The 288,358-nt window shown below is 44.0% G+C and overlaps 5 protein-coding genes, 1 long non-coding RNA gene and 1 pseudogene across 11 annotated transcripts; 6 read left to right on the top strand and 1 right to left on the bottom strand.

Moving 5' to 3' along the window:
* The first annotated feature begins 58,183 nt into the window (after positions 1-58,183).
* Positions 58,184-58,361, top strand: LOC130297145 (U2 spliceosomal RNA; annotated as a pseudogene).
* Positions 58,362-59,183: 822 nt separating this feature from the next.
* ATF5 (activating transcription factor 5) lies at positions 59,184-86,133 on the top strand. Its single transcript, XM_056548518.1, has 3 exons — positions 59,184-59,618; positions 78,158-78,430; positions 82,681-86,133. Exons 2-3 carry the CDS (start codon positions 78,253-78,255, stop codon positions 83,442-83,444), a joined length of 942 nt encoding a protein of 313 aa, XP_056404493.1. The 5' UTR covers positions 59,184-59,618; positions 78,158-78,252; the 3' UTR covers positions 83,445-86,133.
* Positions 86,134-116,132: 29,999 nt separating this feature from the next.
* On the top strand, positions 116,133-146,163 carry STMN3 (stathmin 3). Its single transcript, XM_056548336.1, has 5 exons — positions 116,133-116,418; positions 132,849-132,944; positions 133,032-133,207; positions 145,427-145,618; positions 145,819-146,163. The coding sequence occupies exons 1-5, from the start codon at positions 116,400-116,402 to the stop codon at positions 145,876-145,878; spliced, it is 543 nt and encodes a 180-aa protein (XP_056404311.1). The 5' UTR covers positions 116,133-116,399; the 3' UTR covers positions 145,879-146,163.
* Positions 146,164-172,678: 26,515 nt separating this feature from the next.
* GMEB2 (glucocorticoid modulatory element binding protein 2) lies at positions 172,679-201,389 on the top strand. 6 transcript variants are annotated; one of them, XM_056547873.1, is made up of 12 exons: positions 172,679-172,869; positions 182,753-182,840; positions 188,461-188,600; positions 189,585-189,659; positions 189,941-190,029; positions 190,190-190,320; positions 190,868-190,971; positions 192,592-192,746; positions 194,940-195,020; positions 195,261-195,398; positions 196,735-196,857; positions 200,513-201,389. In XM_056547873.1, the coding sequence occupies exons 3-12, from the start codon at positions 188,482-188,484 to the stop codon at positions 201,142-201,144; spliced, it is 1,647 nt and encodes a 548-aa protein (XP_056403848.1). In that variant the 5' UTR covers positions 172,679-172,869; positions 182,753-182,840; positions 188,461-188,481; the 3' UTR covers positions 201,145-201,389. The 6 variants fall into 6 exon arrangements, with proteins under 6 accessions (XP_056403848.1, XP_056403847.1, XP_056403849.1 ...); XM_056547872.1 differs by lacking the exon at positions 172,679-172,869 and adding an exon at positions 172,937-173,093; XM_056547874.1 differs by lacking the exon at positions 172,679-172,869 and adding an exon at positions 172,957-173,113.
* Positions 201,390-202,363: 974 nt separating this feature from the next.
* On the bottom strand, positions 202,364-203,461 carry LOC130296391 (uncharacterized). The gene is made up of 2 exons (XR_008849198.1): positions 202,729-203,461; positions 202,364-202,640 (listed from the first exon to the last, which is right to left on the bottom strand). It is a non-coding gene; the product is annotated as an uncharacterized LOC130296391 (long non-coding RNA).
* Positions 203,462-207,152: 3,691 nt separating this feature from the next.
* Positions 207,153-229,718, top strand: LOC130296297 (uncharacterized). Its single transcript, XM_056547689.1, has 8 exons — positions 207,153-207,237; positions 207,356-207,621; positions 207,836-207,922; positions 208,068-208,105; positions 210,643-210,740; positions 211,196-211,641; positions 228,485-229,566; positions 229,599-229,718. Exons 1-8 carry the CDS (start codon positions 207,153-207,155, stop codon positions 229,621-229,623), a joined length of 2,127 nt encoding a protein of 708 aa, XP_056403664.1. The 3' UTR covers positions 229,624-229,718.
* HELZ2 (helicase with zinc finger 2) lies at positions 229,575-287,871 on the top strand. The gene is made up of 20 exons (XM_056547852.1): positions 229,575-229,788; positions 234,558-235,509; positions 236,223-236,406; positions 238,005-238,112; positions 245,459-245,988; positions 247,923-248,552; positions 250,187-250,964; positions 254,033-254,108; positions 255,880-259,267; positions 261,783-261,868; positions 261,960-262,091; positions 263,328-263,495; positions 263,715-263,856; positions 263,938-264,054; positions 265,457-265,649; positions 265,745-265,879; positions 266,564-266,779; positions 284,062-284,215; positions 284,296-284,463; positions 287,329-287,871. The coding sequence occupies exons 2-20, from the start codon at positions 234,566-234,568 to the stop codon at positions 287,445-287,447; spliced, it is 8,268 nt and encodes a 2,755-aa protein (XP_056403827.1). The 5' UTR covers positions 229,575-229,788; positions 234,558-234,565; the 3' UTR covers positions 287,448-287,871.
* Positions 287,872-288,358: the final 487 nt, after the last annotated feature.

Genomic DNA, 288,358 nt, shown 5'->3' with positions numbered 1-288,358 from the left:
ACATATTGGGGCACAGAAAATCGCAGTCCAAATATGTGCGACTTTTCTGCGACTTTTGCTTTAGAGGATTTTTAGAACATGATGCATTCTAATCTATTTTAGATGGAAAAATGCATTGGTGCTGAATTTATCAAAAGCGACTCTTCAGCGACAAGTCGTATCGGCTGAAACTACGCCGAAATGTCAGACCATGCTGGAGCAGGTTTACATACAGTCTAAAGCATAGATCTCCAAGTCTGTGCACAGAATTTATCAAGAGCCTTGCGCCTTTTGAGAAATTAGGGGCACAATAGACCGGCCTAACGCTCTGTAGTTTGGTCTATATTGATGCGGGACATAGACAGCTTTGATAAATATCCCCCATTGTATATGTGAATCAATATATAATTTATTTGGAATGTCTATTTTCCTTATAACCAGAGAGTTTTAAAGTAAAAAAAAAAATCAAAATGTTAACATTTTTCATCAAATTTTTGAATTTTTCACCAAGAAATGATGCAAGTATCAAGAAAAATTTACCATTAACAAAAAGTAGAATATGTCACAAAAAAACAAACTCAGAATCAAATTCATAAGTACAAGCATCACAGAGTTATTAATGCTTAAAGTGACAGTGGTCAGATGTGCAAAAAATGCTCTAGTAATTAAGGTCAGAATGGGTTCGGTCCCCAAGGGGTTAAGTACCAGGGAGCTTGGACGTACGCATAAGTCCGTGGTCCTTAAGGGGTTAAGGAAGTGATGGTACCAATATTATGAACGAATGGCTGGGGGCTTCCATTTTATTCAATTACAATAAATGCTAAATATTTTGGCACGAAGCTAGGGTTTTTGGGGAGTCTTTTCCTGGGGTAACCCCAACTTTGCCTTTGGCACTGCTATTAGCACCATTTTGTTACACAGTAGTTGTTACTTCCTTTTTTGATAGATTCCTAAGCCCACCCATAATAGGAAATCATCATAAACCATCATGATCCTGATTTTTTGTTTGTTTTTTGTTGCTTTAATCACACCTAATGCTTTAATATAGACGGAAGCTTATTGTATTGATGTGGAAAGGTCAAGAGGTCGGAATTTCACTTTAATTGAATGGCACAGATGATTCTGAACTTTGAGCCAGAACACAAATCATTTGTCTGGCGGTCACCGACTATACTGTTGACATCTCCCAACCGTCAGTGATGTCATAGTACAAAGAACAAAGTAATAATATTCAACGGAACAGCAGGTGTAAACATCTCGCTGTTTAAAAGCCGTGAGCGCTGATCCCAGGGAGATGGCTTATCTGGCTGTAATTCAGTCAGACACACACCTTCGATAAACTCAGGTAATCTCTTCACATTCCTCCAGACACCTCAACTCCCGCTGAGGCTCGCGCCTCTCTGCCACTCACCCTGCAGCTTATGATAGATGCCCGGGTCAGGCCGCCCGGCTGTGTACAATAGAGGGTTTATCTTGGAATGAATAGTGTTGAGCACAAATATTTGAAATTCTAATTTTTCACGCGAATATCAGCACTTCGCGATTTTTCAAAGATTTAGAATATATTGATATCAATTCGTAATGACGAATATTTTTTTTGCGAATATCGGCACTTCCAGTCACTTACCCCTCCCTTCTTTTAGATAAAAGATGTAATCGTGCATGCGCGTGTGAATTTCATTACGAATTGCTGCATGAAAAAAAAAAAAAGAGAACAAATAGGGAATATGGGAATTTCACAAATATAGGACAAAAATGAATCCATATGTTTGCGAAATATCGCAAATTCGATTATGGCCTATGCCGCTCATCACTAGGAATGAACAGAATTCTAATAAAAGACAACAATGTGAAATCTCCCTTGGATCCTGAATGTGAGAAAAACTATACAGACCTAAATATCAGATGATGCCAGGATTATACTAGTATGACCTATATCACTATATATATACACAAGAATATATAGGGGGAGATTTATCAAAACTTGTGCAGAGGAAAAGTTGCACAGTTGCCCATAGCAACCAATCAGATCGCTTCTTTCATTTTGCAGAGGCCTTGTTAAAAATGAAAGAAGAGAGCTGATTGGTTGCTATGGGCAACTGGACAAATTTTCCTCTGTATATATATATATAAGATGTATAACTTATACCAGCTGTACACAGGCCCATCGCTACAGGACAGGCAAACCAAGCAATTGCCTGGGGCCCCAAGCTGGCTGGGGCCCCGAGCAGAGCCAGTGCTTGCCCATCCTGTAGCGACGGGGCAATTCCATCCATCACCAGGGCTGGATTAACAATGCTCTTGGAGCTTGTGCTCCGGGCCCCAGGCACCCAGTCAAACAAGAGGGCCCCCAAATGTCTGACATTTAAAAAAAAAAATAAACTCACTTGCAACTTTGGAGTTCTTCTCACCTCACCACAATCAAGCTCCCCCCACCCCCGCTGCACTAGGTATCTTCCCTCAGCCCTGGACTCTTTTCTCAGCCTTCAGCCGTCTGGGCAGGAGGAGGGGGAGGGGTGAGGAGACAGCACAGAGCTGTGAGGAGACCGCAGAGGCTGTACAACATGGGGCCTGACTATAGTAGGTGTCCCTGCTGTATATATATGTGCATAAGCGTGTGTGTATATATAGATATATATGTGTATAAGCAGGTGTGTGGATATATATATATATATATATATATATATATATATATGTACATATGTATATGTCTATGTACTGTGCCTGTGTGTGTGTGTGTTACTTCTGTGGATGACTATATGTAAAGTGCATGTGTGTATCTATATCAGTGTTTCCCAACCAGTGTGCCTCCAGTTGTTGCAAAACTACAACTCCCAGCATGCCCGGACAGCCAAAGGCTGTAGTTTTGCAACCTCTGTAGGCATCCTGGTTGGGAAACACTGATCTATTCTATCTGTGTGTGTATGGTGCATGTATAGTATGTAATGTGTACAGTATGGGGGAGATTTATCAAAACCTGTCCAGAGGAAAAGTTGTCCAGTTGCCCATAGCAACCAATCAGCTCACTTCTTTCATTTTTAACAAGGCCTCTGCAAAATGAAAGAAGCAATCTGATTGGTTGCTATGGGAAACTGGACAACTTTTCCTCTGGACAGGTTTTGATAAATCTCCCCCTATGTGTGTGTATGAAGCATGCATGTACAGTATGTAATGTGTACAGTATGTGTGTGTGTGTGTATATGATGCATGTACAGTATGTAATGTGTACAGTATGTGTGTGTGATGCATGTACAGTATGTAATGTGTACAGTATGTGTGTGTATGATGCATGTACAGTATGTAATGTGTACAGTATGTGTGTATGATGCATGTACAGTATGTAATGTGTACAGTATGTGTGTGTATGGTGCATGTATAGTATGTAATGTGTACAGTATGTGTGTGTATAATGCATGTACAGTATGTAATGTGTACAGTATGTGTTGTGTGTGTATATAATGCATGCATGTACAGTATGTAATGTGTACAGTGTGTGTGTGTATGATGCATGTACAGTATGTAATGTGTACAGTATGTTGTGTGTGTGTATGATGCATGTACAGTATGTAATGTGTACAGTATGTTGTGTGTGTATGATGCATGTACAGTATGTAATGTGTACAGTGTGTGTGTATGATGCATGTACAGTATGTAATGTGTACAGTGTGTGTGTGTGTGTGTATGATGCATGTACAGTATGTAATGTGTACAGTGTGTGTGTGTGTATGATGCATGTACAGTATGTAATGTGTACAGTGTGTGTGTGTGTGTATGATGCATGTACAGTATGTAATGTGTACAGTGTGTGTGTGTATGATGCATGTACAGTATGTAATGTGTACAGTATATGTGTGTGTATGAAGCGTGCATATAGTATGTAATGTGCACAGTATCTGTGTGTGTATGATGCATGTACAGTAAGTAGGGCAGTAAACAGGCATACAGCCTCCAGCCATACACTGTATGGATGGAGGCTGGATGTCTGTGGGGAACATACTTCACCTAATGTTGGGGAACTATACTGCACCTAATGTTGGGGAACTATACTGCACCTAATGTAAGGTAAACTATACTGCCAACCTAATGTGGAGAACTATACTGCACCTAATGTGGGGTAAACTATACTTCCAACCTAATGTGGAGAACTATACTGCACCTAATGTGGAGAACTATACTGCACCTAATGTGGGGAACTATACTGCACCTAATGTTGGGGGACTATACTGCACCCAATGTTGGGGGACTATACTGCACCTAATGTGGGGGAACTATAGCCTAATGTGGGGAGAACTATACTGCACCTAATGTGGGGGAACTATAGCCTAATGTGGGGAGAACTATACTGCACCTAATGTGGAGAACTATACTGCATCTAATGTGGGGAACTATACTGCACCTAAAGTGGAGAACTATACAGCACCTAATGTGGAGAACTATACTGCACCTAATGTGGGGAACTATACTGCACCTAATGTTGGGGGACTATACTGGACCTAATGTGGGGGAACTACAGCCTAATGTGGGGGAAATGTACAGCACCTAATGTGGGGAACTATACTGCCTAATGTGTGGGAACTATACTGCACCTAATGTGGGGGACTATAGTGCACCTAATTTGGGGAGCTATACTGCACATAATGTGGGGGACTATACTGCACCTAATGTGGGGGAACTATACTGCACTTAATGTGGGGGAACTATACTGCACCTAATGTGGGGGAACACTGCTAGCCTAATGTGGGGAGAACTCTGCTGCACCTAATGTGGGGGGAACACTGCTGCACCTAATGTGGGGGGAACTCTGCTGTACCTAATGAGGGGGGAACTGTGCCGCACCAAACGTGGGGGGAACTGTGCCACACCTAACGTGGGGGGAACTGTTCCGCACCTAATGTGGGGGCCTCGTATCGACATTCACTCACATCGCGTTTCCAGAATTCAAGGGCCGGCATTACTACGTCCTGACTCCGGCCCTGGAGCGTGACGTGCGTGAACATGAATGAGGGGGGCCTCCATGTCCATTTTGCTTGGGGCCCCCAAATTCCTTCAAACGGCCCTGGCTGTACATATATAATTATATACAGTATATACCCAGGTTATACCAGCATGGTCCATATCACTATATACAGGAGATATATAACTTATACCAGCTGTACATATATAATTATATACAGTATATACCCAGGTTATACCAGCATGGTCCATATCACTATATACAGAAGATATATAACGTATACCAGCTATGCATATATAATTATATACAGTATATACCCAGGTTATACCAGCATGGTCCATATCACTATATACAGGAGATATATAACTTATACCAGCTGTACATATATAATTATATACAGTATATACCCAGGTTATACCAGTATGGTCCATATCACTATATACAGAAGATATATAACTTATACCAGCTGTACATATATAATTATATACAGTATATACCTAGGTTATACTAGCATGGTCCATATCACTATATACAGAAGATATATAACTTATACCATGTGAATTCAGGTAGAAGAAACAGACATGGTCGCACATCTACAATCTTGTATAGTGATCTAATTGCTTCTCAGCATAATATCAAAAACTAACAGGTTGTTAGTAGGGTTGCTCGCGAATATTCGCAATACGAATTTTATTTGCGAATATCGCATATTCGTGAATTCGCAAATATTCGCGAATATAGCACTATATATTTGTAATTCGTTTTTTTTTTTTCCACAGTACACATCACAGTGATCACCCCTCTCTGCTTCCAGCTTGTGTGGTGTAAAGTAGGCTCTAATACTACTGTGTGAGACTGGTATGCGAATTTTCGCATATGCAAAAATTTACATATGCTACTTTTCGCATATGCGAATTTCCGCTTATGCTAATTGTTTATATGCTAATTTTCGCATAAGCAAATTTTCGCATACACGATTTTTCGTATATGCGCAAATAAAACGCGATTATTACGAATATGCGAATTTAGCGAATATATGACGATTATTCATCCATGTATTCACGAATATTCGCGAATTCGAATATGGCCTATGCCGCTCAACACTTGTTGTTAAAGCTCACTCGTCACGTCAAGGCCACCTATTTAGAGTGAGTCCCTAACGTCCCTAGCATAAAATGGCGTAGCACTGGGCGGCAACCACCACCGCCGCGACACCAGTGCCCACGGGGGGGAACGACCCACTGGCAAAGCGGCCCCAATGCCACTCAAACCAGTCTATGGGTCGCACCTCCCCACAGACACGGCGCCACGGCAGCAACGGACTCCGCATAGCACCACACCAGTGTGAACAGGGTGCAAAAGCTTACTTACCATGCACTCCCAGTCAGACTGGGAGGCTGCTAGGAAAGAAATGGCCCTTGTGTAGCTAACTACTACTTATATAGGGTTAGGCTCTGTATCCACATTTTTGTATTCTCCTTTCTGTTTTTTTGTTTTTGCTTGGTCTGCACTTCACCCCTCCCCCATAGCCCTTGCACATATAAGTGAGCAGGAAGTTCTCTAGGGCCCCTCCCTTCCTGGCTAGGCTTCCAGTCTTCCGCTGGAGGCACATGGTAAGTGAACTATTACACCCTGTTCACACTGGTGTGGTACTGCGTGGCGGCTGCTCCCGCCGTGGCACCGTGTCTGCGTGGGGGGGGGCGTCCCGTGGGCTGGTTCGAGTGGCATTTGGGGCTGCTCGGCCAGCACTGGCACTGGTGTCGTGGCGGTGGTGGTCGCCGTGTGGTGCCGCACCATTTTATGCCAGGGATGTTAGGGACCCGCCACATCCAGGAGGCCGTGACGAGGCTGGAGGGCTTCATGCACTTTATGATCATAAAGTTCACAAACGACCTGTTTGTTTTATATACATTGCTGAGAAGCGTTAGATCATTTGTGCATATTGTGGATGTGCGACCATGTCTTTTTTTTTGTCTCTGTATCCACATATAACTTATACCAGCTGTACATATATAATTATATACAGTATATACCCAGGTTATACCAGCACGGTCCATATCACTATATACAGAAGATATATAACTTATACCAGCTGTACATATATAATTATATACAGTATATACCCAGATTATACCAGCATGATCCATATCACTATATACAGAAGATATATAACTTATACCAGCTGTACATATATAATTATATACAGTATATACCCAGGTTATAGCAGCATGGTCCATATCACTATATACAGGAGATATATAACTTATACCAGCTGTACATATATAATTATATACAGTATATACCCAGGTTATACCAGTATGGTCCATATCACTATATACAGAAGATATATAACTTATACCAGCTGTACATATATAATTATATACAGTATATATCCAGGTTATACCAGCATGGTCCATATCACTATATAGAGAAGATATATAACTTATACCAGCTGTACATATATAATTATATACAGTATATACTAGGGATCGACCGATATCGTTTTTTTAGGGCCGATACCGATAATCGGTGCAGGTTAGGGCCGATAGCCGATAACTTATACCGATATTCCGGTATAAGTTATCGGCTATTTAAGCCCCTGCGACACCGCTGCAGATCATTGATTTAAAGCGGGCGCTTTAAATCAATGATCTGCAGTGGCTTTTGCGGGGCCATAGGCCGCCGCCGCCACCACCCGCTTCTCTCCCCTACCTGTCAGGGTGGTCCGGGCCATCCATCCATCGTTCATGTAGTGTCCGGGGGCGTTCCGGGTAGAGGGTGGTCCGGTCCGGGCTGTCCTTCTTCTCCGGCGGTCATCTTCTCCACTCCGGGCAGGCTCCGGCCTAGTACGCTGCATAGACGCCGCTGCGCAGTGACGCCCGTGCGCAGCAACGCACCCTGACGTCACGGCGTAGCGGCGTCTATGCAGCGTACTAGGCCGGAGCCTGCCCGGAGTGGAGAAGAAGACCGTGGGAGAAGAAGGACAGCCCGGACCGGTTCACTCTTCACCCGGACACTACAGGAAGGAAGGATGGATGGCCCGGACCACCCCCATTACGGGTAAGTTTAATTTTTTTATTGACTCGGAGGGTGGGGGAGGGGCCCGACCGGTATAGTGGTATGGGCAAAAATCCATACCGGTATACCGCCTAGCATCACGGTGGGGGGTGCGACGCGGTGCGGTGGGTCGGGGGTGCGGTGCGGCGGGTCGGGGGTGCGGTGCGGCGGATCGAGGGGGTGGCGGTCGCGGTGCGGTGGGGGCGGTGCGGGGGGCGGGGCATTATCGGCTTATCGGCAAGATAATTGCCGATACCGATAATGCCCAAAATCGTGATTATCGGCCGATAATATCGGCCATACCGATAATCGGTCGATCCCTAGTATATACCCAGGTTATACGAGCATGGTCCATATCACTATATACAGAAGATATATAACTTATACCAGCTGTACATATAATTATATACAGTATATACCCAGGTTAGACCAGCATGGTCCATATCACTATATACAGAAGATATATAACTTATATCAGCTGTACATATATAATTATATACAGTATATGCCCAGGTTATACCAGCATGGTCCATATCACTATATACAGAAGATGTGTGTGTATGTATATATATATATATATATATATATATATATATATATATATATATATATATATATGAATTTCTATGTTCTAGCAGCTGTACATAAATAATTATAACACTCCCATGTGCTTGTCTCTCATAGGATTGTATTCTCTCGGGGTCATTTTTCTGTACACTCTTTGTATGTAATGGTTACTTGACACATTTCTAATCCCTTATATGCATCTAATCTTCCATCTATTCCGCTGCTTGGATCTGTCGTTGTCATGTCCTTTGCGCACAGTTGCGGTGATGTAAATACAATTATATATATTTACATGAGGGGAACGCTCCAATGATACGGTTAGTTTTATGCCTTCTGTTCAATGAAACCTAAAACCGCCCATTATCTTGGCTCCCCTGTCAGGCCGCTGCCTGCAATTATGAGCGAGCGTGGCTAATTACCCGATCCTGGCACCGAGCACCCAGCTATTTACATGTCCGGGAGCCTCAGTACCAGCAGCGTCTTCCCTTCAGCTTTGTACAGCCGTCTGCACTGATCTTTATAATTAACAGCAGTGTATCCCAGAGATGGGTGCAACCCCCCCCAGGAAGAGGATGACACGGTCTGCTCAGTGCCCCTGTATACACAAACACTTTTAATACAACAAATCCTAAATACATGGTAGAAGAGATACATTGATACATTTATATGTCTTTGTATTGTTTAAGGGTAGGGTCACAGGTGCCGTGTTATTCGGCACATTTTGCTGCGTATTTTCCTACCTTTTGAAGTCAATGGGTAGCAAAACCAGCTTTAGAAAACACGCAGCAAAATACCACATATGTGACCCTACCCTTAAAGGGGTACTCCACCCCTAGATCTCTTATCCCCTATCCAAAGGATAGGGGAATAGATGTCTGATCGCGGGGGTCCCGCCGCTGCACCCGGCGTTCGTTTACAGCGTCGGGTGCAGCGCTGGAGGCTCGTGATGTTACAGCCGCGCCCCACTCGTGATGTCATGGCCATACCCCCTCAATGCAAGTCTATGGGAGGGGGCGTGTCAGCCGTGATGCCCCCTCCCACAGACTTGCATTGAGGGGGTATGGCCATGACATCAAGAGCGGGGCACAGCCGTAATGTCACGAGCATCCGCCCCACATCGCCAGTCATCCAGCACCGAGTGAAGTTCGCTCCATGCACCGGATGCCTGGGGTGCCGCAGCCGAGATCACGGGGGTCCCTAGCGGCGGAGTACCCCTTTTAGGCTTTTTTTTCATGAAGGTAACCCCTGTCCATTTGCCCTATAAGGTCATGTGGACATCATAGAGGGAGGTGAGGGGCCTGTTTGGGATTCCCTTTAGGAGCCGATATCTATTAACATCTTCTGTACTGGTGGTCTGCAGGGATCTATGTTTCATGGATGACCATTACCTAAGGAAATTCCCTGTCTAGCCACAGCTTCTTCTGGCAAGGTCAGCTGTTTTCCTTACAGTCTGGAAGCATGTCAATCTAAGGTGCACCTCCATAAAAGGAAGCTTGCCTGTTCTTTGATTCCATATGTGTAGTCACAGGGTAAAGCATTTCTTCTGACAATTCTGCTTTTCATGGTCATATTTCTGTGAAAGGAGGTAGCTTTTTGATTTATTGTCAGCCATATTGGCACCTATGTTGAGGCTTTTTCCGTCACCTGGTCACTCAGAAGATCAACTTTCCTCTTTAAGACAAACAAGGTGAGACTATGGGGGGCATTTACTAAGATGTGTGAGTTAGTACATTTTTTAGTTAATTTTTTTTTTGGTGTGTTTTTTTTTTTTTGCGTGACTTAATAAACAAATTTATTAAATGGTCGCAGGGCATTTGATAAATTTTGTGGAGGATAAACATTTTCTGAAATTTCACTCTTCACATACACCAAAAAGCTACGCTAGGTCTGGGCTAGTGTAGAATTGCGACTTATTGGGGGGTTTTGCGACTTTTTTGCAAAAGTCGCAGTTGATAAATTTATTACCACTGCACAATACTAACCCTTAACATCTGGCCTGTAGGCTCTTTTTAAAAAATTTTTATAAAGTGTAAATCGAAAAGGCGCAAATAATAGCCTTAGGTGCAGCGCCTAAATAGAGACAAATCTACACACAAAAACAGCTCTAAGGACAATGATAAATGCTTATATATATATATATATATATATATATATATATATATATATATGATCCAACAATAATGCAGCACTCCAAAGAACGGTGAAAAAAGTGTTGATTTATTCCTGTCACATCAGTACAAGCAACGTTTCTGCTCCTATGGAGCCATTTTCAAGCTTAGTGTCACACATCAGTAGGGGGTTTAAATACCCATGTGCATTAAACATCATACAAATTTCAATTAAGTGCTCATTACATAAAAACATAAAAATTTTATAAACAGTGTGTACATACATCTTCCATTGTGTATATATCATAGATCTTCAGTGCATATTTCATATATTAAAGTGCAAATTAGTGCATATTAGTGCATATAAGTGTTTTAAAACATAGCAGTGCTCGAAATTGAATGCTCCACTAACATTATGTTGATACATAGCAGCTGTATGATATAATTATACATATATAATATAATGAAATGGGGAGTTTGACTCTTACCCGCTCTGTACTTGTTTAATGGCGTCCAGGGGCGTGGGTGAAAACACCACTGCGCCTGTGCAGGAAGCGGTCCCTGCACAGACGCAGTGGTGTTTTCACCCACGCCACTGGACGCCATTAACCCCTTAACGACGCAGGACGTATATTTACGTCCTGCGCCGGCTCCCGCGATATGAAGCGGGATCGCGCCGCGATCCCGCATCATATCGCGTCGGTCCCGGCGCTAATCAACGGCCGGGACCCGCGGCTAATACCACACATCGCCGATCGCGGCGATGTGCGGTATTAACCCTTTAGAAGCGGCGGTCAAAGCTGACCGCCGCTTCTAAAGTGAAAGTGAAAGTGACCCGGCTGCTCAGTCGGGCTGTTCGGGACCGCCGCGGTGAAATCGCGGCGTCCCGAACAGCTGATCGGACACCGGGAGGGCTCTTACCTGCCTCCCCGGTGTCCGATCGACGAATGACTGCTCCGTGCCTGAGATCCAGGCAGGAGCAGTCAAGCGCCGATAATGCTGATCACAGGCGTGTTAATGCACGCCAGTGATCAGCATTAGAGATCAGTGTGTGCAGTGTTATATGTCCCTATGGGACCTATGACACTGCAAAAAAAAAGTAAAAAAAAAGTGTTAATAAAGGTCATTTAACCCCTTCCCTAATAAAAGTTTGAATCACCCCCCTTTTCCCATAAAAAAAATAAAACAGTGTAAAAAAAATAAAAAATAAACATATGTGGTATCGCCGCGTGCGTAAATGTCCGAACTATAAAAATATATCATTAATTAAGCCGTACGGTCAATGGCGTACGCGCAAAAAAATTCCAAAGTCCAAAAAAGCGTATTTTGGTCACTTTTTATATCATTAAAAAATGAATAAAAAGTGATCAAAAAGTCCGATCAAAACAAAAATCATACCGATAAAAACTTCAGATCACGGCGCAAAAAATGAGTCCTCATACCAACCCATACGTGGAAAAATTAAAAAGTTATAGGGGTCAGAAGATGACATTTTTAAACGTATCAATTTTCCTGCATGTAGTTATGATTTTTTCCAGAAGTGCGACAAAATCAAACCTATATAAGTAGGGTATCATTTTAACCGTATGGACCTACAGAATAATGATAAGGTGTAATTTTTACCAAAATATGCACTGCGTAGAAACGAAAGCCCCCAAAAGTTACAAAATGGCGTTTTTTTTTCAATTTTGTCGCACAATGATTTTTTTTTCCGTTTCGCTGTGCATTTTTGGGTAAAATGACTAATGTCACTGCAAAGTAGAATTAGCGACGCAAAAAATAAGCCATAATATGGATTTTTAGGTGGAAAATTGAAAGGGTTATGATTTTTAAAAGGTAAGGAGGAAAAAACGAAAGTGCAAAAACGGAAAAACCCTGAGTCCTTAAGGGGTTAAACAAGTACAGAGCGGGTAAGAGTCAAACTCCCCATTTCATTATATTATATATGTATAATTATATCATACAGCTGCTATGTATCAACATAATGTTAGTGGAGCATTCAATTTCGAGCACTGCTATGTTTTAAAACACTTATATGCACTAATATGCACTAATTTGCACTTTAATATATGAAATATGCACTGAAGATCTATGATATATACACAATGGAAGATGTATGTACACACTGTTTATAAAATTTTAATGTTTTTATGTAATGAGCACTTAATTGAAATTTGTATGATGTTTAATGCACATGGGTATTTAAACCCCCTACTGATGTGTGACACTAAGCTTGAAAATGGCTCCATAGGAGCAGAAACGTTGCTTGTACTGATGTGACAGGAATAAATCAACACTTTTTTCACCGTTCTTTGGAGTGCTGCGTTATTGTTGGATCCTATTTAAACTGAGGACTTTTGGTCAAGAAGTTTTTTGGACGCTGGCACCCACACATTGAGGCTGAGTAGTGCTGCAATACTTTTTTGGCTTTTATATATATATATGTATATATCTGTACAGGCATGTTGGAAGTTGTAGTTCTGCAACATCTGAAGGGCCACAGTTTGAAGACCACTGCTTTAAGACATGCTTGGCCGAATACTACACAGGGGGAGGTAAAGTTGCTGAGTTGCCCATAGCAACCAATCAGATTGCTTCTTTCATTTTTGAAAAGGCCTCTGAAAAATGAAAGAAGCGATCTGATTGGCTGCTATGGGCAACTCAGCAACTTTTCTTCTGGACAGGTTTTAATAAATCTCTCCCCAAATATCTATGTCTATTAGGGATGTGTCACACCTCACCACAACCTTCAACCTTATTTATATAACCTGTAAAATTGTAAGTTATACTACCATCATTTTTAGGTTGTGATCCATTTTTCCAAAAAAAAAAAAAAAAGGAATGCTGGAAACTATAGTGCAGTGACTAACTTCTCCTACATGGGATACAGTGGAAGTCAATGTAGCTGCATGAAAAGAAAGTTAAGGGCTCGTTCATCATCATCACATTTTATACATTTCAATGTGAAAATCGTATGCAAACGTAAGAAAAAACGTATTCATTGAAATCCCGGTTGTGTATGGTTTTGATCTTGTTCTTTTTTTTTTCCCAGGCGCAAAACCGTGGTCTTGAGCACCAGACTGTCCGGTTTTGGGATCCTAAATGTTATAAAAACTGTAAATGTTTTGTTATAACACTGCACTCCACATACTGTGGTGTTAACATGATGTGAATGAAGCCTTAGCCATAGGATTTGCAGTTTACACTTTTATCGACCCCCCCCCCCCCCCCCAAAAATAAAAAAACATGTTTTTTTTATGTTTGACTGGTTATTTCTCTTTTTTTTTGTTACTATTTCAGGGTTAGTATTCCATTGTATTCCATTGTGAGGTGGGGTGTATCATGCATGGGCACTGCAGATCCTTTGGACACTCTCAGGTGAAGGTATACAGCCCAGGCTCTCCTACTATCTTCTGCACAGAGCACAACGCTAAGCCTCAATTCTGTGTTCTGTCTTGCTGAGGCTGTTACCAGAGACAGATTTCTCCTATAAACAGGCAGTGGACAACAGATTGCATGGAAGAAAGACAACTAGTGACAAAGATTTTAGAACAGATTTTCTGGGGAAAAGAGTCTCTTTTTTTAATATAAATAAAGTGATTTATACAAATAGAGGAATCACATAGGCCAGTGGTCACGTTTACATGTTGCAATACTACAACAGCATGCCTGTCTGACTTTTTTGTGGGGTAATTTTTTGGTAAATGAAGTGATTTACACAATTGTTAAGAATCACAATAGCCAATTGATTCCAAACTGTGGACAGATGTTGCAAAATGATAAAAGTTTTGTAACATCTGAAGGTCAACAGTTTGGAGATCACTGACATAGACTATCAAATGGAGGAAAGTTGTTTGAAACAACAATAACTGTTTTAATAGTAACTTGTTTTTTAATAAACTTTTCAAGATAACCTGCTGCGAGTGTACATAAGGAGTAGCACTATTCTTATTCATTACACTAAGTTGATGGCATTTTGTACATGTTGTCCCCTTTGCAGGCTTTATTATAATTCTCAGTTATCCCTAAGCTAGTGAGTGGAGCCTTAGAAGAGATATACTGCTCCCCTATATCTCTACATTACACCCTTAAAAGCAGGAGACTAGCTGCTATGATGTCTCAATTGACTACACACACATGGAGGAGAGGAGTTCCTGCTTCTCTATATATCTGTACAGCACATTTAGAGGACATTATAGAGCAGTACATTATAGAGCAGCAGTGTAAGTTGTGAATCCAGCACAACACTTAAGAGCTTTTCAGCAGTTGTATCTCTGTGTCACTCCACAGCTCTATCCTCTCTAGCTCCATAGACTTCTATAGGAAGCTATAAACTGATCCCTCAGCTTATCTAATATGAGATAGATTTTAACAGTTTTTCAGAGTGATTGATGACTTTATAATGGATGTGTGTGTGGGGGGGAGGGGACATATGAGCATTTAGAGAAAGAGGCATTTTCTCTGATAAGATTTATTTCAAAGTATCTCACATTTGCTTGTACAACTAATTAATGCAATGTTTGTTGTCAGTGTGGTGACTATTTAAGTTTTCCTTACTATTGGGAACAAAAGTTAAGCCCCTATATACATGGGGCCTATAGCGACTGCCTGATATGCCTCTTCCCTATTAAAGTAAAGAGCTAGCCTTAGTCTTCTAATCTCTGTTGTTTGCTAACTCTATTCATTTTGTTACCCTCGCTGCCAAAAACACTGAGCTTATATCTCATTCTGCAAAACGCTTTCATTAGGTATAAAAAAAAAATCCCATTTCCATAATCCATCGCACGGCTGCGAGAACAATTCACACATTTGTAGCCGGTTGATTAATACTGTAATTACTCCATAATGTACATTATGCACTTTTATAATGACTTGCAAATAAACTTGTCACTACAAAGCTTCTTCCATGGCCCCCAGCTTTCAGCTTTATTTTTAACCTAATAAGGTCAGAGAATCACCCAGTAACCTGGAGGGCGACTGTCAGTGCCCATGACTTTGGCACGAGTCAGACAAAAGTTACAAAACTTTTTAAACCATATTATTAGAAGTTTGTGAATTGGCCGGGAGCATGAGGAGGTATTAAAAAATAATAATTTAATTAAATCCAGAAGAAAACGAGAAGGAAAACAGAGGAAGAACTGGATAGCAGCCCAGGATTCTTGTCTAAGCCACCCAAGAGGGGGAAGACCCGTGACAAGTAAACAGAGGCAGATTTTTATAGAGATGATGTCGTCACTGGACTTTCCTGGGCCCTGTCTGCTTAGTGAGGCAAATAAAGAGAGTGTGCTGTGAACAAGGGCTTATATAATAGAAGGACCCCCAGGGCAGCAGATGGGATCACTGTGTGTAGTAGAGGATTGCTGTGTAGAAGAGTTGAGCGATCCCCTGCTTCACCACTGCTGCACCCCAATACCCTGCGACACACAGTTACCCCCTGCAACTGGGATCTAGTGTTGTAGAAAAATAGCACTGAAATATTACAGAAAACTTGCTAAAGTGACGCTGTAGGAGTCCTGACATGGACAGAGGGGGACAGCAGAAAACCAGTGTAGATGCTTTGTTCATTACAGAGCTTCCGGGAGATAATATAGGGGCACTAAACTATGTTGCAAAATTTGAGTAAATGTTAGATGTTATGTTAGATGCAAGTGTCTACAGCTTTTTTCCAGAGTACCCCTTTAAAGCTGCACAGTTCTCCCTGCTCTCACCTCTATGACAATAGAACTGTCTTGTTGCACAGTTACAGCTGCACAGTCTTCTCTATCCCATCCCTGCACTCATCTCTAAGACCATAGAAAGAACTGTGTGGTCATACAGTTACAGCTGCACAGTCCTGTCTTTTTCTTCCCTCCACTCATCTCTGTGATCTTACAGAGTACTGCAGTGAAATCCTGCTGCACAGCCCACTCTATCCCCTCCAGGGCTGCCATCAGAAATGTTGGGGTCCCTTACACAGCTCAAAGCCTGGACCCCCGACCTCTTGTAGCCGCCCCCACAGGACAAGAAAAACAAGAGACTGTGAGTTCAATGAGGAAGGAAGGAAAGAGGAAATATCACCATACATATTACCAGCATACTGTTACTGACCAAATCCTGTATACTACAGAGCTTAAAGTGTACTCCCCTACCTTACTTCTTATCCACTATACACAGGATATATATCATAGTGTCCCGCAATCGCAATGCCTGGTTTATACTGGCCATGATTTTGGCAGCATAAAACTGATGACAGGTTCCCTTTAACTGTAAGAGAAAAAAGTGCCCCCCTCCCTAATACAGTAGTAACAGCAGATCTTCACTCCCAAGACACCCCCCCCCCCTTATAACAGGTCTCCCTCCTCTCCAGCCCCCCCCCCCCTTATAACAGGTCTCCCCTCTCCTGTCCCCCCTTTTTTAACAGGTCTCCTCTCTCCAGCCCCCCCCCCTTTATAATAGATCTCCCCTCTCCATCCCCCTTTATAACAGGTCTCTCCTCTCCAGCCCGCCCCCCTTATAACAGGTCTCCCCTCTCTTGTCCCCCCTTTTTTAACAGGTCCTCCCTCTCCAGCCCCCCCCTCCAGCCCCCCCCCCCCCCTTATAATAGATCTCCCCTCTCCAGCACCCCCCTCCCCTCTTATAAGGGTATGTTCACACTATGAATATGTAGCTGAATCCCCGCGGAATTCAGCGAGCAGAGATTCAGCCTGCCAGCAGGCGGAGGTAGGACCGTGGAACAAATTCTGCAGCGGAATCGTCCGCTGCTGAATTTCTGCAGTGTGTACGGGTCTCGCAGAAGAACTATTAACACTGATGCTAATGTTCACTGGCCCTCATTTACTATTGCAAACCCGACATGTTTTGTCGGGTTGTGCGCCAGATTCTGTCGCATTGGCCAGAAATTCTGTCTGCACCAGATTTTGTGCCAGAATTTGCGCCAAAATTGAAAAAGGTCCGACTAACTCTCCATTTTGCTAAGAAAACCCTAAAAAGGGGCGTAGCCGCCAGGGAAAGGGGCGTGTTCCTGAAATTTTCACAAAAACCCAACATATTTACTAAGGTTTCCACATAAAATGTGTTGGATTTGAGCTGAGGAAAACCCTACAGATCAGAGCATGTGTAAAAAAAGCAAAATGTAGGGAAAGTGGAAAATGTAGGGAAACCTTAGTAAATACCATGGCAAATAAATTGTAGGGAATTAAAACTCACCAAGAAACCTACACAATACTCTTAGTAAATAAGGGCAATTGTGCGGAATTTCACAGTGTGAACATACCCTAACAGGTCTTCCCTCTCCAGCCCCCTCCCACCTGACACATAGCTGGACTCTCAGCAACTCTTCCCCTCCACATAAGAGCCCACCTGTCCAGTCCCCCCTCATAGCAGGACTCTCAGCCCCTCTTCCTCACATAGTAATAAGATTAAGTTCTCCTCTTACCCAGTGTAGCAGATCTTCCCCTGAGCAGCTTCTGTTCCTGTGTGCTGTCAGCAGGAGGAGCCAGAACCAGTGAGGAGGAGGCAGACAGTAGAGGCAGCAGTGAGCGTCCGGTCTGTACAGTATGTAGTATAGTCTCTGTATCCTCCGGTCTCTGTGTCGGCTGTCAGTCTCAGGTAAGGTTGCCACCCTGCCGGTATTTTACCGGCACAGCCGGTATTTTCATCTACATTCCGGGCTGTGCCGGTAAGTTTGGATGAAAAATACCGGCCATGCAATGGCCGGTATTTTTCATTCACTGACAGGGGCGGACGGAGCAGCATCCCCAGAAGAGCACTGCTTTCAGGACCGGCCGTACAATGCCCATGTCTGACACCAGCAGCCGGTGACAGGGAGAGCTCCGTGCGATGACAGGAAGAGACTGTACAGTGCTGGGGAGGGGGCGTGACCTCCTGTCTCCTCTCTCCCCCTCCTTCTCTCTGCCCCGTGCAGTCTTACAACCCTCTATAGGCAGAGCAGGGAGGAGAGAAGGAGAGGCCGTGTATCCTGTCTCCCTCTGCAGCGCAGGGCGGGTGAGTGTCTGTGTATGTATATATATGTGTGTGTGTGTGTGTGTGTGTGTATATATGTGTCTGTGTTTATATGTGTCTGTATATATGTGTCTGTGTCTCTATGTGTCTGTGTATATATGTGTGTGTGTGTGTGTGTGTGTGTGTGTAGGGGGGGTAAACTGCCTAATCTGGGGGACAACTATGCTGCCTAATCTGGGGGACAACTATGCTGCCTAATCTGGGGGACAACTATGCTGCCTAATCTGGGGGACAACTATGCTGCCTAATATGGGGGACAACTATGCTGCCTAATCTGGGGGACAACTATGCTGCCTAATCTGGGGGACAACTATGCTGCCTAATCTGGGGGACAACTATGCTGCCTAATCTGGGGGACAACTATGCTGCCTAATCTGGGGGACAACTATGCTGCCTGATCTGGGGGACAACTATGCTCCTAATCTGGGGGACAACTATGCTCCTAATCTGGGGGACAACTATGCTCCTAATCTGGGGGACAACTATGCTGCCTAATCTGGGGGACAACTATGCTGCCTAATCTGGGGGACAACTATGCTGCCTAATCTGGGGGACAACTATGCTGCCTAATCTGGGGGACAACTATGCTGCCTAATCTGGGGGACAACTATGCTGCCTAATCTGGGGGACAACTATGCTGCCTAATCTGGGGGACAACTATGCTGCCTCATCTGGGGGACAACTATGCTGCCTCATCTGGGGGACAACTATGCTGCCTAATCTGGGGGACAACTATGCTGCCTAATCTGGGGGACAACTATGCTGCCTAATCTGGGGGACAACTATGCTGCCTAATCTGGGGGACAACTATGCTGCCTAATCTGGGGGACAACTATGCTCCTAATCTGGGGGACAACTATGCTCCTAATCTAGGGGACAACTATGCTCCTAATCTAGGGGACAACTATGCTGCCTAATCTGGGGTACAACTATGCTCCTAATCTGGGGGACAACTGGGGTACAACTATGCTCCTAATCTGTGGGACAACTGGGGTACAACTATGCTCCTAATCTGGGGGACAACTGGGGTACAACTATGCTCCTAATCTGGGGGACAACTGGGGTACAACTATGCTCCTAATCTGGGGGACAACTGGGGGACAACTATGCTCCTAATCTGGGGGACAACTATGCTGCCTGATCTGGGGGACAACTACCCGGCCCTCCACAATATTTTTAGTTTCTCATGTGGCCCCATGGGATAAATAATTGCCCACCCCATTCCTCCTCAACTCCGGACATTCCTTAACCTGGAGCCGCCCGGGGAAAGGAGAAAGTGAAGACAAGAGACTGGTGAGACCTCTCTGCAAAATTGTGTATTTAATGCAGTGTTTCCCAACCAGGGTGCCTCCAGCTGTTGCAAAACTATTACTCCCAGCATGCCCAGACAGCCTTTGGCTGTCCGGGCATGCCGGGAGTTGTAGTTTTGCAATAGCTGGAGGCACACTGGTTGGGAAACACTGATTTAATGTGTGAAACTATCTGCTGCGCTCTGTATCTAATCCTGTCATGTGCGATACTGTCTGCTGAGCCTGTGTATCTAATCCTGTCATGTGTGATACTGTGAGCTGAGCCTGTATATCCAAATCTGTCATGTGGGATACTATCTGCTGAGCCTGTGTATCTATATCTGTCATGTGCGATACTGTCTGCTGAGCCTGTGCATCTAAATCTGTCATGTGTGATACTGTCTGCTGAGCCTGTGTATCTAATCCTGTCATGTGGGATACTGTCTGCTGAGCCTGTGCATCTAAATCTGTCATGTGTGATACTGTCTGCTGAGCCTGTGTATCTAATCCTGTTATGTGTGATACTGTCTGCTGAGCCTGTGCATCTAAATCTGTCATGTGTGATACTGTCTGCTGAGCCTGTGTATCTAATCCTGTTATGTGGGATACTGTCTGCTGAGCCTGTGCATCTAAATCTGTCATGTGTGATACTGTCTGATTAGCCTGTTTATCTGACGTTGCGCAGGGGGACGTCACTCGTCATCAGAGAGAGCCAGCGTTGCTGTCGCGCACCACCACTACCGCCGCCGCCGGCATAAATAGGGTTTTGGTAGGTATTCTCTAAATGTAAATTTTTTTGTGCGATATAGGAAAATTCCCCCCGCGTATATATTGTATCCCTCCAATCCCCTATGCCATTTCTTAAACCCCCCTCCCATCCCCCATGCCATTTCTTAAACCCCTGATCCCTCAGCCCCTGTGCAATCTGGCTCCTCCCCTTTTGTAGCTCCACCCCCACATAGCCACACCCATGACCGGTATTTTTCTGAGGGAAAGGTGGCAACCCTAGTCTCAGGACCTGTGTGTGATGCTGCAGCTGCGGTGCACACAGGTCCTGAGTTCTCAGGCTGACACACTGACTGATCTATATGTGTGTCAGGACTCCTAGCCTCCAGCCACTGCCAATGCTCCGACCCTGGCTGCTGCAGGGGGTGCAGAGGGCCAGACCCTTACTGGAGTACTGGCTGTACCCCCCTGACGGCGGTCCTGATCCCCTCCCTCTGCACTTCAATGATCAGAGAAATATACTGCACATTGTGCTATGAGCAAACACACAGGGCTTCCCTCACCGCAGCCCTGAATGTGCAGTAAGGTTTGAAGGTAGGTCGAACATGCCGAAGTGACTGTGACGCTTTAAACCTCACTGCGCACACAGGGAATTCGTGCAGCATGAAATACGCTGCTTATAGGCTATGTGTGACCATACCCTTACATTGGTGAGCTTCCAACAACTATCCCCCCCCCCTTAACCCCTTAAGGATGCAGACAATTTTGCCCCCCCCCCCCCTTTCAATAATGATTTCATTATGGGGAATACTGATGCCCTCTCATGATCAGTTGGGGTGAGCAAGCAACATTATTATCTGTATAATACTAATGAAAAAAATTGTACCGAATACTTAAAGGGAGGCTCCATCAACAATGAGCTTAATACTCATTAGTCTGTTATATTCAACTTCTGTACTGAGCTGCCCTCTGCTGGTGATTGCTAAAACATCTGTTCTTAAAAGGTAATAAGATCCGAGGTTAATGTGCATACTGTGAATTCAAGTAGAAAAAACAGACATGGTCGCACATCCACATATTCTATTTCGATCTAATTGCTTCTCAGCATAAATTTAAAAAAACTAACAGGTTACATTTTGATTTTGATCAAAAGGTACAAGCCCACTCGCTACGTCAAGGCCACCTATTTAGAGTGGGTCCCTAACGTTCCTAGCATAAAATGGCATAGCACTGGGCGGCGACCACCACTGCGTCGACACCAGTGCCCACAGGGGGAGCGACCCACTGGCAGAGCAACCCCAATGCCACTCAAACCAGTCTCAGGGCCGTGCCTCCCACAGACACGGCAGCAATGGACGCCGCACAGCACCACACCAGTGTGAACAAGGTGTAAAAGCTCACTTACCATGTGCTCCCAGTCAGACTGGGAAGCTGCCAGAAAAGAAAAGGCCCTGTGTAGCTACCTGCTACTTATATAGGGTTGGGCTGAGGGGGTGGGGTGGAGTACAGACACAAGTGAAAACAACAACAAAAAAGAGGGGGATAGAAAACACGATGTGAATTCAAGTAGAAAAAACAGACATGGTCGCACATCCACATATTGTATTTTGATCTAATTGCTTCTCGGCAGATATTCAAAAACTAACAGGTTGTTAGTATACATTTTGATCAAAAGGTACAAGCCCACTCGCCACGTCAAGGCCACCTATTTAGAGTGGGTACCTAACATTCCTAGCATAAAATGGCGCAGCACTGGGTGGCGACCACCACCGCCGCAACACCAGTGCCCACTGGCAGAGCAGCCCCAATGCCATTCAAACCAGTCTCAGGGCCGCGCCTCCCCACAGACACAGTGCCACAGCAGCAATTGATGCCCGCACAGCACAGTACATCCTAACCAAAAGATAAATGTTTATGTTAAAACAGGAACCCCCCCCCCACTTTACAACAGTGCATCATTCACGAAACCCCAGTAACAGTGTGTCAACCACAGATCCCTCACAACAATGTCATCCACAACCCCCCCCCCTCTCATAATAGTGTCATCCACAGATCTCCCTATATCAATGTGTCATCCACATATTCCCCATAACATGTCATCCACATATTCCCCATAACAGTGTATCATCCACAAATCCTCATAGCATCATGCCATCAATAGATCCCCTATAGCTATGGATAACCACAGATCACTCACAAATGTGTCAGCCAGAGATCCCTATAAAGCCATGTTCACATGGCCGAAAATGTGTAGAATGTCTGGCTGGAAAACACAGGTGGACATTCCGCACATTTAAATGTTTCAGCGGGTGCTAGGACTGCTCAGAAATGCCCCAACTCATAGACGGCAAGGCATTTCAGAGCCGAATCAGCAGAAAGATTAGACCTGTCTATTCTTTCTGCGGACGCCAGAATCAGGGAAAATCTGCCGCAGAAATTCCAGTGTATGCACAGTGCAACAAAATCATGGGGACTGAACATCCGAACTGAACATCCCTGCGGAATTCCACTTGGAAATTCCGCCTTTGAACATAACCCAATAGTGTATGTATGTTTAATCCACAGATCCCCCATAACATAACAGTGTGTCATCCGCAGATCCCCCATAACATAACAGTGTGTAGGTTACCTGGCCAATTAGGCTTAGGTAACCACTGCAGGGACGGAGGAGATTAACAACAGCAAACCAAGGGGGGTCTCTCCCATTCTGGGATCTGGCTGGAAGGGGATACAGGGGTACGCCCAGAGGCTATATTAAGCCCTCCCTTCCCTGCTTCAGCCTCTTATACTCACCAGCATCTAAAAGGTATTCCTTGAGGATGGCTGACAAGTGTTTGTGGTCGGTGCTCCGGGAGCGGGTGCTGACTGACGCTGCCTTTCTCCCCCGTCTGTTATCGGAGCTTGGGGACACAGCTGCAGTGCGTCCCCTGCTCCTTGTATGTCTGCCTCTGCCCCTGTGATTCCACCGGCGGTTGCAATAGGAGAACGCTGTGAGCGCTCCGGGGAGGAGCGGGGACCCGGAGCGCTCGGCGTAACACAACTGATGTGTGGTTGCACTTGATGATGGCCAAAAAAGGGGCACCCTTTCAGCCCGGGGCCACTGGTCAGTCCGGGTTTGTGGGACCAGTGGCCGCCCGTCGACCCGACACCTGTTGGCTATACAATGAGGGGCACTGTCTGTTCCTCAGCTTGTGCAAGTACAAGCATGAGTGCTCATCCTGCAGAGGTGGACACGCGGCAGTGCTTTGTCCACGGGCCCCAAAGCAGCAAGGTCGCCCTTCCGTTCCGGTTGAAGGGAAGGATGCCAGTGAATGTTGCCGCAATGGGCCAGTGGCTAGACCTGTACCCCAATAGCGATGGGGCTAGGGTGTTACGGGATGGTTTTGTGTTTGGTTTTTTTCATTCCTTTTGTTTTGGGGTCGGTGTTCCTTTTTCCAACCTGAGGGTCTCCCCTCTTGGAGTGGTCCCGAAAAAAGGGGTCTGGTAAGTTTTGCTGGTGAGTAGTGTGCGGAGGCGTGGCCTCTGGAGTGGCAGGAGCGGGGCTGGTGTCGGAACCTGACCTTGTTGGAATTGTTCCCTATTGTTGTGGTGCTTGAGCTTTGGGGGCACCGCTTTGTGGACCAAAGGGTCTGTTTTTGGACTGATAATGCGAGTGTGGTGCACTGTGTTAATGATTTATCTTCCTCCTCCCTCCCTGTGCTGTCCCTCCTGCGGCACCTGGTTCTGAGGTGCCTAGAATTTAATATTTGGTTCAGGGCTTGGCACGTTCCGGGGGTTGACAATGTTATTGCTGACTCCCTCTCCCGTTTTCAGTTTCAGGAGTTTCGGTGAATGTGCCCAGATGCTGAGTTGGAGGGCCTACCCTGCCTTCCGTTGGTATGGGGCTTGGTGACGGAAGATTGATGCCCCTGATTGAATCCTCGGTGGCGGCATCCACTTGGTCCGGGCATGGTAAGGCGTGGAATGAGTGGTGTAAGTTGGTGGAGGGGCATAATGTGGCGGTGAGTGTGGAGGAGCGGTTGGCAGTTACAGTGGATTATCTGTTATCACTGTGCTCTGCTAATGTATCTGCACTGACGGCACGGCGTCGGCTGTCGGGTGTCAGTTTCCATTTTAAGTTAATGGGTTGGGAGGATGTCAAAAAGAGTTTCCTGATCCAGCAGTCATTAAAGGGTTGGCAGGCCAGTGTTGTACCTGCTGTTAGTTTCCCTGTTGCAGGCCACGGCCAGTTGTTGCGCCTCGGCCTTTGAGGCTGCCATCTATTCGGCCACATTTTGCATTGCGTTTTTTGGGGCTATGCGAGTTAGGGAGCTGGTTCCGGCCTCCAAGTCGGGCACCGGTGGGTTACTATTTGAGGATGTTTTGTGTTCCAACGGAGTGTTACAACTGCGGATCCGTCGTTAAAAAAACTGATCAAGCTGGCCAAGGTGCGTGGGTCCGCCTTCCGTCGGCGGACGGGGCGGTGTGTCCCGTGCGGCGGTAATGGAGTTTTTGAAGGTCCGGGGGGAGGGTTCCCATTTTTTGTGCATGCTGATGGTGCCCCCCTTACTGAGGCCTCGCGGGCAGGTCTTTCTGTGTCAGAGATCCAGTGGATAGGGCGATGGCGCTCTGCTTGTTATCCGGGATATGTTCGTCCCGAACTGCTGCTTTAACCGGTTTTCTTTTTTAGATTCCCCGGTTGCTACGGTTGTGTTCCTGGGACATTTTTACATTCACAGGGCGGCACAGAGGGCTGATTGTCGTCCCAGAGGCAGATTGTCGGGCTTTGGCCAAGTAGCTGCGCATTGGCATGGTATTTCGGGCATGCGGTGGTGGCAGGTATTGTCGGAGGTGGTCGACATCGCTGGGAGATTCCGCTCGGAAGTGGTGTTGGTTGTCCACGCTGGAGGAAATGAATTGTGTTATTCAAGGGTGCCGGAGTTGATTACTATCATGAAGGCGGATGTGGAGCAGATTGGTGGTTTCTTCTCCGAGATGGTCCTGGTGTTGTCAGAGATCGTGCCACGGGTGAAGTGGCAGGGGGCTCGGGATGCCAAGGCCATTGAGAGGTCTTGCCAGGATGGGTTGGAGCAGGCTCTTTTCATTTTAGGTGGTGCTCGGAGCACCGTGTAGGTGTACACGGGCTCCTCGGTGGCGTGGAGGTATTGTTTGTGAAAAGTAAAGAGGCTGTTGGCATTCATGGCCGTCGTGAACACGGCGGGGCATACTGATTCGGCTGAAGCGGTGAGAGAATCGGAGCTACAAGTTAATGTTACTGCTATGCAGTGGTTCTGTGTTTATGTATACAGATAGATATAATTATGTTGATGTTTTAATAAAAGAGTTGTGACCATCACCCAGCCCATTTAAATTGGAACAGTTGTAGGTTGTTTTTATTCAAAGGGAGAAGTTTTGGTTAGGAAGAGGGTGTTCCATGCAGTCTGCCTGAGATATAGGATTCATGTATTTATGTGTTAATTATTTACAAAATATAATAATTTTGTAAATTAGTGTTTTTCTGCATTTAAATCTTTATAGCTATACTATGTGCAATACTGCCATCTGATGGCCATAATAAAATTGCATGCACTTTTTTTCTTTATTCATTTTGCCAGATCCCCTCAGGCCCCCATATGTTCACTTATCTATGTGACATCTAAAGTATCAGCCATGGCAGCTCCTCACGTGTTGGCACGCAGCTTGAGTTGCTGCATCGCTGTGAAAATTTGGCTGTGCTGATTTTCACCCAGATACAGTCAATAACAGGCTGTTTCATTTTCTTATAGCTATGTGGCTCTCCAGCTGTGGAAAAACTACCCCCAGCATTCACTGACAGCCTGCTAATTTACAGAGGTATTTCCTAATTTGTGGCCCTCTAGCTGTTGCAAAATTACAACTCCCAGCACGGCATGTTGGGAGTTGTAGTTGCACACTTACTGGCCTATAGTACCCTCCATCATATGAGATGAAGAGATGGATGATTTAGTACAATGCTTCCTGGTAACTCATTCTGCCATCTCGGTCACATGAACCTTGTAAAAATAGGTTCAACAAAACTACTAGAGCTTTTTAGCTTTTGCATAGCCTAAACTTCACTAATCCTGTTTACAGCAGAGGTTCAGGCTTAAGCTTTTAATTGAGGACTAAGTAACCAGGAGAGTCCATTACTGGTGTCAGGACTTCCTCACATCGCACCGAGCAGGGGGTTTAAAATAACACAGCATCACCTTTATCCAACAACTCTTTGGGATGCAAGAAACGAGTAGTGGAGATCCATTTTATAGAACATTGTGCAGGAAAAGATGTGAATATCCATATATATGGATATTCTTTTTTTGTGGGGGGGTTATTTTTCACTGGACAACCCTTTTAACCCCTTAAGGATGCAGCCCTTTTTCACCTTAAAGGAGTAGTCCAGTGGTGACTCAGTGGTTTACAACTTATCCCCTATCTTAAGGATAGGGGATAAGTTGCAGATCGCGGGGGGTCCGACCCCTGGGGCCCCCCGCGATCTCCTGTACGGAGCCCCGACAGCCCGCGGGAAGGGGGCGTGTCGACCTCCGCACGAAGCGGCGGCCGACACGCCCCCTCAATACAACTCTATGGCAGAGCCGAAGCGCTGCCTTCGGCAATCTCCGGCTCTGCCATTGAGATGTATTGAGGGGGCGTGTCGGCCGCCGCCTCGTGCGGGGGTCGACACCCGCTATCTCGGAAGAGAGAGGGGGCCCCGTACAGAGAGATCGCGGGGGGCCCCAGCGGTCGGACCCCCCGCGATCTCAAACTTATCCCCTATCCTTAGGATAGGGGATAAGTTTTTCACCACTGGACTACCCCTTTAAGGACTGAGCCCTTTTTCGCAATTATGACCACCGTCGCTTTAAGAATTAATAACGCGAAAACACTTTTACCGAATATTCTGATTCTGAGAATGTTTTTTCGTGACATATTCTACTTTATTTTGGTGGTAAATTTTTTGCCTTAATTGCATCCTTTTTTGGTGAAAAATACCAAAATTTCATGAAAATTTAGAAGATTTAGCATTTTTCTAGCTTTGAAGCTCTCTAATTGTAAGGAAAATGGATATTCCAAATAAATTAAATTTTTCTTCACAAATACAATATGTCCACTTTATGTTGGCATCATAAAATGGACATACTTTTGCTTTTTGAAAAAAATAGAGGGCTTCAAAGTAGAGTAGCAATTTTCAAAAATGTCATGCAAAATTGCTAAATCTGAAGGGACAGATGTTACAGAACTAGAACTCCCAGCATGCCTGGGCAGTTGAGGCATGCTGAGGCATGCGGTGACTCTCCAGATGTAGCATGCTGGGAGTTGCAGTTTGGTCCCCCAAGTGGTTGCCCTGTCGATTCCTTACCTGAGCAAAGATCCAGCAGGCTCCAGCGAAGATCCCAGGTTCCCAGGCATCTTCTCCTGCAGGTACGGCCTCCATCTTCTTCCCAGAGCCCCTCGACATCCAGGGGCGGGCAGAACGGGGGTTGCTATGGCAACCCCCTGTCCTGTGCTGCCATTGGTCAGAACTCCGTTCTGAGTAATGGCAGGGGATAGGAGGAGATCGCAGCTTTGCAACCTCACTCCTATCCTTTAGGCTGATCGGGGCTGTTGCTGACAGCTCCGATCAGCCCTATTTTCCGGGTGATCGGGTCACCAGAGACCCGATCAGCTCGGAATTGGAGAAAATCGCATGTCTGAATTGACATGCGAATTTCTCCGATCGCCGACATGGGCGGGGTCTCAGAACCCCCCTGGGCGATGTGCCAGGGTGCCTGCTGAATGATTTCAGCAGGCATCCGGCTCCGGTCCCCAACCGGCTAGCGTTGGGGACCGGATTTCCCACGGGCGTATGGATACGCCCTCGGTCCTTAAGGACTCAGAATGCAGGGTGTATCCATACGCCCTGTGTCCTGAAGAGGTTAAAATGAGTACTACGGAATATCCCCACAGTGTAGCCAGGCCCACAGAGGTGACCAGTGACTTCAGAGACCTTAAGGACTTGCTGGGACTTGCAGTGGTTTTGTACAATTTAGTGCAGGCCACATTGACTTGACAATAGATGACAGTGACTGACTTGACTGGAGACAGACTAAGCTGTGACTTTAGCTTACTTGTAGACTTGTAGCTTGTGGCTGCGGACTTGACTTGAGGCCTCCTATGACTCCAGACAGACTCCTAGGTTCGACTGCACCTCAGCAAATACTCAGGAACTAAGAGAGAGAAGAGACTCCTCCCAGGGCTTATATGGGGGAGACTCTGGTGGGGTCCCATAGGTCACCCTTAACCCCTTAAGGACGCAGGGTTTTTCGTTTTTTGCACTTTCGTTTTTTCCTCCTCACCTTTTAAAAATCATAACCTTTTCAATTTTGCACCTTAAAATCCATATGATGGCTTATTTTTTGCGGCACCAATTCTACTTTGCAGTGACATCAGTCATTTTACCCCAAAATCTACAGCGAAACGGAAAAAAAATCATTGTGCGACAAAATTGAAGAAAAAACGCCATTTTGTAACTTTTGGGGGCTTACGTTTCTATGCAGTATATTTTTCTGTACAAATGACACCTTCTCTTTATTCTGTAGGTCCATACAATTAAAATGATCCCCTTCTTATATAGGTTTGATTTTGTTGTACTTCTGGAAAAAATCATAACTACATGCACGGAAATTTATACGTTTAAAATTGTCATTTTCTGACCCCTATAACTTTTTATTTTTCCACATATGGGGCGGCATGAGGGCTCATTTTTTGCTCCGTGGTCTGACGTTTTTAGCTGTACCATTTTTGTATTGATCAGACTTTTTGATTGCTTTTTATTCATTTTTTCATGATATAAAAAGCGACCAAAAATACGTTATTTTGGACTTTGGAATTTTTTTGCGCATACGCCATTGACCGTGCGGTTTAATTAATAATATATTTTTATAGTTTGGACATTTACGCACGCGGTGATACCACATATGTTTATATTTATTTTTATTTACATGTTGTTGTTTTTTAATGGGAAAAGGGGGGTGATTTGAACTTTTATTAAGGAAAGGGTTAAATCACATTTATTAACTTTTTTTTAACACTTTTTTTTTTGCAGTGTTATAGCTCCCATAACATTGCACACACTGATTGCCAGCACTGTTCACTGCAAAGCCATAGCTTTGCAGTGATCAGTGTTATCGGCGGTCGATTGCTCAAGCCTGCATCTCAGGCTTGGAGCAATCAATCGCAAAAGGGACACGCCGGAGGAAGGTAAGAGGACCTCCACTCGTGTCCTAGCTGATCGGGACACCGCATTTTCACTGCGGTGGTCCTGATCAGCCTCACTTTCGTTTTAGACGCGGTGTTCAACTTTGAACACCGCTTCTAAAGGGTTAATAGTGCACGGCACCGCGATCGCTGCCGCACGCTATTAGCCCCGGGTCCCGGCTTCAGATACATGCCGGGACCGACCCGTTATATCGCGGGAGCCGGCCAAGGACGTAAATATACGTCCTTGGTCGTTATGGGGTTAAAGGGGTACTGCTGTGGAAAAAACTGGTGCCAGAAAGTTAAAACAGATTTGTAAATTACTTCTATTAAAAAATCTTAATCCTTCCAGTATATTTTATGGGCTGTATACTACAGAGGAAATGCTTTTCTGTTTGGATTTCTCTGATGTCATGACCACAGTGCTCTCTGCTGACCTCTGCTGTCCATTTTAGGAACTGTCCAGAGCAGCATATGTTTACTATGGGGATTTTCACCTGTGCGAGCACTGTGGTCATGACATCAGAGAAATCCAAAAAGAAAAGAATTTCTTCTGTAGTATATAGCCCCTAAAAAGTACTGGAAGGATTAAGATTTTTTAATAGAAGTAATTGTCAAATCTCTTTGGGGGAGATTTAACAAAACCTGTGCAGAGGAAAAGTGGTGCAGTTGCCCATAGCAACCAATCAGATTGCTTCTTTAATTTTCCACAGGCCTCTAAAGAGGCCTGTGGAAAATGAAAGATGCAATCTGATTGGTTGCTATGGGCAACTGCACCACTCTTCCTCTGCACAGGTTTTGATAAATCTTCCCATTTAACTTTCTGGCACCAGTTGATTTAAAAAAAAAAACAAAGTTTTCCACAGGAGTACCCTTTTAAGTCACCTGGTCACTGATACCTCCTGGGTAACAATCACATGACAACTCACATGACAACTGATGATCACATGTTAACCTTTCTTAAAGATACAACATTCTTATATACATAACCTAGGGGATAATATACAATTACAGTACAACAGATGCAGGGTGGCCCATGGGACACTGCAGGGGGGCTACCTGACAGGGCAGCAAGGGTACGGGGTAACAACTCCCATACTGGATCACCACATTGAGGGTATGGATCCTGCGCAGATTTGATGCACAGGATTTGTCACTGCAGATTAGAAGCTGTGTCATTTAGTTTACATTGAAATCTGCAACAGAAAATCATGTGCATCAAATCTGCGTACGTGTTAACGCACCCTAAATCATGATTACTCTTCTTCCTCCTCATCCCAATAGAGGGAAGAGAGGCCTAACATATGTTCTGTACAGGAGCCAGTACTGACCTTCATCTGGCCCAGTTTGTGTGGGTTTCTAATATCCCCAGGTGCAGCTCCTCTCAGGTGTATAGAGAATGTGCTGAGAATAGACCCAGCCCCTCCTTCTGACACCCAGGGGTATATTCTTATCTGCAAATAGTAGCTACACAAGGACCCTACATTTCTAAAGTACTACATCTATTTAATAAGAAGTAGACATTGTAAAGTCCCCTTTAACCCCTTGACGTCACAGCCAATTCTCATGTTTGCGTTTTCGTTTTTTTCCTCCTCCCCTTTTAGTTTTCGATCTACAGCCCTATATGAGGGCTTGTTGTTTCTTGCACGACCAATTGTACTTTGTTATGACACCTTTCATTTTACCATAAAATGTATGGCGCAACAAAAAAAGTATTATTATGTGTGTGTTGGGGATTGAAAAGTAGACCTGTATTTTGCCACTCTTTTTTTTATGTTTTTACATAGTGCACTTTTTGGTAAAAATTACATGTTCGATTATTGTACTACTTAAAGGGGTACTCCGGTGAAAAACTTTTTTTTTAAATCAACTGGTGCCAGAAAGTTAAACAGATTTGCAAATTACTTCTATTAAAAAATCTTAATCCTTTCTGTACTTATTAGCTGCTGAATACTACAATGGAAATGATTTTCTTTTTGAAACACAGAGCTGTCTGCTGACATCATGAGCACAGTGCTCTCTGCTGACATCTCTGTCCATTTTAAGAACTGTCAGCATAAAAGGAAATCCCCATAGCAAACATATGCTGTTCTGGACAGTTCATAAAATGGACAGAGATGTCAGCAGAGAGCACTGTGCTCGTGATGTCAAATGTGTTTCAAAGAGAAAAGAATTTCCACTGTAGTATTCAGCAGCTAATAAGTACAGGAAGGATAAAGATTTTTTTAATAGAAGTAATTTACAAATCTGTTTAACTTTCTGGCACCAGTTGATTAAAAAAAAAAAAAAAAAAAAAAAAAGTTTTTCACCGGAGTACCCCTTTAAAAAAAAAAAAAAAAAGTTTTTTTTAAACTAAATAAATATGCTCAAAATTGTCATCTTATGCCCCCTCAAACTTTTTTTTCTGTATACTGGACTGTAGGAGGGCTAATTTTGTTGAGCTGTAGTTTTTATCGGTACTATTCTTGTTTTGATTACTTTTTATTCATTTATTTTCTGAGATATGGAGGTGACCAAAAATCTGCATTTTAGGAATTTTTTTAAGTTTATGCCATTCACTGTGCTGGATCATAAACATTATGGGGAGATTTATGGGGTCAACTTGTCCATAGGAAAAGTTGACCAGTTGCCCATAGCAACCAATCAGATCACTTCTTTCATTATTTCAAGAATGAAAGAAGTAATATGATTGGTTGCTATGGGCAATTAAGCAACTTTTCCTATGGACAGGTTTTGATAAATCTCCCCCTTCGATACCAAAAAAGTTTATTGTTTTAATTTATTTATTTATTAAGAAATAGGGATGCCCAGACACTTAGTCTATCCAAGTCATCTTGTAACTTATGCACATCCTCTATAGACTGTACTGTGCTACAAAGCTTGGTGTCATCTGCAAAGATAGAAACAGAGCTGTTAATACCATCCTCTATATCATTGATAAATAAATTAAACAACAGCGGTCCCAGTACTGAACCTTGGGGTACACCACTAATAACCGGGGACCAATCAGAGTACGAATCATTGACCACCACTCTCTGGGTACGATCCATGAGCCAGTGTTCAATCCAGTTACAAACTAAAATTTCCAAACCCAAAGACCTTAACTTACCTGTCAGACGTCTATGAGGGACAGTATCAAATGCTTTAGCAAAATCCAGAAACACTATATCCACAGCCATTCCTCTGTCAAGGCTTCTACTCACCTCTTCATAAAAGCAAATTAGATTGGTTTGACAACTTCTATCCTTAGTAAACCCATGCTGGCTATCACTTATAATACAATTATCCCCTATGTATTCCTGTATGTAATCCATTATAAGTCCTTCAAACAATTTACCCACAATGCACGTTAAACTTACCGGTCTATAATTGCCTGGCGAAGACCTAGAGCCCTTTTTGAAGATTGGCACCACATTCGCCTTGTGCCAGTCCCTTGTCACAATACCAGACACCAGTGAATCTCTAAATATCATGAACAGGGGTACAGATATTACTGAACTTACCTCTCTAAGAACTCTTGGGTGTAGTCCATCCGGTCCTGGGGATTTGCTTACATTTATATCACTTAACTTACCTTGTACCATCTCTACATTAAGCCAGTTCAGTACATTACATGATGTGTTACCAGCACTGACCTGGCCAATGTCAGCTCCTTCTTCTTCCATAGTATATACAGAACTAAAGAACCCATTCAGTAGCTCCGCCTTCTCTTGATCGCCTGTGACAACCTCCCCATTATCATTATTAAGGGGTCCTACATGCTCTGTCCTTGTTTTTTTTTTTGCATTTATATATCTAAAAAAAATATTTAGGATTAGTTTTGCTTTCTTTGGCCACCTGTCTCTCATTTTGAATTTTTGCTGTTTTTATTACATTTTTACAGATTTTGGGTACATTCCCACACGGCGTATTTGCTGCGTATTTGCTGCTGCGTATAGGAATGGGTAGGAAAATACGCAGCACCAAATACGCAGCAAATACGCAACAAAATACGCTGTGTGGGAACGTACCCTTAATTAAACTCCTTGTACTGTTTAAATGTTATCGCTGACCCATCAGATTTGTATTTTTTGAAGGCTATTTTTTGTTGTTTATTTCTCTTTTAACCTCATTTGTCAGCCATGTAGGATTTAGTTTTAATCGTTTATATTTGTTCCCCTTTGGTATATATTTAGCTGTATAGTTATTTAGAGTTGATTTAAAGATGTCCCATTTACCTTCTGTTCCTCCTGTAGTGCAGCTCTCAGCCCAGGGAAATTTGCCTTTTTAAAGTTATATGTTTTTGCTTTCCCCGTCTGTCTTTGTTTTCTACATTTTAAGTCAAAAGTAACTATATTGTGGTCGCTATTACCAAGGTTTTCCCGCACAGTTACATTACCAACCAGCTCTGCGTTGTTGGAAATGATCAGATCCAACAAGGCATCACTTCTTGTTGGGTCCTCCACAAACTGGCCCATAAAATTATCCTGCAATAAATTTAGGAATTGTCGCCCCTTTGTAGTTTTAGCCAACCCCCGGCCCCAATCTATATCTGGATAGTTAAAATCTCCCATTATTACCACTGTACCTGCCCGGGCGGCCCTCTCTATTTGTTTATACAGCCGACCTTCTATCTCTTCAGTGATATTAGGGGGTCTGTAAATTACACCAAATATTATTTTTTCAGTATTTCCCTCCTTTTGTAATTCTACCCACAGTGATTCCACCTCCTCAGAATCATCACACACTATGGCATCGTTCACACTGACTTTCATACCACTTCTTACATACAGACAGACTCCACCACCTTTTCTGTTCATTCTATCCTTGTGAAACAATGTAAACCCCTGCAGATTAACAGCCCAGTCATGCGAGGAGTCCAGCCATGTCTCAGTGACCCCAACTATATCAATATGTTCCTCCAGTATCAAGGCCTCAAGCTCCCCCATTTTATTTGCTAGGCTTCTGGCATTTGTGAACATACACTTTACATTTCCATCCTTTATGTTATTGGGGTTAATGGGATTCAAGGGTGTAAGTTTTATTTTCCTTTGAAGCCTATTCCTATTAACTATTCTAACCCCTCCCTCCGCTCCACCCCCAGGTACATTTATAATTCCTACCTCTCTATCTACACTATCTTCCCCCTCTTTGCTGTAGGTTCCCTCCCCCCAATTCCCTAGTTTAAACACTCCTCCACCCTTCTAGCCATCTTCTCCCCAAGCAAAGCTGCACCCTCCCCATTGAGGTGCAGCCCGTCCCTACGGTAGAGCCGGTAACCGACATGATTTAAAAATTTTCTTTTTTTTTCTTTTATAGATCGGTGGATCAGTGATCCACTGATATAGCCTAGCTAAGCCTAGATAGCTGCTGACCCTCATTAGAAGTGAATGGTTTACGCTCACAGCATACAAAGAAAGTGCAGCCCCTGCGCTCACTTCATAGTCATGTAACTCTCCAGAGCATACATTTACGCCCTGGTACGTAAGTCCCAGATGGCAAGGGTGTACATTTATGCCTGATGTCATCTAGGGGTTAAAAGGAATGCGTCATCAAAAATGACCTTTTGTTTATATCAAGTTTTATGTTAAACATTTTTTAAGACTTTTTCATGATATATTTTCTAATTTTTCATTTTATTTTCTATATTTTAAGATAATTCTGAAATTTTGCAGCATTCATTTTGACCACTGAGACCTCCTTTTCTGTCTGTGATGATAAGGAAGTGACTATTGGAAAGTGAGCTATACTGTACATGCTTAAAGATCTGCCTCATACAAAAAATAGGGTCTGTAGATGTTCATTGTGTTTTATATCTATGGGGCTTGCAGGGCCGGCCTTTGGGGTGTGCGAGCTGTGCGGCCAACACAGCTCGCAGTGTAACAGGCCGGTGTGAGGTGGAATTTTGCGCCCCCGTGAAAACTTGCGTCCCCTCCTCCCCCAGCCCTCCGAAGATTTCTGAAGCTAGAGCTGGGGGAGGGCAGAGCAAGGGGAGAGAGGAGGTACATTCCCCCTCCCTCATCTCCCCTCCCTGAGCTCGGGAGGACGCAGGTCTGCACGGGGAGAGAGTACAGGCCCCCTCCCTCATCTCCCCGAGCTCGGGAGGGTGCAGGTCTTTACGGGGTGTTTATGCTAGTGGTTCTTGCCATAAGCATATACCTACATACTGCTAAAAAACAGCTCAGGCAAGATGGACCCTCATAATAATGTACTAAAAAAAAACTACAATCAGAAAGAAAGAGCATGTTTCTGTATTTGGCACTGAGCAGTAAAAAATAAAAATCTAGGCAACATATTCACTTCAAGACCCACTGAAAATGTAGTGTGTGTGTGTTTTTAACTTTTTTTTTTACATTTCTAAGGTAGTACTACTGCTCCCAGCATGGAACACATTGTTCAATGATGGGAATAGTGGTACCTGTACTAATTGGCAGATTGCCCCGAGTCCTTTGCGATCCTCCTGTATAATGTATAGATGCGGCCGGCCGCTCTTCTATGGTCCCCTGCACTCACGTATATATACACATATTAATATTTCCTGCAGAGAGCTGTGATTGGCCAGATGGTTCCAGCCAATCACAACTCTCTGTGGGAAATATGAATAGGTGTATATATAGGGCAGTGCAGGGGACCTGAAAAGAGCGGCCGCCCGCATCTATACATTATACAGGAGGATCGCAACGGGTGTCGGGAGTGATCTGGTCATATATCTACTGCCTAGCAAGAACTTACAGTGAGCCTGCAATGTGTATACAGTATACACATTGTTGGCTCACTTAACCCCTTGCCGAGCTGTGCGCTATGCACCAGCCCAGCAATGAAAGAGTTAAATGGGCACTCTCATTAAAACAAATTTTTGCTATTGCATATGGCAGTTAAGTGTGAGAGGAGCTATGATTGGATGAGGCTGGACACACACCCCTCAGCACTCCAGGCTGCACTTTCTGTGTTTGGACTTTGGTCCTAAGTCTGTGTATAAGATGGGGGGAAATGTGCTCTTGAGCTTTTTTTAAGCACAAATAAAACAGAAAACTTCATATTTTTTTAAACAAAGTATATTAGAAATATTTTTTATTTACCATAAGGAGAGCAATAACAACATTTTTTTTAATGAGAGGTACCCTTTAACTTACACTGCTGGACAGCGTAGGTTAACCCTTTGGATGGATATACACTATATACAGCTATCTATAGAAAGCTGTATATAGTGTATACAGAATACGAAGTTAGCTTACCTCCCTCCAGTCCTGGCTAGATCTGTGAAGCTCCACTCCCTAGTGATGATGTCATAAGGGGGCGGAGCTTCAGACGGGAGCCAGGCTGGTAAGGGTGTGAGGCTCTGTTCACATTGTACATTTTGTAAAATGTGAACAGACCCATCTGGCAGTGTCTTCCCAGACAGGGAGACTCCAGCTGTTGCTAAACTACAACTCCCAGCATGTCCAGACAGCCGGAATCGGAGGACTACTGGGGTTTAACTGTGGGGGAGTATTTTTTTAAATAAAATAATTCTTCCAATGTGTCGTGTTTTTTTTATTTTTATTGAATTTTCAGGCTTAGTAGTGGAAGCCGTCTTTTTGATGGAATCCATCACTAAGCCGGGCTTGGTGTTAGCCCCAAAAACAGCTAGCGCTAACCTCCAATTATTACCCTGGTACCCACCACCACAGGGGTGCCGGGAAGAGCAGGTAACAACAGGCCTGGAGTGTCAAACATGGCACTCCTGGGCCTAGGCGGTAACAGACTGGCGTTATTTAGGCTGGGGAGGCCAGTAACAATCGTCCTCGACCCCCTTGGTAACGTCAGGCTGTTGCTGCTTGGTTGGTATCTGGCTGAGAATAAAAATATGGAGAACCCTATGTGTTTATTTATTTAAAAAAAACGCATATGGTTCCCCGTATTTTTATTCTCAGCCAGATACCAACCAAGCAGCAACAGCCTGACGTTACCAGGGTGGGCAAGGACGATTGTTACTGGCCCTCCCCAGCCTAAATAATGCCAGCCTGTTACCTCCTAGGCCCAGGAACGCCATTTTTGATACTCCAGGACTGTTGGTACTGGCTCTTCCCGGCACCCCTGTGGCAGTGGTTACTAGGGTAATAATTGGAGGTAAGCGCTAGCTGTTTTTAGGGCTAATGTTAAGCCCCGACTTAGTAATGGATTCCGTCTATTAGACAGCTTCCACTACTAAGACTGAAAATTCAATTTAAAAAAATAATACGACACATTATTTTAAAAACACTCCCCCACAGCCCTTGTCAACCCTTTTATTAAAAGGAAAAATAATCCAGTTCATCCGCAGTAGTCCTTCGAATCCGCTGTAATCCTCTGCATACACGGATCTGAAATGAGAAGAAAAAAGAAACTAAAAATTAGTTGGGACATTTTTGGCGCTCTCCGCTGGGGAGAGCGCCCATAATGCAATTGTTGAAATTGTTGCAAAACTACAACTCCCAGCATTTCTAGACAGCCTTGGCTGTCTGGGCATGCTGGGAGTTGTAGTTTAGCAACAGCTGGAGTCTCCCTGTCTGGCAGGACACTAACAGAAGGGTCTGTTCACATTATACAAAACGGACAATGTGAACAGAGCCTCACACCCTTACCAGCCTGGCTCCCGTCTGTAGCTCCGCCGCCTAATAAAGTCATCACTAGGGGGTGGAGTTACACGGACTCGGCGGGGAGAGGGAGGTAAGTGGACCTCGTTTTCTGTATACACTATATACAGCTATCAATAGATAGCTGTATATTCTGTATCCCACCCAAAGGGGCTATAGGAGCAGGGAGTCCTGTCAATCTGGTGACAGGATTCCCGGCTCCTGTATAGTATACACGAGTACACTATGCCCCTCTGTATACTATACAGCCGGGGGAAAACTGAGAAAACTGCCACAGGGGACAAATTTTGCTGTTTCCACACACCAGGAAAAAAGCCAGAAAAAAATGCCAGAAAAACTGCCAAAACGCAGGAAAAGTCTGTGGCAGTTTTTCTGGCATTTTTGCTGGTGTTTTTTTAGGTGTAAAAGAAAAACCCAAGTGGAAACCTAGCCTCAATCCTTGATGGCCTGACATGGTGAATGTATTATATCTTATATTTGTGGTAACGGGGTGTGATGTGGGCAGATGTTGTTACCCTAGGGGCAGATGGCATTAACCCCTTGTATTCGTGATGCCAGGGCGTGGTTTATTCTCGATACCATCCAAAGGTATACTGCTAGATCCTAGGCTAGGCACGGGGGCAATAATAACTCCAATGCCAAGTTACGGTTAACGGTAGCTTTACTGAGGGTAGACAGATGGTAAAGTCTATACAGTTCAGCCATGGCCCACGGAGGTGACCAGTGACTCAGAGACCTTAAGGGCTTGCTGGGACTTGTAGTAGGACTGGACAATATAATGCAGGCCACACTGACTTTACAGTTGCTGACAGGGACTGACTTGACTGACAAAGCTATGACTGTAGCTTACTTGCAGTTGACTGTGGCTGCAGACATGACTTGAGGCCTCCAATGACTCTGGACACACACACTAGGACTCGACTTGACCTCAGCAAAGACTTGCAAGGAAAGAGAGAGAAGCTAGCTCCACCCAGGGCTTATATGAAGGAGACTAGGAGGGACCCCATAGGTCACCCCTGGGATCACCTGGTCACTGGTACCTCCTGGGTAACAATCACGTGACAAGTCACACGGTAAACAATCTTAAAGTGACAATGCATTCTGAACACATTACAGTGGTCCCTCAACATACGATGGTAATTCGTTCCAAACGACTCATCGTTTGTCGAATCCATCGTATGTTGAGGGATCCATGCAATGTAAAGTATAGGAATCTGTACTCACCTGTCCCCGCCGCTCTGGACCAGGTCCTCACCGCTCCCGATGCTGTCCCAGGGGCTCCCGATGCTGTCCCGCTGCTCCGGTGTCTTCTTCGCGATCCTCCGGTGTCTTGTGCATCTTCTGCAGGGTCCGGGCCTCGCTTTCTGGTGACGTTATTACACTGCTGCGCCGACACGGCGTGCGTAGTGACGTAATAACGAAGCCAGAAAGCGAGGCCCGGACCCTGGAGAAGATGCAGAAGATGCTGGAGGATCGCGAAGTGGACCCGGAGCAGCGGGAATAGGTAGGCGAACCTGCCAGGGATGCTTAAACTGCTATCCGACAGCAGCTTAAGCATTTTGAGCTGTCGCATAGCAGTTAATGCGATGGCCCCGACATATAAAAGCATCGTATGTCGATGCTGACATCGACATGCGATGGCCTCTGCGAAGCCATCGTATGTCGATTTGATCATATGTCGGGGCCATCGCAGGTCGGGGGGTTACTGTATATGGTATAATACATTAGAAACATATTTACATGGGGGGACAGATGCAAGGGGGCCCAGGGGACACTGCCTGACAGGGCAGCAAGGGTACGGATTAACACCGCCCATACTGGGCTACCACATATTCATGGTGGTCCATAGTGTTTTACATGTTCTAGAGAGGTGAAGGGTCAATGGTACGATCTATAGTAATCTAGTGGTAAAAGAGGTTAATAGAACATGGTGCATCCATGACTGTCTAGTAAATGATAAAATTATTTGTGGTCTACAGTGGGGTTAAAAGGGTACTCCGGTGAAATTATTATTATTTTTTTTTTTTAAATCAACTGGTGCCAGAAAGTTAAACAGATTTGTAAATTACTTCTATTAAAAATTACTTAAAAAATACTTATTAGCTGCTGAATACTACAGTGGAAATTCTTTTCTTTTTGAAACACAGAGCTGTCTGCTGACTTCATGACCACAGTGCTCTCTGCTGACATCTCTGTCCATTTTATGAACTGTCCAGAACAGCATATGTTTGCTATGGGGATTTCCTTTTACTTTGGACAGTTCCTAAAATGGACAGAGATGTCAGCAGAGAGCACTGTGGTCATAATGTCAGCAGACAGCTCTGTGTTTCAAACGGAAAATAATTTCCACTGTAGTATTCAGCAGCTAATAAGTACAGGAAGGATTAAGATTTTTTTAATAGAAGTAATTTACAAATCTGTTTAACTTTCTGGCACCAGTTGATTAAAAAAAAAAAAAGAGTGCCCCTTTAACTGTTTCATATTACCTTCCCTAGGCTCCCACTATATCTAATGCTTTTTTTTCTGATCCTGGGCTCCACACCAAAGAAATGCAACATGCCCTCATATGAAGTGATCATGTTAAGATTGCTTTTTTTCTTGTTTTCCCAGTTTTAGTTACAGCCTTTACTCCACAGCTGCATTCACATTTCTTGTGTTTCTCTCATATGCCTTGCTTGTTCAGTGTCTGCAGAGCTTGCTCTGGCGACTGTCATGCTGGAAGTAGTAGTCTTTAAGCCATACACATCAATGAAAAGGGTACTCCGGTGGATATTTTTTTTTTTTCAAACAATTGGTGCCAGAAAGTTAAACAGATTTGTAAATTACTTCTATTAAAAAAATCTTTATCCTTCCAGTACTTATTAGCGGCTATATACTACAAAGAAAGTTCTTTTCTTTTTGGATTTCTTTTTTTTTCTGTCCACAGTGCTCTCTGCTGACACCTCTGTCTGTATCAGTAACTGTCCAGAACAGGAGCAAATCCCCATAGCAAACCTATACTGCTCTGGACAGTTCCTGATACAGACAGAGGTGTCAGCAGAGAGCACTGTGGACAGAAAAAAAAAAGAAATCCAAAAAGAAAAGAACTTTCTCTGTAATATACAGCCGCTAATAAGTACTGGGAGGGTAAATATTTTTTAATAGAAGTAATTTACAAATCTGTTTAACTTTCTGACACCAGTTGATTAAAAAAAATTTTTTTCCACCGGAGTACCCCTTTAACATTGCTTCTGTAAGTCTCTGCCCTTAGAGAGATGGAGCTAGGTGGAGCAGGTTAACGGCTGCTAAGCGATTGGGTCCCCAATGGCCTCAGCAACCTTACATTTCTGAACACTTCACTGGAGTTTATTTTCTACTGTAGATATCTTTTGCAGTCACATTCATGAAAGAAAACATGATTTTTCCTACAGTATTGGTAACACTAAATCAAAGATGAAGCAAAGTTTTACTTCACTCCAGCTCTTCTAGCCCTGTATGTAAGAACTCTGGCCAAGGCAAAAATGCATGTTGGTACCCCTCCTGGCACCCAGCACCCGGAGAACCTCCCTCAGTTATACCCCTGCCTTAACTATTAAAAAACAGGCTTTCAATGGGAACTCACTATTGAGATGCTGTATAGGGAGGGACTACCAGACAGTTTAAGCTAAACAGGCTGTAGAATATCGAATTTGGTGGGACTAGCCCATTGTCTAATGTGTATGGGGGTATTCCAACCCTCCCCTGGGAAGGGTTGCGCATGTTGAGTTTCAACTGCTTAATTATTTTGTTGGAGATCAGCCACCACCTGAGGTGTCTGGCAGTGGCTAACCACTCACCTCTCCATTCATAATACATTGAGACACAGCCAAGCCATATATTCATGTGTATGGTGTGATTGAGAGATTGCTGTCAGCCAAATGAGTGTTTGACTTATAGATTTCTTATGTGTATGGCTGCCTTTAGAGGCAGAGACAATATAAAGGTATATAAACTTGCTATGCAGCCGGCTCCACAAGGACCCATACGGCTTGTGATCATTTTTCCTCCACTTGGTATCCCAGTGGTCTGCATTTATCTCTGAGCTCTCGCCATCCATCATTTATTACTTTATCAACAGTTATAGCTGCACCGCACCTCTTAGCGGAGATGGGGGTGGAGTACGCTGATGCTTCAGCAGCTGCCCCAAGCCTGCTCCCAACCGGGCTGAGTGAAGAACCTGCAGAGGTGACGTCAGTGTGCTCCTGGAGCTCTGCCCGAGCATCAAGCCTCCTGCCAGAATAAGGAAGATAAAAGATGAACGGGACCACAGATAGGGGGCAGGTAAGTATCCTTATCAGTGTCACCTGCACTACCAGCCTGCACCAACAGGTTAGCCCAGGTAAAACTGCTGACAGATTCCCTTTAACTAACCCATGTTGGAAGAATAGAGATACAATTTCTCAGAACCTTGTCGGTGTAAGTCGCCACATTATGTGTCAGGTTTCCCATTGGTCACAACTGGTCTATCATTTAATGGATTCAGGTCTTTATGAAATTCTAAGAGGGAATAAAATGTGAGGATGACAGGTACCTTAGGAGCCAGATAGTTACATTTTCCTCTCTGTCTCCAGTCTGTCTTGTCTGGCTTATTATATTCAATCGTAGGTTCACCCAACAAGTGTCTTACAATCCAGAACGGTCATTATTCACCACCTATTATGTCCCAATTTAAGAGGTTTTCTGTAGGTTCATTATATGTTAAAATAATAACTATAACATCTTCTTCAACACCTCCATAACATTGCATTTAGCCTGGAAAACAAGCGTGATGTCTCAATAAGAGCAAAGTGAAGAGACCCCTTATACAACTTCTCTCTGGAGAAACTAAGGACAGGTTAAAATACAAGTCATCTGACTGTTGCATCATACAGAACACTATTACCCCATTGCCCTAAATAACATGAAAACTTTTTGGTGAAAAAGTTTCTTGAACTTAACTTTAACAATTAACTTTAAAATATAGATACAATGCTGCTACAGCAAATGGGTACACTTTTAGGGTATGTTTACAGACTTACATTTGCAGATTTACAAGAGTTTCTTGCTGCAAGTTTGATCCGTGGTTTTCAACAGTGTAAAATTTGATGCAAATTAAGCTGACTTTAATAGGGTCTACTGCAGATTATAGTGATGTCTCACCATGCCCCCTCCTGTCATATCTATGGGAGGGGCCGTGATGGCCACCTCACTCCCTCCCATAGACATGCATGGAGGGGGGCATGTTGTGACGCCACGACCCCCGCCGCAGCAACCCAGCATTCTAAACATACTGTTTAGAATGCTGGGTGCAGCATGGAGATCGCAGGGGCTCCCAGTAGTGGGACCCCCGCGATCAGACATCTTATCCCCTATCCTTTGGATAGGGGATAAGATGTCTAGGAGCGGAGTACTCCTTTAAACTCACAGCGAAAACTTCTCGTATGATAGTGACATCATTTGTCTCCCAGTGTCCACCATTATTTTATTTCACAGTCATACTTGTATTAGACTGCTTTTTACATATATACTTGCACTTTTATATACATTGTATACAGTTTTCCCTTTTTAGTCCACCTTGCCATTATTCTATCTTATGTATGCGCCTGTGTGCCTATGCATACACGGGTCTGCAGTCTAGTAGATTATAGATTCTCCATTATACAGCTTGTGTTAAACAACTTTTATATATTAGTAAAACTTTTAATACAACTACATATTTTTGCCATTGTACAGCTTGTCATGCTTTATTTTGCAATATTGTTTCTTTCTTACTATCCACCATTGGTCCCAGGGTAAAATAGTTTTTCACACAAGTTGTTTCACATATTTGTGCTCATGTACAGTATTTCCAGTTGTACCTGTTCTTCCTATGGCCTATATACCATCGATACAGTTTTTTTGATATGCCTGATATACCGCTGACCATGTTATTTATGCATGATCATATAACTACTGATATACTTACTACTTATTCAGGAATGTTTAACCTGAGGAAATATCTAGTTTACAGTATATAGTATGAAATGCATTGTTATTCTGTAAATATCTTTATTTCTCTACAATAAAAGCCTATGATTATATGATATCTACAATGTCTTCAATAATCACACAGGTCACAAAACAAGAAAGAAGGCAGCGCATGCTATATGTACCTGTTTTTTTCTGCCACTTGACTTTTGTGGATAGTGCCACCATCCCTGGTATTATCTGCATTTTGATGCCATCATGGACTGATGTTATAGCATTTTTATGGCACTTTTGTTACATGGTTTGGTGCCTATTCTTTCAGGCCGAGTGGTTCAGAGCCGCAGCTTAGCAAAGACTAGTAGTAGTTTATTGCCTCCATATACAATGACCAGCAGTTTGATGCTCCTGTCTACTGAGCGAACTTCCAGTAATTCGATTCATCACAAACTTCTCGGCTCGTCGTTTGCTGACTTTAGCCTGCATAAATTAGTTCAGCTTTCAGGTGCTCCAGTGGGCTGGAAAAGGTGGATACAGTCCTAGGAGACTTTCCTGAAAGCTGAATCCATTTATGCAAAAGTCAGCAAACGCCGAGCCGTGAAGTTCGTGATGAATCGAATTACTGGAAGTTCACTCATCTCTAATAGATACCACTTAAATCACGTTCCTTGTTTCCAGTGTTTGGCCCCTTCTGGTTTAGTGATATGACACCACATGGCTGCTCATTTAATCAGCAGCTGAGGTTGGACATCAATGAGCTGCCGTGTAACGTCACGTCACACACCGGGAAGCGCTGAACACCTAGAACCAGTTATTCCGATAACGGCGCAGGAGCAAGAAAGATAAGAGATGGGAGTTTTTTACTGTCCCCCTCCCTGAGCGGTTTTTACATAGGGTTAAATCACCAAAGTACCCCTTTAGGTCACTGCTACACAATGATTTTTGGAGTCTAGTTTATTAGTACCTCAGTCAACAGTGTCCTAGTCCCTGGTGTCCAGTATTTAAGTGTCTCAATCCCTGGTGTCCAGTGTTTAAGTGTCTTAGGGGGAGATTTATCAAAACCTGTCCAGAGGAAAAGTTGCCCATAGCAACCAGATTGCTTCAGAGGCCTGGTTAAAAAATGAAAGAAGCGAGCTTATTGGTTGCTATGGGCAACTGGGCCACTTTCCTCTGGACAGGTTTTGATAAATTTCCCCCTTAGTCTCTTGTGTCCAGTTTTTTTGTGTCTCAGTCCCTGATGTCTATTGCTTTCAGGCTTAGTCCCCGGTGTCCAGTGTTTTAATGTTCCTGCTGTCTACTGGTTTAGTGTCCATGGTATTCAGGAATTTAGTGTTCTATATCCTAGTGTCCAGGGTTTTGGTGTCCCAGTCTTTGCATCCAGTGGTCAGAACCTGGTGTCCAGTGATTTACAACTCCAGTTTCTCGTGTCCAGTGGTTTATTGTCCCCATCTCTGGTGTCCAGCAGTTTAGTGCCCCAGTTCCTGGTGCCCAATATTTTAGTGTCCTAGTCCCTGGTATACAGTGTTATAGTGTTCCAGTCCCTACTGTCGAGTAGCTTAGTGTCCTAGATCCTGGTGTACAGTGTTATAGTGTTCCAGTCCCTGCTGTCCAGTAGCTTAGTGTCCTAAACCCTGGTGTACAGTGTTTTAGCGGCCTAGTCCCTGGTCTACAGTGTTTTAGTAGTCCAGTCCTTGCTGTCCATTGGCTTAGTGTCCTTGTCCTTGGTATACAGTGTTTTAGTGTTCCAGTCCCTGCTGTCCAGTGGCTTAGCATCCTAGTCCCTGGTGTAAAGTGTCTTAGTGTCCTAGTCCTTGGTGTACAGTGTTTTAGTAGTCCAGTCCTTGCTGTCCAGTGGCTTAGTGTCCTAGTCCCTGGTGTACAGTGTTTTAGTGTCCTAGTCCCTGGTGTACAGTGTTTTAGTGTTCCACTCCCTGATGTCCACAGGTCTGTTGTCATGAGCTTATTTTACTGTATATTCTACTTTTACTTTTGACAGAGAATCAAGGAGCGCCATGAAGTACAAAAAGTTTTGTTATCTTATGAACTAGAGACACATTAACATATTCAGAAAAAGTTAACATTGTGTTGTCCAAATAATGTTTCACCTTTGCTTTTCAGCTTCAGGTATTGCCAGATAGATGTGACTCAGCACCTGGGCAGGCGCTCGGAACATTTCTGAACAAGGTGGTGATTGGGTCCCTCTGGAAGAGGAGGTGCTGACGGCTGCAGAAAAGAGTCTCTCACGTCCCACCAGTCATTCACATGTACAGCACCTGATAAGAGTCTGCAGAGCAGCACGGTCATTGTCAAAGCTGCGAGAGACAAGATAGTGAGAATCTTCACGACAATGTGTCAACCAGATATTTCTCACATCCATGCTGGTGCCATGCAACAGGCAATATGCCGGTGTAACTTTTATGTATGTGTATATAGTTGTTTTTTCTTTCAAGAATTGCTTGACTTTTAATCCTAGAAAATAGATCTTATGTTCTGCTGCTTCATGGCTTGTATACATGCAGCGACTTTACGAGAATGCATCCATACAATACGTTTCTGTGACCAAGACGCAGCTTGACATTCTTGGCCAAGTCGCAGTCTGAAACCTTGGCAAAGGTGGCAGCACCTGATGTGTTATCAGTGGCTTTGTATCATGCACATGCAGGCAGATCTGTGGAATTATATACCTAATGGGTCAGTTCTACGCTATTTCAAGATCTCTTGTGTCAGTAAATCTCCCCAAATAATTGAGAGGCTGAACCCTGTTCAGACCGTATTACAGTTAAAAGGTTTGTTACATTTATATCCAGTCCAAGCAATCCCTTCATGAGCCTGGTCTTCAGATTTTAACTAAACTGACCCATAGTATTAGATACAGGTGTAAAGTTTGTGCTTATCTTTTTTGATGTTTTTCTCTAGATATTCAATAGTGCAAACATTACAAACAATGAAAAAAAAATAGAATTCTGTTCTGCATAAAGTTCAATGACCCTTCCCCTCCAGACACAGAGTGTAATCAGCCAGAGCCGCAGTCACACATTGATAATACATATATAGGGTATAGGTCCGTAGCACTTGTGCTCATGTAAATGTAAAAAGAGGAATCTACTGTAACCAAAGGTTCTGGTCACCCCTGGCCCCCCATAGTAATTACTGCCATACATGTTGCCCCCAAAATAATTGTGCCATGAAAATAATTCCCCTGACAGTATCAGTGCCGCAGATATAGTTGCCTCCTGATATTGTGCCATGCTAACATACTGTATCATCCAACATTGTATTAGCCAAAATTGAAGCATTTAACGGCTGCCCCAAGGCTACCCAGGAACAGCTCAGAAACATTGAAAAATGTTGGTGCTTTTACAAAAAGGCTGCCCCTTTTATAGCCTAGTTCATGGAATTACCCCAGATAAAGGACTGTTGGCAGGTGCCAAAAATAAATTTAGCAAGTAGATAGTGCCCCTAATGGGAACAGTGTCCACATAGTACCCTGAGAAATAATTGTGCCAAACTGATTGCTCCCAACAGTAATAGAGCATCCCACAGTGCCCCCAAAAGTAAATGAGCCACAGTAAGGAACCATAAATTTGGTGCTGCTGCTCCATTCGGCACCCAAAAGTAACTAGGCCAGAGTAACCCCAATGCTATTGTCGCTCCCCATAGTGCCCCTAAATTTAGGAATATTAGAAGAAAAGGAAATATAAAGGCAATACTCCTGCTCATTGTTGCTTCCAGCAGTGCCCCAAGCTTCTTCTGGCATATGGCCTAAGATATCCATGGTGTGGTAGAGGTGGGTGTGATCCATGCCCTGCTGCAAAATTCAATTGTATTTGTGTCCATAGGAATCTGATACATTTAAATATGGTGCCTACTATGAAATGTCTAGTGCTTGCGATGCCACTAGTGTGATGAGGGTGGCCGGTGTGTGTCCATCTAGGCTAGAGGGCAGGAATCTGGAATAGATTAGTTGGCTGATGCCAAGCTGAGCACACACAATATGTGTAGAGCAGAGTGAGGACTGCTTGGTCTCCTCTCCTCTACAGCTAGGCCTCAATCCTTGCCTGGGACCCCATGAATATAGAGTGGGGCAAAAAAAGTATTTAGTCAGCCACCAATTGTGCAAGTTCTCCCACTTAAAAAGATGAGAGGCCTGTAATTTTCATCAACTATGAGAGACATAATAGTCCCTTAGCAGAAAAACAGCCCCAAAGCATGATGAGGGGATAAGATGTCTTAGCGCCGGAGTACCCCTTTAAGGACAGAGCCATTTTTTGCAATTCTGCCCACTGTCACTTTATGCATTAAGAACTCTAAGATGCTTTTACAGATTATTCTGATTCTGAGATTGTTTTTTCGTGACATATTCTACTTTATTTTAATGGTAAATTTTTGAGATGATTCGTCACGAACTTCTCGGCTCGGCAGTTGATGACTTTTCCTGCATAAATTAGTTCAGCTTTCAGGTGCTCCGGTGGGCTGGAAAAGGTGGATACAGTCCTAGGAGACTCTATCCTAGGACTGTATCCACCTTTTCCAGCCCACCGGAGCACCTGAAAGCTGAACTAATTTATGCAGGATAAGTCATCAACTGCCGAGCCGAGAAGTTCGTGACGAATCAAATTTATTGTAAGTTCGCTCATCTCTAGTAAATTTTCGTTGTTACTTGCATCCTTTCTTGGTGAAAAATCCCAAAATCTCATGAAAATTTTGCATTTTTCTAACTTTGAAACTCTGCTTGTAAGGAAAATAGATATTCCTAATAAATTATATATTGATTCACAAATACAATATGTCTACTTTATGTTGGCATCATAAAATTGACCTATTTTTACTTTTTGAAAACATTAGAGGGCTTCCAAGTATAGTAGCAATTTTCAACATTTTCATGAAAATTGCAAAATCTGAAGGGACAGATGTTACAGAACTACAACTCCCAGCATGCCTGGGCAGTCTAGGCATGCTGAGGGTTGTAATTTTGCAACATCTGGAGGGCTACCATTTGGGCACCACTGTAACAGTGGTCTCCAAACTGTGACCCTCCAGATGTTGCAATACTACAACTCCCAGCATGCCCAGACAGCCTTTGGCTGTCTGGGCATGCTGGGAGTTGCAGTTTGGCAACCACTAGGAAGGCAGCAGTAAAGACACTTTACTGCCACCTTCCTTGATGCTCTGCGCCGTTCCCTCCCTACTTGCGCCGCTGATCTCCGCTGATGCCACCGATGATCCCCACCGCATCTTCTCCCGCCGTTCTGCCCGGCATCCAGGGGTGGGCAGAGGGGGGGGGGGGGGTTTCCATGGTAACCCCCGTCTTCAACTGCCATTGGTCAGTACTCATTGCTGACTAATGGCAGGGGATAGGAGGTGGCACCACTGCAACCTCGCTCCATTCCCTTAGGATGATCGGGGCTGTCACTGACAGCTCCGATCATCCCTATTTTCCAGGCGATCGGGTCACCAGAGACCCGATCAGCCCAGAATAGCGACAAATCGCAGATCTGAATTGATCTGCGATTTGCCGCAATCGCCGACATGGGGGGGGGGGGTCAATATGCCTGGATGCCTGCTGAACAATATCAGCAGGCATGTCGGTCCTGTCCCCGACCGGCGAGCGGCGGGGACCGGAATTCCCACTGGAGTATCCATACCTTAAGGACTCGGGATGCAGGGCGTGTATGAAGAGGTTAAGGATGTGTTGCTCCTGAATGTGACTTGAGGACATGGGGGCAGTATGTCTTTCAGTAATGGATCCATCAAAAGTATATTCCAGTGTGACTGTAGTATTTGTCTAACTGCTTTGTGGTCCGTTGAGTACGTGGTTAGGAAGTTGTATGAGTATGGTCTATCTTTAGTTCCATTTTCTACCATCGCTGATTGGCTGAAGAGAACTTTTCAAAGTAGACACACCGCACGAATACACTCAAGGCTGGACTGTACATACTTGGATTTCTATACTAGGGTTAATTCCCTCTTTCAAACCCAACCGGAAACGTGCCATTGGCCGCCTCCGGACCACGTGAGCAAATAAATTGAAGACTGGTCCGCTCACCATCGTAGATGATGTCAACTATGAGCTATCCTGTGATTGGTCGCTCTTTTCCATGAATGAACCGGCGGGCGGTTCAAAATAAATAACGTTACATCCAAGCCTCGGCTTCATCTTTAAACACCCAAGCCCCGCTCAGAATCTCCAAGAGATCGCCGGAAATAGATTTTAAAATGTTATTAAAATAGAAGAATGTTTTACATGTCTATGTATTGTGTATATTCTCACGCCTAAACTTTCTGCAAAAGCGCTATTTTAAACTATTGCATCTCCTGTCAGTACAACATCCCCCGTAACCTCTGACCCCTTAATTTGGCTCCAGAAATGTCTGTATTTAAAACTGCAATGTTGTATAAGACATCAGACAGCCTTTTTTGCAATTGAAATCTACCTTGCATTTGACCCCTGTACACAGAGTAACATCCAAAGGTATTGAGTATCATTGCATTTCTAGTACCAGTACCCGCACAGGCTTCAGGCCAGGGCCATGCTATTGTTACTATCTTCTCACGCTTCTAAAAAATCTACAACCCACTGTGGACACTGCAGCTCAAGTTTCCTGAGTTATTTATTTCTATATGTTTAAAGGGGTACTCCAGTGGAAAACAGATTTGTAAATTACTTCTATTTAAATATCTTAATCCTTTCAGTACTTATCAGCTGCTGTATACTACAGAGGAAGTTGTATAGTTCCTTTCTGTCTGACCACAGTGCTCTCTGCTGACATCTCTGTCCATATCAGGAACTGTCCAGAGCAGGAGGGGTCTGCTATGGGGATTTGCTTGTTCTCTAGACAGTTCCAGATGCGGAAAGCAGAGAGCACTGTGGTCAGACTGAAAAGAACTCCAGAAAGAAATACAACTTCCTCTGTAGTATACAGCAGCTAATAGGTACTGGAAGGATTAAGATGTTTTAATAGAAGTAATTTACAAATCTGTTTAATTTAAGAAAAAATGTCCACCGGAGTACCCCTTTAAGTGCGCACTGTCTGATTCAAAAACTTTTTATATGTTGTACATTCATCTTTCTAATATATACGTAATAAAAACAATTTGTTCTCCTTTTTATAGAAATCATGGCTTATAAAAAAAAAAATCACCTGGGGTCCCCATTCCATACAGAACATAATCCTGTCCAGCTGAAGCACAAGCATGGACAAAGTCCAGTAAGTGTGGGGGGACTAGCACCCCTCTTTGCTCACTCCTGTCCTATCAGACTGCAGCATGAAACCAGAGAAGAGAGGATTACAGAGCAGCTTGTAATGATTGGATGAAGAGATCCAGCACAGCAGACTCAGGGAGGAAGTGACTGCATGCTGAATGAGGGCAAGCTCAGTGCTTGTCTGGACATGCCCTTCCTGAGCACTGGATATCAGAATGACTGAGCAGTAGAACAGAAGAACAGAGGGGTTTGTGAGCCAAATACAGAAGGTAAACACATAAAAGACATTTAAAGCATCTGCATGACCTAATGATTAACATTTTTGGCATTATTTTTTTCTGTGATGTGACAGGTACGCTTTCCCCCCACTGTGAGATTTCAGGACTGTCTTTCGTTTATATCATCAAGTCTAGAGGAGTGAATAATCTTCCTGACATCTCGCACACAAGAGACTGTACTTACCAAAGGTTTGTGAAACATTTACACTTCCAACCTTTCTGCAGTAAAGATCTATGTAGTTATTACGTTAACCTGTATGTGACTATCCAAAGGTCCCACGACTGCTCTCAGCTCTCTACAGACTTTCATTAGTCGTATCTGTTTCTGGGAAAGCTGGATGACACATAAAATGTCAGCCAATAGAGGTCTCAGATCTGTCTGCAGTGGTGAGGAATAATGGTGGACATTTGGGTATGGCCACATATAGTGGAAACACTGCAGATTGTCTCCACAAAAATGCGCAGGCAGTATTTTTACACGAGCATCTTCCAGGGATTTGTTGCTGCATGGCCACTGCAGAATTTTGTGCAAAATGTAAAGTAACAAAACTAACAAGAAAATGCCACACAACTTTAATAGGGATTTATGAATTTAAGAATTTATTTGGCTTTATTCTGCAGTTTGGGGCTCAGTAGCAGTTTTCCAAAATCACAGCGTGTTCAGACTATACCTTTTTTTGGGACAAAATCTATGAGGGGCATTTACTAAGGGGTTTAGTCATTTTTTTCGGACTAATTTTGGCGCAAAATTGTCGCAATTGCGCCTACCCTATTTTTCGTGCGACTTTCTCTAGCAAGAGCTAGAAAGTAAAAAAAAAAATAATTCCCGCTAGATTTACGCTAGTTTGCATTTTTGACTTTCAGTGGTCAGGTATTTATTAACTGAGACAGTCGCAGTTGCGCAATAAACTGTCGCAACGGCCGTAAAAAATGTACAAAATTTACTCCAGCTCCAACATGGAGCAGGAAAAGCTACTGCCGCCCGGGCTCCGACATACTTTCTCCCCGCTACCCTCAATGCGCTACCGGGACACTAGTGATTTACATCCCACCTATCTCACCTGTCAGCACCACACAATTCCCATCTGTCTGCTGTTGCAAGACTACAAGTCCCAGCATGCCCTTACAGTGAGGACACGCTGGGAGTTGTAGTCTTGTAGCAGCGGGAGCTGAGCGGCGCGGGCGGGAGACAAGGGGGGGGGGGATATCAGTGTCCCCATAAGTGAGGGTAGCGGGGAGGCAGTATGAGGAGCCCGGGCGGCTGCACTGTAATGTCAGCCCGGGCTCCTGCCCTGACAGCCAAAGGCTTTGGCTCTCAGGGCATGCTGGGTGTTGTAGTTTTGCAACAGCTGGAGGGCCACAGTTTGCAGACCACTGGTTTGTGGTCTGTAAACTGTAGTCTTCCAGCTGTTGCAAAACTAAACAGCTGAAGGGGACCGGCGAAGACGTTCACTTACCCTTCCGAGGCTCCAGCGACGATCCGTGACGGAGATCGTCGGGCGGCAGTGTCTTGCGGCAGTGTCGTGCAGCGCTGGATCCTACGGAAGCCGGTAAGTTGCCCAAGCCCTAAGACAGTGTTTCCCAACCAGGGTGCCTCCAGATGTTGCAAAACTACAACTCCCAGCATGCCTGGACACCCTTTGGCTGTCCAGGCATGCTGAGAGTTGTAGTTTTGCAACATCTGGAGGCACCCTGGTTGGGAAACACTGTCCTAAAACAGTGTTTCCCAACCAGGGTGCCTCCAGATGTTGCAAGACTACAACTCCCAGCATGCCTGGACACCCTTTGGCTGTCCAGGCATGCTGGGAGTTGTAGTTTTGCAACATCTGGAGGCACCCTTGTTGGGAAACCCTGGCCTAAAACAGTGTTTCCCAACCAGGGTGCCTCCAGATGTTGCAAGACTACAACTCCCAGCATGCCTGGACACCCTTTGGCTGTCCAGGCATGCTGGGAGTTGTAGTTTTGCAACATCTGGAGGCACCCTTGTTGGGAAACCCTGGCCTAAAACAGTGTTTTCCAACCAGGGTGCCTCCAGATGTTGCAAGACTACAACTCCCAGCATGCGTGGACAGCCAAAGGCTGTCCAGGCATGCTGGGTGTTGTAGTTTTGCAACATCTGGAGGCACCCTGGTTGGGAAACACTGGCCTAAAACAGTGTTTCCCAACCAGGGTGCCTCCAGATGTTGCAAGACTACAACTCCCAGCATGCCTGGACAGCCTTTGGCTGTCCAGGCATGCTGGGAGTTGTAGTTTTGCAACATCTGGAGGCACCCTGGTTGGGAAACACTGGCCTAAAACAGTGTTTCCCAACCAGGGTGCCTCCAGATGTTGCAAGACTACAACTCCCAGCATGCCTGGACAGCCTTTGGCTGTCCAGGCATGCTGGGAGTTGTAGTTTTGCAACATCTGGAGGCACCCTTGTTGGGAAACACTGGCCTAAAACAGTGTTTCCCAACCAGGGTGCCTCCAGATGTTGCAAAGCTACAACTCCCAGGTTGGGAAACACTGTGCCTGGCCTCCGCCCCACCTTACTGTAAGGGCATGCTGGGAGTTGTAGTCCTGCAGCTGGGGGCAGGGGACAAGCTTGTCACTTGCCCACACATCTCCTGCACCACACAACTACAACTCCCAGCATGTCCTTACTGTAAGGGCATGCTGGCAGTTGTAGTCGTACGGGGCGGGAGATGTGTGAGCAGGTGATAATAAATGTACTAACCCTTTTTTTTTTCTCATTTCAGATCCATGTATCCTGTGGACTTCTTTGGATTTGGTGGACTACTTCGATGACCAGCGTTTTTCTTTGTTTGATTTTAATAAAATGGTTAACGAGGGCTTGTGGGGGAGTGTTTTTTGTAATAAAAATGTTTTAAAACCTGTTGTGTTTTTTCCTTACTTTACTAAACAGGCTTAGTAGTGGAAGCTTTCTTATAGACGGAGTCCATTACTAAGCTGGGCTTAGCATTAGCCACAAAAACAGCTAGCGCTAACCCCCAATTATTACCCCGGTACCCAACGCCACAGGGGTGCCGGGAAGAGCCGGTACCAACAGGCCTGGAGCATCAAAAATGGCGCTCCTGGGCCTAGGCGGTAACAGGCTGGCGTTATTTAGGCTGGGAGGGCCAGTAACAATGGTCCTCGCCCACCCTGGTAACGTCAGGCTGTTACTGTTTGGTTGGTATTTGGCTGATAATGAAAATAGGGGGGACCCTATGTGTTTTTTTTTTTTAAATAATTAAATATTTTTAAAAATCACATAGGGTCCCCCCTATTTTTATTCTCAGCCAAATACCAACCAAACAGTAACAGCCTGACGTTACCAGGGTGGGCGAGGACCATTGTTACTGGCCCTCCCCAGCCTAAATAACGCCAGCCTGTTACCGCCTAGGCCCAGGAGCGCAATTTTTGACGCTCCGGGCCTGTTGGTACCAGCTCTTCCCGGCACCCCTGTGGCGTTGGGTACCGGGGTAATAATTGGGGGTTAGCGCTAGCTGTTTTTGTGGCTAACGCTAAGCCTGGCTTAGTAATGGACTCCGTCTGTAAGACAGCTTCCACTTCTAAGCCTGTCTAGTAAAGTAAAAAAAAAAAAAAAAACACAACAGGTTTAAAAAAAAATTTATTACAAAAAAACACTCCCCCACAAGCCCTCGTTAACCATTTTATTAACATCAAGCAAAGAAAAATGCTGGTCGTCGAAGTAGTCCACCGAATCCGAAGGAGTCCACAGGATACACGGATCTGTAGAAGAAGTAACAAAAAAAAAAAGAAAGTACATTTAGGGAGAAAAAACTGTGTTAAAAAATTTAATAAACACACACACACACACACACACACACACACACACTAAATGCCGTTTACCACTATTCTGAGCCATGACTACAATTTAGTTATTGAATTATTTAGATGTGGTGAAAAAGCTAAAAAAAAAAAAAACTCAAAAACAAAAGATCCAGAAGGAAACCTAGCAGCCAAACCTATTCAGACAGCAGGAAAAAGGAACAGACTATTTTTTCTACTACATGAAGTAAATTTCCCACTTTTGCCTATGTGTGCCAAATTTATTAACGCCATGCAACAATTTAGTAAATTTGTCGCACATAGTCAAAAATGAAGTAGAAAAAAACAGGGTAAAAACCAGACTACATAGTAAAAGATTAGTAGATGCCCCTCTATGTGTTTCTCTCCCATACAAGTCTATGGGAGCAAAAAAAATAAATAAAAACAACAACACCATGCTGAGTTAAGAACGCAGGAGGAAAAAGCCGAAAATAACCTCCCCTTTAATTTAGCACTCAAAGATGCAGTTTTTGTGGTGTTTTTCACAAATAGTGGGTTTTAGTCTTGCCATTTTTTTCTTTGGCATTTTTTTTCTCCTGCATTTTTATTATGACAAGTTATATGATTCTTTTATCATGTGATTTCTGTGGAAGAAATAGGGGGGGGGGACGCCAATGCTATATGCACATGGTGTTTTTTTTTTACCTGTAGACTTCTACGGGAGAGAAATGCCAAGATATTGTCCCAAAAAAGAAAAAAAAATCATCTCAACATGCTGTGATTTTGGAAAACTGCACGAAAACTTAAAAAAGTGGCAAAGATGAGAGAAAAAAAATGCCAAAAGGAAAAAACGCCAAGTAGGTTTAGTGTTTCATAAATCCCGATGGGCTTTCAGCTAACATCTGGCTGTGACGCTTTTTCACCTAAAAAACGCTGTGCGGCATTTGACGTGCTTTTCTGGACATTTTTGCAAAAAATAAAAAAGGAAGTGGAGACCTGAGCCTAAAGCCCACTAAACACCACAAAAACTGCATTTTGGAAGTGCAAAACAACAGGACATTTTTAGTAAAAATATATAAATAAAAGTGGAAATTTGGACTAAGTCTGCATTCACACCACATTTTTGCAATACAGTTCACATATACGTTTCAATGTGAAAACCGTACAGAACCGTATTGAATCCCGTATGCATTGACTTAACATTGAAAACCTTATGCCAAACCATGCATCCGGTTGCATCCGTTTTGCGTCTTGTACGGTTTTGTCTTTTTTTTTTCCCATACCCAAAACTGTAGCCTACGGGTGCATGCACACTACGTTTTTGCTATACAGTTTCCGTATACGGTTTCAAGTTAAAAACCGTACAGAACCGTATAGCAAACCGTACGCATTGACTTAACATTGTAAACCGTATGTCAAACGCATCATCCGGTTTAGTCCATTTTGTGTCTTATACAGTTTTGTCCGATTTTTTACCTGTACCCAAAACAGTAGTCCACAAAGTTTTTTGGTCCGGGTGAAAAACCGTATTAAACCGTATACTTTTTTTTAAAACATGGGAGTAAAGGGGAACCATACAGAACTGTATGTGCTAACGGTTCCATCCGGTTTGCACCATACGGTTTTTGACTTGGCACAGTTTTTTTTTCCTTGGAATTTCAATCAAACAAGTGAAACTTTATTTAAAATGGAGTGAAAAGTTAAAAACGTATACGTTTTTTTCTTAAAAAACTGATGCAACCGCACATCATTTTTCAAACCGTATACAGGTTAAAATTTGTACGCACGTTTTGATAAAGTTTAGTCAGGTTTTTAGGAATCAGTTTTTCATCAAAAACCTGATACGGGAACTGTATTGCAAAAACATGGAGTGCATACACCCTACCACGTTTTTTGGTCCGGGTGAAAAACCGTATTAAACCGTATCCTTTTTTTTTTAACATTTTTTTTTTAACATGGGAGTCAATGGGAACCGTTCAGAACCGTATGTGCATACAGTTCCATCCGGTTTGCACCATACAGTTTTTGACTTTGCACATTTTTTTTCTTGGAATTTCAATCAAACAAGTGAAACTTTATTCAACATGGAGTGAAAAGTTAAAAACTTATATGTTTTTTTCTTAAAAAACTGATGCAACCGGACATCATTTTTCAAACCGTATATGGGTTAAAATTTGTATGCACATTTTGATACAATTTAGTCCGGTTTTTAGGACTCTGTTTTTCATCAAAAACCTGATACGGGAACTGTATTGCAAAAACGTGGTGTGCATGCACCCTTACTTAGCCAATGGGAATAGGTGCTGCAGTTTGCACTGTGAACCGGCTTGTATGAAGGATGTATCACTTATTCTGTGCATATTCAGTGCAGAAAACATGGCAGAAATCTAGGTGGCAGATTTTGGGGGGGGGGGGGGGAGAAAAAATAAAAAAGTCACAGGTCAAAATAGTAAAAGAAAAATCGCTTCTCGGCCTTTTGGCTAAGATCAAGTGTAGTATCTGTTCTTATCAGTTTAATAATTTATACGTCCCCTATCTGGGGAACAAATATGGATTTTTGAGAACGGGGGCCGATTTCGAAGCTTGCTTTGTCGCCCTACGCCGATATGGCAGTATCTTCAGGTACAGTGCACCGAAAAAAAAAAAAAAAAAGAAAGAAAAGGAAAAAGTTTATTGCATATCGTGAGTAGAAAGGTACGCTACGTGCACAAACCTTTAGGTCAGTTGTCTACAGGTTGAAAAACTACAACTCCCAGCATGCCCGGACAGCATGCTGGGAGTTGTAGTTTTTCAGCATCCGGAGGTCCACAATTTGAACACCACAGTTCAGGTCTCTATACCTGTGGTCTGCCTGGGATTTATGGGGGAGAATTATGAAAACCACTGCAGAGGAAAAGTTGCCCAGTTGCCCATAGCAACCAATCAGATCGCTTCTTTCATTTTTCACAGTCCTTTTCAAAAATGAAAGCAGCGATCTGATTGGTTGCTATGGGCAACTTTCCTCTGGACGGGTTTTGATAAATTTCCCCCTATGTGTCCGAATTACATGTATCCGTATAACACACGTGAATGAGGCCTTAGGCTGCCACATAGCTTCGCCCAAGTAACTTATAGACAAATCGATTGCTCTGTACATAGACGAAATAAAAAAAAAAAAAAAAAAAAAAAAAAAAAAAATTATATATATATATATATATATATATATATATATATATATATACATACATAGTGTGTGTATATATATATATATATATATATATATATATATATATATATATACGCTCAGTAGCACAACCAGAAGAGAAAAAAAAAAATAAAAGAGTTGGAATTTTCTTCTCAGTCACCTGACCATGTGAGCTCACAGGCCGCGCCCCTCGGCCAATCAGCTGCGAGCTCCCACAAACTCACTGACCCGGGGATCCGACACCTCCCTTCAGGCTGATGCAATTCTGCCGCAATCTATGCCTGTCACATTTTGTACTAAAATAGTCCCTGTAAACCTCCCGTAGGGCTCAAAAAGATCCAAAAAAGACACACAAATACGTAAAAAAAAGATTAAATGTACTCTGTGAGCGAAAAAGCTAATAAAAATCCTGCAGGAGCCGTCACAGGGGTGTGTACGGTGACAGGTCACGGGGCTGCTGACTACCGAGCAGGTTCGAGTGGGTGTGTGAAGTGAATTCCGCGGAGGGATATGGCGCTGATGTCACCTCTGCTACCTACACCCTACAAAGTTATGCTGTGTCCGAACTAGAAGCCATAACCTCCCAGCAGATCCGTCGTAGTCACACACACCGCTCTCGTATATGAGTCACCATGGCTTTGTAGACCTGCACGACCACAAAACAAGTGTGCGAATGCACTTGTGCTGCAACAACATAACCGCAAAGATGGCGTAAGTGATTTCCCCTACTGGATACTACTAAAGGGTTAACTTCTAATGACGTTTTTTTTTTTTTTGGCTACTGATATTCCCTAGCGCGTGGGTCTCCAGCTGTTGCCAAACTACAACTCCCGTTCTGCATCAGGGCACGATGGGACATGTAGTTTTGGAACCTTTTGGGGAAAAGTTGTTCAAAGTTTTTGAAGATTGTAGTTCTGCAAAAGTTTCCTCAGGGCGGTATTGGGAATTTGTTGTTAAAAAGAAGTTTAGAAACTTTGCATCAGTCTTTTCAGGGCACGATGGGAGTTGTAGTTTAGCAAGTTTTGGCCTCGGGGATTTTTGTAAAGACAGTTTTGTAGTTGAAAGGTAAATAGTTTTAATTTAAAATCTAATTAAAAAAGTATAGAAAGTGTGTGTGATAGATATAGAGTGTGTGTGTGTATATATATATATATATATATATATATATATATATATATATATATATAGAGATGTATTATACACACATATCTATCTCCAATTATTGATATATAAAAAGTCTGCGCTGGATACATCTCTTTTTTATATATATATAATATTTTTATCCTGTTCTTGTTGGTACTGAATAAAGAAGTTCATATTTGCACAAAGTCCATGCTGGATACATGTCGATAGATATAGATGGATGGATGGATAGATTAGATAGATAGATATTCGACATGTATCCAGCATGGACTTCGTGCAAATATGAACTTCTTTATTCAGGTACCAAAAAGAATAGGATAAAGCGACGCGTTTCAGCCAGACAAACTAGCCTTACTCATACTGAATATATACACATATATATATATATATATATATATATATACACACACATACAAATTGCAGAGCTTGTATATGTATGTTGTTTTGCAACCTTCAGAAAAGTCGCTAAGGCTGCTTCACACTATGAAAAGTACCCGTTATATAACACCCGTTATAAAATAGCGGGCGATCGCGGGGTTAAACCGCCATTAGAAAATCCCTAACATACGTTAGAAAATCCCATAATAGTCTATGGGATTTTTCTAAGAGCCGTTTTAACCCGTTATTGCCCGTTATTCATAATGGTGGTTATTTTGTGACGGGAGATAGTAACAGGAGAAGTAGCGCGTGCACTATTTCTTCCGTTCAATCTCCCGTCACAAAATAACTCCCGTTATAAATAACGGGTTAAAACGGCTATTAGAAAAATCCCATAGACTATTATGGGATTTTCTAATGTATGTTAGGGATTTTCTAATGGCGGTTTAACCCCGCGATCGCCCACTATTTTATAACAGGTGTTATATAACGGTACTTTTCATAGTGTGAAGCAGCCTAAAAGTTTTCCAAGACTGTAGTTCTACAACTGTTAAAAATTTGTTTTATAGATAAAAGGTAAATATTGTGTGAGAGTATATAGATAGACAGCTATATTGTGTCATCTCCTTGAAAGATGATATATAATGAATGCTACATTGTTTATTTAATGAGTTACTTTTTAAGCAGATTTTGCTGTATTGCCTTATTGTATGAAGATCTAGTAGCAATCATCCGCATGTACACGTGCTACACAATGTGGCCCATTTCAGCGATGGGCTTCTCCAGACATACCCCCTGGACTATGACTTCCCCTTTGGTATTATGAAACCTGCTGTGATGGTGTTAGATAAGTTTCAGATGACTAAGTGCCTGAGTAATGCTGACACTATTGTAAAAAAAAAAAAAGATGGAATCCACACTCCCTAAAAGAGATACTCTCTATGGATTATCCAGGATAGTTGCTCTCTTACATGGTTGTGCTGGATAAAAACATGCTGCGGACAATGGGGGAGATTTATCAAAACCTGTCCAGAGGAAAAGTTGCTGAGTTGCTCATAGCAACCAATCAGATCGCTTCTTACATTTTTGAGGCCTTTTCAAAAGTGGAAGAAGTGATCTGATTAGTTGCTATAAGCAACTTTTCCTCTGGACAGGTTTTGATAAATCTCCCCCATGTTTTATTTGATCCAGTGCAACCGTTCCAGATGGCACAACACGTATGGACCTGGCCTTACGTATTAATTACAGTGGAAATTTTTTTTTTTTTCAAATCAACTGGTACCAGAAAGTTTAAACCGATTTGTAAATTACTTCTATGTAAAAATCTTAACACTTCTGGTACTTATCAGCTGCTGTATGCTCCAGAAGAAGTTGTGTAGTTCTTTCCAGGCTGACCACAGTTCTCTCTGCTGGCACCTCTGTCCATGTCAGGAACTGTCCAGAGCAGGAGAGGTTTGCTATGGGGATTTGCCTGTACCCTGGACAGTTACTGATATGGACAGAGGCGTCAGCAGAGAGCACTGCGGTCAGACAGAAAAGAACAACTCAACTTCCTCTGGAGCATACAGCAGCTGATAAGGAAGGATTAAGATTTTTAAAGGGGTATTCCGGCTTTATACATCTTATCCCCTATCCAAAGGATAAGGGTATAAGATGTATGGACGCAGAGGTCCAGCCACTGGGGACCCCCTGGATCTCTGTGCAGCCCTTGGCATTCTGTGGCTGGCCACGCCCCCTCCCATAGACATGAATAGAGGGGCGTGACGTGATGTCGTGAGGGGGCATGGCTGTGATGTCACAGCTCATAGACAGCCGACTACACAGAGACCGTGGGGGTCCCAGCGGTGGGACCCCTGCAATCATACATCTTATCCCCCTTCCTTTGGATAGGGGATAAGATGTATAAAGCCAGAATACCCCTTTTAACCCCTTAAGGACTCAGCCCATTTTGGCCTTAAGGACTCAGACAATTTAATTTTTACGTTTTCATTTTTTCCTCCTCGCCTTCTAAAAATCATAACTCTTTTATATTTTCATCCACAGACTAGTATGAGGGCTTGTTTTTTGCGTGACCAGTTGTGCTTTGTAATGACATCACTCATTATATCATAAAATGTATGGCGCAACCAAAAAACACTATTTTGTGGGGAAATTAAAACGAAAAACGCAATTTTGCTAATTTTGGAAGGTTTCGTTTTCACGCCGTACAATTTATGGTAAAAATGACGTGTGTTCTTTATTCTGAGGGTCAATACAATTAAAATGATACCCATTATTACTTTTATATTATTGTTGCGCTTAAAAAAAATCACAAACTTTTTAACCAAATTAGTACGTTTATAATCCCTTTATTTTGATGACCTATAACTTTTTTATTTTTCCGTATAAGCGGCGGTATGGGGGCTCATTTTTTGCGCCATGATCTTTACTTTTTTTTTATACCACATTTGCATATAAAAAAACTTTTAATACATTTTTTATAATTTTTTTTTTAATAAAATTTATTAAAAAAGTAGGAATTTTGGACTTTTTTTTTTTCCGTTCACGCCGTTCACCGTACGGGATCGTTAACATTTTATTTTAATAGTTCGGACATTTACGCACGCGGCGATACCAAATATGTCTATAAAAAATGTTTTTTACGCTTTTTGGGGGTAAAATAGGAAAAAACTGACGTTTTTCTTTTTTATTGGGGGAGGGGATTTTTCACTTTTTTTTTACTTTTACATCTTTTTTTTTTTTTTTTTTTTTTTTTTTTTTTTTTTTTTTACACTTGAATAGTCCCCATAGGGGACTATTCATAGCAATACCATGATTGCTAATACTGATCTGTTCTATGTATAGGACATAGAACAGATCAGTATTATCGGTCATCTTCTGCTCTGGTCTGCTCGATCTCAGACCAGAGCAGGAGACGCCGGGAGCCGGACGGAGGAAGGTGAGCAGCGCTGCGGGCTGAGGGGTTAATGGCGGACGCCCGCGAGATTGCCGGCGGGTCCCTGGCTGCGATCAGCAGCCGGGATCAGCCGCGCATGACACGGGCATCGCTCCGATGCCCGCGGTTATGCACAGGACGTAAATGTACGTCCTGGTGCGTTAAGTACCACCGCACCAGGACGTACATTTACGTCCTGCGTCCGTAAGGGGTTAAATAGAAGTAATAGAATTTTACTAATTTGTTTTACTTTCTGGCACCAGTTGATATGCAAATTTTTTTTCCACCGGAGTACCCCTTTTAATCTGTAACTCGTGATTGCTGGGGATTATGAAAATCCCAAAATATGATATCAGATCTAGAACAGACCAGCACACCTGTCCAGGCCAGTGATGTTTGGCTCTAGTTATGTCAATCATGAAGGGCCCCCTAGAGAATGAATGACAGATAATTTTCTTAAAAGATTCTGCAGCAGCTGTGACCTTTCCAAATTACCCAGGTTTCCAGCCTGTGGCTGTCAGGGTATGCTGGGAGTTATAGTTTTGCAAAAGTTTGAAGAGCCACAAGTTATAAACAACTGTCCTCAAGTATGCATGCAGATGACACTTATTCTATCAATATGCCGAAAGCACACTGGGGGTTATTTATCAATAATGGTCTTGGCTGGATCATTTTTGTTGTTTATCCAGATGCAGGTTTTTATTTATTTATTTTTTTGGCGGTGCTGCTCCAAATTTATCATATTGTCGCAGTGATCATGATATATTTTGTGCAGATCTGCACCCAGATCATTTTCTACCGGCGCTATCAGATCGTGTCTACCCTGCTTCTAAAGAGCTTGTTTGTTTGTCTGAGTGTTTGGCTTTGTTTTAGTTTTAAGGCAAATTAATGTCTAAAAGAAGGTCTGCAAAGAGGCTCACATTTGAATAGTGGTTTACCTCGCCGAAGGCCAGGAAAAAAAAAAAGCGTTATTGTTCGAGAGACTTAGGTTTTAGTTGAACAGATTTATTTACCTTTACACCCTTTATTTTTTTTCTTTCATCACTTTGTTGGATATTTTTTTAAACTTGGGCACAAAAATGTATTTAAAGACATTTTTTATAAGAAAATTTTAATGAATGTTTCACTTTTTTGTTTTTTTTTATTTTATTTTTTTACATTTTTTTTTTTTAGGTAGTACTACTTCTCCCAGCATGGAACACTCTGTTCCATGATGGGAGTAGTAGTTATTGTACTAATAGACATATCGCCCCGGGTGCCACTCCTGACACCCGATGCGTTTGTCCATAATATAGCAGAGATGCGGAGCGCCTCTATACAAAGCTCGCATCTCTGCTCTGTACTCCGGGCCAGTGATGTAAATAATACATCACTCATTCCTATTTTCCTCCAAGAGTGGGGATTGGCCGGATGGTGGCAGCCAATCACCACTCTCAGTGGGAAATATGAATGAGTGATGTTCTATTCATATCACTTAACGGAGTATAGTGCAGATATGCGAGCGCTGTAGAGAGTCGCTCCACATCTCTGCAATTGATAGGACAATCACATCTGGTGTCAGGAGTGACAGCCACTGTGATCTGACCTTAACTGCAGGTACTACTACTCCCAACATGGAGCACACTCTGCTCCATGATGGGAGCTGTAGTACCTGCATTAATAGACAGATCGCAGCGAGTGTCACTCCTGACACCCGTTGTGATCCTCCTGTATAATGTATGGATGCGGCGGCCACTCTTCTATGGTCTCCTGCACTGCCGTATATATACACCTATTCATATTTCCCGCAGAGTTGTGATTCGCCGGTACCATCTGGCCAATCACAGCTCTCTATGGGAAATATGAATAGAAGTATATTTTCTACAGTGCAGGAGACCATAGAAGAGCGGCCAGCCGCATCTATACATTATACACGACGATCGCGACGGACCCCGGGCGATCTGTCAATTAGTACAGGTACTACTACTCCCATCATAGAACAGTGTGTTCCATGCTGGGAGTAGTAGTACTACCTTAAAAAAATAAAAAAAATAAAAAAAAAGACACACTACATTTTTATTATTGTCTGCTACATTTTTAGTTCCCAGCCTGCCCACATAAATTGATCCCTGTTTAAAAATAGTTATAAAAGATACAGTTCATGAAATACAATTTTTTTTTCCATCACTACTGTATCTTTATTATATATTTTAATGGTACCCTACGAAATCTTATTAAAGGTATCTCCATGACTTTTTTGGATCGCTAAAGTCCAAAAAAATGAATAAAAACCGCCTGCAAAAATGACAGTTAAAACCCACATGTCCTTTTTCCCCCAAAAAACAAGTGGAATTCTAGCCTGACCATTCCTTTTTTTGTATCTTTAAAAAAAAATATCAGATTGTTTCATATGGACAATCGACCAATGCGTTTTTTTATTTTTTTTTTACGGCCGATAACTTATACCGGAATATCTGTATAAGTTATCGGCTATTTTCCCCCCGGCCCCGCAGAAGCCGCTGCAGATCAATGATTTAAAGCGGGCACGTTAAATCAATGAACTGCTGCGGCTTTTGCAGGGCCAGAGACCGCCGCCCACTTCTCTCCCCATGCCTGTCCTGGGGTCCTCCCTAGTCCAACCACCGCCGCCGCCGCTGCCCCATTGCCTCCCCCATCCCCAGTTTTATAATTACCTGTTCCCGGGGTCCGCGCTTCTTCTGGCTCCGGCGGCGTCCTGAGCTGTCACTGAGGGCACTGACGGTGACGTTGAGGACATCACTTGTCATTGCGCTGTGCAGCGCGCAGGACGCCGGGAACAGATAATTATAAAACCGGGGATGGGGGAGGCATTGGGGCAGCGGCGGTGGTCTCTGGCCGGGACGGGGCATTATCGGCAAGGTAATTGCCGATACCGATAATGTCCAAAATCGTGAATATCGGCCAAACTGATAATCGGTCGATCCCTAATGGACAACTGCTTTACTTTTTCTTTGCACTTTTTTTTTATTTTTTATTTTATTCATTTAAACAATTTTTTTTTTCTCTCTCTGTCTCTGTCTCTACCTCTCTTTCACTTTGGCTGATTTATTTTTGGCAAACAGACAGGAGTAGTAAATTTTTTTTTTTTTTTTAGACCTGGTTGGGAGGTGGTCTAGATTTGCAGGTCTCTTTGCACAATTTGCAGAAAAATTTGCGCCAAAATTAAAAACACGCAGATAATTTGTGACCACTTCATCCGTCACTTTACAAAATGGTCTAGCAAAACCAAAAGGTCAAAATGATGGATTTCAGAACGTGTAAAAAAAATAAAATAAAAAAACCCTGCAATTTGCGCAAATTTTTTTAGAAATTTGCAAAAGTAGACAAAAAAGCAATAGAACACAATGATAAATAACCCCCACCGTTTTAGTGTAGTCTGAATATAAGTCGTAAGATCTTCACGTGGTGCACACCAATTGCACGGTCTAATCACCTGAGGGACAGATGACCTCCATTCTTTTGATCAGCAGGGGTCCCAGATGTCAGACCCCCAATCGATCAGATATTTATCCCTTTTCCTGTTGATAGGTATTAGGCCATGTTCACACTATGTAATTTCCGATTGGAATCTAACAGAAAAGTTCAGCTCGGAAATTGCGTTGCAGCAGAGTCCTATTGCTTTTAGTTGAATTCTGCTGCACTGTGTACACAGCGCAATTTTCACAGCGAAAAAGATCTACCACGGAAATCCCGATTCTGGAATAACTGACATCCTTGAAAATGACTGGGTGAACCAGTAGAAACGTTGCTTGCTATGATAAGACCACTTCATTTATTTTTAATTATTTTTTTTTTTTTTTTTTTGTTTAATGGAATAAAACTCACCTTTTTGGACATTGTGTGCTGTGGAGAGGATCCTTATTCCTAGATAGACAAAGTATATACAGACAAAGTATATAGATAGATACAGTTATAAATTTGCTATTGCTGTAATCATACAACCCAGAGAATGAAACTATATTGGTATTTTTTTTTTTTTACTGAACGGTAAACCTAAAATGCAAAAAGTAAATAATAATTTTTTTTTATCATCACCCCCCCCCCCCAAATGTTTAAAATGTTATCAGTAAACAAATTGTACTGCAAAAAAGAAAAAAAGTTATAGTTCTTTGGCCCCTTTCACACTATAAAATTCATCTGTTTTAAAGATCCGTTTGAAGTTCCGTTATGAAAACCCTGAAAATCGGCCATCAGAAAATCCCATTATAGTCTGAGATTTTTACATTATCAGTTTTAACCCATTAGAGCCAGTTATTAATAACTGACGTTATTTTTGTGATGGGAGAATGAACAGAAGAAATAGTGCGAATGAACGGAAGAAATAGTCCATGCACTATTTCTCCCGTTACTATCTTCTGTCACAAAATAACGTCCGTTAATAACTGGCTATAATGGGTTAAAAAGGATAATGTAAAAATCTTAGACTATAATGGGATTTACTAACGGCCAATTTTCAGGGTTTTCATAACGGAACTTCAAACGGATCTTTAAAACGGTTAAATTTTATTGTGTGAAAGGGGCCTTAGAATGTGACTAAGAAAACTAATTGGGCAATAGTTGGCTTGGTCACTAAGGGGTTACATAGCCCCTTTAGGGACATTTACATGTAAATAATCTGCTGCAGAATTTCCACAGTAGAAAATTTACATTCACATTATATAGCTGCCCACTGAAGTTAATAGACAGCAACATAATCCGCAAGTGACATTACAGCTACGGGGGACCGGCGGTGGATTATTCACATGTAAACGTATCCCTAAGGTGCTAATTTTAGGGACCCCGGTCAGCAAACCATTATTCCTAGTCCAGTGTTCAAAGCTGGCCAACTGCAATAGATTTAAGGGACTGAGCCTGCTGATTTTAGGTGGGATCGGAGAACCATCTAATGTGTATGGTGGCCTACCGACTCTGATGACAGATGTTAAAGGTAGAAAATGGTATAAAAGTATTGGTCATTGGATTTAAACTGCTCAAAAAAATAAAGGGAACACTTAAATAACATAATGTAACTCCAAGTCAATCACACGTCTGTGAAATCACACTGTCCACTCAGGAAGAACACTGATTGACAATCAATTTCACATGCTGTTGTGCAAATGGAACAGACAACAGGTGGAAATTATAGGCAATTAGCAAGACACCCAATAAAGGAGTGGTTCTGCAGGTGGTGACCACAGACCACTTCTCAGTTCCTGTGCTTCCTGGCTGATGTTTTGGTCACTTTTGAATGTTGGCAGTGCTTTCACTCTGTAGTAGACATAGTCTACTACCCACTCAAGTGACTCAGGTAGTGCAGGTCATACACGATGGCACATCAATGCGAGCTGGGGCAAGAAGGTTTTCTGTGTCTATTAGCGTAGTGTCCAGAGCATGGAGGCGCTACCAGGAGACAGGCCAGTACATCAGGCCATGTGGAGGAGGCTGTAGGAGGGCAACAACACAGCTGCAGGACCGCTACCTCTGCCTTTGTGCAAGGGGGAGCACTGCCAGAGCCCTGCAAAATAACCTCCAGCAGGTCACAAATGTGTCCACTCAAACGGTCAGAAACAGACTCCATGAGGGTGGTATGAGGGCCCGACATCCACAGATGGGGGTTGTGCTTACAGCCCAACATCGTGCAGGACACACTGAGCACATGTGAAAGAGTCTGGAGACGCCATGGAGAACGTTCTGCTGCCTGCAACATCCTCCAGCATGACCGGTTTGGTGATGGGTCAGTAATGGTGTGGGGTGGCCCTCCATGTGCTTGCCAGTGGTAGCCTGACTGCCATTAGGTACCGATATGAGATCCTCAGATCCCTTGAGACCATATACTGGTGCGGTTGGCCCTGGGTTCCTCCTAATGCAAGACAATGCTAGACCTCATGTGGCTGGGGTGTGTCAGCAGATCCTGCAAGAGGAAGGCATTGATGCTATGGACTGGCCCGCCCGTTCCCTAGACCTGAATCCGATTGAGCACATCTGGGACATCATGTATCGCTCCATCCACCAACGTCACGTTGCACCGCAGACTGTCCAGGAGTTGGCGGATACTTTAGTCCAGGTCTGGTAGGACATCCCTCAGGAGACCATCCGCCACCTCATCAGGAGCATGCCCAGGCGTTGTAGGGAGGTCATACGGGCACGTGGAGGCCACACACACTACTGAGCCTCATTTTGACTTGTTTTAAGGACAGTACATCAAAGTTGGATCAGCCTGTAGTGTGGTTTTCCACTTTGATTTTGAGTGTGACTCCATATCCAGACCTCCAGGGGTTGATTTCAATTTGATTTCCATTGATAATTTTTGTGTGATTTTGTTGTCAGCACATTCAACTATGTAAAGATGAAAGTATTTCATACGATTAGTTCATTCATTCAGATCTGGAATGTGTTATCTTAATGTTCCTTTTATTTCTGTGAGCAGTGTATTTTTTTTTTTCTTGGGGATATAAGCTGCCACTGACAAGTCTGACAGTGGCTCTTTTCCCCATCAAAAATACATGAACACTCAGCTTAGCTGAGCATACATGTGTAGGTGGGAATTGGGCGAGTGGTTGCACCAATCTGAAATGTACAGGTCCGCTTTAGTTTGAAGGACCACCGTGTCCAATACACCACAGAGATGTAGTAGTAGTAAAGCTTGTAAATAATATTGTTCTTGACTTGAACCATCTGCAGCAGCTCGGCCCCTAGGGGGGTAATTTGCTGTTGTTTTTTCATGGACCAGAAAAGATCCCAGGAGAGATGCGGCATGGAGAAGAGGTTTGGGGCTGGCATTGACTATACCTGTTCAGCCTGTTTTCACTACATATTCTATATCCCTTATTTCCAATATAAAGACTCACATATTCAGAGTAATGTTGCTCAGTTGTGGCCTACGCAAGATAACAGAAAAATCCCAGTAAACCTATTGTAAGACTAGTGTTCCCCAACCTTTGGCTCTCCAGCTGTTGCCAAACTACAATTCCTATCATGCCCAGACAGCCTTCAGCTGCTGTACACTGGAAATGGTGATCATATGGGTTGCAGTTAAACACCTAAGGACCACATGTGCTTGGTCGCCTTTGCGTCAGGCAATGAGAAACCGGTTTAATATCCTTTAGGTTTGTTGAAAGGAATAAAAAAAAAAAAAACACCTAGTCATGCTTATATACTAATAAACAAGGTAAAGCTGCAGTTATGCCAAGATGACATGTCTGAGCATAGCAGAGCATGTGTGTACACTTCAGGAGATAATCCTTCTCTAATCTGTGCAGCCTAATACAGTGTATCCCCTATCTGCTGGGACCTTCACTGTGGAGGGCTCTATAATCATACATTTACACTAAGAAAAAAATAGAGCTGTAAACTTCAATACTTGTTTATCATTTAAAAATATAATAAGAGGTATTACGGTATTACATACAATAACACACCAATAAAAACCAACCAGGGTGTTGCTGGATAATATGCTCTTCATACAATATACACTATAGTAGTTGTAGTGAAGTGTACACAGGATGACAAATAAACATATTACATAAGGAGTTAACTTCAGGCTTAACATGTGCACCGTGGGTAATAATCCCATAATTATCTGCCAGTAACCTCACGTTACTATGTATCATGTCCTTAACCCATTTACGTCCTGTGTATGACTGCGAGCATCGGAATGGTTCTCGCGTCATACATGGCAGGTTCTGGCTGCTATCAGCAGCCGGGGACCCGCCGGTAATTGCCGACATCTGCGATCGTGCAGATGTCCGCTATTAACCCCTCAGAATGCCGTGATCTGTTCAGATCACGGCATCTGCGGCAATGCACATGATAAAATAGATGATCGGATCGCCCGCAGCACAGGTGCGGCGATCCGATCATCTGTAATGGCAGACAGAGGTCCCCTCACCTGCCTCCGTCCGTCTACCGGCATCTCCTGCTCTGCTCTGGTCTGAGATCGAGCAGACCAGAGCAGGAGATAACTGATAACACTGATCAGTGCTATGTCCTATGCATAGCACTGAACAGTATTAGCAATCAAATGATTGCTATAGGTAGTCCAGGGACATAAAAAGTGTAAAAAATAAATAAATAAATAAATTGGAAAAATGTAAAATAAAAAAGTGTAAAATCACCTCCCCCAATAAAAATGAAAATTGTCAGTTTTTTCCATTTTACCTCCAAAAAGCGTAAAAAAAATTTGTACGGGGAACGGCGTAAACGTAAAGTCCGAAAATGCTGTTTTTTTTTTTTTTTTTTTCGTCACAATTTATAAAAAAAAAAAATGATCTAAAAGTTTTATGATATGCAAATGTGGTATTGATTAAAAAGTACAGATGACGGCAAAAAAAAATGAGCCCTCATATCGCCCTATATACGGAAAAATAAGTTTTATAGGTGGTCAAATAGGGCGATTTTAGATTACTGATTTTGTACAAAAAGGTACAAAAAATATAAAAGTATCTAGCCATGGGTATCATTTTAATCATATTGAACCACATAATAAAGAACACTTCATTTTAACCGTAAATTGTTCAGTGTGAAAACAAAACCCTCCAAAATGTGCAAAATGTTAGTTTTCATTAAAATTTCCCCCCCCCCACACTAAAAAAATGTTTTTTGGGTTCGCCGTACATTTTATGGTAAAATGAGAGGTTTCATTACAAAGTACAATTGGTCACACAAAAAACATGCCCTTATATGGGTCTGTAGATGGAAATATAGAAGTTATGGATTTTAGAAGGCGAGGAGGAAAAAATGAAAATGCAAAAATAAAATCCTTAAGTCCTTAAGGTGAAAATGGGCTTGGTCCTTAAGGGGTTAATGCCTACATTTGGCTGATGCTGTGCTAACCAGCAACCCGTAGTCCTATGTACACTCACCCATACTGTGGTGCTACCAGCGCGACTCTGGACACCTACAGCTGTTCTGCTCCTTCCTCAGGGAGCTCAGGAAGAGCCCCTAGTATTGAAGTTTGAAGCTCTATTTAGTGTAAATGTATCTGTATATACTGCTCCTGTGTAAATCTCAGGGCTGTTGTTTCAGTTTTTACCCTTTGGAGCATGGACGCCATATGTCACTAGAGACATGTCATGTCCCCGGTGTCACTTTGCTCTATGACGTTAATCACTTGTGGCGATTGTTTCTAGTCTGGAGTATACAATAGGAAAATGGCTGAAAAAGACATTGCACAAATATTGCACAAACTGTACTCAGACAGTATAGGAGACTACAAAGCTAAAATTAATAGAATGGTTAAAAAAAAAGTAACATTATAATTTATAAAGAGACGGTAAATACCTCTCATGGCAACTACTTGGTAGTATATCTCGAACCAATTCCTGGTTCTCTTTGTTTCTGGGAAAGTTGGGTGACAATTAATGTTAGTTAATATTAATATGGCAGACATAATGTTTTCTACAAAAATTGTCACCCAGCTTCTGCGTTCAGATGGACTATAAGCCCATGTTCACACCGCAAAATTTCCATGCCGGATTCCTCATTGGAATCCAGCACGGAGATTATCCTGCAGCAGAGTCCAGTTGAATTCAATGGGATTCTGCTGCTCTGTGCACATGGCGGAATTTCCATATCAGAGGTTTCCGGCACAGAAATTCCATTTTCCGTGTCCGCACAAATAATGAACGTAAACTAAATGCATAGCCGTCTATGAGGCTGCGCGTTTCCATGCAGTCCTAGTGCTTAGCGCCAGCAGATTATGCCGGCACCTACAGTGTTCACAGATTTTCCGTGCGGACGTTTCGGCATGTGAACATAGCCTAAAAGTGCCTAGAAAATTGAGAGCGAAATCCCAAATAACTAGGTATATGAGCAATGTTGGAAAAGCTGCGTGGCAACTCTTGTAGGAGACATAATGCCATTTTCATGATCACTAAGCTTTCCCAGAGCCCTGATAGACAACATAAGTGCCTAGTTTGTGGTTACGAGCAAATAAGGGGTGAATCCTAGATATATATTGTTCTCTGGGTGGTGGTAACCCCAGTGGAAGCTGCAATGCAATAGTAATTGTGATCCAACTTTCCAAAAAGCAGATAAGCCTGCTGGGAAAAAAAGCATTAACAACTGTTCAGAAGAGGACATGTAGAATGTATTCCCTAACCCATGGCACTCCAGCTGTTGTAAAACTACAACTCCCATCATGTCCTGAGTAGCTAAAGTGTAGCTTTGTACAAGCTGGAGAGACACTCGGCCACAGGTTGGGGGGGACACAAATTAAGGGAACTTTAACAGAACAGTCACATTTTGTGTGGAAAATCCTCAGCAAAGTATGAAGAATTATACAGTGTATTCTGATTTTTGTATTTTTAAGTTTTCTACCTTTTTTAGAGAAATTCACAGGATTTCCTCTATCTGGGGAAAAAAAAATCCCCTTAAAATCCTCAAGAGTCTAGTGACCATCACAAGGCACAATGAGACAATAGAGGAGCCAGCCAATCCCCATCAGTCCTCCTTCTTTAGAGCAGCAAGGAACAGGTTAATTGAGGGTGGGGCTACACTGTGTCGGTGATGATGTCATCTCTGGATTACAGTATACAAGTTTAGCCTCCGTATGCTGGGATCTCATATCCCTTTTGTAGCTCAGACAATATTAAATCTACGCTTGAGACTTATCATGGCTCTCTAAATCTGCAAACCCACCAAACAAGTGTGCTTATGCACTTGTACCGCACCCCAGAATCTACAAAAATGGAGTAAGTACTGATTTTAATTTTTTTTTTTTTTTTTTTTAGTGTGTGTGTGTGTGTGATAGAGAGATAGATATAGATATAGATAGATAGATATATATATATATATATATATATATATATATATATATATATATATATACACATATATATCTAATTTATTATTAGTAGAGTCCCTGTGGATGGCTGCTTAATCCCTTTTTAAGTAACTTGATGATGATGATGATATAAGTTATAAAAAGGTATAAAAGTTTTGTGCTGCTGTAAACAGTATAATAAACAGGGGGTGATACATTGTATCCATGGCTATACTGTAGGAATATTATTGAAATCTTTTATGACCATGTAACATTCTTATAATGGTATGACATAATATATATATATAGTGTTTTTATAAATCGATTGAGCATTTTGCATTTGATTTGAGGGTATCTCTCCCAAATAACATCCACCCTCTTATTTTTGGTGCTTATATTTTTGCTGGAAAAATGTTTACAAATAGGCAAAAATCTAAAAATGTGTATCAAGACAAAGAACTAGTGCTCAGGTTCTACCTGAACCATCTGCGCCAGCTCTTCCCTCTAGGGATTTAATTTACGCTTGTTTTTCATGGACTAGAAAAATCAGTCCCATGGGGGAGTTTAAAGATAAGTGGAACGTACAGTAAATGCAGCAGGTTGGAGGGAGGGGGATGAAAAGTAGACAATGGATGTTTCAGCCCTATGGAAACAGTTAATATTTAGAATTCTGGGATCTTTAAAATTCATAAATATTTATGTAAAATGTATACAAATGTCTCAAAATATGAATTGTTTGCCTTCCGAAACATTCATCACTTAACATGTCATGTTACACTTCATGGCAAATTTTAAAGTGATTGTAAGAGAAAAAAATCTCTAGTTTCTTCTCATCTCATGCAGTTTTGCTGTTTCCCAATCTTGCACTCATATCGATGTGGCTTTTAGCTACACCCTCCCAGTCAAAAGTCACAAGATACAAATTCCCAAAATGAGAGGACAGCGCTGCAGAATCTGCGTGCACTATACTGGTAAAGAGTTATTATTACTACGCAGAAGGTACTTTGATACCTGCATAGGAAAGAAAGTAGCAGGTCTCTCTATTATGCAGCAATGGATGTACATGTAGACAGTGGAGCACATAGAGGTCCCCATGACAAAGATCATAACTTACACGCCCCCCAATTGTGATTTCAGGATTTTGTTACCCTAAGGACAGAAGAGTTTTCACCCCTACACCCTTTCATCACCTTGCTTGGTGGTGATGCAGTGTCCTGCACATTTTGTTGCCACCCATCAGAATGGGGATGGGACCATATAAGGCTGGGAACCATCTTTCCAGAGGCCCAGAGCAGACTTTGCTGTAGTTTTTACACACTTGATGTAAAGGTTATATCATATGGCACAATAGATGAGCATTGATTTGTTAAATTCTAACTGCAGGGGGCGCCATTGAATAATAATCATAAGATAAACAGTGATTTTTTTTAAACCAACCACTATAAGGGTAGGGTCATACCTGCAGTATTTTGCTGCCGAATATTTTTTCTACCCATCCTTTTAAAGTCAATTCAAAGTCTTCGATAGCTTGGGAAATCAGCAGCAGAAAATGTGCAGCAGAAATATACGCATGTGTGAATGTTCCCTTCGGCTGATTTTACACACCGTTTCTGGAAATATGTTGCTCCATTTTTTGTGTGTCAGAAGTGGAACAAGTAGGAGGAAAAGTGTAGGCCTTTCCTTTTATATTTTCCATTCTCTTTGAATCCACTTAAAACTGCCATGTGTGTAAAACCAAACTTATAAGCTGGGAACACGGCCTTATTTTCCCTTCTGATCTGAAATAAAAAAGCATGTGTAGGAATTGTAAGCTTCCATGAATATAGGACAACATAAAATATCTTATCAGTCAGAATGTCCAACCACCTTCTTATACCTATGTCTAATATAGTAAGAAGAAGCAGAGTGTCCAGCGCAAAATCGTTAAAAAGGGACTTCTTTATTCAATCATCATGGTTGCCATGGGAAACATACAGGATTCAGTTAAGGTGACGCATTTCGGCCCGTAAGGCGTCAAGTTACTGATTCCTGTATGTTTCCCATGGCAACCATGATGATTGAATAAAGAAGTTCTTTTCACGATTTTGCGCTGGACACAATGCTTCTTCTTACTATTTGTGTGGACACGTCCAGTCCAGTCCGAGCGCACCTGTGGAAGTGAACTGGAATACTCTACTTTCCCTGCCATGTCTAATATACTATTAAAGGGGTTCTCTGGTGGAAAACTATTTCTCTTCTAATCAACTGGTGCCAGAAAGTTCACCCGTTTTGGAAATTACTTTTATAAAAAAATTTGAATCCCTCCCAGTACTTATCAGCTACTGTATGCTCCAGAGCAAGCATGTCAAACTCAAAGGCTAACATGGGCCAAAAAAACAAGGTTTAACGTTTATGTGGGCCGCATCCAAAAAGGGACGTAGTAACGCCGGCTCTTGAATTCTGGGAGTGTGCGAACATCAATACGAGGCCCCCACATTAAGTGCAGTATAGTTCCCCCACATTAGGTGCACTATAGTTCCCCCACAGACATACAGCCTCCAGCCATATACAGTGTATGGCTGGAGGCTGTATGCCTGTGTACTGCCCCACTTCAGTGCTCTGACCACCACTCCTCCAGTCCGGTCATAGCAGTAGGTCCCGGGACTGGAGGAGCGGTGGTCTGAGCACCGAAGCTGATGTGCCGCTGGTCACTTGACATGCTGGCCAGCGCGCGCGTCTTCATACTCCATGTTCCGCTCCTTCGTGCCTCTATTGCTATGGGCGCATGCACGGGACGCCAGTGCGCTATCTCCCGGCGGCCCCTGCGTTTTTAAACTTAGCGCAGGGCCAGTGAGAGTTGATGGGGGGTGGAGGGGTGGTTTATCCCTGTGTCCTGAAAACATATTTCTGGACACAGGGATGCCCTTAATAGTGATGGGGGGGGGGGGGGATCCGCCCCTGCAGGGCAAGCAACGGCTCTGCTTGGGCCGCAAAAATATTCATTGTGGGCCGCATGTTTGACACCCATGCTCCAGAGGAAGTTGTGTATTTCTTTTCTGTCTGACCACAGTGCTCTCTGCTGACACTTCTGTCAATGTCAGGAACTGTCCAATGAAGGAGAGATCTGCTATGGGCACATATTCCTTCTCTGGACAGTTCCTCACACGGACAGAGGTGTCAGCACTATGATCAAACAGAAAAGAACTACACTGATAAGTAATTTACAAAACTGTTGAACTTTCTGGCACCAGTTGATTAGAAGAAAATCGTTTTCCACCAGAGATCCCCTTTAATAGTATATTAGACATAGGTATAAGAAGGTGGTTGGACATTCTGACTGATAAAATATCTTATGTTGTCCTATATATCTTGAAGCTTACAATTCCTACAACAGTTGATAAGTACTGGAAGGGTTAAGATTTTTAAATAGAAGTAATTTTACAAATCTTGTATAATTTTTTTTTTTTTTCCCCCCAACGGCGTACCTCTTTAACACTGGGGGAGGAGGGAAGAGATTGATAAATTTGCTGATCTAGTGAATGACATTGCAGCTGATTGACCTGTTGGGCGCCCTCTGTCTGCGGGAGTAAAAATAGCACAGTTAATTACTCATTTTCTGTACGTGTCCTACTGCTGAATGCCCGGTATATTGGGAGCATGTTACCATGAAATGGTTACTGAATAACCAGCTCAGTTAAACATAGACCTTGCTGTATCCTTTTCCTTGACACCAGTTTCCTGGAACTAGAACCTTTCTTCTGTAGATCATATAACATTTTGTGAGTACATATCCAACAGGTGTCAGATTGAGTAATGTTTCCTCAAGTTCCCATGAGAGCCATTAATATTTGAAAATTGTCTTAAAGGCAAAGCAGTAGTATTTTTTTTTTTTTGTTTAGTAGTTCTGCAATATAAATTCTGGGTCCACCTTGTATAATTTCTATGGGTGCAAAATTTTACATGTTGCACGTCCAGAAATCACCAAGGCTAGTATATGTGATTACCGTACCATGAATGAGGCAACAAAAGTAATGTTTCCTAATATGTGTATTGCAGGTCTTTTATCCCCTCTGCGCCTTCCGCTGCCATCTCCAGCTGGAATCGTGCTCCCGAACAGTTCTCCGGCCTAAACCTGAATAATTTCGGTCGAAATGTCCCTCCTGGCAGCTTTGAACCTGGATCTGGAGATGTCGATGATGCCAGTTAGCACTCTGCACTGGCGGGCGGATCTCCTTAAGATCCCTGCTCATGGAAATCACTATGAACAGCTTCCAGTGCACATGGAAGACGGGGTGAATATGCACGGGGCTGAAGGAGGATGCCTGGCAGGTTAGTGGCACCTATAGTCACTAGGTTCCATCTGTTTGTCCAAAGTCAAACTTATTTAGGGGGGGGGGTAACCTGAAGTTCCTGGGGTCCACTGCAAATGCTCCTAATCAGATATAATACGAATTATGTGTCATAGGGCCTCAGGGCTCTTGGACCATGTGTGAGGTGTGATGCTACATCTGTACCTCATGGATGGCACGTGGACACAGAATTTTTGCTAAGCCCTAAGCACTTCATTGCCATAAATGCACATGCAGTTTTTTTTATTTTAATTATTTTTTTAACCAAAGCCAGGAGTAGATTTCAAAGTAAAGGGAACTACAAAAGACAGACTTTTTCTTATCCTTCCATCTAGATTCAAAATTTGTGATTTTAGCCTGCTACTAGTGCTTGCTTTGCCCCACATGGAAAACTTTAGTTAGTATCAAGTCAACAGTAAGTAGTAGCATTCTTGCCAACAGTCCCAAAGCAGTCCTGCAAAAAGGGGGTGTTTTGGGGGCATTTCTTAGTATCTCTGGGCTTAAAATTTCCCAAGCTTGTCAATTTAAAGGGGTATTCCAGGAAAAAACTTTTTTATATATATCAACTGGCTCCAGAAAGTTGAACAGATTTGTAAATTACTTCTATTAAAAAAATCTTAACCACTTAAGGACGCAGGGCGTATCCATACGCCCGTGGGAATTCCGGTCACCACCGCTAGCCGGTTGGGGACCGGAGCCGGATGCCTGCTGAAATCGTTCAGCAGGCATCCCGGCATATCGCCCAGGGGGGTCATTATGCCCCCCCATGTCGGCGATCGCCGCAGATCGCTGGACAATTCAGTCCAGCGATCTGCGGCGATTCCGGGTCAATCGGGTCTCCAGTGACCCGGTGACCCGGAATTACTGGCTGTTCGGGGCCGTCTCTGACGGCCCCGAACAGCCAGAGCCTGCAGGGGTGAGGTGGCACTGGTGCCACCTCACGATCGCCCTGATTCGTCGGCCGGATTACCGGCCGACCAATCAGGGCGCCTGCTGCGGGTGTCACTCCCGCACCCGCTCCGCCCCTCTTCCGGAGGGCGTGAGCGGGAAGACGATCCCGGGTGCTGGGGACCCCGATCCCGAAGTCAATGTTGGGATCGGGGCCCCAGGAGCGACGGCGGCGGCGAGGGACAGTACTGTGACGAAGCAGCAGCAGGAGGTGAGTTACAGCCTCCTGCTGTTGCTTAGCAACAGCTCCCAGCATGCAAAAAGGGCATGCTGGGAGCTGTAGTTATGCAACAGCAGGAGGCAGACCACCACAACTCCCAGCATTCCCTTATGGGCATGCTGGGACTTATGGTTTTGCAACAGCTGGAGGCAAATTTTTTCTATGGAAAAGTGTACCTTCAGCTGTTGTATAACTACAACTCCCATCTTGCACAAACAGCTAAAGTGCATGCTGGGAGTTGTAGTGGTGCATCTGCTGGTTGCATAACTACAACTCCCAGCATGCCCGTTGGCTGTCGGTGACTGCTGAGAGTTGTAGTTTTGCAACAGCTGAAGGCACACTGGTTGTGAAACTTAGAGTTTTTTTTTTTTTACCTAACTAAGTGTTTCACGACCGGTGTGCCTCCAGCTGTTGCAAACTACAACTCCCAGCAGTCACCTTACATCATGCACCGTACATGCTGGGAGTTGTAGTTTTGCAACAGCTGGAGGCACACTGGTTTTGAAACACTGAGTAAGGTCACAAATTCCGTGATACATAACCAGTGTGCCTACAGCTGTTGCAAAACTAAAACTCAGCATGTACAGTCTGTCAGTGCATGCTGGGAGTTGTAGTTTTGCAACAGCTGGATGTCCCCCCCAATGTGAATGTACAGGGTACACTCACATGGGCGGAGGCTTACAGTAAGTATCGGGCTGCAAGTTTGAGCTGCAGCTAATTTTCTGCAACAGCTCAAACTGCCAGCGATAAACTACTGTGAACCCCTGCCCGTGCGACTGTACCCTAAAAACACTACACTACACTAACACAAAAAATAAAATAAAAAGTAAAAAAACACTACATATACACATACCCCTATACAGCCCCCCTCCCCTCCCCAATAAAAATGAAAAACGTCTGGTACGCCACGGTTTCCAAAACGGAGCCTCCAGCTGTTGCAAAACAACAACTCCCAGTATTGTCGGACAGCCGTTGACTGTCCAGGCATGCTGGGAGTTTTGCAACAGCTGGAGGCACCCTGTTTGGGAATCACTGGCGTAGAATACCCCTATGTCCACCCCTATGCAATCCCTAATTTAGGCCTCAAATGCGCATGGCGCTCTCACTTTGGAGCCCTGTCGTATTTCAAGGCAACAGTTAAGGGTCACATATAGGGTATCGCCGTACTCGGGAGAAATTGGGCTTCAAATTTTGGGGGGTATTTTCTGCTTTTACCCTTTTTAAAAATGTAAAGTTTTGGGGAAAAGAAGCATTTTAGGTAAATTTTTTAAATTTTTTTTACATATGCAATAGTCGTGAAACGCCTGTGGGGTATTAAGGTTCACTTAACCCCTTGTTACATTCCCCGAGGGGTCTAGTTTCCAAAATGGTATGCCATGTGGGCTTTTTTTGCGGTCCTGGCACCATAGGGGCTTCCTAAATGCGGCATGCCCCCAGAGCAAAATTTGCTTTCAAAAAGCCAAATGTGACTCCTTCTCTTCTGAGACCTGTAGTGCGCCAGCAGAGCACTTTTCACCCCCATATGGGGTGTTTTCTGAATCGGGAGAAATTGGGCTTTTGGGGGGTATTTTCTGCTATTACCCTTTTTAAAAATGTAAAACTTTAGGGAAACCAAGCATTTTAGGTAAAAAAAATTTATTTTTATTTTTTTACATATGCAAAAGTCGTGAATCACCTGTGGGGTATTAAGGTTCACATTACCCCTTGTTACGTTCCCCGAGGGGTCTAGTTTCCAAAATGGTATGCCATGTGGGGGTTTTTGCTGTTCTGGCACCATAGGGGCTTCCTAAAGGTGACATGCCCCCCAAAAACCATTTGACGCTCCTTCCCTTCTGAGCCCTCTACTGCGCCCGCCGAACACTTTACATAGACATATGAGGTATGTGCTTACTCGAGAGAAATTGGGTTTCAAATAAAAGTAAAAATTTTCTCTTTTTACCCCTTGCAAAAAATTAAAAAATTGGGTCTACAAGAACAAGCGAGTGTAAAAAATGAAGATTGTGAATTTTCTCCTTCACTTTGCTGCTATTCCTGTGAAACCCGTAAAGGGTTAAAACGCTTACTGAATGTCATTTTGAATACTTTCGGGGGTGCAGTTTTTATAATGGGGTCATTTATGGGGTATTTCTAATATGAAGACCCTTCAAATCCACTTCAAACCTGAACTGGTCCCTGAAAAAAAGAGAGTTTAAAAATTTTGTGGAAAATTGCTGCGGAACTTTGAAGCCCTCTGGTGTCTTCCAAAAGTAAAAACTCATCAATTTTATGATGCAAATATAAAGTAGACCTATTGTTTATGTGAATAAAAAAAAATTTATTTGGAATATCCATTTTCCTTACAAGCAGAGAGCTTCAAAGTTAGAAAAAATGCAAAATTTTCAAATTTTTCATCAAATTTTGGGATTTTTCACCAAGAAAGGATGCAAGTTAACAAAATTTTACCACTACGTTAAAGTAGAATATGTCACGAAAAAACTATCTCGGAATCAGAATGATAACTAAAAGCATTCCAGAGTTATTAATGTTTAAAGTGACAGTGGTCAGATGTGCAAAAAATGGCCGAGTCCTTAAGGTGAAAAAGGGCTCAGTCCTTAAGGGGTTAATCCTTTCAGTACTTATGAGCTTCTGAAGTTAAGGTTGTTCTTTTCTGTCTAAGTCCTCTCTGCTGACACCTGTCTCGGGAAATGCCCAGTTTAGAAGAGGTTTGCTATGGGGATTTGCTTCTAAACTGGGCGTTTCCCGAGACAGGTGTCATCAGAGAGGACTTAGACAGAAAAGAACAACCTTAACTTCAGAAGCTCATAAGTACTGAAAGGATAAAGATTTTTTTAATAGAAGTAATTTACAAATCTGTTTAACTTTCTGGAGCCAGTTGATTTATATAAAAAAGTTTTTTCCTGGAATACCCCTTTAACTGTTGGTAAGTATGTAGAAGTAACAGCTATAATCCAGGATGTAGTTTGTAGCACACTCAATTCTTTCAACTAGTGATTTATTGAGTAAAATTCAAGATTCTTAATATTTTGCTTTCTATAACTTTATTTATTTTATTTTTTGCACAGGGGATGGATTCACGGACTGGATGACGGAAAGGGTGGACTTTTCATGTTTCTTGCCAGCAGCGGCGGATCCATCCTTGCCAGGGCCTCCTGCCCCGGACTTGGAGGTCATGGCAACTCTCCTAAAAAAGGAGTTGGAGCAGATGGAAGATTATTTCCTAGAGGAGACCCTCTCCCCTGGGCTTCCAATGCCTCATGACCAAGTGGCCCCCAGCACCCCGCCTTCTCATGAAGTCCACTTCCTCTATCCAACATCTGATCAACAACTTAGTGATAGAGGAGTAGAGTTCCAGGCCTACATTGCAGAAACACCAGCTCCTGCCCCCGTGGCACTGGACACACTGGATTCTGGATGCCTCGAGCTCCTGAACCTATACCCAGATGTTCCAAGTGATTTCCCTCGAGAAAATCAGCAGGATTTTATGGCGATTACCAACCACACTGACCCGCCAGCACAATCAAAACGACTCCACAGGCCTACCCCATACGACCGCCCCACCACTTCAGCTGCCAGCTGTGCCACCTCACACCAACCAAGAGGTGACCGAAAGCAGAAGAAGAGAGACCAGAACAAGACAGCGGCACTTCGATACCGCCAACGGAAACGTGCAGAATATGACGCGTTGGATGAAGAATGTCAAGGCCTCGAAGTCCGCAACAGAGAGTTGAAAGAGAAGTCTGATTCGATTGAAAGAGAGATCCAGTATGTAAAAGATCTACTAATCGAGGTCTACAAGGCCAGGAGTCAAAGGCTCCGCAGTAACTAGATGTCCAAAAGATAACACAAACTTTATTATGGAAAACAAGTTCCAGCCTGAAACACCGGACATGAAATTGTAAAAGTAACTTTGGGTCCTTTAAAAAGATCTTTATGAACATTTTCTGAAAAAGTAAGAATGTGAATGTATAAAATCTACAGCTCCACCTACAGGCAAGGCATTCATTGCATGTCATTGTCTAACCTTACAAGATTAATGTCCACAGATCTTTTTAATCAACCCCAGGGCATTTTTACAAGATAGAAGCACTTAAAGGCAGATATTCACATACACACTGACAGGTTGCACATCTGCCAGATAGTCCTACAAAGTGCAAAGCAGTTCTAGCATCAACAGCGAATGACTCAAACCAATGACCTGATCTGCTAACATAGATGATCATCAGAACAACCAGGATTTTTATGAATGTGATGTAGTGAGATGGTTAAGGTGTCTTTTTATTTCTCAATAGCTATAGATTTATGAGTGAATATATGGTAAAAATATATATATATATATTTTGGTTTTATGGGAAACCCCTTTAGCCCCCACCCACTCACCTCTACTATGAATGACCCTGCAAGTAATAAAACAGAACAATCCACTGCCAATGACAAAAGAAAGTTCATAAAGGACCATCCTAGCCACAATAATGAAACCTATTGTTCATCAAATATTTAATTATTAAATTGTCTAATCACAATCTTGCAACCTATGGACAGAAACGTTGTCTGGCAAACAATAATGCAACATTTCCATCAGTTGGAAGAAACTGTTGTATGGTCAGATCACTAGTACCCACTCTATATAATCTATATCCATCTTACAGCTTGTCCAGTTTGTGTTTTGTGGAGATTTCAAAGAGTGTCTCCCCCTCTGGAGGACTTGTCCTGTCCCGCATTACACAGAAAATCTGTTAATTTTAATGGGCACCATGTAATACTTAATTTGCCCTGTGGGGGGGGACACTGAAAGGAAAGTGAGCACTTACCACCAGGTTTTCTAATAGATCATAGCTGATCACTGTGACACCACAGCTTAAGCAAGAGACTTTTATAATTATTATTATTTTTTAACAAGTAGGGATGGGCCAGGGTGTAGAACCCCTTTTAAAAGGGTTGTCCAGGATTAGAGTGCAATGTAACTGATTTCTTCCGGAAACAGTGCCACTCTTGTTCTCAGTTTGTGCTTGGTTTTGCTCCTCAGTTCAATAAGAGTCAATGGAGCCAAGTTGCAATACCACTAGTAACCTGAGGGCAGATTTTGTGCTGTCTTTGGAAAAAGGAAGCAATGTTTTTCTAATCCTGGACAACCCCTTTAGGATATTAAATACATGAGTGAGTCATATTGTGTTATTCTTTTTGTGCACAATATTGATGATTGACAAACTACCTCAAGTGCAGTTTAAAGTGTCTGCCATTTGTAAACTTATGGTGGAATTGTGAATTCTGGGATTTGTGCATGTAAAGGAAATACAATGGGACCACAACTCCTTTCCTACCTCTGAAGTTTAACAGGATTCAACATTAATCCGTGTTAGTGTTCCTCAATCTGTGGTCTCATGCCCTGGTGGCCGAACATCCACAGGTTGGGCGCCACTACTACTTAGACAAATGATGCTCAACCTGTGGCTCTTGTAAAACTACAATTGCTACCGTCATGCCCTGGAGACAGCAGGTATAGTTTGATGCAAGTTTTAGTTTTCCAATAGCGGTAAAGACCAAGGTTGGAGAACCCTGATTAACACAAACTCATTCCACCTATACAGTGATCCCTCAACTTACAATGGCTTCAACATACAATGGTCTTTTCTGGACCATTGTAACTTGAAACCAGACTCGACATACAATACTACCGACAGTCCAGATCTGTGATACCTGTCAATCAGAATGGGCAATTTACTGGTAAAACATCTGTATTACTGAAGTGTATGCACTCACTGATATCTGGTAGCGCCCCCTACAGTACGGGGAGGTATTATATGTTCTGTACACTTTACCTGTATCAGGGTTAGCTGCTCCTCTGGACACCAGGTGAGGGTGACCCCATGTAACTTTTTTAGGACATTGCATGTACTGTACAGGACTCTGAAGAAGCTCCTGTCCTCTACATAGACCAGTGTTTCCCAAGCAGGGTGCCCCCAGCTGTTGCAAAACTACAACTGCCAGCATGCCCGGACAGCCTTTGGCTGTCCGGGCATGCTGGCAGTTGTAGTTTTGCAACAGCTGGAGGCTCCCTGCTTGGAAAACACTGACATAGACAGTGATTACAGCTCCCAGCAGATCTTTATTACTTTTATATGTAAGGATTTGCTTTATCTATATTAGTTTTCTACTTATTTATCTTTAATCCTCACCTTTTCCTAAATTTGGAAGACATTTTGGTGGCTTCAGAACAAATTACCAGGTTTCCATAGAGTTCTGGTCTCAACATACAATGGTTTCAACATACAATGGTCGTCCTGGAACCAATTAATATTGTAACTTGAGGGACCACTGTATATAAGTAGCATCCTGATTATTCTTTTTGTCATTGGTATGAACACATTTACACCACATGGGTACATTTTAGATTTCTGGGGTTCGTGGACTCTATTTCTGGGTTTGACATAGGTGTGATTTAAAGGAAACCAGGTATTGTGGTTATTTCTAGAAAATACAATGTAGTCCTTAAACAACAAATAAATGTTGTGTTGTCATAGCAATGCCTCACTTGTGATGAGTTGATTAACTAAGGTATATTATGGTCTGGTGTCTGAGTGGTTGTTCTTGGGGTATGACTGGAGTTGTCTATCAAGGATGGGCCCATCTGATGACCTCATCCAACCCAAGTCACAATGGGGGAGATTTATCAAAACCTGTGCAGAGGAAAAGTTGCCCATAGCAACCAATCCGATTGCTTCTTTCCTTTTGCAGAGGCCTTGTTAAAAACGAAAGAAGGGATCTGATTGGTTGCTATGGGCAACTGGGCAACTTTTCCTTTGCACAGGTTTTGATAAATCTCCCACAATGTTACCAAATAAAAATAAGAAGACTTCCCTGTTCCATTTGTCAGACCACAGAAATAGAATTGGACAACCCTTTTGATTGAGAGGTTTGGATGGAGGTATTCACCTTTTTAGGAGATGTTCACACACCAGAATTTATGAGTGGAATCCGGCGGAAAAATTGTGCTCAGAAGTGTCCCATTGTTTTTAATAGGATTCCGCTGAGCTGTGCGCACACAATCCCTATTCCGGCTTCCACAGATAGAATTGACATGTCATTTATTTTTGTGAAATCTGCTTGGCAATGTATTGCCATCTGGAGACTGCACATTTCCAAGTGGTCCTAGCTGTTAAAAAGGGGTTCTCCGCTGCCCCAGCGTTCGGAACATTTTGTTGCAAACGCTGGGTGCGAGGGGTTGTGAGGTCTGACTTGCATTAAGAGGGGGCGTGGTGAGACGTCACCACCCCCACCCAGCATTCTAATTGAACACTGGGTGCTGCACAGGGATCGCAGGGGTCCCAGTGACTGGGACCTCTTCCATCAGACATCGCATCCTTTTGATAGGGGATAAGATATTCAGGAGCGGAGTACCCCTTTAAGGAAATTATTGGGCTGAAAATGGCCTTATGGTAGGTCCACAAAAGACTAAAATGCTGCAGATTTGTTTCGGATGTATCCAATAAACTTCAGCAGAAGCACATACCAGTATGTTGGACATACTAGAGCCACGCCAGATGTACACCCTGGTTACACAGACTCCTGCTATGGCCATGAGCAAGCGCTTATTTATTGACTGATCAACAAGTTAAACAAAAGCGCCATTTATCGCCTTGTGAATACGGCATGTGCTGCCGACAAGTGGCAGAAGAAAGGGCCACACAAATTATCCAGAGATCATTGTAATAGGCTCAGTAAATGAGTGCTGATCTAAGAGATTGGGGCGCATATCAGGCAGAAGTCCCGCTGTGTAATATAACCCTAAGGTTGTGTTCACACTGCACTGTGAGGGCTTAGATGATAAATGTACAGAGTTCAGAATCTGGTTCACATCTGACAGTGTGTGGAGCTTTAACCAGTAGAAGCCCTGCATAACACAGAAAACAATATAAACTCACAATGTGTGCAAAACCATCAAGCAAAGAAGTTCCATAAATGGATCACAAAGGTATAAAATGTAAAGACAAAAACACCAAGAGCGCTCCATAGTGCAATTAAGAGGGTAAATTACGCATGAACTATTGAAATGCGCTTACCCGGGTGGTTGTGCTGACATACAGGCACAACACTGGTAAAGATGTCATTCCAAAGTGCAGCCGATCCCTTCCACCAACTCGTGGTGTCCAATAGTCCAACAATAACCTCCAAACCACTTAGGGATTCTCCAGGCGCAATCAAAGGATAGCAGCAATAGATAGGGCAACAGTGCTTAATAATAAGATCAGGTAAGTATAAACAAGGTATTTAATAGGATATACAACAACGCGTTTAAACGCCAGGACAGGCGTCTTCCGTTGTCAACCTGGAAAGAACTTCACAAATTTCTCTGTTTTATACAGCATCTAATAAGTACGGGAAGTATATCGGTATTGGGGTGGGTTCACACCACGTTTTTCAAGTACGTTCCCCGTATGTTTTCATTATTGAAAACGTATGGAACCGTATTGAAAATCGTATACATACGATTAGACAAATAATTGAAAACCGATTGCGTACGGTTTGCTTGCAATACGGTTTTCTCCCGTACTCAAAACCGTAGTTGACCATGGTTTTGTCTCCAGTTTAAATACCATACTGCAACCGCATATGTTTTTTTTTTATTTTTTTTATTTTTTTAACATGGACATCAATGGGAAACGCACATGTATACGGTTCCATACGGGAAACCGTGTATGGTTTTTACTTTGCACATGCGCATTTGCATCCTAAAGTCCCCACCTAAGACCCCTCCCATTAAAAATGGACAATTTTCTAAAACGTATGTTTTTTTTTTTTTTAATAAAAACGGACGGAACTGTATAAACTTTTAAAAACAGTATACGGTTTAAAAACTCATATGGTTTACTTTTTCCCATACTGTTCCATCCGTTTTTATGCCATACGGTTTTCTTTAGAAAAACTCAACAGTATGGCAAAAACGTGATGTGAACCCAGCCTAAGCCTATTAGAGATGAGCAAACTTAAAGTAAATTCGATTCGTCACAAACTTCTCGGCTCGGCAGTTGATGCATAAATTAGTTCAGCTTTCAGGTGCTCCGGTGGGCTGGAAAAGGTGGATACAGTCCTAGGAGACTCTTTCCTAGGACTGTATCCACCTTTTCCAGCCCACCGGAGCACCTGAAAGCTGAACTAATTTATGCAGGATAAGTTATCAACTGCTGAGCCGAGAAGTTCGTGACAAATCGAATTTACTGTAAGTTTGCTCATCTCTACCTATCATGTGTAAGGCTGGGTTCACACTACGTTTGGATGATACAGTCACCGGACCCAGACCCAATCTCATTCATTTGAATGAGCCGACCGGACTCCTATATAGTAACTCAGTTTGGCTCATTTTTGCCCCGTATCCGGTTTTCTGACTGGACCTAAAACTGTGGTATACCGCTGTTTTATGTCCGGTCAAAACCAGATACAGGGCAAAAATGAGCCTACGAGAGTCACTATCTGGATTCAATCGGCACAGCAGACAGTATTACACATGACATAACTAGGTACAGCAGTTCAGGTGAAGGTATCACACATTATAGACAAACAGCAGATGGTATCACACATAAAATGATTGCATACAGCATCTAAGTTTTCTAATCCTACCTAAAGACCCATATGAGAAGATCATTTAGAGAGTATTCACATGTGTAGTATTCACACATTAAATATGCGCAGGATTTGAAGCTGTGTTCAGTCATTTGCTTTTACATTGAACTCTGCAGCTTCTAAGGCTGGCAGGATTGGGCCTACCGGGATATCGGGAAAATTCCCGGTAGGCCGGTCACCCTGACTGCTGAACGGCTGGCCGCTCTAAGTGAAAGAAGACTTCTTGGCCCGGCCCCTGACAGTGGTCGTCGCACGGCAGGCCGCAAGGCTGACAGTGCCGGAAGCAATGAGGCTTCCTGGGCTGACAGCAGCAGGATGGCCAGCTGACAGCAGAGGTGGCTCTAGCATAAGGCCATATAGGCCACCGCCTAAGGCCTCGCGCTAGTAGGGGGCCTCGCTCAGGGCCCTGACTAGCGCAAGTTACTCCCCACTCTCCAGCTGACCGCCGGGATTGAAGTTTAATAAAACAGTTCCGGTTCCTTCCTGCCTGCAGGCGGCTAGCCCCAGCGCTGCGCCTGACCAGCCCCTGCTGCCCCTCTGCCACTTTAAGAGAAAGGGCTGCTGGGGCTGGTCGCCTGCCATAGAAACTGCTGCTGATTAGTTCCTTGAACCCCCCCCCCCCCCCCCCCCCCTACTGCTCACAGCAGAGAGACAACAGACGGACACTGCCTCACACCCTCTGTGGCTCTGCCTCCCTACCCATAAGAGGAGCTCCAGTATCCACCTGTAACGGTGCCGGCATCATTGTAAAAAGTAGGAGGTCAGCCCGTCCTGAAGTCCCAGTGACTGTGGCCGGGCCTGGCAGCATGCATGATGAAATGTCAGTCTGTGCTGTGCCCTACGACCTGTCTGGCCTATACTATATACAAAGTAGTATATGCAGTATGGGCCAGCCAGAGGACACAGCACAGACATTGGTATAGAGTGCCATACTGCTAAGCTGTGTTTTTTATATATATATATATATATATATATATATATATATATGTGTGTGTGTGGTAGCTAGTGTTGCTCGCGAATATTCGCAATTCGAATTTTATTCGCGCTATATATAGCGCTATATATTTGTAATTACGAATATTCTTTTTTTTTTTTTTTATTTTTTTTTTTTTTCACAGTACACATCACAGTGATCATCCCTCTCAGCTTCCAGCTTATGTGGTGTAAGAAGGCTCTAATACTACTGTGTGAGACTGGTGTGCGAATTTTCGCATATGCGAAAATTTGCATATGATAGTTTTCGCATATGCGAATTTTAGCTTATGTTAATTTTTGTATATGCAAATGTTCGCATATGTTAATTTTCGCACACGCGAATATTCGCATATGCGAAAATAAAACGAGAACATTACGAATATGCGAATATTCGCGAATATGACGAATATTCGTCCATATATTCGGGAATATTCACGAATTCGAATATGGCCTATGCCGCTCAACACTAGTGGTAGCCCTTGGGGGGTGTATGGTAGTGGGGGTGTTGCTTTGGTAGATGAGGGGTTAAGGTTAACCCTATAGTTTGTGACACCAGGCTGAGGGCTAGTATGCTGAGGTAATTCTGCAGCCTATCGCCGCCCTTCCCAGTAATGATAGGTGCATAAAATGACTGAAGGTCCACAAGGTAGTTGAACTTGGATAAACTTTACTTAAATGCTTGCGGTACATCCAATGAACAGTCTCAGGAATACAGTCTCTATATAGTTCAATGACTGACAGTTGTTGCGGACCTTGACTTCTGATATAGTCTGAGAATTTAGGGTAATTTGCGAAGATCCGTCCGGATTTAGGGGATAGATAAGGTCCGGTGATCTTGCAGAGTGCTTAGGGATTGATTGATACACTCACGATTCTGAATAAATCAGCCGTTGCTGCAAGGATTGGGCCTAACTCACTGCGGAAGACAGCTGCGCAGATCCTGCTCGTTTGACAGCCCGGGAACAAGAGAGAGAGTAATGGCCGCCGCTCCCTTAGATGGGCAGGGCCGCTTTTTACTGGTCCAAGCAATTGTCACTCACCGTCACAGGGAGTGATGGGAGAAATAAGTCACAGGGACCTCCAAAGGTCCTTAAGCCTAAACACCATAGAGTTTACCTGATCACGTGACCCGCAGGTCCTGCTACACTCCGTACAGGTAATTAACCATTTATATACATTTGTACAATCATATTTATATGAATCCTAAATAACTGCTAGATAAGTAATACCTAGATGAGAGGTCACCAGGGGTGGACTAGATACGAAGAACCCCAACGTCTTAGGGACTCTGGCTATGGGGACTTCTACACAGGTACCGTATAGGATGCGGTACCGGGACACCACATATATATAATCTCTGTGTATATATATAGTAGCCAGGGCAGTGGGTACTGCACAGCTGATGTATATAGCCCCACAGTATAATGTCACTGTATACCAATGTCTGTGCTGTGTCCTCTGAACTGGCTAGCCCATACTACGCAATGTGGGCATGCTGGGAGTTATAGTTTTGCCACAGCTGGAGGCACCCTGGTTAAGAAACAATGTAGTGCCTACAAACCTCCATCTCATTGTTTCTCAACCAGGGTGCCTCCAGCTGTGGCAAAACTACACCTCCCAGAATGCCTTTGGCAATGTGGACATGGTGGGAGCACCCTGATTAAAGGATAAGTTTCATTCTCAAAAACATTTCCCCTATCCAAAATTTTAGATCGCGGGGAGTCCGACCACTGGTGCCCCCTGCGATCTCCTGTTCGGAGCCCCCATGCACTAGCTCAAGAGCACGGCTCTCCCATAGAAGTATATGGAGGGGACGTGGCGGCCTCCGCTTCGGGCGAGGGTTGTGACGTGCTCCTGTGCTAGTGCACGGGGGCTCCAAACAGGAGATCGCAGGGGGCCCCAGCGGTCGGACCCCCTCCCCTCCCCTCCCCCCCCCCCCCCGATCTAAAACTTATCCCATATCCTTCGGATAAGGGGAAAGATTTTGAGCATGAGACTTGTCCTTTAAGAGACAATGAGATAGGGCCTATTTACCTACATCTTATTATTTCTCAACCAGGGTGCCTCCAGCTGTTGCAAAACTACAAATCTATGTATCTATCTCATATCTATCCATCTCTCTATCTATCCATCCCATATCTGTCTATCTATCTCATATCTGTCTGTCTATCATCTCATATCTATCTATCTCATATCTATCTATATCATATCTATCTATCTATCTCTCATATCTATCTATCTCATATCTATCTATCTCATATCTGTCTATCTCATATCTATCTATCTCATCTATCTATCTATATCATATCTATCTATCTATCTATCTCATATCTATCTAGTCCAAATAAAAGCAGCACCTCCAGATAATACTTCAGACTTGTAGATGGTGCAAACACTTAGAGCCTCGGTGCTCCCGTTCTCCTCAAATAAAGTAAAAGACTTGAAAATGGTGATGAGAGATCACCGAAACATTGTCTACTGCATCATGGAAGAAAACACTGCCATTTTTATTCATGAATATTGGTGTGCTGCATTTATTTACTTTACCTTTCTATCTCATATCTAGAAGAAGCAGGTGGAGCAGCACTCAAATAGACATGTTGTAGAGGGTGCAAGCTGTTGATGGGCCCTGGTCCTCGAGCCCCAATTGGATACAGCAAACAGGTAAACGCAGCAGCACTCCAGTGTAGTGAGAAATAGTGACTTTATTTATCACCAAAATACATTGCCACGTTTCAACCACCTCTTGTGGCCATCCTCACTATTTCTCACTATGCTGGAGTGCTGCGTTTACCTGTTTGCTATCTCATATATATCTATCTTGCTTCCAGCCCCAAACACCGGGTCTTCCACCTAACCCCCCCCCCCCCCCCCACTCCCCTCCTGTGCCTGTGCCCGTATTCACTTAAATGCCAAGATGGGCTGCAGGTCCTTTAATATCAGCACAGGGGCAGCAACTACAGGGCTGCCTACTATATACTGGGGACAGTATCTACTGGGGGCAATACCTACCGGGGGAAACTTCCTACTGATGGTACTACCAACTAGGTGCATTACCTACCTGAGGAGCACTATCAACTGGGGATGTTACCTAATGGGGGCATTACCTACCTGATGAAACTACCTACTTCCTACTGGTGGCATTACCTATCTGGGGGCACTACCTACTGGGGGCATTACCTATCTGGGGGCACTACCTACTTGGGGGCATTACCTACTACATGCTTACTGGGGGCAATAAATACGACCTACCTGGGGGCATTACCTACTGGGGGCATTACCTATCTGGGGGCACTACCTACTCGGGACATTACCTTCTACATACCTACTGGGGGCATTACCTACTACACACTTACTGGTAGCAATAAATACGACCTACCTGGGGGCATTGCCTACTACCTACTGGGGGCATCAACTACTACCTACCTACAGGGGATATTACCTACCTGGAGGCATCACCTACTAGAGACATTATCGACCTACTGGGGTGTTCTATCTTATAGGAGGATTCCCTACCTACCCACTGTGGGCTTTACCTGTGTGATGGTGGAAACAATGTAAAGGGACCTGTCTACCCCCTTGAGTGACCAACTGCCTAAAGGGGGGGGGGGCTACCTACTCTTCCCCCAACCCACTTTTCTACCCACTATACTGAGCGCTATAAGTGCTGGAAAAGTGCAGAGTCTTAAATGTTTGTTTGGCAGGTTCTGTGGAGTTGTGGCTGGAAGAAATAGTCGTGACGGTCTGGGCCGGATGGATAAGAAAAGGAAATTGACTGAGACCGATCAGAGAAGACGTCACCTCAAGTTACTGTATATAATCTCTTATATGGTCTGTAGAGCCTGTGTAGAGCTGAGGCACTAACTTCTGTGTAAAGTGGTTTATTCAGTATTTGTATGGTAATATTATCCTGTTACTATGTGGGGGTAATGTGTAGTCATAGTGTGGTACAATTATTTGAACCTTGTATAGAGCTGTTGTTGGTTATACTGGTCAGAAGCACCTATGGTCTATTTATGTACTGCTGATTTAATGTATGTTGAGTAACTTATACAAAGTAAGAGATTATTATTATTATTATTGTCTTCTATTCTTTAAAGTAAATGTTTTTGGATTATTCTTAGTTCTGACCCAGTTGCATGGGATAATGGTCTACTGTAATGTTTCCCAACCAGGATGCCTCCAGCTTTTGCAAAACTACATTTTCCAGCATGCCAGGGCAGCCAAAAGCTGTCTGGACATTCTGAGACGTGTAGTTTTGCAACAGCTGGAGGCACCCTGGTTGATGAAAAGCTGGTCTACTTGATATTATGAACAATGGGGGTTCTACAAAAGAGCTATTGAAGTTCATATTCGTGTTTGTGTATGTGTTTTGAAATTAATGCTTTCCCCTTTTATGAACAAGTCAATAATTACGTTATGCCATGAGCTTGAAAAATTACGCAATATGGGGCTGGTATGCAACTTTTTCCAGGGCTGGTTTTATCCCCAGTCCGGCCCTCTCCGGAGCAGAATGCTATATTGCATGCTATATTGCAGGGGTCCCCAGCGGCGGGACCCCCGCGATCATACATCTTATCCCCTATCCTTTGGATAGGGGATAAGATGTCTAGGGGTTGAGTACCCCTAGAGGTTATCCAGCTGGGTAGGAGGTTTTCAAAACTATGCCCATTGTGTGGGATATAACAAAATAAACCTGTACTTACCTCCAGCGCTGCCATGGTGTCCTGCTCTAGTCCTCCACAGAGATCGTCTTTCTGATCTGTAGCGTGACTGTCGTGTCCAGGAAGCATCCGGGCCCAATGTCTCATCCAAGGCAGGACATAGCAATTCGCTGAGCTGCAGTATGACACATTGGGCCCGGGTGCCAGAAAGACCATCACTTTGGGGGACTGGGGTTTTGTGGGTCAGACTAGAGGAGCAGCCATGAGACAACAAAAACAGAGTCCCAATACAGGCTGTGTCCATCAACAATGTCAATAGAGCTATGAGATGTAAACAGGCTTCATCCACCAGGAGAAACATCAACAGTGTTGCCTAAGCTCATAGGCCGGCATTTATCATTGTAGGTGTAAGTGAAGCATTTATCATTGTAGGTGTAAGTGAAGCATTAATCATTGTAGGTGTAAGTGATGCATTTATCATTGTAGGTGTAAGTGAAGCATTTATCATTGTAGGTGTAAGTGAAGCATTTATCATTGTAGGTGTAAGTGAAGCATTTATCATTGTAGGTGTAAGTGAAGCATTTATCACTGTAGGTGTAAGTGAAGCATTTATCATTGTAGGTGTAAGTGAAGCATTTATCATTGTAGGTGTAAGTGAAGCATTTATCATTGTAGGTGTAAGTGAAGCGTTAATCATTGTAGGTGTAAGTGAAGCATTTATCATTGTAGGTGTAAGTGAAGCATTTTCTGCACCTTTTTTTGTGTGCTGGTAATGTGTAGGAGCACCATATTTATTAAATGGTCGCAGAGTATTTGATAAATTTTGTGCAGGTCACATTTTGTAAAATGTCTCTATTCTGGGCTGGTGTAGTTTACAGACTTTTCAGTGGTTTTGCGTCTTTTTCATAAAAAAGGCGCAGTTCATAAAACCTTTCCATATCATGTGTATTGCCAAAATCAGTGGATTGCAACTCAAAATCTGCAGAAATGTGTAAACCCAAAAGGCGCAAAGAAGGTGCAAATATACCCTGCTTGCGCCTATTTTGCACCATGTCAAGACACAAAAAAAAACACTCTTAAAGGAGTAGTCCAGAGGTGATTCAGTGGTGAGCAACTTATCCCCTATCATAAGGATAGGGGATAAGTTGCAGATCGCGGGGGGTCCGACCGCTGGGGCCCCCTGCGATCTCCTGTACGGAGCCCCGACAGCCCGCTGGAAGGGGGCGTGTCGACCTCCGCACGAGGCGGCGGCCGACACGCCCCCTCAATACAACTCTATGGCAGAGCCGAAGCGCTGCCTTCGGCAATCTCCGGCTCTGCCATAGAGATGTATTGAGGGGGCGTGTCGGCCGCCGCCTCGTGCGGGGGTCGACACCCGCTATCTCGGCGGAGAGCCGGGGCCCCGTACAGAGAGATCGCAGGGGGCCCCAGCGGTCGGACCCCCCGCGATCTCAAACTTATCCCCTATCCTTAGGATAGGGGATACGTTTTTCACCACTGGACTACCCCTTTAAGACAATGATAAATATCGGCCATAATGTTGAAGTGCAATCAGTTCAGCAAAGAGTCACTAGGTGGCAGCAGAGTATCAGAAACATGGTTCTATGCTGCAGCTGTATTAGTATGTAGTATGAAAAGTCCCAGTGTGTAAAGGATTGCAGTATAAATATATGTTCTAGCAGCCCAGGCAAGGAAGGTGGCTAGCCGGGCCATTAGCAGTGTCCCCTCAGTCTAAAATATACACGCACACCATTCCTGTGCATCATAGAGCCGCCAGGCACAGTATGGCGGAGCCAAGAGAGGCAGCTCAAGAGGTAGCAATGAATCCAATTCATGCAATTAACCCTTTCACAACACACAACGTACATATATGTCATGTGCCTGAGCAGGGACTATGAGAGAGCTCAGGGGCTGAGCTCCTATCATAGGCAGAGAGTGCCGGCTACTATCAGCAGCGGGCACTCGCCGTTAAAGGGGTAGTCCAGTGGTGAAAAACTTATCCCCTATCCTAAGGATAGGGGATAAGTTTGAGATCGCGGGGGGTCCGACCGCTGGGGCCCCCTGCGATCTCTCTGTACGGGGCCCCGGCTCTCCGCCGAGATAGCGGGTGTCGACCCCCGCACGAGGCGGCGGCCGACACGCCCCCTCAATACATCTCTATGGCAGAGCCGGAGATTGCCGAAGGCAGCGCTTCGGCTCTGCCATAGAGTTGTATTGAGGGGGCGTGTCGGCCGCCGCCTCGTGCGGAGGTCGACACGCCCCCTTCCCGCCGGCTGTCGGGGCTCCGTACAGGAGATCGCAGGGGGCCCCAGCGGTCGGACCCCCCGCGATCTGCAACTTATCCCCTATCCTTAGGATAGGGGATAAGTTGCTCACCACTGAATCACCACTGGACTACTCCTTTAATGACCAACACCGCTCATCATTTATTCAATTAAATGCAGCAATCAATAGCAGTGGTGGCATTTAAATGACCAAATAACTGCTGCTGGAGTTTTTGCGTGACTGATAAATATGTATTGTAATCACACTGATCTACAGAAATATAATATATAACATGTCAAGGGCACTAGCAAAAAAATAAATAAAAATAAAATTACCCCCCCCCACAAACATATGTGGTAAAATGACAGTTACAAAGTACAACTGGCCCCACATAAAACACGTTTATGGCTTTTGAAAAGGCGAGAAGGTAAAATTGATAATGCATCAATCTGTGGCTCTCCAGCTGTTACAAATCCACAACTCCCATCATGCCTAAAGCTCTCCAGGCATAATGCAACAACTGGACAGCCACTTAACCAAGGTGATTTTATACTATGCAGCACATTTTATTTTATGGGGGTCCGACTGTTGAGACCCCGGGCCTATTTATGGTCCCAGTTCAGCCCTGGGCCCCACCGAAGAGGAACATGGCTGAGATTGCGCCGCTCTGGCCCTTTTCATCTCTGCCTCCAAGGGCTAAGTGGGTAAAAGTCAGGCCAGCCTTCAGCAAAATGTAAGAACAAAAAATGAACATTTAACATGCAGTATGGCTTAATTTTGGGGCAGCTGCAGGAATGCATCTGTGTATGCTGGATGTTGTAGTTACTAACTGCAACTCCCAGCATTCCTTGAACCTGCCTATGGCTCTGCAGCTGCCCCAAAACTACATCTCCCAGCATGTAGCGCTATAAAAAAATTATAGTGTAGGCCATGGTGCTACATGCTGGGAGTTGTAGTTCTAGGGCAGCTGCTGGGCCATAAGCTGTGTGAAGGATAGCTGGGAGTTGCAGTTACTTACTACAACACCCAGCATGCCCTGATAGAGCCTATGGCTCTGCAGCTGCCCCAAACCAAAGCTACAACTCTTAGCATGTTGCAACATAACCTAAACTGTACTACTATATAGTGCAACATGTTGGGAGTCAGGGGCGGACTGACACCACTCAGGGCACCCGGACCAAATAAAGCAAGGGCCCCCAGCAAGACTCCATTCCTGGCCCCACCTCTGCCCCTCCCCTATTCCCGCCCAGTATGTATATGAATATTTGCCATAGAAAGGAATAGGGGATGCAGTGCGCTTCAGGCTATAGGGTACTTTGAGGGATGGCAATGCCAATCACTTTAACACCTTAAAACACTGAACTCCTCCTTTTTGTGCCAACTTGGGATCTCTGTCTGTGATACCCAGTCCAACTTGGCTCCAGCCTCCACTCACCTTTAACCCCTTAACCCTTTAACGACGCAGGACGTATATTTACGTCCTGCGCCGGCTCCCGCGCTGCGACCCCGCATCACATCACGTCAGTCCCGGCGCTCACCAACGGCCGGGACCCGCGGCTAATACCACACATCGCCGATCGCGGCGATGTGCGGTATTAACCCTTTAGAAGCGGCGGTCAAAGCTGACCGCCGCTTCTAAAGCGAAAGTGAAAGTATCCCGACTAGTCAGTCGGGCTGTTCGGGACTGCCGCGGTGAAATCGCGGCGTCCCGAACAGCTTGCAGGACACCGGGAGGGCCCTTACCTGCCTCCTCGGTGTCCGATCGACGAATGACTGCTCCGTGCCTGAGATCCAGGCAGGAGCAGTCAAGCGCCGATAACGCTGATCACAGGCGTGTTAATACACACCAGTGATCAGCATGAGAGATCAGTGTGTGCAGTGTTATAGGTCCCTATGGGACCTATAACACTGCAAAAAAAAAAAGTACAAAAAAAGTGTTAATAAAGGTCATTTAACCCCTTCCCTAATAAAAGTTTGAATCACCCCCCTTTTCCCATAAAAAAAATAAAACAGTGTAAATAAAAATAAACATATGTAGTATCGCCACGTGCGTAAATGTCCAAACTATAAAAATATATTATTAATTAAACCACACAGTCAATGGCATACGCGCAAACAAATTCCAAAGTCCAAAAAAGCGTATTTTGGTCACTTTTTATACCATTAAAAAATGAATAAAAAGTGATCAAAAAGTCAGATCAAAACAAAAATCATACCGATAAAAACTTCAGATCACGGCGCAAAAAATGAGTCCTCATACCGCCCTGTACATGGAAAAATAAAAAAGTTATAGGGGTCAGAAGATGACATTTTTAAACGTATAAATTTTCCTGCATGTAGTTATGATTTTTTCCAGAAGTACGACAAAATCAAACCTATATAAGTAGGGTATCATTTTAACCGTATGGACCTACAGAATAATGATAAGGTGTCATTTTAACCGAAATATGCACTGCATAGAAACGGAAGCCCCCAAAAGTTACAAAATGGCGTTTTTTCTTCAATTTTGTCGCACAATGATTTTTTTTTCTGTTTCATCGTGAATTTTTGGGTAAAATGACTGATGTCACTGCAAAGTAGAATTGGTGACGCAAAAAATAAGCCATAATATGGATTTTTAGGTGGAAAATTGAAAGGGTTATGATTTTTAAAAGGTAAGGAGGAAAAAACGAAAGTGCAAAAACGGAAAAACCCTGAGTCCTTAAGGGGTTAAGGACCGGGCCAATTTTCACTGTAGGACCAGAGCATTTTTTGCACATCTGACCACTTTCACTTTAAGCATTAATAACTCTGGATTGCTTTTACCTTTCATTCTGATTCCAAGATTGTTTTTTCGTGACATATTCTACTTTATGTTAGTGGTAAAATTTTGTCGATACTTGCATCATTTCTTGTTGAAAAAATTCAAAAATTTTAAGAAAAAATAGAAAATTTTGCATTTTTCTAACTTTGAAGCTCTCTGCTTGTAAGGAAAATAGACATTCCAAATAAATTATATATTGATTCACATATACAATATGTCTACTTTATGTTTGCATCATAAAGTTGACATGTTTTTACTTTTGGAAGACATCAGAGGAGTTCAAAGTTCAGCAGCAATTTTCCAATTTTTCACAAAATTTTCAAAATCTGAATTTTTCGTGGACCATTTCAGATTTGAAGTGGATTTGAAGGGCCTTCATATTAGAAATACCCCATGAATGACCCCATTATAAAAACTGCACCACTCAAAGTATTCAAAATGACATTCAGTAAGTGTGTTAACCCTTTAGGTGTTTCACAGGAATAGCAGCAAAATGAAGGAGAAAATTCAAAATCTTCATTTTTTACACTCGCATGTTCTTGTAGACCCAGTTTCTGAATTTTTACAAGGGGTAAAAGGAGAAAAATCCCCTCAAAATTTGTAACCCAATTTCTCTCGAGTAAGGAAATACCTCATATGTGTATGTCAAGTGTTTGGTGGGTGCAGTAGAGGGCTCAGAAGGGAAGAAGCCACAATGGGATTTTGGAGAGTGAGTTTTTCAGAAATCGTTTTTGGGGGGCATGTCACATATAGGAAGCCCCTATGGTGCCAGAACAGCAGAGAACCACCCACATGGCATACCATTTTGGAAACTACACCCCTCATGGCACGTAACAAGGGGTCCAGTGAGCCTTAACACCCCACAGGTGTTTGACGACTTTTCATTAAAATCGGATGTGTAAATGAAAAAAAAAATGTTCACTAAAGTGCTGTTTTTTCCCCAAATTTACAATTTTTATAAAGGGTAATGGGAGAAAATGCTCCCCAAAATTTGTAACCCCATCTATTCTGAATATGGAAATACCCCATGTTAGGACGTAAAATGCTCTGCAGGCGAACTACAATGCTCAGAAGAGAAGGAGTCACATTTGGCTTCTGGAAAGCAAATTTAGCTTAAATCGTTTTTAAATCGTTGCATTTAGGAAGCCCCTATGGTGCCACAGCAGCAAAAAAAAAACAACATGGCATACTATTTTGGAAACTACACCCCTCAAGGAACGTAACAAGGGGTACAGTGAGTCTTAACACCTAACAGGTATTTCACGACTTTTTGTTAAAGTTGGATGTGTAAATGAAAAAAAAAATAATTTTCACTAAAATGCTGGTTTTTCCCCAAATTTTACATTTTTACAAGGGGTAATAGGAGTAAATTACCCCCAAAATGTCGACCCCCCCCCCCCCATATGTGACCCCATTTTGGAAACTACACCTGTCAGGCCCAAGGCCTGATTATTAAAATCCTATATGTGTATTTTAATTATAACTGTGTGATGTATTATCCAAGCCATGGGTGAGAGGTCATTCAGACTGTGGGTTTGTGTATTGCATTTTATTGGGGGTCTGGCTGTTTGTTTACATCTCCTTTGAAGTCAAAGGCTTTTTTGAAGTCATACACTCTGGTCCCATCCTATAATCAAACAGATAAGGGGCCAGGAAGAGAGAAGACCACCTGGTGGGATCAGAGGGGAGGGGGGAATGGAGTCTCCCTCCCAAGAAAGCAGATATGATATTTAAAACAATGCTAGACTCAGGGTGTTGAAGGCTGTGCCCAAAGCTGACAAGACCATCCTAAGAACAGCTGGACTCTCTCTCTCATGGACTGATACCATCATGCTGTAAGAACTTCATCTTTTGTTTTCTGAACTTGCCTTGCTAAACTCTTTTATATATTTTTGTAACTGTATGTCATTTGTTTCTGTATTTCTGAGATTTTTAGTGCTTGCTGGATTTTACCTGTAAGGAAATCTTAGCACTAAAAAGAAATTGCATACATATTCTTGTGTGTATATTCCAAAGACAGAGCTCAGTGCTGGTTTAAAAGACATACAAAAAGAGTGCAAGACAGTTCTGTCCTCCCCATCTCCTGTTTTACCTCTTCTGTCTCATCTCGGAAATATGGAGGCATATGGCAAGCAGTCCATACCTGCACTGGAGCTAATGTGCCAAGAAAAGGACATCCCTACTGCAGGAAAGAACAAGGACCAACTTATTGCTGATCTTGTGGAGTATGATGCCCGTGCGGATGAGACAAAATCCTACAGCTGGAACTGCCATCCAAGGACTGATATCTCCTGGGGAATACAACATTACTCCCCATCAGGACAGTACTCCACATGAGGCCTTGGACTCTTATATGCGGACTGCCTTACAACACCTTGGGAATGTGGATGCCAATATGAAACTCCAACTGCTTCTCCAGTACCAAACTCCAGAGAGAGAGGCACAGGCACGGGCTGCAGAGAGAGAGGCACAGATACGAGCTGCAGAGAGAGAGGCCGCAGAAAGAGAGGCCCAGCGGAGGCATGAACTGGAGGTTCTGAGGCTGAGAGAGGATGCGTCATCCGCACGCAGTGATGTGCAGGATCAAGGAGACCACAAACCTCGCCTGGAACATTTCCCCATGTTGGAGAAAGATGGTGATCTGGATGTGTTCCTGAGGGGATTTGAAAAGGTTTGCCGGCAGTTCCATCTACCTAAGGAACAGTGGGGTTCGATATCTAACCCCACGGCTGCGTGGGAAAGCTCTGGATGTGTTTGCTTTGCTTCCCTCTGAAAGTGACCAGGACTATGAGGCAATAAAATCTGCCCTGCTAAAAAGTTTTAATCTGACTCCAGAGGCTTATCGGAAAAGATTTATGACTTTGCAACAAAGCGCCACAGAAAGCTGCACTGAACATGCAGGTCAGCTAAGGACTGCATTCAGGTAATGGACTGGGGGCCTACAAGTCACTACCTATGAGGCCCTGGAGGACTTGATGGTTCTGGATCAGTTTCTTCAAACACGGAGCTTTGAAGCCAGAGAGTGGATTTTGGACCGCAAGCCCAAGACAGCAATGGAAGCAGCAGAACTAGGAGATGACTTTGCCAATAACCGGGCGCCAGCAGCAAAGCGTGGATCTGCACAAGCTGGAGCAAGTACCTAGAGGGGAGCCACACACCCACAGCGCACCACCAGGCCAGCCAGGAAATTCTTGCCATCATCCCCAAAAGCAACAGGAGCCACATTGGGTCAGGGGAACACCCGCCGATGTTACAGATGCAACAATATTGGGCACCTGAGTGGCACTTGCCCCAACAAAAAGAATTCTCCACCAGTAGCTGGAGGACACACAGCCGTTCTTCTGGTGTCTGGAGCGGTGAAGAAAAGAGGGGATAACCTACAGAGTGTAACTGTGGGTGACCGGGTGACAGTGGGGTTACGAGATTCTGGAGCCTCATTTACCTTGGTGCGGCCTGAAGTGGTGGATACAGAGGACATCATCCCTGGAAGAACCATGGCCTTAAAAGGAATTGGAGGTGTGCGGCCTGCTGTGCCCATGGCCTGTGTGTACCTGGATTGGGGTACAGGCAAAGGTTTGCGGGAGGTGGGGGTCTCTGAGGACATCCCTGTCAATGTTCTGCTGGGGAATGATTTGGGTCGGATGCTCTGTCATTATGCTCCAGAGGAGACTACCTGCACACCGGATAGACTAGCAGAGAGCCCTGTTCATTCTGAGGTACTGTGCGAGACTTTGGGAGACACTGTGAAAAGGGGTAACTGGGAGGGAGTGCAGGGGATTGATAAATGTTTACCTGTGACTGAACCAGTAATGTTTTCCAAAAGTGAAATGGGGTGTATTGTAAAATGTGGTGACAATGAATTGCCAATGCCAAAACCTAGTGGAGATGGGCTAGGGGGAGGGGTTGGTGTGCCCCTGGTGACATTTAAGGATGAGGGACCAGCAGTGAGTGATATGTCCCAATCCTGTGAGCCTAAGGAGGAGGAGGGAAGGAGTGATAGCCCTGTGTATGATGCCTGTATTGTTATGTCTGGAACTGAGGGGGAGGAAGGTAAACCCCAGGGAGGCATACCAATGGTGGCAGTGGTGAGCAGCATGCCAGGGCTGCAGTTTTAAAAGGAAGGGAGGATGATGATGCAAGGGGCAAGCTGTGTGACTTGCAAGCCCCAGCAGAGGGAGGTGGAGATGCTAGTTCACCTGGGGGAAATGTGCTCCCTGATACCACGAGATGGGGGGAGGGAAATGAGCATTTCCGGGAAGCTCTGCGCAGTGCCCCTTCCCTTGAAGGGCTGAGACAACCTGCTGAACATACAGGTGTTGACACAGAGGGGTATCGGGTATATTGGGAAAATGATATCTTGTCCCTTTCCAAAGGCATGCTAGGGGCCCAGGAGAGAGAAAGGCAGTTAGTGGTTCCTAGGCAGTAGAGGAAAGGGCTACTTAGGTTTGCCCATGAGACCCCCTTGGCAGGACATTTGGGAGTGGCCTATGCGGTCATAGAGAAGGAATGTCTAGCTGTGGTCTGGGCTTTGCAAAAATTACAGCCATACCTGTATGGCAGGGATTTTACTGTCATAACTGATCACAACCCTCTACATTGGTTGGACAGAGTGTCCGGTAACAATGGCACCTTCAAACAAATGCTAAAAACATTTGTAGAATCGGAGGGCAGAGACTGGGAAAAGTATTTACTCCATCTGTTATTCGCTTACAGGGAGGTACCCCAAGAATCTACAGGTTTCCCGCCCTTTGCGGGGACCCCGAGATTTAGTTAGGGAAGAATGGGAAGGGGGGCTACCTACCCCTGAGACTTCTGTGGTGGAGTATGTTCTGAGATTCAGGGACAGGATGCAGGCACTGACTGGGCAGGTACATGACAACCTCATAGCAGCACAGTCCAGGCAGAAGTACTGGTATGAACACAATGCAAGGGACCGGGTCTATAAAGTGGGACAGAAGGTAATGGTTCTGAACCCCATCAGGCAGAATAAGTTGCAGGCTGCCTGGTAGGGTCCCTTCCCCATTCTGCAGTGCCTAGAACCCACCACATATGTAGTTGCCCTTGATGAGAAAGGTCAGAGGCAGAGACAGTACCACATTAATATGGCATACTATGACCCTGAGAAGGTGGTACTCAGTGTATGTAGTGCACCAGCGGAAGGGCTGGGTAGTGATCCCCTACTGGACCTAGTGGAGGAAGCTAAGAGCCAGGGATCCCTTCAGGATGTGGAGATCAATCCACAGCTCTCAGATGAAAGGAAGAGGCAGCTTAATCAGGTACTAGGCCCCTTCAGTGCCATCTTTGCCTTGGAATGCAGGGCCTGTGGTGTCAAGAAGAGAAATAGAGGAGTAATGGAGACAGATCGATTAGCCTGGAAAGGCAAGATCTCTCTGTCCTCATCTTAAGGGGGAGGTGTCAGGCCCAAGGCTTGATTATTAAAATCCTATATGTGTATTATAATTATAACTGTGTGATGTATTATCCAAGCCATAGGTGAGAGGTCATTCAGACTGTGGGTTTGTGTATTGCATTTTATTGGGGGTCTGGCTGTTTGTTTACATCTCCTTTGAAGTCAAAGGCTTTTTTGAAGTCATGCACTCTGGTCCCATCCTATAATCAAACAGATAAGGGGCCAGGAAGAGAGAAGACCTCCTGGTGGGATCAGAGGGGAGGGGGGAATGGAGTCTCCCTCCCAAGAAAGCACATATGATATTTAAAACAATGCTAGACTCAGGGTGTTGAAGGCTGTGCCCAAAGCTGACAAGACCATTCTAAGAACAGCTGGAACTCACTCTCATGGACTGATACCATCATGCTGTAAGAACTTCATCTTTTGTTTTCTGAACTTGCCTTGCTAAACTCTTTTATTTATTTTTATACCTGTATGTCATTTGTTTCTGTATTTTTATATAGTCAGCACTGTGATACCTTTTATCAAATTAAATGTTTAATTAATCAGCTCTGGTCTTTGATCTCTAAATATATGAGCTCACCTTTCTGAAGGCAGCTCTGGTGGAAACACGTTTATCTAAGGGTTAATTTGGTGACTTGCTGGGACTAGTAGTGGATACCCAGAGGTCTGGCGGCTTTAACCCTTGCACCATCACACTCTCTCTAGCGTCGTAGCTGGACCGATAGGGTGTGATCGTGACAACACCCCTCACAGAATTTAATAAGGGGTGCAGTGAGCATTTACACCCCACTGGTGTTTTACAGATCGTTGGAACAGTGGGTTGTGCAAATGAAAAAGGTTCCAAAAATCTGTCAGATACCTGTGGGGGGTAAATGCTCACTGCACCCCTTAATACATTATATGGGGGGTGTAGTTTCCAAAATGGGGTTATGTGGGGGGGGGGGGGGGGTCAATTGTTCTGCCACTATGAGGGCTTTGTAAACACACATGGCCTTCAATTCTGGACAAATTTTCTCTTCAAAAGCCCAATGGCGCTCCTTCTCTTCTGAGCATTGTAGTTTGCCAGTAGAGCACTTTACATCCACATATGGGGTATTTTCTTACTCAGAGGAAATGGGGTTACAAATTTTCGGGGGCTTTTTTCCTATTTTCCCTTGTGAAAATGAAAAATTTTGGTTAACCCCAGCACTTTAGTGAAAATTTGTGAAACACCTGTGGGGTGTTAAGGCTCACTATACCCCTTGTCACGTTCCGTGAGGGGTGTAGTTTCCAAAATGGGGTCACATGTGGGTGTTTATTTTTGTTACGTTTATGTCAGAACCGCTGTAAAATCAGCCACCCCTGTGCAAATCACCAATTTAGGCCTCAAATGTACATAGTGCACTCTCACTCCTGAGCCTTGTTGTGTGTCCGCAGAGCATTTTACGCCCACATATGGGGTATTTCTGAAATCAGGAAAAATTGTGTTACAAATTTTGGGGGTAATTTTTTCCTTTTACCTCTTGTGAAAATAAAAAGTATGGGGCAACACCAGGATGTTAGTGTAAAACATTTTATTTTTTTACACTAACAGGCTGGTGTAGACCCCAACTTTTCCTTTTCATAAGGGGTAAAAGGAGAAAAAGCCCTCCAAACTTTGTAGTGCAATTTCTCCTGAGTACGGAAATACCCCATATGTGGCCCTAAACTGTTTCCTTGAAATACAACAGGACTCTGAAGTGAGAGAGCGCCATGCGGATTTGAGGACTAAATTAGGGATTGCATAGGGGTGGACATAGGGGTATTCTACGCCAGTGATTCCCAAACAGGGTGTCTCCAGCTGTTGCAAAACTCCCAGCATGCCTGGACAGTCAGTGGCTGACCAGAAATGTTGGGAGCTGTTGGTTTGCAACAGCTGGAGGCTCCTTTTTGGAAACACTGCCGTACAATACGTTTTTCATTTTTATTGGGGGGGGGGGGGGGGGGACAGTGTAAGGGGGTGTATTAGTAGTGTTTTACCCTTTATTTTGTGTTAGTGTAGTGTAGTGTTTTTAGGGTACATTCAAACGGTGAGTTTCCCACTAGGAGTTTGCGTTGCGGCGAAAAATTTACTGCAGCTCAAACCTGCCTGTGTGAATGTACTCTGTATATTCACATGGGGGGGGGGGCAAACCTCCAGCTGTTTCAAAACTACAATTCCCAGCATGTACTGACAGACCGTGCATGCTGGGAGTTGTACTTTTGCAACAGCTGGAGGCACACTGGGTGGAAAACATTCAGTTAGGTTCTGTTACCTAACTCAGTATTTTCCAACCAGTGTGCCCCCAGCTGTTGCAAAACTACAACTCCCAGCATGTACTGATCGCCGAAGTGCATGCTGGGAGATGTAGTTATGCAACAGCTGGAGGTACGAAAGTACAACTCCCAACATGCTGAGACAGCTGTTTGCTGTTTGGGCATGATGGGATTTGCAGTTTTGCAACATCTGGAGAGCTACAGTTTAGAGACCACTGCACAGTGATCTCCAAACTGTAGCCCTCCAGATGTAGCAAAACTACAAATCCTTGCATGCACAGACAGCAAACTGCTGTGTGATCATGCTGGGAGTTGTAGTTTTGCAAGATCTGGATGGCTACAGTTTAGAGACCACTGTATATTTGGCACCAGTTGATTTAAAAAAAAAAAGTTTCCACCTGAGTACCTGCTTTTCACCGGTCACTACATGATGGCACAGTCAGACATATAACTCATATCTCTGACTGTGCCATCATATAGTGAGCGGTGAAAGGCAGGTAGAAAATAGCATCTAATCCATTTATAAGCCACACATTTTACCTTTTTTTGCCTGCTGCTTGGCTGAGGCCCCTTAGATTTATTACAGAAATAGCACAGCAGCACAGAGTATTTCTGGAGGGAACTGTAGTGAGGTAGACTGTCTGAAATACTCTGTGCTGCTGGGAAGCCTACTCCATCTTCTACCTGCCTTTCAACGCCCCCTACATGATGGCACAGTCAGAGATATAAGTTATATTTCACATATAACTAAGTCAGACTGTTCCATCATGTAGGGGGCGGTGAAAGGCAGGTAGAAGATACATACAACTATAATATTGATAAGCCACCCACCTGCCTGGCGAGGCTAGACTGTTTATGTGTCCATGCAGATGCCTACTGAGAAAGCCGGCAGAGAGATCAGGGCACTTCTTTGGCAGGACTCTGTACACCAAGGACAAGCAGGGCTCTTTATACTGAGGACAAGCGGGGCTCTGTACACTGAGGACAAGCGGGGCTCTGTACACTGAGGACAAGCAGGGCTCTGTACACTGAGGACAAGCAGGGCTCTGTAACTGAGGACAAGCAGGGCTCTGTACACTGAGGACCAGCAGGGCTCTGTACACTGAGGACAATCAGGGCTCTGTACACTGTGGACAAGCAGGGCTCTATACACTAAAGACAAGCAGGGCTCTGTACACTGAGAACAAGCAGGGCTCTGTACACTGAGGACAAGCAGGGCTCTGTACACTGAGAACAAGCAGGGCTCTGTACACCGAGAACAAGCAGGGCTCTGTACACCGAGGACAAGCAGGGCTCTGTACACCGAGGACAAGCAGGGCTCTGTACACCGAGGACAAGCAGGGCTCTGTACACCGAGGACAAGCAGGGCTCTGTACACTGAGGACAAGCAGGGCTCTGTACACTGAGGACAAGCAGGGCTCTGTACACTGAGGACAAGCAGGGCTCTGCAGTGAGGATAAGCAGCGCTCTGTACAATGACAGGGGGCCCTTTTCCCGTCCGGGCCTTCGGACCACAGCCGAATGGATCGGCCGATCAGTCCGCCCCTGTGCACAGGTTAGTTAATACTAGGAATGGCAACTGGCAGGATATGACAATCAAATATGAAGAGAAATTGAAGAACGGAATAAAATCACGGTTGTAGAATGGCCGGCTGACCTAAAAACAAGAAGAAAGCATTATTGTGACACGCTGGCCGCACTGTTGGTGACGTCTTCTGCCATTTGGGCGGGCTGTATTTATTTCAGCTGCACAGGTAATGTTACTTACCTTTAGGCAGCATTCTCATTTATTGAATGAGGTTTCATGCCACTCATACTATGGCTAAACGGGATTGGATGATTCAATATATATGTTTATATACATATATATATATATATATATATATATACCCACCTAGTTGGGTGTTATAGACAAGCCCCCTGACGAAGCCCAACGCAAAACGTATGTTGGGGTGAGAGTTGGTAGGTTGGCAGCATGCTTAACAGGATGTTCTTATACTTTTTGTTAGGAATCATGGCAGGTGGTGGATCCTCTGGGCCTGTGTGGATGGAGACTTGAGCCGTGCCAGGGAGCCGAGTCTAGAGTACCACTGGTTTTCACCAGAGCCCGCCGCAAAGCGGAATGGTCTTGCTGCGGCAGGTGGCACCCAGGTCACTACCCCTGGCACAACTCGTCCACACAGGTACCCAGGGGGTGGCGTGGCACATCCGATCTTCCAATTTTCTCCTTATGCAGATCTCCTACATGCATGTCGAGGGGCTCCGCGCAAAACTGCACCATACAGTTAAGATTTTGGAGGGATGGCAGAAGGTCAGGCAGGTAACACAGGTATAGGGTAGGTAGGGTAACAAGGAACAGATACACAGTAACAGGAGCACAGGAACACAGGACTTGACAATGGCATAGACTACCAAAGATACTTATGGACAAGGGACAGGTGCAGACACTTTAATTCATTGGTACTGGCCCTTTAAGAAACAGAGCTCCGGTGCAAGCGCGCCCTAGGGGGCGGAGGCACGCACGCCGGGGCTGCGGGGACACCAGGGAGCAGAGACACAAGAAGGTGAGTGATGGACTGAGACTCACATGCGGGCATATCCGCGATGCAAATCTCTGCCCCGCCGGCAGTGGGGACAGGGAGCGCTCACAGCTGTAGAGTCCGGCCGGAGCGCCACTGTAACACTTTTCTTACTAATTTCCAGTCTGTTTTTCTTATATCTAATGTTATTGCTGTATACCTTTGACACCACCCTCTGATAATGTATATGTGGTCATACCACTGAACTTTCTATTTCATTGAGTAGCGTTGGTTTTTTATTGCATCTCGTGATATTTGCCCTGGATTCCATATACTAGCGCCCTCCATACCTCCTCCACTCTTCTGTATTTGTCATTTCAGTGCCTTTATTTTATGTCTCCTACTATATTTTAAATGTATGTCTAAATTGAATACATGTTAAATAAACTTGATATTTTACATAACTGGTTCTTTTGTGTTGGTGTATATGATCAGAAAAGAAGTATTTGGGAGTCCCTAGATGTAACTGTAATCACTTTGATCCAGTGTACAGCTGATATCTTCCTCTATATGGTCCTGGATATATTAACTTTTATTATATACAGATCCTGTATACAGCTAATATCTACTGCCATATGGTCCTGTATATAATCACTTATATAGTATACAAGATCTTGTGTACAGATAATATCTACTTCTATATGGTCTTGTATATAATCACTTATATGGTATACAGATCCTGTATACAGCTGGTATTTACCTCTATGTGGTCCTGGATATATTCACTTTTATAGTATACAGATCCTGTATACAGCTAATATTTACCGTCATATGGTCCTGTATATAATCACTTATATAGTATACAGATCCTGTATACAGCTAATATTTACCGTCATATGGTCCTGTATATAATCACTTATATGGTATACAGATCTGTGTACAGCTGGTATTTACCTCTATGTGGTCCTGGATATATTCACTTTTATAGTATACAGATCCTGTATACAGCTAATATTTACCGCCATATGGTCCTGTATATAATCACTTATATAGTATACAGATCCTGTATACAGCTAATATTTACCGCCATATGGTCCTGTATATAATCACTTATATGGTATACAGATCTGTGTACAGCTGGTATTTACCTCTATGTGGTCCTGGATATATTCACTTTTATGGTATACAGATCCTGTATACAGCTAATATTTACCGCCATATGGTCCTGTATATAATCACTTATATAGTATACAGATCCTCTGAACAGGTAATATCTACTTCTATATGGTCCTGTATATAATCACTTATATGGTATACAGATCTGTGTACAGCTGGTATTTACCTCCATATGGTCCTGGATATATTCACTTTTATGGTATACAGATCCTGTATACAACTAATATTTACCGCCATATGGTCCTGTATATAATCACTTATATAGTATACAGATCCTCTGTACAGGTAATATCTACTTCTATATGGTCCTTTATATAATCACTTATATGGTATACAGATCTGTGTACAGCTGGTATTTACCTCTATGTGGTCCTGGATATATTCACTTTTATAGTATACAGATCCTGTAGACAGCTAATATTTACCGCCATATGGTCCTGTATATAATCACTTATATAGTATACAGATCCTGTATACAGCTAATATTTACCGCCATATGGTCCTGTATATAATCACTTATATGGTATACAGATCTGTGTACAGCTGGTATTTACCTCTATGTGGTCCTGGATATATTCACTTTTATGGTATACAGATCCTGTATACAGCTAATATTTACCGCCATATGGTCCTGTATATAATCACTTATATAGTATACAGATCCTCTGTACAGGTAATATCTACTTCTATAGGGTCCTGCATATAATCACTTATATGGTATACAGATCTGTGTACAGCTGGTATTTTCCACTATATGGGCAGTGTATGGGTAAATACTGGTCTGTGTATAGTGGTTTTATTCAGAACAGTCTTGCAGAGGGCCTTTGCTTTATTTGGTCCAGGGACCCTGAGTGATGTCAGTCCACCCCTGCCAATCAGATAAAAAAATGAAAGAAGCAATCTGATTGGTTATGGCCAAATGTTTGACTTTTCCTCTGCACAAGTTTTGATGAATCTGCCCCATGTGAAGATATTAAAGAAGTACTCCAGTGAAAATTAACTTATCCCTATTCACAGGATAGGGGATAAGTAGCTGATCACGCGGAAGGGGGGGGGGGGGGTTATCTGACCGCTGGGACCCCACGCGATCTCCGGGACGGGACCCATGCATTAAGGTGTGCATGTCGTCTATCAGTAGATGGCACACGCTCCATTCATTTCTATTGGAGCGCCGATGATGCTGTACTGTACGCCGATGATGCCGAAGTGCTGTACTTGTGTCTGCAGTATGTGCTCCTCACTGAACGCTGGGGCCTGTTCAGGCGATCGCAGGGGGTCCCAGGGGTCGGACCCCCGTAATCAGCTACTTATCCCCTATCCTGTGGATATATAGATAGATAAAGCGAAAGTCCAGGTTGAGCAGCACCTCAGTATAGGAGAAAATCTTTGGTGCAAAGCAGCAGAGAGGGCCCAGGTCAGAGGCTTCTTTATGTAGATAGATAGATAGATAGATAGATAGATAGATAGATAGGAGCTCTAAGGAATCCACATAAGTAGAGATCTTTTCTCTCGATTTTAGATAAATAGATATGAGATAGATAGACAGATAGTTAGATAGATAGATAGATAGATAGATAGATAGATAGATAGATAGGAGCTCTAAGGAATCCACATAAGTAGTGATCTTCTCTCTCGATTTTAGATAAATAGATATGAGAATGATAGATAGCCAGACAGACAGACAGACAGACAGACAGACAGATAGATAGATAGATAGATAGATATGTGGATAGAAAATAGATATATATGAGATAGATATGAGATAGATAGATAGATAGATAGATAGATAGATAGATAGATAGATAGATATGAGAAAGAAAGAGAAGATGGATGGATGGATAGATATGAGGTAGATATGTGTATATAAAAAAGATAGATTAGATAGATAGATAGATAGATAGATAGATAGACAGATGTGAGAAAGAAAGAAAGAGAAGATGGATGGAGGGATGGATGGATAGATAGATATGAGGTAGATAGATAGATAGATATGAGGTAGATATGTGCATAGAAAAAAGATAGATTAGATAGATAGATAGATAGATAGATATGAGAAAGAAAGAAAGAAAGAAAGAAAGAAAGAAAGAAAGAAAGAAAGAAAGGTGGATGGATGGATACATATGAGGTAGATATGTGTAAAGAAAAAAAGATAGATTAGATAGATAGATAGATATGAGAAAGAAAGAAAGGTGGATGGATGGGTAGATATGAGGTAGATAGATAGATAGATAGATAGATAGATATGAGAAAGAAAGAAAGGTGGATGGATGGATAGATATGAGGTAGATATGTGAATAGAAAACAGATAGATTAGATAGATAGATAGATAGATAGATATGAGGTAGATATGTGCATAGAAAAAAAGATAGATTAGATAGATAGATAGATATGAGAAAGAAAGAAAGATGGATGGATGGATAGATAGATATGAGGTAGATAGATAGATATGAGGTAGATATGTGCATAGAAAAAAGATAGATTAGATAGATAGATAGATATGAGAAAGAAAGAAAGGTGGATGGATGGATAGATATGAGGTAGATATGTGTATAGAAAAAAGATAGATTAGATAGATAGATAGATAGATATGAGAAAGAAAGAAAGGTGGATGGATGGATAGATATGAGGTAGATAGATAGATAGATAGATATGAGAAAGAAAGAAAGGTGGATGGATGGATAGATATGAGGTATATATGTGTATAGAAAACAGATAGATTAGATAGATAGATATGAGGTAGATATGTGCATAGAAAAAAGATAGATTAGATAGATAGATAGATAGATAGATATGAGAAAGAAAGAAAGATGGATGGATGGATAGATATGAGGTAGATAGATAGATATGAGGTAGATATGTGCATAGAAAAAAGATAGATCAGATAGATAGATAGATAGATATGAGAAAGAAAGAAAGATGGATGGATGGATAGATATGAGGTAGATAGATAGATATGAGGTAGATATGTGCATAGAAAAAAGATAGATCAGATAGATAGATAGATAGATAGATAGATAGATATGAGAAAGAAAGAAAGAAAGGTGGATGGATGGATGGATAGATATGAGGTAGATATGTGTATAGAAAAAAGATAGATTAGATAGATAGATAGATAGATAGATAGATATGAGAAAGAAAGAAAGAAAGAAAGGTGGATGGATGGATAGATATGAGGTAGATATGTGTATAGAAAAAAGATAGATTAGATAGATAGATAGATAGATATGAGAAAGAAAGAAAGGTGGATGGATGGATAGATATGAGGTAGATAGATAGATAGATAGATAGATAGATATGAGAAAGAAAGAAAGGTGGATGGATGGATAGATATGAGGTATATATGTGTATAGAAAACAGATAGATTAGATAGATAGATATGAGGTAGATATGTGCATAGAAAAAAGATAGATTAGATAGATAGATAGATAGATAGATATGAGAAAGAAAGAAAGATGGATGGATGGATAGATATGAGGTAGATAGATAGATATGAGGTAGATATGTGCATAGAAAAAAGATAGATCAGATAGATAGATATGAGAAAGAAAGAAAGAAAGAAAGAAAGGTGGATGGATGGATGGATAGATATGAGGTAGATATGTGTATAGAAAAAAGATAGATTAGATAGATAGATAGATAGATATGAGAAAGAAAGAAAGGTGGATGGATGGATAGATATGAGGTAGATAGATAGATAGATAGATATGAGAAAGAAAGAAAGGTGGATGGATGGATAGATATGAGGTATATATGTGTATAGAAAACAGATAGATTAGATAGATAGATATGAGGTAGATATGTGCATAGAAAAAAGATAGATTAGATAGATAGATAGATAGATAGATATGAGAAAGAAAGAAAGATGGATGGATGGATAGATATGAGGTAGATAGATAGATATGAGGTAGATATGTGCATAGAAAAAAGATAGATCAGATAGATAGATAGATAGATATGAGAAAGAAAGAAAGATGGATGGATGGATAGATATGAGGTAGATAGATAGATATGAGGTAGATATGTGCATAGAAAAAAGATAGATCAGATAGATAGATAGATAGATAGATAGATAGATATGAGAAAGAAAGAAAGAAAGGTGGATGGATGGATGGATAGATATGAGGTAGATATGTGTATAGAAAAAAGATAGATTAGATAGATAGATAGATAGATAGATATGAGAAAGAAAGAAAGAAAGAAAGGTGGATGGATGGATAGATATGAGGTAGATATGTGTATAGAAAAAAGATAGATTAGATAGATAGATAGATAGATATGAGAAAGAAAGAAAGGTGGATGGATGGATAGATATGAGGTAGATAGATAGATAGATAGATAGATAGATAGATATGAGAAAGAAAGAAAGGTGGATGGATGGATAGATATGAGGTATATATGTGTATAGAAAACAGATAGATTAGATAGATAGATATGAGGTAGATATGTGCATAGAAAAAAGATAGATTAGATAGATAGATAGATAGATAGATATGAGAAAGAAAGAAAGATGGATGGATGGATAGATATGAGGTAGATAGATAGATATGAGGTAGATATGTGCATAGAAAAAAGATAGATCAGATAGATAGATATGAGAAAGAAAGAAAGAAAGAAAGAAAGAAAGGTGGATGGATGGATGGATAGATATGAGGTAGATATGTGTATAGAAAAAAGATAGATTAGATTGACAGACAGACAGACAGACAGGAGCTAGAGCTGGCAGAAGATGAGGAGATGAGGGATGTTGGGTGGGACTGTCACAGGGTGTGGGTGGTCCTGGCTTTGACAATAGTGTTGGGGGAGGCAGCAGTGCTGGGTGTGACTGTGCATCCATCCACCTCTATTAGTGTTTGCAGCAGCAGGAATCTATAAGAGAAGACCCCAGTGTCTCCAGTGAGGGTGACCCGGAGCCCCCCACCCTGTTCTCTCCTGCACCGTCCACCCCACCTCCAGCTCTGTCTCCTCCTCCCTCTCTGCCTGGATCCCCCTAGAGCTGAGTCAGGCGTTACCTCTCCCTTCCACAGCATTGCAGTACTCCGCCACCCAGCACCATCTCCACGCCGCATCCTTCAGCACCATGGTCAGCACCGTGTCAGGTAGGCACCATAGCACCACCTTTCCCTCTATCATCTACTATACAGAGCAGGCTCCATCATTAGACCCTCAATATGCATGCACACTGTGGGGTCCCTGGGTGTGGTATATGGGTTTCTTTCCATATTTCTGCATTTTATGCTAGCCTGGTAATGTGTGATATGTGTGCATTCTCTAACATGTACCATATGGATGCATATAGCAGTACCCAGCCCCCACCTATGTACATGGCTAGAATAGATTGTGCTAAGGATAATGTATGTTCACTGTCTCTTTGGATGCATATAGCAGTACCCAGCCCCCACCTATGTACATGGCTAGAATAGATTGTGCTAAGGATAATGTATGTTCACTGTCTCTTTGGATGCATATAGCAGTACCCAGCCCCCACCTATGTACATGGCTAGAATAGATTGTGCTAAGGATAATGTATGTTCACTGTCTCTTTGGATGCATATAGCAGAATATATATTTCCTTCCTTCCATTGCATTAAGGGTATTGTATATTATGATGATGGTGATGATACCTGATGGTGCCCATCAGATGTCTACATGGATGCATTGTACCAGGCAGCCCATCCTCCTCTATACACATGCATGTACATGGCATGTATGCTGTCTGACCCTGCCCCTTGTCTGGTTTTCTATAATCCATGCAGCCACATTTTTCTTCTTTGTTAATATTTCCTTGGACACAGCATCACACAATGAAGCAGGACCATGGCACTGCCATTGACTGGACCCTGCGCCAACACAGCTATGCTGGGTCTGTCCTCCACCTGCATGGGTGGGATTTCCTAAGACAAGGCACAGCTGATATTATACCATCTTAAGGGTCTCAGCAATGTTGGAGTGTTGTCTTCTTGGGGTATTATATCATATATATATATTAGCCTAGGGAGTGGCTGCTGAGCAGAACAGTTCCATATCTTGCCATGCATTCATCTTGCCCAGTATGTGTGGTTCCAGCCCCTTGGGATAGGATCACCCTTCTACCAATACACCTGCGAGTGTAAGACGATGTGGTGCAGGGTAGTGCATGTAAATTCTGCCATATTCTTTGGGCATTGAAATAACTACAGTCATGAAACCCTTCCCATTGTCTGCAATGCTTGCCTATCCTGGGCGTTCAACCTCAAGGCTGGGATTTATGGGTGGAGAACACTAAGGTTGCAATATTAACAGAAAGGAGGTGGGATGGAAATAGCTACAGGATATCTAAGGAATTATTGTGCATTTGACATCTAGTTTCCAGTGCAAGAGATGTAGAATTCTGATTATTGCTGGTGGTATATGAAGAACTATAGATAAAATGCTTAGATCTATTGCGACCTGTGTCACAAGACAAGATGTCTGCTCTGGTGGAGCCTGGGAATGTTCCACGCCATGCATCATGCTCTTGGGTGGTGGTGAGATGGTATCTGTGCTCTGAATACATTACATGGAGCGACCCTATTGCACTATGCATTATGCCTGCAGTAGCTTATAAAATAGTTCAGAGCGGCTGATATCAGTCACACATATGTATGAATATGCCTCTGGAGATATGGGATATAAGGTAGGGTTCAGGGGGAGCAGGAGGTATTCTGGACTTCCTCCTATTGAAGAACATTACAGTCAGAGCCTCCCCCCAGTATGAGATGGATGATAGCAAGAAACAACAGATTGCATTGAAGTGCACAGGAAAGGGAGAGAAGATAGGTTTTACCTTTAATGTCCCTTAGCTGTTTCCATAAGAACAAACTGCTAATTAGAATTCTGTAGATGTGCAGGCCCAAAGGAAATGTAAGGATTGATTCTGGATGTCTTCAAAGACTGCAGCACTGGAAAATATAGATGAGATAGAGCGAGAGACAGGCAGATAGGAGATAGAAAGAAATAGAAAAAGAAGGAAAGATGAGAGATAAAGGATAGGTAGGTATATAGATAGATAGACAGATATGGGATGGATAGATAAATATTAGATAGATATGAGATAGACAATATATATGTATAGATAATAGACAAATAGATAAATATTAGATAGATATGAGATAGACAATATATATGTATAGATAATAGACAGAAAGATAAATATTAGAAAGATATGAGATAGACAATATATATATATAGATAATAGATAGATAGATAGATAGATAGATAGATAGATAGATAGACAAGAATCCAAAGAAGGCCTCAGCACTTACATATAGTGCAAAAATAGTAGAGTTCGTTTACCCATGCCATCTCACAAGCTGCAACATTTCAGCCAAAGATAGGGCTTTTTTTTTTTAACATACTGAGTAGTTCTGATTTATACAGTATGTAGTTCAGGGTCTGTGGAAAGCTGGGTGACTGACCTTATTGACATTGCAATTGCTGCCATTATTAGAGGCCACTCTATTCATTACAACTGAAAAAACATGTGAGAGATCTATCAAACCTTGTGAAAAGGAACAGTGGAGCAGTTGCCCATAGCAACCAATCAGATCACTCCTTAATTTTTTTTAAAAAAAAAGCTTCTGAAAAACGAAATATGATTGGTTGCTATGGGCAACTGCTCCACTGTTCGTTTGATAAAATGTCCGCCATCTCTTTGGAAACTATCACTGTCAGTGTTTAAGAGGACAGGACAATGGAATCCAAAAAGGAGAAAGGGGATGGGGTGGGGTTCTGGAATTGCAATGAAATGGCCTTCTTGCAGTGGTAGTAGTCTTATTGTATTAGAGGATAAAACAATGAGGTCCTGAGATTTTTTAACCTTGAGGTCAGTGCTGTACAGATTGACTCCACCAGCAGACTACACCCTGTTCCAAATTATTATGTAAACGATATTTAAGTGTCACAAAAATTAAATATTTTGTTTTCAGTTTAAAGGGGTATTCCGCTGCTCAGCGTTTTGAACAAACTGTTCTGAACGCTGGAACCGGCGTCGGGAGCTCATGACCTCATAGCCCTCTCAGTGCAAGTCTATGGGAAGGGGCGTGACAGACATCACGCCCCCTCCCATAGACTTGCATTGAGGGATGGGGCGTGACATAATGAGGGGGCGGGGCTATGATGTCACGAGCTCCCAGCACTGGCTCCAGCATTCAGAACAGTTTGTTCCAAACTCTGAGCAGCGGAATACCCCTTTAACTCATGGATGGCATTGTGTCTCAGGGCTCTTTTGATCACTGAAAACAATCTCGGACACCTGTGATCATTAGATTGTCAGCTGAGCCCAATTTAAGGGAAAACTACTGAAGGTGAGTGTTCCACATTATTAAGCAGAACACCGTTTTCAAGCAATATGGGGAAGAAAAAGGATCTCTCTGCCGCAGAAAAGAATGAAATAGTTCAATGCCTTGGATGAGATATGAAAACATTAGATATTCCACGAAAACTTAAGCGTGATCATCGCACTATTAAGAGATTTGTGGCTGATTCAGAGCACAGACGGGTTTGTGCAGATAAAGGCATATTGAGGAAGATTTCTGCCAGATCCATGCATCAGATCAAGAGAGCAGCTGCTAAAATACCATTACATAGCAGCAAACAGATATTTGAAGCTGCTGGTGCCTCTGGAGTCCCAAGGACATCGAGGTGTAGAGTCCTCCAGAGTCTTGCAACTGTGCATAGACCTTCTATTTGGCCACCACTAACCAATGCTCTGAAGCAGAAACGGCTGCATTGGGCCAAAAAAATACATGAAGACTAATTTTCAAACAGTCCCGTTCACTGATGAGTGCCGTGCAACCCTGGATGGTCCAGATGGATGGAGTAGTGGATGGTTGGTGGATGGCCACCCTGATCTAACAAGGCTGCGACATCAGCAAGGCAGTGGGGGAGTCATGTTTTGGGCCGGAATTATGGCAAGAGAGCTGGTCGGCCCCTTTAGGGTCCCCGAAGGTGTAAAGATGACCTCTGCAAAGTATGTGGAGTTTCTGACTGACCACTTTCTTCCCTGGTACAGAAGGAGGAACTATGCTTTCCACAATAAAATCATGTATGACAATGCACCATCTCATGCTGCAAAGAATGCCTCTGCATCAATGGCTGCTATGGGGTTAAAAGGACAGAAAGTCATGGTGTGGCCTCTATCCTCCCCTGACCTCAATCCTATTGAGAACCTTTAGAGCATCCTCAAGCAAAAGATCCATGAGGGTGGGAGGCAGTTTACATCCAAACAGCAGCTCTGGGAGGCTATTCTGACATCTTGCAAACAAATTCAAGCAGAAACTGTCCAAAAACTCACAAGGTCAATGGATTCAAGACGAGTGAAGCTGCTATCAAATAAGGGGTCCTATGTTAAAGTGTAACTGGACCTGTTAAAATGTTTAAAAAGTTAAAATGTTGCTAAAAGTTTGATTGAAATAGCTTTTGATTTAAGTAAATATGCTGCAAACACAACAAATGATAATTTCAGTTCTTTACAACCTATAAAGTGTTTTGAAACTTACTGTGCGTAATAATTTGGAACAGTGCATTGTAATTTTTCTATGTTTAAAAAAAATACTGTTATCATTAGGAGGTTTGTTCAATAAAATTTGAATTGTACTCTTAATAGTTGATAACATCAATTATTTAGGTAAATGAGAAAAATATTATTTGCATAATAATTTGGAAGAGGGTGTAGTGAGTGCAGCTCTGTAGTATAATGCAGGATATAACGCAGGATCAGTACAGGATAAGTAATGTAATGAATGTACACAGTGACCTCACCAGCAGAATAGTGAGTACAGCTCTGGAGTATAATACAGGATATAACTCAGGATCAGTACAGGATAAGTAATGTAATGTATGTACACAGTGACTCCACCAGCAGAATAGTGAGTGCAGCTCTGAAGTACAATACATGATATAACTCAGGATCAGTACAGGATAAGTAATGTAATGTATGTACACAGTGACTCCACCAGCAGAATAGTGAGTGCAGCTCTGGAGTATAATACAGGATATAACTCAGGATCAGTATAGAATAAGTAATGTAATGTATATACACAGTGACTCCACCAGCAGAATACAGTTAAATCTCCCTTAGCGGACACTTCCCAATAGGGGACACCTCCCAATAGCGGATAGTTTTTTATTCCTTTTCAGAGTCCCATAAGACTTAATGTATTTGCACCCTCCAAATAGGGGACACATATACCCCCTATGTGGCACTAAACTGTTTCCTTGAAATACGACAGGGCTCTGAAGTGAGAGAGCGCCGTGCGCATTTGAGGACTAAATTAGGGATTGCACAGGGGTGGACATAGGGGTATTCTATACCAGTGATTCCCAAACAGGCTGCCTCCAGCTGTTGTCAACAGCAGATGCAGACACACCGAATAGGGGACAAAACACTCCCAATAGGGGCCAAATCATCCCCTCCTTTATAACCCCCTGCACCACATCATTTTTCCTTGATCCCCCCCCATTTTATCCCCGTGTCACTTTATTACCCTGTGCGCAATCATCCCCCCCTCCCCCTTACCCCTTGTGCCACATCACTTTTTCCCTTCCCTCCTTACCCTGTTGTTCTTCTTACCTGGCCAGCAGGCTCAGGTGCAGGAGCTCTCAGTGGGTTTGACATTCTTCTGGTGTCCTCTGCGCTGCACTCACTGAGAGGCTGTGAGAAGCGGCGTCTGCAGGAACTGATGCGTGATGCTCGTGACTGCTAAGTGCAGCACAGAGGACATAAGGAGAATGTCAAACCTGCTGGAAGCCCCTGCACCCGAGCCTGCTGGCCAGGTAAGAAGAAAAACGGGGCGGAGGGAAGGGATAAAGTGATGTGGCACAAGGGGTAAGGGTAGGTGATTTGGCACAGAGGGAATAAAGTGGCACAAGGGGATAAAGGGGGAATGAAATGGCACAGGGGTGGTAAAGAGGGGTGATCAATTTGCACAGAGGGTAAGGTGGAATGATTTGGCACAGGGGCAATAAAGTGGCACTGGTTGTAAATGGCACCGAAGGGTTTTAAGGTGGAATAATGAAGTGGTATTGGAGGGGTCAAGAGGGAGAATAAAATAGCACAGGGAGGATGAAATGGTACAGTGGGGTCATAAGGGGTGATTAAAAGTCACTGGAAGATTCTACTGTAATATTGCTTGTCATCATGTTTTTTTAGGTAATTACACTATGGAGTGAATACAGTACAGTATTCGATCATTTAGACAGATTTTTGAGCCTTTTTTTACCCAATAGGGGACATCTCTTAATAGAGGACATTTCCTCCCAATGACCCCCCCCCCCCCGTGAGTATCCGCTATCGGGAGATTCTACTGTATTGAATACAGCACTGGAGTTTAATACAGGATGTAATTCAGGATCAGTACAGGATAAGTAATATAATGTATGTACACAGTGACTACACCAGCAGAATAGTAAGAACAGCTCTGGAGTATAATACAGGATGTAATTCAGGATCAGTAATGTATGTACACAGTGACCCCACCAGCAGAATAGTGAGTACAGCTCTTGAGTATAATACAGGATATAATTCAGGGTCAGTGTTACGCCGAGCGCTCCGGGTCCCCGCTCCTCCCCGGAGCGCTCGCTACACTCTCGCTACTGCAGCGCTCCGGTCAGATCCACTGACCCGGTGCGCTGCGATACCGCCTCCAGCCGGGATGCGATTCGCGATGCGGGTGGCGCCCGCTCGCGATGCGCACCCCGGCTCCCGTACCTGACTCGCTCTCCGTCGGTCCTGTCCCGGCGCGCGTGGCCCCGCTCCCTAGGGCGCGCGCGCGCCGGGTCTCTGCGATTTAAAGGGCCACTGCGCCGCTGATTGGCGCAAGTGGTTCTAATTAGTGTGTTCACCTGTGCACTCCCTATGTATACCTCACTTCCCCTGCACTCCCTCGCCGGATCTTGTTGCCATTGTGCCAGTGAAAGCGTTTCCTTGTGTGTTCCTAGCCTGTGTTCCAGACCTCCTGCCGTTGCCCCTGACTACGATCCTTGCTGCCTGCCCCGACCTTCTGCTACGTCCGACCTTGCTTCTGTCTACTCCCTTGTACCGCGCCTATCTTCAGCAGTCAGAGAGGTTGAGCCGTTGCTAGTGGATACGACCTGGTCACTACCGCCGCAGCAAGACCATCCCGCTTTGCGGCGGGCTCTGGTGAAAACCAGTAGTGACTTAGAACCGGTCCACTAGCACGGTCCACGCCAATCCCTCTCTGGCACAGAGGATCCACCTCCTGCCAGCCGGCATCGTGACAGTAGATCCGGCGCCCGCTCCCTAGGGCGCGCGCGCGCCGGGTCTCTGCGATTTAAAGGGCCACTGCGCCGCTGATTGGCGCAAGTGGTTCTAATTAGTGTGTTCACCTGTGCACTCCCTATGTATACCTCACTTCCCCTGCACTCCCTCGCCGGATCTTGTTGCCATTGTGCCAGTGAAAGCGTTTCCTTGTGTGTTCCTAGCCTGTGTTCCAGACCTCCTGCCGTTGCCCCTGACTACGATCCTTGCTGCCTGCCCCGACCTTCTGCTACGTCCGACCTTGCTTCTGTCTACTCCCTTGTACCGCGCCTATCTTCAGCAGTCAGAGAGGTTGAGCCGTTGCTAGTGGATACGACCTGGTCACTACCGCCGCAGCAAGACCATCCCGCTTTGCGGCGGGCTCTGGTGAACACCAGTAGTGACTTAGAACCGGTCCACTAGCACGGTCCACGCCAATCCCTCTCTGGCACAGAGGATCCACCTCCTGCCAGCCGGCATCGTGACAGTAGATCCGGCCATGGATCCCGCTGAAGTCCCTCTGCCAGTTGTCGCCGACCTCACCACGGTGGTCGCCCAGCAGTCACAACAGATAGCGCAACAAGGCCACCAGCTGTCTCAACTGACCGTGATGCTACAGCAGCTACTACCACAGCTTCAGCAATCATCTCCTCCGCCAGCTCCTGCACCTCCTCCGCAGCGAGTGGCCGCTTCAGGCCTACGACTATCCTTGCCGGATAAATTTGATGGGGACTCTAAATTTTGCCGTGGCTTTCTTTCTCAATGTTCCCTGCACTTGGAGATGATGTCGGACCAGTTTCCTACTGAAAGGTCTAAGGTGGCTTTCGTAGTCAGCCTTCTGTCTGGAAAAGCTCTGTCATGGGCCACACCGCTCTGGGACCGCAATGACCCCGTCACTGCCTCTGTACACTCCTTCTTCTCGGAAATTCGAAGTGTCTTTGAGGAACCTGCCCGAGCCTCTTCTGCTGAGACTGCCCTGTTGAACCTGGTCCAGGGTAATTCTTCCGTTGGCGAGTACGCCGTACAATTCCGTACTCTTGCTTCTGAACTATCCTGGAATAATGAGGCCCTCTGCGCGACCTTTAAAAAAGGCCTATCCAGCAACATTAAAGATGTTCTGGCCGCACGAGAAGTCCCTGCTAACCTACATGAACTCATTCATCTAGCCACTCGCATTGACATGCGTTTTTCCGAAAGGCGTCAGGAGCTCCGCCAGGATATGGACTTTGTTCGCACGAGGCGTTTTTTCTCCCCGGCTCCTCTCTCCTCTGGTCCCCTGCAATCCGTTCCTGTGCCTCCCGCCGTGGAGGCTATGCTGGTCGACCGGTCTCGCCTGACACCTCAAGAGAGGACACGACGCCGCATGGAGAATCTCTGCCTGTACTGTGCCGGTACTGAACACTTCCTGAAGGATTGTCCTATCCGTCCTCCCCGCCTGGAAAGACGTACGCTGACTCCGCACAAAGGTGAGACAGTCCTTGATGTCAACTCTGCTTCTCCACGTCTTACTGTGCCTGTGCGGATATCTGCCTCTACCTTCTCCTTCTCTACTATGGCCTTCTTGGATTCCGGATCTGCAGGAAATTTTATTTTGGCCTCTCTCATCAACAGGTTCAACATCCCGGTGACCAGTCTCGTCAGACCCCTCTACATCAATTGTGTTAACAATGAAAGATTGGACTGTACCATACGTTTCCGCACGGAGCCCCTCCTAATGTGCATCGGACCTCATCACGAGAAAATTTAGTTTTTGGTCCTCCCCAATTGCACTTCCGAAATTCTCCTCGGACTACCCTGGCTTCAACACCATTCCCCAACCCTGGATTGGTCCACTGGGGAGATCAAGAGTTGGGGTTCCTCCTGTTTCAAGGACTGCCTTAAACCGGTTCCCAGTTCTCCTTGCCGTGACCCTGTGGTTCCCCCTGTAACCGGTCTCCCTAAGGCCTATATGGACTTTGCGGATGTTTTTTGCAAAAAACAAGCTGAGACTCTACCTCCTCACAGGCCTTATGACTGTCCTATTGACCTCCTCCCGGGCACTACTCCACCCCAGGGCAGAATTTATCCTCTCTCTGCCCCAGAGACTCTTGCTATGTCTGAGTACATCCAGGAAAATTTAAAAAAGGGCTTTATCCGCAAATCCTCCTCTCCTGCCGGAGCCGGATTTTTCTTTGTGTCCAAAAAAGATGGCTCCCTACGTCCTTGCATTGACTACCGCGGTCTTAATAAAATCACGGTAAAGAACCGCTACCCCCTACCTCTCATCTCTGAACTCTTTGATCGCCTCCAAGGTGCCCACATCTTTACCAAACTGGACTTAAGAGGTGCTTATAATCTCATCCGCATTAGAGAGGGGGATGAATGGAAAACGGCATTTAACACTAGAGATGGACACTTTGAGTATCTGGTCATGCCCTTTGGCCTGTGCAACGCCCCTGCCGTCTTCCAAGACTTTGTTAATGAAATTTTTCGTGATCTCTTATATTCCTGTGTTGTTGTGTATCTGGACGATATCCTGATTTTTTCTGCCAACCTAGAAGAACACCGCCAGCATGTCCGCATGGTTCTTCAGAGACTTCGTGACAATCAACTTTATGCCAAAATGGAGAAATGTCTGTTTGAATGTCAATCTCTTCCTTTCCTAGGATACTTGGTCTCTGGCCAGGGACTACAAATGGATCCAGACAAACTCTCTGCCGTCTTAGATTGGCCACGCCCCTCCGGACTCCGTGCTATCCAACGTTTTTTGGGGTTCGCCAATTATTACAGACAATTTATTCCACATTTTTCTACCATTGTGGCTCCTATCGTTGCTTTAACCAAAAAGAATGCCAATCCTAAGTCATGGCCTCCTCAAGCGGAAGACGCCTTTAAACAGCTCAAGTCTGCCTTTTCTTCGGCTCCCGTGCTCTCCAGACCTGACCCATCTAAACCCTTCCTATTGGAGGTTGATGCCTCCTCAGTAGGAGCTGGAGCGGTCCTTCTACAAAAAAATTCTTCCGGGCATGCTGTTACTTGTGGGTTTTTTTCTAGGACCTTCTCTCCGGCGGAGAGGAACTACTCCATCGGGGATCGAGAGCTACTAGCCATTAAATTAGCACTTGAGGAATGGAGGCATCTGCTGGAGGGATCAAGATTTCCAGTTATTATTTACACCGATCACAAGAACCTCTCCTATCTCCAGTCTGCCCAACGGCTGAATCCTCGCCAGGCCAGGTGGTCTCTGTTCTTTGCCCGATTTAATTTTGAAATTCACTTTCGGCCTGCCGATAAGAACATTAGGGCCGATGCTCTCTCTCGTTCCTCGGATGCCTCGGAAGTAGAGCTCTCTCCGCAACACATCATTCCTCCTGACTGCCTGATCTCCACTTCTCCAGCCTCCATCAGGCAAACTCCTCCAGGGAAGACCTTCGTCTCTCCACGCCAACGCCTCGGAATCCTCAAATGGGGTCACTCCTCCCATCTCGCAGGTCATGCGGGCATCAAGAAATCCGTGCAACTCATCTCTCGTTTCTATTGGTGGCCGACTCTGGAGACGGATGTTGTGGATTTTGTGCAAGCCTGCACTGTCTGTGCCCGGGATAAGACTCCTCGCCAGAAGCCCGCTGGTCTTCTTCATCCTCTGCCTGTCCCCGAACAGCCTTGGTCTCTGATTGGTATGGACTTTATTACAGACTTACCCCCATCCCGTGGCAACACTGTTGTTTGGGTGGTCGTTGATCGATTCTCCAAGATGGCACATTTCATCCCTCTTCCTGGTCTCCCTTCAGCGCCTCAGTTGGCAAAACAATTTTTTGTACACATTTTTCGTCTTCACGGGTTGCCCACGCAGATCGTCTCGGACAGAGGCGTCCAATTCGTGTCAAAATTCTGGAGGGCTCTCTGTAAACAACTCAAGATTAAATTAAACTTTTCTTCATCCTCAATCCAATGGGCAAGTAGAAAGAATTAACCAGGTCCTGGGTGATTATTTACGGCATTTTGTTTCCTCCCGCCAGGATGACTGGGCAGATCTTCTACCATGGGCCGAATTCTCGTATAACTTCAGAGTCTCTGAATCTTCCTCCAAATCCCCATTTTTCGTGGTGTACGGCCGTCACCCTCTTCCCCCCCTCCCTACTCCCTTGCCCTCTGGTTTGCCCGCTGTGGATGAAATATCTCGTGATCTTTCCACCATATGGAAAGAGACCCAAAATTCTCTCTTACAGGCTTCATCACGCATGAAGAAGTTTGCTGATAAGAAAAGAAGAGCTCCCCCCATTTTTTCTCCTGGAGACAAGGTATGGCTCTCCGCTAAATATGTCCGCTTCCGTGTCCCTAGCTACAAATTGGGACCACGCTATCTTGGTCCTTTCAAAATTTTGTGCCAGATTAATCCTGTCTCTTACAAACTTCTTCTTCCTCCTTCTCTTCGTATTCCTAATGCCTTTCACGTTTCTCTTCTTAAACCACTCATCATCAACCGTTTCTCTCCCAAACTTGTTTCTCCCACTCCTGTTTCCGGCTCCTCGGACATCTTCTCCGTCAAGGAGATACTGGCCTCCAAGAAGGTCAGAGGGAAAACTTTTTTTTTGGTCGATTGGGAGGGTTGTGGTCCTGAAGAGAGATCCTGGGAACCTGAGGACAATATCCTAGACAAAAGTCTGCTCCTCAGGTTCTCAGGCTCTAAGAAGAGGGGGAGACCCAAGGGGGGGGGTACTGTTACGCCGAGCGCTCCGGGTCCCCGCTCCTCCCCGGAGCGCTCGCTACACTCTCGCTACTGCAGCGCTCCGGTCAGATCCACTGACCCGGTGCGCTGCGATACCGCCTCCAGCCGGGATGCGATTCGCGATGCGGGTGGCGCCCGCTCGCGATGCGCACCCCGGCTCCCGTACCTGACTCGCTCTCCGTCGGTCCTGTCCCGGCGCGCGCGGCCCCGCTCCCTAGGGCGCGCGCGCGCCGGGTCTCTGCGATTTAAAGGGCCACTGCGCCGCTGATTGGCGCAAGTGGTTCTAATTAGTGTGTTCACCTGTGCACTCCCTATGTATACCTCACTTCCCCTGCACTCCCTCGCCGGATCTTGTTGCCATTGTGCCAGTGAAAGCGTTTCCTTGTGTGTTCCTAGCCTGTGTTCCAGACCTCCTGCCGTTGCCCCTGACTACGATCCTTGCTGCCTGCCCCGACCTTCTGCTACGTCCGACCTTGCTTCTGTCTACTCCCTTGTACCGCGCCTATCTTCAGCAGTCAGAGAGGTTGAGCCGTTGCTAGTGGATACGACCTGGTCACTACCGCCGCAGCAAGACCATCCCGCTTTGCGGCGGGCTCTGGTGAAAACCAGTAGTGACTTAGAACCGGTCCACTAGCACGGTCCACGCCAATCCCTCTCTGGCACAGAGGATCCACCTCCTGCCAGCCGGCATCGTGACAGTCAGTAAAGGATAAGTAATATAATGTATGTACACAGTGACTATACCAGCAGAATAGTGAGTACAGCTCTTGAGTATAATACAGGATATAATTCAGGATCAGTAAAGGATAAGTAATATGATGTATGTACACAGTGACTCCACCAGAGGAATTGTGATTACAGCTCTTGAATATAATACAGAATAATGAGTCCTGCTCTTGGGTATAATACAGGACTTCGCTATGGATCAGTGGAGGATATGTATAACATATTATTGTTTATCTTACATCAGTGTGTCCACCCGTCACATTTTTGTAATTGTTTTATTCTGTCTTTTAATGTGATAACACTGAAGAAATGACACTCTGCTACAATGTAAAGTAGTGAGTGCACAGCCTGTATAACAGTGTTTAAAGTTGTGTCCTCCTCAAAATAACTCTACACACAGCCATTAATGTCTAAACCTTGGCAACAAAAGTGAGTACACCCCTAAGTGTAAATGTCCAAATTGGGCCCAAAGTGTTAATATTTTGTGTGGCCATTATTATTTTCCAGCACTGTTGGGCATGGAGTTCACCAGAGCTGCACAGATTACCACTGGAATCCTCTTCCACTCCTCCATGATGACATCAGAGAGCTGGTAGATGTTAGAGACCCCACCTGTTGTTTGAGAATGCCCCACAGATGCTCAATAGTGTTTAGGTCTGAAAACATTCTTGGCCAGTCCATCACCATTACGCTCCTTTAGCAGGGCAGTGGTCATCTTGGAGGTTTGTTTGGGGTTATCATGTGGATATACTGCCTGTGCTAGTCTCTAAAGGGAGGGATCATGCTCTTCTGCCAAATGTCACAGTACATGTTGGCATTAATGGTTCCCTCAATGAACTGTAGCTCTCCAGTGCCAGCAGCACTCATGTAGCCCCAGACCATGACACTCCCACCACTATGCTTGGCTGTAGGCAAGACACACTTGTTTTTGTACTTCTCACCTGGTTGCTGTCATACATTCTTGACACCCTCTGAAACAATTTTTATTTTTTTTATCTTGGTCTCATTGGACCACAGGACGTGGTTTCAGTAATCCATGTCCTTAGTCTGCTTGTCTTCAGCAAACTGTTTGCAGGCTTTCTTGTGCATCATCTTTGGAAGAGGCATCCATGCAGACCAATTTTATGAAGTGTGCGATGTATGGTCTGAGCACTGCCAGGCTGACCCACCACCCCTTCAACCTCTGCAACAATGCTGGCAGCACTCCTATGTCTATTTCCCAAAGACAACCTCTGGATATGACACTGAGCACATGCACTCAACTTCTTTGGTAAACCAGGGCAAGGCATGTTCTGATTGGAACCTGTCCTTTGAAACTGCTGTATGGTCTTGTCCACCATGCTGCAGCTGAGTTTCAGGGTCTTAGCAATCTTCTTATAGCCCAGGCCAGGCATTTTTGGCTGTAAAAGCATCATGGGAGATGTAGTCCAAAACATCTGCAGTGCCAAAGGTTGCCTATGCCTGATCTAGGCCATGTTTATGTAAAGTAACAATTCTTTTTTCAGATCTTTAGAGTTCTTTGCCATGTGGTGCCATGTTGACCCTCCAGCAACCAATATTAGAGAGTGTGAGTCCAATAACACCAAATTTAAGACACCTGCTCCCCACTCAAACCTGAGACTTTTGGGGAAGATTTATCAAAACTAGCACAGAGGAAAAGTTGTCCATAGCAACCAATCAGATCGCTTCTCTCATTTTGAAAAGCCCCCTTTTCCTTTACACAGGTTTTGATCAATCTCACTACATTACACTTTACATTACTTTACACTACTTTACATTATAGCAGATTATCATTTCTTCAGTGTTGTCAGAGGAAACTTTATAATAAAATATTTACAAAAGTGTCCGACATGGACTCACTTATGTGAGATACTGTATATTAGACTAACATTTTAATGTCCAGTATATATGAAGCAGAAGCCCTGCTATTCCCTTTGTAGTCAGTCATCCACTTTATCTTCCTGTTTTATACCCAGGACACTCACGCTCTGTTGCCAGCTGCCTGTCATGTCTGGCATTTGGTAATTAAGGTTGAAAGCTGGCGCCAGACTCTATGGTCCCTAGAGTGGAGAGGCTTGTACACATAGCAGCTGATGAGGACTGGGAATTTGGGCAAAGGCATAGAGTGTCCTCGGTGACATGTCTGAGTCTCAGAGTCCTGTCTGTGGCTTGGTACTGCTGCCCTGCTTGTATCAGATGCTGGTTTTCTCCTGAATCCGGCTTTTATATTGCTACTTTCATGAGGTTCTCTAGCTGTTGCAATTCTACAACCCCCCCTGCACCCATACAGCCTTTGCCAGGACATAATGGAAGCTGTAGTTTTACAGGCAAGCTTGCACAGCGGCAGTGTTCATCCAACTCACTTTGAGTTCCTGGGGCCAAATGGAAATTGAGTTGCCAAATGGAAATGATGTCCAGCTCGGTATGAGTCTCAACAGACAGCTTTATTGTCTGTTCTTTGAAATTCTAGAACAGCACTTATAGGGAGGGGAATTTATCAAAATCTGTGTAAGGTAGAGCTATACAGTATATTGCTGTGTCTATCCCCCATGTTGCTACTCTCAATTTACTAAGCATGCGCACATGTCTTGGTAAATTGTGCGCACCCTTAGAGATCACCTCATCTCTTCTATGTTGCGTGCTAAAGAGGAACACACGTTTACAATTCTCTGATGCCTTCTGACACTTAGGTACGTGTCCTCCAAGGTGGTATATATTTACGCTATAAAAGGGCTTTTGCGCATTTTTTGTGCGGTAAAATCAAAAGGACACAATTAATAAATCCAAGTCTACAGGATAAAGTGCTCTACTGTAAATATGAATGTAGACATCGCTATGAGGAATTCTATCAAACTCTGCGCACAAAAAAAAAAAGCAAGGAGATGCTTTGCGCAACATTTTGCACACAAATATACACAGAAAAAACCTCTATATCTATGATAAATCTCCCCCAAGATGTTTACTTCAGAAAAACAGGCTGTACTGCAATTTTAAAGGGGTAGTCCAGTGGTGAAAAACTTATCCCCTATCCTAAGGATAGGGGATAAGTTTGAGATCGCGGGGGGTCCGACCGCTGGGGCCCCCTGCGATCTCTCTGTACGGGGCCCCGGCTCTCCGCCGAGATAGCGGGTGTCGACCCCCGCACGAGGCGGCGGCCGACACGCCCCCTCAATACATCTCAATGGCAGAGCCGGAGATTGCCGAAGGCAGCGCTTTGGCTCTGCCATAGAGTTGTATTGAGGGGGCGTGTCGGCCGCCGCCTCGTGCGGAGGTCGACACGCCCCCTTCCCGCGGGCTGTCGGCGCTCCGTACAGGAGATCGCAGGGGGCCCCAGCGGTCGGACCCCCCACGATCTGCAACTTATCCCCTATCCTTAGGATAGGGGATAAGTTGCTCACCACTGAGTCACCACTGGGCTACTCCTTTATGGAACGGAAAATAAGGTTATCTTTCAAGACTCATGCCAAGTTTAGACATCCTTCCCATTTTGCATGCTGGGGTTTTGCAACAATTGGAGAGCCAAATAAAGTCTTTTGGTCCATAGGTCAATTTCTAGTCCTTCTCACAGTCAAGGCCTTAGACTAGTAATTTCCATAAACTTCAGGTTCTAGTGTCCTGTGGGCCAGCCATGCTTGTTTTCTAATGTTACAAAGCCAGTGTAGAAGGAAACTCTGTGCAGGGTTTCAGATATATGGTGCAACTTGTCAACAGCAGTATAACGTACCACCCTGTGGCAGTGAGTATACATACATGCAGTGTCACCAGCAATAGCTGGATAATAAAGGGATATTTTCACCTATCAATACTTTGTTTTGCAGCATACAAAGAGAAGATGAAGGAGCTGTCGATGCTGTCCCTGATCTGCTCCTGCTTTTACTCGCAGCCTCATCCCAAGACAATCTATGAGTATGAAGGTCAGAAAATCATATATATTTCCTCAGAGAATCTAAAGTCAGTGACTCCATAACAATAATAGTGTTAATGGTCTTGTGTATGCACAGACATGGAGGTGAAGCAGCTCAACAAGAGGTCGTCAGGGCAGAGCTTCGAGGTGATCCTGAAATCTCCTTCAGATTTATCCCCGGATGGTCCCCCACTGGCCATCTCCCCCAGGAAGAGGGAGGTCTCCTTAGAAGAATTACAAAAGAGGCTGGAGGCTGCGGAAGAAAGGAGGAAGGTAAACGTTATACATCTTCCAGTATATAGTGACATGGACCATGCTGGTACAACCTGAGTATATACTGTATATAATTATATATGTACAGCTGGTATAAGTTATATATCTTCTGTATATAGTGATATGGACCATGCTGGTATAACCTGGGTATATACTGTATATAATTATGTGGTAGCCCTTGGGGGGGTGTATGGTAGTGGTGGTATGATATCGGTATATAAGGGGTTAATGTTAACCCTATAGTTTGTGACTCCAGGCTGAGGGCTGGTATGCTGATGCAATGCTCCGGCCTATCGCCGCCCTTCCCAGTAAGGATAGGTGCATGAAATGACTGAAAGGCCAACAAGGAGATTGAACTTGAACAATTTTACTTAAGTGCTTGCGATACATCCAAGGCACAGTATCTATTTAGGGTAGATATTTGCAGATCCGTCCGGATTTAGGGGTAAGATTAGGTCCGGTGATGCTGCAGAGTGTCTGGGGATTGATACACTCTCTATTCTGAATTACTCAGCCATTGCCAAAAGGCTCGGGCCTAACTCACTGCGATAGTTGCTGCGCAGATCCTTCTCGTTTGATAGCCCAGGAACAAGAGAGCAAAAAGATGGCCGCCGTTTCCTTATATGGGCAGGGGGCGGGGTGAAACCGATTGGTCCGAACATCTGTCACTCACCATTACACAAAGTAATGGGATTGCATACGTCACAGGGCCTCCAAAGGTCCTTAAGCAAAATACCATAGAGTTTACCTAGTCACGTGACACGCAGGTCCTGCAACGCTATGGAACCGGTAATTAACCATTTATTTACATATATATTACTATATTACCCTTACATAAATTACTAGGCTATTAGTTGGAATAGAGGCGACAAGGGGTAGGCTACACAACAGGGATCCCTACGTCCTAGCGACTCTGGCTATGGGGACCCACACATACATTGGTACCGTATAAGATGCAGTACCGGGACACCACAGAGGGACTAGGACTAGAACAGGATGCAATAGAACAGGATGATCTGTACTTTTGCTATACATCCTAAGTAGATTAGACACATTTACATTCTTTTGATACCTTTCCTAGTATTTGGATTAGGCATTCAGAAATCTATCTAGACATATAATGCTATCTAGACATTTAAAGAAGCTATCTATCCTTTAGTTTCTAGCTTCCTATACAACTTTTATCAAACTTATTATACATTTGAAGCTTACTAGACAATTAGGCAGCTATCTGACATGTAGTTGCTAGCTCCTAAGACACTTTATTATCTCTCTATACATTTTTATGAGGCTAAACTGAACATTAGCACATACTTCTATACATAAGGCTAACTAGACATTAGTACAGCTTTCTATACAGTTAGCTTTCTAGTTAGCTGACTAGGCATTTGTATTATCTCACACATTCTATTTGCCAACAATAAGTTACCTGTTAGTAGACAAAAGGTATGCTGGCTAGCCGGAAGCTAGGTCACAGTAAGGGTGGCTGCTAGGGTCTATCGGCTACATGCTACTAATCCCTAGAGCACTTTCAAAACAACCTATTAGGTTATCCTTAGAATTACGTGTTTATTTTTATTTTTTTTGCAAGAGTACCTACTGGCCAGGCAGAGCATCTCACACACGCAATGAAAGAAAAGAAGAAGTGTACCTAACAGTGGCAGGAATTGGGTATCAAAATGCTACAATTCCTTAAGTGTTTTCTTAAGTGAGATATTTATTTTGATGTATGTACTAGAGAAATTTTGAGGTAGTACATTTAAGTGAGTAATCTAGGGTACTATGCGTACAAGTACTAGTTTAAGGGGAATTCTCCCTACTATTTTGGTTGAGACAGGTGTTAGTGATGAGCGACAGCAATAATACTACCCTCGGAGGAGCCGAGGTGTCCCCTATTGAGTTACCTACTAAACATCTTTAGCATTCTATACATTTATATGTACAAGAATTAGTTAGGTTTTTAGTGTTGAGTGTACACGTGTAGTGCGTCGATATTTTCTGTGTACAGCTCTAACTTACTTTTGATGTACATAGACGGTAGACTATTTTCCTATGTACAACCTTTACTTACTACTTATGTACACAGATACAAGGATGTCTTTCTGTGTGCAGAACCATATACATATTTACTATACATTTATCAACACTCCAACATGTTTCAGATGCATTCATCCGATAAGTGCAACATTTATCATAAGAGTTCTTATGAAGCTGGTGGTATATACATGAAGCAGACGTGTAAGGATCAGCAGTCCACCTACACTAAGAGTCCAAAGAAAATATACAAATTGGCGTGTAAGGATCAGCAGTCCACCTACACTAGGAGTTCATAGGAAGGGAAGGGTAAACACGGCCTTAACCACAATTCAGCTGGGTACAGTCCTTAATGAATCTCCTCCAAGCTAGGAGTCTCTTGACTTAATAGTCAGGCACAAGCTTAGTGGTTACATTGCTGAACTTTGAACTGGAACAATCTTAGCACAGTCCTGCTAGGCACTATTCTTGAACTTGGTTACTGTAAGAAAAAAATGGTTAGACAGAAAAACAATATGACATTACTTTAGAGTCTCTTTAGAAGATGTTCTTCTTTACTCTTGTAGATCACAGTGGGGCAATAGGGCTTGAGCACCATCTCCAAATTAGGAGCAACCCATGACCCTTTCGTTGGTACCTTAAGAACTGGCAAACTCTCACTGCTCCGAGAGGGCCTTGGTACATCTGTGGGTACCCCAGGGTTAGACAAACTCTTCCTGCTTCGAGAGGGTCTAGGTACCGACTTGGGTGGCCGCAACTTTGGCCTTTTTTCTTCTCCCTGTACAGAACTTGACTCTCGACGGTATGAAGAAGATGATGAACTTGACTCTTTGCTGTATATAGAAGATGATGAACTTGACTCTTTAGGTTCCTCCTCCTTGGGTACGCTGGTGGAGGCTTTAGGAGCAGACCTCGTCGGCCTCAAGTTGAAGGGATCGGACTCCCAATCCGTCGACGGGAAATATTTGAAAGGAAGCTGTGTTGGGGCTGTTGGTCTGGTGACCGCTGCAGCCCATTCTCCACGAAGGCTCTGGACGGGGGTGTAATCCACAATTTCACCCACCTCCAAGGTATAGAATTTCTTATGGAGATATGGCCTTTGCACTGCTCGCCATTTTACGAGGATGGTCTGCCCAGTGTGGCAGTCAAGGAGTGTCCCATAACCTCTGACCTTGTCGAATTTGGCCACAGTTTCTCTTCTTCTTTCCAATGGCTCCTCCCATTCTCGGGGGTGATCCCATTTACGGATGTACAATGCCTCCATTTCTTTGGTATTTTCTTGATACCGCACTCTTTCTTCATAAGGCAAATGTACGTGCTTTGGAGCGTAAAATTCTTTGTATCGGCCTTTAGCATTTCCATCAATTTAGCCAGCTCGGCTTCTTGACGGGCCCTTTCCCTTTATGCAGTTGGGATTGGTGGGAGTGTCTTCCCAGGTAATGGTTGAAGTACTCTGTGCATGTACTCGATCAGCTCCGGCTCATCTCCGAACACCCATTGCGGCAATTTTGGTGAGCACGGCCGTGCACTTGGCAAGCTTGATCGAGGAATGACCTCAGGGCTGGAGGAGGAAGAATAGGCCGCCTCTGGCAGGGTAGTCACAGCAGACTCCTCCGACGGGATCTCGGCCCACGAGCCCCAGGTCCTGTGGTGTGGGGACAATCTCACCGGTGACGCACCTCCAGGTGTCCCTGCACTGTTCGCTGGAGGTGTCTCTGGCCAATTGTCATTATCATCAGGCAGTGGGGGAAGATTGCAGGCCCCCTCTTCGTCTAATGACAACCGCTGCAGACGATCTTGAAAAAGTTGGGCTGCGATTGCCACAACTTTCCGTGTTTCCGGTGCCATTTTGCCAACTTGACCACATGGAACGCTGCTCTCCGCCATGTCTGTACTCTCCGGCTCTCTCTACAGACTGAAGAGGTTGCTCTGCGTGGTGTCTTTTATAGCAGGCTTCTCCAAAATGGCGCTGGGCAGGAAGGACGCTATCGGTGCAGCCCCGACTTCCGGTCCCTCCAGAAACGACTCTTGAATCTCTGAGTTCCCTTTCGGCTGGGATACAGCAACTTGGTGTCCACGCCCAGGGGCAGGGCGTGGCGCAGCACAGGCTTTCTTTGCGCGCTTTTCCGGCAGCAGTTCAGCTCCGCCTGTGCCGACTGGACCAGAGAATCGCAGCATGAACTCATTGCGCAATTTACACATTTCAACTGTAGACAAATCTTCGCCTCCCCCCTTACTTTTCTCTGGGCCCCCTTGTATGGTGCCCCACAAGCACCGCTCTTGTACACAGCAACACATGAATAAAGTTCGCTTTCTGGGGGGAATACACTTTCACTAATGGCAAGAGCAGGCACACACCCGAATCCTGTTCGTGCAACGCCAAAAAGGCTTTGTGGTAGCCCTTGGGGGGTGTATGGTAGTGGTGGTATGATATTGGTATATAAGGGGTTAATGTTAACCCTATAGTTCGTGACGCCAAGCTGAGGGCTGGTATGCTGGGGCAATGCTCCGGCCTATCGCCGCCCTTCCCAGTAACGATAGGTGCATGAAATGACTGAAGGTCCACAAGGAGATTGAACTTGAACAACTTTACTTAAGTGCTTGCGAAACATCCAAGGCACAGTAACAGTCTCATACAAACAGTCCTTATATTGCAGTTGTTGCGGACCTTGAGCTATTTAGAAAGTCTCTGAATTTAGGGTAGATATTTGCAGATCCGTCCGGATTTAGGGGTTAGATTAGGTCCGGTGATCTTGCAGAGTGTCTGGGGATTGATACACTCTCTATTCTGAATTACTCAGCCGTTGCCGCAAGGCTCGGGCCTAACTCACTGCGATAGTTGCTGCGCAGATCCTTCTCGTTTGACAGCCCAGGAACAAAAGATGTCCACCGCTCCCCTATATGGGCAGTGGGCGGGGTGAATCTGATTGGTCCGAACATCTGTCACTCACCATTACACAGAGTAATGGGATTGCATACGTCACAGGGCCTCCAAAGGTCCTTAAGCAAAATAACATAGAGTTTACCTAGTCACGTGACCCGCAGGTCCTGCAACGCTATGGAACCGGTAATTAACCATTTATTTTCATATATATTACTATATTTACATTACCCTTACATAAATTACTAGGCTATTAGTTGGAATAGAGGCGACAAGGGGTAGGCTACACAACAGGGATCCCTACGTCCTAGGGACTCTGGCTATGGGGACCCACACATACATAGGTATCGTATAAGATGCGGTACCGGGACACCACAATAATATATGTACAGCTGGTATAAGTTATATATCTTCTTGTATATAGTGATATGGATCATGCTGGTATAACCTGGGTATATACTGTATATAATTATATATGTACAGCTGGTATAACTTATATATCTTCTTTATATAGTGATATGGACCATGCTGGTATAACCTGGGTATATACTGTATATAATTATATATGTACAGCTGGTATAAGTTATATATCTCCTGTATATAGTGATATGGACCATGCTGGTATAACCTGGGTATATACTGTATATAATTATATATGCACAGCTGGTATAAGTTATACATCTTCTGTATATAGTGATATGGACCATGCTGGTATAACCTGGGTATATACTGTATATACTTATATATGTACAGCTGGTATAAGTTATACATCTTCTTGTATATAGTGATATGGACCATGCTGGTATAACCTGGGTATATGCTGTATATAATTATATATGTACAGCTGGTATAAGTTATTTCCTGTTTATCCGTGGCAGCACACAATGGGTTAACGTTTCCTCATTGACCTGGAAATAGAAGTTAGTACATGCAATAGAGACAAGTAATTAGCTTTAATGAGGCCTCCTGGAATACTATATAGATCACCAAAACACAATGAACAGACGTATTTTTTTCTCTTCTTGGAAAGTTCAGAAGACAGAAGGTATAGAGACAAGTTACCTATTAAACTGGGAGTTTTCCTGGTCCCTAGGGTCTCCATCGGTGGGCCGCAAAACGGGGGGTTGCCCCTGTCCCTCGGTCATCCTGCTACCCTTACCCTTATCAGGGTCTGTGAAGAGGTAGGAAAGGCTCCGGTGATCCTGCAGGGGATTTGGGGAGGTAAGTGATCCGGTCCCCATGGAGCCAGTGTCCGGCAGGTATGGCCAGTTATGGTGTAAAGTCCGCAACGCGTTGGGGCATGCGCAAAATTTTTATTCCGGGTGGGAAACTTTAAAAATGCCGGAAATGCTAGCACTGGATCTAACACTCTGCTAAGGCAGCAGATCCGCTGAGAGGTTAAAGGGGTACTCCGGTGCTTAGACATCTTATCCCCTATCCAAAGGATAGGGGATAAGATGCCTGATCGTGGGAGTCCCGCCGCTGGGGACCCCCGGGATCATGCACGCTGCACCCCGTTTGTAATCAGTCTGATTACCGGCGACTACAGGGCAGGCGGCGTGTGACATCACCCCTGCCCCCGTGTGATGTCACGCTCCGCCCCTCAATGCAAGCCTACGGGAGGGGGAATGATAGCTGTCAGGCCCCCTCCCGTAGGCTTGCATTGAGGGGCGGAGCGTGACATCACATGGGAACGGGGGCGTGACGTCACGCGCCTCCCGCCCTGTAGTCGCCGGTAATCAGTCCCGGAGCGAACACGCTCCGGGGACTGATTACAAACGGGGTGCCGAGTGCATGATCCCGGGGGTCCCCAGTGGTGGGACTCCCACGATCAGGCATCTTATCCCCTATCCTTTGGATAGGGGATAAGATGTCTAAGCACGGGAGTACCCCTTTAAGGTATTTGCCTCTCCCCTCCCTCTCCTGTCCCCTGGCTCCCTTATACTGTTAATAGCATGCTCATCTTTCTTTTAGATGTCGGGAATAGGGGGAAAAAGGAAGAGGAAATCCAAGCATTCCGCTTGTACGAAATGTCGCCAGCCCCTACCGGAGGCTTGGAGTAGGGATATTTGTGAAGAATGTATGCAAGTGGACCAGCCAGCCTTTATGGATACAGGCGCATTCCTGGGATGGTTTAAAGGGGAACTGACATCAGCGTTCCAGGAGGTGGTATCCTCCATAAAGGGGAAAAAGAAAAGCAAGCCTTGCGTTTCTAGAGAAACCCCAGATGTGTCAGGATCATCCAGTGCCGTTACGGTGTAAGACTCTGCAAGCGAAGAGGATACAGAGGATCTGTACCTGCTGCACAAAGATAAGATGCCAAAACTTATCTCAGCAGTGAAAAATGTATTAGAGTCTGACAAGGATGTATCCTCCAAACCAGCAAATGAACAGCTATTTTATTTTCCCCCTAGTGCAGCGAGGGAATTACCAGGTTACCAGTTGATCTCGCAGTGGCGTGAACGAGACTGGGACAAAATGGAGATGCGCACAGATCCTGGGGTGAAGTTCAAGTCCATTTATAGGCTTAACAAGCCTCCTGTTCTGCTTGGGATAACCCTCCCAAGGTGGATATTGCCGCAGCTAAGCTGGCGAAGAAATCTATCTTTCCCTCAGATGACTCCTCTAGACTACCTGATCATATGGAGAGGAAAGCAGACGGGATATGTAAAAAATCCTATTCGGCAGCCTCCTCGGCGGCTAAAGTGGTGGAGGCATCAATTCCGGTAGCCAGAGCGCTACGAGTCTGGCTTTCTCATCTCTCCCAGGATATCCAGGAAGGAGTACCAAGGGAAGAATTGTTGAAAAACATGTTGGTAATGAAAACCGCAGCCGATTTCCTGTGTGATGCCCCGCTGGATACCCTGAAGTTCTTGGCAAGATCCAAGGCATTAAATAATGCTATAAGAAGAGCCCTGTGGATTAAGCAATGGGATGGTGATACCCCAGTCAAGTACAATTTTGTATCCTTGCCATATCATCCCTCCTCTCTTTTTGGGCCTCAACTTAAGGGCATCCTAAAATCTTTCAGTGAAGAAAAAGGTGAATCATTTCCCTTCAAAAAGAAGTATACCCTTCAAAAAGAAGTATACCTTCAAACCTTATAGGAAGGGGTACAGAAGATCACCTAGAAGGCAGTATTCCTTTCGCCAGACTGAAAGAAGGAGGCAAAATAGAGGGAAGCAAGATCCGGCACCTAAAAAGAAGCCGTTCACCCACAAAAATGGAGATCAATGATGCCAGTCCACTGGTCAGCGCCAGGCTTCTAGATTTTGCCAGCATCTGGTCCATTACAGCCTCAGATGCCTGGGTCAAGACCACTGTAAGAAGAGGATATTCGCAGGAACTCACGAGAAATCCTCCGGAAAGATTTATTATCAGCAAGACAAATCCAACGGTGATTCACTTGGTGAATCAGTTTGTGCAAAAAAATGCACTAGAAGAGGTTCAATTTTCAGAAAGGGGCAAGGGACACTACTCTCTGGTGTTCGCAGTCCCCAAATCGGGGGGAGACTGGAGGCTGATAAAAGATTTATCGTTTCTGAACCAATTCTTCGTCAAGAAGACATTCCGCATGGAATCTATTCGGTCGGCGGTACTGAATATCCAGCAGGGAGACTACCTAGCATCCATAGACCTTCAGGATGCATACCTGCATGTACCGATACTGAGGAGTCATCGGAAGTTTCTCTGTATAGGGATCCGGATCTTTCAGGGGGTTCATCACTTCCAATTCAGGTTGTGGAAAATCCAGAACGAGAAAGCAGACATCATAGCCATCCTACGGTACTGGCCCCGCAGGGCCTGGTTTCAAGTCGCATCCACACTTTGTAAGGGAGAATACTGGGAGCTCCCAACAGACAAAGATCTCCTTCAGTCGGGGATGTTTCATCCGGAGCTGGCCAGGCAGCGCCTGACAGCATGGAGAATGAGAAGTCGCTATTAGTTCAGCAAGGTCTTTCGGACGAAGTAGTTTCCATCCTTTTGGAATCCAACAAGCCTGCAACCAGGAGGGTGTACTCTAGGATATGGGGTCTATATTCTAGTTGGTGTTCCAGATGTAAGGTCTCTACATCAGAAGTGTCATCTCTGCTGGATTTCCTACAAGAAAGGTTCTCTAAAGGGTTGAAACCTAATACCCTAAAAGTTCAAGTGACTGCAATTAATGCTCAGTTGAATGGGGCCTTCGCAAATAATCCTCTCATCTCCAGATTCTTTAAGGCAATTTTTAAGCTCCGACCTTCTTACCACGACCCAATTCCATTATGGGATCTGCCGTTGGTCCTAAAACATCTTTGCGAGCAGCCATTCAAACCCATGGATAGCACCTCCATGAAACATACTTCTTTCAAGACTATATTCCTAATTGCCATCACTTCTGCCAGAAGAGTCGGCGAGCTGCAAGCGTTATCCAGTAAGGAACCGTACTTAAGAATTCTTGCTGATGCAGTAATTCTACACACTATGCCAGGGTTCTTACCTAAGGTACCATCAGAAGCAAGCTTAAATCAGGAAATATTTCTTCCGGTTTGCATCCTATTGGATGTGAAGAGGGCGATATTGATCTACTTGGAAAAAACGGCTTCGTTTAGATCATCTGAAGGACTGTTCCTCCAATTTCATGGCCCGAATAGGGGTAAGAAGGCGAGCAAATCCACCTTGGCTAGGTGGCTTAGGGATGTCATCAAATTGTGCTACTCCATGGAAGGAATTCAGTCACCACTCACGCTTAGAGCTTACTCTAAAAGATCTATGGCAGCTTCCTGGGCGGAAAGGTATCATATACCTATGGATCAGATATGCAGAGCAGCAACATGGGCTTCACCTACCACCTTCACCAAGCACTATAGGTTGGATGTCGCTGCCTCTCGGGGATCGGCCTTTGGCTTGAGTGTTTTCCAAGGAGCCGGTGGCCGAAGAAAAATGTTGCCCCCACTTTCTTTTGGTTGCTTTTTACTGCTGGGACTGTCCCATTGTGTGCTGCCACGGATGAACAGGAAGTGGAAAATTTACCTTGTCAGAAATTTTCATTTCCTGGAATCCGTGGCAGCACAAGTATACCCACCCAATAATTATAAATAATGCTGCAAAAAATACATCTGTTCATTGTGTTTAGGGGATCTATATAGTAAACATTAACCCATTGTGTGCTGCCACGGATTCCAGGAAATGAAAATTTCAGACAAGGTAAATTTTACACATATCTTCTGTATATAGTGATATGGACCATGCTGGTATAACCTGGGTATATACTGTATCTAATTATATATGTACAGCTGGTATAATTTATATATCTCCTGTATATAGTAATATGGGCCATGCTGGTATAACCTGGATATATACTGTATATAATTATATATGTACAGCTGGTATAAGTTATATATCTCCTGCATATAGTGATATGGACCATGCTGGTATAACCTGGGTATATACTGTATATAATTATATATGTACAGCTGGTATAAGTTATATATCTTCTGTATATGGTGATATGGACCATGCTGGTATAACCTGGGTATATACTGTATATAATTATATATGTACAGCTGGTATAAGTTATATATCTTCTGTATATAGTGATATGGACCATGCTGGTATAACCTGGGTATATACTGTATATAATTATATATGTACAGCTGGTATAAGTTATATATCTTCTGTATATAGTGATATGGACCATACTGGTATAACCTGGGTATATACTGTAAATAATTATATATGTACAGCTGGTATAAGTTATATATCTTCTGTATATAGTGTTATGGACCATGCTGGTATAACCTGGATATATACTGTATATAATTATATATGTACAGCTGGTATAAGTTATATATCTTCTATATATAGTGATATGGACCATGCTGGTATAACATGGGTATATACCGTATATAATTATATATGCACAGCTGGTATGAGTTATATATCTTCTGTATATAGTGATATGGACCATGCTGGTATAACCTAGGTATATACTGTATATAATTATATATGTATAGCTGGTATAATTTATATATCTTCTGTATATAGTGATATGGACCATGCTGGCATAACCTGCGTATATACCGTATATAGTTATATATGCACAGCTGGTATAAGTTATATATCTTCTGTATATAGTGATATGGACCATGCTGGTATAACCTAGGTATATACTGTATATAATTATATAAGTACAGCTGGTATAAGGTATATATCTCCTGTATATGGTGATATGGACCATACTGGTATAACCTGGGTATATACTGTATATAATTATATATGTACAGCTGGTATAAGTTATACATCTTCTGTATATAGTGATATGGATCATGCTGGTATAACCTGGGTATATACTGTATATAATTATATATATACAGCTGATATCAGTTATACATCTTCTGTATATAGTGATATGGACCATGCTGGTATAACCTGGATATATACTGTATATAATTATACATGTACAGCTGGTATAAGTTATACATCTCCTGTATATAGTGATATGGGCCATGCTAGTATAACCTGGGTATTTACTGTATATAATTATATATGTACAGCTGGAATAAGTTATACATGTTCTGTATATAGTGATATGGACCATGCTGGTATAACCTGGGTATATACTGTATATAATTATACATGTACAGCTGGTATAAGTTATACATCTCCTGTATATAGTGATATGGACCATGCTGGTATAACCTGGGTATATACTGTATATAATTATATATGTACAGCTGGTATAAGTTATATATCTCCTGTATATAGTGATATGGACCATGCTGGTATAATCTGGGTATATACTGTGTATATACTGTATATAATTATATATATACAGCTGGTATAAGTTATATATCTTCTGTATATAGTGATATGGACCATGCTGGTATAATCTGGGTATATACTGTGTATATACTGTATATAATTATATGTATACAGCTGGTATAAGTTATATATACAGCTGATATAAGTTATACTTCTTCTGTATATAGTGATATGGACCATGCTGGTATAATCTGGGTATATACTGTATATAATTATATATGTACAGCTGGTATAAGTTATATATCTTCTGTATATAGTGATATGGACCATGCTGGTATAACCTGGGTATATACTGTATATAATTATATATGTACAGCTGGTATAAGTTATACATCTTCTGTATATAGTGATATGGACCATGCTGGTATAACCTGGGTATATACTGTATATAGGATACATGTACAGCTGGTATAAGTTATATATCTTCCTGAATATGGTGAAATTGGGCATTCTGGTGTCACAGGGCCATCTTACCATATGGCTTTTCTTTTCCCTCCCAGACTCAGGAAGCTCAAGTGCTGAAACAACTTGCTGAGAAGAGGGAACACGAGCGGGACGTTCTCCACAGGGCAATAGAAGACAATAACAATTTCAGTCGAATGGCTGAGGAAAAACTCAACTACAAGATGGAGATGAGCAAAGAGATACGTGATGCCCATTTGGCGGCTCTCAGGGAGCGTCTCCGTGAGAAGGTATTGGTTTCTCTTCATCCTGTGATCTGGTATGGTATTACCAGATAATGATATTTGTTATATCACATTACATTATCAGTATTGTGAATATACTCAATTGCTTGTCCCACCTTCTTCGAGATCTCTGCTTGCTGTTAATGAATGGAAACTTGGTGTATCTATACTTACCAGCATTGTATCTCTGCTTGTGTCATTTCTAGGAGCTGCATGCAGCAGAGGTTCGCAGGAACAAGGAGCAGCGGGAGGAGATGTCCGGATAAAAGTTGCCGCTGCCGCAGACTTTCATGCCAGCTCCTGAAAACAGCAAACAAAACTATTTTGTGTACATGTCATCAGTCACTTCATCTCACCCTCCCAGTCTTACCCTTAATCTCCCCCCCCCCCCCTTACCTCCTGATCTGTTATCATCATGACCCAGTTGCCATGGAGTAATGAGGTTCATAAGGTTATGCCATACAGTTCGCACGTCTGCAGATTCTTCCAGAGAATTATGCCCCTTGCATATTTTTATTTTTCAAACCATATAAATTACAATTGTTCGATCATTTGGACTCCGGTTTATTGTGTGACATAAGGAGCAAATGGAAGGGGTTAAAATGAGATTTAAAGGGGACTTGTCAACTTGTCACATAAGTTTGTAAGGGTAATAGCATAATCTGTGGCCCCTGTAGGTGAAGCCTTGACTTCTTACAGCAGTTTTTATTTTTCAACCTATGACTCTCCAAAGGTTGCAAAACTAATATTCCCAGCAAGCCTTGACAGCTGAAAGGATGGAGTCTTCCTTTCTGTAAGGAGTTAGGGGGAGATTCATCAAAACCAGTGTAGAGGAAGAGTGGTGCAGTTGCCCATAGCAACCAATCAGATTGCTTCTTTCATTTTTAACAAGGCCTTAGAAAAATGAAAGAAGCGATCTGATTGGTTGCTATGGGCGACTGGGCAACCTTTACTCTGCACAGGTATTGCTAAATATCCCATTTAGAGTCCACCAAGATTCTCATGAGTGGCTGGAGGGTGAACAAAATTCTTAGGGTAATCAGGGTAGGTGAGGAGATTCTGGTATTTATTGCAATTTAGAATAACCCTGTAAAAGTAACAGGAAGAATGTATCAATGAATACTATCAGCCACAACCTCCATATTAATGCCAGCCAGAGTACCTCCATCAATAGCAACATCCACAGTGCCCCTATTTGTATAGAGAGTATATGAGTGAAAGTCAGAGTGCACTTATTAAAGGAGAACTCCGGAATAGGAAAATTATCATCCATACTGCCAGCCGTAAAAAAATTAAACAGGTACATACCTTGCTTCGCTCCCCAGGTGCCTCCGGTAACTGGCTCCAGCCTCCGCCGCGATCCTCTTCCTGGTTGCCGATGATCGGCGAGTCATACTGCACTCACCGGCAGCCAATCACCGGCTGCAGCGAAGTCCCGACTCGGCCAGCAATAGGCTGAGCGGCAGTGTGACGTTTTCGGCCCCGGCAGCAGGTGCCGGTGTAGTGAAGAATTGTGTGTCTTGAAGCGTTCTCACACTGCCGCTCAGCCTATCGCCGGGCGAGTCGGGACTTCGCTGCAGCCGGTGATTGGCTGCCGGTGAGTGCAGTATGACTCGCCTACCACCGGCAACCAGGAAGAGGATCGCGGCGGAGGCCGGAGCCGGTTACCGGAGGCACCGGGGGAGCGAAGGAAGGTATGTACCTGTTTATTTTTTTTTACTGCTGGCAGTATGGACGATGATTTTCCTATTCCTGAGTTCTCCTTTAATTGTACCAGCCAGATTGCCCCCTGTAACAGTGACACCTCGTGCACCAGAATACCCCCTATAACAGTGACTCCTTGTGTCCCTCCATCAATAGGGCCACCCATAGTACCCCTATGTGTAGAATCTCAGAGTAAATAAATATCAAATGAGTGAAAGTTCACCAATAACCAGCCAGAATGCCCCCTTAACCTTCCCACTGTGCCTCCTTGAATAATGTCAGCCACAGTGCCTCTATAACAATGCCGGTGTTCCTCCATTATAGTGCCACCCATAGTGCGCTCTTAACCAAGATAGAGTTTTTCCATTGCAGCGCTAGCCAATCCTCACCTATGAATAGTACCTGCCAGAGTGGCACCTATCAGTAAGAATAGCCAAAGTGACCCTAAAATCAGTGTCAGCTGTAGTGACCCGTTTAAAGGGGTACTCCAGTGGAAAATAATATTTTCATATCAGCTGGCTCCAGAAAGTGAAACAGATTTGTAAATGACTTCTATTAATAAATCACAACCGGTCCAGTACTTATCAGCTGCTGTTGCTCCTCAGGAAGTTGAGTTGTTCATTGCTCTCTGCTGACACCTCTGTCCATGTCAGGAACTGTCCAGAGTAGGAGCAAATCCCCAAAGCAAACCTCTCTTGCTCTGGACAGTTCATGACATTGATAGAGGTGTCAGCAGAGAGCACTGTGGTCAGGCAGAAAATACATTCAAAAAGAAAGTGTGAAGAAGAGGCAAAAAGGTTGGGGCGCTCTCTCGTGGATGATGGCGGCGTGATGAGTTGGTCGAAAACCACTACACCCTGGGTGGTGTGATGTCCCGCCGAGGTTATCAACTGGGACAGCACCTCACCAGGCGGGTGTAAAGTGGAGACTGATGGTGGCAGTTGTGCTGCTCGAGATCCCCTGTCCGTAACCGCGAAGGTGTACGGATATGTTATGACCAGGAAGAGGAGAGTAAAAAAAGGGGGTACTGGACGAGCGCTACTGCTGAAATAAAATGGATGCGGAACGCCAATAAAGCACAGGACAGTTTATTATGGTTTAGAACAAACGGACAATGCGTTTCGGCACCAGCATGTGCCTTCCTCAGGTCCATAAAATGAATAATTACGGCGTCCTGGAGCCTCTGGTGTGCTGTGGCACGCCACCACAGCACACCAGAGGCTCCAGGACGCCGTAATTATTCATTTTATGGACCTGAGGAAGGCACATGCTGGTGCCGAAACGCGTTGTCCGTTTGTTCTAAACCATAATAAACTGTCCTGTGCTTTATTGGCGTTCCGCATCCATTTTATTTCAGCAGTAGCGCTCGTCCAGTACCCCCTTTTTTTACTCTTCTCTTCCTGTTCAAAAAGACAAGAACTTCCTGTGGAGCATACAACAGCTGATAAGTACTGGAAGGGTTAATATTTTTTAAATAGAAGTAATTAATAAATCTGTTTAACTTTTTGGTACCAGCTGATTTAAAAAAAAAAAAAAAAAAAAAAGTTTTCCACTGGAGTACCCCTTTAATAGTTCCAACCAGCATGTTTACTCTTGCAAAGATAAGAAAAACATGGCTGCTATCTTCCAGATACAGCATCACACCAATATTGCTGAGCTGCAGTACCAGATACAACCTGGGCTATTTGTCTGGCAGTGGTGGACGATATTCAACTTCTCATTCTGGTAGACTGCTGACTTTGTGTGAACCTTGTCAGCTCCTAACAAGGAAGAATTGGATGGCTTGGCAAATGTGGTCCTACTGGTAAGAGTTAAATGGGCACTGTCAGATGCAAAAAACTTTTTATATGTTATACAGTGGTCCCTCAACATACGATGGTAATTTGTTCCAAACAACCCATCGTTTGTCGAATCCATCGTATGTTGAGGGATTCGTGCAATGTAAAAAGTGCATTTAATACTCACCTGTCCCCGCCGCTCCAGACCACGCCCTCACCGCTCCCGATGCTGTCCCAGGGGCTCCCGATGCTGTCCCGCTGCACCGGCGTCTTCTTCGGGATCCTCCGGCTTCTTCCACATCTTCTCTGGTGTCCGGGCCTCGCTTTCTGGTGAAGTTATTACGTTGCTGCGCCGGGACGGCATGCGCAGCTACATAATAACGACGCCGTAAAGCGAGGCCCGGACCCTGGAGAAGATGCAGAAGACGCCGAAGGATCGCGAAGTGGACCCGAAGCAGCGGGGATAGGTAAGTGAACCTGTCCGGGATGCTTAAACTGCTATCCGACAGCAGCTTAAGCATTTTGTGCTGTCGGATAGCAGTTAATGCGATGGCCCCGACATATAAAAGCATCGTATGTCGATTTGATCATATGTTGGGGCCATCGCATGTCGGGGGGCTACTGTACATCTTGGCAAAACATTAAAGGGGTACTGCGGCCCTGGGACATCTAATCCCCCATCCAAAGGATAGGGGATAAGATGTCTGACGGCGGGGGTCCCGCCTCTGGGGACCCCCGCAATCTTGCATTCGGCACCCACCTCTTTGAGCTGCACGCCGCGCTGCCAGCTCACAAACTGCCGGGTGCAGACCACGGGGCCGGAGTATCATGATGTCACGACTACACCCCCGTGTGATGTCACGCCCCACCCCCGCTATGAAACTCTATCACGCCCCCTTCCATAGACTTGCATAGCAGGGGTGACGTCACACGGGGGGCAGAGTCGTGACATCACAATACTCCGGCCCCGTGATCGGCACCCTGCAGTTTGGGAGCTGGCAGCGCGGCGTGCAGCTCAAAGAGGTGGGTGCCGAATGCAAGATTGCGGAAGTCCCCAGCGGCGGGACCCCCGCGGTCAGATATCTTATCCCCTATCCTTTGAATAGGGGATAAGATGTCTTAGGGCCGGAGTACACCTTTAACCTTTCTAATATACTTCATTAGAACATTTTATTTCCTTTTTATAGAAATCATGGCTTACAAAATCATGGCTTTGTCCAAGCTGAAGCACTGGCATGGACAAAGTCCAGTAAGTGAGGGTGAGCTATTACTCCTCTGTGTCTGATAGGACAGGGGAGAGCCCAGAGGAGTACTATCAGACAGGAGAGAGCATAGGGGAGTGCTATCAGACAGGAGAGAGCACAGAGGAGTCCTATCAGACAGGAGAGAGCACAGAGGAGTACTATCAGACAGGAGAGAGCACAGAGGAGTGCTATCACACAGGAGAGAGCACAGAGGAGTCCTAATAGACAGGAGAGAGCACAGAGGAGTACTTTCAGACAGGAGAAAGCACAGAGGAGTACTATCAGACAGGAGAGAGCACAGATGAGTGCTATCAGACAGGAGAGAGCACATAGGAGTGCTATCAGACAGAAGAGAGCACAGAGCAGTGCTATCAGACAGGAGAGAGCACAGAGGAGTGCTATCATACAGGAAAGAGCACAGAGGAGTGCTATCAGACAGGAGAGAGCACAGAGGAGTCCTATCAGACAGGGTAGAGCACAGAAGAGTACTATCAGACAGGAGAGAGCACAGAGGAGTCCTATCAGACATGAGAGGGCACATAGGAGTCCTATCAGAGAGGAGAAAGCACAGAGGAGTCCTATCAGACAGGAGAGAGCACAGAGGAGTCCTATCAGACAGGAGAGAACACAGAGGAATGCTATCATACAGGAAAGAACACAGAGGAGTGCTAGCCCACCCTCATTTACTGGACTTTGTCTATGCCTGTGCTTCACATTGGACAGCCATGATTTTATAGGCCATAGTTTCTATAAAAAGGAAATAAAATTATCTTATTAAGTATATTAGAAAGGTTAATGTTTTGCCAAGATGTAAAACATATAAATGATTTTTGAATCTAACAGTGCCCCTTTAAAATGTACTTGTTTTCAACAAAAACTTTTTTTTATAATGTAGATAATACCATTATATATATATATTTCTAATATACATTGGTTAACAAATGTGTATATTTTTGTCCCTACAGATAGTGTCTGTGTGTCTCTCTGAAGAGACCAAATACAGGAAGTGTGGGAGGACAAGCAGGGCTCTGTACACTGAGGACAAGCAGGGCTTTGTACACTGAGGACAAACAGGGCTCTGTGCACTGAGGACAAGCAGGGCTCTGTACACTGAGGAGAAGCAGGGCTCTGTGCACTGAGGAGAAGCAGGGCTCTGTGCACTGAGAACAAGCAGGGCTCTGTGCAGTGAGGACAAGCAGGCCTCTGTGCAGTGAGGACAAGCAGGGCTCTGTGCAGTGAGGCTCTGTGACACTCCCGGCTCACACATCGGGATGATTGATAATCTGGAAGCCTGCACAGAGCCCTGCTTGTCCTGCCCTCACTTACTGTATTTGGTCTCCTCATAGAGACACACAGGCAATAGCCGCAGGGACAGCATTTTTTCACACAAAAATATACAATTTTTTTAATCAACATACATTATACATACATATAATAGTATATCAAATAGTATATCAATAGTATATCAAACAGTTTTTGTTAGAGACAGGTACACTTTAAACACTATACAGTCTGGCAAAAAAAAGTATTTAGTCAGCCACCAATTGTGCAAGTTCTCCTAAGATGAGAGAGGCCTGTAATTTTCACCATAGATAAACCTCAACTATGAGAGACATAATCAGAAAAAAAAATCCATAAAATCACATTGTCTGATTTTTAAAGAATTTATTTGCAAATTATGGTGGAAAATAAGTATTTGGTCAATAACAAAAGTTCATGTCAACACTTTGTTATACACCCTTTGTTAGCAATGACAGAGGTCACACACTGTTGCTGGTATTTATTTTGGCCCATTCCTCCATGCAGATCTCCTCTAGAGCAGTGATGTTTTGGGGCTGTCGCTGGGCAACACGGACTTTCAACTCCTTCCAAAGGTTTTCTATGGGGTTGAGATCTGGAGACTGGCTAGGCCACTCCAAAACCTTGAAATGCTTCTTACGAAGCCACTCCTTCATTGCCCGGGCGGTGTGTTTGGGATGATTGTCATGCTGAAAGACCCGGCCATGTTTCATCTTCAATGCCCTTGCTGATGGAAAGAGGTATTCACTCAAAATCTCATGATACATTGCCCCATTCATTCCTTCCTTTACACGAATCAGTCGTTCTGGTCCCTTTGCAGAAAAACAGCCCCAAAGCATGATGTTTCCACCCTATGCTTCACAGTAGGTATGGTGTTCTTTGGATGCAACTCAGCATTCTTTCTCCTCCAAACAAGACAAGTTGCGTTTTTACCAAAAATGTGACATATGACATTCTCCCAATTCCCTTCTGGATCATCCAAATGCTATCTAGAAAACTTCAGATGGGTTCGGACATGTACTGGCTTAAGCAGGGGGACAAATCTGGCACTGCATGATTTGAGTCCCTGGCGGGGTAGTGTGTTACTATGGTTATGGTAGCCTTTGTTACTTTGGTCCCAGCTCTCTGCAGGTCTGCAGGATTTTTGCTCACCGTTCTTGTGATCATTTTGACACCACGGGGTGAGATCTTGCGTGGAGCCCCAGATCGAGGGAGATTATCAGTGGTCTTGCATGTCTTCTATTTTCTAATAATTGCTCCCACAGTTGATTTCTTCACACCAAGCTGCTTGCCTATTGCAGATTCAGTCTTCCCAGCCTGTTGCAGGTCTACAATTTTGTTTCTGGTGTCCTTTGAAAGCTCTTTGGTCTTGGCCATAGTGGAGTTTGGAGTGTGACTGTTTGACGTTGTGGACAGGTGTCTTTTGTAACACTCATGTTTCAGAAGACAGGAACCCCGGTGGATGTAGATCTGCTGGACCTGTGTGGCAGATGACTCGGACTGTACCAGGGAGCGGAGTCTAAGGTGCCTCTGGTTTTCACCGCCGCAAAGCGGGATGGACTTGCTGTAGCAGGCGGCACCCAGGACGCTACACCTGGCACAGCTCGACCACACAGGCGGCTGAGGAGATGCGAGGCACAGGAGGGATAAGACAGCTCGTAGTCAGGATAGCAGAAGCCAGGAGACGCTTTTCGGCCGGTGGCACCCGCATTAGTCATGACTAAGACCGGGTGCCATCGGCCGAAACGCGTCACCTCCCTGTATGTCCTGTGTGATATGTGTATGATTCAATAATGCCGCATTTCTGTGAAAAAGCTGCGCTGGACCTCCTTGTTCTTGATTGCCACGAGGTGAATCCGCACCTGTCCGTGCTGCAGCAGGTATATGCTGGGTGAGCTGATCCTACTCTTCCTTTGCTATTGATCTTTTATACTAATAACAAGTTCAAACAGGTGCCATTAATACAGGCTGTGAACAAAGCAGGCTGGCAGCTCTGAGTGTTCTCCTTTGTGAACAAAGCAGACTGGCAGCTCATAGTGTTTAGGACTCCAGCATGAGTCTGAAATGCTTGCTGCCAGGACTCGTAGGGAGACCCCTAGTGGTCATTTCTTCAAAGTGGAAAATTAAATAGAAAGAAGCATATTTTTTAATAACATGCAATTGTAAAGTTATTCTGCATACATTAATCTATAATATATCAAAAGTCTTTTTGATGAGAGGTACCGTTTAAAGGGGTTGTGTGCTGCCCTGCCTTTCGGAGCTCTGCTCGCAGCGTCAGGAAGTTCATTACTCCGAACGCTGTGTGCGGGCTTCGGTGTTCGCGGCCTCCCCCTCGTGACGTCACGCCCGCCCCCTCAACCAAAGTCTATGGGAAGGGGGCGTGACAACGGTCGCGCCCCCTTCCCATAGACTTTCATTGAGGGGGCAGGCGTGACATCACGAGGGGCCGGGCGTGACGTCACGAGGGGGCGGCCGCGAACACGGAAGCCCGCACACAGCGTTCGGAGTAATGAATTTCTGGACGCTGCGAGCGGAGCTCCGAAAGGCAGGGCAGCACACAACCCCTTTAATCTTTGTGAGTGGTTTTACTGAGAAGTGGAAGCATTAAAAACTACAGAAACTTAGCCACAAAGTAGAGATATCAGTGTTATTGATCATATCTACGGTGGGACCTACCAAATAATGTCAGTATTATCTGATCTCGGTAGGACCTACCAAATATGTCAGTATTATTGATCACACACGATGGTGACCCATGTGCAGACCTCCTTAACCCCTTAGTGCATATGGACAATTATGAACGTCTATATGTGCGTCCCCATATATATTGCATCATACCCGGTGGGTCCCGGTTGCATATGCCTGACATCACCGATCGGGCTGATGTCCAGCATTAACTCTTTAGACGCGGCGATCAAAGTTGATCGCCTCGTCTAAAAGTGAAAGTAAAAGCATTGTGTTTCAAAGGAATAGCAGCAAAGTGAAGGAGAAAATTCTAAATCTTCATTTTTTACACTCGTATATTCTTGTAGACCCAGTTTTTTATTTTTTTACAAGTAATAATAGGAGAAAAATCCTGCCAAAATTTGTAACCCAATTTCTCTCGATTAAGGAAATACCTCATATGTGTTTGTCAAATGTTCGGCGGGCGCAGTAGAGGACTCAGAAGGGAAGGAGAAACAATGGGATTTTGGAGAGTGAATTTTGCAGAAATGGTTTTTGGGGGGCATGTCACATTTAGAAAGCCCCTATGGTGCCAGAACAACAGAAAAACCCAACATGGCATACCATTTTGGAAACTACACCCCTCAAGGCATGTAACAAGGGGTCCAGGGAGCCTTAACACCTTACAGGTGTTTGACGACTTTTCGTTAAAATCTGATTTGTAAATGAAAAAAAAATTTTTTTTCACTAAAATGCAGTTTTTTCCCCAAATTTACCATTTTTACAAAAGGTAAATGGAGAAAATGCCCCCCAAAATTTGTAACCCCATCTCTTCTGAGTATGGAAATACCCCATGTAAGGACGTAAAATGCTCTGCTGGCGCACTACAATGCTCAGAAGAGAAGGAGTGCCATTGAGCTTTTGGAAAGCGAATTCGTTTGGAATGGTAGTCAGGGGCCATGTGCGTTTAAAAAGCCCCCAGTGGTGCAAGAACAGTGGGACCCCCCCAAATGAGGCCCCATTTTGGAAACTACACCACTCACAGAATTTAATAAGGGGTGCAGTAAGTATTTACACCCCACTGGCGTTTGACAGATCTTTGGAACAGTGGGCTGTGCAAATGAAAAATTTAATTTTTCATTTTCACGGACCACTGTTCCAAAAATCTGTCAGACACCTGTGGGGTGTAAATGCTCACTGTACCCCTTAATACATTACATGAGGGGTGTAGTTTCCAAAATGGGGTCACATGTGGTGGGGTCCATTGTTCTGACACTATGGGGGCTTTGTAAACACATGTGGCCTTCAATTCCGGACAAATTTTCTCTTCAAAATCCCAATGGCGCTCCTTCTCTTCTGAGCATTGTAGTTTGCCCGCAGAGCACTTTGCATCCACATATGGGGTATGTTCTTACTCCGAAGAAATGGGGTTACAAATTTTGGGGGGGGGCTTTTTCTCCTATTTTCCCTTGTGAAAATGAAAAATTTAGGGTAACACCAGCATTTTAGTGAAAACTTTTTTTTTTTTTCCATTTTCCCATCCAAATTTAATGAAAATTCGTCAAACACCTGTGGGGTGTTAAGGCTCACTATACCCCTTGTCACATTCCGTGAGGGGTGTAGTTTCCAAAATGGGGTCACATGTGGGTATTTATGTTTTTGCGTTTATGTCAGAACCGCTGTAAAATCAGCCACCCCTGTGCAAATCATCAATTTAGGCCTCAAATGTACATGGTGCACTCTCACTCCTGAGCCTTGTTGTGCGCCCGCAGAGCATTTTACGCCCACATATGGGGTATTTCCGTACTCAGGAGAAATTGCGTTACAAATTTTGGGGGTCTTTTTTTCCTTTTACCGCTTGTGAAAATAAAAAGTATGGGGCAACACCAGCATGTTAGTGTAAAATGTTTTATTTTTTTTTACACTAACAGGCTGCTGTAGCCCCCAACTTTTCCTTTTCATAAGGGGTAAAAGGAGAAAAAGCCCAAAATTTGTAGTGCAATTTCTCCCGATTATGGAAATACCCCATATGTGGCCCTAAACTGTTTCCTTGAAATACAACAGGGCTCTGAAGTGAGAGAGCGCCATGCGCAATTGAGGACTAAATTAGGGATTGCATAGGGGTGGACATAGGGGTATTCTATGCCAGTTATTCCCAAACAGGGTGCCTCCAGCTGTTTCTAAATTCCCAGCATGCCTGGACAGTCAGTGGCTGTCCAGAAATGCTGGGAGTTGTTGTTTTGCAACAGCTGGAGGCTCTGTTTTGGAAACACTGCCGTACAATACGTTTTTCATTTTTATTGGGGGGGAGGGACGGACAGTGTAAGGGGGTGTATATGTAGTGTTTTACCTTTTATTATGTGTTAGTGTAGTGTAGTGTTTTTAGGGTACATTTGCACTGGCGTGTTATGGTGAGTTTCCCGCTAGGAGTTTGCGCTGCCCAAATTTACCGCAGCCCAAACTTGAAGCAGGAAACTTACTGTAAACAGCTGGAGGCACACTGGCTGGTAAACCTTCAGTTAGGTTCTGTTACCTAACTCAGTATTTTCCAACCAGTGTGCCTCCAGCTGTTGCAAAACGACAACAAAGAGCTGTTTGGGCATGCTAGAACTGTTTCCTGCAGAACTGGAGTCCAAGAAGGCCACAGCTGAGAAGGAGGAGTTAGCAGAAGGAGAAATCCGCACAGGCACAGTGAGACGTGGAGAAGCAGAATTCACACCTAGAGCTGTCTCCCCTTTGTGAGGAAACAGAGTGCGTCTCTCCTGACGCGGAGGGCTGATAGGACAGGCTTTTAGGAAGTGTTCGGTACTAGCACAGTACAGGCATAGATTCTCGTTACGGCGGCGAGTCCTCTCTTGTAGGGTCAGGCGGGACCGATCCACTTGCATAGCCTCCTCGGCAGAAGGCACAGGAACAGATTGCAGTGGACTTGAAAAGAGAGGAGCCGGGGAGAGAAATCGCCTGGTGCGAACAAGAGCCTTTTCCTGTCAGAGCTCCTGGCGTCTTTCAGAGAAACGCATGTCAATGCGGGTGGCCAAATGGATAAGTTCAGACAGGTTAGCAGGAATTTCTCGTGCGGCCAGTACATCCTTGATGTTGCTGGATAAGCCTTTCTTGAAGGTCGCGCAGAGGGCCTCATTGTTCCAGGATAATTCAGAGGCGAGGGTACAAAACTGGATGGTGTATTCGCCTACGGAAGAACTTCCTTGGACTAGGTTCAGCAAAGCAGTCTCGGCAGAGGAGGCCCGGGCTGGCTCCTCAAAGACACTACGGACTTCAGCGAAGAAGGACTGGACAGTGGCAGTGACAGGATCATTGCGGTCCCAGAGCGGTGTGGCCCATGACAAGGCCTTTCCAGACAGGAGACTAACCACGAAAGCCACCTCAGACCTTCTGTGGGGAATTGGTCCGAAATCATCTCCATGTGTAGGGAACATTGAGACAGGAAACCGCGGCATAGTTTAGAGTCCCCATCAAATTTGTCCGGCAGGGACAGGCGGAGGCTAGGAGCGGCCACTCGCTGCGGAGGAGGTGCAGGAGCTGGCGGAGGAGATGGTTGCTGAAGCTGTGGCAGAAGTTGTTGCAGCATGTCGGTCAGTTGGGTCAGCTGCTGTCCTTGTTGCGCTATCTGTTGAGATTGCTGGGTGACCACTGTGGTAAGGTCAGCGACAACTGGCAGCGGGACCTCAGTGGGATCCATGGCCGGATCTACTGTCAGGATCCTGATGGGTATACAGTGAGGATACTGGTGGTGGATCCTCTGTGTCAGTGGGGTGATGACGTGGGCCGTACCAGGGGAACGGAGTTTAAGGGGTTACTGGTTTTCACCAGAGCCCGCCGCAAAGCGGGATGGACTTGCAGTGGCAGGTAACCCCCAGGTCGTTCCACCCGATAGCGACTCAACCCCAGCTGACGGCTGAGACAGGCGCAGTACAAGGGATTAGGCAGGAGCAAGGTCGGACATAGCAGAAGGTCAGGGCAGGCAGCAAGGATCGTAGTCAGGGGCAACAGCAGAGGGTCTGGAACACTAGCTTGGAACATACACAAGAAACGCTTTCACTGGCACTGAGGCAAAAAGATCCGGCGATACTAGGAAGGGGAAGTGGATTTTTATAGAGAGGACACAGGTGAATGTGCTGATTGGGCCAGGCGCCAATCAGTGGCACACTGGCCCTTTAAATCGCAGAGAGCCAGTGCGCGTGCCCTAGGGAGCGGGGCCGCGCGCGCCGGGACTGAGCCGACGGAGGACAGGTGAGGGGATTGGGATGCGAGCCGCGAGCGGGCGCGTCACGCTACGCAGGTCGCATCCCCGCCGGTGACACTGAGGCAGCGCTCCCGGTCAGCGGGTCTGACCGGGGCGCTGCATGGAGGTGAACGACGCGAGCGCTCCGGGGAGGAGCAGGGACCCGGAGCGCTCGGCGTAACAATGTTAACAAAAAAAACGTTGTGGCAAAAGTCACAGAAGAATTGTGAGACCACCAAGAAACACAGGTACAGACACTAATTCATATTATGAACTACACTAACTTTACAGCCCCTGTAGCATAGTCAAACACAAAAAAAAAAATCCTGAAATACCCTCTTAAAGTTACTGAGTAATTATAGAAGAACTTGACTGGCTGCATGGAGCCCTGACCTCAACCCCATCCAACACTTTGATGATTAACTATAACAGAGTCTGTGAGCCAGACCGTCTAATCCAACACGTGTGTATGACCTCACAAATACTCCCATAGACACCTCCAAAATCTAGTAGAAAGTAGCTGAAATTCCGCAGTGTGAACGAGTCTCGCGGAAACCCATTCAAACTGATGTTTATGTTCACAGCACGTAATTCAGTTCGTGGAATTCCTTGGAAATTACATAGTGTGAACATACCATTATACTTCAGAGCACTCTCTATTCTGCTGGTGGATTCACTATGTACATACATAGAATACATCACCATTTTTCTCACTAAATAATTTTTTTTTCTGTTGAAATTCTCACCAGATATTGGTAATAACCCAAGTAATTCATACATATGAAACCAAAACAAATAAGCTCAGAAATTATGTGTAATAATGTGAGATGTCACAGAGAAAAAGTACTGAACAAATGAAGAAAGGGAGGCGCAAAAAGGCATGGAAAGCCAAGACAACAGCTGAAATCTATCAGTGATTGAAAAGCAATCCAGCCTCTTGTCAGTGCAAATTAATATCAGCTGGGTAAACTGGCCCCAACTGATGGTCTACAAAAAGGTCTCATTGCCAAGATGCCACACAACACACATCTTATGAAAACACATTTGGAAAAGCCAGTAAAATACTGGAAGAATATAGTCAGATGAGAGCAAAATTTAACTGTTAGGATGCCATAATACACACCATGTTTGAAGGAGAAATGGCACTGCACATGACCCTAAAAACACCAAACCAACAGTGTAGTTTGGAGGTGGGAACATAATAGTATGGGGCTGATCTTCAGCAAACTTCACATAATTGAAGGAAGGATGAATGGGCAATTTTACCAACACATTATAGAGAAAAATCTGCTGCCATCTACCAGGATGATGAAGATGAAACGCGAGCGAACAATTCAACAAATCAATGATCCCAAACACACAGCCAAGGAAACTCACAAATGGTTTCATAGAAAGAAAATAAAGCTGCTAGAATGGCACAGACAGACAATCACCTGACTTAAAGGGGCACTCCGCCCCTGGCATCTTATCCCCTATCCAAAGGATAGGGGATAAGATGTTAGACCGCCGCGGTCCCGCTGCTGGGGACCCCGGGGATCGCTGCTGCGGCACCCCGCCATCATTACTGCACAGAGCGAGTTTGCTCTGTGCGTAATGACGGGCGATACAGGGGCCGGAGCAGTGTGAAGTCATGGCACCGCCCCTCATGACATCACGGCCCGTCCCCTTAATGCAAGTCTATGGCAGGGGGCGTGATGACCACCACGCCCCCTCCCATAGACTTGTATTGACGGGGGCGGGCCCCTGTATTGCCCGTCATTACGTGCAGAGCGAACTCGCTCTGCTCAGTAATGATAGCGGGGTGCTGCAGCAGCGATCCCCGGGGTCCCCAGCAGCGGGACCGCGGCGATCTAACATCTTATCCCCTATCCTTTGGATAGGGGATAAGATGTCTAGGGGCGGAGTACCCCTTTAAATCCCATTGAAAATCTACAAAAGGAACTGAAGACCATGATGATTCATAGAAAAGGCCCACAGAACCTTCATGATTTGAAGACTGTATGTGTAGAAGAAAGGGCTAAAATCACACCAGAGCAATGCATGCAACTAGTTTCTCCATACAGGAGGCATCTTTGAGCTGTCATTACCAACAAGGGCTTTTGTATAGTTTCTTGGGATTTACTTACTTTCAATTTACTCCATCTCTACCCCAATGGCAGGATAGTAGTATGGGTATTAGAAAGGATAGTTGGCAAGTCTCTTTTGCACAGACCTCTTTAAAAGTTTTCCATAGAACCTACTTTGTTCCAACTCGACTTCATGACATATACTCTTCAGTGTCTCCTCTATGTTTTAGGCGCTGTTTGCATATGGTTCTATGTATCACACATGGTGGAGTTGCCCATTCACAGCGTCTTTTTGGACTCAGGTCATCTCGTTGATCAAGGGGATTACTTAATATAAATTTCTGTGACCCTTCTTTTTGTCTCTTAGGACGGAAGCTGTCTAGAATACCTTACTGTACCTTTTAGCATGCCCAACATTTTTCACTGGCCGCTCCAATCCACCTTCTTATTAGAGGAAGCCTGCCCAATCTTTTTCTGCTGCCCTCAACCGCAACACCTCCATCATGCTTCACGAAAATCTTACTGCTATACGGGAAGACACTGTTAAGCACTTATGAAATATGAAATCCTTGGATATCTTTCTTATACTGTCTGAATCTTTTCCACTCTATGTCTCTCTACTGCCTGGTATGCTGCATATGGGACTGTTCTAGGTTTATATGGATTATTTCTTGAGGATCCAGAGATAAGTATACACCAGTTCTTTTACTTGGTCTTACTCTGATGTTCTTTCCTGAATTATTCCCATATGTGGCATTCTATCTGTGTTTTATGCTTAGGGTGTCCCCTTTCCTATTTTCTCCACTTGATAATGTATTCCTGTTAAGATATGTGCTGCTTATGTTTGCACTTTATGCCCTAGGATATTGGTTTACAATGTGATGGCTACATATGTGCAATATAATAAGAACTAGCCATAAATCTTTTTCATTGTTTTGTGGAATCTCCTAGCAGCGGGTTTTCAGTCTGACAGTTGTTGCTCCTTTTAATTCATTTTTATCTTGTATTGATCCCTAATAAAATGTGCTATTCATTCTACTATATGTGTTTCGGTGTTTCTTGTTAGGTCTTTATAGATGTTAATCAGGTCTTGGCGTTCAGCCCGGACGTTCACTGGGTTGCAGACCTGAATACTGAAAATAGTTGAGTACCCCTGCCCTATGATGTGGAAAGGGGATACATGTCTAAAAAGTTTAGTTCCCTAGACTATCCCTTTAAAAAATATGGATAGTAAAATGATCATTTAGATAAAACATCACTGAAAAATCGTAAAAAAATACAGAAAGCATAAAAACTTGATTTAAAGCGTACCCGTCAGATCCAACAAAAAAACATTTTTGTTAATATATCACTCAGTACCTAATCCTGACCATGTACATCTAATTTTTGTGTCTATCACCTTTATTTATTTATTTATTTCTTACACTTTTAATTTAGCTCACTAGTCTGAATTCCTCTCAAAGGGAGGGGGCGTGGCCTCACTGTGCAGGTCTCCGCCCCCTCCCTCAGTATGCTGTCTGCTCACATCTTCCCTAGCATTAGCAAAACTACAACTCCCAGCTTGTCCTCACTGACAGTAGCGGGACACAAGCTGACAGTGGAAGGATTTTTCCTCCAGTTATGAGCCCTGCTCTCACAGCTGTCAATCAAGGAAGTGTGTCCATGACATAGGTGATGATGCATGGACACAGCAGGACTAGTATATGTCCAGGCAGGCAGGGGGGGCAGTTGTTTGACTGGCTTTTTCAGTATGAGATACTGAAAATGTTCTAATGAAAGCAATTGCAAAACCTATTGGTCTTGCATGCTTTACAACATATCAAAAGTTTTTGTATCTGACAGTGCCTATTTAAAGGAAATCTGTCATCAGTATCACCCACACTAACCTGTCATACAGGCTTGCAGTGTGGGTGATACTGATCAAAATGGATACTTACAATGTTCTGAATAGCCCAGCCATTGCGCCGTTATCGCTGTTTTTCTATTTAAGTAAATGAGGTCCTTGGGGCATGGATGGAGCTAGGACTGGAGCTCCGGGCACCCCACGTGATCTGCTGCTGGGCGGGCGCTCTGCCTGGCTGATCAATATGCAAGGTTGAGTACACCCGGAGGCGGCGTCAGTTTCAGCCTCATGAGGCGAAAACCTGCTGCAAGAGGGAGGGAGGCCGTGCATATTGATGAGCCGGGCGGAGCGCCCGCCCCTCAGAGCCGGGAGGGAGGCCGTGAATATTGATGAGCCGGGCAGAGCGCCCGCCCATCAGATCACGTGGGTTGCCTGGAGCCCCGGTCCTAGCTCCGCCCATGCCCCTATGACCTCATTTACATAAAAAGAAAAACAGCGATAATGGCGCAACCACTGGGCCATTCAGGACATTGTAAGTATCATTTGATCAGTATCACCCGCACTACAAGCCTATATGACAGGTTAGTGCGGGTGATACTGATGACACATTCCTTTTAACCCCTTAACGACCATGGACGTAAATGTACAGCCTGGTTTGGCGGGACTTTGCGCACCAGGACGTACATTTACGTCCTGTGTATGACCACGAGCATCGGAACGGTGCTCGCATCAAACACGGCAGGTTCCAGCTGCTAGCAGCAGCCGGGGACCTGCCAGTAATGGCTGACATCCGCGATCGCACGGATGTCCACCATTAACCGCTCAGATGCCGTGATCAATACAGATCACGGCATCTGCATCAGTGCAGTACTTTGAATGGATGATCGGATCGCCCGCAGCGCTGCCACGGGGATCCGATCATCCAGCATGACAGCCGGAGGTCCCCTCACCTGGCTCTGGCCGTCTCCTGGGGTCTTCTGCTCTGGTCTGAGATCGAGCAGTGCTGAGCAGTGCTGTGTCTTATACATAGCACTGCACAGTATTAGCAATCAAATGATTGCTATAGATAGTCCCCTATGGGGACATAAAAAGTATTTTAAAAAAAGTTGAAAAATGTAAAAAAAATAAAATAAAAGTGAAAAATCCCCTTCCCCAATAAAAATTTTTATTGTCCGTTTTTCCCATTTTACCCTCAAAAACCGTAAAAAAAATTTTTTTATAAACATATTTGGTATCGCCGCGTGCGTAAATATCCGTACTATCAAAATATAATGTTAATGATCCTGTAAGTTGAATGGCGTAACCGTAAAAAAAAAATTCCAAAAATGCTGCTTTTATGTCACATCTTATTTTCAAAAATTTATTAAAAATTAGCTAAACGTTTTATATATGCAAATGTGGTATCGATAAAAAGTACAGATGACGGGACAAAAAAATTTGCCCTCATACCACCCTATATACGAAAAAATGAAAAAGTTATAGGTGGTCAAAATAGGGCAATTTTAGATTACTGATTTTGTACAAAAAGTTTTAGATTTTTTTTAAGCAGTACAAAAATATAAAAGTATCTAGCCATGGGTATCATTTTAATCGTATTGACCCACAGAATAAATAACACATGTCATTTTTACCGTAAAGTGTACAGTGTGAAAACGAAACCCTCCAAAATGTGCAAAATTGTGGTTTTCATTTAAATTTCCTCCCTAACAATTTTTATTTTTTTTGAGGGGGGGGGGGGGGGGGTTCGCCTTACATTTTATGGTAAAATGAGAGGTTTCATTACAAAGTACAATTGGACACGCAAAAAATAAGCCCTTATATGGGTCTGTAGATGAAAATATAAAGGAGTTATGGATTTTAGAAGGCGAGGAGGAAAAAACGAAAACGCAAAAATAAAATTGGCCTGGTCCTTAAACCCTTAAAGACACAGGACGTAAATGTATGTCCTGGTGCGGTGGTACTTAACACACCAGGACGTACATTTACGTCCTGTGCATAACCGCGGGCATTGGAGCGATGCCCATGTCATGTGCGGCTGATCACGACTGCTGATCGCAGCCAGGGACCTGCCGGCAATGGCCGACGCCCGCGATCTCGCGGGCGTCCGCCATTAACCCCTCAGGTGCCGGGATCAATACAGATCCCGGCATCTGTGGCAGTGCGCGATTTGAATGAATGATCGGATCGCCCGCAGCGCTGCTGCGGGGATCCGATCATTCAGAACACCGCACGGAGGTCCCCTCACCTTCCTCCGTCCGGCTCCCGGCTTCTCCTGCTCTGGTCTGAGATCGAGCAGACCAGAGTAGAAGATCGCCGAAAACACTGATCTGTTCTATGTCCTATACATAGAACAAATCAGTATTAGCAATCATGGTATTGCTATGCATAGTCCCCTATGGGGACTATTCAAGTGTAAAAAAAAAATGTTAAAAAATGTAAAAGTAAAAAAAAAAGTGAAAAATCCCCTCCCCCATTAAAAAAATTAAACGTCCGTTTTTCCTATTTTACCCCCAAAAAGCGTAAAAAATAAATTTTATAGACATATTTGGTATCACCGCGTGTGTAAATGTCCGAACTATTAAAATAAAATGTTAATGATCCCCTACGGTGAACGGCGTGAACGAAAAAAAAAATCCAAAATTGCAACTTTTCAAATACATTTTATTAAAAAAAAAAATTATTAAAAATGTATTAAGTTTTTTATATGCAAATTGTTAGGATTCGACTAGCTGGATGTGGATCCACTGTGTCAGCGAGGGATTGGCGTAGACCGTGTCGGTGGACCGGTTCTAGGGATGCTACTGGTTTTCACCAGAGCCCGCCGCAAAGCGGGATGGTCTTGCTGCGGCGGTAGCAACCAGGTCGTATCCACCGGCAACGGCTCAACCTCGCTGACTGCTGAGAAGACGTGGGACAGAAGGACTAGACAGAGGCAAGGTCAGACGTAGCAGAAGGTCGGGGCAGGCGGCAAGGTTCGTAGTCAATGTGGATAGCAGAAGATCTGGAACACAGGCTTTGGACAACACTAAACGCTTTCACTGGCACAAGGCAACAAGATCCGGCAAGAAAGTGCAGGGGAAGTGAGGTAATATACACATCGAGCAGGTGGAAGCTAATTAGGCTGATTGGGCCAGGCACCAATCATTGGTGTACTGGCCCTTTAAATCTTAGAGAGCTGGCACAGTGAGACGTGGAGAAGCAGACTTTGTACCAAGAGACGCCACACCCACGTGAGCTGGGTGTGTGCGTGCGTTTCCCAGACGTGGAGGACGAATAGGGCAATCCACCAAGAAATGTTCGGTACTGGCGCAGTACAGACATACATTTTTATCCCTACGGCGAGTCCTCTCTTCATGGGTCAGGCGAGACCGATCCACTTGCATAGCCTCCTCGGCAGGAGGCACAGGGGTAGATTGCAAAGGATACTGTGAGAGAGGTGCCCAGAGATCAAGGTCTTTTTCCTGGCGGAGCTCCTGGTGTCTCTCAGAAAAATGCATGTCAATGCGGGTGGCCAAATGGATAAGTTCTTGCAGGTTGGCAGGAATCTCTTGTGCGGCCAGCACATCCTTGATGTTACTGGATAGGCCTTTTTTAACCCCTTAAGGACACATGACGTTCTCATACGTCTCCATTTCCGAGTCCTTAAGGACACATGACGTATGAGAACGTCATGTGTTTTACCGGCCCCCCGCAACCATCTGGAGCGGAGCCGGTCCCCAATGCCTGCTGAAATCGTTCAGCAGGCATCGGGGCATATCGCCCAGGGGGGTCATTATGACCCCCCATGTCGGCGATGGCCGCAGATCGCTGGACAATTCAGTCCAGCGATCTGCGGCGGATTCCGGGTCAATCGGGTCTCCAGTGACCCGGTATTATTGGCTGATCGGGGCCGTCAGAGACGGCCCCGAACAGCCATAGCCAGCAGGGGTGAGGTGGCACTGGTGCCACCTCACGATCGCCCTGATTCGTCGGCCGGATTACCGGCCGACCAATCAGGGCGCCTGCTGCGGGTGTCACTCCCGCAACCCGCTCCGCCCCTCTTCCGGAGGACGTGAGCGGGTGCGGGACGTGCACCCCGGGTGCTGGGGACCCCGATCCCCGGCGCCCCTGTTGGGATCGGGGCCCCAGGAGCAGCGGCGGCGGCGGAGACGACGAGGGACTGACCTGATGCGGCGAGGATCGTTGGAGGTGAGTGACAGCCTCCTGGTGTTGCTTAGCAACAGCTCCCAGCATGCAAAAAGGGCATGCTGGGAGCTGTAGTTATGCAACAGCAGGAGGCAGACCACCACAACTCCCAGCATGCCCTTATGGGCATGCTGGGACTTGTAGTTTTGCAACAGCTGGAGGCACATTCTTTCTATGGAAAAGTGTACCTTCAGCTGTTGTGTAACTACAACTCCCAGCTTGCACAATCAGCTAAAGTGCATGCTGGGAGTTGTAGTAGTGCATCTGGTGGTTGCATAACTACAACTCCCAGCATGCCCGTTGGCTGTCGGTGACTGCTGAGAGTTGTAGTTTTGCAACAGCTGAAGGCACACTGAGTTAAGTAGTAAACCAGTGTGTCTCCAGCTATTGCATAACTACAATCCCCAGCATCCCCAGCCAAAGTAGTATGCCTCCAGCTGTTGCATAACTACAACACCCAGCATGCCCTTCCGCTGTCCGTACATGCTGGGGGTTGTAGCTTTTGCAACAGCTGAAGGCACACTGGTTGCAGAACACTGAGTTTGTTACCAAACTCGGTGTTTCACAACCAGTGTGCCTCCAGCTGTTGCAAAACTACAACTCCCAGCATGCACTGATAGACCGTACATGCTGGGAGTTGTAGTTTTGCAACAGCTGGATGTTCCCCCCCCAATGTGAACGTACAGGGTACACTCACATGGGCGGAGGATTACGGTTAGTATCCGGCTGCAAGTTTGAGGTGCGGCAAAATTTCTGCAGCAGCTCAAACTGCCAGCGAGAAACTACTGTGAACCCCCCGCGTGACTGTACCCTAAAAACACTACACTACACTAACACACAATAAAATAAAAAGTAAAAAACACTACATATACACATACCCCTACACAGCCCCCCTCCCCTCCCCAATAAAAATGAAAATGTCTGGTACGCCACTGTTTCCAAAACGGAGCCTCCAGCGGTTGCAAAACTACAACTCCCAGCATCCACTGATAGACCGTACATGCTGGGAGTTGTAGTTTTGCAACAGCTGGATGTTCCCCCCCCCAATGTGAACGTACAGGGTACACTCACATGGGCGGAGGATTACAGTAAGTATCCGGCTGCAAGTTTGAGCTGCGTCAAATTTTCTGCCGTAGCTCAAACTGCCAGCGAGAAACTACTGTGAACCCCCGCCCGTGCGACTGTACCCTAAAAACACTACACTACACTAACACAAAATAAAATAAAAAGTAAAAAACACTACATATACACATACCCCTATACAACCCCCCTCCCCAATAAAAATGAAAAACGTCTGGTACGCCACTGTTTCCAAAACGGAGCCTCCAGCTGTTGCAAAACAACTACTCCCAGTATTGCCAGATAGCCGTTGACTGTCCAGGCATGCTGGGAGTTTTACAACAGCTGGAGGCACCCTGTTTGGGAATCACTGGCGTAGAATACCCCTATGTCCACCCCTATGCAAGTCCCTAATTTAGGCCTCAAATGCGCATGGCGCTCTCACTTTGGAGCCCTGTCGTATTTCAAGGCAACAGTTTAGGGCCACATATGGGGTATCGCCGTACTCGGGAGAAATTGGGCTTCAAATTTTGGGGGGTATTTTCTGCTATTACCCTTTTAAAAAATGTAAAATTTTTGGGAAAACAAGCATTTTAGGTAAAAAAAATATATATTTTTTTACATATGCAAAAGTCGTGAAACACCTGTAGGGTATTAAGGTTCAAATTACCCCTTGTTACGTTCCCCAAGGGGTCTAGTTTCCAAAATGGTATGCCATGTGGTTTTTTTTTGCTGTCCTGGCACCATAGGGGGTTCCTAAATGCGGCATGCCCCCAGAGCAAAATTCGCTTTCAAAAAGCCAAATGTGACTCCTTCTCTTCTGAGACCTGTAGTGCGCCAGCAGAGCACTTTTCACACCCATATGGGGTGTTTTCTGAATCGGGAGAAATTGGGCTTCAAATTTTGGTGGGTATTTTCTGCTATTACCCTTTTTAAAATTGTAAAAATTTTGGGAAACCAAGCATTTTAGGTAAAAAAAATATATATTTTTTTACATATGCAAAAGTCGTGAAACACCTGTAGGGTATTAAGGTTCACATTACCCCTTGTTACGTTCCCCGAGGGGTCTAGTTTCCAAAATGGTATGCCATGTGTTTTTTTTTTGCTGTTCTGGCACCATAGGGGCTTCCTAAATGCGGCATGCCCCCAGAGCAAAATTTGCTTTCAAAAAGCCAAATGTTACTCCTTCTCTTCTGAGACCTGTAGTGCGCCAGCAGAGCACTTTTCACCCCCATATGGGGTGTTTTCTGAATCGGGAGAAATTGGGCTTCAAATTTTGGGGGGTATTTTCCGCTATTACCCTTTTTAAAAATGTAAACATTTTGGGAAAACAAGCATTTTAGGTAAAAAAAATATATATTTTTTTACATATGCAAAAGTCGTGAAACACCTGTAGGGCATTAAGGTTCACGTTACACCTTGTTACGTTCCCCGAGGGGTCTAGTTTCCAAAATGGTATGCCATGTGGTTTTTTTTTGCTGTTCTGGCACCATAGGGGCTTCCTAAATGCGGCATGCCCCCAGAGCAAAATTTGCTTTCAAAAAGCCAAATGTGACTCCTCCTCTTCTGAGACCTGTAGTGCACCAGCAGAGCACTTTTCACCCCCATGCGAGGTGTTTTCTGTATCGAGAGAAATTGGGCTTCAAATTTTGGGGGGTATTTTCTGCTATTACCCTTTTTAAAAATGTAAAATTTTTGGGAAACCAAGCATTTTAGGTAAAAAAAATATATATTTTTTTTACATATGCAAAAGTCGTGAATCACCTGTGGGGTATTAAGGTTCACTTTACCCCTTGTTACGTTCCCTGAGGGGTCTAGTTTCCAAAATGGTATGCCATGTGTTTTTTTTTTGCTGTCCTGGCACTTTAGGGGCTTCCTAAATGCGGCATGCCCCCCAAAAACCATTTGTCGCTCCTTCCCTTCTGAGCCCTCTACTGCGCCCGCCGAACAATTAACATAGACATATGAGGTATGTGCTTACTCGAGAGAAATTGGGTTTCAAATACAAGTAAAAATTTTCTCCTTTTTATCCCTTGCAAAAATTCAAAAATTGGGTCTACTAGAACATGCGAGTGTAAAAAATGAAGATTTTGAATTTTCTCCTTCACTTTGCTGCTATTCCTGTGAAACACCTAAAGGGTTAATACACTTACTGAATGTTTTTTTGAATACTTTAGGGGGTGTAGTTTTTATAATGGGGTCTTTTATGGGGTATTTCTAATATGAAGACCCTTCAAATCCACTTCAAAACTGAACTGGTCCCTGAAAAATAGTGAGTTTGAAAATTTTGTGAAAAATTTCAAAATTGCTACTGAACTTTGAAGCCCTATGGTGTCTTCCAAAAGTAAAAACTCATAAATTTTATGATGCAAACATAAAGTAGACATATTGTATATGTGAACCCAAAAAAAATATATTTTGAATATCCATTTTCCTTACAAGCAGAGAGCTTCAAAGTTAGAAAAATGCAAAATTTTCATTTTTTTCATCAAATTTTGGGATTTTTCACCAAGAAAGGATGCAAGTTACCATTAAATTTTACCACTAAGTTAAAGTAGAATATGTCACGAAAAAACAATCTCGGAATCAGAATGATAACTAAAAGCATTCCAGAGTTATTAATGTTTAAAGTGACAGTGGTCAGAATTGCAAAAAACGCTCCGGTCCTTAAGGTATAAAATGGCCTGGTCCTTAAGGGGTTAAAGGTCGCGCAGAGAGCCTCGTTATTCCAAGAAAATTCGGAAGCGAGAGTACGAAATTGGATGGCGTACTCACCTACTGAAGAATTACCCTGGACCAGGTTCAGCAGGGCAGTCTCGGCAGAAGAAGCTCGGGCTGGTTCTTCGAAGACACTACGGACTTCAGCGAAGAAGGACTGGACTGTGGCAGGATCATTGCGGTCCCAGAGTGGTGTGGCCCAAGACAAGGCCTTTCCAGACAGAAGACTCACTACGAACGCCACCTTAGACCGTTCTGTAGGAAATTGGTCCGACAAAACATCTCCATATGTAGGGAACATTGAGACAAGAAGCCACGGCAGAGTCTAGAGTCCCCATCAAATTTGTCCGGCAGGGACAAGCGGAGGCTAGGAGCGGCCACTCGCTGCGGAGGAGGTGCAGGAGCTGGCGGAGAAGATGGTTGCTGCTGTAGCAGTGGCAGAAGTTGCTGTAACGTGGCGGTCAACTGCGACAGCTGCTGTCCTTGTTGGGCAATTTGCTGCGATTGCTGGGCGACCACCGTGGATAGGTCAGCGAGACTTGGCAGCGGCACCTCAGCGGGATCCATGGCCGGATCTACTGTTAGGATTCGGCTAGCTGGATGTGGATCCACTGTGTCAGCGAGGGATTGGCGTAGACCGTTTCGGTGGACCGGTTCTAGGGATGCTACTGGTATTCACCAGAGCCCGCCGCAAAGCGGGTTGGTCTTGCTGCGGCGGTAGCAACCAGGTCGTATCCACCGGCAACGGCTCAACCTCGCTGACTGCTGAGAAGACGTGGGACAGAAGGACTAGACAGAGGCAAGGTCAGACGTAGCAGAAGGTCGGGGCAGGCGGCAAGGTTCGTAGTCAATGGGGATAGCAGAAGATCTGGAACACAGGCTTTGGAAAACACTAAACGCTTTCACTGGCACAAGGCAACAAGATCCGGCAAGGAAGTGCAGGGGAAGTGAGGTAATATACACAGGGAGCAGGTGGAAGCTAATTAGGCTGATTGGGCCAGGCACCAATCATTGGTGCACTGGCCCTTTAAATCTTAGAGAGCTGGCGCGCGCGCGCCCTAAGGAGCGGAGCCGTGCGCCAGGACATGACAGCCAGGGGACGGGACAGGTGAGTGACTCGGGATGCGATTCGCGAGCGGGCGCGTCCCGTTATGCGAATCGCATCCCCGCCGGCAGTGTCAGTGCAGCGCTCCCGTTCAGCGGGTCTGACCGGGGCGCTGCAGAGAGAGGAACGCTGCGAGCGCTCCGGGGAGGAGCAGGAACCCGGAGCGCTCAACGTAACACAAATGTGGTATCAAAAAAAAGTACAGATCATGGCTCAAAAAATGAGCCCCCATACCGTCGCTTATACGGAAAAATAAAAAAGTTAGAGGTCATCAAAATAAAGGGATTATAAACGTATTAATTTGGTTAAAAAGTTTGTGATTTTTTTAAGCGCAACAAAAATATAAAAGTATATAATAATGGGTATCATTTTAATCGTATTGACCCTCAGAATAAAGAACACATGTCATTTTTACCATAAATTGTACGGCGTGAAAACGAAACCTTCCAAAATTAGCAAAATTGCGTTTTTCGTTTTAATTTCCCCACAAAAATAGTTGTTTTTTGGTTGCGCCATACATTTTATGATATAATGAGTGATGTCATTACAAAGGGCAACTGGTTGCGCAAAAAACAAGCCCTCATACTAGTCTGTGGATGAAAATATAAAAGAGTTATGATTTTTAGAAGGCGAGGAGGAAAAAATGAAAACGTAAAAATTTAATTGTCTGAGTCCTTAAGGCCAAAATGGGCTGAGTCCTTAAGGGGTTAAGATGAAAATGGGATTGGTCCTTAAGGGGTTAATGGGAGTTTCACAAACAGTGGTGTCCCTGCTCTACAGATGGGTGTAGGCCCAGAGGAGGGAGCCATATCAACCAGACATTGATGACCTATCCTGTGGATTTTCTATTTATTTTACTGACACACTGTACAGGTGGATTGCCAGGTATTTTACTGCACCGCTATCCCTCACTTCCTGAACACCATAAGAAGAACACAAACCTAACCCAGCGATGGACACGCTCCATTAGACAGATAACTTGCATTTTATAAAAATAAAAGAACATTACATAATACCCTACACTGTGACTAAACGACAGCCGTGCTGTAGAATGAAGAGAAGACATAGCGCCATCTAGTGTCTAGGAACATATATGGCCGATTATTGAGCAGCAGACCAGCGCCATCTAATGACCAAAGCCTAACAGTTCACGCATACGCAGTACTGTCTACGTCGGCCATATTTGAAACCATCACATGAACGCGCAAGCCCCCCTCCTTTTCTCCCCGGAGACGTGAACGAGCGCGGCCTTTTCACTTCATCCCTGCCCGCGTCACCGAAACCGCCCAAAACCGGCGGAAACCCCGGGGAAGCAGGCGGCACGGAGACCCCGGAGCGTCGGAGAGCAGGTAAGTGCCGCCCACGTCCTGGGGAGTCGTCACCCCTCCCCCTCATCACGCACCGGGTCCCTGCAGAGCGTCAGGACGTGACGGCGGGCCGTGCTCACGGCGGCGCCGGGGGGAGGAGGAGGCTGCGTACGAGGCCGCGTTACGAGCGTCACATTCCGCACAGCTGCCCGGGGAGCGGAGCTTAGGCGTCACCATGGCAACCGGCACCCCCGAAATATTTTCGGGTGACTGGGAGATGTACCCTGTAATCCACCCACCCCTCCCCCACTAGCAGGAACGTCCTGTACATGGCAGTCTATGCGCAACATGTCTGCTGGGATTTGCAGTTGCTTCATTACTCCTTGCAGGGCATTGTAATCCCCTCAGTGTTTGCTGGAACTTATAGTTTCCTATTGTTAATTGCTGGGATTTGTAGTCCCATCATTGTTGGCTGACAACTTTATAGTTCTCTCCTTTTGTTTCTTGCTGGGACTTCTAGTCCTATCATTAGCTGCCTTTCTCTGTTTCCTTTTAAGACTTGTAGTTTCCTCTCTGTTTCCTGCTGGGACTTCTAGTCCTATCATTGTTGGCTGGTAAAACCTATAGGGGGAGATTGATCAAAACCTGTGTAGAGGAACCGTGGTGCAGTTGCCCATAGCAACCAGTCAGATCACTTCTTTAATTTTTCACAGGTCTCTTTAAAATTGAATGAAGCAATCTGGTTGCTATGGGCAACTGCACCACTTACTCTCCACAGGTTTTGATAAATCTCCCCCATAGTTTCCTTCCATTGGTTCTTGCTGGGACTTGTAGTCCCATCATTAGCTGTCTCCTTGTTCTCTGCTTGTACTTGTAGTTCTGTACATGCTACCAGTTTGGTTATAAGCTGTAGTATTGACTATTGGAACATCTATGGCAGTGGTTTCTAAACAGTGTACTTTCAGCTGTTGCAAATCTACAACTCTTAGCATGCAAAGGCTGTCAGGGCATGCTGGAAGTTGTAGTTAGAGATGAGCGAACTTACAGTAAATTCGATTCGTCACAAACTTCTCGGCTCGGCAGTTGATGACTTATCCTGCATAAATTAGTTAAAGGGTACCTTTCATCAAAAAAAAAACTTTTGATATATTATAGATTAAAGTATGCAGAATAACTTTCCAATAGCATGTTATTAAAAAAATATGCTTCTTTCTATTTAATTTTCCACTTTGAAAAAATGACCACTAGAGGTCTCCCTACCAGTCCTTTTTTTTTTTTTTTTTTTATAGATTTCAGACTCAAGCAGGAGTCCTAAATCTCAGACTGCATCTGGAACACAGACAAACTCACCACTGCTCACTGCCAGGGAGCAGTGTTGAGCTTGTCTGTGTCCCGGCTGCAGTCTGAGGTTTAGGACTCCAGCATGAGTCTGAAGTCTATTAAAAAAAAACAAAAAAAAAGGACTGGTAGGGAGACCCCTAGTGGTCATTTTTTCAAAGTGGAAAATTAAATAGAAAGAAGCATATTTTTTAATAACATGCTATTGGAAAGTTATTCTGCATACTTTAATCTATAATATATCAAAAGTTTTTTTGAAGAAAGGTACCCTTTAAGCTTTCAGGTGCTTCGGTGGGCTGGAAAAGGTGGATACAGTCCTAGGAAAGATTCTCCTAGGACTGTATCCACCTTTTTCAGCCGACAGGAGCACCGGAAAGCTGAACTAATTTATGCAGGATAAGTCATCGCCTGCCGAGCCGAGAAGTTAGTGACGAATCGAATTTACTGTAAGTTCGCTCATCTCTAGTTGTAGTTTTGCAACAGCTGGAGACGCACTGTTTGAAAAACAAAAATAATAATATTATTATGAATTTTTTATATAGTGCACACAGATTCTGTAGCGCTGTACACTCAAATTTGTCCCTGTCCCTACTAGGGCTAACAATCTAACATCTGTATTTTACCTTTAAAATATGTTGACACGGGGAAATTTCGGTGCAGAATCCTGTGGAAAAATTCTTCTACACGAAGTTAACATTGTGGTGAATGGAGTTTCTGCTGTCCAATTCACATGGCAGATTTTCCAGATTGTTCAAAAAGAATGACGTGTGTGTGTGTGTGTGTGTGTTGCGTGCAAGAAATTCAGCACAAATTTTGCGCACATTCCACGCGGAATCTGCAAAACTGCAAAAAAAAAAAAACTGCCAGGTTGGCAGAACAGAAATTCAGGTGTGTGAACAAAGCCTTATGAAGCCCTTCAGGAAAAATTGTTCACAGACTTCGGGTCTATTCTTATGATGCAGTTTGTTGCAAGAAAAATGCTGCAGTTTAAATGAAAATGATTGCTATGACAACACCGTAAATCCCAGTAGAGCTGCAACGATTACCGTATTTTTCGTCATATAAGACGCTCCGGCATATAAGACGCACCCAATTTAAAAGCATAAAAATCTAGAAAATAAAGATTCTGAACCAAATACAATGTAAAGTGTAGGACAGTGATCTTCAACCTGCGGACCTTCAGATGTTGCAAAACTACAACTCCCAGCATGCCCGGACAGCCGTTGGCATCTGGAGGTCCGCAGGTTGAAGACCACTGGTATAGGAGCTAGTACTCACCTGTCCCCGCTGCGCCGAACCCATCACCGCTGCCCTGGATGTCTCCTTCCATCGCTGTCGCCACGTCCCCAGAGTGTCCCCGTCGCTCAGGAACGTCTCTGCTGCCCAGTATCCTCGCTCTCCGTCGCCGCCATCACGTCGCTATGCACGCCGCTACGCACGCTGCTCCTATTGGTTGACTGGACAGCGTGCGCAACGACGTGATGATGACGAAGGAGAGCGCCCGCCATGCAGGGGATCCCGGCACGGAGCAGACACCGAGGAGGCAGGATTTCACCGCGGCGGTCCCGAACAGCCCAACTGAGCAGCCAGGTTAGTGTCACTTTCGCTTAAGACACGGCGGTCAGCTTTGATCGCCATGTCTGAAGGGTTAATACAGGGCATCACCGCGATTAGCCACAGGTCCCGGCCGTTGATGGCCGCAGGGACCGCCGGTTTTAATGTGTATTTGCCGTATGACGCACCAACTCCCCACGCCCCCCCGTTTTGGAGAATAAAAAGTGCGTCTTATGCGGGAAAAACTACGGTAATCGATTAAATTTGATAACCGGGTTCGTTGTCGACGAATCCCGTTATTGAATAATCGCCCGATTTGTTGTCCGCGGCGGCAGTGAATGAATGAAGCTGACATGTCCCGCATGTAGGCTTCATTCATTCACCGCCGCCCGACATGTCCCTGCTGCTCTACTCCTAGCGTAATTCACGTAGCGCCGGGACATGTCTATTCTTTGCTGCTCATCTCTGTACCCGACGGAGATGAGCAGCAGAGAATAGACATGTCCCGGCGCTGCAATAATTGCACTAGGAGTAGAGCAGCACCAGGGACATGTCGGGCATTGGCAGTGAATGGAAGTATTGGGCCAATACTAGCAGTTTGCATGGTATCGGGGACTTGTTCAGTGTCCCCGATACCAAAACCGATACCTGCTTCTCCCGTCCCATGGAGGACTATGTGACACACACGTCACTCCACTTCCTCCCTCCCGCGCCCAGCGTAACGCTACGGAGGAAGCAGAGTGACGTGTATGTCACATGCTCCTCCATAGGACGACATAATGCGGATGGGAGAACGGGGCAGAGGACAGCCGCAGGTGAGTGCTGTCTACAAGGGTGGGGGCTGCCGTCTACTGGAGGGGCTGCTACTAATGTCTACGTGGGGCCCTGCTGTCTAAAGTGGGGAACAAGGATGCAATGCTCTGCACATACCCCCATCTGTATAGGAATGTACATACACTGCTATACACGTGGGGGGGGGGGGGGGGGGTGTCTAGGGTCTGTAAAAGCAATGCTCTGCAGTCTGCACATACCCCCATGTGTATAGGAATGTACATACACTGCTATACACGTGGGGGGGGGTCTAGGGTCTGTAAAAGCAATGCTCTGCAGTCTGCACATACCCCCATGTGTATAGGAATGTACATACACTGCTATACACGTGGGGGGGGGTGTCTAGGGTCTATAAAAGCAATGCTCTGCAGTCTGCACATACCCCCATGTGTATAGGAATGTACATACACTGCTATACACGTGGGGGGGGGGTGTCTAGGGTCTATAAAAGCAATGCTCTGCAGTCTGCACATACCCCCATGTGTGTAGGAATGTACATACACTGCTATACACGTGGGGGGGGGGGGGTGTCTAGGGTCTATAAAAGCAATGCTCTGCAGTCTGCACATACCCCCATGTGTACAGGAGTGCTATATAAAAGCAAAAAAATAAAAAATTTTAATGAACCGCTCTCCCCAATAAAAATTAGCTCCCCTTTTCCTATTGCTATACAAAAAAAGTAAAATAACTTTTTCTTTTACATATTTCATACTGCCGCATGGGTAACTGTCTGAACTATTACAATATTAGTGAGTCATTAACATTTTATTTTAATAGTTCAGACAGTTACCCATGCGGCAATATCAAATTTACGCTGGTTTCTGTACAAGATCATTAATAATGACAGCAACCGGCGTAAACGTTAAAAAAAAAATCCAAAATTGCTGCTGTTTGGTCACATCACATCCTATAAACTTTTAATACGGCCATTGTACATAGTTTTCAAGTAGAATCAGCTGAACCCCTTTTTTTTTTTTTTTTTTTGCATTTTGATCTTTTTTCCAATTAATCGATTACTTGATGAAATAATTGACAACTAATCGATTATTAAAATAATCGTTAGCTGCAGCCCTAAATCCCAGTCAGGTATTTTACCTTGGTGGTCCCAGATGAATGGCAGTTCCTGTCTGCCAGGATTGGGGGTGCTCATATAGGGGGAGATTTATCAAAACCTGTCCAGAAGAAAAGCTGCTGAGTTGCTCATAGCAACCAATCAGATCTCTTCTTTCTTTTTCAGAGGCCTTTTCAAAAATGAAAGAAGCGATCTGATTGGTTGTTATGGGAAACTCAGCAACTTTTCCTCTGGACAGGTTTTAATAAATCTCCCCCATAGAGAGGCTCTCTTCTGGCTCATGGTGCTGTCAGTATGGATCTTTACACTTGTATTTGGGCCATGACGTGCAGCCTGCTATGGATGCAAAAATGCTTCAATAATGCTCTCATGAAACTTAGCTTTAACATAAAGGGTTCAGAACCTAACGAAAAAACGACCCACTGCTGCTCTGCAGCCAATCCCTGGCATCCGTGGTCATGTGGCATATGTGGAAGCAGAGATGTTGAGGGCTGTGATTGGCTGCAGGATCACTAGCACATTATACAATATAGGATGGTATCACAGCACTACTGGCTAGGGCAGGTAACAGTATACGTAAGTTTTTTTTAAGCCACGCCCCAGCCTGACGGTCTGTCACAAACATACAATGTGAGCATTGAAACCTAGAGAACCCCATTTGCACATCCATTCCTAAATGCCCTTAAAAGTACCTTCCATGATGCCACTCATATATAGTCCCATGTCTATCTTTATACTCTATGGGGGAGATATATCAATATGTGTCTGTGTGCAGCCACTTCACAGCCTTTTTCTTTTCTTTTTTTTTTCTGTGTTATTTGCTTCTGTGCGCCAAATTTATCAAAAAGATGTAAGACTTTGATAAATTTTGCACAAATGAAAAATAACCTCAGAACTTGCTGTAGGATGTCTTTTTTTTCTAACGCATGAACTTGCTATTTTAAATTTATTTATTTTTTTACATTTGCGTTATATTTTTGGCGCCTTTTTAAAAAAAAGAAAAACGCAGTTAATAAATCTCCTCCACTGCAAAGTCAAGAAAGAAGCACTGCATGTCACAGTCACTTTTGCTAAAGTTGTCTATTTTGAAATTGCGCAAAATTTTTGCTCAAAGAACTAACAATGCAAAAATGTTGCGCCAAGTTTTAGCTAAGAAAATGTCATGAAGGCAATGATATATCTCCCCCTTAGGCCCTATGGTCATTGTTGCCACAAATAGTTCTATGGGGGACAAACAATATAGTAAAGTCACCTTCTTAATAATATTCACAGAAAACACAGGACATTTCACTGCAGTATCGCAAGAATGCATAAGTAGGTCAAAAGAACCCTCTTTGACCCCTTAAGGACCAGGGGTTTTTCCATTTTTGCATTTTCGTTTTTTGCTCCTTACCTTTAAAAAATCATGACTCTTTCAATTTTGCACCTAAAAATCCATATGATGGCTTATTTTTTGGGCCACCAATTCTATATTGTAATGACATCAGTCATTTTACCTAAAAATCGACAGCGAAACGGGAAAAAAAAATCCTTGTGAGACAAAATTGAAAAAAAAAACGCCATTTTGTAATTTTGGGACCTTCCGTTTCTACACAGTACATTTTTCGGTAAAAATGACACCTTCTTTTTATTATGTAGGTCCATACGATTAAAATGATACCCTACTTATATAGGTTTGATTTTGTCGTACTTCTGGAAAAAATCATAACTACATGCAGGAAAATGTATACGTTTAAAATTGTCATCTTCTGACCCCTATAACTTTTTTATTTTTACGTGTATGAGGGCTAATTTTTTGCGCTGTGATCTGAAGTTTTTAGCGGTACCATTTTTGTATTGTTCGGACTTATTGATTGCTTTTTATTCATTTTTACATGATCTAAAAAGTGACCGAAAATACACTATTTTGGACTTTGGAATTTTTTTGCGCGCACGTCATTGACCGTGCGGTTTAATTAATGATATATTTTTATAGTTCAGACATTTACACACGCGGGGATACCACATGTTTATTTTTATTTAGAAAGTTTTTTTTTAATGGGAAAAGGGGGGTGATTCAAACTTTTAATAGGGAAGGGGTTAAATGATCTTTATTCACTTTTTTTTTTTTTGCAGTCTGATAGCTCCCATAGGGACCTATAACACTGCACACACTGATCTTTTACATTGTTCAATACTTTCTCATAGGAAAGCATTGATCAATGATTCTGCCACTTGACTGCTCATGCCTGGATCTCAGGCACTGAGCAGTCATTCGGCGATCGGACACCAGGAGGCAGGTAAGAGACCCTCCTCATGTCCTGAAGCTGTTCGGGATGCCGCGATTTCGTCGTGGCTATCCCGAACAGCTCCCTGAGCTAACCGGCATGATTTTACTTTCACTTTAGACGCGGCGTTCAACCTTGAACGCCGCGTCTAAAGAGTTAATAGCGAGCCGCACTGCGATCAGTGCCGCGCGCTATTAGCCACGGGTCCCGGCCGTTGTTAGAGGCTGTGGCCCCGCGTTATAGATCGGGAGCAGACTCATGACGTAACGTTACGTCATTGGTCCTTAAAGGGGTACTCCGGTGCGTACACATCTTATCCCCTATCCAAAGGATAGGGGATAAGATGCCTGATCGCGGGAGTCCCGCAGCTGGGGACGCCCGTGATCATGCACGCTGCACCCCGTTTGTAATCGGTCCCCGGAGCGTGTTCGCTCCGGGTCTGATTACGGTCGACCGCAGGGCCGGCGGCGTGTGACGTCACGCCTCCGCCCCCGTGTGACGTCATGCTCCGCCCCTCAATGCAAGCCTACGGGAGGGGGCTTGATAGCTATCCCCTTTGGATAGGGGATAAGATGTGTAAGCACCGGAGTACCCCTTTAACAGGTTAAAGGGGTACTCCGGCCCGGAGACATCTTATTCCCTATCCAAAGGATAGGGGATAAGATGTCTGATCTCTCATGCATCAGCGATCTGTGTGAGCTGCAAGCCAGCGCTGGAGGCTCAGAGTCTTAAAGGGGTTATCCAGGAAAAAACTTTTTTTTTTATATATCAACTGGCTCCAGAAAGTTAAAGAGATATGTAAATTACTTCTATTAAAAAATCTTTATCCTTTCAGTACTTATGAGCTTCTGAAGTTGAGTTGTTCTTTACTGTCTAAGTGATCTCTGATGACACCTGTCTCGGGAACTGCACAGATTAGTAGAGGTTTGCTATGGGGATTTTCTTCTAAACTGGGCGGTTCCCGAGACACGTGTAATCAGAGAACACTTAGACAGAAAAGAACAACTCAACTTCAGAAGCTCATAAGTACTGAAAGGATTCAGATTCTTTTAATAGAAGTAACTTACAAATCTGTTTAACTTTCTGGAGCCAGTTGATACATGTGAAAAAAAAAAAAAAAAAAAAGAATTCCCCTGGATAAACCCCTTTAAGCCTCACGACTACGGGGCCGGGGCGTTTCGTGATGTCACAACTCCGCCCCCGTGGGACATCACGCCCCCTCCCATAGACTTACATTGAGGGGGTGGGGCGTGATGTCACACAAGGGCGGGGGCGTGATGTCACGCGGAGGCGTGACGTCACGATACTCTGGCCCCGTCGTCATCAGGCTTCAGACTCGGATCCTCCAGCGCTTGTGTGCAGCTCACACAGGTGGGTGCTGCATGAGAGATTACGGGGGTTCCCAGCAGCGGGACCCCCGCGATCAGACATCTTTTGGATAAGATGTCTTAGGGCCGGAGAAACCCTTTAATTCTGCATGCAAATTCAACAAGAGAGTACCAACTCTGTACACCTGCATACTTCTGCATGTAGTTTCTAGGGATTAGAAAGGTTGCAATTGTGCGACCAAAACGTTGCCAGTTTGTGATGGAATAACGCTACATTGCTTTTTCATTTCATCTGTGAGTGCTGCGGTGATTCTTCCAGTTAGAACAGAAGGTAGCGATCTGATGGAGATCATTACTGGGTCACCTGATAACCCCTTAGCTCCTGGCCCCACCATTCCTCTATACCTTTCATTGGAAGTCAGTCTCAGAGGCACAGCTATCCTCCTCACGTTCCTCTTACTTATTCTCTGCCTGTAGAACAGTAAACATGCTCTGGTATCAGTGACCACATTCATATGTTCTTCAGAGAGATATATTGCCAGGCTAGACCCTTCACATAAGATAATGAAAAACAGAGAAAGGTGAAGTGTTATGAGACCTCCTGCTTGGGTTTCAGTAAAGATCAGTTATAGCTGCATCCTGGGACAGGACTTCAGGAAAAAATGTATGGTATAGGCAACATTACTCTATGGCAGTGGTTCTCAACCTTTTTTGCCTGAGTACCTCTTGACAGCTCATTCCCAAAAAATTGTAAACCCATATTAGAGACATTTTGTAATGTGATTATAGTATAATTCATATGCTTTACTTTCCTCTATAACAGGCCCCTGTTCCTCTCCTTATCTCCCCAGTCCCCCGATTTACAGGTGACGTCTTCTCTAACCGGAGTTGTTTACTTTTCTTTTCTTCACTATCTGGCCTAGACCGCCATTAAGATTTCTCCCATACAAGACTTCTCCACAGAACCAGCCAAACAAACATTTTAGGCTCCTTTCTGCAGTACAATACCCACCTATTTACAAACTCCCCATGCTTATTGGCACACACAGTAATAGTACCCTCTTTGCATCCCCATAAAGTTGTTAGGCCCCCTCTGTGCCCCCAAATATAGCTGTAGGCCCCCAAACTGCCACCATACTGTCCCACTTTGGTGCTTCACTGCTCCTGTGGTCTGGTGACCTATTACTATTGCTCATAGCAGTAGGTCCCCGATCTGCAGGGGCAGTGGAGCAACAAAGCTGATGGTAGTTACTGCCCACAGCAGCCCAGTGCCTGCCCTTCCCCTTTGCTGGCCTCCTGCTCCGCTCCTCTGTGCAGTGACATCAGTCTACCATTTCTTTCAAAGTGGTCCAGACCAGTAACCAGTGGCTGCCATTAGTGATTTTCTTTCAAGTACCCCCTGGAGAACTGCTAAGTACTCTGCTCTATGGCACAGACCCTAATAACTATTTTGCAGATCTCTGGATGTATCCTGCATGCACATTGTTAATAAAAACATTTTTCATGGTGTTTTTTTTTTGTTTTTTTACATCTAGGATACAGAACAAAGGCATGCCCGCATAGGGTGGACAAAAGCACCATGAGACCCTACCTTTAAAGGGGCTGGTCCGTGAAGCAGTAAAGGTATTACCTGTTCTGGGTCCCGGCACTTCACTTTTGCCCTCTGCATGTTACGAGATGAGAGAGGACTGTCAGTTTGCCGAAACAAAAAAGTTAAAGAAAAGCGTTATTAAAGGGTCAATCCAATGATGCCATCCCACATGCTCTAAACAGCTCACATCGGTTGGATGGGTTGCCGATGTCCGGCAATTTCAGTGCAAAAGACTTATAGGGCTTGGGATAGTATCATTGGAGTGACCCTTTAAAGACTCTGTAAGCAGTTTTCTAAAATTAGGAGGCGCTACGCTTACCCCTGTATGCTAGCCAAACACATTAGATAGCTGTCAGCACGTTCAACTGATGCTGTATCTCTGGATCCCCTTATTCACATGCTCTCTTAGTTCAGCCAATGCACATGTGTTCTCAGACAACAGACCGCGGCGGCTGCTTATCACCCCCAAAAACAAATAGGTCTGGCATTTAAAATCCAACATGTCTGAAACTTCTATACCAACATCTGCTATGCCATCATAAACATAATAGTCAAGAAAGAAAAATAAGGCAGAGCACCTCATAGGGTTATACTGTATGGAGCCACAATATAGCTGGTATAGTTTGAAAAGTTGGTCACCTTTTTGGGTTGTGCAAGGACACAACACCTATATTCCCCTTATTGACCAAGATGGTTCCCAAGTGCTCAGTCTGAGGGAGCTGCAGCTTAAATGGGTGAAGAAAAGTCACACCCCAATTGCAGGTTGGCATATGCAAGCACTGTATATGGCTAGGTTTCATCTATTTTTTTTATTTTTATTTTTGTACACCTTAAAAAAAACGCCAGAAAAACTGCCACAGGTTTTTCCTGCATTTTGGCAGTTTTTCTGGCATTTTCCCTGGTGTGTGGAAACAGCCAAATTTGTCCCCTATTGTAGTTTTCTCACTGCCTGCAGGTACCACTCTGTAGGTCGGATGCAGAGCGCCCGGTCCACAGAGTGTAAGGAGGTGATGAGTGTAGCATCACTACTCACCTCCCCGGCAGTATAGTATACAGGGGGGCATAGTGTACCCGTGTATACTATACAGGAGCCAGGAATCCTGTCACCAGACTGACAGGACTCCCTGCTCCTATAGCCCCTTTGGGCGGTATACAGAATATACAGCTATCTATAGATAGCTGTATATAGTGTATACAGAACAGGAGGTCCACTTACCTACCCTTTTCTGTCACCGCCGGGTCAGTGTAGCTCCGCCCCCTAGTGATGACATCATTAGGGGCGGAGCTACAGCTGGGATCCAGGCTAGTAAGTCTGAAGCTCTGTTCACATTGTCCGTTTTGGATAATGGGAACATACCCTTCTGCCAGTGTCTACCCAGACAGGGAGACTCCAGCTGTTGCTAAACTACAACTCCCAGCATGCCAAGACAGCCAAAGGCTGTCTGGGCATGCTGGGAGTTGTAGTTTTGCACCAATTGGAGGCTCCCTGTTTAGGTAGACATTGCATTATGGGCGCTCTTCCCTACAGAGAGCGCAAAAAATGTTGTAACCCATTTTTTGTGTTTTTTTATTTTTTTTAATTCCGCAGAGGATTACGGCGGATTCGATGGATTACGACAGATGAACTGGATTTTTTTTTTAATTTTAATAAAATGGTTAACGAGGGCTGTGGGGGTGTTTTAAAAAAAAAAAAAATATTTCAAATGTGTTGTATTTTTTTTTATTTTTTTTTATTGACTATTCAGGCCTAGTAATGAAGGCTGTCTTTTAGACGGAATCCATTACTAAGCCGGGGCTTAGCGTTAGCCCCAAAAACAGCTGGCGCTAACCCCCAATTATTAAGCCGGTACCAACAGGCACGGAGTGTCAAAAATGGCGCGCCTGGGCGGTAACAGGCTGGCGTTATTTAGGCTGGGGAGGGCCAGTAACAATGGTCCTCGCCCACCCTGGCAATGTCGGGCTGTTGCTGCTTGGCTTGTATCTGGCTGATACTGAAAATAGGGGGAACCCTATGCATTTTAAATTTATTTATTTATTTTTTTGAAAAAAAAAAAACTCTTAGGGTTCCCTGTATATTCAGTATCAGCCAGATACCAACAAAGCAGTAACAGCCTGACGTTACCAGGGTGGGCGAGGACCATTGTTACTGGCCCTCCCCAGCCTAAATAACGCCAGCCTGGTACCGCCTAGGCCCAAGAGCGCCATTTTTGACGCTCCAGGCCTGTTGGTACCGGCACCCCTGTGGCGGTGGGTACCGGGGTAATAATTGGTGCTTAGCGCCAGCTGTTTTTGGGGCTAACGCTAAGCCCCGGCTTAGTAATGGATTCAGTCTATTAGACAGCCTCCATTACTAAGCCTGAATAGTCAATTAAGAAAAAACACAACACATTGGAAAAATAATTTTATTTAAAAAAAACACTCGCTTACAGCCTTCGTTAACCATTTTATTAAAATAAAAAAATCCAGTTCATCCGTCGTAATCCTCTGCATACACGGATCTAAAACGAGAAGAAAAAAAAAACAAAAAAATTGGGTAAGGACATTTTTTGCGCTCTCTGCAGGGGAGAGCACCCATAATGCAATGTCTTCCCAAACAGGGAGCCTCTAATTGGTGCAGAACTACAACTCACAGCATGCTAGGAGTTGTAGTTTAGCAACAGCTGGAGTCTCCCTGTCTGGGTAGACACTGCCAGAAGGGTCTGTTCACATTATCCAAACAAACAATATTAACAGAGCCTTATACCCTTACCAGCCTGGATCCAGTCTGTAGCTCCACCCCTAATTATGTCATCACTAGGGGCGGAGCTACATGGACCTGCGGGGACTGGAGGGAGGTAAGGGGACTTCTTCAATGGGTTAACCTACACTGTCCAGCAGTGTAAGTTAACTCTTTCCTTGCCGGGCTGGCTTAGCGCACAGCTCAGCAAGGGGTTAAGTGAGCCAGCGATGTGTATACTGTATATACATTGCAGGCTCACTGTAAGTTCTTGCTGGGGCAGTAGATATACGATGTATATATACTGCTCGGCATCAGCTGTTCTCCCGACTATGTAGCCTTGAGAACAGCTGAGTCCCCACAGTCACTTCAGGACGATGGCAGCGGGTGTCAGGAGAAGTGACATCCGCTGTGATCTGTCCCTTACTGCAGGTGCTACTGCTTCCAACATGGAGCACACTCTGTATAATGTATAGATGTGGCCGCTCTTCTATGGTCCCCTGCACTGAAGTATATATACACATATTCATATTTCCCACAGAGTTGTGATTGGCTGGAACCATCTGGCCAATCACAGCTCTCTGCGGGAAATATGAATCGGTGTATAGATACGGCAGTGCAGGGGACCATAGAAGAGCGGCCACCGCATCTATACATTATCCAGGAGGATCGCAAGGACCCCGGCGATCTTTCAATAAGTACAAGTAACTACTACTCCCATCATGGAACAGTGTGTTCCATGCTGGGAGTAGTAGTACTACCTAAAAAATGTTTAAAAAAAATAAAAACACACACACTACATTTTTATTATTGTCTGCTACATTTTTAGTGCCCTACCCGCCCACATTAATTGATCCCTGTTTAAAAATGTATTAAAATTTTGTTATAAAAAAGATACATTTCGTTAAATACAATTTTTTCCATCACTACTGTATCTTTTTTATTATTTTTTAATGGTACGCTATGAAATTTTAATTTAAAAAAAGGTACTTCCATCACTTTTTTTGGATCGCTAAAGTCCAAAAGAGAATAAAAAAACGCCTGAAAAAACGCCAAAGTTAAAACCCACATGGCGTTTTCCTTGCCGTTTTTTCATTTCCATAGACTTCTATGGGAGGAAAACGCCAAGATTTTCCCAAAAAAATGCCAAAGTCTCGACAAGAGGATGTTTTTTAAAAACTGCCAAGGAGCCCAAAAACGTCAAAAGGATTAAAAAAACGCCAAACTGAAAAGCGCCAAGTCGATTTGGCATTTTGCAGTTCCCTATTGACTGGCAGCTAACATCTGGCAGCAGCGTTTTTTCACCCCAAAAAAACGCCATGTGGCAGAATGGGCGTTTTTATTGGCGTTTTTGTAAAAAAAAAAAAATAAAAAGTGGAAACCTAGCCTATAATAGTGTTTCCCAACCAGGGTGCCTCCAGCTGTTGCAAAACTACAACTCCCAGCATGCCCGGACAGCCTTTGGCTGTCTGCGCATGCCGAGAGTTGCAGTTTTGTAACCGCTGGAGGCACCCTGGTTGGGAAACACTGGTATATACAATGACAAACAATATCGGGGAATGTTCTCCCCTTCCTTAGGTTCCAGACAAAAGAATATTTTTTTTCCTGAAGAAGAGGAGAACGTTCCCCCGAAATGCGTAGTATCCAAACCTTGGATGGTTGAAGTGTACTTTGGAGTGAGGCTACCAGTGCAGCTTGTTTGTTGTGATATATACAGTACATTACACTGAGCTATAAAAAAAAAAAAAAAAAAAAAAAAAAAAAAAAAAACATTTGTATGAGGAATAAGGAGCATATCCAGATTAAGTAGTTTGTCCATCCTATATTGTAAGGTCCCTATGACAGTTCACAAGATGCATAAAGGGTTTCTTCATTTTCTGGTGCAGCCAATTGGTGGGCCGGCCCATAGCTGATACATCCAAAAATGGCACTGCAGTGATATTGAACAGTTCTATAGCCCACTGCAGTCAGTAGTTATCTGTATAATGCATGGACACTGGAACTGCTGTTTACTATGGTCTACAACTCCCACCATTCCTCTGTGTATAGTCTCCAGTACCTGGTCTATTAATCTGTACGGTGTCCATATTAGGACATCATCAGGCGTCAGACGAACCTCCCTCAGCCCTCAGACGAACCTCCCTCAGCCCTCAGACGAACCTCCCTCAGCCCTCAGACGAACCTCCCTCAGCCCTCAGACGAACCTCCCTCAGCCCTCAGACGAACCTCCCTCAGGCCTCAGACGAACCTCCCTCAGGCCTCAGACGAACCTCCCTCAGGCCTCAGACGAACCTCCCTCAGGCCTCAGACGAACCTCCCTCAGGCCTCAGACGAACCTCCCTCAGGCCTCAGACGAACCTCCCTCAGGCCTCAGACGAACCTCCCTCAGGCCTCAGACGAACCTCCCTCAGGCCTCAGACGAACCTCCCTCAGACGAACCTCCCTCAGACGAACCTCCCTCAGACGAACCTCCCTCAGGCCTCAGACGAACCTCCCTCAGGCCTCAGACGAATCTCCCTCAGACGTCAGCCAGACAGCCATTGATGTAAAGTTTTCCTCGATTCGTAGAAAACTGGGAGCGCATGTGCAGCACAAGTAGGCAGCATTAGGAGCGTAGCCCTGCGTCCTTACTGCTCAGAGCGCATGCTCTGTTTTCCTCCGCTACGCCGTTAGCGTAGGGAGGCTGCAAAACTTTAAAGGCTGTTCGTCTGACGTGTGAGGCATGACGGAGGTTTGGCTGAGAGCTGAAGGAGGTTTGTCTGTGGTGTGATGGAGGTTTGTCTGACGGCTGAGCGAGGTTTGTGTCGACGCCTGATGATGTCCTAATATGGACACCGTACATCTGTATTCTGCTAACAGGTGGATTAGCTGGAGGAGTAGCATTGAGTGGTGTTTTATGAGTTCTATATAGTGATTGTGTTCTCTTGCATCATTAGCTCCACACAGGTCTATCAGACATGGCCACCCCAGATGTGAGCGTGCATGTTGAAGAAGTGGTGGTGGTGACCACACCAGATCACATTATGGACGGGAGTGGTGTGGAAGAGGTGAAAGCTGTCCTTGTTACCACCAACAGGTAGGAATCTTACAATAGTAAACTGTAGATACAGATGTAGCAGAGAGGTATGTATATTTTGCAACAATTTATTGATGCAGTTCATCTACAGTAAAATATTTTGGCAGGCCTATGTGACCACAAACAACCCTTTTGTAACCTGATCCTGCAGTTATGGGTTAAAAGTGGAGTATTTCCGGATCAGACTACACAGGGTTTGTCATCTGTAACCAAAGAGACTCTATGATCTGCATAGGAGCTGTGTTCACAAAGTAGTAGGAGATTAAAAAAAAAAAAAAAGAGTTGGCACAATTTTTTACATGCAATGGATCAGGAATGTACAAGAAAGATTACTGGTACCCAAGAAGTAAATAGGGTGGTTCTGGGGAAGTGGGGTGTCAGTCAATATGGCCAGAATTATGTCATCATCAAGGGCTGTTACCCACCTTTCCCAGGTTCAGGAATTGTAAGTTTGCAAAATCCTCAAGACAGGCAGTACTTGGCGGTGCCCATCTGCCTCCCCAGCTTTGTCATGGCAACAGGCAGGACCTGATGAGAGCTTCATGGGAGTATCTTCAATCTCTTCCAGCTGGGGGATGCCAGCAGCTCTCTTGCTGTACCTGAGCAACTTGCCTCTCAATATAGGTTAAGGAGAAGATTTAGAGGGGAACGAAGTAGTAAAATTAATTTAAATGAAAGCATCAAACAATTTAAATATTTTTGTGTAGTTTAGTATATATGGCATTACTAGTATCAGTACAGGTTCATTGTAGCAATGCACTTTTTCTGACCCATAGAGATTAATTTATGTTGTACTTTATGGGAAGCATGATATATGGCACCAAATGTAATTGATTTTAAGTATTTGCATATCCGTTTCTTCTGATGTGTCTATATGAAAGTGTTTTAAGAGATTAAAATCCACATTGGAAAATGAAATAAATGAAATGTCCTGTTTAATGATCCTGTTAACATCACAATAATTCATATGTGTTAATATTACAGTCCAGTCTGGAATGGGCAGGAGCTGAGACTGCCCTGGGTTGGCAGTAGTGATGTCTCTGCGCCTGGAGTCTTCAGGTAGGGATCTACCACTGGGCCCCTTTGTGCCATAAGGGGCTCTAAGGGCCTCCTCATCAGACAGCCCTTGGGCACTGCTGTGTGATGTCCACAGTTGGCTAAAACCTCTTAGCCACTTTATTGACCTACCTGTGCAGAAGCATCAACATCCTGCAAACCCCAACATATTTGTCTGAATATATGGGGTCTATGATCTATGGGGTCTATGGATTGCTATCATCACAATGACATGGGTGGTGGGTTTTCATGTATGTTAACTGTTATTCTTCATCTCTCTGCAGGACCCTGTCAGAAGAAGCCCTGGAGTCTGAGAATATGGCAGCTGCAGCAGCATTTACTGCATCTACAGAACTGAAAGAAGCTGTATTAGGTATGTGAACTCTTCTTTCCATTTTTTTTCTCTCTCTAGTTGGTTCTTTTTTTTTTTATTTTTTTTTTTTTTTTTGGTCACACTCTCTGTTTTTCTTTCTTTCTTCCCCTCCTTTTTTTCCACAAAAAAAAATTTTCCTTTCATCCTTTGTTATGAGAAGTGAAGATGGGGGATGAGGAAGAGGAAGCTCTGGAGGCCGAGATCGCTTACCCTATTACCTGTGGAGAGAGCAAGGCCAATCTCCTGTGGAGGAAGTTTGTGTGTCCGGGGATCAACGTCAAATGTGTACAGGTGAGACAGACTTAGGCTACTTTCACACTGCCGTTGCTCCCCGTCGAACGGCTGTCAGTCACTCAGTCACTTTTTTTTTTCTGACTTTAATGGCCGTTCTCTTAACGGGGAGCAACAACAAACAATGGGTCCCTGTGGCTCTCATATACTATTATGGGGGCCGCCAGGACCTGTTAACAATAGCGGGTGAAAAAGACGGCATTGTAATTTTTCTCCCGCTATTCTGCAGCGGTCGTCACTGCAGGGCACCAATGGCAGTGTGAAAGGGGCTTTATAATGGCCCATTTACTGTATGCCTAGGACAGATCTTTTCTATTTAAGGTCACCTACCTCCATAGAGTTACGAGGAGTATAATTTCACCCACTAAATAGCCCACCAAAGCCATCTAACACATTATCTGACAGCTCTAGCCTGTTAGAAGCTCTATCTTGCAACATACGAGCCACCACGTCTCCGAAACAATCTGCATCACATGAATCTTAATTGCTTCAATGTTCTTATCCATTCTTTTTTGACGTTTCTGTATTTTCTCGCTCTCTTTATTAGTATAATGACCACTTAATAACCCCAAAGGAGTTTGTTCACCTGGCTGGGAAATCAACGCTGAAGGACTGGAAGAGGGCAATACGAATGAATGGAGTTATGCTCAGGTTAGTGCCTTTACTGATCTTTCAGCTCCCCTGGAAAACATTTGTTTTTTATTCAACTAGTGCCAGAATGTTAAACAGATTTTTAAATTACTTCTATTTAAAAATCCTTCCAGTACTTATCAGCTACTATATGCTCCACAGGAAGTTTTTATTTTTTATTTTCCTTTCTGCTGACACCTTTGTCCATTTTAGGAACTGTTCAGAGCAGGATAGGTTTGCTATGGGGATTTGCTTCTACTCTGGACAGTTCTTAAAATAGACAAAGGTGTCAGCAGAGAGCAATGTGGTCAGACAGAAAGGAAATTCAAAAAGAAAAGAACTTCCTCTATACTCCTGTTAAATTATTTCATATAGGTGTCTCCTCCTCTGATACTTGTTTCCGCTGTCAGTCGGATGTGGGCTCCCTTCTTCATGCTGTTTGGAGTTGTCCATGTGTTGAACCGTTCTGGAGAGCTGTTATGCAGTTCCTTTCTGACCAGATAGAATTCCCTTTTGTGTTTTCCTCGGTAGTTTGTTTGTCGGGAGTCATTAATGACCTGGAATTGGGTTCACACAGACTCCTGCTGATTCGTTTCCTATTGTTTTGTGCGCGAAAAGTTGTAATCTTGGCATGGAAGGACTTAAGCATCCCCCCCTAGGTGGTTTCACATGGTTAACAAATATATCCCCTTGTATAGATTGTTATATATCAGTCGCGGTTGCCCAAAGAAATTTGATAAAGTGTGGATGCCGTGGCTGATTTTAGGTGAGTCAGTGGTCCCTCAGGAGCGAGTTAGTTTTCCACAGTAATACATTGTCCTACCTTAAGATGAGGGGTGAGGTTGGGGGTGCTTCTCTGGGTGTGTGAGTGGGGAGTGTCCGGGTGTCTGTATGTTGTGTTACGGTGCAACCTAGTGCCGGGCCTCACGATTGACCGTTCTTTTATATGCTTGTTTTATCATTTTCCCTGCATTTCCTTACTGGTCGCAATGGCCGGAGGAGCTCTGTACTATTGCGGTACTGTTTCTGTCTATTGTTGTTATTTGAAAAGGTTTTAAATAAATACTTCCTCTGGAACATGCAGCAGCTGATAAGTACTGGAAGGGTTAGGATGTTTTAATAGAAGTAATTTACAAATCTGTTTAACTTTCTGTCACCAGTTGATTTGGGGGGAAAAAAATGTTTTCCAGTGGAGTACCTCTTTTAAGGCAACTTTCAATGGCAGTATTTTGGTCAGTATTTGACATCATTTTTATTTATTTGTTTCTCTGTAGGTGCCGCTTCTAGTTTTGGCTTACAAATACTGATGCAAAATACTGCTATGTAAAAGTGAGGGCATCAATATATGTAATGCAAATGTTTGTAAATTTTATTTTCATTTTTGTTTTTCATAAAGAAATAGAAAACTAATTGTCTCAAGAACATTTCCCTACTGAAATACCTAAGACGTGCACCTTTAGATATCAGACATAAAGAGCGTGCTGTAGTTCCTTTATTGTTTTACGTTGAACATGTGACTGGTGCAGTATTGTATTTGTAACATTGCCAACAAATGCCATGCCTGAACTCAGCCTTAGGGCTCTTGTCTACAGGTAGAGTTTTTTCATGGCTACAATGTTAAAGTAATTTCTCTCTACCCAGGAAGATAATGGACTCTGGAGATCTGGATTTTTTTCAGCACTCAAAGGTCTGCTCGAATACCTGCCGAAGTACCAAGATCGATGTGACGGGAAGCCGCCTTTCGCTCTGCAGCCAGGTGTCTACTGAGTACATTCCCATCACAACTTCCAGCGAGAGTAAGTACTGAGCTTATAAACTGCTTAATATGTGGTGGTTTATTGTAAAAATAAATCTTCTTGTGTCTTTCACTAACCAGAACATACACTGAATGGCCCCTTTATTAGAGCCCACTGCACTTTCAGGATTGGACCTTCCCGGTATGGACATTTGATCTGTGACCTTTGAAGTGCAGAATAAAACCCAGTGATTAGTTTCAGTGTAAATAAACAGATGGGAAAATGCCGTGATCTGAGTAGACCAATTACATGGGTTCCGGGGTACAGAACCAACTCATTATTGGAAATTGTCAGAGGAGGATGTCAGGAATCACTCTGAGGAACCGGATGAGTACAGTCAGGAAATACAACTCTAGTGTCCAACTAACGTTTCCAAACCCACAATTCCTCAGCCCAGGTGGACTATAACAGCAGATAACCAGCTCAAGGACTGGATCCAGATCTCTGTGGCACAATTCTGATGGGGTAGGGGCAGAATTTTGCTCAAGCAGCAGAAGTCAATGCGCCTTTTCTGTCAGGTGTGAACAGTTCAGGCTGGTGAGATGCTGGCGAGATTTCATAGTGCACCCTGGCTCCTCTGATACCTGTGGATGAGCGTTTGGATGATCGAGCTTATATAACCAGATTCATCCCTTCCTGGCAGCTGTTTCCCCTATGGCAGAAGGAGATTGTCAACAGGACAATGCGCATCCTCAAGGGTCGTATAGTCATGGTTTAGTTCTAGTAATATGACAATGAGTTTTCCTTGCTTCCCCCGCCTTCACAATCCCTAGACCTTACTCATAGACATCTCTTGGACGAGCTGGAACAGGTTGTTCAGAGCATGTCAGGCAACTGTGAGAAGCATTTCTTTCATAGAATCTATGCCATGATTATTTACCGCAGTTCTGAAGGCCAAAAGGAGGTTCAATGTGCTAAGAGGTGGGGTTAATAAAAGGGCACACTGCAGAGTGAATGCTCAGTTTTTAGCAGTATAAACTAAATTGACAGAACCGCTTTTGCATAAAGAAAATATGCAGTGGTTCTTGTCACACTACAGGTGCACAAAGCTGTGCGTTTAAGTCATTAAATAAATAATTGGCTGCACATCACTTAGTCTGTTTGCCATTGCTCACAAGGTAAAATATCTCAGTGGCATAATACTTGAAGAAGCAGGTTTAGCTGTTGGCACACCAAAGGATGCCCTGAGGGCATTTAGCTTCCATTCTGATTTCAGTGTCTAAGAGAATGTGTGTATTTTAAGTAAGGTCATCTCACTATTCATCTAGACAAATACGAGAGTTGTGTAGGAGTATTGTGGTGCCTATGTACATTAAATTATTGTTGGCCAAAAACAAGAACTTCGGAGGGATCAGCCAACCATCTAATATGAATATTGGTCTTCTGGCTTTTCCTTCAAGTCATGGGAGAGAAAGGTTAAGGGTGTTAACCTACCTGATCCTTTTGTTCTCAGAAGTGAGAAGCTGGTGCCAGGGATTTCGGATGGCTTTTTAGCAATAACGGTTCAGCTATCTAAAGTGCATGACGAGCTTTACATTTATGGGAAACTAGCAAGTAATGTATAAAGGGACTTCACTTTCTACAGGTTAATTTTATGCGTAAAATGTTATAGTGATGTATGACATTAGAAAAATGTCTGCTTTCTGCCAAAAAAAGCATTGCCCTTACCTGTGTGCGCTATTGCAATTCAGCCCCATACAAGTGAATGCAATACTGTTACAGCTATTGCCAAAAGTGGTACAGGATATAGGGTTAGAGTGCCTGATGGTTTTGCTGCTTTTTGCTGCTCAGACATGCGCTCTGCTGTTCCATTCAACTCTGTGGGCTAGACAAAGATGGCTAAACACAGCACAAAACTAATTTTTATCTGACTCGTAGAGTTAAATGGAGTGGCAGTGTGCATGCTTGATCAGTTCTGTTTATTCTATAGCAAAATCTGCATTGAAAACAGGTCAATCTTGCTAATGTTTCACAGCAGAATTCTTAACTACATGCCCCGACAGCCTTCATGTCTGGAGTTGTAGTTTTGCTACAGCTGGGGGCACTCTGGTTTGGAAACACTGGTGTAGAATGTAGGCTGAGGGGCTATAGAAATGTATTTCTTTAGAGGTGATAACACTATAGGTTTCATTGTAGTTATCACATAGATGACTGTTCTGTATAAAATATTTCTTTGTGTCTTTTATTACATAGATTTTACAGTAAATGGAAACCCAACAACTATCACCATTGAAACATGTGAAAGTTCAGGAGAGTGGGGGAGCACTGTTGCAGGTAATGGCAATAATTCATGATTATAAAGGGTTAAAATAAGGCAACCCATTGGAGGCTCATAGACATAACTAAGATACGTCTAAGCAGAATTCTAATGCCTAACCGTCTCTTGTAACAATGTGTGAAAACCACCAATATGGCTACCAGCATGGTATTCTAAGGTCCCTAAGCAGCAGATTTGACAAATTTAGCTTTTTGTTGACAATTTCTGACCTCATCATTACATTTTCTCTTCTGCAGATGATACCCTAGGGTTCTGGCAAGGTTTGCGGGATGCAGGGCTGCTGGGGGAAGTCATTCAGAAGTTTCACCAGGAACTGCTGGAGACCATGAAAGGGTTGAAGCAGCGACTGCAGATAACACCAATCCAGATACCAGGTGTATTATCCAGCATTCATTATTTCTGTTGGATCTCTGTTGCTTTTGTTCGACTGCCAACAAGTGGAATCAGAGACATATGTCAGCGATATCCCTATGGCACGAAGAACAATGCTCAGCCTACTATCTGTGTCAAGGGTGTATGGAGTTTGATCTGGTTCTGTAAAAGGAGCCGGCTTGTGGCAATTGCTGCAGGTGGCTTTTAGCCCTTTAGGTGCCAGCTGCATCTAAGTGGGCTTTTACACATTTTTTGGTGTTGCAGTGGTGTGGAAACCCCCCACCACAGCATGATGGCGGCATTGATCTGCATGAAGAATCTAATGATTCCTCATACAATGGGGATTAATAAAGTGTTAAAAAAAATAAAAATGAAGGTTTTACACGTACACATTAACACCTTTCATACTAAAAGTTTAAATTGCCCTCCCCCCCCCCCCCTCATATAAAAAAACATGTAAACATAACTTTTAACATGTATATCATTATTTATCGCACATGGTGAATAGGGTAAACGTAAAAAATACCAAATGCCAGAATCGCATCCCAGAAAAATTGAGTAAAAAGTCTGATCAATACCAAAAATAGTACCGATAAAATCTACAGATCACGGTGCGAAAAAATGAGCCCTCATAGGGGGAGATTTATTAAAACCTGTGCAAAGGAAAAGTTGCCCATAGCAACCAATCAGATTGCTTCTTTCATTTTGCAGAGGCCTAGTTAAAAATCAAAGTAGCGAGCTAATGCGTTGCTATGGGCAACTCAGCAACTTTTCCTCTGGACGGGTTTTGATAAATCTCCCCCATAAAGTTTGGAATTTTTTTTTACGGTAAAGTAAGATGGAAACTTTACAAATTTGGTATTGTTGTAATCGTGTCGACCTAAAGAACGGCAAAAAAATAAAAAAACTCATTACTAAGTGCAATTGGTCCTTTGAACTAACAAATCCTCATATGGGTATGTAAATGAAAAAGTCAAAAGTTGGGGCTATTAAAGGGCAAGGAGGAAAAAAAACCTAAAGTACAAAGACAAAAATTGGCCTGGTCATTACGGGGTTATTAATTTCATCATTATGCAATGGATGTTGTGAGCTCCAGTGATAGTGTTGAAATATTTTTTGCCATGTGTTGGTATAATCCAGGCTTTGCCTCTCAATACAAAGACATTGTAGCAAAGCAGGAAATGAGTTTGAATTGGTTATTGAGAGGGGAAAATATGAATCGCACTACACAACCAGGAGTGTCACAATCTCCTCAGTCACATCTCCCATGTCTCAAGATAGAACACACAGTGACTGTCACAGCTAACCACTGTTTTTTTTTCTTTTTTTACTTGATAGATGCCGTGTTGCTCAACAACATTGTTCAGAATTTTGGGATGTTGGACCTTATTAAAAAAGTGTTAGCCAGTCACAAAAGCCAAATGGACCGGTCCAGGGAGCAATACACAAGGGACTTAGCAGGTACCATTCCTGGGATACTATTATGTTTTTTATTTAGGTTGTGGGTAACTGTCTCGTAGGGTGTTATCCAGGACTTTTATATTGATGTTGTTTCCTCGAAGGCCATCCATATCAGATTGGCGGAGGTCTGACTCCCAGCACTGACCATCTGACTGAAAAGGACGGCAACACTCTTCAGTCATGTGATTGAGTCGCACCCCCATCTGATTATCCTAGAATATTTATTTTTTCTCTATTGGTATTTTATGCCTTACATATTAAACCCCATGGAAAAGCTGGCAAACATTTACCATGCGCACCTCTAATACAGTCATGGCCATAAATGTTGGCACCTCTGAAGTTTTTCTAGAAAATTAAGTATTTCTCACAGAAAAGGATTGCAGTAACACATGTTTTGCCATACACATGTTTATTCCCTTTGTGTGTATTGGAACTAAACCAAAAAAGGAGGGGAAAAAAGCTAATTGGACATAATGTCACACCAGACTCCAAAAATGGGCTGGACAAAATTATTGGCACCCTTAACTTAATATTTGGTTGCACAACCTTTGGAAAAAATAACTGAAAGCAGTCGCTTCTTATAACCATCAATAAGCTTCTTACACCTCTCAGCCGGAATGTTGGACTACTCTTCTTTGCAAACTGCTACAGGTCTCTCTTATTGGAAGGGCGCCTTTTCCCAACAGCAATTTTATGATCTCTCCACAGGTGTTCACTGGGATTTAGATCTGGACTAATTGCTGCCACTTCAGAACTCTCCAGCGCTTTGTTGCCATCCATTTCTGGATGGCAAAATCTCAGACACAAGCCCAGCTTTCTGACACTGGGGTGTACAGTGCAACCCAAAATCTGTTGGTAATCCTCAGATTTCATGATGCCTTGCACACATTCAAGGCACCCAGTGCCAGAGGCAGCAAAACAACCCTAAAACATCATTGAACCTCCACCATATTTCACTGTAGGTACTGTGTTCTTTTCTTTGTAGGCCTCGTTCCGTTTTCGGTAAACAGTAGAATGATTTACCAAAAAGCTCTATCTTGGTCTCATCTGTCCACAAAATGTTTTCCAGAAGGATTTTGGCTTACTCAAGTTCATTTTGGCAAAATGTAGTCTTGCTTTTTTATGTCTCTGTGTCAGCAGTGTGGACCTCCTGGGTCTCCTGCCATAGCGTTTCATTTAATTTAAATGTCGACGGATCGTTCGTGCTGACACTGATGCTCCCTGAGCCTGCAGGACAACTTGAATATCTTTGGAACTTGTTTGGGGCTGCTTATCCACCATCAGACTATCCTGTGTTGACACCTTTCATAAATTTTTCTCTTCCGTCCACGCCCAGGGAGATTAGCTACAGTGCCATGGGTTGCAAACTTCTTGATAATGTTGCTCACTGTGGACAAAGGCAAAATCAAGATCTCTGGAGATGGATTTGTGATCTTGAGATTGTTGATATTTTTCCACAATTTTGATTCTCAAGTCCTCAGACAGTTCTCTTCTCCTCTTTCTGTTGTCCATGCTTAGTGTGGCACTCACAGACACACAATGCAAAGACTAAGTGAACTTATCTCCTTTTTATCTGCTTTCAGGTGTAATTATTATATTGCCCACACCTGTTACTTGCACCAGGTGAGTTTACAGGAGCATCACATGCTTTAAACAATCTTATTTTTCCCCAATTTTGAAAGGGTGCCGATAATTTTGTCCAGCCCATTTTTGGAGTTTGGTGTGACATTATGTCCAATTTGCTTTTTTTTTTTTTCTTCCCTTTTTTTGGTTTAGTTCCAATACACACAAAGGGAATAAACATGTGTATAGCAAAACGTGGTACTACAATCCTTTTCTGTGAGAAATACTTCATTTTTTAGAAAAATTTCAGGGGAGCCAACATTTACTGCCATGACTGTAATAAAAATATTACAAAATTACCAAAAACACCTAAAAGAGACTGATATATAAAAACATTTAAAAATGACATGTAAATAAGAGTGGAGGAAATAAATGTTGTACCTACTACACTCAGCCTAAGGGCTTAGTAGGTACCACATTTAGTTCCTCCACTCTGTTTTACATGTCATTTTTGAATGTTTTTATATGTGTGTCTCATTTATGTGTTCATTAAAATGTCATATTTTCATTAACTGCAAATGTGCACGTTGCATGATTGCCAGCTTTTCTATGGGGTTTTGTATGCATTTTTTGACAATTGTTTGCACCCCCGTGCTTGTCATAATTAGCGGTGCCCATCTGTTTCTTTTCAGTGCCTTACATATTGTCACTGTGTTGGGGCCAGGGCTGTGACTATCATTGCAGGAATGATGGGCATTTATTTGTGTTTTTTATTTTATTTTTTTAAATTTGCCATACAACCCCCAGTTACTGGCCTTAAAAACACAGGCCTATAGAATAAGATCCATCAATGGACACCATAACAAAGCATAACAATAGTCATTGTGGGGTTATTGAAAATGTGGTTTCTTAGGTTCTAGTAAATTAGTCTATGTTCTGCAAACAGAAAGATCTACAGTATGTGCCTGGATTCTTGGGCAGATACTCTTGATCTTTATCTAGTCAGTCTTTGTGCTGGCTTTCATGTAACTTTGTTGCCAGTATAGAGTCCTTAAGGGTATCTATAGACCTTAGATCAGGGGTCTCAAACTGGTGGCCCTCCAGATGTTGCATATCGGCTGTCTGGGCATGCTGGGAATAGAAGTTTTGCAACATCTGGAAAGCCACCAGTTTGAAACCCCTGCCTTAGATTAATGTCAACTGAACCTGCCTGTGGGTAAAGCCAACTGTCTAGGGTGTATGGAGGCCTCCTGACTCTCCAGCGACAGATGATGGTGGAGAGAAGAGAAGGGTCAGATGTGTTGGATTTCTTCTGCCTGATAAGCTACCAGAACTTTTCTCGCTGCAGGTTACCCCTCTCCTCCCCATAAAGGAATGCAAGTGCCAAATGGCTGTGGGCTGTGCCAAATGTTCATGTACAGGAAAGTCTGGAGAAATAACGGGGGAAGAAATATTTGGCCCAGTTATGGAAAATTTACAGCCACCATAAGACTAGAACTCAACTTGACTTAATGCTTTATTTTACTGCTGTATGGCTGAGAGAAATGTTCTCCAACCTCTGGCTCTGCAGCTGTTGCAAATCTGCAACTCTCAGCAGGCTGGCAACCTGAGGCTGGTCAAGGCACAATAGGAGTTGCAGTTTTATAACAGCTGGAGAGAGCTGAAGTTTGGGGGACACTAGCCTAGAGGGTTCACACGAGGGATAACCATTTGTAATATACTCTTTCCTTGCCACTAAACTTGCACCGTCGGGAGTTGATTTTGTGGCCATACTTCCAATTGACACACACTAAGGCTCAGCTTTAACATTACATAAATATCTTAATCTAGAAACAGAATCCATTGGACGATACCAGGGTGTAGATTTATGTGAAGTTTTCCATTACTATGGCCCTCCAGCTGTTGCAAAACTACAACTCCAAACTAGTGTTTTGCAACAGCTAGAAAGCCACAGATTGGAGAACACTGGCCTAGAGAGTTCATATGGGGAGTTGGTTTTGGGGCCATAGATTTAGTAGAGAATCCAAGCCATCCCCCCACCACGTTTCACCCAATTATTTTCAGTTCTTGTTAAATCTTCTTCCCTTTACAGCTCTGGAACAGCAGTGTGATGAGCATCGACGGAGAGCCAAGGAGCTAAAGCACAAGTCTCAGCACCTAAATAACGTCCTGATGACCCTTACACCTGTCAGTGTGCCCACTCCAGTCAAAAGACCACGATTAACCAGGGCGACTTCAGGACCTGCCACCATCAGCTCCCAAGTCTCTTCACAGCAAGCACAGATTACTCTACCACAAGGAATGTCCATCTCTCAGCTGACTGGCCTCCCCTTCAGTAAAGTACTTTCCACCTCCAATTCCTCCTCCACTGTTTTAAACAAGAACTCTAACTCCCAGTCCAACTCACCCTCCTCCCCTGTTTTGGGGGGTTATACTATACTTACACCTTCTGGGAGCAATTTTCCTGGCACGCTGGAGATTCACCCTGACTCCTCCAATCTCACCGTCCTGAGTACTGCAGCCATGCAAGACAGTAACACTGTTCTCAAAGTTGTGAGTCCCATCCAATTGCTGACTCTGCAGGGCTTGGGTGCGACAATACAGAACCTGGCCCAGATAGCACCGGCAGGAAGCACTATATTAGCCTTGCCCTGTGAGTCAGGGGAAGGAGAGGAGGAGCATACCACCATAGAAGTGACATCACTATCTGAGGACCAGAAATAGACTTGAGAACCCAGAGTTGCCATGTTTTTGAGTACGGATAAGAAAGCTGGATGAACCAAAGAGGATTTAAGGGGTGGCTCTGCAGCACATTGCACAGAACTATACTGCAGATCATTCTGACACTGGAGAAGTGACATTGTTTTGGTGTTGAGGTCTTCCTGTGGGCAGTCTGAAAGTACTCTTGTTCGTCCTGTTCCCCGTACTCGCGCCTCAATGTTATTAAAATCAGACACTATAGAAAGGTATCAAGCATCTCCTGTTTACTGCTTAACTCGATGTGGGAATATCTAGCATGGTGTTACCCTAAACTGAAAGAATTGATGTGCACATATATCCTGTAGCTATTGACAGTAACATATTGTTGGGTTAGTAGATGGAGGAGATATACAGAACCTCAAACCTTTTTTGTGTTTTTATTTATTGTGGGAACCATTTCTCAGGAGAAGGTATAGCATGCAGGCAGGATGTAGTGACATCTGCCTTTGGAATACCAATAACTTTGGTTAAACCTATACAATGACCACCTCCATAGAACGTGGAACTCTGATAAAGTGTCTACAGCTGTGACATATGCCAATGCTGGTTTTTCGAGTACCACTGTGTTCCGATGCTTTTGCTTTAGAGCTTCTTGGCCATAGATCTTAGGGCAAAATTGACAGATGCATCTCAAGCAGGCATGTTAAGGTTTTATCTAGCTGTCAGTTTTCCTTAGTTTGGTTTTAGTCTTTTCTGTACAGTTATTTTTTACACGTTAGAGTGCTCTCAGACTATGTACCTCTTAATAGAGTACTCTACTTTCAGAAGTCCCCTGACTTGGAAGGTTGGTGGCAAGAGACTGTGGTGTCAGCAAAAGTGCCCAAGCTTCATTAGCTTTGCATCAGGATATTCCTTTCTTCGAATCTCTGATCTGGTGCTCCTGTAATACAGCCATGGTGTTGGAGAATTAAAGAGTTGCATACAGGGAAAAAAAAGTTTAAATCGGTGTTTTGCAACTTGTGTTTCCCCAACCATTGTAACACTTTAACTTCCAGCATGGGGCTGTCAAAGCACACTGAGAGCAACAGCTGTACAGCCACAGATTGTAGACCACTTCCCGGATCCCATGGCCTGTTCCAGTCCTTGTTATTTTTTTGATAGTCTTGCAGCTAATGGGGGACTACCCTTTTAACCCACAATACTCTGTCTGCACTGTCAAAGAATATACCCTTTGCATAAGTGGTTGAGTTCAGCACTTGTTTCTGCCTAATTCAGTGCCATTGTGACATTCTTGGCACAAATTCAGACAAATTGCTTTTATGTGTTTAACGGTGAGATGGCATCCATCACTAAAAACTGAAACAGACCTGAAGTATCAGTGTTCCATTAGAAGATAAGGCACATTTGAAATAATTTGATGCTTTACTTTACCTGTGCTGTTACTGAATTACAGCCAGTACTATACTCCAGAGCAGCATTCACTATTCTGTAGATTGTTTGTTTGCTTGGAGATTTCCTTGCTCTGGAGCAGTGTTTCCAAACCAGGGTGCTTCCAGCTGTTGCAAGACTTCGGCTGTCCGGGCATGCTGGGAGTTGTAGTTTTGCAACAGCTGGAGGCACCCTGGTTGGAAAACACTGCTCTGGAGTATAACACAGAGTGCAACTCTATTTATGCAGATAAATTCTACACGTAAAGTGTAAAAGGTGTAAAGCGTGGACATGCCCTCTAACAAGAGGAGATACTGCTAGGCATGATTAGCAACTAGGGGAAACTTTGGTATTAATAGAAAACAGTTACATTTTCCAAAATCTGTTAGTGTCTGGGTCTATGCCGCCTAGTATGTCAGTGCAGTAAAACTGGCATCACACGACTTCTCACAGGAAGAATAAAACACTAAAACGCTTCTGACTTCTTGTCTGAGTTTCTTATCTTTAGTTCACACAGACCAGGCAACCTTGTGAGGGTCGAAATATTGCTAAGACATATCGGGAACACTAATAAATATGTAACTTTTTTTCTATTGGATGCTGTCAACTGTCTCAACCCTGGGGATTGTATTGGCACAGCAGCTTACTTCAGTACTGATGGCTATTTAACCCTGCAAACTCTGTGATTAATAGTGATCATATGACTAATGCTATAAAAAAAGAAAAAAAAAAGTGCTCTGAAAGTTGCCTATGTCTGTCATGTAATGAAGTTTAGCTTACTTTAGCTAGAACATGTGCTTTTAAGTATTAAAGGGGTACTCCGCCCCTAGGCATTTTAGCCTCTATCCAAAGGATAAGATGTATGATCGTGGGGGTCCCGCTGCTCGGAGAAAACTTTGTTCCTTTCCGGATGACTGGCGATGCGGGGCGGAGGCTTGTGATGTCACGGTCACGCCCCGCTCGTGACATCACAGCCATGCCCCCTCAATGCAAGACTATTGGAAGGTGCGTGACGGCCGTCACACCCCCTCCCATAGACTTACATTGAGGGGGGGGTGGACCTGGCGTCACGAGAAGGGCTCGTATTCAGATCTAGGCCAGTACTTTATAGGTAAAAGACTCCCACAATGTCTAAAATATAAAATGTCTATATCAAAAAGAGAGAGAATAAAAAAAGCTTTATGTAGTAAATGTCCGAGAACTTAAGCGTTGAAATCTAACGTGCATCTCTAAATTGGTATTCCCCAATCTGTGGCCTTGCAGCTATTGCAAAATTACAACTCCCAACATGCTGGGAGTTGTAGTTTTGCAACAGCTGGAGAGCCACAGCTGTGGCTAAACGATAGATAAAAATCTACAACCCACAAAAAGCCTGTTGTAACTAAGCAGGGTACAGGTATGGAAGGTAAGGCCATTCCTTTAGTGCTTTAGGGTATGTTCACATGTACTGTATACACTTTAGATTTTATTCATTATTCAGCTTTATTTATATTGTTATACAATGCATAAAAGTACATTTCTCTATCGGCTCCATTGGGGAACACAGACCATGGGTATATGCTGCTGTCACTAGGAGGCTTGACACTATGGCAACAAGAAAAGTCGGCCCCTCCCAGCAGGGTATACCGCGCCTACAGGCACCTGAGCTAATCAGTTTTAGCTTAGTGTCTATAGGAGGCAGACGCTGGTCTGGGGATCAGACCAGGTCAAACATTTTTTATTTCCAGATTATTGACGTTTAGAATTTTATTTCCCTTTTTCTTTTCCTGTTTTTAGGTGGGGTCTCAGGAACATAGTGTTCACTGTTTCCCCATTTGCGATGGAGGGGGCACAGACATGGTGGATGTACTGTCAACCCCCTCTCACCAACGGTCAGCGCCTAGGGTTGTACCTCATGGGTCTGGGTCCCCCTACTTCCCTGCTTGTCTCGCTGTTACAGCCCAGCATGATGCAGGTGATTAAAGCTGACTGAAGACGTCTTTAGGTAAGTTCTTCTGACTAAGGTGAGTATTTTTTCCCCTTTCTTTCAGGTGTTTAGGTACTCTCATCCTCTGGAGACCCCCCTATTTTGAGCCCACTCCTCTTTATCTGAAGCTGGGGAGTATATTGGGAAAGGTATATTACTCTTTCCCCCTTTCATTGGGGCTGTGGGGTCTCCTGTGTCAGTGGTGTAGGACTGTGTGTTCTTTTTCCCCCCCTCAACGTCTGTCAGCACTGATGCCGACACCTTACCTGCGGGACATCTTACTTTCATTTCGTCAGCCGCGCGCTGCCGACAGTTCCCTACTAGTTCCGGCCGTATCTCTGCAGAGACATCTGGGCATAATTATCCTCAGCTGTCGGCAGCTGCGGGCTGCCGGCGGCGTCTCTCCGCTTCCTCACAGCAATATTGGGCACATTAGCTGGGCATATTACTCTCCCCGACTGCGGGCTCTTGTAGGCTATTAGCCCCGCCTACTCGCAGCAGGAAATTCAGTGCGGGCGCATATTCTAATAAGCGCTGTGCACGCACAGAGGTGTCCCAAGGCCAAAGAGAGGCGCCTTTTGTTAAGCCCAACCCCTCCATTCTCATTGGCCCAGTGTCTCTCCCCTTCTCTCTCTCTCTTCCTCAGCTGTGGACCGGAGTTCTCCTCACAGCAGCTAAACTGGGTGAGGCTGTTTTAATTTGCTATGTCCGAACCCAGAACTGTCCCTCCTTCTAGACAGCTAACTGGGGCCCTGGTCACCTATTATACTTGCAAGGGCTGCAACACTAAAATGTCTGGTTCTGCTGAACCCACTTGTCCCGCCTGCACCACTGCACCCCCTGACCCTCCTGGTATTTCTACTCAGCATTCTCCTCCAGACCCTGTGGGCTCTGCTATCCCTCCAGAATGGGTGTCTTCTTTCTCTGTCTATTTCTGACTTAGCTTAGGTCTCCCGTTCCGTGGTGACTGCCTTAGAGGGGTCCTCCTTTAGCCGACCCTCTAGAGAGACCCGTTCTCCCTCTCCCTATGTTAATCGCTCTCACAAGCGTACCAAGGGTAGTTCCTCAGGCTCATCTCAGGAGTCTACTAGCAGACATAGGCGCTCCCCTCATAGATATCACCTCTCTGCCTCAGCAGCCCACACACGCACCTCCTCTAAGAGGCGCTCACCGGGTCGCCACTCTGGCTCTCCAGATCAGCGCACCAGGTCAGTTTCTCCCTCACCCAAGGCTGCCTCCACCCGTTCTCACTCTCCTGGAGAACTGGAAGTTAAGGTTTCTGATTCTGACTCAGAGGACCGAACAGTTACGGCCAGCCTGGCGGACACTTTGCGGCCATAAGGGACACTTTTCATCTAGAGGACCCAGGAACTTCGGACGTGGCTCCAGAAGTTTCCTTTCACCGTTGCCGGCCTGCACATAATGCTTTCAGCTCTCATGCTGAATTTGATGCCCTGCTGGAGTCTGCCTGGATGCACCCTGACAAGAAGTTTCAAGAAACCAAGAAGGTTCAAGCGCAATTTCCCTTCGCCAAGGACCTTATTGATCGATGGACCACTCCTCCTACAGTGGACCCTCCGGTCTCCCGCCTGTCAAAAGCAATTACTCTGCCATTGGCGGACGTAACTTCCTTCAAAGACCCGGCACACAAGAAGGTGGAGACTCTGGCGAAATTTGCCTTTGAAGCAGCGGGTTCTTCCTTGCTTCCTGCTTTTGCTTCTGTCTGGGTGTCAAAAAGCTCTTTCGGTCTGGGGTTCCCAACTCCGGCAGGGTATTCTTTCTGGATCCCCCGAGGAATTGTCTGAATTAGCTCTCCAACTATCCAGGGCCGGAGACTATCTCTGTACTGCTTCTATGCAATCAGCCCGTTTGTGCGGCCTTTGCCACAGGCAAATTGGTGTTCCTTTGTCGTTCTATGTGGCTTAAGGCCTGGAACGTGGATGCCGCTTCTTAAAAATCTCTGACTGAGCTTCCTTTAACTGGTTCTCGTCTGTTTGGTAAGCGCCTAGATGAGATTATCTCAGAGGCGACGGGTGGTAAAAGTTCCTTGTAACGCCAAAATAAGGCTCGCAGCACTACTTCTCGCCGAAAGTCTACCTCCTTTCAGTCCTTTTCGGGCGTTTTGGTTCCAGTGGGACATCCAGACCGGCGCTCTCGTGGGACAAGAAGGCTCCCTCGTTCGAAACCCATCCCTCCTGGAAATCGAATAACCGTTCCGGTCGTTTCTCGGCCAAAGTGGGCAACCGCAAGCCTACCTCTGCCTGAAGGGACACCCCCACCCGCGGATTTTTCTCGGGTGGGAGGTCGTCTGCTTCTCTTCCGGGACACTTGGTCCACATACATGCAGGATTCCTGGGTCAGGGACGTGGTGTCCAACGGATACCAGATCGAATTTGCCTCCCTTCCAAGGGACTGCTTTTTTCGTTCCCGGGCTCCCCGGTCCCCCTCTCTTGCGAGGTCCTTTCGAGGCACACTCCAGTCCCTCCTCTTTCAGGGAGTTATTGTCCCGGTTCCTCCAGGAGAGCATTTTGTTTTTTTTTATTCCAACCTCTTCTTGGTCGCCAAGAAAGGGGGTTCCGTTAGTCCGATCCTGGTTCTGAAGTGCCTCAACCAACATCTTCTCCTATGCCATTTCTGCATGGAATCTCTCCGTTCGGTCGTGGCCTCCATGGATCAAGGAGAGTTTCTTTCCTCCACATTCCAATTTTTCCAGGACATCAGCGGTATATCCGTTTTGCAGTTCCGGAAGGTCATTTTCAGTTTGTGGCCCTTCCCTTCGGTCTGGCCACTGCTCCAAGTGTCTTCACCAAGGTCCTGGCACCTGTGATCGCCCTCTTACAGTCGAGAGGTGTCTCGGTGATCCCATACCTGGACAACCTCCTGATCAAGGCTCCAACCAGAACCCAGAATCGGGAGAGCCTCAGTCTCACCCTTCAAACCTTGTCCTGTTTCAGTTGGATGGTCAATCAGGACAAGTCCAACCTATCTCTCACTCAGTCTCTAATTTTTCTGGGACTCCAACTCGACACTGCGTCTGCCTGGAGAATCAGCTGGACCTTTTTGTCAGGAGTTCGGATGCTTCTGATGCCGATCTTCTGCCGACCCAGGTGGGTGATCTCTTCATCTGGAGGTGTTTGCAGAGATCTGTTGCCTCTGAGGCACTCCAGACGTGGACCTTTCCGCGTCACGCCATAACCAGAAGGTTCGTCACTTCCTGGCGAAGTCCCGAGATCCCTTGGCTCTGGCCGTGGATGCCCTGGTGATTCCTTGGTTGGACTTTGCCCTACCTTATCTTTTCCCTCCTCTTCCCCTCCTTCCCAGGGTCCTGAGGAAGCTCAATTTACTGTCACTGCACTTGACGGCATGGTTGAGACCATGGTTTTGAGTGCTCGGGGTTTCTCTCCCCAGGTGATTCGCACTATGCTCAGGGCGCGCAAAGCCCTCTTCTGCGCAGATTTACCACCGAACGTGGTGGTCTTATTTTTGTTGGTGTGAATCTCACTTCTTTTCTCCTGTTACGTTTTCTCCCCCTCGACTCCTTTCCTTTTTGCAGTCGGCTGGAACAACATTTAACTCTCAGTTCCCTTATGGGTAAGGTTTCGGGCCTTTCCATGCTATTTCAGCATACTCTAGCATCTGATCCCCATATCCGGACCTTTCTTCAGGGAGTGGCCCATGTGGCCCCCCTTACAGGTCCCCTACACCACTTTGGGACTTAAACTTAGTTCTTGGTGCCCTGCAGGGTACTCCCTTCGAACCCCTCAGGGACATTTCTATTTGCCTCCTTTCCTGGAAGGTGGCGTTCCTAATTGCTATTACCTCTATTAGGAGAGTTTCAGAGCTGGCAGCTCTTTCTTGCCGTTCTCCGTTCCTGATCTTTCACCAAGTTGTCTTTCGTCCGGTTCCGTCCTTCTTACCAAAGGCTGTTTCTGCGTTTCATCTTAACGAGGACATCGTCCTTTTGTCTGGCTCCATCTCATCCCAAGGAACGTTTGCTCCACAAATTGGATGTGGTGTGGGCAGTTCGGACCTATCTCTCAGTCACTACTTCTTTTCGACAGAGTGACTCCTTTTTTGTTCTTACAGAAGGTCTCCGTGAAGGCCACCATTTCCTGGTGGATCCGATCTGCTATTTCAGAAGCCTACCGCTGCAAGGGGAAGACTCCACCCTTCAGGGTTTTGGCTCATTCCACTCATTCTGTCGGAGCATCCTGTGCTTTCTGCAACAAGGCTTCAGCCTCACAGGTTTGTAGAGCGGCCACTTGGTTGTCTTTGCACACCTTCACAAAGTTCTACCAGTTTCATACCTTAGCATCCGCTGATGCTAGTTTGGGACGCCTGACTGTTTTTGCTTTGCCCACCCTAGGGACTTCTTTGGTACGTCCCATGGTCTGTGTCCCCCAATGGAGCCGATAGAGAAAAGGAGATTTTTGTACTTCCCGTAAAATCTCTTTCTCGAAGGATCTATTTGGGGACACAGCACCCACCCTCTTTCTCTGGTGTTCCTGGTTCGGTTACCTGTCCGAGGGTGTGTTTATTTTTATTCTGTGGTTTCCTTGGACGGTTCATGTTTTTTTTCAGACCTGTCTGTCCTCTCCTACTGCTCTGGGACTAAAACTGATTAGCTCAGGTGCCTGTAGGCGGGTATACCCTGCTGGGAGGGGCCGACTTTTCTTGTTGCTCCTAGTGACAGCAGCATATACCCATGGTCTGTGTCCCCCAATGGATCCTTCGAGAAAGAGATTTTATGGTAAGTACAAAAATCTCCTTTTCTCGGTCGGTTCCATTGGGGAGCACAGAGACCGTGGGTATATGCTCTTGCCACTAGGAGGCGCTGACACTAGGCAAACAAAAGAAAGTCGGCCCCTCCTGGCAGGATATACCTGACCCATAGCTAAGCAGTTTTAGCTTAGTTTCAGTAGGAGGCAGACACAGGTCTGGTATTCTCCAGACCTGATCTTCTTTTTTTATTTTATAGCTATGGGCCCTGTTTTTAGGTTCTTCTTTTTATTTTCTTGTTTTTAGGGGGGGTGGGTTCAGGAGCATGGTGCTACCTGTTCCCCCATATGCGGCTAAGGGGCAGGGGCATAAAGTATGCACAGTTAACCCCTTCCCATGAACGGCCAGCACCTGGGGTTGCACCTTGGGTCCAGGTCCCCCTATCTCTCCTGCTCGTCCCGCTGTCTCAGCCTGATGTGATGCAGGTGACTATAGCTGGCTGAAGACCTCTTAGATGAGTATGGCAGCAACCAGGGTGAGAACTTCTTGGGGGAGCCCCTTATCCCTGGGACTGCCTGGAGGGTATTTTGGCAATTTGCCCCTATTCCTTGACAAAGCCACTGGTGTGGTGAAACGTCGGACAGATGGTGTTGTCATTGTTGTTAATACACTCCACCATCACTGATTAATAAAGGTAGTATGTGGACTGCAGCCACAATACTGATATAATATTTGTAGCAAGTATACCTTGCACAATAAGTACACACTTCTCAGAGTGAAGTGGTGGAGCATTTTTAAATCTTAGAGGCATTAAAAGTTAAGTTTTAGTTATTGGTTGATGATAAAACCAGGAATTAGTGGTCACATGAGTGACCAATTGTAAATACATGTAAGGATTGTTCCTCCATCCACTGGTCCAAACGTGTTGCAATTTTGCATTGTGCAGTGCCAGGGCTCCGGGGATTTACCGCCCCCTCCCCTTCTCCCTCCCTGGCACTGCATACATAGCAGCTCTTTCGTCTGTCTGGGACACCGGCCGCAGGTCCTGCAGCTGTGCTGCGGTTGCGTGGCCGGTGTTTTTCTTACTTTCATTTTCGCCTGCGTTCAGGCAGGGGCGCCAAGAGGGTTAAGTATTCATTAAGACCGTGGCTGCAGCCGGATCTGGATCTCTTCTCTGCCCGAATCTGTGTGCGCTGGCGGAGCTCCCGCCCCCTTTCTGTTGCTGGCCAATATTTTCTTTGCGCACGTACCAGGGGTCACTGATTTACCAGCTCGGTGCGCGTGCTTTTGGAGGTCATTTTCTTCCTTCTCCTCTAATGGGGTCTGTTCTGGGGCGGAGGTGTTCCCTGGGACACGCTGGTAGTTCCTCCTCTTTTTCCTCTCTTCTTCTGTGGACCATATTGTTGCAGCTGCTCATTGCCTCTTCTGCTCCAGCTTCAGAGCACCTACAGCCTGTTTTTCAACTCCAGCCTACTTCTCAGTTCCAGCAGCGGGACACAAGACCCGGGTGAGATTGCTCCGTTTATTTTTGCTGACTACTTTTACGAGCAACTATGTCCGACCCCAGTACCCGAACCCCACCCCCACAGACAGGTGACCGTGTGGGGTCTTCCCATCTCCCAAAGTTGGTTTATTCCCTTTCCCAGTCTATTTCTGAACTGGCTAGGGTCTCCAGGTCAGTGGCCTCTCCCTGCACACTTCCCACAGAGAGTCTTCCCTGCGTACTTCCCCCAGAGTGTTCCCCCAGCAAGCGCTCTAAGGTGATTTCATCTGGCTCTTCTCCAGAGTCGCATACTCGGGATAGACACTCTTCCCGTAGGTCACGTTCCTCTTCCTCAGCTCACCGGTAGCGTCCCTTCTCCAGGGGCCGTTCCTCAGGTGATCGTCCCAGGTCCCCGACTCCTCCTTCTAGGTCTCGTACTCCTCAGTCTAGGACTACCGCCACATGTTCCCACTCTCCAGGGGAAGTAGCGGATGACGGGTTGGAATCCACCTCGGATCATGAGGACCACTCTGCAGTGTCTGATATGGTGGACAGGTTGGTGTCAGCCATCAGAGACACTTTCCATCTGGAGGACCCAAAATCTTTAGATCCTGATCCGGAAGTTTCCTTTGGCTGCTCTCGGCGTTCTTCCAAGGGTTTCATTTCACATGCAGAATTTGACACCTTGTTGGACGCAGCTTGGAAGCATCCAGACAAACAATTCCGGGGAACCAAGAAGATTCAAGCTCAGTTTCCCTTTCCTCCGGACCTGGTTTCCAAGTGGACAGCACCACCTACAGTTGATCCTCCGGTTTCTCGCCTGTCCAAATCTACTACTCTGCCTCTAGTGGACGCAGCATCACTTAAGGATCCTGCGGACATAAAGATTGAGAACTTTGCGGATCCGTTCTGCCATCTTGGAATCGTACCGTCGCAAAGGGAGGGTCCCACCTTTTTCGGGTGACTGCGCATTCCACATGTTCCTTTGGGGCTTCTTGGGCACTCCGTAAGGTGGCCTCCTGGTCGTCCTTGCACACTTTCACTAAATTTTACCAAGTGCACACATTTGCGTCAGCTGACGCCAGTCTGGGTCGTAGGATGTTGCAGTCGCTCAGTCTTCTGTCTGATTCTGTGTTGGATATTTTTTCCCACCCCTGGGACTGCTTCGGTATGTTCCACGGTCTGTGTGTCCTCCAATGGAACCGACCGAGAATAGACTTTTTATGCTTACTGTAAAATCTCTTTCTCGGAGGATCCATTGGGGGACACAGCACCCACCCATTGTGCTTGTTGCTATGGTTCGGTTTTCTGTCAGAGAGGTTGTTTTCGGTTCCTTTTTTTTGTCTGGGTCCCTCGAACACCTGCTTGTTTCTTTCTCTGTCGGTCCTCTCCTACTGCTTTGGGACTAAACTGATTAGCACAGGGTCAGTAGGCGGGGTATATCCTGCCAGGAGGGAATGACTTTCTTTTGTTTTCCTAGTGTTAGTACCTCCTAGTGGCAAGAGCACTTTTGTTTGCCGGTGTCCCCCAATGGATCCTCCGAAAAAGAGATTTTACGGTAAGCATAAGATCTTTTTTACTGCTCAAAAAGGGCAAAATCATCTTTTTGTACTTCTGAGTTCTATCGAATTCAATAGTAAAAGGGCTGTTGATGCACACATACATTAAAGGGGTACTCCGGTGGAATTTTTTTCATATCAACTGGCTCCAGAAAGATAAACAGATTTGTAAATTACTTCTATATAAAAAATCTTATTCCTTCCAGTACTTATCAGCTGCTGTATGATCCACAGGAAGTTGTTTTCAGTCTGACCATAGTGCTCTCTGCTGACACGTCTGTCCATGTCAGGAACTGTCCAGAGCAGGAGCAAATCCCCATAGACAACCTCTCCTGCTCTGGACAGTTCCTGACATGAACAGAGGTGTCAGCAGAGAGCACCGTGATCAGACAGAAAAGGGCAACTCAACTTTCAGTAGAGCATATAGCAACTGATAAGTACTGGAAGGATTAAGATTTGTAAATAGAAGTAATTTACAAATCTATTTAACTTTCTGGTCAGAGTTTGTACCTGTCCCTGTCCGGTCTGCAAAAACATAAAAAAAAAAAACTTGAACTCGCCTTCCTATGTTCCCCCATTGCAGAGATATCAGCATCCCGTTACTCCGCTGCTGTTTGTCTTCCTCCTTCTTCTTGGGCTCGAAACTTCACACTGCAGTCAGCGTATCACCGGCTGCAGCGATGTCCCGGCTCGGCCGATGATGGGCTGTCATGTAAGGAGCCGGGCAGCAGGGAGAAGGCGGGACCAGAGCTCCTTACATGACGTTCAGTCTATTACCGCCCCAGGAGGGACGTCGCTGCAGCCGGCAATACGCTGATTGCAGTGTGACGTTTCGAGCCTAAGAAGAAGGAAGACAAACAGCAGCGGAGGAACGGGACGCCGACATCCCCGCAAAAGGGGGAACATAGGAAGGTAAGTTAAAGTTTTTTATGTTTTTGCAGCCCAGGGACAGGTAAAAACATTTTGCCGCAGTTCTCCTTTTAATCTTGGGTTGAATAAAGGGGTGGCCTGCTTAAAGGAAATCTGTCATCAGTGTCGCCTTCACTAATCTGTCGGTAACGGGGATCTTCGGTAATCTTCTCCATTAGCTCCGCTCCGAGCACCCGGCTTGGGGCACGGGCGGAGCTTACTGACGTCACCACTGCTGTTCTCTCACAGCAAGACTCAGCAGAGAGCGGCTGGGGCATGGGGCGGAGCTTAGTGGGTCTCGCTTGGAGAGAACAGCAGCAGTGACGTCACAAAGCTCCGCCCATGCCACAAGCCGAGTTCCCAGAGCGGAGCTAACGGAGATTACCGAAGATCCCCGCCGCAGAACAGGACAAGGTGAGTACCGTTGTCATCAGTGACACCTGTCGGTACGGACAGGTTAGTGTAGATGACACTGGTGACAGCTTATATAAAGAGGGTGGTCTTTTCAGGAGGTTTCACTGTCGAGTCTTGAAAAGATTTTGTCCAGGAACACGATTGAATACATGATGGAATAAATTCACCACTTTGACAATATTGTTGTGAAAATTTGGGGTATATACAGTATCTCCTATAAGTGAGTACACTCCTCACATTTTTGTAAATATTTTATTCTGTTTTACTGTGATGACAATCTGCTACAATGTAAAGTAGTGAGTGCACAGCCTGTATAAGAGTGTTTAATGTTGTGTCCGCTCAAAATAACATGCATTAAGGGGGCGGGTCATGATGCCACAAGGGGCGGGGCCGTGACGTCATTCGCTCCGTGCGGCCTGTAAGCAGGGTGCTGCAGGAGAGGTAGCGGGTGGCCTATCCTTTGGATAGATAAGATGTCTAGGGGCAAAGTACCCCTTTAAGGACTAGGCCAATCTTATCTTTGGGTTTTTGTATTTCTGTCCTCGTCTTCTGAAAATCCATAACTCTTATATTTCCATTCACAGACCGATATGAGGGCTTTTTTTTGTGCGACCAGTTGTACTTTATAATGACACCACTCATTTCACCCTAAAATGTATGGTAAACCCCCCCCAAAAAAAATTTGTGTAAGGAAATTTTAAACGAAAATCACAATTTTTAAAATTTGGGGGGTGGGGGGGGATTAGTTTTCACGCTGTACACTTTAAGGTAAAATGTTTTCTTCTCTGGGTCAATAAGATTAAAATATTACCCATGATTACATACTTTTTCTATTCTTGTACCGCTTTAAAAAAAATCTCAAACTTTTTTTTTTTTTTTCAAAATCTGTAGGTTTAACCCCTTGGGGACCAAGCCCATTTTGACCCTAAGGACCAAAGCATTTTTTTTTTGCAATTCTGGGATGCTTGTACTTATGAATTTGATTCAGAGACTGTTTTTTCGTGACATATTGTATTTTGTTAGTGGTAAATTTTTGTCGATACTTGCATCATTTCTTGGTGAAAAATTACAAAATGTCATGAAAAATTAGAAAATTTAGCATTTTTATAATTTTGAAGCTCTCTGCTTGTAAGGAAAATAGACATACCAAATAAATTATATATTGATTCACATATACAATATGTCTACGTTATGTTTGCATCATAAAGTTGACATGTTTTTACTTTTTGAAGGCATCAGAGGGCTTCATAGCTCAGCAGCAATTTTAAGTAAATTTCAAAATCTGAATTTTTCAGGAACCAGTTCAGTTTTTAAGTGAATTTGAAGGTTTTTATGTTAGTAATACCCCATAATGGACCCCATTATGTAAAATGACATTCAGAAAGTTTGTTAACCCTTTAGGTGTTTCACAGGAATAGCAGCAAAGTGGAGGTGAAAATTCAAAATCTTCATTTTTTTACACCAACATGTTCTTGTAGACCCATATTTTTTATTTTTACAAGGGGTAAAAGGAGAAAAAGCCCCCCAAAATATGTAACCCAATTTCTCTCGAGTAAGGAAATACCTCATATGTGGATGTAAAGTGCTTTGTGGGTGCACTAGAGGGCTCAGAAGAGAAGGAGCGACAATGGGATTTTGGAGAGCAAATTTTGCTGAAATGGTTTTTGGGAGGCATGCCACATTTAGGAAGCCTCTATGGTGCCACAACACTAAAAAACACCCCACATGGTATACTATTTGGGAAACTACACCATTCAAGGAACGTAACAAGTGCTACCGTGAGCCTTAACACCCCACAGGTGTTTGTCGAATTTTCAATAAAGTGGGATGTGAAAATACATTTTTTAATTTTTTTCACTAAAATGCTGACGTTACCCCAAATTTTTCATTTTCACAAGGGGTAATAGGTGAAAATGTCCCTCAAAATTTGAAACACCATTTATCTTGAGTAAGGAAATATATCATATGTGGAGGTAAAGTGCTCTGCGGGTGCACTAGAGGGCTCAGAAGGGAAGGAGCGACATTGGGCTTTTGGAAAGCGAATTTTGCTGAAATGGTTTTTACGGGGCATGTCTCATTTAGGAAGCCCCCATAGTGCCAGAACAGCGGAAAACAACCCGCATGGTATACGATTTGGGAAACGACACCCCTCAAGGAACGTAACAAGGAGTACAGTGAGCCTTAACACCCCACAGGTGTTTGACGACTTTGCATTGAAGTTAGACGTGAAAATACATTTTTATTTTTTTTTACTAAAATGCTGTTACCCCAAATTTTTCATTTTCACAAGGAGCAATAAGTGAAAATGTCCCCCAAAATGTTAAACCCCATTTCTCTCGAGTAAGGAAATACCTCATATGTGGATGTGATCTGCGGGTGCACTAGAGGGCTCAGAAGAGAAGGAGCAACAATGGGATTTTGGAGAGCGAATTTTGCTGAAATGGTTTTTGGGTGGCATGTCTCATTTAGGAAGCCTCCATGGTGCCAGAACAGTGAAAAACACCCCATATGGCACACTATTTGGGAAACTACACCCCTCAAGGAAAGTAACAAGGGGTGCAGTGAGCATTTACACCCCACTGGCGTTTGACAGATCTTTGTAACGGAGCTGTGCAAATGAAAAATGACATTCTTCATTTTCACAGACCACTGTTTCAAAAATCTGTCAGTCACCTGTGGGGTTTAAGGCTCACTATACCCTTGTTACTTTCCATGAGGGGTGTAGTTTCCAAAATGGTGGGTATTTATTTATTTTGCGTTTATGTCAGAACCGCTGTAACCAGCAGCCACCCCTGTGCAAATCACCAATTTAGGCCTCAAATGTACATGGTGCTCTCTCACTCCTGAGCCTTGTTGTGCACCTGCAGAGCATTTTACGCCCACATATGGGGTATTTCTGTACTCAGGAGAAATTGTGTTACAAATTTTGGGGGTCTTTTTCTCCTTTTACCTTTTATGAAAATGAAAAGAATGGGGCAACACCAGCATGTTAGAGTAAAACATTTTTTTTTACACTAACATGCTGGTGTAGACCCAAACTTTACCTTTTCATAAAGGGTCGAAGGAGAAAAAGCCCCCCAAAATTTTTTGCGCAATTTCTCCCGAGTACAGAGATACCTCATGTGTGGCCCTAAACTGTTGCCTTGAAATATGACAGGGATCTGAAGTGAGAGAGCGCCATGCGCATTTGAGGCCTAAATTAGGGATTTTCATAGGGGTGTACCCGGATGCAAGCGTTACACTTGCCTCCTCCACCAAAAATACCACACCATTATTGACCCACCACCAAACTGGTCATGTTGGAGCATGTTGCCGGCAGCAGAACGTTCTCCACCGCGTCTCCAGGCTCTGTCATGTCTTTCACATGTGCTCAGTGTGAACCTGCTTTCATCTGTGAAGAGCACTGGGCGCCAGTGGCAAATTTGCCAAGCTTGGTGTTCTCTGGCAAATGCCAAACGTACTGCACGGTGCTGGGCTGTAAGCACAACCCGCACCTGTGGACGTCAGGCCCTCATACCACCCTCATGGAGTCTGTTTCTGACCGTTTGAGTGGACACATGCACATTTGTGGCCTGCTGGAGGTCATTCTGCAGGGCTCTGGCAGTGCTCCTCCTTGCACAAAGGCGGAGGTAGCGGTCCTGCTGCTGGGTTGTTACCTTCCTACGGCCTCCTCCACGTCTCCTGATGTACTGGCCTGTCTCCTGGTAGCGCCTCTATGCTCTGGACACTATGCTGACAGACACAGCAAACCTTCTTGCCACAACTCGCATTGATGTGCCTTCCTGGATGACCTGCATTACCGGAGACAATTGTGTGGGTTGTAGACTCTGTCTCATGCAACCACTAGAGTGAAAGCACTGCCAGCATTCAAAAGTGACCAAAACATCAGCCAGGAAGCTTAGGAACTGAGAAGTGGTCTGTGGTCACCGCCTCCAGAACCACTCCTTTATTGGGGGTGTCTTGCTAATTGTCTATAATTTCCACCTGTTGTCTGTTCCATTTGCACAACAGCATGTGAAATTGATTGTCAATCAGTGTTGTTTCCTGAGTGGACAGTGTGGCTTCACAGAAGTGTGATTGACTTGGAGTTTCATTGTGATGTTTAAGTGTCCCTTTTATTTTTTTGAGCAGTGTAGTAGAGAAGATATCCCAAAGGGAGGATCCCAGCACTTCCAATCCAAGGCTCAGAAAAATTATTTGGAAAATTTATTGGATTTATTTTTATGGCACATCTATATATTTTTAAATGTATAAAGGTGATATGTTTTAAAGAATTTTTCTATAATATGGTGCCTACAGAGTGGAGTGTTTTTTTTTCAACATGATGGGATCCCCTAATAGGGGTACTCGGCCCTAGACATCTTATCCCCTATCCAAAGGATAGGGGATAAGATGTCTGATCGTGGGGGTTCCACCACTGGGAACTCCCGTGATCTCGGCTGCAGCACCCCGCCGTCATCACTGCACAGAGCGAACTCGCTCTTTGCTCGATGACAGCGATACAGGGGCCGGAGCATTGTGACGTCACTGCTCCGCCCCCTCATGATGTCACAGCCCGCCCCCGTAATCCCTTAACGACTACGGACGTAAATGTACGTCCTGGTTTGGCGGTACTTCGAGCACCAGGACGTACATTTACGTCCTGTGTATGACCGCGAGCATTGGAGCTGTGCTTGCGTCATACACGGCATGTTCCAGCTGCTAGCAGTAGTCGGGGACCCGCTTCTAATGGCCGACATGCGCAGATGTCCGCCATTAATCCCTCAGATGCCGTGATCAGTACAGATCACGGCATCTGCGGCAGTGCGCATGTCAAAATAGATGATCGGATCGCCCGCAGCGGTCCCCTCACCTGCCTCCCTCCGCCCCCCGGTGTCTCCTGCTCTAGTCTGAGATCGAGCAGAGCAGAAGATGACCTATAATACTGATCAGTTCTATGTCCTATGCATAGCACTGAACAGTATTAGCAATCAATTGATTGCTATAGATAGTTCCCTATGGGGACTTAAAAGTGTAAAAAAAAGAAAAAAAAAAAAAAAAGTGAAAAATCCCCTCCCCAATAAAAATGAAAATTGTTAATTTTTCCCATTTTACCCCCAAAAAGCATAATTTTTTTAAAATAAACATTTGGTATCGCCACATGCGTAAATGTCCGAACAATCAAAATATAATGTTAATGATCCCGTACGGTGAGCGGCGTAAACGTAAAAAAGTCCAAAAATGCTGCTATTTTGTCCCATTTTATTCCCAAGAAAATTTATAAAAAATGATCTAAAAGTTTTATGTATGCAAATATGGTATCGGTAAAAAGTAAAGATGACGGCACAAAAAATTTGCCCTCATACCGCCCTATATACGGAAAAATGAAAAAGTTATAGGTGGTCAAAATAGGGCGATTTTAGATTACTGATTTTGTACTAAAAGTTTTTGATTTTTTTTTAAGCGGTACAAAAATATAAAAGTATCCCACAGAATAAAGAACATATGTCATTTTTACCGTAAAGTGTACAGTGCGAAAACGAAACCCTCCAAAATGTGCAAAATTGTGGTTTTCATTTAAATGTCCTCCCTAAATAATAATGTTTTTTGGGTTCGCCGTACATTTTATGGTAAAATGAGAGGTTTCATTACAAAGTACAATTGGTCACACAAAAAACAAGCCCTTATATGAGTCTGTAGATGGAAATCTAAAAGAGTTATGGATTTTAGAAAGCGAGGAGGAAAAAATGAAAACGCAAAAAATAAAATTGGCCTGGTCCTTAATGTGAAAATGGGCTTGGTCCTTAAGGGGTTAATGCAAGTCTATGGGAGGAAGAGTGACTTGTATTGAGGGGGTGAAACGTGATGTCACAAGGGGGTGGAGCAGTCACAATGTTCTGGCCCCTGTATAGCCCGTCATTGGGCACAGAACGAGTTCGCTCTGTGCAGTGATGGCGGCGGGGTGCCACAGCCGAGATGTAGGGGATAAGATGTCTAGGGGCGGAGTACCCCTTTGGTCCACAAGTTTATTCGTTGTAACAAACCTCCTCCTTATGTAATCTCCTTACTACTGAGGTAACACACTGTAATAAACCTCCTCCTCCTCACATAATCTCCTTACTACTAGGTGACACACTGTAACAAACCCCTTCCGAGGAGTTGGCTGCTTCTAAGCACAGCCGGGGTCCTGGATGGAGCGTGGTCGGAGGAGCAGGCGTGCGTGCGTGCCTGTGCAGGGCACGTCTGCTGCTCCCAAGGGGGCTCGGCGTGGTCAATATTTGAATGTTCGGCGACATTTGGAGGCTGCTGGGGGGAGCAGTGTCTGTTGGGGGCACAAGTCACCACCCCCTGCATGGTCTAGGTAAGAAGCAACCCCCCTCTCCCGAGCGGTCAGTCATGTACAGAGCACTCTCGCTTACATCCCCGTACTGACTGGATGACTGAGCTTTGTTTCTGCATGGAGCGATTTTATTCTTCATGCAGATAGACAAAAACTGTCTCCCTTAAAAATAAAAGCGCTCCGTGCAGAAGCGAAGCTGCGCCCGCTCAGTCATCCAGTCAGCACAGGGATGTGATCGAGAGCACTCTGTTGAAGGCAGCATCAACATACGGTGCTTTTGTATGTCGGGGCCATCACATAAACGGCTATACGGCAGCGCAGACTGCTTCAGCTGCCACCAGATAGCCGTTTAGGGTGCCCCGTGTGGTCCGCTGACCATCACTTACCTGTCCTCGGGGCTCCGTCGCATCCTCTTCGGGATCCCCTGCATCATCAGCGCTCTCCATCGTCGTCATCACGTCGCTGCGCACGCCATCCCGTCATCCAATAGGAGCGGCGTGCGTAGCCGAGCGCGGATGCCGAGGAAGCAGAGGCCTTGCCAGAGCGTCGGGGACGCGGCGACAGCGATGGAGGGCGACATCCAGGGCAGCGGTGACGATCCGGAGCGGCGGGGACAGGTGAGTACAACTTCCTATACCAGTGGTCTACAACCTGCGGACCTCCAGATGTTGCAAAACTACAACTCCCAGCATGCCCGGACAGCCGTTGGCTGTCCGGGCATGCTGGGTGTTGTAGTTTTGCAACATCTGGAGGTCCGCAGGTTGTAGACCACTGTCCTATACTTTACATTGCACGGATCCCTCAACATACGATGGTTTCAACAAACGATGGTCCGTTCGGAACGGATTACCATCGTATGTTGAGGGACCACTGTAGTTGTGTGACAGCCTATAGGGAGAACCCGCCCTGCTTATCTTTTCTGTCCACATTGTCTTTTCATTACACTTGTACCTAATGCTTTCCTAACTAATCCCAAGTGTGCAAAGTCCCCCTCCCTCCTCATTTATGCCTGTGGCTCCTTTCCCTATCACCAGTGGGGTCTCCAGCATTCATATTTAGGGGGGGGGGCACATGGGGGGCCAGTGACAAAAGTGGGGGGGGGCAATTTTAAAACGTGTGTATGTGTGTATATATATATATATATATATACATATACATACATACACACACACACACACACACACACACACACACACACACACACATACATATATATATATATATATATATATATACACACACACACACAATGATTTTTTTTCCGTTTTTGCCGTAGATTCTTGGGTAAATGACTGATGTCATTATAAAGTAGAATTGGTGGCGCAAAAAATAAGCCATCATATGGATTTTTAGGTGCAAAATTGAAAGGGTTATGATTTTTAAAAGGTGAGGAGGAAAAAACAAAAGTGCAAAAACGGAAAAAAGCTCGGTCCTTAAGGGGTTAAAGCTTTTGGACACTGCCATCAACTTAAATAGCGGCATCTAAAGTGTTAATGTCGGACATCAGCCTGATTGGTGATGTCTGGCATTAGCCGAGGGTTCTAACTAATAATTTATACAACACAGTGGGAGCAGGCACTGTGCGTACACATACGCCTTGTGTCCTTAGGTCTCATTTACACGGATGTATCCCCAGCATATTTTACGCTGCGGATCCCCCGACAATGGACCCTACAGTGCTGCCTCCATCTGTGCCTGATCATAACGGCAATCCTCCGCTACAAGCAGACACGCTTTGATGTGTATACTCGCACACTTCGCGGCTGCTCTCGGCCTAGCTCAGAGAGCGGGAGGAGTGGCCATGATGTGAGCGAGTATACACATGAAAGCGTGTCTGCTGGTAGCGGAGTATTGCCGTTATGATCAGGCACAGATGGAGGCAGCACTGTAGGGTCCATTGTCGGGGGATCCGCAGCGTAAAATACACCCCTGAATGAGCCCTTAGGGTACGTTCAGATGTACATGATCTGCTGTATATTTTCTGCAAAATCAGCTGCACAAAATATGCAGCAAAAATATGCAGCAGATCCTGTACATGTGAATGTACCCTTAAGGGGTTAATGATAAACTAGCAGTGTGTTCACATGTTGTCCTTCCAGAGGGGTCACTTTCCCCCTTCCAGTGTCCACAGGTCACCAACAGGTCACATTACCAGAACAATTTATGGTAAAATTGCGTCAAAAATTGTGCTGTGTTACTGCGATTTACGAAAAATCGCGGTAAAAACGCACAATTTTTGCCGCAATTTTTCCCAAAAATTTTGATAATGTGGCCTGTTGGTGACCTGTGGACACTGGAGGAGGGAAAGTGACCCCTCTGGACTGCTACCATACACATTACTCAGCCCCGGGTTATACTGCTGATCAGGGGGGAGAGAGGCAGGACACGGGGACATCACTCACCTCACATGAAGCGGCAGCTCTGCTGTGTGACCGGCCAGCTCTCGGCCCCTCCTCTCCTGTGCTGGGGGCGGAGCCATCAATGTATCGGGACATCCCTATTTATTTTAAATTGGGGGGGCCCAAGGGGGGGCACAGCCTGATCTAGGGGGGGCCATGGCCCTCTCTGCCCCCCCCCCCTAGTGACGCCACTGCTTATCACCACTCCCTCTATACCTGTACCGTTAATAGCTCTATTCTCTCTTTACACCCTGTGCTCATATTACACCTGTATCTGTTGTCCTTTTTACACCTGTTACCCCTTGTGCCTTTATTATACATGTCCCCTTTATTACTACATGCTCTTATTACACCTGTACCCCTATAACCCAGCGCCCTTATTACACCTGTTACCCCTTGTGCCTTTATTATACATGTCCCCTTAATTACTCCATGCTCTTATTACACCTGTACCCCTATAACCCAGCGCTCTTATTACACCTGTTACCTCATTACACCGTGAACCAACAAATCCTGTTCCCGGATCAAAAATACCCTTATTATAAGTGTCACCAGTCCAATCGTAATAGGTGTACGTCACTGTGACATGAGGGCATGCGCCCACAATTGTATAACACAGAGACGTATACCTATTATTTTTCACTGGAGTACTCCTTTAGGGGGTTAAACTTGTGCACTTATTACCCCTGTGCCCTTATTACACTTCTACCCTTATTATCCCCTGTCATTATTACACATGTACCCTTACTACCCCATTCCCTTATTACCTCTTGTGCCCTTATTACATGTGGCCTATTTTATTCTCTGTGCCCTTATAACACCTGTATCCTAATTACACCTGTGCCTTTATTAAATCTGTGCCATTACACCTGTACCCTTATTACTCCACGCCTTTGTTACACCTGTAACCTTATCACTGCTGTGCTCTTATAACACCTGTACCGATTACCCCCTGTGCCATTAACCTCTTCAGGACGTAGGGCATACGAGTCCTTAAGGACGTAGGGCGTATGGGTACGCCCGTGGGAATTCCGGTCCCTGCTGCTAGCCGCACCCCCGGTCCCCCTGAAAGTATAGGAGTGAGGTGGCAGGGGTTCCACCCCTCCTATCCCTGCTATTGGTCTGTCAGAATCGGGGGCGGAGGGGTTAAAGTTCGGTTCCCCTGTTCTGCCAACCAACGGTAATACGAGCAGAACTGGGGAACTGTAGCATGACCTGCGGTGGAGGTCACTTACCTGTGATCTGCGGCGGGTGGCGATGACGTGCTGCACCCTGGTACAGAATACGGAAGCTGGTGAGTAGTTGCCTAGCAACATCTGGAGGGCTACAGTTTGGAGACCACTATACAGTAGTCTCTAAACTGTAGCCCTCCAAATGTTGCAAAACTACAACTCCCAGCATGCCCAGACAGCCGTTTGGGCATGCTGGGATTTGTAGATTTGCAAGATTTAGAGGGGTACAGTTTAGAGATCACTGTGCAGTGGTTTCTAAACTGCGGACCTCTAGATATTGCAAAACTACAACTCCCAGCATGCCGACACAGCAGTTTGCTGTCTGGGCATGCTGGGATCTGTAGTTTTGCAACATCTGGAGGGCCACAGTTTGGAGATCACTGTGCAGTGGTTTCTAAACCGTGGCCCTCTAAATCTTGCAAAACTATAACTCCCAGCATGTCGTCAGATAACAGAACCTAACTGAAGCTTTTCCAACCAGTGTGCCTCCAGCTGTTGCAAAAGTGCAACTCCCAGCATGCAAGGTCTGTCAGTACATGCTGGAAGTTGACGTTTTGCAACAGCTGGAGGTTTGTAAATTGGTGATTTGCACAGGGGTGGCGGATTTTACAGTGGTTTTGACATAAACGCACACAAAAATAAATACCGACATGTGACCCCATTTTGGAAACTACACCCCTCACGGAACATAACAAGGGGTATAGTGAGCCTTGACACTACACAGGAAATTGACAGATTTTCGTTAAAGTTGGATGGGAAAATGAAAATAAAAATTTTTTTTTTACTAAAATGCTGGTGTTATCATAACTTTTTCATTTTCACAAGGCAAAATAGGAAAAAAGCCCCCCAAAATTTGTAACCTGAATTTCTTCTGAGTAAGAACATACCCCATATGTGGATGTAAAGTGCTCTGCGGGCGAACTACAATGCTCAGAAGAGAAGGAGCGCCATTGGGCTTTTGAAGAGAAAATGTGTCAGGAATTGAACACCACGTGTGTTTACAAAGCCCCCATAGTGCCAGAACAATGGACCCCCCCCACATGTGACCCCATTTTGGAAACTACACCCCTCATGGAATGTTATAACGGGTACAGTGAGCATGTACACCCCACAGGTGTCTGACAGATTTTTGGAACAGTGGTCCGTGAAAATGAAAAATTTAATTTTTCATTTGCACAGCCCACTGTTCCAAAGATCTGTCAAACGCCAGTGGGGTGTAAATGCTCACTGCACCCCTTATTAAATTCTGTGAGTGGTGTAGTTTCCAAAATGGGGTCACATGTGGGGGGGGTCCACTGTTCTAGCACCACAGTGGGCTTTATAAAACGCACATGTCCCTGACTTCTATTCAAACTAAATTCTCTCTCCAAAAGCTCAATGACGCTCCTCTTCTGAGCATTGTAGTGCACCAGCAGAGCACTTGACATCCAAACATGGGGTATTTCCATACTATTAAGAAATGGGGTTAAACTTTGAGGGGCATTTTCTTGTAAAAATGTTAAATTTGGGGAAAAAAACATCATTTTAGTGAAAAAAATATATTTTTCATTTACACATCCAACTTTAACGAAAAGTTGTCAAACACCTGTGGGCTGTAAAGGCTCACTGGACCCCTTGTTACTTTCCTTGAGGGGTGTAGTATGCCATGTGTTTTTTTGTTTTGTTTTTTGCTGTCCTGGCACCATTGGGGCTTCCTAAATGTGACATGCCCCCCAAAAACCATTTCAGCTAACTTTGCTTTCCAAAAGCCAAATGTGACTCCTTCTCTTCTGAGCATTGTTGTGCACCCGCAATGCATTTGATGTCCACACATGCTGTATTTCCATACTCAGAAGAGATGGGGTTACAAATTTTGGGGGACATTTTCTCCAATTACCCCTTGCAAAAATGTAAAATTTGGGGGGAAAAATGCATTTTTGTGAAAAATAAATAAAAATTCACTTACACATGCAACTTTAAGGAAAAGTTGTCAAACACCTGTGGGGTGTAAAGGCTCACTGTAAGCCTTGTTAGGCTCCTTGAGGGGTGTAGTTTCCAAAATAGTATGCCATGTGGGGGTGGGGGGTTTGCTGTTCTGGCACCATAGGGGCTTCCTAAATGTGACATGCCCCCCAAAAACCATTTCAGAAAAACTCCTTCCCTTCTGAGCCCTCTAGTACACCCACAGAACACTTAACATACACATATGAGGTATTTCCTTACTCGAAAGAAATTGGGTTACAAATTTTAGGGTGATTTTTCTCCTTTTACCCCTTGTAAAAAATAAAAACTGGGTCTACAAGAACATGCAAGTGTAAAAAATGAAGATTTTGAATTTTCTCCTTCATCTTGCTGCTATTCCTGTGAAACACTTAAATGGTTAACACACTTACTGAATGTCATTTTGAATACTTTGAGGGGTGCAGTTTTTATAATGGGGTAATTTATGGGGTATTTCTAATATGAAGGCCCTTCAAATCCACTTCAAAACTGAACTGGTCCCTGAAAAATTCAGATTTTGAAAATTTTGTGAAAAATTGGAAAGTTGCTGCTGAACTTTGAAGCCCTCTGGTCTCTTCCAAAAGTAAAAACATGTCAACTTAATGATGCAAACATAAAGTAGACAAATTGTATATGTGAATCAATATATAATTTATTTGAGATGTCCATTTTCCTTATAAGCAGAGTGTTTCAAATTTAAAAAAATGCAACATTTTCAATTTTTTCATCAACTTTTGGAATTTTTCACCAAGAAATGATGCAAGTATCAACAAAATTTTACCACTAACATAAAGTAGAATATGTCACGAAAAAGCAAATCTCGGAATCAGAATGAAAAGTAAAAGCATTCCAGAGTTATTAATGCTTAAAGTGACAGTGGTCAGGTTTGCAAAAAAGGGCCTTAAGGTGAAAAGAGTCCTTAAGGGGTTAAAGGACAACTGCAGCGGTACGAAACTTATCCCCTATCCACAGGATAGGGGATAAGTGTTTGATTGCGGGGGGTCCGACCGCTGGGACCCCCCTCGATCTCCCTAACAGGGAGCCGCCATTAGCGCTCATGGTGACGTAGCGTCGACCTAGAGGTCGACGGTGACGCCAAGTCTCCTTCCCGTCCCCATACAGTTCTATTGGGGGAGGCACAAATGCTGCCTCCCCGCCTCTCCCATAGAGATGTATGGAGGAGGCGTGTCGGCTGCAACGTCATGCTGCGGCTGGCACGCCCCCCTGCACGGGAGAGCTGCGGCCCCGTACAGGAGATCACAGGGGGTCCCAGTGGTCGGACCCCCCTCGCAATCAAACACTTATCCCCTATCCTGTGCATAGGGGATAAGTGTTAATCACGCTGCAGATGTCCTTTAATACACTTGTAACCTTATTACCCCCCTATGCCATTAATACACTTGTACCCTTATTACCCCCTGTGCCCCTTTTTACGCCCTGTACCTTTATTATGCCCTGCACCCTTATTACACCCTGTGCCCATTACACTTGTACCCTTATTACCTGCTGTGCCCTTATTACATGTGCTCCTTTTTTTATACTCCCAGTGCCCTTATAAGACCTGTATCCTTATTACCCCCTGTACCCTTATGACATCTGTGCCATTATTACACATGTACCCGTATTACTTCATGCCTTTGTTACACCTGTAACCTTATCACCCCTGTACCCCTATTACACCTGTACCGATTACCCCCTGTGCCATTAATACACTTGTACCCTTATTACACCCTATACCCTTATTAGCCCCTCTGCCCTTATTACACCTGTACCGATTACTCCCCTGTGCCATTAATACACTTGTACCCTTATTAGCCCCTCTGCCCTTATTACACTTGTACCCTTATTAGCCCCTCTGCCCTTATTACACTTGTAACCTTATTAGCCCCTCTGCCCTTATTACACCTGTACCGATTACCCCCTGTGCCATTAATACACTTGTACCCTTATTAGCCCCTCTGCCCTTATTACACTTGTAACCTTATTAGCCCCTCTGCCCTTATTCCACTTGTACCCTTATTAGCGCCTCTGCCCTTATTCCACTTGTACCCTTATTAGCCCCTCTGCCCTTATTACACTTGTAACCTTATTAGCCCCTCTGCCCTTATTCCACTTGTACCCTTATTAGCCCCTCTGCCCTTATTCCACTTGTACCCTTATTAGCCCCTCTGCCCTTATTCCACTTGTACCCTTATTAGCCCCTCTGCCCTTATTACACTTGTAACCTTATTAGCCCCTCTTCCCTTATTCCACTTGTACCCTTATTAGCCCCTCTGCCCTTATTCCACTTGTACCCTTATTAGCCCCTCTGCCCTTATTCCACTTGTACCCTTATTAGCCCCTCTGCCCTTATTCCACTTGTACCCTTATTAGCCCCTCTGCCCTTATTACACTTGTACCCTTATTAGCCCCTCTGCCCTTATTCCACTTGTACCCTTATTAGCCCCTCTGCCCTTATTCCACTTGTACCCTTATTAGCCCCTCTGCCCTTATTCCACTTGTACCCTTATTAGCCCCTCTGCCCTTATTCCACTTGTACCCTTATTAGCCCCTCTGCCCTTATTACACTTGTAACCTTATTAGCCCCTCTGCCCTTATTCCACGTGTACCCTTATTAGCCCCTCTGCCCTTATTCCACTTGTAACCTTATTAGCCCCTCTGCCCTTATTCCACTTGTACCCTTATTAGCCCCTCTGCCCTTATTCCACTTGTACCCTTATTAGCCCCTCTGCCCTTATTACACTTGTAACCTTATTAGCCCCTCTGCCCTTATTACCCCTTCCTCTATTATCCCCTGTGCCCTTTTTCTCAGCCCCCATATTCGCTGTCCCTCGCACCCTCTTCCCCGTCTACACTCCGCCCCTCTTTGTCTCCGCTCCCGGGCGGGGCTGTGCTGACGACAACCGGGCATCTGACGGGGCACGAGGAGAAACGAAACTAACGAAAAACCTACCAGAGACTGAAACCGACAGCAGATCGGGGAGGAGAGGGAGAGGGATCGTCCGTACAGGGAGAGAAAAGACTGCAAGCAGACAGCAGCACATGCACGTCACCGGGGAGAAACGAAACTACAAGAAACACTCATCACAAGCCTATAAGAGACTGGAGAGACTGCAAACCACACCAGATAGAGACTGCAACCCACAGCAGATCACAGAGAGACTGCAAACCACAGCAGATCACAGAGAGACTGCAAACCACAACCGATCACAGAGAGAGACTGCAACCCACAACAGATCACAGAGAGAGACTGCAACCCACAGCAGATCACAGAGAGACTGCAAACCACAGCAGATCACAGAGAGACTGCAAACCACAGCAGATCACAGAGAGAGACTGCAACCCACAACAGATCACAGAGAGACTGCAACCCACAGCAGATCACAGAGAGACTGCAAACCACAGCAGATCACAGAGAGACTGCAAACCACAGCAGATCGGAGAGGAGAGGGAGAGGGATCGTCCGTACAGGGAGAGAAAAGACTGCAAGCAGACAGCAGCACATGCACGTCACCGGGAGAAACGAAACTACAAGAAACACTCATCACAAGCCTATAAGAGACTAGAGAGACTGCAAACCACACCAGATAGAGACTGCAACCCACAGCAGATCACAGAGAGACTGCAACCCACAGCAGTTCACAGAGAGACTGCAAACCACAGCAGATCACAGAGAGACTGCAACCCACAACAGATCACAGAGAGAGACTGCAACCCACAGCAGATCACAGAGAGACTGCAACCCACAGCAGATCACAGAGAGAGACTGCAACCCACAACAGATCACAGAGAGAGACTGCAACCCACAGCAGATCACAGAGAGAGACTGCAACCCACAGCAGATCACAGAGAGACTGCAACCCACAGCAGATCACAGAGAGACTTCAACCCACAGCAGATCACAGAGAGACTGCAACCCACAGCAGATCACAGAGAGAGACTGCAACCCACAGCAGATCACAGAGAGACTGCAACCCACAGCAGATCACAGAGAGACTGCAACACAGTGCAGATCACAGAGAGAGAGAGAGAGAGAGAGACTGCAACCCACAGCAGATCACAGAGAGAGACTGCAATCTACAGGAGGTCAGATAGACTGCAAAACACTGCCGATCATAGAGAGACTAGCAAGCCACAGCAGATGAGAGAGAGGAGAAAGAGACTGCAACCTTGAGCAACAGACATGACACTGAGTAAAGAGGGATAAAAAACTGCAACTGCCAGAGACTACAGGAGAGGTAGAGCACAGACGTCCTGCTGGTAAGAGCTACAAATAACAATGTATAACTAACAATAGTATTTTTGACAAACACATCACAAAAAGTCACAGACCACTGATACAATGAAACCTTTTTCATCCTCTCAAAGAAAACTGTATAAAGAATGCAGGTTAAAAAGTGTCAGAGTCAGCAAGTATGTCCAGCATACAGATAGTGATGAAAGAGCCAAAAATCATGTCTGTTATTATTTTTTGGATTACTTCCCCCCAGAATGAAATGTCCTCTCATTCCTTGTCCGGATCATTTCTCCCCCTATAATTCATAGCCCCCAGCAAAACAAACTCTCTCATTCCTGGTACCCAGTCTGTCTCCCAATCTGATTCCTATTACACATCTTGGCTGCCTATTTCATTTCTGGTCCCCAGCACAGCTCCCCATCTCAATCCTGGTTCCATCATAGATCACATCTCATTTCCAGCATGTCTTCCTATCTCATTCCTCTCATATATCATTTCCATCATGTCTTCCTATCTCATTCCTCTCACATCTCATTTCCATCATGACTTCCTATCTCATTCCTCTCACATCTCATTTCCATCATGACTTCCTATCTCATTCCTCTCATATCTCATTTCCATCATGTCTTCCTATCTCATTCCTCTCTTATCTCATTTCCAGCATGTCTTCCTATCTCATTCCTCTCATATCTCATTTCCATCATGTCTTCCTATCTCATTCCTCTCACATCTCATTTCCAGAATGTCTTTCTGTCTCATTCCTCTTTATCTCATTTCCATCATGTCTTCCTATCTCATTCCTCTCATATCTCATTTCCAGTATGTCTTTCTATCTCATTCCTCTCTTATCTAGTTTCCAGCATGTCTTCCTATCTCATTCCTCTCATATCTCATTTCCATCATGACTTCCTATCTCATTCCTCTCACATCTTATTTCCATCATGTCTTCTTATTTCATTCCTCTCATTTCCATCATGTCTTCCTATTTCATTCCTCTCACATCTCATTTCCAGCATGTCTTTCTGTCTCATTCCTCTCTTATCTCATTTCCATCATGTCTTCCTATCTCATTCCTCTCACATCTCATTTCCATCATGACTTCCTATTTCATTCCTCTCACATCTCATTTCCATCATGTCTTCCTATCTCATTCCTCTCACATCTCATTTCCAGAATGTCTTTCTGTCTCATTCCTCTCTTATCTCATTTCCATCATGTTTTCCTATCTCATTCCTCTCACATCTCATTTCCAGCATGTCTTTCTATCTCATTCCTCTCATATCTCATTTCCAGCATGTCTTTCTATCTCCTTCCTCTCTTATCTCATTTCCAGCATGTCTTTCTATCTTATTCCTCTCTTATCTCATTTCCAGCATGTCTTTCTATCTCATTCCTCTCTTATCTCGTTTCCAGCATGTCTTCCTATCTCATTCCTCTCATATCTCATTTCCAGCATGTCTTTCTATCTCATTCCTCTCATATATAATTTCCATCATGTCTTCCTATCTCATTCCTCTCACATCTCATTTCCAGCATGTCTTCCTATCTCATTCCTCTCTTATCTCATTTCCAGCATGTCTTTCTATCTCATTCCTCTCTTATCTCATTTCCAGCATGTCTTTCTATCTCATTCCTCTCATATCTCATTTCCAGCATGTCTTTCTATCTCATTCCTCTCTTATCTCGTTTCCAGCATGTCTTCCTATCTCATTCCTCTCATATCTCATTTCCAGCATGTCTTTCTATCTCATTCCTCTCATATATAATTTCCATCATGTCTTCCTATCTCATTCCTCTCACATCTCATTTCCAGCATGTCTTCCTATCTCATTCCTCTCTTATCTCATTTCCAGCATGTCTTCCTATCTCATTCCTCTCTTATCTCATTTCCAGCATGTCTTTCTATCTCATTCCTCTCATATCTCATTTCCAGCATGTCTTCCTATCTCATTCCTCTCATATATAATTTCCAGCATGTCTTCCTATCTCATTCCTCTCACATCTCATTTCCAGCATGTCTTCCTATCTCATTCCTCTCTTATCTCATTTCCAGCATGTCTTCCTATCTCATTCCTCTCACATCTCATTTCCAGCATGTCTTTCTATCTCATTCCTCTCTTATCTCATTTCCAGCATGTCTTCCTATTTCATTCCTCTCACATCTCATTTCCAGCATGTTTTCCTATCTCATTCCTCTCATATCATTTCCAGCATGTCTTCCTATCTCATTCCTCTCATATATAATTTCCATCATGTCTTCCTATCTCATTCCTCTCACATCTCATTTCCAGCATGTCTTCCTATCTCATTCCTCTCTTATCTCATTTCCAGCATGTCTACCTATCTCATTCCTCTCTTATCTCATTTCCAGCATGTCTTTCTATCTCATTCCTCTCATATCTCATTTCCAGCATGTCTTCCTATCTCATTCCTCTCATATATCATTTCCAGCATGTCTTCCTATCTCATTCCTCTCATATCTCATTTCCAGCATGTCTTCCTATCTCATTCCTCTCTTATCTCATTTCCAGCATGTCTTCCTATCTCATTCCTCTCTTATCTCATTTCCAGCATGTCTTCCTATCTCATTCCTCTCACATCTCATTTCCAGCATGTCTTCCTATTTCATTCCTCTCTTATCTCATTTCCAGCATGTCTTCCTATTTCATTCCTCTCTTATCTCATTTCCAGCATGTCTTCCTATCTCATTCCTCTCTTATCTCATTTCCAGCATGTCTTTCTATCTCATTCCTCTCATATCTCATTTCCAGCATGTCTTCCTATCTCATTCCTCTCATATATAATTTCCAGCATGTCTTTCTATCTCATTCCTCTCACATCTCATTTCCAGCATGTCTTTCTATCTCATTCCTCTCTTATCTCATTTCCAGCATGTCTTTCTATCTCATTCCTGGTTCTATGCACGACTCACCATCTTAATCCTGGTTCCATCATAGCGCCCCTCCTATTCCTGGTTCCAAACATGGCTCATATCTTATTTCCAGTCTACATCATGACTCCAAATCTCATTCCTGGTCCCCACATGGCTTCACTTCACATGTCTATCCCCATGCATGGCTCCCCATTTCAATTCTGGTTCCAAGATAGGTTACTGTCTCATTCTGGGTCAACAGCATAGATGCCCATTTCAATCCTGGTCCCCAGTATTACTCCCCATCTCAGTTCTGATCTTCAGCATAACACCCTATTTCTTTCCTAGAACCCAGCATTGCTTACCATTTCATTACTTGTCTTTAGTATGGTTCTCCACTCATTAATAGTCCCATAATTGGCTTCCCATCTTGTTCCTTGTCTCATCATGGCTCCCCATCTCATTCCTGGTCTCTGACAGCTTCACTCTTCATATGCAGTTGACCTTCTTGGTGCTAGAAATATTCTTTATCCTGATTCCATAGCTCCAGCAATGTGACACAATATCAAAGGCATCTTGATGGTCCTTCCAAGTCTCCTACTTCTTGAACACCAGGACAGATGACAGACGGATCAGCCAGACGGATAAAAGTCACCAGCAAGTGACAACAGCAGACATTAGAAAATGCACAGATCACAGCATGGACGTGTTTCAGGTCAGCGACCCTTCATCCCAGCTCATACTTAGAAGAAGGGTCATTGACCTGAAACACGTCCATGCTTTCATCTGTGCATTTTTTGATGTCTGCTGTTGTCACTTGCTGGTGACTTTTGTCCTCGTACCCTAATAAATTGAAGATTTTTATTATGCTGGCTGATCCGTCTGTCCTGGTATTCACTGTGCTGGAGCATACAGCCGTGCGTGGAGGTTATGTGAGCAGGCCTCTGGATCTGCTTTTTCCTACTTCTTGCTACAGTTTGGTGATGTGTCACAGAAAGGATCTGCATCCAAATGATTCTGAGTACAAATTATTCCACTGACACTTGGGGTACAGCACAACTACACTGACACTTGGGGTACATGATAATGACACTGACACTTGGGGTACAGGATGATGGCACTGACACTTGGAGTACAGGATAATGACACTGACACTTGGGGTACAGGATAATGACACTGACACTTGGGGTACAGGATAATGACATGGACACTTGGGGTACAGGATAATGACACTGACACTTGGGGTAAAGGATAATGACACGCTGACACTTGGGGTACAGGATAATGACACTGATACTTGGGGTACAGGATAATGACATGCTGACACTTGGGGTACAGGATAATGACACTGACACTTGGGGTACAGGATAATAACACTGACACTTGGGGTACAGGATAATGACACACTGACACTTGGGGTACAGGATAATGACACTGACACTTGGGGTACAGGATAATGACACTGACACTTGGGGTACAGGATAATGACACTGACACTTGGGGTACAGGATAATGACACTGACACTTGGGGTACAGGATAATGACACAGACACTTGGGGTACAGGATAATGACACTGACACTTGGGGTACAGGATAATGACACTGACACTTGGGGTACAGGATAATGACACTGACACTTGGGGTACAGGATAATGACACTGACTCTTGGGGTACAGGATAATAACACTGACACTTGGGGTACAGAAGCATGAAACACTGACTCTGGGAGTACAAAATGATGACACACAAACTCTTCAGGTACAGGACGGTGACGTTCCTACACTTGAACAGGATGATGACACTGACACTTGGGGGGACTCTAAGTTTACAGTGATTGCTGATACTTGCTATCAACATGTTAGTAAATGTGATCATGTGATCTATTAGGAGCTCTTCTTTGAATCTCTGATATTGTTTTAGGGGCAGTGATGGAGCAGTTCGCAGAGCCCCCCCTAAGTCTGGTGAAGCTTTTAGAACAGGTGGATTTGCGCTTGGCTTGTGCAACCTGCAGCAGAAAGAAGCAAGGAATTACATACATCTACACTCCTGTGAAGCACAGCTGTTCTGCACAGCTTCTCCTTGCAAAAAATAAAAATCGTAGTAATGAGACTGATTGGTCTGAAGTGAGGCAGTGCCCATCCTATCCACTGCCTGCGCGCTATGCTGTGTGCTGGCACTATCGACCTGCAAAGGGCTGCATCAGGCACCAACAGAACTGCACATTTGCCTGGTCTGAGGAAGAAGTTCTTGTCTGGTCTTTTGAAAGGAAAAACGATTTTGAAAGACACCATCTTAGATCCATGCTACTCCCAACACCATTGCCAGCCACTACCTTAAGTGAACCCAAAAATTGGAAAGATATTTTGAGCCTTTTTGGGGGCAAATTCCAGGACATTTGCGAGCAATGCTTTTATCAGAGCCCACCAAAGGTCACCCTTACTGATTTATGCCAATGCCATCCTCGCCCAATGCCGCTTCTTGCTCACATTATCATTGATGACACCAAGAAGCAATGCAACATTATCAGTCCATTACCATCTTTCCACCATATCCGCTTGTGCAGCCAACGTTCTCGTGGGCTTTTCTGTAGAACAGAAAAAGGGCAGTGCCCAAATGCCCACAGCGAAGTGGAGCTTGCAGTTTGGAAAGCAGAGCAAAACTATGGACTCGCCCGTGGTAAGATCAAGGAGAACCAGGAGTTGAATATGGGCTTTTACTGTCGTCTGTGCCTGGTTACTACCAACACCCAAGAAAGTTTTGAGGTGCATTGTGCTTCTTTGGAACATGCTCGCATGATGGCAGCTGATTGCTTGTCGGTATGGTATCACCGTGCTCCACCACTAGGCATGAGTCGATTTTCTCTCTGTGAAAGGTGAGTTTTTCTCAGATACAAATAGTAGCACTGGCCGCGCTGGAAAACTGGACGGAAATTTTCACCAAAAAAGCTTCACAAGTGTGAACCCAGCCTTAGGTGTCACATTGGTAGCAAATGGTGATTAGTGAAAACTGCTTATGAGAAAGTGGGAAATTCTCATTCCCCCTCAGATATGTAGAATTTACAGATATATCTGATGGTCTGTCCTTAGAATCTGGGACCCTTGGCAATAAGCAGAATAGAGGGGTTGGGACTACTAAGGGAGGGAGAAGATAATCTCATGAAATTCCTGCTGGAGCCATGTACCATGGCCAGAGAGACCATTACATTTGGCAATTATTATTTCATCCATTTTTGTTAGGGAGTCAACTTATCCCCCTTTTCTTTATTCACCATTACTGGCCAGAGCATTTCTGCCTCTTATTCTGTAACGGGGACAATTGCAACCCCACTTAGCTATTGTGGAGAATTGGTTAAAATATTTACAATGTGTTCTTCCAATCTGATTATTTCTTGGGATAACATTCTACCTAAATACAATGAAAATAAAATACACACAGAAAAAGAAATAAAGCATCAGGGGTATTGTCTGACCCCATTACTGTGCCTTAAACTTCTGCAAACCAAATTTCTGTTGTAGTTTTTTGCTGGAGATATATCCAGTGATCTGTAATAGGATTGTGTTTTTTTTCCCCTTTTTTTATGTTAAGCCCTTTGCAGTGTATATATGGTAATGCATGCCAGAAAGCTCACAGCCAGGAGGAGTTGCAGGAGTGGATTCTTAGGGTCAAAGTCACCAGGCGCAATAAGCAGTTGGTGGAGGAAGAAGGCCTCCAGTCTTACCAAGACCGTCTGGTTCAGGAGTATCAGCTCTGCAGCAGCGAAATGGAAGTGGTGAGTTGTACCTGGTCTATACTGTACTAAACTAAATCACTTTATTGAACATTTAACTTCAATTACATTTAATAAACAATTATTCTAGGCAACACACCTTGTTAGGCTGTGTTCACATGGCCGTCTAAACCCTTTCCGTTCTTCTCCCGTCAAAATTAAAAACGGACTTTAAAAAACGGACAATAACGGATGCAAACGGATGTTACTATGTACAAAAAAGGAAACAAAACGGGGATAAAAAAAACAGGGACAGACGGCCGTGTGAACGCACCCTAACATATGAAACCCCCTACTTACACGCCATGCCACTTAATTTTGGCTTTAGTTTTCTTTTATTAAAGGGGTTCTCCACTGGAAAAAAAATTTTGTTAATCAATTGGTGCCAGAAAGTTAAACAGATTCGTAAATTACTTCTATTTAAAAATCTTCATCCTACCAGTACTTATCAACTGCTGTATGTTTCAGAGGAAGCTCTTTCTCTTCTTTTTGAATTTCCTTTATGTCTGACCACAGTGCTCTCTGCTGACACCTCTGTCCATTTTAGGAACTGTCCAGAGCAGGAGCAAATCCTGATAGAAAACCTATCCTGCTCTGGACAGTTCCTGACATGGACAGAGGTGTCAGCAGAGAGCACTGTGGTCAGACAGAAAGTAAATTCAAAAAGAAAAGAACTTCCTGTGGAGCATACAGCAGTTGATAAGTACTGGAAGGATTAAGATTTTTAAATAGAAGTAATTTACAAACCTGTTTAACTTTCTGGCACCAGTTGATTTAAAACATTTTTTTATTTAATTGCCCAGGTCTATTATGACCCGTACGGCCCCCACACACATTATTATGGCCCCCACACAGTATAATGTCCCCTTATGGCCAACACACAGTATGATGCCGCTATAGTTCCCCTACACATTGAATAATGCCCTATAGTTCCCTAAGACTTCAATAAATGAAAAAACAAATGTTGCACCCTTTCCAACCTATTTTATTGCTCAAGAAGAGAAACAAAATTCAAGCTTCTAGGCGCTGATCCGATGAAGTAAGTTGATGCAGACACAGAAATATTGTCCTAAAAGCGGGTTTATTAGCACAAAGGCAACGCGTTTCCGGGCCGTAATGGACCCTTCGTCAGGCAGGTGCATACACAGGAATGACAGAGCAAACAATTAATATCCTCATGGTGTCCCCATTACGGACTGGAAACGCGTTTTAGGACAATATTTCTGTGTCCGCATCAACTTACTTCATCGGATCAGTGCCTAGAAGCTTGAATTTTGTTTCTCTCCTCGAGCATCTCCCTACCGGATCAGCGCTGCTGACACCGGACAAGCCACAGCTGCAGATCCCAGCATCATATCAAACCAGACGTCTTTGCACAACCTCACATGGTGAGCATAAATCTGCTTATTATTTATTACTAATTACTTGACATACTACACTAGGGGCGCGTATCCCTTTCTTTTGTTTTTTTTCTGTGTACAACCTACTTTATTGACACTTCGCAGCGAGCAGTTAAAATGTTACACATTTGAATAGGTTCAGGGGTACATTTCACGTTGTATAGCGATCTGATCTTCAATATTTTGTTTGGCTCTTTATAGCTTTCAGAAGAAGTTGAAGGTGTTAAAATATCGTGTAACCATCCGCTGAAAATTCATTCCAAGCAGAAACCTGTACGGAGCGCATGGGATTTCACCCTGCATTCTAAGGTATCTATTGTTATCTTGTTAGCAGACATTCCTGCTTTATATATAGTGTATAGTAAATAGTATAGTACAGTGTTTCCCAAACCAGGGTGCCTCCAGCTGTTGCAAAACTACAACTCCCAGCATGCCCGGACAGCCTTTGGCTGTCCGGGCATGCTGGAAGTTGTAGTTTTGCAACAGCTGGAGGCACACTGGTTGGGAAACACTGGTATAGTATAAAGTAAAGCAAGAAGAAAGTATGCGTCCGCAAGCACTGTCTGTATCTGCATACACATATACTTATAGTGAATGGATAGGCTGCACACATGAGGATTACAGCTAATCTCCACCACTGCTAAAGGCTAGTTATGCCGTCCCATATATATACAATTTTTAGAGGTCTGCCATTTATATGAAAGTGTTGAGCAGTTTCGGAGCAGTTACATTCAGAAGCACACAGAGCAGTCCGGGCCCTGTGAGAGTAAAATCATCTTTCATACCTGTCAATCATCAGTGGATGGGCGGGAGCAGTGGCATTTAATGACTCCTCACTGCATGCTTCCGACTAAGTGCTTCTCAGTGAGGGCAGTATAACTAGCCCAACTGGTTCCCTTTAACCCCTTTAGGGCCGGGCCAATATTTTTTATTTTCTTTTGCGTTTTCATTTTTTCCTCCTCGCCTTTTAAGAGTCATAACTCTTACTATGGCATTCATAAGGTAATAAGATAGCCGGCACTCACCATATTTCTTCCGCTTCTTCTTTCATTGACAAGGTATACTCACATATTACAAAAGGGGTAGACGCAGACAAGGGGTATCACAAGGCTACAGCAGCCGTTTCGCACCTCTTAGTGCTTCATCTTGCCTCATAGTAAATGGATCAGACACGTACATTTATGTGGGCGGGACACATTAAAAACCCAATCCCCAATTCTCTCACCACATCACATGATAATGCAAAAGTAAAAGAGCTTAAATCAACTCTATCATTAAAGGGTAGCTCCCACCATCCTATTTTTGTTTTCTGTCCCTGCCTATTGCCAATCTATCCCTAACCCCCTCCCTACTTTAAATTTTTCTTTTTACTATATTAAAAATAACTTTTTGTCTGCCTGGTAGTGTGCTCACTACCAGGCAGACTTCCCCAGCAGGCACCACGTCACTGATGCCTGCTGGGGACAACACTTCCGCCCTTAGTTTATCTACACAGGGTGCCTCGAACTGTTTCACCACTACAACTCCCAGCTTGCCCTGACATCTATAGGCTGTCAGGGCATGCTGGGAGTTGTAGTATTGAAACAGCTGGAGGCACCCTGTGTAGATAAACTATAAGTTAGTGCCATGTGGCGCTACGACGCTAGCACCTTCCCTCCGTCAAAGCCCCCCCCATACCCCGTTCCCTCCATCACAACCCCCCCCCCCCGCCCGCCCGCATACCCCGTTCCCTCCATCACAAACCCCCCGCCCGCATACCCCGTTCCCTCTTACTTACAGATACTGCAGAGTTCGGCAGCGGGAGTGCAGGGGCAGCGGCAGCGAAGACACGTGCGGGAGGAGTGGCCTCCCAGCCAGTGGCCGGGGAGCCAATGCGCTCGCTCCCACCTGTCTCATTGACAGGCAGGGAGCGAGAGCAGCCTAAATGAAAAAGCACTGATTGCCAGGCCAAAATCAGTCCTTTTTCAGGCGTAACGTCATGCCAGGCTGCAGCCGGCCACTAGGAGGGAGACCCCTGGTGGCCGGTTTTCAAATGTAAATTACACCATGTTAATAAAAAAAAATAATAATGAAACTATATTAGAGATATTTTGTAGTACATATGTACTACAACATATAAAAAAAAAAAGTTGCTGACAGTGCCCATTTAAAACCGAGGGGTCCAGTAGCATTAGTCCTGATTATCCACTTCGATTTTTTGCTGCAAGCTGCAACAACTTTTTCTGCCGTTGCACTCCTGGTTCACTCAGGACTCTTTCTAGACCTGCGACGTGTAGCTCCTCTAACTCTTATTATTTCATCCACAGACTAATAAGAGTCTGTGGACAATACTTTGTAATGACACCTTTCATATTTTTTAACCATACAATGTACGGTGCAGCCCAAAATAATTTATATTTGTGATGTGGTGGGAAATTAACAATAAAACTGACACAGGATCTTTATTCTGTTGCTCAATACTAGGGATGAGCGAATCGAATGTGACGAATCCGAATTTGTTACGAATTTCAGGAAAAATTTGATTCGCAAGGAATGCGAATATCACCGCGATTCTATCGTTTCATTAAACTCCATTTAGTGCGGTCCAGGCTCCAGGGCATCTAAAATGGCGGATCCACATGTGAGGACATGGGGAAAGGAATTCTGGGAAGGCGGGAACAAGGGTAGGCTGGATTACTCTGAATCACATGCAGGATACAGCCTATCAGCAGCCAGTCACCCTGTGATGTCACAGCCCTATATAATCGGTAGCCATATTGCGGCCAGTCACTTCAGCCTTCCACTGAAGAGAGATAGATAGGGACAGACAGTGCTGTGTGTTGCACAGAAAAGCTTTTTCCAGCAGCGATTCACCTCCGAGTCAAGTCAGCGTTCGGTTGCACAGAGAGAGGGAAAGAGAGCAGTGTGTGTATCACAGAAAAGCATTCTTACTGCAGCGATTTACCTCCCAGTCACTGTCTACAGTGTTCTATTACAGAGAGCAGTGTGTTGCAAAGAAGAACAGCAGTGATTCAGTTCAAGCACAAATCCTGCCTAGAAGCACTGATAGGGAAGGGAGTGAAATTTTGAGAGAAACTGCAATTTTGGGTGTAGTACACAGCGACTGTGTGCTGCAGCATTGGTGTGTACTGCTGATGTTGTGCACAAATACTTTTTTAAGCATACTGTAGCACATTTTTCTGCCCTCATAAGTGCATAGCAAATACGTACTGTTAAAGTCTTAGGGACCTAGATACTGTGAAAGGCCAGGCAAAATTACTCACTGGCTGGTGTTGTACACAAATTCCTTTTTAAGCGTACTGGAGCGCATTTTTCTGCCCTCATTAGTGCATACCACATACATACACAAAAAACATGCAATAGTTGCACACCTATGGGAAAAAAGGTTTCAGCATTTATATGATTTTGAATAACATATATATAATAAATGGTGCACAAAAGAACTCTGGCTACCTAAAATAGTTTTATAACCATAAATTAATAAAGTATCCCACTAATGTATGTGCAAGGGCCTCTGTTTATAGACTTCACAACAATGCAAAATTACCCAAAAAGAAAAGGAGCTCTTCAACACACATGTAGGTACAAAATATATATAAATCTTTATTATTGCACAACAGCAAAATATTTGATAAAACACATTAAAAAGACAGGGATGAATACACAACAAAATGGCGGCAGCCTGGGACTATGGTATATACATTGTTGACCAAGTGAAACTTTTGTAAAGAGAAACAATGGGCTTGATGGTAATATATAAGTATATAGCAGCAATATGTGCCAAAAGTTGCGGTTTGCCAGCAGCAATGTAACTATAAGGTGAGTATATAACAGTAGTCTATGCAGTACATATATCAGCTGGCTAATGGAGATGACAAAAAGTAAAGTGCAAAATGCAAAATATAATACCAGATATGCTGCTGCCTATATAAGCCCATACAATGTAAAGCAGAGTACTATGGATACCAACCACACAGAGCTTAGAGAGTCAGGAAGTCCCAGGATGCCGCCAGGGTGTCAATGGCTTGCGCGCAAATCAATTCTGAAGTCCAAAATAGCGTATTTTGGTCACTTTTTATATCATGAAAAATTTAATAAAAAGCTATCAAAAAGTCAGATCAATACAAAAATGGTACCGATAAAAACTTCAGGTCATGGCGTAAAAAATGAGCCCTCATACCGGCCCGTTATTTTTACCAAAAAATGCACTGCATAGAAACGGAAGCCCCCAAAATTACACAATGCCATTTTTTCTTCAATTTTGTCACACAATGATTTTTTTTCCATTTCACTGTGGATTTTTTGGTAAAATGACTGATGTCACTGCAAAGTAGAATTGGTGGCACAAAAAATAAGCCATAATATGGAATTTTAGGTGCAAAATTGAAAGGGTTATGATTTCTTAAAGGTAAGGAGTAAAAAACAAAAATGGAGTCCTTAAGGGGTTAAACGCTGCAATCAAAGTTGATCACAGTGTCTTAATGCAGTACCTTTCATTCCCGGCTAGCTCAGGGAGCTGATCGGGACCAGGACAACGGAATCGTGGGGTCTCAGTCAGCTGAATTTGGAAAAATTTGAATGGTATAGGGGCCAGAAGAGGACAATTTTAAGCATACTAATTTCCATACAAAAAGTTATAATTTTTTAATAGTAAAATAAAACAAAGTTTTTATGAATTGGGTATCTTTTTAATCAATTTTACCTACAGAATAAAGATGATGAGTCATTTTTATTTTGAAAAATGTGCACCGCATTGAAACGGAAGCCCCCAAAAGTTGGAATTGTTTTTTTTTTATCTTTTCCCAAAAATACATTTAATTAATTACATTCATGCTGTTTACTATGCAGGATCAGAAATATTATATTTAAACAGTTCTTTTTGTAAGGGTCACGGCAGGTGGTGGATCCTCTGGGCCTGTGTGGATGATGACTTGAGCCATGCCTGGGAGCAGAGTCTAAGGTGCCGCTGGTTTTCATCAGAGCCCGCCGCAAAGCAGGATGGTCTTGCTGCAGCAGGTGGCACCCAGGTCGCTACCCCTGGCACAACTCGCCAACACAGGTTGCTGAGATGAAGCGTGGTACAGAAGGATAAAGACAAGACGTGGTCAGGATAGCTGAAGGCCAGGGCAGGCGGCACAGTAGCAGGGTCAGGTCACAGAACAAGGATCAGGTACACGGATAACCGGGAACACAGTAGCTTTCTCTCAGGCACAAAGGCAACGAAGATCTGGCACACGGCCGTGGGAGGTGCACACACTTATAGGGAAGGAACAGGTGAAGACACTAATTAGGGCGCACTGGCCCTTTAAATCACAGAGCTTCGGCATGCCATGCGGGGGCACGAGACTGAGAACACGGAAGATCAGGGAGGTGAGTGACAGGCTGGAACCAGGCAGCGGGTACATGAGAGGAGAGTGCTCACGGAAAGCGTGTCTGGCCGGAGCACTGACGTTGCACTTTTAGAACAATTCTGCATGTGACGATACAAAATATATTAGTATATATATATATATATATATCCAGACCAGAAGAAAGGTAGACGGCACTCACCAGGAATGTAGCTTCAACTTCTTTTATTTTTTTTATGCAATCATCTAAGATCAGGAGTGCGGTGTCAGGCAGGTATCATGGCGGAGACGCCGGGGACCCAGCGTGGAGGTAACAGCTGTGTCGTACTTCAACACAGCTGTTACCTCCATGCTGGGTCCCCGGCATCTCCGCCATGATACCTGCCTGACACCGCACTTCTGTTCTGAGATGATTGCATAAAAAAAATAAAAGAAGTTGAAGCTACATTCCTGGTGAGTGCCGTCTACCTTTCTTCTGGTCTGGATATATGAATTTGCTAATTTCTGGACATAGCACCCGTATAGGATTTGTGCTTCATTCATCTCACCTGTGAAGAAATGTGGCAGCAAGTGTTGAATTTTCCTACAGTGCCACCACTGGGGAAATTTTGTATTACACAGTGTCCCTGCACATCTATGGGTTCTCTGTGTAATGCAGGTCAGGGCTGTTCTTCCAGAGATAGAGATGTTCTTTGTAGCTGCTCTCCACTATGGTATGATATGAGATGAGGATGTTGAACAGAGGTCCCCATCTATGAACATAGGCCCTCATATACTAAAGGAGAACCGTCGTTTTTTCTCGGTTATTGCGCCCAAAATTTGGTCGCAACCCGCGTGCGACCAAATCTGCGCCCAAAATTTAGGCGCACAACCTACATTTTCAAAAACACTCGGAGAGTTTAATTTAACCTACAAAATGGGCGTGGTTTACTCAAAAATGGGCGTTAACCCGACAAAATTGAAAAATCACTCGGAGTAATTGTGAAATCACTCTGAAAAAAGTGTCATTTCTCAACTCTGAAAAACCGACAGCCCAGGGGTCGAGTGAAAATGAAAAATGGAGTGTTTTTGAGAAAGGGACAGCTGACCATTGTAGTTCATTATTAAATTACTTGTTTTACACTTTAAAGGCATTTAACCCCTCAACGCTTTTATGATTAAATTATGTAATAGATTTTTTAAATTTATATATATATATTTTTTAGTATTTTTTGGTATCAACTAAAGTGCTGGCTGACTTATTTTTTGTCTGTATTGCACATACGGGGGAGTGGCTACCTCCATGTTGGCCTTGCACCCCACCCACCTCATATCAGGTGTGTATATAAGGTGTCTTGGATGTTCCAGATCCTGCCATGCTTACTGAACTGTTCACACAGAGGCATATTCACAGTGTAGGGTCCGTCCCAATGAGGCCACCTTATCGCGGTGGGACGGTCCAAGCTATTTGACCGCCGGCGGAGACAAATTTGCGAGCTAAGTGCCTCACTATTTCCTAGTTTCACATTTGCATCTATTACACCATAGCTGTATAGCTCTCCATGTTTTAACTGCATTTTCATGTTTCATCTATATCCTTGTGCTGGCAGTGTGCTGCTGCATTCTTCTGTTGCTATTTTTTTTATATATATATTTTAAAAAAACTTTTGGGTTGTTAACCCATTAACAATCATGAATGTAAAGTTACATCCTTGTGCAGAGTAACTTCACTTTACTTATTTGGTTTAATTTTTATTTTTCCAGTGCGACACTCTTTATTCCCGTGCGTCAGAATTTAATATCGTGCGACACAAAAAAAAACGACATATGCGACAGATTAGTAAATCACAAGGGGAAAAAAGCGAGTACACTAGAAAAAAAAACCTAACCGACACTCCAGTCTTTGTAAATGAGGGCCATAGTATTTACTAACAGGGTACTTACCAATAGGTTTTCTGAACTGGAATACATTTAACACAGGCTCCATAATGATATACAATTACCTATAAACTACCTTTTTTTTTCTTCATCTTTCAATTCATTTTGAGGATACTGTTGACTTATTTTACTGGCGTACAATTTTTATTCTGCTTTTGACTTTTTAATTTTATTATGTATTTTGTGCAGCTAAGTAGCCTTTAGATCTAATTCACACATAAACATGACCATTACAGATAAATCAACAGTAAATTGCTGATTGTTTCTAGGTCGATTTTTTTATATTATAATGTTATTCTTGTCTTATGTTTGTTGACCATAGACTTTCACTTTTATTAAAAAAAAAAAAAAAAAAAAATTGATGCCACTGTGTCCCTGTTATTCCTGTAGATGCCACTCCTCCATGTTGCCCTGTTGAAGACTGATCCGGGAGCTGTCTTCTCTTTGGATGCTAAGGGCCACCAAAAACCGTGCCATTACGCTGGAGGCCAGTGTTTCCTGGTGAAAGGGTCTCGAACACAATATAAGCTGACCGTACAGGTCCAGTGTTCTGTCTTTGGAGTTTTCGAGCAGTGGTTGGCTCTGGATTTTGGAATTCGTCCGGTTTTGCTTCAGAAGATCCTCATGCAGGTTGGTGGTCAAGAAGAAAAACTAAAGCACCAGGCTGAGGCCTCAGGTCAAGGGGACGGACAAGAGTCATCCTTAGAACGATGGAACCCTGGCAATCTCTTATGCATTCCATGCAAGGAGAGGACGCTAGAAGAGAAGAATCTCTTGGAAATGTATAAACCTCCATCCATGAATCCATGTTATGTTCCAACAACCGTTGAGAGGAAGCCGCTGACGGTGGAAAACTACCGCCAAATGATGCACGTTAGTCTACTCCAAGAAGAAGCAGCAAGAGAGCAGGTGATATCCAGGTGAGGTATAAAGACATACATAAAATGATGCACCACCAATGGTAAATTCATAGGGGTAAAATAACTGCAATCATCACTAGGGAGTCTAAGTAAAAACAGATGTAACATCCGATTCTCGACAACAGCGTTTTCATTTTTTCCTTCTTGCTTCCAGAGGATCATAGCTTTTTTTAGCTTTGTGCAGGACAGGGTGTACTTAAAGGGGTATTCCAGGCAAAAACTTTTTTTTATATATATCAACTGGCTCCAGAAAGTTAAACAGATTTGTAAATTACTTCTATTAAAAAATCTTAATCCTTCCAATAGTTATTAGCTTCTGAAGTTTTCTGTCTAACTGCTCAATGATGATGTCACGTCCCGGGAGCTGTGCATGATGGGAGAATATCCCCATAGGAACTGCACAGCCCCCGTGACGTGAGTAATCAGAGAGCAGTTAGACAGAAAACAACAACTCAACTTCAGAAGCTAATAACTATTGGAAGGATTAAGATTTTTTAATAGAAGTAATTTATAAATCTGTTTAACTTTCCACAGCCAGTTGATATATAAAAAAAAGTTTTGGCCTGGAATACCCCTTTAATGTCACCCTTCCTTTTACCATACAGTGTAGTCAGAAGTAAAATATTTGTATGGTAAAGTTGAAAAATATGCACTATGGCCCAGATTTATCAAACTGTGTAAGAGAAAAAGTGGAGTGATTTTCCCACAGCGACCAATCACAGCTCAGCTTTCACTTTACCTCAGCTCTTTCGCTGAGCTGTGATTGGTCGCTGCGGGAAAATCACTCTACTTTTTCTCTCACACAGTTTGATAAATCTAGGCCTATATGTTCTGTTTTTTTGTATGTTTTTAGTTTTTAGGGCATGTATAGTAAAAATAATAACTTGTCATTTGAGTCAGTATGAATACAGAGATAACACATTTATAACACTTTTTTAGAGGTTTTGTTATATTTTACTACTTAGAATTTTTTTTTTATTGCTTTACATCGCCATATTCTGACCCCTGAAGGCAGTTTTTTTTGGCATAGCAAGCTGTAGTTTTTATTGGTACCATTTTGGGCTACATATATACAAGCATTTATGTTTTCATTTTTTTTTTTTTTTTTTTTTTTTTTGGAGCAAGGTGACTAAATTTATAGTTTTTGTTATGTTTTACTACTTTAATAAAATAAACACATTTTTTTTTAATTGCTTACATCAACATATTCTTTTTTTCTTTGGAGCTGTCCGAGGGCTCGTTTTTGTGGGGTGAGCTTTAGAATTTCCTATTTGGGGTTTAATGGGACTTTTTTATTGTCTTTTTAGTCCATGTTATTTGTGAATTTGAACCAATCAAAAAACAACAATTCTGACATTGGGCATATACCATGCAGGATAAATGTTATAATTGTGCAGATATTTCTGAATGCATCACCAAGAATCTAGCCACCTATATGCTGCAGTTACTATTGACTGTAACATATAGGAAGTTAAATGGTCGGGATCAGAGCTATCTCTGGTCCTTACTGCTGACAGTAGGTGTCCCCCTGTTTATGGAGCACGCTCAACCAGAGACGTAGTTTCTGGGCCCTGATGCAAAATATGCAACAGGGCCCCATATGCCATTATAATGCTGGTATCTTATGGGGCAGATCTGTCCCCTTAGACAACTGGACCCTGGTGAGACTGCTACCTCTGCACCCCCTATAGTTACGCCCCTGGGCTCAACTACTGATCCGGCTCTATGCTTCTTGACCCAACATTTGACATACTTGTAACCCTCTACCTATTTCTTCTTCCCCACATGTAGGTATCACAATAATATATAGTGTTATATTAATGAAACAGGAATGTCAGTATTGTAGGTTATTTCTATATAAAGTGCATTATTAGTCAGTGTTTTTAATGTGAGTTTTCTGGATGAAAGTCTATAAACAATGTCACTTATTTTAGGTTAAACATGAAGGCTACAGTGACTTTAAGTAAGATGGTGAATGCTCAGAATGAAATGAAGATTTCCCAGAATGGCGAGCTCTTTGCAGAGGTTCCTTTGCCTACAGGGATGACTCAGGATACTCAAGAAGGATATTTATTGCAGAGATCTGTCATGACCGCTCTTATTGCCCCCTGCCCTCGGCAGAATAACAAAGTCTATGAAGTCCACGTGGACCACACTGCACAGTTAGAGGACAGGATTTTACTGAGGATTACAGAGCGATGCTGCACAGAGCTGTCTTTAGAGCAGAATACAAGTGCCCAGTTGGAGGTCCAGTTTCAGATCGATCGTCTGCCTTTCTGTATTTACCATGAAGCAGTTGACCGCCTGTTAAATGAGAAGTTATTGCTGCCAGACCTTTCAAAGTGCCGCACACCCGACTACAAGGGACACATGGCATGGGGCAACAAGAAACAGCAACTGGCAATCTCTTACATTGCTGGATCAATGACAGGGAAAGAGCCAGTAGCCCCTCTCCTTATATACGGACCATTTGGTACTGGAAAAACATCAACAATGGCCAAAGCCGCTTTGCAGGTGATCAAACAACCTCACACCAGAGTGCTGATCTGCACCCACAACAACAGGTACCAAGACTAACCATCACTTAAATGGGGAGCTGTCAGCATAGAAAATACTAGCATTTTCATAAAATGACAGTTCTGGGGCATCTTTTTTAAAAAATGCTGTATAGTGCCGATTCTCTGGTATTTCTCCTGGAAAAAAATAATTTGACAGCTGGCACAGGTGCATTTCCATTCCATGAGTTTCTATTTCATTGAAATACAAGTATTTACTGCTTCTGACAAGTTGTTAAAATACTTGCAGGAATAAACTTACAACTGGTAACACCCAGTTTATTCATACATTTCCAAGAGAAATAATGGAGGAACAGCACAGCAGAATAATAACCTTCACGTAAGGTATTGTAACAATGTATGCCGAAAAAAGTCTGACTCTACTTTCCGGGGTTTCCCTAAATAACACAGAATTTGTGATAAGTGTCTCATCATTGGGGTCCAGTGGTCTTACCAATCACATGAATGGGAGTTCTGAGCTCCCCTATTTGGAATAAACTTGAAGAGCCGCAGTATATAGTCGAGCGCTGTACTTGCCTACTATCAGCAGTCCCTTAGAAAGTAAAAGGAGCTGTAGGTCGCAAACCACTGCCACATTTAAACAGGGGCACTTGGGGATCTCAGTGGTCACACCCCCACCTTTGGGACACATCACCTATTCTGTGGATAGGTTATAAGTTGTCCTTGCGAGAAAATCCCTTTAAGTAACATCCTATAAATACTTATGCTAACTTGATGTTCTGAGTCCTAGTGCTTAAAGGAGTACTCTAGTGCAGAGTATTCTTGCTCCGTTCTGCCCGGGTTGCAAAATAAATGAAAATGAACCATCACTCACCTCCCTGGGTTCCCGCGGAGCGCCACTACAGCTGTTCGGTCCTCCGGTGCATCTCCTTCATACTTCCGGGTGTAACGAAGCGTCACATGGCGCTCAGCCTATCGCCGGCCGAGGCTGAACATCGCGGCGGCTGGTGATAGGCTGAGCGCCATGTGACGCTTCGTTACACCCGGAAGTATGAAGAGGATGAACCGGAGGACCGAACAGCTGTAGTGGCGCTCCGCGGGAACCCAGGAAGGTGAGTGATGGTTCATTTTAATTTATTTTGCAGCCCGGGCAGAATGGAGCAGGAATACTCTGCACTAGAGTACTCCTTTAAAGGGGTACTCCGTCCCTAGACATCTTATTCCCTAGGGGATAAGATGTCTGATTGCAGGGGCTCCTGTCACTGGGGACCCCAGCAATCTCCCTGCTGCACCCGGCATTCGTTTAGAGCGTCGGGGTGCAACTCCGAAGGGCTCGTGACATCACAGCCATGCCCCCTCAATGCAAGTCTATGGGAGGGGCGTTGCGGCTATCACATCCCCTCCCATAGACTTGCATTGAGGGGGCATGGCCGTTACATCATGAGCGGGGCATGACCATGATGTTTAGAGCCTTCGCCTGACATCGCCAGTCATCCGGCATGGAACGAAGTTCGCTCCTTGCACCGAATGTCTGGCGTGCCGCAGCAGTGATCAGACATGTCTAGGGTCAGAGTACCTCCTTTAAATGCGTATTCACTTTTGAGAAGGAAAATGTTCACTAAAGAATTTGATGGTCAGTAGACTTAGAAATTCACGTATCCTCTTGTGCTTTGTCTTTGTAGTGCCGCCGACCTTTATATCCAGGAACATTTCCATCCATATGTAGTGTCTGGCCACCCAGAGGCAACTCCCCTGAGAGTGAAATCTACATATAGTCCTACAAACAGAACGCACCATGTTACACTTCAGTACTGCTCTCTCAGCTCCGATCAATCCACCTTTGTTATCCCCCAGCAAGACCTTCTTAACAAGTACCGCATTGTTGTGACAACGGCTTTCATGTCCCGAGATCTTAATGTGCCACGGGGTTATTTCACCCATATCCTAATAGATGAGGCAGCGCAAATGATGGAGAGCGAGGCATTGATACCATTGGCATTGGCAAACCATCATACTCGTGTGGTTATAGCCGGAGACCACATGCAGGAGACCCCGCGATTCTTTAACCAAAGAGCTGGAGAGGAGCACACCCTACTCACCCGCCTGTTCTTTCATTACCAAGGTGAAGACTGTCCAGGGGCCAAAAGTGGACGTATCATCTTCCACCAAAACTACCGCTCTGTCCCTGACATAATTTCCTTTGTATCACGATGCTTCTATGTTGGCCGAAACGATGCTATTGAGGCTTGTGCTGACAAACCAATGAGACCTCCACAAGATAGCCATGCACTGGGGCTTTACCATTGTCAAGGCCCATGTTCTCTTGAAGGGAATTCGTGGGTTAATCAATCGGAAATGTTGCAAGTGGTTGAGGTTGTCAGAGACATTGTCGACCGGTGGCCAGAGCAGTGGGGAAAAGTGAACAGAAGTAAAATTTGTGTGGTGTCCCATGGAAGTCAGGTATTGTAGGAAGCATCATTTCTCTCCTTTTTCATATAAAACCCAGACATTTTAAATAGTGGGGGTGGGGGATCGCAAAGACTGTGACAAAAAGATGTGTGCTGCGTTATGTGTCCTGCTAGTTTCTTGAATTGCTTTTATTTCCACAATAAACATCAATGTAATGGGTCAGGCTTTCATGATACCTTGCACATAAATAAACTTGAGTTTGTCTCCTATAGGTAGGTCCCCACTCTAGGTAGTTTGTCCCTGTGGGTAGTTTTTCCGCTATAGGTTGGACCCCTTGCCTAGACTGGAAATAAAAACATGTTTACCTTCTCTCAGCTCCCCGCAGTTACCAAAGTCTTCCATTTCTGGCTTCAGTGATGCAGACAGTTTTTTCCTGCAGCCACTAGGGGACGAGAGTGTCTCTTTCTATAGGATGTACACATTGATGTCACTTATTGTGCACTGTCCTGCCCTCTTTAGGTAGGTGTAGTGCAGCAGATCCCTTTAAGTAGTTGTAGTGCAGCAACCCCCTTTAGTGCAGCTAATATTATTAAGATAATAAAAAATAAAACCTCCTCACCTGGCTTTCGTAGTCATTAGCATGGCCTCTCTTCTTGCCATCTCCTCCAGTCTGTGTGTCTAAAGACGGCCCGGCCCACCGGACATATGCCTGGTGTCCTGATGGCCAGTCCGGCCCTGCCTGCCACCTACAACTTTTCATTTGAGCGTCACTCTTAACTGTAAGCACATCATTGGGACAAGCTTACAGTTTAAATTTGCTCTAAGCCAGACAAAATAAGAAAAAAAAAAAGCTACAGGGGTTAAAAAATGGCAATTAAAAAAATTAGAAAAAGTTCAGAATTAGTAAAACATGACGTAAACGATACAAATCTGGTATCGCTGTAATCAGGCGCCTAAAGTATAAAACTAACATGTTACCTCAACCACAAGGTAAATGGCGCAGAAAAGAAAACCACCAAATCTGCTAAATTATCTTTTACTATTTCAATTTCACTTCACCAAATATATATTTTTTGGTTAAGAGAATATGTTATTGAAAAATTAAAAGGTATCATTATAGTAGGTAGTTATGGCTATTACAGGGCGAGGAGGAAAAAATCAGAGCGTAAAAGCGAAAATTGGCCGGACAAGTGGATCGTCATGAGGGACAAGTAGATTTTGCTCCATGTTAGTCCCGTGGACAAGTAGTTTTTTTATAAAATGTCCACACCCCTGTAATAGTTATATTAGTGTACATAGGAGCAGTAGTATTGTACTTATATGGTACATTTGTAGAGGGAAAAAACGTGCTGCAAACAAGGAGAATTTTATTCAACCGGGTGTAGAAGTCCGGACCAGGTGGAGGACGTGGAGGAGAAAGAAATGCAACTAGTTTCGCTCCCTAGGGAGCTTTATCCAGCTAATGTGCCACCTGTGGGTGAGTGCGTTTTTTTCCTCTACAAATGTACCTTTTATTGGACTTTTTTTGTTAAACCTGCACCCCCAATATATGTCTGCCTACCCGATCTCCTTGAAGTATCTACCACATCCATCACCCATTGAGTACAGTCCGGACAGTGCCATTTCATCCTACACCCTGCACTTATTGTACTTATATTCTTGTACATAGGGAGCCGTATTATAGTAGTTATAATAAAGTAAATAGGCGCAGTATTATAGTAGTTATATTCTTGTATGTAGGAGGCAGTATTATAGTATTGATAGTCTTGTACATAGGAGGCAGTATTATAGTAGTTATATTCTTGTATATAGGAGGCGGTATTATAGTAGTTATATTATTGAACATAGGGGGCAGTATTATATTAGTTATATTCTTGTACAGAGGAGCAGTATTATAGTACTTATATTCTTGTACATAGGGAGCCGTATTATAGTAGTTATATTCCTGTACATAGGGGGCAGTATTATAGTAGTTATAATCTTGTACATAGGTGCAGTATTATAGAAGTTATATTCTTGTACATAGGAGGCACTATTATAGTAGCTATATTACTGTATATAGGAGGCAGTATTATAGTATTGATAGTCTTGTACATAGGAGGCAGTATTATAGTAGTTATATTCTTGTACATAGGAGGCAGTATTATAGTATTGATAGTCTTGTACAGAGGAGGCAGTATTATAGTAGCTATATTACTGTATATAGGAGGCAGTATTATAGTATTGATAGTCTTGTACATAGGAGGCAGTATTATAGTAGTTATATTCTTGTACATAGGAGGCAGTATTATAGTATTGATAGTCTTGTACAGAGGAGGCAGTATTATAGTAGTTATATTCTTGTACATTGGGGGCAGTATTATAGTAGTTCTATTCTTGTACATAGGAGACAGTATTATAGTAGTTATATTCTTGTACAGAGGAGGCAGTATTATAGTAGTTATATTCTTGTACATTGGGGGCAGTATTATAATAGTTAAATTGTTGTACATAGGAGCAGTATTATAGTAGTTATATTTTTTGTGCATAGAAGCAGTATTACAATAGTTATAGTCTTTTACATAGAGTCAGTATTATAGAAGTTATATCATAAATACAAGAAATAGGTGGCACCATCTGGGAAAATGCGAGCATATTCACACCGGACAATTGATATATAAATGCTTTATAAATGAACACTTAGGTGTGCTGACATTTTTTCATGAAGACTCCATAGACTCAGGGCAGATTAGGATGTAGACGGAGACAGATACAACAACATGTCTTATGCCATACCGCTGTACAGCTTGACAAAGTGCCTAACGGCGTGAAACATACTGTATATGTCTCTGTCAACATCCTAATCTACCCTGCATTCATGAAGTCTTCATGAAATAAAGCACCTTTAGGGTGGGTGGGGCTCTTTTCAACATTCTACTTACTTCATTAGTTCATCAGTTATGTTCTTGTACATAGAGGGCAGTATTATAGTAGTTATGTTCTTGTGCATAGAGGGCAGTATTATAGTAGTTATGTTCTTGTACATAGAGGGCAGTATTATAGTAGTTATGTTCTTGTACATAGAGGGCAGTGTTATAGTAGAAGTTTAAATCTCTGTCTATTTTTTTTCAACCCTTCAGGTGAAGCTGATACGTCAGGAGCTACGTAAATTAAGGCTGTCAGATGTCACAGTTACAAACTATGACAACATTATTGGTATGTCCTCCAGAAGCATCCAGTTTTTATAAAGCTTCCAAATTTTCCCACCCTTAACCCGTTCCCGCATTAAGACATACATGTACCTGAGAAGCATCTGCCTTGTCGCATCCGGATGTACATGTATGCCTTTATAAAGATCTGTCACCTTGTGGGGTACAGCACAGCTGAGCAACCCTGAATCCGACCAGGCATCACAGCAGTCCCTGGCTGGCCATCATGCCTAGTAGAAGTAAAATAAAGTAAATAAATGTGAAAAAAAAACAATAAATAACAAAACCCTCAATCTCCCTTACCCTTATCATGATTTACATGTAATAATTTTTTTTCTACAGTAAATGTAATAAACCGTTAAAAATAGCATATCAATTAGGTATCAGCATATTCGGACTGACCTGCAAAATATCATGTCATTTATAGCACGCAGTGCTAAACAAAAAAAAAAAAAGGCAAAATTACAGTTTTCTCATTAATCCTGCATCCATAAAACAAATAAAAAGTGATCAAAACATTCATGTACCTAAGGGGTTATCCAGGAAAAAAACTTTTTTATATATATCAACTGGCTCCAGAAAGTTAAACAGATTTGTAAATTACTTCTAATAAAAATTCTTAATCCTTTCAGTACTTTTTAGCTGCTGAAGTTGAGTTGTTCTTTTCTGTCTAAGTGCTCTCTGATGACACCTGTCTCGGGAACTGTCCAAAGTAGAAGCAAATCCCCATAGCAAACCTATTCTACTCTGTGCAGTTCCCGAGACAAGCAGAGATGTCAGCAGAGAGCACTATGGCCAGACAGAAAAGAACAAGTCAACTTCAGCAGCTGATAATTATTGGAAGGATTAAGATTTTTTAATAAACGTAATTTACTAATCTGTTTAATTTTCTGGAGCCAGTTGATATATAAAAAAAAAAAGTTTTTTCCTGGAATACCCCTTCAAATAAAACAAGCTCTTACACAGCTCCATGGCTGAAAAAAAAAGTTACAGCTTCGGGGGAGATTTATCAAAACCTGTCCAGAGGAAAAGTTGCTGAGTTGCCCATAGCAACCAATCAGATCGCTTCTTCCATATTTCACAGGCCTTTTCAGAAATAAAAGTAGTGACCCAGCAGCCGGAACCCTCCCCTGGTCAGACATCTCATCCCCTATAGCTTGCATAGGGGATAAGTTGTCCAGGGGCAGAGTACCCCTTTATGTCAAGTAGTGCTCTAAGAGTACATACGGGATATTTTTAAATACATCATAATTAGGGGAATAAATATTGAGTTGTATTTTTTTGTAAATACCTGATGTGTTAGAGAAAAAAAAATTATTAAAATTTAATATCTACCTTGCTTTCATTTCTGTGAAACACCTAAAATGTTAATAAACTTTTTAAAAGTAATTCTGACAAATTCACTTTAGAACTAAACTAGTCCCTAAAAATCCAGATTTTAAAATATTCTTGAAAATGTTAAAAATTTCACCTTAACTTATGAACCTTCTTACTAGAGATGAGCGAACTTACAGTAAATTCGATTCGTCACGAACTTCTCGGCTCGGCAGTTGATGGCTTATCCTGCATAAATTAGTTCAGCTTTCAGGTGCTCCCGTGGGCTGGAAAAGGTGGATACATTCCTAGGAGACTCTTTCCTAGGACTGTAGCCACTCAACCAACCTACTGCCCAACCTGTGGCTGTTTTGGTCTCATACTTATGATATATTATAATTTATTATTGTGGTCACCCTTTTGTCTATCTGCTAACTAATATTTTATATATTTTTCTGATGCAGGTTGCGAGTACTTTGCCATCATTCTCAGCACTGTTCGGTCTGTGGACAGTCTTCCTGTTCATCCTCCACCTACTTCCACCTTCAGCTTAGACTTCTTCTGTGATCCCCGAGTACTGAACACAATCCTGACACGTGCTCGTGCCCAGGTCATAGTAGTTGGAGATGTGGCAGCCTTGTGTTCTTTTGGAGGCTGCAGCCGTATCTGGAGAAACTACCTGCGGGAATGTGTGGAGGCAGGAAGTGCTGCACCGGCAGACCTTAATGTGGAGAACATAAAACAAGTTGTGTGCCAACTGCAGGCCTGGAGGCAACAGGAAGTGGGGGAAGAGGCTGATGAGGACAGTGACTCTTGGGAATCTGACATAGACATTAATTCTGAAGATGCCATCCTTCAAGAATTGCTGGATAGCAATAAGGAGACCTTAGTGAGTGTAACAGAGGAGGGAATTCTGGAAGTGGAGCCAAAACCCAATACAAAACATAATAGAGAGAGATATACTAACTTTGCTTCGCATACCCTAGAGCAGTATCTCCTGTTACAGCCGAATGCCTACAAAAAGTGTCTTCTAATCAAGGAAAACTTTGACCGTGGATATGCCGTCACCCTTGAAAGTCCACCCCGACGCATCTCTGTGAATGGACGCCTCAACTGTGGTTTAGGATTTAGTGGTGATAAAGTTGTCATTCAGTTGTTATCACACACCAATAATGAAGGTGGAAAAGTGGTCGGGGTCTTAGAGGCAGGAGACAAAAATCGACGTTTCATATGTGTCATGGACCCTAGGGATCCTAGCATTATGATTCCCATTGACAGAACAGTCACTAAGATTTTTTGTCCAAGATTTAAAGACAAACCGAACTACATCCCAATCCGTAAATTCAAAGGTCGACAGATCATTACAGAACGTTTGGAGAAGCTGGACAAGGAAAAGAGACAGGACGGATTGTTCCTGGTGGAGGTGATCTGCTGGCGGGAGGGCTTCTACTACCCCCTGGGCATTGTAACTCGTATTATACCTTCCACGCTAGGTTTAAAACAAGGACTTGACATCTTAAATCTGGAATATGGTATCGAAAATGACAACAGTTATCCTATGGAGGTCATGGAAGAGATAAAAAAAATGTCGAAGCCCACCATAGACAAAGACAGAAAGGACTGCAGAGACGTGCTTACCTTCACTGTTGATCCCGCACATGCCAAAGACTTGGATGATGCCATCTCAGTAAAAGACCAAGGTGACTGCTATGAGATTGGTGTCCATATCACTGACTTGGCAGCTGTGATTCCTCAAGGAGGAGCCTTAGACAAGGAAGCAAGAAGACGAGGTGTCACCTTCTACTCAGCCATACATGACGCTGTCCATATGCTGCCACATAAATTATGTTCAGATCTTTGCAGCCTGAAGCCAAAATGTGATCGCCTGGCAATATCCCTCTTTGTGAAAGTAAGGAAGGACACGGACGATATGGTGGATGGCTATTTTTGTCCCACTGTCATCTGCTCTAGGCGCCAGTTATCCTACGAAGAGGCCAATTCCATTCTGCAAGCAAAGAGAGGAGATCCTACAACAGTTGACACAGTGGAAGGGTGTTTATGCATTGTGGAACACTTTGCAGAAGTCCATCGGAGGTTCCGTTTGGAGAAAGCTTCCAACTACAAGCAGCCTGATGAAGATTATCCTCCAGGATCTCGTAAAGCTCAAGGCGTGATTGAGGAATTGATGATCATGTACAACAGCTGGGCGGCAGACTATTTAACCAGTAATGACAAGTTAATGAATCTTGTCCCAGTACGATGCCAGAATGGGCCAAGCTTTCCCAAGATTGAAGAGCTGAGGACAAAGTTTCAGCACCTTTTTCCATTTTCTGCCTATCTTTCGCATCATCTGCTGGAAGTTCCCGAATTACTGAACCCCTCATCTGATCATAAAGTGAACATGCTGACCTCAGTTTGGAAACAGCTGCAGGATGCAGCAGAAAAGCATGACCATGCCAGGATCACTGACCTTGTAGCCACAGAAGACCTGCACCCACAGCTCTGCTATGCCGTTCGAGTGTTTCGAAGCCAACTGGGTCGTTCATTCTTCAGCCGGGCTGCCTCACCCAATGCCAATGGACATTACTCTCTCCAGCTTTGTGCCTATACCTGGGCTTCATCGCCCCTTCGACGGTACATAGACATTGTGGTTCAGAGATTGTTCCAAAAGGATCTTAAAAGGGTGCCAATGTCACTCCTTTCCCCTGAAGAGATGGACTTAGTCTGCCTTAACTTTGATATGAGGGTAAAGAAAGAGTCAGCCTATGAGAAGAGAGGACGTGCACTCAAATTGGCAGTATCCCTCCATGAGGAAGTGCAGCAAAAGCAGGCAGTGATTGTAAATGCAGATGCCAGAAATAAAGGCATTAAAGTAGTTTTCCCTCTTAATGGAGACTCCTTGTCGAGTTTAATGTCTTTAGACTATAGCATTTTGCAGCCTGTGGATCAACCAGCACCTACTGAAAATGGCTGCAGTTTGTCTTGGAAACGCCGAGTGTATTCCTACAATACCTACCGAGAAAATCCTCTCAAGAACAAAATACGAAGGGACATAATCTCCTTTAATCCGAAAGCTTGGCATGAAGCAGTTACAGCGATAAGTCAGGGTGAGCCAAAGATGGCAATAATTGCCTTAAGTGAAGGTATTGAACCCTTTGACCCCATGAGCTTTGTAGACCACAGTCCCTGTGGTCACTACATGGAATTAACACTTAATCTGCACCCTGGCGACTGCCTTCCTGTCCAGCTGTGCAGTGTTCTTGAGCGTGGTTTACCAATGCCCTGTCCTCAGGTCTGCTCTCCAGCACCAGGTATAGAGCTTTGCCTGGAACATACAGCTCGACCTGTTGACTGCTTCTCCAGTCTGGCCAACCGTGCCCCTTTAAAACGCTACCGAAACATTCAAGAATATCAGTCAGTGTGGTTGCCCCTTTGGGGCATGGAATCAGTGGCATCAGCCGTGGCTGAAGGTGGAGGTATACTCCTCAGAGACGTCCCTGTGAGGTGGAAGACCAAAGGCGACAGTAAGCAAGGGGTGGGGTTGGAAGGATCCTTCAAACTGTCTTCCCTTTTAATTGAAAAATGTGATCTTGATATGGACTTTCGCAACTGCTACCTGTGCATTCGAAAGGAAGATCTGCAGAGGGGCAGCACCTCAGACCCCTCGGCATGTGACAGCTACACCTGGGTGGCACATGGCCTGACCAAAGCTAAGAATAAAGTGTCCAGAGAGGATGGTGGCAGAGTCGCCTTTTACATACACCAGGCTACCATGAAGAATGTTCCTGAAGCAGTTGTCGAAACCCAAGCAACATTCACTGTGGAGATCATCCCAAAACTGCTACCAGATATGTAAGAAAACATCTAGATTGTTAGCAGTTTCCTACTATATCTGTATCTGGGAGGTTGATTTAGTCAAATATGACTTCATACCAAATATTGCTAAAGTTGTCATTCAATTTTCTCATCCTCCTGAATGGCTAATCTGCCTTAATATGCAGTAACATATATCCTGTACAGATCTTTTACTTCTCACAGCTGAGGGTTGATCTACACAATCTTCTGGGAGTTATCCAGTAAAATTGTTTTTGTAAAAACATGACCAAGCTGCCTGCTCAAACAAAAAAATTATATAATACCTCCCCTGATCCACCGGTAGCCTCTGGTATCGCTGCTCCCTGTCTTTGCTACATTCCACTTCCAGTGACTGGCTGAGCTGCAATGTCTTGCACCGACCTCAACACCCGGTCTCCTTTGCCAGTGATTGGCTGGACAGCACTCTAACGTCCCGGACCCCAGCATCAGGAAGTTGAATGAGGCATAGACTGGGATCAGTGATACTGGAGGCTATGGGAAAAAGGAGTGAGGTAAGTATAGTTTTTCCTATTTAAGTAGCCAGCCTGGCCATATTTGTACAAAAACAGTTTTCGCCCAACAACCCATTTAAACAGTCTGGATTCCAGATTGATATATTTCACCTGCACTGATACAAAATATCAGGACAAAGATATGTTCAGCTAACAGAGGAGTGATCCTCAACCTGTGGTTCTATGGCTGTTTTATAACTACAACTCCTATCATGCACTAATAGTCTGTATATGCAGTTGCACTCCATAGATTGTGTTAGTGTTTCTCACCTGTCACTTTTCATTTGTTGCAAAACAAACCATAATGGGGGTTGTAGTTTCACAACAGATCGAAAGCCACAGGTTAGGTGTCAGAACCTATAGGGTTTAAATGTTCCGACAGGTTCTTCGTTGTTTTTTGTTTCTGGGTTAAGCCTGACTCTCTGGACTGGTCAGCTGACCTTGATTAGAGCACCTGTTCTGGCTCCATATAAGCTGACAGTCTGCTTCCAGTCAGTGCTTGCTATAGAGCTCAGTTTGTAGTCTAGCTAGCTGTCTTCTGTATTGGTTATAGCTGGCTTTTTGAACATTTGGCTCCTCTCTCTGACTATTCTCTTTGGTATTAGTGATTTTGTACTGTGACATCTCCTGGCTTCAGACGTGGATAGTTGATATTGGACTTATTGTGTGAGTGTTTAGTCTTTCTTTGTTAGTCTGTCTGTATCCTACTGTCCTCTGACTTTAGTCTGTGTTATTGTAGTTTATTATTTTGACAAATACACCCCTCACGTATATAGGAAGGGACGGTCTTCATGGTTTCGGACCTGTCGTTTAGGTCAGGTACGTAAGTAGGTAGGGACAGGGCAGTGGGCGAGTGTAGTGTGCACCCCTTCCCTGCCCATTCCTGACATTAGGGAACATCAGCGGTCCCCAAACAGTGTCAGATGGGAGCTCAGCCAAACACAGCTTGGATACTTGTACTTAGCTTATTTAGGGTGTTCTTACACACAGTAGTATTGTCCATGATTGCCACATGTGTACCCATATTGCAGACAACACCTGGACATTTTTTAATGGCCCAAAACGTGATAAAAAGAGAAAACAATGCATATTCACCTGTTTTTATCCAATGCTCATCTCCCTTATAAGCTCTGGTCAGCAGCTTGTGTCTTTTGAGAAGCAGATGACGTGATCGCTACAGCCAATCAGTGGCCTCAGCAGTCATGTGCCATAGTCCTGGCATCATGGCTGTCATCCCTGAGTGGTGATGCCAGGTGTAATGACTGCTGAGGCCACTAATGGGATGTAGTGGAACATGGATAACCCCTTTAAAGGGGTACTCCACCCCTAGACATCTTATCCTCTATCCAAAGGCTAGGAGATAAGATGTCTGATTGCGGGGGACCCACAGCTGGGACCCCCGGGATCTCTGTGCAGCACCAGGCGTTAGTTTAGAACGCTGGGTACGGGCGGCAGGGGTTGTGACGTCACAGCCACGTCCCCTCGTGGCGTCATGTCATGCCCCCTCAATGCAAGTCTATGGGAGGGAGCGTGGCGGCCGCTAAGCCCCCTCCCATAGACTTGCATTGAGGGGTGTGATGTGACGTCACATGGGGTCATGGCCATGACGTCACGGCCCCCGCCGCCCGCTCCAAGTGTTCGGAACAAAATGTTCCACCTGCTGGGGTAGCGGAGTACCCCTTTAAGCACTGGCAAGCCCAGGTGCTGCCCGCACTTATCGGTGAATCGCAAATTTTAGTGTCTAGCTGTGATGACTAGCCCTTACAATTCACCGATAATTATTATCGTCTGTACCTGGACTTGAGACTGTTGGAAGCAGCAGGTCCAGCTGTCACCTGTAATTCAGGAATGTACGCAACAGCTACACCTAAAACGGCTGCGCGTAAGAGCACCTTTAGGACATGCTGAGCCACCTCACATATCTAGCAGGTTCCTGAGTTTTGACTACTGATATATTCTATTTTCCTACATCTCACCATATGTGTTGTTTATCTCATCAGACGGAAAGAAGAGGCTGTGAATCAACTGAATGGCGCCTCAGAACTGGCGAAAAGTATTGTCCTGGGCAAGCAGGTTCCTGATAAAGGTGCGTCATTACAGGGGGCATGAGTGCCAAAAGATAAGATGGAGTTAACACGTCTGAGACACAGACTCAGTTTTTATTTTCTGTACTGTAGATTTGAACATTAAGTTTAAGGCACAGAGGTCCTTTACCGTCCCAGAACTTTCCCGAGGCCTAAATGAGAGTCAGACAGAAGCCATAAGCAAAGCCTTGACACAGCCCTTCACTCTAATACAGGGACCCCCTGGTAAGTGTATGGCTAAGCCTATGATGTATGATACTCTCTGCTAAGCTTCTGTATTAAAGGGGTACTCCACTGGCCAGTGTTCAGAAGTATTGTCTGTTGAACCATGTACCTACGGTTATGATGTGTGATACAGTCTGCTAAGCTGTGATACTGTCTGCGTCCCTCTGTATCTAAACAGTTTTATCTATGATACTGTTTTCTAAGCCTATAATCCTTTCCTGTGTCATACTGTCTGCTTAGTTAATGTATCTAATGTTATCACACATCTGTTGAGGTGTGTTTCCAAGCCTCTCTTGTGTGATACTGTCTGCCGAGCTGTGTATCTAAGCATGCTGTGTTTGTTATACTGTCTTCTTAGCCAATATATCTGAACCTATTATGTGTCATACTTTTTGCAGTGTATCTAAGCTTAAAGGGGTCATCCAGGAAAAAACTTTTTTTTAATATATATATATCTCAACTGGCTCCAGAAAGTTAAACAGATTTGTAAATTACTTCTATTAAAAAATCTTCATCCTTTCAGTACTTATGAGCTTCTGAAGTTGAGTTGTTCTTTTCTTTAAGTTCTCTCTGATGACACGTGTCTCGGGAACCACCCAGTTTAGAAGCAAATCCTCATAGCAAACCTATTCTACTCTGTGCAGTTCCTGAGACAAGCAGAGATGTCAGCAGAGAGCACTGTTGCCAGACAGAAAACAACAACTCAACTTCAGCAGCTGATAATTATTGAAAGGATTAAGATTTTTTAATAGAAGTAATTTACAAATCTGTTTAACCTTCTGGAGCCAGTTGATATCTTATCCCCTATCCCCTATCCGACCCTCAATGCAAGCCTACGGAAGGGGGCGTGATAGCTGTCACACCCCCTCCCATAGGCTTGCATTGAGGGGCGGAGCGTGACGTCACACGGGGGCGGAGGCGTGACGTCACACGCCGCCGGCCTTGGGGTCGTCGGTAATCAGACACGGAGCGAACACTCTCCGGGTCTGATTACAAACGGGGTGCCGCGTGCAAGATCACGGGGGGTCCCCAGCGGCGGGACTCCTGCGATCAGGCATCTTATGCCCTATCCTTTGGATAGGGGATAAGATGTCTAAGCACCAGAGAACCCATTTAACTATACTTAGCTGCTGAGCTGTGTACCTAAGCCTTTTATCTTTGATACACTGCTGACCTGCTGTATCTAGGCAGCAGAGGGCATACAAAAGTAACCCTATGGCTCTTACCTTTTATCAGGTACTGGGAAAACTGTAGTTGGCGCTCACCTGGTTTATTGGTTCAGTGAAGTGAATAAAGATCTTGAGCTAATGACAAAAGATGAAGAAAAAGAAGAGGAGGAAACGAGCGGCAGGCGGGTGCTCATGTATTGTGGCCCCTCAAATAAGTCCGTGGATGTCATAGCTGGTAAGAGTAAGGAGCTAAACAAGAAGAAATAATGGAGGTGCTGCCCTTAGTGCCCAGTCAGGTGCCAGCATGGCCATTCCCTGCTATTCTGATATGGTGACTGTGGACAATTATTTATGATTTATCAAATAGGGTTGATCCTTAAATTGATATTTATTTTAATATATATATATATATATATATATATATATATATATATATAAATTTTTTTTTTTTTAGAAAAGCTCCTCCCCCTTCGTGGCAAGCTTCGCCTGTTGCGTGTATATAGTGAGCAAATGGAACTGTCTGAATTTCCATACCCAGGCAGCAACCTTAGACTATCTGGATACCTCAGGGAGGGTAAACCACTGGAAGGTCTTAGGTAATGCACACGTTGTACAGGTGGATGATAGGAGGAATGGTCTAATCTAATGCAATACTGAGCGTATGTTGTCTCTTATAGACCGATCACCCTTCATCACCTGATCCGGCAGCCCACCAACTCTTTTTCCATGAAGATCAGAAATATGGATGCGCGGATTCAGAGAAGGGAGGAGATATCTCTGGAAGATGTGGCTAAGTAAGTCTTGTGTGTCTTCTTTCCTCTATTCTCACCGGTCTGTAACTTCTTACTCCTGTCCATTACTTTTCTCACCAGACTTCACCTTGTCCATGACTCCTCCCACCTGTTCTAACCCGTCCAGGACTCCTCCCATCTGTTCTAATCTGTCTATGACTCCTCCCTTCTGTTCTAACCCATCCAGGACTCCTCCCATCTGTTCTAACCTGTCCAGGGCACCAGACTCCCATCTGTCTATGACTCCTCCCATTTGTTCTCACCTGACCATGATGCCTTCTGTATGTTGTAAACTGTTGATAACTCCTCCCAACTGTTCTACACTGTCCATGACTCCTTATCGGTTCTAACTGGTTCTTAAGCCATCTTCTCTGTTCTCATCTGTTCATGACCACTCCTATCTTCTCCCCTGTTCGTGACTCCTCCCATTTATTGTCACCTGTCCATGACTCCTCCTTTCTTTTCTTACCTGTTCATGATTTCTCCCATCTGTGACTCCTCCTATCCATTCTCACCTGTTTATGATCCTTCCCATCTGTTCTCACCTGTCCATGACTCCTCTCCTCTGTTCTCACCTGCCATGACTCTTCTCCTCTGTCCTCACCTGCTCATGACTCCTCTCGTCTGTTCTCACCTGCCCATGACTCCTCTCCTCTGTTCTCACCTGCCATGACTCCTCTCGTCTGTTCTCACCTCCTCATGACTCCTCTTGTTCTCACCTGCTCATGACTCCTCTCCTCTGTTCTCAACTGCCCATGACTCCTCTCGTCTGTCATCACCTCCTCATGACTCCTCTTGTTCTCACCTGCTCATGACTCCTCTCCTCTGTTCTCAACTGCCCATGACTCCTCTCGTCTGTTCTCACCTGTCCATGACTCCTCTCGTCTGTTCTCACCTCCTCATGACTAATCTCGCCTGTTCTCACCTCCTCATGACTCCTCTCCTGTTCTCACCTGCTCATGACTCCTTGCCTGTTCTCACCTCCCCATGACTCCTCTCCTCTGTTCTCAACTGCCCATGACTCCTCTCCTCTGTTCTAACCTGTCCATGACTCCTCTCCTCTGTTCTCACCTGTCCATGACTCCTCTCCTCTGTTCTCACCTGTCCATGACTCCTCTCCTCTGTTCTCACCTGCCCATGACTCCTCTCCTCTGTTCTCACCTGCCCATGACTCCTCTCCTCTGTTCTCACCTGCCCATGACTCCTCTCCTCTGTTCTCACCTGCCCATGACTCCTCTCCTCTGTTCTCACCTGTCCATGACTCCTCTCCTCTGTTCTCACCTGCCCATGACTCCTCTCCTCTGTTATAACCTGTCCATGACTCCTCTGATCTGTGACCCTTCCTCTCTGTTCTTACTTGTCCATGACTCCTCCTTTTGTTCTCACCTGTTTTTTTCCAAATAAGTTATAAAAAGCTACTGTCCGATGCTCGGAAACTGGAGCTTGGGCGCCATGACATCATTCTGTGTACCTGCGTGACCTCATCCAGCAAAGTCCTGACAGATTTGCCAGTTTCCCAGGTTATCATAGATGAGAGCGGGATGTGCACTGAGCCAGAGACGCTGGTTCCCATTGTCAACCACAAGAAGGTGCAATCAGTAAGTGAACCTTACAGACATTATAGAACCAGAGCTGGTCGCTGCCCGTCACTGTCAGAGCTGCAGACTTTACTCATTGACCTTCTCTATCACAGGTAGTTCTGATCGGTGATCATCGCCAGCTGCGCCCTGTGGTCATCAATGATTTATGCCGCATTCTGAAAGTTGATCATTCTCTGTTTGAAAGATACCAGGAGCGGGCGCTGTTGCTGAACACACAGTACCGCATGGTGAGCGCCTTCTTCCTGCAGTGTACTCTACACAATAGACACAGAGACTATGCCACTATGGGGCCTGATACTGACGCTTTCTGTTATTTGTAAAATATACCTGTAGCCAACACCAGGGGGACATTAACTGCAAATACATTTATACCACTCCAAGGAGTTTAAAGGGGACATATTATCCCCTATTCAAAGGATAGGGGATAAGATGCTGGGGACCCCTGTGATCCTGGCTGCGGCACCCCAGACATCCGGTGCACAGAGTGAACTATGCTCCGTGCCAGATGACTGGCGATGGGGGGGGGGGTGGGGGGGTGGGCGCGGAGCCTCATGATGTCATGTCCACGCCCTGCTTTTGATGTCACGCCCTCTCGCATAGACTTGCATTGGGAGGGCATGGCCATGATGTCACCAGCGGGGTGCGGCTGTGACGTCACAAGCCTCCGGCGCTGCACCCGATGCTCTAAACTAATGCCGGGTGCAGCAGGGAGATTGCGGGGGTCCCTTTGGATAGGGGACAAGATGTCTAGGGGTGGAATACCCCTTTCATACCAGCAATCAGGATTTGTAAAACATGGGCAGTGTCAGAAATAGCACCACATCTATTCATAGGCTGTGTCTGGTATTGCAGCTCTTGCTCATGCATTTAATGAACATCATTAACATGAAATGTTCCCCTTCTATCTCCAGCACTCTGACATCTGTACATTTCCATCCAATGAGTTCTATGAGGGTCGCTTGCTGACCTCACCCTCACTCAACTTGCAGCCCAGTCTCTTCTCCTACCAAAATCACTGCTGCCCTCTACTGTTTGGGAAGGTGGATGGAGAGGAACAGAGCCTGGTCGTGACCAGTGAAGAGGGAAATATTAACTCTAAAGCGAACAGTAGAGAGGCAGAGCAGGCGGTATGTATAGAACACCCCCCATGCCTTTACCTCCCCCCAAAAGTGCCTGTCCTGTATCCACCTCTGCCATATACAGCTTTAGGGTACGTTCACACGGAGTAATCCAAGAGGAATTTGTTCGAGTAATTCCTCTTGAATTCTCCGCTCCAAATAAATGAACATCTCCCCTGCCCATTGACTTTAATGTATTTTCCGCTGTCCGGAATTCCGAACGATTAATTCCTTTCAACTTGAAGAAAAAACATGTTCATTCTTCAAGCGGAATCCATGAGCAGAATCAGATTTAAGTCAATGGTAAAAAAAAATTCCGCCCGACATCGTTCTCACACAGCATTCTCGCGGAATTCCGCATGCAAACTAGAGAAAAGCCACCCACACCATTTACCACTCCTCCTCCTACATTATCTCATTTTCCGTGCGGAATTCCGCACAAAATCATTAAACTTTTTTCCGGACGGAAATTTTTCTGCTTGAATTACTCGAATGTAGCCTTAGTCTACTACTCAAAGCAATGTGAAGCTAGTGCTTTATCAGTCAACTGTACGCTATGGTAAAGACTTATCATTGTGGTCTTTTAACCCCTCAAGGACCGATGTCATTTTGGCCTTAACCCCTTAAGGACCCAGGACGTACTAGAACGTCCTGGCACCCTGGGCTTTAAGGACACAGGACGTACTAGTACGTCCTGGTGTTTCTCCGGTCTCTGCCGCGCGCCGGGCAGAGATCGGAAGCGGATGCCTGCTGAAATGCTTCAGCAGGCATCCAGGGCAAACGCCGAGGGGAGCCATGTCTGCCCCCCATGTCGACAATCGCCGCAAATCGCGAGGGAAATCACCCCTGCGATCTGCGGCGATACCGGGCTGATCGGGTCTCTGGGACCCGACCGCCCGATAATTTTGCATGATCCCGGCTGTCACAGACAGCCAGGACCATGCTGAAGTATAGGAGCGTGGTGGCAAGCCGGCCACCTCCTCCTATTACCTGCGATTCCTCGGTTAGTTAACCGACCAATCGCAGGGGGGGGGGCGGTTACTTCCTCCCACCCTGCCCGGCCCCTGGAAGTCCGGAGAGAACGGGAGGAAGACCGGAGGACGCGGCGGGGGACGGGGGAGTGCTGCGGCCCGGCCCCGGTACTTACCTCGTCCCTGAAGACCCGGATCCCAGCGGCGGAGACGGCGGCGACAGGTGAGTGGATCTTCGGCAGCGTTGCGGGACCTTTGCAGAAGTCCACACCGCCGTAAAGCGATCTGGACTGCTCCATCTGGTCCCCTTACACTACAGCCCTTGGCGTCTGGGCATGCTGGGAGTTGCAGTTTTGCAACATCTGGAGGTCCACAGTTTGGAGACCACTGTGCCCTTCCAGATGTTGCAAAACTACACATCCTCAGCATGCCCTTACTGTCCTGGCATGCTGGGAGTTGTAGTTCTGTAACATCTGGCCCTTCAGATGTTGCAGAACTACAACTCCCAGCATGCCTGGACAGTTTTGGCATACTGGGAGTTGTAGTTTTGCAACATCTGGAAGGGCACAGATTGGGAACCACTGTATTAGATGTCTGAAAACTGTAGTCCTCCAGATGTTGAAAAACTACAACTCCAAGCATGCTGGGAGTTGTAGTTTTGCAACATCTGCCCCTAAAGATGTTGCCAACTACTACTTCCAGCATGCCTGAGAATGTTTGGGAGTTGTGGTTTTGCAACAACTGGAGGCACACTGGTTGGGAAACATTGTCTGTTTCCTAACTCAGTGTTTCCCAACCCGTGTGCCTCCAGCTGTTGCAAAACTATAACTACCAGCATGCACTGATAGACTATGCATGCTGGGAGTTGTAGTTTTGCAACAGCTGGAGGTCCCCCCCCCTGTGAATGTACAGGGTACATTACACATGGGCAGGGGGCTTACAGTGAGTATCAGGCCGCAAGTTTGCGATGCAGCAAATTTTGCGTGGCAGCTCAAACTCGCAGCGGGAAACTCGCTGTAATCCCCCGCCCGTGTGACTATACCCTAAAAACACTACATTAACACAAAATAAAATAAAAAGTAAAAAACACTACATATACACATACCCCTACACAGCCCCCCTCCCCTCCCAATAAAAATGAAAAACGTCTGGTACGCCACTGTTTCCAAAATGGAACCTCCAGCTGTTGCAAAACAACAACTCCCAGTATTGCCGGACAGCCGTTGACTGTCCAAGCATGCTGGGAGTTTTGCAACAGCTGGAGGCACCCTGTTTGGGAATCATTGGCGTAGAATACCCCTATGTCCACCCCTATGCAATCCCTAATTCAGGCCTCAAATGCACATGGCGCTCTCACTTTGGAGCCCTGTCGTATTTCAAGGCAACAGTTTAGGGCCACATATGGGGTATCGCCGTACTCGGGAGAAATTGCCTAACAAATTTTGGGGGGCTTTTTCTCCTTTCACCCCTTATGAAAAGGTGAAGTTGGGGTCTACACCAGCATGTTAGTGTAAAAAAAAAAATAATAATATTTTACACTAACATGCTGGTGTTTCCCTATACTTTTCATTTTGACAAGAGGTAAAAGGGGAAAAAAGCCCCCCAAAATTTGTAATGCAATTTCTCCCGACTACGGAGATACCCCATATGTGGGCGCAAACTGCTCTGGGGGCGCACAACAAGGCCCAGAAGGGAGAGTGCACCATGTACATTTGAGGTGATTTGCACAGGGGTGGCTGATTGTTACAGCGGTTTTGACAAACGCAAAAAAAAAAAAAAAAAACCACATGTGACCCCATTTCGTAAACGACACCCCTCACGGAATGTAATGAGGGGTGCAGTGAGAATTTACACCCCACAGGTGTCTGACAGATCTTTGGAACAGTGGGCTGTGCAAATTAAAAATGTTGTACAGCCCACTGTTCCAAAGATCTGACAGACACCAGTGGGGGGTAAATGCTCACTGTACCCCTTGTTACGTTCCTCAAGGGGTCTAGTTTTCAAAATGGTATGCCATGTGGGGTTATTTTGCTGTCCTGGCACCATAGGGGCTTCCTAAATGCGACATGCCCCCCAAGCAAAATTTGCTCTCAAAAAGCCAAATATGACTCCTTCTCTTCTGAGCCCGTAGTGCACTTCAGGTCAACTTATGGGGTACCTCCATACTCAGAAGAGATGAGGTTACAAATTTTGGGGGGTATTTTCTGCTATTAACCCTTGCAAAAATGTGAAATTTGGGGGGAAACACACATTTTAGTGAATTATTAAAATATTTTTTTTTTACATATGCAAAAGTCGTGAAACACCTGTGTGGTATTAAGGCTCACTTAATTCCTTGTTACGTTCCTCAAGGGGTCTTGTTTCCAAAATGGTATGCCATGTGTTTTTTTTTTGTTTTTGTTTTTGTTTTTTTTTGCTGTTCTGGCACCATAGGGGCTTCCTAAATGCAACATGCCCCCCAAAAACCATTTCAGAAAAACGTACTCTACAAAATCCCCTTGTCGCTCCTTCCCTTCTGAGCCCTCTACTGCGCCCGCCGAACACTTTACATAGACATATGAGGTATGTGCTTACTCGAGAGAAATTGGGCTACAAATATAAGTATACATTTTCTCCTTTTACCCCTTGTAAAAAATTCAAAAATTGGGTCTACAAGAACATACGAGTGTAAAAAATGAAGATTGTGAATTTTCTCCTTCACTTTGCTGCTATTCCTGTGAAACACCTAAAGGGTTAAAACACTTACTGAATGTCATTTTGAATACTTTGGGGGGTGGAGTTTTTATAATGGGGTCATTTGTGGGGTATTTCTAAGATGAAGACCCTTCAAATCCACTTCAAACCTGAACTGGTCCCTGAAAAATTGTGAGTTTGGAAATTTTGTGAAAAATTGGAAAATTGCTGCTGAACTTTGAAGCCCTCTGGTGTCTTCCAAAAGTAAAAACGCGTCAATTTTATGATGTCAACATAAAGTGTATACACTATACACAATAAGAGGTGGGCTCAGCCTATAAATCATCACTACGGTGCTATCACATGTATCATAGTCAAACACTACACAAAAAAGAGATACAAGAATGGATGCACACCTGCTTATTCTACAAAATATAATATCTTTATTACATATATAAATTGATACAAGTCTATTTAGGGTTTAGGGGGACACCCGCATGGTCACCTTCATCCATCGTTCCATATTGCCTTGTCTTCTCCTGTGTTTAGCATTTACAGACGTTTGGTGCAGGTTGTATTTTTCATTGTCCAGGAGTATGGCTGTATTATCAGATTGTATATATACTTAAGATTTACTGTCATTTAATAGGCTAGGTGGTTTAGTGCAATTACTACATTTGCGGGTGTCCTGGGAGGGGCTCATTTTTGTGGGTCCCCCCCTGTTTGTGGAGGCCTTGGAGCCTTTTTAGGTGTTTTTAAATGTCCTTTTTTGAGTTGTCTTGTATCAATTTATATATGTAATAAAGATATTATATTTTGTAGAATAAGCAGGTGTGCATCCATTATTGTATCTCTTTTTCTTTTTTGTGTAGCAAACATAAAGTAGACATATTGTATATGTGAATAATTAAAAAAATTATTTGGAATATCCATTTTCCTTACAAGCAGAGAGCTTCAAAGTTAGAAAAATGCAAAATTTTCAAATTTTTCATCAAATTTTGGGATTTTTCACCAAGATAGGATGCAAGTTACCACAAAATGTTACCACTATGTTAAAGTAGAATATGTCACGAAAAAACAATCTCGGAATCAGAATGATAAGTAAAAGCATTCCAGAGTTATTAATGTTTAAAGTGACAGTGGTCAGATGTGCAAAAAATGGCAGGGTCCTAAGGTGTAAAATGACTGGGTCCTTAAGGGGTTAAAGGGGTACTCCGGTGAAAAACTTTATTTTTTTTTTTTTTTTTTTAATCAACTGGTGCCAGAAAGTTAAACAGATTTGTAAATTACTTCTATTAAAAAATCTTAATCCTTCCTGTACTTTTTAGCTGCTGAATACTACAGTGGAAATTATTTTCCGTTTGAAACACAGAGATCTCTGCTGACATCATGAGCACAGTGCTCTCTGCTGACATCTCTGTCCATTTTAGGAACTGAGTAAAAGGAAATCCCCATAGCAAACATATACTGTTCTGGACAGTTCCTAAAATGGACAGAGATGTCAGCAGAGAGCACTGTGGTCATGTCAGCAGACAGCTCAGCGTTTCAAAAAGAAAATAATTTCCGCTGTAGTATTCAGCAGCTAATAAGTACTGGAAGGATTAAGATTTTTTAATAGAAGTAATTTACAAATCTGTTTAACTTTCTGGCACCAGTTGATTAAAAAAAAAAAAAAAAAAACTTTTTCACCGGAGTACCCCTTTAAAGGACCAGAGCATTTCTTGCACATCTGACCACTGTCACTTTAAGCATTAATAACTCTGGAATGCTTTTACTTATGAACTTGATTCTGAGATTGTTTTTTTTCATGACATATTCTACTTTATCATACTGGTAAATTTTTGTAGATACTTGCATCATTTCTTGGTGAAAAATTCCAAAATTTCATGAAGAATTGGAAAATTCAGCATTTTTCTAACTGAAGCTCTCTGCTTGTAAGGAAAATAGACATACCAAATAAATTATATATTGATTCACATAAACAATATGTCTACTTTATGTTTGCATAATTAAGTTGACGTGTTTTTACTTTTGGCAGACATCAGAGGGCTTCAAAGTTCAGCAGCAATTTTCAAATTTTTCACCAGGGACCAGTTCAGTTTTTAAGTGGATTTGAAGGGTCTTCATATTGGAAATACCACATAAATGACCCCATTATAAAAGCTGCACCCCTCAAAGTATACAAAATGACATTCAGAATGTTTGTTAACCCTTTAGGTGTTTCACAGGAATAGCAGCAAAGTGAAGGAGTAAATTCAAAATCTCCATTTTTTTACACTAACATGTTCTTGTAGACCCAGTTTTTGAATTTTTACAAGGTGTAAAAGGAGAAAATGCCACCTAAACTGTGTAACCCAATTTCTCTCGAGTAAGGAAATACCTCATATGTGAACGTAAACTGTTCTATGGGTGCACTAGAGGGCTCAGAAGGGAAGGAGCGACAATGGGATTTTGGAGAGTGAATTTTTTCTGAAATGGTTTTTGGGGGGCATGTCACATTTAGGAAGCCCTTATGGTTCCATAACAGCAAAAAAAAAAAAAACATGGCATACTATTTTGGAAACTACACCCCTCAAGACATGTAACAAGAGGTCCAGTGAGCCTTAACACCCCACAGGTGTTTGACGACTTTTCTTTAAAGTCGGATGTTTAATTGAAAATTAAATGCATTTTTTTCCCCAAATTTACCATTTTTACTAGAGGTAATAGGTAAAATGCACCCCCCAAAAAATGTGTAACCCCATTTCTTCTGATTATGGAAATACCCCATATGTGGACGTCAAGTGCTCTGCTGGCGCACTACAATGGCTCAGAAGAGAAGGAGCCACTTGACTTTTTGAAAGCAAATTTTACAGAAATAGTTTTTGGGGGCATGTTGCATTTAGGAAGCCCCTGTGGTTCCATAACAGCAAAATAAAAACCACATGGCATACTATTTTGGAAACTACACCCCTCAAGACATATAACAAGGGGTACAGTGAGCCTTAACACCTCACAGGTGTTTGACAACTTTTCGTTAAAGTCGGATGTGTAAATGAAGAAAAACATTTTTTCACAAAAATGCTTTTTTAAGAGGTAATAGGAGAAAATGCCGCCCAAAATTTGCAACCCTATTTCTTGGGTATGGAAATACCCCATATGTGGATGTAAAGTGCTCTGCGGGCAAACTACAATGCTCAGAAGAGAAGGAGCTTTTGAGCTTTTTGAGAGAGAATTTGTTTGAAATGGCGCTCTCACTCCTGAGCCTTGTTGTGCACCTGTAGAGCATTTTACGCACGCATATGGGGTATTTCCATTCTCAGGAGAAATTGCGTTACAAATTTTGGGGGTCTTTTTTTCCTTTTACCTCTTGTGAAAATAAAAAGTATGGGGAACACCAGCAAGTTAGTGTAAAAAAATTAATTGTTTTACAATAACATGCTGGAGTAGACCCCCAACTTTATCTTTTCATAAGCGGTAAAAGGAGAAAAAGCCCCCCGCCCCCCCCCCCCCCCCCCCCAAAAAAAAATTTGTTAGGCATTTTCTCCTGAGTACAGAAATACCGCATATATGGCCCTAAACTGTTTCCTTGAAATACGACAGGGCTCCAAAGTGAGAGTGCCATGCTCATTTGAGGCCTAAATTAGGGATTTGCATAGGGGTGGACATAGGGGTATTCTACGCCAGCAATTCCCAAACAGGGTGCCTCCAGCTGTTGCAATACTCCCAGCATTTACATTAACGTGGTCTAAGGTGATACAAGATGCTCAACCCCATGGCTTCACTACTGTGGTTGATGTAACAATGACATTAGCTAACCCTCAAAACTGATGTAAAATTTAGACATTAGCCAGTATATCCTTGTATGAAGGATACACTTGAGCCCCAGCATGCCTGGACAGTTAGTGGCTGTCCTGCAATACTGGGAGTTGTTGTTTTGCAACAGCTGGAGGCTCCGTTTTGGAAACAGTGCAAAATGTTTTTAATTTTTATTTGGGGGGGGGGGGGGTTACTGTGTAGGGGTATGTATATATGTAGTGTTTTACCCTTTATTTTGTGTTAGTGAAGTGTAGTGTTTTTAGGTTACATTCACACGGGCGGGGGTTTACAGAGAGTTTCCCGCTGGGAGTTTGAGCTGCAGCGGAAAGTTTGCTGCATCTAAAACTTGCAGTGAAAAACTTGCTGTAAACCTGCCCGTTTGAATGTACATTCACATGGGGGGGGGGGGGGGGCAAACCTCCAGCTGTTGCAAAACTACAACTCTCAGCATGCAGTGACAGAAGGGCATGCTGGGACTTGTAGTTATGCAACAGCTGGAGCCATACTGCTACAACTTCCAGCATGCCCTTTGGCTGTCCGTGCATGCTAGGGGTTGTAGTTACGCAACAGCTGGAGGCACACTGGTTGCAAAACACTGAGTTTGTTACATAACTCAGTGTTTCCCAACCCGTGTGCCTCCAGCTGTTGCAAAACTACAACTCCCTGCATGCATGGTCTGTCAGTGCATACTGGGAGGCACATGGGTTGGGAAACACTGAGTTAGGAAACAGACAATGTTTCCCAACCAGTGTGCCTCCAGTTGTTGCAAAACTACAACTCCCAGACAGCCAAAGGGCATGCTGGGAGTTGTAGTTTTGCAAGAACTGGAGGAGAACAGTTTGGAGACCACTGTGTAGTGGTGTCCAAACTGTAGCCCTCCAGATGTTGCAGAACTACAACTCCCAGCATGCCTGGACTGTCTTGGCATGCTGAGAGTTGTAGTTTTGCAACATCTGGAAGGGCACAGATTGGAGATCACTGCACAGTGGTCTCCAAACTGTGGCCCTCCAGATGTTGCAAGTTTTGTAGTTTTGAAACTCCTAGAAGTAGCAGTGAAGATCACTGTACAGCGATCCTCACTGCTACCTCTGATGCCGACGCTGCCTCCACTTGCCTGCCGCCACCACTTGTGCCTGCCGCCAGTCACCGGATCCCAACTGCCGTCGCAGGTATGTGCTGGGGTCCTCTTCCCCTGCTGTGCCTAATTTCTAGGGGCGGGCAGAGCGGGGGATCTGAACTTTCACCCTCCGTCAGATGAGACACTGTGATTGGTCCACAGGGACCAATCACAGTGATCGCTGACCAGGACCATCCACAAATGGTGCAGAAGTTGTCTCCCGCTGGTAACAGGGGGACTTTTGCCTGTTAACCCGTGCGATGCCGCGCATCGCCGGGTTAACTGAATGCCTTATATAAACGGCAGGATGCGCGAAGTACCTGCACAATCCAACGTTTATATAAGGCATTCTGCGAGAACGGGTTAAATATGAGTTTTGAAGTAATTTATGTTTGGTTTTGTTTTGCTTACATGCAACATGTTTTATACTATTACAGGGGGCGGGGTTAATAAGTTTGGCGCACATAAGCAAAAAACAATAAATCAATTCAGAACACCATTTTGTACGATTCCTCCTATTCTCCGCAACTTTTTTAAGTGATCTCCAAAGGCAGTTTTGTAAGCCAGGTCCAGGCTGGTGTAGATTTGCTGTGTTTTGGAGGGGTTTGCGACTTTTTGTGCGACAATCGCACTTGATAGTTCTGTAACCACTGCAAAGAGAAAACTGAAATTGACTTTTGCATGTGAAACATTACATGCGCCAGATAAAAGCAAAAAAACTCTCTAAAGACAATGATAAATCTCCCCCTATAGGTTTAGCAGCATGGAAATTCTGAACTGTGTATCCAGTAACATAACTAAAAATGAAATCACATTCCATAAGGTTTAAAAAATATATATATTCATGAAAATAAATAAATAACAAATTACAAAAAGGCTACTAAACAATAAAAAAACAACTATACTTATTTGGTTTTTACTGCATTTTGCTGGACTGACCCATAGAAAGAAGTTAAAGGACATATGCCAGCAAAAAACAAGGATAGGGGATAAGTGTTTGATCGCGGGGGGTCCGACTGCTGGGACCCCCCGCGATCTGTTGCACGGGGCCACGACTCTGCCGCAGCTCTCCCATTCAGGAGGCATGCTAGCCGCAGCAGACATGCCTCCTCCATGTAGCTCTATGGGAGAGGCGGGGAGGCAGCGTTCGTGCCTCCCCGCCTCTCCCATAGAACTGTATGAGATGGGGGCGTGGAGGAGGCGTACAGTCGACTTCAGAAACGTTGATGTTGATGATCACATTGAGCGGCAATGCGGGGCCCCGATTGGGAGATCACGGGGGGATCTGACCTGCCGATAGGGGATATGTTGTTTTTTGCTGCAAATGTCCTTTAACTGAAGAGAGAGAGATTGGGTCTGGTTGTAGCTCATTCAGTACACAATACAGAACCCTACTCTGATCACATAGTACACAATACAGAACCCTACTCTGATCACATAGTACACAATACAGAACACTCCTCTGATCACACAATACAGAACACTCCTCTGATCACATAGTACACAATACAGAACACTCCTCTGATCACACAGTACACAATACAGAACACTCTTCTGATCACATAGTACACAATACAGAACACTTCTCTGATCACATAGTACACAATACAGAACACTTCTCTGATCACATAGTACACAATACAGAACACTTCTCTGATCACATAGTACACAATACAGAACACTTCTCTGATCACATAGTACACAATACAGAACACTTCTCTGATCACATAGTACACAATACAGAACACTCCTCTGATCACATAGTACACAATACAGAACACTCTTCTGATCACACAGTACACAATACAGAACACTTCTCTGATCACATAGTACACAATACAGAACACTCTTCTGATCACATAGTACACAATATAGAACACTTCTCTGATCACATAGTACACAATACAGAACACTCCTCTGATCACATAGTACACAATACAGAACACTTCTCTGATCACATAGTACACAATACAGAACACTCCTCTGATCACATAATACACAATACAGAACACAATACAGAACACTTCTCTGATCACATAGTACACAATACAGGACACTCCTCTGATCACATAGTACACAATACAGAACACTTCTCTGATCACATAGTACAGAATACAGAACACTCCTCTGATCACATAGTACACAATACAGAACACTTCTCTGATCACATAGTACACAATACAGAACACAATACAGAACACTCCTCTGATCACACAGTACACAATACAGAACACTTCTCTGATCACATAATACACAATACAGAACACTCCTCTGATCACATAGTACACAATACAGAACACTCCTCTGATCACACAGTACACAATACAGAACACTCCTCTGATCACATAGTACACAATACAGAACACTCCTCTGATCACACAGTACACAATACAGAACACTCCTCTGATCACATAGTACACAATACAGAACACTTCTCTGATCACATAGTACACAATACAGAACACTCCTCTGATCACATAGTACACAATACAGAACACTCCTCTGATCACATAGTACACAATACAGAACACTTCTCTGATCACATAGTACACAATACAGAACACTCCTCTGATCACATAGTACACAATACAGAACACTCCTCTGATCACATAGTACACAATACAGAACACTCCTCTGATCACATAGTACACAATACAGAACACTTCTCTGATCACATAGTACACAATACAGAACACTCCTCTGATCACACAGTACACAATACAGAACACTTCTCTGATCACATAGTACACAATACAGAACACTTCTCTGATCACATAGTACACAATACAGAACACTCCTCTGATCACATAGTATACAATACAGAACACTCCTCTGATCACATAGTACACAATACAGAACACTCCTCTGATCACATAGTACACAATACAGAACACTTCTCTGATCATAGTACACAATACACAACACTTCTCTGATCACATAGTACACAATACAGAACACTACTCTGATCACATAGTACACAATACAGAACACAATACAGAACACTTCTCTGATCACATAGTACACAATACAGAACACTTCTCTGATCACATAGTATACAATACAGAACACTTCTCTGATCACATAGTACACAATACAGAACACTTCTCTGATCACATAGTACACAATACAGAACACTTCTCTGATCACATAGTACACAATACAGAACACTTCTCTGATCACATAGTACACAATACAGAACACTCCTCTGATCACATAGTACACAATACAGAACACAATACAGAACACTTCTCTGATCACATAGTACACAATACAGAACACTTCTCTGATCACATAGTATACAATACAGAACACTTCTCTGATCACATAGTACACAATACAGAACACTTCTCTGATCACATAGTACACAATACAGAACACTTCTCTGATCACATAGTACACAATACAGAACACTTCTCTGATCACATAGTACACAATACAGAACACTTCTCTGATCACATAGTACACAATACAGAACACTTCTCTGATCACATAGTACACAATACAGAACACTTCTCTGATCACATAGTACACAATACAGAACACTTCTCTGATCACATAGTACACAATACAGAACACTTCTCTGATCACATAGTACACAATACAGAACACTTCTCTGATCACATAGTACACAATACAGAACACTTCTCTGATCACACAGTACACAATACAGAACACTCCTCTGATCACATAGTACACAATACAGAACACTTCTCTGATCACATAGTACACAATACAGAACACTCCTCTGATCACACAGTACACAATACAGAACACTCCCCTGATCACATAGTACAAAATACAGAACACTTCTCTGATCACATAGTATACAATACAGAACACTTCTCTGATCACATAGTACACAATACAGAACACTTCTCTGATCACATAATACACAATACAGAACACTCCTCTGATCACATAGTACACAATACAGAACACTCCTCTGATCACACAGTACACAATACAGAACACTCCTCTGATCACACAGTACACAATACAGAACACTCCTCTGATCACACAGTACACAATACAGAACACTCCTCTGATCACATAGTACACAATACAGAACACTTCTCTGATCACATAGTACATAATACAGAACACTCCTCTGATCACATAGTACACAATACAGAACACTCCTCTGATCACATAGTACACAATACAGAACACTTCTCTGATCACATAGTACACAATACAGAACACTCCTCTGATCACACAGTACACAATACAGAACACTCCTCTGATCACATAGTACACAATACAGAACACTCCTCTGATCACATAGTACACAATACAGAACACTTCTCTGATCACATAGTACACAATACAGAACACTCCTCTGATCACACAGTACACAATACAGAACACTTCTCTGATCACATAGTACACAATACAGAACACTCCTCTGATCACATAGTATACAATACAGAACACTCCTCTGATCACATAGTACACAATACAGAACACTCCTCTGATCACATAGTACACAATACAGAACACTTCTCTGATCATAGTACACAATACACAACACTTCTCTGATCACATAGTACACAATACAGAACACTACTCTGATCACATAGTACACAATACAGAACACTTCTCTGATCACATAGTACACAATACAGAACACTTCTCTGATCACATAGTATACAATACAGAACACTTCTCTGATCACATAGTATACAATACAGAACACTTCTCTGATCACATAGTACACAATACAGAACACTACTCTGATCACATAGTACACAATACAGAACACTTCTCTGATCACATAGTACACAATACAGAACACTTCTCTGATCACATAGTACACAATACAGAACACTTCTCTGATCACATAGTACACAATACAGAACACTTCTCTGATCACACAGTACACAATACAGAACACTTCTCTGATCACATAGTACACAATACAGAACACTTCTCTGATCACACAGTACACAATACAGAACACTCCTCTGATCACATAGTACACAATACAGAACACTTCTCTGATCACATAGTACACAATACAGAACACTCCTCTGATCACACAGTACACAATACAGAACACTCCCCTGATCACATAGTACACAATACAGAACACTTCTCTGATCACATAGTATACAATACAGAACACTTCTCTGATCACATAGTACACAATACAGAACACTCCTCTGATCACACAATACAGAACACTCCTCTGATCACATAGTACACAATACAGAACACTTCTCTGATCACATATTACACAATACAGAACACTTCTCTGATCACATAGTACACAATACAGAACACTCCTCTGATCACACAATACAGAACACTCCTCTGATCACACAGTACACAATACAGAACACTCCTCTGATCACACAGTACACAATACAGAACACTCCTCTGATCACATAGTACACAATACAGAACACTTCTCTGATCACATAGTACACAATACAGAACACTTCTCTGATCACATAGTACACAATACAGAACACTTCTCTGATCACATAGTACACAATACAGAACACTCCTCTGATCACATAGTACACAATACAGAACACTTCTCTGATCACATAGTACACAATACAGAACACTCCTCTGATCACATAGTACACAATACAGAACACTCCTCTGATCACATAGTACACAATACAGAACACTCCTCTGATCACATAGTACACAATACAGAACACTTCTCTGATCACATAGTACACAATACAGAACACTCCTCTGATCACACAGTACACAATACAGAACACTTCTCTGATCACATAGTACACAATACAGAACACTTCTCTGATCACATAGTACACAATACAGAACACTCCTCTGATCACATAGTACACAATACAGAACACTCCTCTGATCACATAGTACACAATACAGAACACTTCTCTGATCATAGTACACAATACACAACACTTCTCTGATCACATAGTACACAATACAGAACACTACTCTGATCACATAGTACACAATACAGAACACAATACAGAACACTTCTCTGATCACATAGTACACAATACAGAACACTTCTCTGATCACATAGTATACAATACAGAACACTTCTCTGATCACATAGTACACAATACAGAACACTTCTCTGATCACATAGTACACAATACAGAACACTTCTCTGATCACATAGTACACAATACAGAACACTTCTCTGATCACATAGTATACAATACAGAACACTTCTCTGATCACATAGTACACAATACAGAACACTTCTCTGATCACATAGTACACAATACAGAACACTTCTCTGATCACATAGTACACAATACAGAACACTCCTCTGATCACATAGTACACAATACAGAACACTTCTCTGATCACATAGTACACAATACAGAACACTTCTCTGATCACATAGTACACAATACAGAACACTTCTCTGATCACACAGTACACAATACAGAACACTCCTCTGATCACATAGTACACAATACAGAACACTTCTCTGATCACATAGTACACAATACAGAACACTTCTCTGATCACATAGTACACAATACAGAACACTTCTCTGATCACATAGTACACAATACAGAACACATCTCTGATCACATAGTACACAATACAGAACACTCCTCTGATCACATAGTACACAATACAGAACACTCCTCTGATCACACAGTACACAATACAGAACACTCCCCTGATCACATAGTACACAATACAGAACACTTCTCTGATCACATAGTATACAATACAGAACACTTCTCTGATCACATAGTACACAATACAGAACACTCCTCTGATCACACAATACAGAACACTCCTCTGATCACATAGTACACAATACAGAACACTTCTCTGATCACATATTACACAATACAGAACACTTCTCTGATCACATAGTACACAATACAGAACACTCCTCTGATCACACAATACAGAACACTCCTCTGATCACATAGTACACAATACAGAACACTCCTCTGATCACATAGTACACAATACAGAACACTTCTCTGATCACATAGTACACAATACAGAACACTTCTCTGATCACATAGTACACAATACAGAACACTCCTCTGATCACATAGTACACAATACAGAACACTCCTCTGATCACATAGTACACAATACAGAACACTTCTCTGATCACAGTACACAATACAGAACACTTCTCTGATCACATAGTACACAATACAGAACACTTCTCTGATCACATAGTACACAATACAGAACACTTCTCTGATCACATAGTACACAATACAGAACACTCCTCTGATCACATAGTACACAATACAGAACACTTCTCTGATCACATAGTATACAATACAGAACACTCCTCTGATCACATAGTACACAATACAGAACACTCCTCTGATCACATAGTACACAATACAGAACACTCCTCTGATCACATAGTACACAATACAGAACACTCCTCTGATCACATAGTACACAATACAGAACACTTCTCTGATCACATAGTACACAATACAGAACACTTCTCTGATCACATAGTACACAATACAGAACACTTCTCTGATCACATAGTACACAATACAGAACACTCCTCTGATCACATAGTACACAATACAGAACACTTCTCTGATCACACAGTACATAATACAGAACACTCCTCTGATCACACAGTACACAATACAGAACCCTACTCTGATCACATAGTACACAATACAGAACACTCCTCTGATCACATAGTACACAATACAGAACACTCCTCTGATCACATAGTACACAATACAGAACACTACTCTGATCACATAGTACACAATACAGAACACTCCTCTGATCACATAGTACACAATACAGAACACTCTTCTGATCACAGTACACAATACAGAACACTTCTCTGATCACATAGTACACAATACAGAACACTTCTCTGATCACATAGTATACAATACAGAACACTTCTCTGATCACATAGTACACAATACAGAACACAATACAGAACACTTCTCATCCACTATACAATCTATTTTGTTATAGAACACGATACCCATTTCTCATCAGCTAGTATAGAATACATAACCCATCTTTGATCATCCAGTGTACTATGCAGAATCTATCACTGACCATAAATACTTTAAAATAAAGCCCTCATATGGCTGTATGTATAGAAAAATTAAACATTACCGCTTTCAGAATGTGGCAACACAAATTGACCTTTTGATCACTTTTTTTATTAAGTTTTTTTTCTGGGATGTGATGTGACTAAAAGCAGCAATTTATTTTTTCTTTTTTTATATACGTTTATGCTGTTCAATGAATGGGACCATTAACATTTTATTTTAATAGTTTTGATATTTAAGCACGCGGCAATACTAAATATGCTGATTTATTTTATTACATTTTGTTTGGTAAAATGGGAAAAGAAGGAAAACATTTTTTTTTAATTGAGGGAGAGCTTATTCACTTTTATTAAAACTTTTTAACACAGTTTTTTTTTTTTTTTACACTTTTTGTCCACACAGGATTATTAATTGCAATCTTTGGATTGCAGATACTGAACAGTACTATGCATAGGCAAAGTACTGGTCAGTGTTATCTGCGATCTACTTCTTTGGTCTTCTAAAAGGCAGACCAGAGAAGCATACTGCAGGAGCCGGCCGGAGCAGGTGAGTGAAGCTCCGCCGGCCATCTTAATACATCGCACTACTCACGATTGCTTAGAGATGTTACCCTCTGTTTCAGACTTAGGACTCCAATGCTTCTATAACCCCTGAGCCCCCTGTTATCTACACTAATCTTGTCATTAACTTCCTCAGGTGCGTCTGGCAAACCTTCTGGTCAGTCGGTCGGTTGCACCTAGAGATATCGCAATCCTGACCCCTTACAATGCCCAAGTGGCAGAGGTCACCAAGAGACTACACAATCTGGGATTGAACGAGGTCACCGCCTGCACCATCATGAAGAGCCAAGGTTGCCATTGGCTTATTATGTGGGAATTATAGGAGCAAGGTATTATAGCAGTATTATACAATATTGTTCTCTATCTACAGGGAGTGAATGGCGATATGTCATCTTTTCCACTGTACGATCATCTTCTGCTGAGGGACTGGACTCCCGACCTACGTACAGTTGGCTGCGGCAACATCTTGGTTTTCTTTCAGATCCAAACCAGATTAATGTGGCACTTACACGGGCCAAGGAAGGACTGTGTGTACTAGGTAAGAAAGAGAGCTGGTCTGTGCAAGCTAGGTAAGGACTAGAGATATTAAAGCTACTCAGTAAACAATACAGAACACTCCTCTGATCACATAGTACACAATACAGAACACTCCTCTGATCACATAGTACACAATACAGAACACTCCTCTGATCACATAGTACACAATACAGAACACTTCTCTGATCACATAGCACACAATACAGAACACTTCTCTGATCACACAGTACACAATACAGAACACTCCTCTGATCACATAGTACACAATACAGAACACTCCTCTGATCACATAGTAAACAATACAGAACACTCCTCTGATCACATAGCACACAATACAGAACACTTCTCTGATCACATAGTACACAATACAGAACACATCTCTGATCACATAGTACACAATACAGAACACTCCTCTGATCACATAGTAAACAATACAGAACACTCCTCTGATCACATAGTACACAATACAGAACACTCCTCAGATCACATAGTACACAATACAGAACACTTCTCTGATCACACAGAACACAATACAGAACACTCCTCTGATCACATAGTACACAATACAGAACACTACTCTGATCACATAGTACACAATACAGAACACTTCTCTGATCACATAGTACACAATACAGAACCCTCCTCTGATCACATAGTACACAATACAGAACACTTCTCTGATCACATAGTACACAATACAGAACACTTCTCTGATCACATAGTACACAATACAGAACACTACTCTGATCATAGTACACAATACAGAACACTTCTCTGATCACATAGTACACAATACAGAACACTTCTCTGATCACATAGTACACAATACAGAACACTACTCTGATCACATAGTACACAATACAGAACACTCCTCTGATCACATAGTACACAATACAGAACACTTCTCTGATCACATAGTACACAATACAGAACACTTCTCTGATCACACAGTACACAATACAGAACACTCCTCTGATCACATAGTACACAATACAGAACACTCCTCTGATCACATAGTACACAATACAGAACACTTCTCTGATCACATAGTACACAATACAGAACACTTCTCTGATCACATAGTACACAATACAGAACACTCCTCTGATCACATAGTACACAATACAGAACACTTCTCTGATCACACAGTACACAATACAGAACACTCCTCTGATCACATAGTACACAATACAGAACACTCCTCTGATCACATAGTACACAATACAGAACACTTCTCTGATCACATAGTACACAATACAGAACACTCCTCTGATCACATAGTACACAATACAGAACACTCCTCTGATCACATAGTACACAATATAGAACACTCCTCTGATCACATAGTACACAATACAGAACACTTCTCTGATCACATAGTACACAATACAGAACACTTCTCTGATCACATAGTACACAATACAGAACACTTCTCTGATCACATAGTACACAATACAGAACACTTCTCTGATCACATAGTACACAATACAGAACACTTCTCTGATCACATAGTACACAATACAGAACACTTCTCTGATCACATAGTACACAATACAGAACACTTCTCTGATCACATAGTACACAATACAGAACACTTCTCTGATCACATAGTACACAATACAGAACACTTCTCTGATCACATAGTACATAATACAGAATCCACCTCCTCACCCATTATACAATACAGAATCCATCTCCTCACCCATTATACAATACAGAATCCATCTCCTCACCCATTATACAATACAGAATCCATCTCCTCACCCAACATACAATACAGAATCCATCTCCTCACCCATTATACAATACAGAATCCATCTCCTCACCCAATATACAGTACAGAATCCATCTCCTCACCCATTATACAGTACAGAATCCATCTCCTCACCCAACATACAATACAGAATCCATCTCCTCACCCATTATACAATACAGAATCCATCTCCTCACCCAATATACAGTACAGAATCCATCTCCTCACCCATTATACAGTACATAATCCATCTCCTCACCCATTATACAGTACAGAATCCATCTCCTCACCCATTATACAGTACAGAATCCATCTCCTCACCCATTATACAGTACAGAATCCATCTCCTCACCCAATATACAGTACAGAATCCATCTCCTCACCCAATATACAATACAGAATCCATCTCCTCACCCAATATACAATACAGAATCCATCTCCTCACCCAATATACAATACAGAATCCATCTCCTCACCCAATATACAATACAGAATCCATCTCCTCACCCAATATACAATACAGAATCCATCTCCTTACACAATATACAATACAGAATCCATCTCCTCACCCAATATACAATACAGAATCCATCTCCTTACACAATATACAATACAGAATCCATCTCCTCACCCAATATACAATACAGAATCCATCTCCTCACCCATTATACAATACAGAATCCATCTCCTCACCCAATATACAGTACAGAATCAATCTCCTCACCCATTATACAATACAGAATCCATCTCCTCACCCAATATACAGTACAGAATCCATCTCCTCACCCAATATACAATACAGAATCCATCTCCTCACCCAATATACAATACAGAATCCATCTCCTCACCCATTATACAATACAGAATCCATCTCCTCTCCCATTATACAATACAGAATCCATCTCCTTACACAATATACAATACAGAATCCATCTCCTCTCCCATTATACAATACAGAATCCATCTCCTCACCCATCATACAGTACAGAATCCATCTCCTCTCCCATTATACAATACAGAATCCATCTCCTTACACAATATACAATACATCCATCTATGGTAATCTAGTGTACATTAGAACCCATCTAATAATGCATGACTTCTTTTCTCCAGGAAACCCTCTTCTATTAAGATGTTGTCCTCTCTGGGAACGACTCCTGCAGCACTACATGCAGAACGGAGTATTTATTGATGTGACCAATATCAATGTCCTTTATCCACGACGTCGCTGAATGGTTGAAGACACAATCACCAGCCAGGATGCTTCACTTTAGGAATTACCTCAATTCTTAACATTTTACTCAGGAATAGTGGAACATTCCATTGTAGCCCGCAGACGGGTGTAATTCATTCTTGCACTTTAAAAAAATTGTGCTGTGACCAGCGAGTCATCTTACGTTTTCCAAAATTTTTATCCACGTGTAGATCATTCCGTCATCTGGTGTTCACCAGTGTTACACCAGCATTACTAGCATTAGATTGCTAGACCCTCAGGTGAACCCTACTGGCACTGACATGTATCCTTACCTCATTTTAATATTATAGATGCATTCCTTTATACAGATATTGTCCCTTTTGTAAAGCTACATCTGCAGTGAGATTTTAATGTGGGCAGTGTTTTATTTTTTTTTTTTTTATATATATATCTTTTAAAAACAATTAAAATTATTTTTTAAATAATGAATTTTAACCAAAAAATTTTGATCTCACTGTAGTTTAAACAATTTATTGTGAATAAAATATCTATGTAAAAAACTGGAGTCATTGCTATCAATGATGTGAGGTGCAAATCACAGGCAACAAGTGGCCTCCAAGACCCGAAACAGTCCTCTTCCCTTCCTTAAAGGGGTACTCTGCCCCCTAGACATCTTATCCCCTATCCAAAGGATAGGGGATAAGATGTCTGATCGCAGGGGTCCCGCCGATGGGGACCCCCGCAATCTCCCTGCTGAACCCAGCGTTTGTTTAGAGCGTCGGGTGCAGCGCCGGAGGCTCCTGACATCACGGCCGCACCCCGCTTGTGACATCACAGTCACGCCCCCTCAATGCAAGTCTATGGGAGGGGGCGTGACTCCCATAGACTTGCATTAAGGGAGCATGGCCGAGATGTGACGAGCAGGACGTGACCGTGATGTCACGAGCC

This window comes from Hyla sarda, chromosome 12, assembly GCF_029499605.1.
Source record: "Hyla sarda isolate aHylSar1 chromosome 12, aHylSar1.hap1, whole genome shotgun sequence".
In the NCBI taxonomy this organism is placed as follows: domain Eukaryota; kingdom Metazoa; phylum Chordata; class Amphibia; order Anura; family Hylidae; genus Hyla; species Hyla sarda.
This window is presented reverse-complemented; position numbering and strand designations above follow the sequence as displayed.

Bases quoted from the DNA above. Each gene is read 5' to 3' on its own strand.
- GMEB2 (XM_056547873.1), top strand. From the start codon at position 188,482: ATGGCCACCCCAGATGTGAGCGTGCATGTTGAAGAAGTGGTGGTGGTG. The intron at 190,321-190,867 runs GTGAGACAGACT...TCTCTTTATTAG, and splicing joins TCAACGTCAAATGTGTACAG to TATAATGACCACTTAATAAC. The intron at 196,858-200,512 runs GTACCATTCCTG...TTCCCTTTACAG, and splicing joins ATACACAAGGGACTTAGCAG to CTCTGGAACAGCAGTGTGAT.
- HELZ2 (XM_056547852.1), top strand. From the start codon at position 234,566: ATGGAGCAGTTCGCAGAGCCCCCCCTAAGTCTGGTGAAGCTTTTAGAA. The intron at 263,857-263,937 runs GTAATGCACACG...TGTCTCTTATAG, and splicing joins AAACCACTGGAAGGTCTTAG to ACCGATCACCCTTCATCACC. The intron at 265,650-265,744 runs GTAAGTGAACCT...TCTCTATCACAG, and splicing joins ACCACAAGAAGGTGCAATCA to GTAGTTCTGATCGGTGATCA.
- STMN3 (XM_056548336.1), top strand. The intron at 133,208-145,426 runs GTAAACGTTATA...TTTCCCTCCCAG, and splicing joins CTGCGGAAGAAAGGAGGAAG to ACTCAGGAAGCTCAAGTGCT. The intron at 145,619-145,818 runs GTATTGGTTTCT...TGTCATTTCTAG, and splicing joins GGGAGCGTCTCCGTGAGAAG to GAGCTGCATGCAGCAGAGGT.
- ATF5 (XM_056548518.1), top strand. From the start codon at position 78,253: ATGTCCCTCCTGGCAGCTTTGAACCTGGATCTGGAGATGTCGATGATG. The intron at 78,431-82,680 runs GTTAGTGGCACC...TTTTTTGCACAG, and splicing joins TGAAGGAGGATGCCTGGCAG to GGGATGGATTCACGGACTGG.
- LOC130296297 (XM_056547689.1), top strand. From the start codon at position 207,153: ATGGAATCTCTCCGTTCGGTCGTGGCCTCCATGGATCAAGGAGAGTTT. The intron at 207,238-207,355 runs GTATATCCGTTT...GCCCTCTTACAG, and splicing joins ATTTTTCCAGGACATCAGCG to TCGAGAGGTGTCTCGGTGAT. The intron at 207,622-207,835 runs GTGGGTGATCTC...CCTCCTTCCCAG, and splicing joins CCGATCTTCTGCCGACCCAG to GGTCCTGAGGAAGCTCAATT.